A 288,358-nucleotide genomic window follows, 5' to 3' on the forward strand; every position below is an offset into this window, starting at 1 on the left:
GCTCAGGTCATGATCTCAGGGTCCTGGGATCGAGTCCCACATCGGGCTCTCTGCTCAGCGGGGAGCCTGCTTCCTCCTCTCTCTCTGCCTGCCTCTCTGCCTACTTGTGACCTCTCTCTGTCAAATAAATAAAAATCTAAAAAAAAAAAGTTACAGGGGTGCCTAGGTAGCTCAGTTTGTTAAGCACCTGACTCTTAATTTTGGCTCAGGTCATGATCTCACGGTCCTGGGATCGAGCCCCATGTTGGGCTCCTCACTCACTGCAGAGTCTGCTTGTCCTTCTCCCTCTGCATCTCTCTCTCTCTCTCTCTCAAATACATACAAACATACATAATATCTTAAAAAAAAGAAATTACACATATAATGGTCATATAATATGATGATTCTACTCTTAGGTGTTTATCTACTAGAGATGAAAGCATATGGATAGCAGCTGTAAGTGTAATCACCCCAAACTGGAAGCAGCCCAAATGAACATCAAGATGTGAAGGAATAAATAATAATGGTGTGGCCATACGATGGAATACTGCTCCTCAATAAAAAGGAGTGAACTATTTTGCTTGATCTTATTTTATTTTATTTTACTTACTTATTTTACTTATTTTTTATTATCTTAGTCACCATAGAGGACTTCATTAGTTTTTTATGTAGTGTTCCACGAGTCATTATTTGCATATAACACCCAGTGCTCATTGCAAAGGAGTGAACTATTGATATACATAACAATGACGGATCTCAAAGTAGTTGCGATGAGTGAAAGGCAGACAAAAAAATTGTACATACTCTATGATCCAATTAATCTAAAACTCTAGAAAACCTAAACAAATATGAAGTGACAAAAATGCATATTAGTGGTTGCGGTGGGGGGTGAGCAGTAAGAGTTATAAAGGGGATTGAGGACACCTCTGGGGTGATGGACACGTTCACTATCTAGATTGTAGTCATGGTTTCATGGGTTATACATGTGTCAAAACTTCAATATATACACTTTTAATGTGTAGTTATTGTATGTCAATTATCCGTGAATAAAGCTGTTAAAAATATTGACTTGAAAGTTAACTATTGTATTGAATCATTGATAATTAGCAAATAGAACAAACCTGTAAAAATACTTAAACTTTCACATATAAATTTTGTCTACTGAGACCTATTAGAGATTTAAAAAGTAGGACTGTGATAGTTCCGACGTAAAAACCAAAGGTCTGTTGTAACAGAACCTGACAAAATGGATCCTGCATGCTTTTACCTCATTCTCTCTTATATCGAAGGCTTCTTTATTTCACTCTGTAGTGTCCCAAAGTGAGTCAAATGAGAGACTCCTGGCAGGGCTTATAATGGCTACTATTAACCGTGCTTCCCACATACTGGCGCCTACTCCTTTCCCCTTTTCCTACTCCTTTCCTACTATTCTTATTTCCGTTTTGTCCACTAGGAAACAGCGTCTCAGAAAGGCTAAAAGTCAGCTCCGAGGCCCAGGCTTGTATGAGACAGCAAACCTTAGAGGGTCTGAGTCCAAGAGTTCCTCCTGCCAGCTTTAGTGGTCACAATTTTTGGAGGCTTCCTTCCAATACCATCGCCTTTTTCGAAAGCTAATCCTCCTAAGGAAGGAGGATTTTGGTAAACCAAACCAAAGACGATGTGATGGGAGGTGGCTGCGCTAAGCGCCCTTAAGGAACTGATTAAAAAGTGATTGTCTCCAAAGGGCTCCGAGTCAGGACCTGGGAAGACGTTGCAGCTACCTCCAACACAAGAATGCTACTTATCAAGTACTAAGGAGAGAGGGAACAAGCGAGGACGAGCTCTGCCCGGTGCCCTGGACGCCCTCGGGTCACCTCCGTCCTTCCTCCTCCCCGACGCCGGCCCTGCCCTTCGCCGCTGACGACCGCAGGTTTTCAGAGAACCCCATCACTGGGAGCGGTGGGGCGGGAACGGAGCATTCTGAGCTCGGCCTACCTTCCAAGGGCTAGCGTCCCGGCCCCGCCCCACTCATGGCCCCGCCCCTTCCCCGCGCTAGCCCCTCCTCCTACCCGGGCCCGCCCTGCCGGCGTCCCAGGACCGAAAGTGAAGGCGCGCGCTCGGCCTCTCGGCGCTCGCTTGCTTGGGTCTGACCGGGCTGGCGACGGCCCGGCAGCGGGACGCCGGGCAGCGGGACTCCGGCCGCGAGCCGGGTCCAGCGTGCTGGGCTGCATGGAGGGGCCGCCGGCTGCCGCGGGCGGGGAGGTCTCCTTGCACAACTTCAGCGCGAGGCTGTGGGAGCAGCTCGTCCACTTCCATGTCATGCGGCTGACGGACTCGCTGTTCCTGTGGGTGGGAGCCACGCCGCACCTGCGCAACCTCGCCGTGGCCATGTGCAACCGCTACGTGAGTGCAGGTCGGGGCCGGGGCGAGGGAGGGGACCGTGAGGGGCCAGAACGCAGTCCGGAGGTCCTGAAGGGGGCCGGGGCTGGGATAGGGGGAGAGGACGGGGGACGCGGCGAGGGAGGCGGAACCGGAGTCGGGGGTGGGAGGCCCAAGGGGGCGGGCTGGTGTGGGGGCGGGGGCTGGGACGGAGGGCAACCGAGGGTCCCAGCTCAAGTGGGGTACCAGCGTGGGTTCTGGCCCCCTAGGTGCGCGGGCGTGGCCCTCAGGTCTCTCCTGGGCCCGGGGGGCTAGGGGCTCCCCGGAACTCTTAGTGTGGTGTCTCAGAGAACCGGGGTCTGGTCCGGACCTGCACCATCGGAGGAGAACGGGGTGCGGTAGGCCGGCGCGTGGACCCTCCGGCGAGCCCCGCGTCTCCACCGTCCTCCTCTGCCTTTCCGGCGGGCTTCCCACTGCTGGCTCTTCTAGCCGTTCTCTGTAGTTGGAGTGTTCACGGGGGCTTCATCGCGGGACCTCTGCTTTCAGGTCACACACGCGCCCTGGGGTTATCCATCTCTTCGTTATCATGCCTTTCCTATATTGACCACACCGAATTTTCTTTGTTTCTAGTACAGACCCCTTTCCTGAATTTCGAACTCCTGTGTTGTCCTGAGAGTCTAATAGGCATCTCACACCAGACCTATTTACGACCGAACTCCTAACCTCTTCCTGCAGACCTTCTTTCACAGCTGGCCCGTCTCTCTTGTGGAAACCCCATTCCAGCCTTGATTACTCTCTCTTCCACTCCCCACATGGGAGTGTCAGTGAGTCTGTAGGCGCTGCGGTCCATCAAAACTTGGGGGGAATCCAACCAGCCTGTGGGGCGACCCCTTCAGGTGGAGGCAGTTGGTAGGGTCAGTGAAAGAGTTGGCCCCAGGCAGAACAAAGAAGACAGAGGTTGTTGAATGCACCTCAAGGGAGCAGCGGGAAGCACAGCAAGGGAGAGACTGTCTGCCTGGATTTGGTGTTGGGGAACTGTAGTTAAGGGAGAAGGTGAGGAGGTATGGGAACATATGAAATGTTTTTCCTTTCTTGGTACCTGTTTTGGGGTGTAAGTAACCCATTGGTTAGCTAGGGCTTAGGTGGGTCCCCTGATGAACTGTTTGTATTCAGCCAAAGGGTTGGAGGTCACTGTGGGCCCTTTTATGTGCTCAGGTTTCCATTGTTCAAATTGATTGCCTCAAAGGGGCCTCTGCACACCCATCATCTCCTTTCAGGCCTGTCACCCTGGGCCAACCTGCAGCATCTCCTTGGATCCCTGCCGGATTCCCCCTTTGCTGCCTGTGTTCATTTCTTAGTGCTGCTGTGCAAAGTGCTTGAACCAACTAAGATTTATTCTCTCACAGTTCAGAAGGCCAGAAATCTGAAAGCAAGGAGTCAGCAGGTCTGGTCCTTCTGGAGGCTCTGAGGGAGAAATCTTCCCATGCCTCTCCCATCTTCTGGTGTTGCTGGCAGTCCTTGGCATTCCTTGGCTTGCAGCTTCATCACTCAAGTCTCAGCTAGCAACGTCACTGGCCTTCTTTTCTGTGTGTCTGTTTCTCTGTGTCTTTTCTTGTAAAGACACCAGTCATAATAAATTAAGGGACCACCCTATTTCAGTGTGACTTCACTTTCAATTACAGCTTAATTACATCTGCAGAGACCCTATTTCTAATAATAAAAAAAAGTTACATTCACAGGTGCTAGGGGTTAGGATGTGCATTTGTCTTTTTGGAGGACATGATTCAGCCTACAACACTGCCTTATGGCCAGTTCTCTACAGGGCAGCAGATAACAATCAGATATTGTCATTCCTCTGCTCCAGACCTTTCAAGAAATACCCTCAGAGCACAGTTCAGAGACTTTACAGTAACCCTGTAGGCTCTGTTACCTTGTAGATCTCCCCTGCTCCTGCCCTCCTCCCTGCCAATTCACAGGCTTCGTGGCTGCTTTTAGCAGTGTGTCCCCAGGTGTTGCTCCTTCTGTAATTTATTATCAGTATCCGTGGTGGTGGTGGTGGTGGTGGTGAGGTTTGTCTGTTTTATGAGTCTTTTTTTTTTTTGGGGTCTTTTTTTTTTTTTTTTTTTTAAAGATTATTTATTTATTTATTTGACAGACAGAGATCACAAATAGCCAAAGAGGCAGGCAGAGAAGGAGAGAGGGAAGCAGGCTCCCCACTGAGATGCGGGGCTTGACCCCAGGACTCTGGGATCACGACCTGAGCCAAAGGCAGAGGCTTTAACCCACTGAGCCACCCAGGCACCTCTGTTTTATGAGTCTTTGTAACCTTAGCGTCTGACAAGTGGCTCATTAAATTGTTGAATGAATGAATGAGGCCCCAATCAGGGAACTCCAGGTTTGCTAGGGACAGCTACCAATAACCTGCAGCCTGGCAGGCAATGAGGACTGTAATCTCTAAGGGAACCTTGTGGTAGTAGAGGAGTGAGCCATCAGGCAGGACCTGGGCAAGGCTTCAGGAAGGAGACAGCCTCTGAATGGGTCTTCTGGATGTCTTCACACAGTATCCCTCTTCTGCTTTTTCCCTTTTTGCTGTTCCTTTCCTGAGCAGGTTTTCTATTATTTTCTGGTAGGTACTGGCAGTTGGGCCTTCAGGCAGATGGTAGTTCCTTCTTTCATTGGAGGGGAGGTAAAGGGCCTGCAGGGGCACACAGTTGTGGGTGGAGCTGTGTGTTTGGAGCTTGTAGTGCCCTGAAACTGCCTCACCTTCTTTATTTCCTAGACCTTTGTAGTGTACACAGTGGGTAAGCCTGGGGGTAATATGGGGTCCAGGACTGCTCATTGGTAAGACCAGGCATTGCTTCCTTGAATCAGTTTCAAGATTCCTCCCTTGGGCTGCTTTGGTGCGCTTTGGCAGTCTGACCATTTGGTAGTCATATCTCTTGGTAGGGTATGTTTTTGCAGCTGGAAGCTCACACTCCACCAAGATCAGGTAGAAAAGGGAAAAGGGGCCACTTTCAGTTACCAGACCTGTCAGAAGTGCAGTCCTACTCATTGGCCACATTGTATACTTGTACATTGTCTTCTAGCACCAGAGCAGCACTTTCCAGTTAGAGAGAAGTGTAGACCATAGCTTAAAGCAGGAGACACAAGAGTCCTGTGGAACAGGGCTTGGCAAACCTGGCTTAGGGCTGACCTGCCTTCTACTTTTGTAACCAAGTCTTGTTGGGACCTAGTTCTGCCCATCCATTCAGTAATGTCTGTCGCAGCTTTTGTAATTTGTTGGCCGAGTTGAACGGTTAAAACCGGACCTGGTAGTCTATAAAAACCAAGTGATATATCCTCTGGCCCTTCCTAGAAAAAGGTTTCTGGCCCATGCATGGAGGGTGGCACCAAAGGGTTTCTGATGTCTTCCCCTCCTTCCTTCCCCCTCAACCCTCACATGTAAGACAAGACCATATAGAATAAAACCACATCACTCTGCTGCTCCTCCAGCTGGCTTGCCTTGTGTCACGTGGTCTCTTTGCAGCACTGACGGGCTTTAGAACAAGGATGATATATGGCCTTATGTGCTCAGATGATGTAGGACGTGTTGGTCGCGCTTGGAGTGGACAGTGGTGCTCCAGCTGCAGTAACGCTGTCTAAGCATGTGTGTGCCTGGGAGATCAGCTGGGCATAGTATGATTTTTGGAAATAATGAAGCACAAAGGGTAACAATATGTGGTTTTCAGTCTTGTTTTTGGTGGGAGATGATCATCTTAAGGTAGATTTTCTGTCTCTAAAAGTTTACCTGTAAATATTATTAGCGTACAGTTGAATATTGAACTTGAAACTCGTAAACAGCAAATTCATTAATTGAGTTCATGTTTTGTTATCTTTTTCAGCAAAAAAGCTTGCAGTAAATGCTTTCTTTCTTATCCTGTGTGTTTTGATCCTCTCTTATAGACCGAACAAATTCTTTCTTTTTTTGAAATGACTTTGAACCACTAGGAGACAAGGAGCAGTCTCTGATCTGTGCCCTGCTCACAGTATCTGGCACATAGCAGGTGTTTATTCAGTTCACTGGTCTCTACCTGGACAGTGTTGGGGAAGGGGTGCCCACCCCAGAGCCTCTGGTGGCACAAGCTTGTTCCTCTAAAAATCTTGCCTTCTGGCAGGGAGGAGGTAAAAGGGTGGAAGAATAGGGGCTTGTCTTATTCCTTGAATACAGCTAGTTATCACATCATTCTGAAGGCCCAAGAGATCAGTCTGAGGTCTGAGAGAGCAAAAACTACCAAGTCTACAAGTAGAAAAGCGATCACCTTTTGGAAGGTAGTAGGTGCGGAGAGTTGACTTGAGAAAATATAACTGTTGGTACAGAGGCGGGGAGGGAGCCTGCTTACGGAGGTTACCACAAAGTATTTAAGCAGCAGAGTTCAAAATCTGAACTTTCAGAAGTCCACTACTGTGGGGTATGTCTCTGGCGAAAAGGTGCTCAGGTGGTGAAGCAGGGCAGAATGCCAGGAGTGACAGGGTGGTCTGAGGATTCCCTGGGTTGCAGGAGGAATGGGTGGTGCCAAGGTGCTGTGCTGTTTCCTGGCAGAGGAGTGGGGATGCTAGCTGAGAGCAGCAGGTCTTGGTGCTGGCTTCCTGCTGTTTTGCTGTAAACTGCAAAACAGTTTTGTGGTAAGACTGCTTTCCTGGGATGGGTGGCAGATGGCAAAAGCGTGGGGGGACCCTCCCCGAGAGGAACAGTGTGGGTCCATGCTGTGGGAGAGTTTTGAAGCTAAGTCATGTGCCTGAGATAAAAAAGCCTGGACACAGGCGGGGTGAATGCCGGGTTCTGATGGAAACTGGATACATGAGGGGTGATCGATTGCTCTTCCGGGAGGTGAAGAGTGGGGGTGTGAACTTTCAGCTCTAGGGCTAGTGTGTGTGGGCCGCCACCGTATTCATCCTGCCCTGAAGGAAAGCCTTCAGGGAGCAAAATGCACCACCTAGTGGAGGCTGGTCTGCTTACACTGCCTTGCTCTCTTGTGTCCAGGTGCCCCATTTCTACTAGGGCAAGCCACCTGAGAATCAGCCCAGCAGACCCCTACCCCCAGAAGACCAGCACAAACAACTGGCTGGTACCAAGTCTACTAATCAGAGAGTACTGCAAAGCTTCAGCTCTAGGGGAAATAGGATCTAGCTTCCTTTTTCCTTTTATTCCTTATTTTTAAAAATTATTTATTTTCTTTTTTTTCTGTTCTTTTTAATTATTTTTTAACTTACATGTATTTTAATATATTTTTTATTTTTTTGTTTTGATTTTATTTATTTATTTTTAAATTTTTGAATCTAGATTCTTTTAACAAGCAGACAAAAACACACCCAAGATCTACTTTTCTTTTTGGGTATTTCTTCTTTGTTTTTTGTTCTTTTATTTATTTGTTTTTTCTGTCTTCTTTTCTTTTCTGGACAAAATGACAAGATGCAAAAATTCACCCCAGAAGAAAGAAAAAGAAGTAGAACTCACAACCAGGGATTTAATGAATGTAGATATAAGTAAGATATCTGAGCTAGAATTTAAAACAGTGATCATAAAGATACTAGCTGGGCTTGAAAAATGCATAAAAGACACAAGAGAATCCCTTATTGCAGAGATAAAAGAACTAAAACCTAGTCAGGCCAAAATTAAAAATGGTAAAACAAAGATGCAATCCTAAGCGGAAGCCATAAAAACGAGGATGGACAAAGTAGAGGAGCAAATTTAGTGATATAGAAGATCAAATTATGGAAAATAATGAAACTGAAAAGAAGAGGGAAATAAAAGTAATGGATCATGAAGGTAGACTTAGGGAAGTCAGTGACTTATTAAAACGTAATAATGTTTGTATCATGGGAGTCCCAGAAGATGGAGAGAAAAAGAGATAGAAGGTTTTTTCGAACAAATTATAGCTAAAATTCCCTAAACTGGGGAAGAACACAGACTTCAAAATCTGAGAAGCACAGAGATCACCCATTAAATTCAGCAAAAGTCAGCCCATCAACAAGGCATATCATAGACAAACTCACAAAATACAAGACAAGGATAGAATCCTGAAAGCAGCAAGGGGAAAAAAAGTCCTTAACTTAAAAAGGAAAACATCAGATTCGCAGCATATCTGTCCACAGAAACTTGGCAGGCCATAAGAGAGTGGTAGGAGATCTTCACTGTGCTGAATGGGGAAAAATGTGCAGCCAAGAATTCTTTATCTGTCAAAGCTGTCATTCAGAGTAGGATACAGAGTTTTGCATACAAACAAAAACTAAGGAAGTTCGTGACCACTTAACTAGCCCTGTAAGAATTTTAAAGGGGACTCTAAGTGGAGAAAAAAAGACCAAAAGCAACAAAGACTAGAAAGGACCAGAGAACGTTACCAGAAACACCAGCTCTACAGGTAACACAGTGGCACTAAATTCATATCTTTCAATAATCACTCTGAATGTAAATGGACTAGATGCTCCAATCAAGACATAGAGTATGAAAGTGGATTTAAAAAACAAAAAACAGGGCGCCTGGGTGGCTCAGTGGGTTAAGCTGCTGCCTTCAGCTCAAGTCATGATCTCAGGGTCCTGGGATCGAGTCCCACATCGGGCTCTCTGCTCAGCAGGGAGCCTGCTTCCTCCTCTCTCTCTCTGCTTGCCTCTCTGCCTACTTGTGATCTCTCTCTGTCAAATAAATAAATAAAAATTAAACAAAAAACAAAAAACAATGATATCCATCTGTTGCCTACAAGACACTCATTTTAAACCTAAAGATACCTGCAGATTGAAAGTCAGTGGATGGAGAACCATCTAGCATGCTAATGGATGTCAAAAGAAAACCGTGGTAGCCATACTTATATTAGAAAAATGAGATTTTAGAACAAAGACTATAACAAGAGATAAAAAATGCATTGTGTCATAATTAAGGGTCTATTCATCAAGAAGATCTGACAGTTGTAAATATTTATGCCCCCAACTTGGGAGTGCCAAATATACAAATCAGTTAATAATAAACATAAATTCATTGGTAATAATATAATAGAAGTAGACTTTAGCACCCTATTCACAGCAGTGGACAGATCATCTAAGCAGAAAATCAATAAGGAGACAGTGGTTTTGAGTTACACACTGGACCAGATTGCCTTAAAGGATATATCCAGAACATTTCATCTTAATGCAGCAGAATAGACATTTTTTTTTTTTTTTTGAGTGCCCATGGAACAGGCTCCAGAATAGATCACATATGGGGTCACAAATCAGCCCTCAGGAAGTACAAAAAGATCGAGATTATACCACGTATATCTTCAGACCACACAACTCTATGAAACTTGAAGTCGGCTACAAGAAAAAATTTGGAAAGATCCCAAATACATGGAGTCTAAAGAGCATCCTACTAAAGAATGAATGGGTTGACAAGGAAATTAAAGACGAAATAAAAAAAAATACATGAAAGCAAATTAAAATCAAAACACGATAGTCCAGAACCTTTGAGATGTAGCAAAGGCAGTCTGAAAGGGGAGTATATTGCAATACGGGGCTACCTCAAGAAAAGTCTTAAGTACACAACTTAACCTTACACCTGAAGTACCTAGAAAAGGAACAGCAAACAAAGCCTAAAGCCGGCAAAAGAAGGGAAATAATAAAGATTAGAGCAGAAATAAATGATATAGAAACAAAAAAATCCCCCAGTAGAACAGACTAATAAAACTAAGAGCTGGTTCTTTGAAGGAATTAATAAAATTGATAAACTCCTAGCTGGATTTATCAAAAAAGAGAAGAAGGGACCCAAATAGATAAGTTCACAAACGAAAGAGGAGAGATCACAACCAACACTATGGAAATACAAATGGTTATGAGAAAATACTATGAAAAATTATATGCCAATGAATTGGGCAATCTGAAAGAAATGGACTGTTTCCTAGAAACTTACAGACTATCACAACTGAAACAGAAAGAAAATTTGAACAGACCCATAATTAGCAAAGAAATTGAATGAATAATAAAACAGTCTCCCAGCAAAAAAAGTCCTGGGCCAAGTGGCTTCCCAGGGGAATTTTACTAAATATTTAAAGAAGAGTAATACCTGTTCTTCAAATTGTTCCAAAAAAATAGAAATGGAAGGGAAAGTTCCAAACTCATTCTACAAAGCCGGCATTACCCTGATTCCAAAACCAGACAAACCCTACGAAAGAGAATTACAGGCCAATATCCTTGATGAACACAGATGCAAAAATTCTCAACAAAATACAAGCAAATTGAATTCAGCAGTACATTAGAAGAATTATTCATCATGATCAAGTGGGATTTATTCTTGGGCTATAGGGGTGGTTCAGTATTTGCAGATCAATCAACGTGATACACCACATTAATAAAAGAAAGGATACGAACCTGTCAAAGGACAAGATTCTGTCAGTAGATGCAGAAGAAGCATTTGACAAAATACAGCATCTGTTCTTGATAAAAACCCTCAACAAAGTAGGGATACATGGAACATACCTTATTATAAAGGCCATATGCAAAGGACCCACAGCTAATATCCTCAGAGGGGAAAAATTGAGAGCCTTTCTCTATGGTCAGCACAAGACAAGGATGGCTGCTCACACCATTACTATTTAACATAGTACTGGAAGTCTTAGCCTCAGCAATCAGACAACAAAAAGAAATTAAAGGCATCCATACTGGCAAAGAAGAAGTCAAACTTTGCCTATTTGCAGACGACATGATACTCTATGTAGAAAATGTGAAAGACTCCACCAAAAAATCGGTAGAACTGATACATGAATTCAGCAAAGTTGCAGGATATAAAATGACTCTGAAGAAATCTGTTGAATTTCTAAACACCAATGATGAAGCAGCAGCAATAGAATTCAGGGAATCGATCCCATTTGCAATTGCACCCAAACCAATAAGATACCTATGAACAAACCTAACTAAGGAGGTAAAAGATCTGTACTCTAGAAACTAGAACACTTAATGAAGAAATTGAAGGCACAAAGAAATGGAAAAGTGTTCCGTGCTCATGGATTAGAAGAACAAACATTATTAAAATATCTATACTACCCAAAGGGTTCTACACAGTAATGCAGTCCCTATCAAAATACCACCAGCATTTTTCACAGCTAGAGTAAACATTCTTAAAATTTGTATGGAACCACAAAAGACCTCAAACAGCCAAAGCAATACTGAAAAAGAAAAATAAACTGGAGACATCACAATTCCAGACTTCAAGCTCTATTTCAAAGCTGTAATCATCAAGACAGTGTGGTATTGGGACAAAAACAGTCCAATAGATTAACAGAATAGAGAACCCAGAAATGGACCCACAACTATATCAACTAATCTTCTACAAAGCAAGAATGAATATCCAGTGGAAAAAAAAACAGTCTTTTTAACAAATGGTATAGGGAAAACTGGACAGCAGCACACAGAAGATTAAAAGCAGGCCACTTTCTCATACCATATACAAAATAAATTCAAAATGGATGAAAGACCTAAATGCGAGATAGGAACCCATCAACATCCTAGAGGAGAACACAGGCAGCAACCTCTTTGACCTTGGCCATAGCAACTTCTTACCAGAAACGTTGCTGGATGCAGGTGAAACAAAAGCGGAAATAAACTTTTTGGACTTCATCAAGATACAAAGCTTCTGCACTGCAAAAGAAACAACCAAAACTAAAAGGAGTCTATGGAATGGGAGAAGATATTTGCAAATGATATATCTGATAAAGAGTTAGTATCCAAAATCTATAAGGAATTTATCAAACTCAATACGCCAAAAAACAAGTAATCCAGTTAAGAAATGGGCAAAATACACAGATAGACATTTTTCCAAAGAAGATGTCCAGATGGCTAAAAGACACTTGAAAAGATGCTCAAGGTCAGTTATCATCAGGGAAATACAAATCAAAACCATGATGAGATACCACCTCACACCTATCAGAATGGCTAAAATTAAGAAGACAAGAAGCAACAGGTGTTGGCGAGAATGTGTAGAAAGGGGAACCCTCTTACACTGCTGGTGGTACAAACTGGTACAGCTACTGTAAAGAACAATATGGAGGTTCTCAAAAAGTCAAAAATCAAGCTACCCTATAGCCCAGCAATTGCACTAGTAGAGGTACTACTAGCAACATAGATTTGAAGGGGTATATGCCCCCCGATGTTTATTGCAGCATTATCAACAATAGCAAACTGTGGAGAACCCAAATGTCCATCCACAAAGAAGATGTGGTACATGCAATGGAATATTACTCAGTCATCAAAAAGAATGAAATCTTGCATTTGCAATGACCTGGGTGGAACTAGAGGGTGTCATGCTGAGTGAAATAAGTCAGTCAGAGAAAGGCAAATATCATATGATATCATGCATAGGTGGAATTTATGAAAGAAAACAGATGAACATACATTATGGAAGGGGGAAAAGGGAGAAAGGAAACAAACCATAAAGGACTCTTTTTTTTTTTTTTTTAAGATTTTATTTATTTATTTGACAGAGAGAAATCACAAGTAAACGGAGAGGCAGGCAGAGAGAGAGAGAGGGAAGCAGGCTCTCCACTGAGCAGAGAGCCCGATGCGGGACTCCATCCCAGGACCCTGAGATCATGACCTGAGCCGAAGGCAGCGGCTTAACCCACTGAGCCACCCAGGCGCCCCCATAAAGGACTCTTAATGGCAGAGAAAAAACAGGGTTGCTAGAGGGAGGTCAGTGCAGGATGGGCTAAATGGGTGAAGGGCGGGCGCCTGGGTGGCTCAGTGGGTTAAGCCGCTGCCTTCGGCTCAGGTCATGATCTCAGGGTCCTGGGATCGAGTCCCACATCGGGCTCTCTGCTCAGCAGGGAGCCTGCTTCCCTCTCTCTCTCTGCCTGCCTCTCCATCTACTTGTGATTTCTCTCTGTCAAATAAATAAATAAAATCTTTAAAAAAAAAAATAAATAAATGGGTGAAGGGCATTAAGGAAGGCACGTGTTGTGGTGAGCACTGGGTGTTGTATGTAAATGATGAATCACTAAATTCTGCTGAAACCAGTATTGCTCTGAATGTGAACTAAAATTTAAATTAAAAAGATAATTTAAAAAAGAGTGAAAGGCAAGGAAGGCATGTGTTGTGGTGAGCACTGGGTGTTGTATGTAAATGATGAATCACTAAATTCTGCTGAAACCAGTATTGCTCTGAATGTGAACTAAAATTTAAATTAAAAAGATAATTTAAAAAAGAGTGAAAGGCAAGGAAGGCATGTGTTGTGGTGAGCACTGGGTGTTGTATGTAAATGATGAATCACTAAATTCTGCTGAAACCAGTATTGCTCTGAATGTGAACTAAAATTTAAATTAAAAAGATAATTTAAAAAAGAGTGAAAGGCAAAAAAAAATTTTGACTATTCTGAGTGCTGAGTGCTCTATACTTGACTCTACTAAGTACTGTTTCTTTTAGAAGGTTCATATGTTATAAAAGTAATTTTGACCATACTTTGGGCTAGTGAGTTTTTTCTTTGAAGCTAGGAGTTTTAATGGTAAGGAAGATTACTTCCATGGTAATTAGAAGTCAGATTTCTTCTATATTTCAGAAGGGCCACATTTATTTTTTTAGTTTTACTGCTTATCTGAAATGAGGATTGGTCAAACATATTCTGTTCCTATTTTCTTTATTTGGACATCTCTGACTGGTGCCCTTCTGCAAAGTCATAGGGCCCTTGTTCACCTGGCAGGGCCCAGACCCCTTCAGGGGAATGGAGCTGTGTGTTCTCTTACAGGCTCAGATGAGGAGATAGGCATCCTGCCCTCTGGGCTGATGGCTAACTTGGGGGTGAGAGGGACCCAGAGGCACTTGGCCCCCAGACTCTGTGATTAGCCTTCTTCCTGCTGTGCCCTTAATGATCTTGTTTACTTACCTCTTGGTTGTAATTGGCCCTTCAGCATGCTTTAGAGTTTCCAACACTAAAGTAAGCCTTTTATGTAAAATACATCTCAGAACTTGCTGTCAGCACTGTGATGCCAGCTTTCGTGACTGCTGTTCGTCTGTCCCCGCTTTCTGACTCATGCAGCAGAGGGTCAGCCTACTTGACTGTCCACACAGATGCCAGAGCTTCCTTCTTTTGGGAAATGTGTCCCAGAACCTGCCACTGCCACCCTTGGGAAGAATCTGCAGCTGCAGAAGCTTGGCTGATGGGAAAGCAGCGTTGTGTTGTTTGTTTTTCTTTTAGGATTCCATCCCTGTGTCTACCTCCCTCCTCGGAGACACTTCTGACACCACCTCCACTGGCCTTGCACAGCGCTTAGGTACGTACCAGTGGTGGGGGCTGCAGCAGCGGGATTGGGAGCTCGCTGTTCCGTGGAACCGTGAGACCAGGCCCTTCAGAAGGAAAGCATCCTCACACGGAAAGAGCAGCACAAGCTTTGATGTTGGGTCTTCTTTAAGGAGGGCTTGTCGGTGCCTGTGTCCCTGACCACTGCGTTGGCCAGCATGTTCCCGAGGGGCTCCCACGTCCTGCCTTGGCTGTAGTCCAGGCCGGCAGGTGACAAGGTGGCTTAGTTCTCTCCTGTAAGCGCATTACGTCCTCACGGGAGGGGAGAGAGAGGGATGCCTGCAGTAACCCTCAGGCAGGGGCTCGGGGTCGCCTCCTGGTGATGCAGTCGAGCCTGTGGAGCGGGGTGCCAGCACGGTGCGGGGGGGGGGCGCCGGCCTTCATTCTGTGGGTGGCCGTGCAGAGCTGGCGAGAGGGGAGGCGGGTCTGGCCTGAGTGCGGCTGAGAGGGTGATAAGAGAGGGAGGTTGAAGGCTCCACCCTCTCTCACGCCTCGGCCACATGCTTCCTGAGAATAGCTGAGTGGTTCAGGTGAGGATGGCTGGGTCCTGCTCCTGCCAGTGTGCAGGGCGCCCGGGGACATGGGACGGCGGGGCAGCATCTGTCTCCTCCTCCGTCTTTGTGTGCGCCAGTGCTCCCCGCAGGTGCCCTGGATGTGCCGGGCGCTGGAGGTGGAGGCAGAGGAGGATTTTTTAATCCCTCTGGTGTTGGGGAGTGGGTAGTTGAGTGGTGCCGGCCGTTCTGTCAACCTGACCCCTGCTTGGTGGGCGTTTCTATGCCAGTCACTCCGGGCAGCCCCCGTGTGACCAGCGTGACCAGTGTGGCCGCACAGTGGAGGGGGATAGGGGCGTGGTGGCCCAGGTGAGGGTGGGTCATTCTAGACCTGCCGCTCAGAGTTGCCTGCCTGCGGAGGGTGCAGACGTCGTGGGCAGCTGTAGTGTTATAGGAGCACCAGCTGTCCTGTTTCTCTAGGCTGGAGTCAGAGGAACCTGGCTGGTAACTAGTGTGCGCTCGTCAGCCAATGAGCAAGTTACTTAGGTCACCTTATTAGGAAGTCATTGCAAATTTACAGAAAATCAGCAGCAAAGGTACAGTGAATTCCTACTTAGCCTTCCCCCAGATTCCCAGGTGTTATCATTCCCTATGTTGATGTTGTTATCTGTTTTCGGGGCCCCGTGAAAGGAAGTTGAAGATGAGATGCCCCTTTGCTTCTTCGCATCCGCCAGTGTTGAAGGGCTGACATACTGTGCCACACCCTACCTGGTCAAGGGGAGGCACAGGGTGCTCATGTTTATAGACCTGGGAGACTGGGGGCATTGCCATAGGGCGGGAGACAGATTCTGCTAGAGAAGGCTGGTGGGAGCTTGTTTGCTGTGCCACAAATAAATTGTTTATGCCAATAAAGTAAGATGGGCTCACGGGTGTCCTAAAATGGAAGCCTACTAGCACTTTGTATGCACCAAACTAGTTTGTATTGTTTTGTTTTGTTCTTTGTATTTTTTGGGTTTTTTGTTTGTTTGTTTTGTGCAAATGATTTTTTTTATTAATATTTTTCTTGCGTGGCTTACATCTATTGATTATAATCTGTATAAATTGAAACAGAACCTAGACAAAAAAATATGTCCTCACTAACTTATTAAACTCAGCTTTTAATGAAGGGTTGTCTCTTGCCTGTATCAGCAAAAGCTGGCAGCCCTTAGCTATTCCCCAGCAAGGACGAGCACATGGAAAAGGCTGGAAAAGTCAGTGGTGTGATGTGGCTGCTGGCAGTGCCAAAGGGACTGGGGATGGACGGGTGCTGGGTCATGAAGGAGCCGTCCAGCGCCTCCCCGTCTGTGCTGGTCCTCTCGAGCTTAGGTCAGGACCCTGCAGTTGAAAATGCATCACTTGTCTAGAGGGGTAGGGGAAGAGAGGTGTCCTGAAACAGTATCTTACATGGAGGCTGATAGGAAGTAGGAAAAGAGACCAACTGGGTTCAGAGTAACCCCAGAAGCACTGGAGGGCTTTGGTGTACATGGGGCGCCCTTACTCAGTGCGACCTGGAGGTCAGAGCTGGGTCTGCTGGGTGGACGGTGCAGGCAGGCCTGGTTTTGCTCCCTGAAAATTCTGTCTTAGCAAGAAGAGTGATTGGAATCAGAGTGGCCTCTCCCTGGGACAAGGAATTTCCTGCCACTGGATGACAGTAGACTGAGCAGGCTGTGACTTGGCTGTGCCAGTCTCCCCTCTCCAAACCTCATATGACAGGGCTGGCATGGTCATCTGATGTCTGTCGGGGGGTGGGCGTTCGCACTGGCCCTGTGTGTGTGGGGAGTCCGAGGGGGGAGGCCCCAGCACTGGCTTGGTCAGTATTGAACTGGTTTCAGGCTTCCTGCCCAACATGTGTTATGATTCTGGACATGTGACTGGGCTTGATTTTTGGAGTGGAGCAGTGCACTTCAACTATTATTGGTTCCGTGGAGAGGGGCTAACACACGTCTCCAGCATCAAATTGAAAATCATATGTTTGTGTGTGCACGCGCATAGACATGTGTATATGTGTTATCTAGATGTGAATGTACAGACATGTAGGATTATCTCTGGGAAAGGAGTGGAGTTGGTAGAGAGGGTGATACTGAAGGAGAACTCAAATATTTTATTTACTTTTATCTCTATTTTAAAAAAGTAAAAACAAAACCAAACAAAAAACAAAGCAAGCCAACTTCTTAGGTAGAACAGCTGTATTCCAGTATTCCTCAGGTCTCCTGAGGGCTTGTGCATCTCTGGCTCTGCCCGCTCCCTCTCTAGCTCAGCTGGTCTCGAGTGGGGCCCAGGAATCCGCATCTCTGGCAAGTTCCAGATGCTGTAGCTGACTGGGGCTGCACTTGCAGAACCAGTGCTGTGGACAGCGGGAGGGGGTCTGCGTGACTGTGGTCTGTGTTTGCAGCCGCTGCCGGTGAGGAGCATTAAACACCAGAACCTTCTTCTCCCCTTGTGACCCCATTCTCTTTCCCCAGGTACGGTTCCACTGTGAGGGACGTGTGACGCACACACAACCTCCAGGCATTTCAGTCACTTTTGTGCCGATGTGTTTTGTCTTTTTAGCCAGGAAGACCAAGAAACAGGTGTTTGTCAGCTATAACCTTCAAAACACAGACAGTAACTTCGCATTACTGGTAGAAAACAGGATCAAGGAAGAAATGGAGGCTTTTCCGGAAAAGTTCTAGCAGAGTGGCAGAAGTGAGGATTTGTAACTTATGTACAATATACATTGAAATAAAGGGATTGAATTTCACTGTTTGTCATTAGGTTAATGTGTTTACATTTTGTTTTTAAGTCTTAATCTAACTTTCCTTCTTCCGCTCACCAGAGTGTGGGCCAGAAAGCTGCAATCCATCAGCCTGGGGAAGGAGAAGAGCAAAATGGCAGGCAAGTGTGTGTGTGTGTGTCCGCTCAGCAATAGGGAACAGGGGTTAAAATGGGATTTTGTTGGGACTGCAGAGGGCTAATCTATAGTGTAGGAAAGAGGTAAATTAGTCATGATCCTGCTGTGTACACTCCCGATTAGAGGTAAGGTACTAAGTCTTTATAAAATACGTGTCAGATTATCTTCTTCCCGTCCCTTTCCCGCTGAGCCCTTCCCTGGCGCGGCTGTTCACCACTGTTCCTGCTGTGTTCTCCCTTGGGCCTGGGTTCGAGCCCCGCTCCACACTGCTCACTGGATTTATGGACTTGGTGAAGTCTCTACCTTCTCTGTTTCCTCACCTGTAAATTGGGAATAATCTCTGCCTTGCTGGGTTATTATTATTAGGTTGTTATTGTTACATATATATACATGCTTCGCAGATGGAGTAAGCCGCATGGCAATCCAGTGTTAGTTATGGTATTTCTCTACTTCATTGTTATGAGTCCAAGTGCTTTAACTCCTTCTTGCTCATCTTGCTACCATTGTCTTTCTTTTCTCCAAAGTCCCAAGCACCTGCTTTGGTTACCTTAGCCTTTTTCTGCCTGCCACTTGTAGTGGGTTCCAATCTTTAGTTCCACGCGCTACAAATTTTCTTTCACACTCCTTTCTAAAAGCCAGTATGTCATGGGTCTGGGTCTCCAAACTCGGGCTTCACGTTCGAATCCCTGGAGGTGGCCTTCACCGATTGCCCATGCCTGGCCCTTCCCCAGAGACTCAGAGGGCCTGGGGCCCAGGCTTTGGCAGATTTGAAAAGCTCCCCACATGCTGCCCAGTATAGGTGAGGTTGAGAACCACTGGCAAAGAACTTTCTAATCTTCAAGGCCCATCTGGTGGTGGATTGTTTAGGGCCCTGTAACAGGATTCATGCAGGGGCATAAGTCTTGTATGGAGCCTGTGGTAGGCAGACCGGAGTGGTTACACTTTGGCCAAGACATAAGGGCACTTGAGAGGGGCAGGTCTGAGGTTCGAGATGCTTGCCTCCTTTACAGACTTCCTGTGCTGACCTCCGAGGCCGCGGCCACCACAATCATAGCTTGGAAGTACAGGGGGCATCTCTCTAAGAAGAGTAAGTAACACAAAATCAGGGCTATAGAGAGAAGAGTTTGGTATAAATACTTTATTAAAGAAATAGTGTTTTCTTGTTAAAAAATACTACATTAAAGAAGAGAGTTTTGGGTTATCAGAACTTCCTCACAGAATCACAGTGTAAGAGAGTCCTCTCTTGACCTCTCTAGGAACCATCAGGCCATGGGTTAGCAGGACATCAGTACACACGAGGCAAGAACTCTTCAGTTTGCTGATGGCCCTTGCTTCTCAGGTGGTCTGAGAACATCACTAAGGGAACAGTTTGCGTGCAATCCGACCTCTGCCTCTGCCTGCCTTTAAGATTAGGACCCCGCAAGCGAGGTGCGAGGCCGCCCACTGTCCCCTCGGGGTGAGAGCAAAGACTCGGTTTACAGAGGCGCTGAAGTAGGACAGTGAGAGCTGCATCAACAGGTGGAGTTTTTATTACTTGTAGTCAATGGTTGTGAAATGCCCTTCATTGGATACCATCAGATGAGGTAGGGAAGACATTCCAGTGGAAATTTGTTAGTGGGGCAACATTTTTTATTTCTGTACATTTACATACAAATTTTCCCCAAAGGTACAACAGATGTGACATCATGCAGACGTTTAGCTTTGAACGACAGTTCAGAATTCAGTTTAGGCTTGTGCTATGAATGAGCACCTCCAGAGGAGCCCCGGTCGACACATACAGTAACACGGGTCTTACACAGAAACCTCAGATGTGGGGGTTGCCGAGAGGACAGAGGGAGGGAAGTATTCCCCACTACACGTAACACACTGTACTGCTTTTCCAAACACACAATACATTGAAGTGAGGTGTTCTTTAAAAGTTGAAATGTGGGCTCCCCCAGCACGTGCTGTGCACCCGCGCGCCACTTAGGGGCCGGGCGATGCGATGGTCACACAGGTCATTTAATGGCACTTCAGTCATTTCTTGTTTGGCTCTAGGAAGTGGTCATGTTTGAGTGCAGTTACTTCCTTTATGAGGTTTAGTTTTGCTCTCTTTCTCTTCTGTGGCCAAACAAACCTACCAGCCCCCTTCCCCTAGTCACATGTGATTTTACTCTTAGAAAATAAAGCGCTTAAAACGGTTTCCTTATTTGTCTGGGGCGCTGATGTTTCGGGGTATGTGGTGTTACTGCTGACTTCTGGAAGAGAACAAAATGAAGAAGTATCCAGCCCTGTCTCAGGTGTTCACATTTGTGCATAACTTTTATTGGAAGGGGATCACAGCTCCCTGATAGGATAGCAGGGTGCAGGAGTGGGTGGCAGAGGAGGAAGCTGGAGCACGTACCTTGGGATGTCTCCCTGGGCAGCTGGTGGAGGGGTAGAGGTGGTGGGGAAGGCGGACTTGAAGTAGCAGGTGCCTGAGAAGTGTTTCCTCACTAAGCACAAAGGAAATAGGACTGAGGAGTCCATACGTTACTGACCTGCGCCAGGGAGCTGGTGGCTGCAGCCCCCTCCCTTACCGAGCAGGGCAGGTGCAGACAGCTCAGACTCTGGGGGGCCCCTGCTGCCTCGCTCACATGGTATGGGATCGCGCCCTGAGCTCAGCCCACATAGAACCTTTCCTGCCTTGTCTCCATCTCATAAAGGTGTTCGTTCCTTAAGAGCTTCAGGTATCCCGAAGCCAAACCAGTAACAGAGCAGGAGCTCAGCCTAAGCCTGCAGAGAGGAGTTGTGGGACCTCTTTGTTGGTGAGTCAGCCATGTTCACGTCTGCTAGACTTTGGTCCCAAGAGCCCAGCCCTCATAGCCAGCTTCTCTTCTAGTCCGGATCACTGAAGCGACAGTGTTGACGGCTGTCTCCTCTGGACTGGTCTTTACAGTTGTCCCATCACGTGGAGATCAGAGACCGAGGAACAGGACTTTGTATGTGCCGTGCCTTGCCTCTGCCTTCCTGGCTAGAGATGACTGATGGCACTCGACAGCTTTGGGACGGTTCTCACAGAAGGTCCGTGCAGACAGTGAGCGAACATGCCCAAGTCCTGGAGGACAGCAAGTGGGCTGTCCTGGCCCTGGGGTGAGGGATGCAGACATATACCTGGCCAGGTGCGGCCCCGGGGGCCACGCAGGCTCCTTCCCACTTTCCCACCTGCCCAGTGGCCTACGCTTACTGGGTCTTGCCGCACGGTGGCTCTGTAGTAAGTACTCTGAAAAAGGCAAACGGTATTCCCACAAGTTTGGCACATGAAGGCTGCAGAGATGTAAAGATCTCAAATTAAGGTGAATGCAGACTAACATTGAAACATGGAATGAAAGTGACTTAAAAGAGACGAAGGGAGGTGCGGGTGAGCTGGGCTTGGAGCATCTGGAGCTGGGGAGAGACTGCCTGGTGGCCTTTGTTCCCAGGCACCAGTGATGAAACAGATAATGCAGTTTACTCCCTGGAATCGTGCATGCCTGCGGGTTTGCTCACCTCCTCACACTGTTTTCATTCCGTCAGCGGGCTCGTACTGGGGTCTAGCAGTTTTGGAGGAGGCTGGTGGGTGGACTGCGAACAGACCAGTTGGAAAGCTGGACGGGGAGAAAGGGAAGTTTCCTCAGCCTCTTTCCTGGCCCTTTTGAGTTCTAGCAGCTGTCCATTGGAAGTCACCTAACTGCTGCACAGACTCAAGACCACAATTTCCCAGGAAGAACACAGCTCACAGCAAAGACATGTGTCACAAAGTGCGGAGGTGGACAATTCTAGAAAGAAACCAGGCTGTCCAAAAAATCGGGTGCCTGTGTTGCTACAAGGCAGTGCCTGCCTGCACCAATGAAGCTTGTTTGTTCGTGGCCCCTGGATGTCCTTGAGGAGGCCCTCCATGTCTCCCATGATGCGCCCCTCAGATAGGCGCAGAAAGTCTGACCTGGAAAGGCAGGACGAAGCCTTCACTGTCTGGGACGCAATGAGGAACACAAAACCCTTGGCTGTTGGGGGCGGGGTGGGTGTTGAACTTTGGTGAGTTATTGCTTTCTCTCAACTGGTCTTGATGCTTGGAGAGGCCAGAGGTCGGGTGGACTCACCTGTGAGAGTCCTTGCCCTCCCCCCACTCCGTGCTGACAGAAGTGACAGGAAGCAGGAAGCAGGCAAAGGCAGGGCTGCGTGGGGGAGTGGCTCCCACAGGCTTTGCAGTCTGTCAGTGCGAAGTCCGTGAGAGCTGACAGTCATCCAGGCTGGTGATTTCCACGCGGCATGTGCTCGAGATGTGGGTGACGGGCCGTGTCCTGGAGAGCAGCCCTCGCTCCTGTGGGCTTGCCTCAGTGGTCTGTCAGTTTCCTATTGGTTTTCAGTTCAGAAAGTGGCCTCGTGTTCAGGTTGTGCTGGCGAGGAAGCCGAGTGTGACAGAGGGGACTTTCCTGCTGGAGCTAAACCCGGGAAGGAGTATGACTGACGTTACCGCGCCTCACCTCTCCACACCTTTGCTTGTGGTGAGCTCGGCCAGGAGAACCCATGTTGACAAACCATGGCCTTAGTACCCCTCGTTACATAGGATTTCTGGTGAAATGTTTACACTTTCCCCCAAGGAGCTTCCAGCGTCAAGTACAAAAGGATGATCTCGAAGGAAAGACTAAGCTGGTTTTAATGATATTTGGGAGCTGCTTTCCCCCAGCACATGGAACAGAAGCTCTTACCTCATAAACACACACACAAGAAAACCCTTTAAAAACCATACACAGACTCTCTAGCAAAATCCTACTCATTTACATTTCACTCTGTCTACAATGCAGTCATGGAGCCACTCCATGACAGGTCAGTCTGTCTGCACACAGGCAGGCGGCCTCGTGGGGCATGGGCCCAGAGTGAGTGACCCCTGGCTCCGCAGTGGGGTGCTGGGCGAGCATGGTGTGACCTCCAGGGCTGCTGTGCTGGCTACTTACAGCGTCCTCCTTGGCAACCGTGTCCCTCTTCCGAAGAAGGTGGTTCTGTTTTGAGATCAGTTAGAGGAAAGGGAATAAAGTGCTTCTCGTAAAAATGACCAAAATAAATACAAACATTTCATGGCAGAAAAGAAAGTCTGAAGGGTTATTTTCAAAGAGTTTGCTTCCTCATACATGATCCTTAAAGTTCTGGAAAGACAGAATTTACCCACACCAGCTGACGGTCTTGGGATCCACGGCAGCAGCAGCAGAACCTGATTTTCCTGCCCCCCAGCCACGTGTTTGGTCCCCGGTCTGTAAACCTGTGCCCAAACAGCCCCCAAGTCCCCAGTGCCCACAGTGCCCCCTATAGGGAAGGCCGTGCCCAGAGCTACATGGACTTCATGCCATTGGCCGTGGCATTCTCAGGCAGCCCGTCCCCTGCAGTGGCCGCATCGTGGAGGCCGGAGTAGTCCTTGAGCTCGGCGTTGGTGAGCAGGAGGGGCTGCTCCCCCTTCTTGTGGGGCAGGAGCGGCTGCCGAGTGTAGTGCTCCCCATTGGAGATGTTCTCGGGCAGGTTCTGGTTCCTGCTCTCAGGCAGCAGGAGGATGCAGATGATGCAGATGAGCGTGCAGCAGGCAAAAATTATGTGGTGCAGGAAGTAGCCTTTCTGGTTGTGCAGGTCGATGATGGGCGCTGTTAGCATGCCGAAGCCCGCGCTGGCCAGCACCAGCCCCAGCCCGCCGCACCTGTGGGGAGAGCACAGGCACACGTGGTTAACGGCCGTGGTCCAAGCCTGCCTTGGTGGGGGCCTGGGGCCTCCCAGAGTGGGGCCACGTGAGTGGGACCACGGGGCCAACTGGGGCCTGGCTCGCGCAGGACCTCTCCTCCCACCGCCCAAAACCCCGAGCGGATCCCACCTGTGGGATATCCCAGACCACTTCGCCTTGGCTATCTTTGTACTGCTTCTAGTTAACATCGTCTCTCGCCAGCTCAACATTTTTTACTTTATTTCGAAAGGCAGTGTTAAAATACTACTGTAAATGGAAAAGCACTCGCCATAAATAATATGCAATGACACAGTATTAGTAAACTGTACTATTTCCCAAAGTTTGCTCTTCATTTAGAAATAGGTCAGTGGGCGGGTGGGAGGTGGATTAGCGGGTTAAAGAGGATGTGACAGACCTGCCAGCACTCACAGAGATCTTCTCCAGCCAGAACTAGAGAGACTGGAAGATACTTTAAAAGATGGTACTTTTCCTCACCGTGAGTTCCTATTCATTGTTGTGTCCCGTATATTTCCTGAAATCATTCTGCACACCACCAGTGGAAGCCGTCCCGTCTCTGAGCTACCGTGCCAGAGGCCACGTGCTGTGACTGAGTGGGAACCTAGAGCATGTGCCATTTATCTCCACTCCTCTGCTATTTGGGGGAACCTACCAGAGTCCCAAAGAGATTAGGAGATACACAACATTTAAAAAGTCCATCATCACTCGAACATCTCTCCTTTGACATAAAAGTGTATTTTGGGGGAGAAGGTGTCTGGTGGTCTCTGGGAAGCAGTGCAGTGCCGGACTGCAGAAAAGTGGACCGTGGTGTCCACATGACAGGAAGTCATGGCCCCACTGTGTCATGCAGTGCACAGGCCAGGGAGGGCTGGCTGGTCTGAAGGAAGGGGGAGTGGAGTTCTCTGCTTCCCATCAGAGTGCGGACACACACCAGTGGGCAGAGGGTGTGGGGGTGTGGATCTTGGTCGGTTTAAAGAAGAGCTTCCACTGGAGTTGCTTAAGAGCTGTGCCCCCACCCTTTAGTGAGGAGAACTTTATTCTTGGATGCCCCTAGGCAGAAGGCTCCTGCGGCAGGCTCTCGAGGAGCCTCTGGTTCTCTTGGTTGGCACTACAGGTGGCTCTGCCTCATCAAAAAACTGACCTAGAAGGGCATGAGACATCAGATCAACAGACAAAGGTCAACTATATGTCTACATGCCAGCAACAAAGAAGGTGAAAATGAAATTAAGAAAATTCCATTTATCATAATATCAAAAGAACAAGAAGATACCTAGAAATAAGTAAAAAAAAAAAAAAAAAAAAGCAAGACTTGGGGCACCTGAGTGGCTCAGTCAATTAAGCATCTCACTCTTGATTTTGGCTCAGATTGTGATCTCAGGGTCATGAGATCGAGCCCACATTGGGCTCTTGCTCCGCAGAGTTTGCTTATCCCTCTCCCTCTGCTCCTCCCTGCACTCACATGTGCACATGCGCACTCGCTCGCTCTCAAAGAAAATCTCAAAAAAAAAAAAATGCAGGACTTGCATACTAAAAACTATGAAAGAGAAAATCTGATATATAAAATAAATGAAGAGACAGTCCATGTTCATGGGTTGGAAGACCCAGTACCGTTAAGATGGCAATTCTTCCATCTTAGGTGGAATATACACAGGTTTTACACAATCCCTGTCAAATTTCCAGATGATATGTATCCTCCCCCACCGCCAGAAATGATAATCTGATCCCAAGACTTAGATGGGAATGCAAAAGACCCAGAACAGCCAGAACAATTTTGAAACTTAGCGAAATTCAAGGACTTACTGTCTCAATTTCAGAACTTCATGGAAAGCTGTATTAATAGTGTGGTCTTGGTGTATCAACAGATCAGTGGAACAACTGAGTTCAGAAGTAAACTCTCATATTCATGGTCATACTCATGGTCAAACTCATATTCATGGTCAGCTGACTTTTGACAGAGGCAAATTCAATAGGGAAAAGAGTCCTTCAACAAGTGGCTGAGACAGCTGGTTATCCAGGCGCAAGAGAAAGCAGCTGGGCCTTTATGTAACATGATACATGAACTCAGAATGGGTTACTGACATGAATGTAAGTGCTAAACCTGTAACACTTTTAAGAAGAAAATACAAAGGGAAATGGTGATCTTAGGTGAGACAGATTTCTTACATATGACACCAAAAGCAGGATCTAGAAGAGAAAATGATCAATAGGACTTTCCCAAAACAAAACAACAACAAAACAAAAAAAACCCCACAACTTGTCCTCCTAAAGTGCAGAAGTTTTGTTTTTTTTTTTTAAAATTTCATTTATTTATTTATTTATTTATTTCTCAAGAAAATGGAAAGAGAAAAAACAGACTGGGAGAACATGGTTACTGAGGACGTCTGAAAAAGGATCTGTATCCAGAATATATAAAGAACTGTCAACCAATTTAAATAATGGGCCAGGGATTTGAATGGACACTTCTTAAAAGACACTATACAAAGTATAAAACATTCAAAGCACCCGAGCAGATGTACAATATCCCTGGCCATTAGATGCATACCCCAACCACAGTGAGACACCACCTCACACCCACCAGGACAGCAAAGATCAAAAACGCAGGTAATGGGAGGCACCTGGGGGGCTCAGTCGGTGCAGCGTCTGCCTTCGGCGCAGGTCATGATCCCAAGGTCCTGGGATCCAGCCCCACATTGGGCTCCCTGCTCATCAGGGAGTCTGCTTCTCCCTCTCCTGCTACTCTCCCTGCTTGTGTTCTCTTAAATAAAAAAATAAAATCTTAAAAACAAACCAGAGTGACAAGAGTTTGTGAGGCTGCACAGAGAATGAGACCCCCAACCACCACCTCTAGAAAGGGAAAGGCGGGCAGCGGCCGTGGAAGCACTTGTCAGTATCTGAAACAGTTAAATGAGAACTCCGCTCTCATGAGACCTAGGAAACCTAGAGCCCACAGAAACTCAGAATTGAATATTCGCTGCAGCATTATTTATAATAGCCCCAAATCCGAAAGAATCCTGGCGTCTACCACCTGGTGAGATAAACTGTGGCACATCCCGGACAATGGAACAGTCAGTCCCCAGTAAGGAGTCCACAGCCACAGTAAGGAGTGTAGCACTGACACCTGCCACAGCGGGGGAGGAATTTCAAAAATGTTATACTACATGTTACAAAAATGTTATACTAATGTTATACAAAATTTCGAAAAAGTGGCGGGAGGGGGTTGGGGGGGTGAGGGACAGATCTACAGAGACCAAAAGCAGATTACTGATTGCCTGGGGCTGTGAGTGGGGACACGGAGGACTGCAAAGGGCCAGGAGGGAACTCTCTGAGGTGATGGAAATGTCTGATGTCTGGGTTTATGGGGATGATGGCGCCAAAGATTATTGACTTGTATGTTTAAAATGCATGCATTATATAGTATGTAAATTATACTGCAGTAAATCTTAAAAAACAAAAACAAAAAACAACCAAACCCAACACTGTTCTATCTGTGGGGTCTGGGGTGTCCTAACACAAACCCCCAAAGCTTCCAGTGTGGGGCAGCCACCCAGGCCTCCCCTCTGTCCCCGCTGCTGCTCAGGCTGGGGCGGGGGTTCTGCTCTGCTTGGCTCAGCAGTGGGCTCCCTCTTCCTGGGGCCTTCCCGTCAACAGTGAACCGACAGCCCCTGCTGTCTACAGCAGGCCCTCTGGCTGGCCAGTCCCAGATCCACATGAGTGACAGGAACGAGGGGGGACTCAGTGTCTGGGGCTCCCCAGGTCGACAGCTGTCCCTAAGGGCCACCGTTAAGCGGATGGATCAGTTTGATGGTCAAGACATGAAGGAGCACAGAAAAGAAACACTTTTTCTCAAAGAGTGGAACAGAAGACTGACAATCACGTGTGCATGCTTGGGACAATGTTGGGGGGGGCGATTCTCCCTTCCTCATTTGTCATGTTTCGTAGCAACAATGAAAGACACTGCTCTCTTTCCCTTCTCTCAGCCCCAAATAAGAAAAGGCCTTGTACCTCTGCTCACGGGAGGGGGTTCCTCACACCCCTCGTGCTGGGTGGGGAGAGGTGGGACACACTGACCTCAGGACAAAGCCAGAGCCTGGGAGTAGCCAGACTCTTCCCTGTCTCTGGCCTCTGTCCAGCTGCACCCAAGCGCCATGGCTTCCAGTTTGGCCAGTCTGGGTCACACTCCCCTAACCGGCATGTCTTGCATTCTCCTACTCTCTGGGGCTCTTTCCTCACTGGTGACAAAGTGACTCTTCTAGAATGTGGAGTGGATCATGCCGCTCCCTTTTTCAGAGTCCTTCGAGGGCTCCCTCCCGCCTCTAGCTGAGCCCTGGCCCCTGCACCTGCCTGACCTGCACCCCCAGTCCCCGAACTCCTTGGCTCTCTCCCTCACTTTCACTGTGAGGAGGCTGTGGCCTCTCTGCTCAGTTCAGGTCAGCCAGGTTCCCCGGGGGCAACAGTTTCCTCACGTGCTGCCAAAGAGGGAGCGGAGGCCCTTCCTGGCGGTCCCCAGCCTGGCACGGTTCCTGGCCCAGAGGCTCAGTGGGGTCAAGCCGGGCAGCAACTGCCACCTAGTGCAGCAGGCCCATGTACACAGGCCAGAGCAGCTAGCTCCCTGCTCCTTGGGCTGGTTAAGAGCACAGGCCGGGAACCAGTGGGCCTGGGTTCAAATCCTGCCTCCACCACCAAGCAGGCTCACCTACATGAGCCTCAGGGAGGATATGACACGGGGATAGGAAGGGCACATCAACAGAGATGGGGTGTTGGTGTCCCTGACACTGGGCCAGGCATTCCCAAGTACATGCCGGCTGTTGTCATTCCCAGTTGTCTAAGCTCCTTCTCCCTTCTCTGTTGGCCTCCCAAGGCAGAAATCTCGCTGTATTTTTAGCGTCTTTTTTGCAGCATTAATACTGAACAAGTGATCAAGTGCAGGAGGTGAAGGGAGGGCAGGGAGATCAGTGCGTTGGCTGGGGTGTTGCTGCTTCCTCCGGGGAGCACCAGGCAGTGACGGCGGGCCCGGGCCGAGCAAGTTCAAGTGCTGGGAGGATGATGAGAAGGTGGTCCAGAGCCTCCAGGGATGACGGAGACCTAAAGGTGGTTAGAGCCTGTGGTGCCGCTCTGGTCCTTCCTCTACCTCTTTCCCCGGGCCTCCCCATCCACACCCTGCACCTGGGCCTCCTGAAGCTGCTTCTCACCACCACCCCCTCCTTCCAGGGACCCCTGCTCCTGCTCACTGTCCCTTCAGAATGAAGCCTCGCTCCCTCCCGTGGCTTCCTCGCATGTACACATCCTTCCTGGGGGCCCCTGTCCCTCCAGTGTGCTCCCTGCAGCCCCCCCAACCCCTGCCTGCTTCTTGTGCTTGTGTCTGTGGGACCCTCACAGACTGAAGAGACTTTCGGGGGTAGGGACCAGCTGATTGCTAAAACGGCCCCAATGAGTCACACCTCCAAGCCTTCATACCTTTGTATCTTGAATGTGAGCTGGATGTAGCAATTTGCTTTTCACCAACAAAATATGGCAAAGGTAATGAGAGGTCCCTTCCATGATTAGGTTACGAAAAGACTGACTTCTAGCAGATTCTCATGCTGGCTTTAATGAAGCAAGCTGTGATGTTATTGTACTCCAGGTGGCCAGGATCTAGAGGACCTCCAGCCAGCAGGGAACTGATGGTTTCAGTCCAATAGTCAGGAACTGAACCCTACGTTCTGGTGGGAATGTCTGTCCCCCCCATCCACCCCAATTCCTATGTTGAGCTCCTAATCTTCAGTGTGATGGTGTCAGGAGGCCAGGAACTGCGGGAGGTGATTAGATCTGGTTTGGGAGGTGATAAGGTGCCTTAGAAAAGGCACCCCAGAGAGCTCCCTCACCCCTCCACCATGTGAGGACATGGAATCCCAAAGGGATAGAGGAAGGATGGCCACTGATAAAACAGGAAGCAGGCCAACCAAACACCAAATCTGTGGACGCCTTGATCTGGGACTTGCAGCCCCCAGAAATAAATTACTGTTGTTTATAAGCCACCCAGTCTGTGGTATTCTGGTTTAGCAGCACGAACACACGAAGACCAAGTCCTGAATGAGCTTGAAGCCCGATGCTACCCTGGCTGACTGCAGCCCATGGGAGATCCTGAAGCAGAAGGCCCAGCTAGGCCTTGCCAATTCCTGTTCACAGACACTCCGCTAAGTTTTGGGATAATTTGTTACACAGCAATAGATAACTAGTACACACAGTGAGTGATGGAATTTCCTAGCCTTAGGTATGGAAGAAGACAGCCACCTCTCACCCAGACTGGGATGTGTCACTGGTCCTATGTGTTAGAAAGCCTTTTGCCAAGGGAGAGACAGGAAGGACTGTAGAATAGCCACACCGTTGTGCTACTGGGCCATCAAGGGAACACAAGTAAGGAATAGCAGTATTTTTTTTTGGGGGGGGGAGGCATCCCCCAGATACAGGCAGACAGTCCCAGACCTCCTTCTGAAGACACTGCACCTTTCTGTTAGTATTTCTTCATATGCCTACCATCCTTATTTAGTCTATGAGCTTGTCAAGGGCAAGGATTGTTTCCTAGAATATCAACCAACACATATTTATGCTTAATAAATATTGGATGCTTATGGATTATGCTGGCTTCCTAGGTAGGAAGGTCAGCTCACCCGAATGAATGGGGCAGGTTAAAAATAGATGACCATCAGAAAGAGTGATGGGATGGGAACCAAGAATACGGACACCTAAAATAGCCCCTTTGTCTTTTCGGTCATTCTGGCCACTTGAGAAGCCGCAAGATGTAGCGAGGGACAGACGGATGCCAGGGTTAATGGATGTGTTTCCTTGGAGCCCTTACTACCAGTAAGACATCCTTTTCTCTGCAACCTTCTGGATTTCCATGGGACCTTCCTGTCACTACATGTGGATGGCACTGATAAGCAGAGGGAGACTAACCTTGCTCAGTGCATATGAAGTCCACACGTGAGTTAACTTACAGGACGGGCGGTTCCACCGACCCACGGGGAAGGGTCACGGTCAAGGTGGCAGAAGTCAGCATGGGACAAAGTCTCGCGTCATAACGCCAAAATAATACATTAATAATTCATGTCAAATATATTTATGGTAGGATTAGACAGCTCATGTAAGTATCTGTGCACGTGTGTGTGTATAAATAAAATGCAGTCTACATACAAGTGCATATATAATATGCGATATTTCTTTATGTGTTTTTTCACAAAAGCAATTTTCTGTTTGCTTTTCTGTCAAGAATGCCTTGAAATTATTCAGTAAGGTTAGGAACCTTTAAAAGAATTTGGTATACCATTCTTGGCTTTGTGTTGTCTTTTTGAAATCTCTGTTTGGAGAATGGAGTCCTTATTTTGTGTTTGGCTCTCAAGTGCTTACCTTTCTTTCCTTCCCTAAAATGCACTCTGTGCATGTCTTGCTTTTCTTTAAACTGTCACTAGAGGGCAGCATGTACCCACGTGTAAATATCAGAGCAGGCAGCGGGCTCAATTTACAGATAAAAAATGTACAGGCAAATTTTGCCTCCCTGTGCATGAGGAGCACCGAAAATTTTAATATCCATCGGATATCTTTATCTCACTAGTAATAATATCTAAATTAAGGATACAAAAGCCGATACACAGGCAGACTTACTATTAGAAGTAGTAAGCTTAAATTAAGAATTCCAGAATCTTCAAATCATTCCTTTAAACATGGGAATACCGAGCATCTTGTGTTTAAACAGAACAAACCTCCCATTTCTCACTTCCTCTTCCATTTTACTTAATTTGTCTTGACTCCATTTCTGTGAAGTCAAGGATTAACAAATATTTGTGCCAGTTTTGCAGAAATAATATAACTGCCAGCAATACTCGGGTAGGAAGAGTTAATAATATCCATTGTCATCCTGAGGCTGGATCCTCTGGACAGACTTCTTCTCCCCCCAGCATCACTACCCTGTATGTGACAAGGCCACCAGTCATAACTTGTCTCGTGTTAGGGCAAAGAGATGAAGTCTGGCTGAAGGACTTGCCTAAGGCCACACGGAGAAAAGTGACCTCTGCGGTCACACACACAGCCACCTGCTCTCACGCCCAGATCCAAATCTGAGGCTCGAGGCCACATTCTCTATGCTTTGCTTTTTGTCCTGCTGTGGAACGCCAAGCCTGCGTGCTGTGTCTCCTTGACCTGAGCATTTGTTTTTGGTGTGTGTGTGTCTGTGTGTCTGTTATGTATATAATATATATATTTAAGGCACAAATCTTTAAAAAGTTAAATAGACTCCCCATGTCCCATTACACAGGCCATCTTTGTCCTTGGTGCCTGTTCCTGAGGCACCTTTAGAAGAGAGGACAGCAGGGCCCAGGTTCTTAGTCCCGAGGCATGAATAGGGAGGAATCACTCAGAAGGAAGTTCTCAGAGAAGGCAAATTCCAAGAAAGAAGTTTCTAGAGAAAGGAGTAGGACAGCGCAAAGGAGAGGAAGTAGAAGATATCAGGAAGGAGCAGCTGAGCTCAGACAGACCAGAGCATTAACAGCCAAGGCCTAGGGGCTCGGAGGGAGCCTGTGTGGAGCTGCCGGACAATGAAACGGGCTTGTGATCACCGGCATCTACCTCATCTCTGAACTTTGCTGAAGGGTGAGGAGGTAGGTGATGTCCTCACAGGCTCCAGAGGGACACTGCAGAGAAAAGATGGTCCTGCACCAAAAAAACAGCCTCTGCTTCTAGATGAACCGGGCCCCAGGGGCACTTCTAACTAAGCCCAAGGGCAGAGCTGCTGCAGACACAGGGTCCTCCCCGTCAGCCTGCAGAGACACCGAGTCCCGAAGCCTCAGGAAGGGAACGGACGGAGGGCGTGTTGCCAGTGACGCCATCCAGACCAGGCCTGGGTGGGAGGGAAGCACTTCTCTGCAACAGAGAGTCTGGATGGGATCTCGCGACACGATGAATACATTCGTCAGACCCTAGTGAGTGTGTCATTCCAGGACAACGGATTTCCACGAGCCTCTGTACGAAAAAGTTCTCATCCTCCTATTTGCTCCTCCTTAGTGAATCCAGGCATCTTCCCCTGGGCTACTGGTTCTGGGTCAGGAGGGATGTTTTTAATAACAGCCTTGTAGAAAAAGGTTCATTTTGTATTAAGAAAAATGAAGCTCATGGAATATTGTATGTCAGTTACACTTCAGTGAGTAAAAGAGAAAGCTCGCACACCCCAAGCCGCTCACCCTCATTTATCTGGGATTCAGCTGTGTGAAGGAGGGGGAGGGGAGGAAGGTCAACTTCTGTCCTGGGGACTCTGCAGGAATTGTCCCAGAGTGTGTCTGCAAGAAAGAGCCAGGCCGCTGAAGGGGAGGGGTGCAGGAGTGACTCCAGGACCCCTTCCCTCCTGGCCAGAGACCCCCGTTGGCCTCGATTTCCTTTCATCCCTCTCCGAGTACAAGAACAGCACCAAAGGTCAAATATTTTTTCTAGTGTGTCATCTTGGCAAGCGAAATCGAAGAATGTATTTGTTGAATTTCTATCCCCAAATGATCTTGGCAGGTCTGCATCAAAGAGGAAGAGGATAGTGTATTTCCTTCCATTTAGCTTGTTAAGCAAAATCTAACAATGACTAATGAGGTCCACCACCAGCACAGTTAAGGGGTGGCGGCCCCTAGAGAAAGGTCCACAATAATGCCAATCTATGGGGAGACCAGCGGGAAAGCCAGAGATCCGATCTTGACTTCTGCTTTAATGAAAGAACCCTCTTTGCTGGATTCTTTGGTCAAGGAAGGAAATTTTAACTAGGTAAAGAAAAGACACGGAGGGAGATGCTGTCTGCTTGAGACATTTTGCAGCCTCGAGCATGAAATAAGGTTCAGGCTTTTTTCTTCCCTTCGGCTTAGGAGAGGGTCGGTATAGGGTGAATTACTTGGCATTTAATTGCTTTTTTTCTTACATATACCATCCCTTGGCATCTTATTCCACAGGCACTGAGTAGCCTTCAGACTTGGCGCGCATTGTAAAAATCTGGGAGAATGAAGCAAAATGAGGTCATGTGAAATTTCTCTTGTCAGCATGACTCCTGGAAATGTGGGAAGAATGTCCATGAACCTACCTGCCTTTGCCCAAAGCCCTACCCAGCACCCGAGGGTCTAAAATAATTAGTCTGCACGAGTCCCGCCTTGACCTGTACTGGGCTCTCTTGTCTGCCCGCGTGGGAAAGTCAGGGTGGACGGGTGTTGTCATGCTGACTTCTGGGTTTTCTTTCACAGCTGAATAACTGCCTAATTTATTCACAGTTTATATGTTCGAAAAGCATGTGTGTTAGCAATGCTAATGATATTCCCATGCCAAGTTCAGTGTGATGTCAATCACAGTGAGCCCTTCTGTAAGTCACAAACAGTAATTACCAGGAAAATGACATGATTCCGTAGTTAAGTGATGCCCTTTTAACTGAAGGCAAACCCGTTTATTATGCTGTAATCTTAATAAAATCAAAGGGTAGGTACCAGCCAGGTACCACTATCTGGGACTAGCACCAAGAAAGGATCAGACCTTACTCCGTGAGCTAAGACAAGAGTAGTTAAGCCCCAGGTAACACCCCCTTTCAGATGGAAACGTACAGGGCTTTCTGCACCCTGAAAAGCTCCCTGCTCCCTGCTCCTCTGGCTCCTTTCCTGGACGGAGCCCGGGGTCAAGCTCCCAGCTGACTCTCGGTTGCCTCAGAGTCAAGGCAAAGCTCTCCAGCTGAAGGCCGGACATGCCCGGCACGTATGCTGCACCCTGGTCCGGAGGCCAGGGCAGGACACAACTGATGCTGGTTCATTCCACAGGAGCCTCGCTCCACACCCAGCCCTCTCCTGAGTCCTAGGGAGAAGGTGCAGGCGGGGCCCCTCCTGTGACCTACCTGATGACCGTGGGGGTGATCTCGGCACAGAAGAATACACTGAGGCTTCCCACCGCGTGGGAGGCGAACATGCCCACGATGGAAAACGTGATGGAGAATTTGTCCTTGACGCTATCACTCATACCTGAAGGGGAATCGGAGGGAGACAGTGAGGGGGGGTGGGCAGAAGGGAAGGAAAAGGAAGCTGGCAAGGCAGGTGATGGGAGGGGGGTGCAGAGACAGCAGCGGGACAAGGGATGGGGGAGGGACTAGGCCCACACAAAGGGTCTTCCCCTTCCCCCTTCCCAGTTCGGGGTGCAGCATGGGGCACTCAGTTCCCTCTGGAGACCGAGGAGCACTTGTAGGTGTAACGGGTCAGACCCTCTTGGTAGAAGACTTTGTTGGGGGTTCCCGTGATTGCCTGTGGGCCGGGAATGCTGGAGCTCACGCGGATTCCAGATTCCAGAGGCCCCAAGCCGTGCCTGGCTGAGGGGAGGCTGGCGGTCTCCCCTGGGATTCTAGCAATGTCCCTTCTATCTCAGCCTCTGGAGGAACAAGGCCTCCGCCTCCAGAGAGCTCTGGCTACCCTGGCCTTAGGTTTGACCCATCCAAAGCACAGGACAGGGTATGCCAGGTTGGACTAAAGGGAACAAAAACTCCAATAACTCAACAGAAGAATTTATGGCCTGGAGGGACAGTGCTCAACCCATCTGAGCACCCTGCCAATGGCACCAGAGTCTGACCGCACAGCCAGGCAGCGTCTAGCAAAGAGCACGGGCATGCGGTTGGGGTCGTACATTTGGGGCACAGCCCAGTTCCCTGCAAAGCATATCCTGAATGCAGGGGTCCTCAGAGCAGACAGTCCCGGCAGCACGGGCTCGGAGCAGGCCAGGCACGGGCGACGAGCAGCAACGCCATCCCCGTGGCCAAGAGCAGCCAGCTGCCGTGATGGACGAAGGGGGACAGCAACTTCCCCTGGCGGCACAGTCAGCAGGGCGTCCGGCACTCCCTGGGGGTTTCTCACGTCACCCAGGCACCGTCCCTAAGACTGGCTCCAGACTGACTGACTGCCGAGGCCAGAGCGGGGGTTGGGTGGGGTTGGGGGAGGCCATGCGTGCAAGCCAGGCACAGACTGAGAAACAAGGTGCTCTTTCTAGAGGCAAGAGGGAGTAGAGAATACGAATATATGCTTATAGTGTCCAACCTACGGCCAACTTCAGCTGCAACTCTTGAAGGATAAGGAGAGAGAGGTAGAGAGCGGGAAGGAAACCACAGTCTGTGAGTCTTGACGAAAAGGCCCGCTTGGGTGCAATAAAAAGTGATCAAGTGCACGGCGCGGGCCTCGGGACTCACCTGAGTCTGGATGCTGGCTGTACTTCCCAATCACTGCGGCCCCGGAAGCGACGGCCCCCATGCGGACGCGGGTGAAGACAGTGCGTAGAGAGGGGGGAAAGGAAGCCTGTTAGGTATGAAGCCGCTACCCTGCTTTTCCATGTGACTGGCTTCTCCGTGACCTCCCTTCCAGCCTGGATTGGCCCCCTGCCCCCTGCCGGGCCCGTGGGGAGCAGGGCCAACACCTGCTGCGGGCCAGTTGTTAGAAGGATACAGAGACCCGTGGGCGACAGAGCCCCTGGACACGGCCTGGCTTCCAGATGTGGGGGGAAATGGAACTCTTCAGGACAGAGACCCCAGCAGCTCCTCTAGACCTCTAGCTGAAGGGTTAATTTCTTGTGAACAATTCTCCCCGAGTCACTGCTGGTCTGTGCTGCAGGAAGCAGCAAGGACCGCAGGGACAGACCTGTCAGGCAGCATTTCCGTGTGCTCTGAGCCCTGAGGCTCACGGCTTCTTGTGTGCATCCAGTTCCTGGAGCTTTCCTGCTCAGGGACAAGGAGGGCCCCTGTGACACCCCCAAGGGCCTGCCCCTCCCTGCACCCAAGGCTCAGGAGCTTGCACAGGGCTCCCTGGAAGGGTAGCCTGGGCGGCCCCTGCCAGGGGACAGACACCGTGACTTCTCTGTTTCCTTATTTGTCACAGCTGAAAAGAAGACCTGTGTCCCAGCAAGAGGCAGAATGCATAGGAACAGGACCAGATTGGGGAAACTGCTCCCAAGGCTGAAAGGAGCTATTCTTTCATCCAGTTTTGAGTTTGTTTTCTTTTTCTTCTGTTCCGGACACGGACTCTCCCACCTCGGAGCAGGAGAAGGCTTTCTGTTTGGTCAGCAGCTCTGCTCTGTGCTGCACCTGGACAGGCCTCGAGTCCAAGTCCCAACCCTCAGGTGGGCTCTCCTTGTGCAGGAGGGAAGCAATCTGTGGCCTCTGTTCCCCGCAGGGGCCCAGCCTGCCCAGGGAGCTCCGTGCCCAGTGAGAGAAGGCTCAGCTGCCTGGCTCCTCGGGGTCTTGCTCCGGGCCGGTCAGAGGGACGCCTGGTGCTATTTCCATGCACGAGGAGCGAGGAGCCACGTCAAGTATGCCGCATGGATTCCCTAGTTTTTCTGTGTTATTTTTAGCATTTACTGAGGAATTCTCTGGCCCAAAGACAAGCTGATAAACTTGGGAGGAGCTGCTGAAAAGCAGTATTCCAGTTCAAGGGGTCAAACGGCCCCTGTTGTCCCATGAAAGAGTGCATTGTTCTTCTCCTCACGTGACCTATGACAAAGACACAGCCTGGACCACCAGGACTCAGTGGGCCTCCCATGCAGGGAATGACCTGTAGCCAGGAAGGCTCCCAGTTCCAGCCCCAGGGCGGGGGAAGGGGGGGTGAGGGGGAAGCACAGGGCACTCCATCGAGGGCAGTCACCATGGTCATTCCAGTCCTGCCCAAGGCACTTTCCTCAAGCTATTGATTCTGGAGTAGCAGCTCAGGTCACAGAAAACTTCTCTCCAGTCTCACCCAGCTCTGTCCAATACGCTTTGGTCACGGGCCAGCTCCCCGCCCCCACGCTCGCCCCCCTCCCCACCCAGGCCCATCCACTCCCCAGACCCACTCACGGTTGAGGAGCCCGAGCTGCAGAAGCGAGGCCAGGGCGGTGAGAATCATGAAGAGCAGCAGCCCGCCCCTGCGCCCCAGGAGCCTGACCACCAAGCACATGGCCAGGCAGGACGCCAGGGCGATGCTGGCCACGGTGTAGTAGTCGGCATAGAAATTCTCCAGGAGCGGCACCTTCACTTCGTGGCCCATCATGCTCCGGGCAAAGCAATGGTGGATCCCGTAGCCCGTCAGCCTGTGGGGAGACGCACGGCCGAGGGGGCGGTGGGCCGGCGGAGAAAGGCGGGAAGGCTCAGTGACCAGGACACAGAGCGGCAACTCAGCATGTCCCGGAAGACACGCGCTCGCCACGCGTGAGTGCACGACCTGGCGCAAGGCAGAGGGACTTCAGAGGCATGACCAGAGCGGGCCCCTCTTGGCAGGGGGGTGGGGTGGGTGGGTGGCTCGCTCTCCTTCACCTTCCCTTTAGCAGAAGAGCGGGGCCACACAAGCAGCGAGGCCTTCCGTTCCAACACCAGCGAACACATCCACCCTGACAAAGCACTCCCCACACCTCAACTCACTTCATCCCCTGTGGGCACCTAGGACCTCCTGTCAGACCCATTTCACGGATGGGCTAAAAGGCCTAAGGAGGGTAAGCAGCTTGCACCAGTCTACTGAGCGGACAGGACACAACTTTGAAGACATCCTGCCTGCCTGGGCCTCGGCTCTTCCTTCAGCACTCAGGGTTCTGCAAACTTGGGGATGCGTCCAGAGAACTACCGACTTAACCCTGCTGCTACTGACCCACACGCCCTGGGAAAGCTGTGGAAGTCAGGCCAGGTGAAGACGTGTGGTCCTGGAGACTCTGTGTCCGTTCTTAACTGACTCTCTTCCCCTTCCTTTGCCCTGGGTCAAGCCTCTTTCTTTCCTTCCTCCAGAGAATCCTATAAACCTGCTGGGACATGTGTGTCCGGATCGCCAGAGGAAGAAGAAGGAAACGGGATTCTGAACGCACCGGGAGCCCCCACCCCCACCGCCGCGGGAAGCTGCGGGTGCAGGCGCCCCATGAGGGCAGCCGTGAGAGATCACTGGTGATGTCAGCCCTCGGCAGCCATCCCAGAGCTAAAAATTTCCTTCTCTCCCAACCCCTCTTCCGTGCTTTGGGGAAATCAAAGTGCTTTTATCACACCATGAGGATGCGTCAAGGTCAACGGCAACAGACCCCTGCCCCCAGTCGGAGGAGGCTGCTGCTTGCCAAATGAACTCATTTCCGTGTGGGAAATCCTCGGCAGAGGGCCTGTTGGTGCCGTCCTTTTATCATCAAGCAACTGGTGAGATTCGGTTCCTCTCTGGGGATCCCAGATGACTTTCTCTACTGCTCAGCCTACCGACGTCTCAGGGAAATCTACCTTTTTGTTCTGGTAGGAAGGCAGTCTTCTGACCACAGCAGGGAACAAGGTCAGAGAGAGGCATCCCCCTTCCCCCAAAGAAGCAGCATTAAAATGGAAACTTGCCATCTCCTTTATGTCACAATTTGTGTTTTTTCCCCGGAACTAAAAGTTGGAGAAGTCATTCCGTTTTTAATGGTCCCATTAGCCTAACAAGCTAGTGTCTGAGACTGGACAGTGGCACAGTGGCCGGATCCAGAGCTGGCTGTGAGTGGGGAGGTTGAGGCATCAGGGCTCCAGCTCTGACCCACTATGTGCCTAGGGCCTCTGTCCCTTCGTGTGTAGGACAAAGGCATAAGTAGGAACCCCAATATTGAGAACCGATTAAATGGCGCTGCTTTGATAGAAATAGCTGTGGGGATGGGGTGCCTGGGTGGCTCAGTGGGTTAAGCCACTGCCTTCAGCTCAGGTCATGATCTCAGGGTCCTGGGATCGAGTCCCGCATCGGGCTCTCTGCTCAGCAGGGAGCCTGCTTCCTCCTCTCTCTCGCTCTGCCTGCCTCTCTGCCTGCTTGTGATCTCTCTCTGTCAAATAAATAAATAAATAAAATCTTAAAAAAAAAAGAAAAGAAATAGCTGTGGGGATGGTTAGACCAGAGCCTTGACCTCGGGCCTCTTTCCTGGACAACAGTCCTGAGGCCTTTCACAGCTGAGTGCGTAACTGCCCTCCCTCCCCGCTACCATAGCCTCTAACACCAAATGGGGGTTAACCCCCCACCGCACCTTAGGTGACCTCTGACCCTGAGTGAAGGCCACCTTGTGTGGTCAGGGAAGGGTGGGGTTATTAAGCTGTGGGTCAAAATGAGAAAGACCTTCTTGGTAACACTGATACTAGGGCTCAACCCAGGGCCTCTTGGTAAAGAGCAAAGCTCTTTGGGCTGGCCAAAGGCCCCCGCGTGGCTGTAATTCAGGATCCAGCTCTGGGAGGAGGAGGGCCCCACTGTTCTCTCCTCCAGCCCCTCTCCTTCCCAGCCTCTCCCTGACACCTCCCCTTTCCGTGTCCCTCTTGTGACTCACGAGTTCACACACAGGACCACGATGTTTTTCCACAGGTTCCGGGTTCCCACCACTTTCACGATGCAGACCTTCTTGGGCCTCCGGGAAAGCTCCTTCTCCAGCTCTGCAGGGAAAGAGAGCCTGTGACCTCTCGGCAGGACCCCAGACAGGCGACCTCACGCACGTTCCCAGTTGTGGGCATCATAACAAGGGAAACACTTTTTTTCTTTTCTTTAAGCCAGGAGACAGGGTCTGGCCCTCAGGTTAGAAAACATGTCCACAGAGACACTAGCTTTGCACTTCACATTTCCTCGTGGGGCCGGAAGGGAGCCATGGCACGCCATCTGTGTCCCTTGCCACTATAAAACCTTTCTCGCCAGGGAGGCAGGAGCCGCACAAATAAGCCGTCAGGGCAGACTCACTCCGCTCTGCCTGAGCTCAAAACTCAGTGACATTCTAGGTTACGGAGGCACCGATCAGGCTCTGGCCATGTGAAAATAAGCGGTTCCTTCCCGTCCAAGGTCTGATCTGTCTGCCTCACCCGCTGCTCAGAGGCCAGGAGAAGCTCAAGTTCCCTAATTTAGTGGGCAGCGATCTCCAAAAGAGAACTACACGCGTGAGTGTAGAGAAGGGCATGTGCTTCAGAAGGGCAGACATAGCGTATGCACACATGTGTATGTGTACGTCTTAGTGAACAAAGTTCTTTGCAACCCGAGCGAGACAGTGTTTTGCTCAGTGATGTGACCAACTCCAAGGTTATGAAAAAGAGTTTCTCATGGGGCTCAGACTAGCTCTGAAAGTCATTCTGAACGGACTCCAATGGACTCCAATGCCACATTCACAGGGTTAAGCGGTTTGCGGAAGCCTGGGTGTTGACATGGCACTTTCACAGGGAAGGTCAAAACAAGGAAATGCCCCAGCCTTCAGGGTCTCCCTGCACTTCTGGGAGCAGAAATGTCCCACATTTAGCCTCTGAGGCCCCTCCCTGCGGGTGCTCAGGGAGTCATTCTCTACTCTTGAGCTCAAAAAGGAAAAGGAGACCTGACCCACTGTTGGGTGGTCGGTGCTCCTCAAGACGGTCAAGGTCATGAGAAATAAGGCACAGACCCGAGGAGGCTAGGGAGGCGTCACCAGGAAGTGGGATCCTGGGACAGGAAGTCATTAATGCAGAGACTGGTGACATCCAGGGAAAGGCTGGGGTCGGTTAGCCATGCCATAGCAGTGGCAGTTTCTCAAGTGAGACAAATGTCCCGTGGTGATACGTTAACAATAGGGGACACGGAGTGCAGGGGATTTAGAAATTCTGTACTAGGTTTGTGACTTTTCTGTAAACCTAAAAATAGTTCAAAATAAGTTGACTAAGAAAACCAAAACAACCAACCAAAACGCAGCAGTATGGGTGGGAACGCCCAGTCTACTGAGGAAGGCTTCCGAGCTTGGAAGAAAGAGAACTTCCTCAGGAGAGACCCTACAGCAGCGTGTGCAAAGGGGACTGAGCTACTGAAGTGCCCTCTGGTATTCCTTAGGGCCATTCCCACCCCTGGACGTCCCCACTTCAACTCTCCTCTTGTACCTCCTTCCTGTCATCCCATGGCCGAAAGGACACAAACCTTATTAGTTTGTAAGGAAAATATGTAGCTTAACCATGAGGACTTAGTAGTTACTTATTTAAACAACTTTTTTTTTTTTTTTTTTTTGGAGGGGGCATCAGTGTCCCCAGCTGGGGCAATGAAGGGAAAAGGAAAAGTCTTTCGATGTCTGAGGGATGCCATGCCACCTGAGTTTCCAGAACTTTCTTCCTTCCCCTATTTAGATGCAAAATTGAGGTCTGTGTACAAGTCAGAACAGATAGCACTTCGGCTGTCTATCCATGGATCCCCTCCAGCTCCCGAGGTCTTCTAAACCTCTGCGAACATAGGCTAATTTGATTTACAAAATCCTTTCCCCTTGGTTAAAATACTACAAAACTTTTAAAGAACATGGAAATAGTATGGTTAACAGATAAAGTTTGATCCAATGGTCTCAATATCTTCACTGTTACAAAAGTTATCAGCAGGGGGTCGGGGGCAGGAGGGGTGCATCTGGCTGGCTCAGCTGGTTAACCATCTGCCTTTGGCTCAGGTCATGATCCCGGGGTGCTGAGATCAAACCCCATGGTGGGCTTCCTGCTCAGTGATGAGTCTGCTTCTCCGTCTCTCTCTGCTTCTCCCTCTCCCCCACCACCCCAGCTCACGCTCTCTCTCTCAAATCAATAAAATCTTAAAAAAAAAAATCAAACTCATTAGGAATCAACTACAGTAGCCACACTTGTTCACCATTGAAATTGCCCAAGAAGAAAATGGCTGTTAGAATGTTCATATAATTTTTTTTTTTTTTGTAATGTGGCCCACACCTAATTGCTAATACATTATTGTCTGAAACAGATGTTTAAAGAAGCCACAGCAACTCTGATTGACCTGAGTGGTGGGTTTTATTGTTGCTGTTGTTTTTTTAAATAACATTAAACTGGAGAGCCCAAGGTCTACAGAACTGACCACAATCTACAGAGGTAACTGCATTATTCTTAACAGAATGAAATTAACCTGTCTGGGGGCTATTGATATGTTGTTTCTGTTATACACATCACCGGCCTATTAACAACAACATAAAACTTCCTCAGCATGAAGTCTGTGTCTCTGGGACAAAATCCCCCAGCTCTGAGTCTTAAGAACCATCAAAGGACTTTTTCCATCTCTCTGGTCATCAGACCAAAAGCAGGGATGTCCTCAAGTCCTTGGACATGGCTGCACAGGAGTACAGAGGGGATGCGAGTTGGTCAGACTGAAGCATCAAGGCTGGGACTGTTAGAAGCATTTCCTCTCCCTCGCTCTCTTCCCAAGCTCTCTGACCCCCTGTCATGCCCTGCCCCCCCCCACCATGGCACATTTCAGCTGGACCTGTCAGGTCACAGCCTCACCTGCGATGCAGCAAGGGGTCTGACACACCTTGGCAGGATCCCAGTGCTCATTGTTTTTGAGCTTCCTTGGGAAAGCTGCTCTGTGCCTCTGTTCCTCGGCTGATAAGTGGGGCAGCGCCCTGTCTTGGAGCATCATTACAAGGACCAAACAAAGGAAGCGGGTGCAGCCCCGCATAGACCTGGTGAGCAGGCGGCCGGTACTTTGGCTGACCCAGGTGGTTCTGGCGTGTCCCCCTGCCCCTAGCTGCAGAAGGAGACGTGTCCCTGCAGACACACAGCAGTCATAACCTCAACAGACTGAAGAGATCCACGGGAGGGGCCCAACCATGCTTCTCCAGGATAGCACAGAGCAAGGAGAAGGCAGTGGCAGGTCACTCAAGCCTCAGAGATGCAGGGAAAACACATTTGTTGGGAGCGGGTGTGAGAGCAACTGGCTTTGCTCTTATACTTGCTCTCCTGCGGATGCTGGAGAAACACCCATTATTGAAACAGAAAAAGAGAAGAGGGGGAGAAGGAAGAGAAGCAGGAGCACGGGGAAGAGAAGCAACTGTAGCGGGAGGAGGTGGAGCAGCAGGAGAAAAAGGAGGAGCCGGAAGAGGAGCAGCAGTAGCAGGAGCAGCAGCAAAAGCGGGAGTAGCTGAAGGAGCAGCAGCAGGAGGAGCAGCAGCAGCAGGAGGAGGAGGAGCAGGCACAGGAGCAGCAGGAGCAGGAGGAGGAGAAGCAGTAGCAGGAGGAGGAGCCGGAGGAGGAGCAGGAGAAGGGGCAGGAGGAGGAGGAGGAGGAGAACGAGGTGGAGCGGCAGCCCCCTTGGCTGCAGGAACCATTCCAAAAAGCAGGCCCTACAGGCTCCAAGGCAGCAGCTCTGAGGCCGGGAGCCCAGGCGGAGCCCGAGCTCAGAAGCCCAGAAAGCACCTGCTATCTCTTGCGCGCTGCCCCTCCCCCCCAGGTGGGGCTTTAGCGATGCCAGCACCTGGCCATTAGGATCAGTGGTTCTGGAGCAAGCCGCGGAGAATGCCTCCAGGGATCTTATCAAAGTCACCTCAGATAGCTCCCTCTTTAAAATCTACCCCACATTTGGACAAGTGACCCGGCAGTGCTGACCTCTGTACTTGCCTGTCATGGCACGTGGCTGCTGCTGGCCTGAAGCCCGGGGGAGGAGGAGTCGGCAGCTAGCAGGGTTAGCAGCAGGGCGCCCGTGTCAGCCGGCCCGGGCCAGCCTCCGTGTCCTCACTTGCTAGTGCTGGGGCTGTGGGCAAGTGACCTAACCCGGGACTCGGTGGTGGCTGGATGCACAGATCTGCTTCTCACCTCGGTTTCTGACCAGACTGACCAGACGAAGCGGGGCAGGAGAGGGCAGAATCCAAGCTCAATCACAGAAAAGAGCTGAGTGAAGTCCCATGGGGGCCTGATGGGGGAACTCGCCATCTCCCATCCCACCAATGCTGGGGCTGCCAGGTTTCTCTGGGGGCGCTGCCCAGAGGGCCTGATGCCTGAGGACAGAGGACACCCACTCCCTGCACGGGTCTTGTTCTTTCCACATGACGGGACATCAGCAGCAGGCGGCAGCGCTCCCCAACACTTAGCCTGTCTGGGCCCCACTGCCCCATTTGTCAAACATGGGTGATGTGATGATTGACCTCACCAAGGCTCTGGCAAGAAGCAAATGCAGGTGCAGTGTGTCTCCCAGGAAGACCTGGGGTGAGGACGGCCCTGCAGAGGGGATGACTGAGGTCATTTTGAGAGCCTAATGCAGGCTGCAGAGTCTTTGAGAGGCAAGTAGAGGTGAGACAGGGTCCCGGAGGGGCCCTGGGAGGCTGTTGAGGGATTCCGAGCAGGCAGTGTGAGGGGAGGGGCAGCGAGAGGGAGACAAGGCAGGTAGACCAGGTAAGGGATAGGGATTGGTAGGTGGATGAGATGAGGTGTTGGGAAGAAGATTCCAAGCAGAAGAAAGCAGCCTCTGAAAGCTGGAAGTGGCCAATTCTGATGAAAGGGACACCTGCCTTCCCCCGGCACTGGCATCAACGCGTTTGACGGAGGGGAGTGAGCAGAGGTCTGAGACAGATGGGAACCCCTGTGTCCCCAGTAGTGAGGGGCCATGACCATCCTCCCGAGGCAGGCAATGTCCCACGTGTCAGCCTTCTGCAGGGACTGCCACAAAACTCAGAAGCAAAGAAAGGAAAAACGATTTCCTACCACTTACCAAAAATAGGAGGAAAATGAAGCAGTATAATTAGAATTGAGAAAACAAGATTTTCCCAGACAGTATTTTAACCAGAAAGAAATGGAATGCGGTGATTCCATTAGGGAAACGCCAGAAACAGATTATACTATAGGACTTAAGAGCATTAACCAGCTAATGAACGGGGCTGGGAGGAGTTTGGGAAGATGGTGTGGACTTTCTGAAATGAGCAAACAATGGCCCCCAAAGGGGAAATTAATTCAATGCTCGTTCTCTCCAGTGACAGTGCTGTCTCTGTCTGTCTGTCCCCCTCCTCTCACAGAGCAGCAGAGTGGAGCTGCTTCTGCTGGACTTATGGAGTTCAAGTCCCAGCTCAACTACTCACTAGCTGTGTGACCTTCACCTAGATAATTCACCTCTCTGTGCCTCAGTCTCCTCATCCACAATTCAGGATAATTACAGTACCTTTCTCATAAGGCTGTTGTGAAGTATTCTAAGGGAATACATATAAAGCGCTTGGCATTAAATATTAAGTTAGTATTTGCAAACCATTTGGGAAAGTGACTGATATACAAGCACCATGTGAATATCATCCTATTCTCATTGTCACTGGATAAAAAGGAACCCCAGGTGCCCCTTTGCACAGCACCGGCACTCAGTACTCTTCATGAAAAGCAGACCTGGCTCATGGGCTTCTTTATTCCAGTAAAGCAAGGGCTCCAGGCTTCCTGAGGCCTTCAGCCTGCACCAGAGTGCAAGGCAGACCACACCAGCCCTACAGGTGGGGGCAGCCCAGTCTTGCTGTGCCCATCTCCCAGGTTGGGGTCCAGGCCAAGACTCGGACACCATCCTGGTCAAGCAGTAGCATCTGGGGAATTCTATTGACCGTGATCCCTAGGTCTGAATCAGCAGTCTGCTGAAAAGCCTGTCTAGGAACCACGGGATAGACGGTTCCAGAAGCCCTTCCTGGCTAGCGTGATTTCCCTGCTGTGTTCCTTCCCTGTTGTGAATGGAGCGGTGACGCCTTTATTCTCCTACCTCAGTTAGGTCTCTGCTTACCTCTGTCCTTGGAGCCCGGCTCCCCCAAGCGTCTGTGATCCCTCGCCACCACCCTCTATCTTTCCGCTCTGCGGATTCTGACAGCATGCATCTGTCCTGATGGACCGTACATTCCATTGTTCCCTGTGTGCCTTCCCTGCTTGCCTGTAAGCTGCACGGAAGAAACAAGGCTTTGCTGGTTTCCTTCTGCTCTAGAACAGTGCCTGGTACACCGTGGGCATTTAGTAAATATCTGCTGGACAGAATTCCAGATTATGGTGGGGGCTGGGGGATGCACATAGTTTCTCTTGGGCAGGGCCCACAGAGTATTTTCCTGGGACATTTATAACAACAGTACTGGAGGGTTGTTGCCGTGGGTCAGAGCCTGGGGTTGGCTTTCCTGGGACCTTCGAAGGGCGTGTCCAGCAGAGCCTCTTCCAGTGCTTATTAATGGTGCCGTTTCTCAGAACTTACTCCAAATCTGCTGGAGCAGCATCTCTGAGTACAGGGAGGGCAGCAGGAACATGGGTTTTTAACAACTTCCTGGTGATACCGACAGATCCCTAGCCTGGATGCCCTGATCTAGCTTCTGGTGACGCTCTTGATACACACGTTTGATGGTTCTGACCCCCGAAACGAGTAATACATAGTATATACATAGTATTACATTAACTTGAATGTAAAGAAAATCTTAAAAAATAATAATAATAAATAATAAAACAGATCTGAACTACTCTACAAAAAGACTTCACTTTCCTACTTCTTTAGGTGCCCCCCAAAAGAGGTCATGACAGAAACAGACAGTGACATCCCTGAAGGTCCACCCTGGGAAGACAGAGGCAGTGCGGACCAGTGCCGCCCCTTGGCAGGGCCCTGCGGGTTTATAAACCTGGCTGGCAGGGTTGGCTGTGGACCAGACTCAGGCTGGACCCTTCCCAAATATTCCAAGATGACGGGGTACGCATTAGGCTTGTGCCTCACATCTGGGTCTGGACAGGCTGGGTGGGGCACCGCGGCGCGTTAGACTTGAATCCAACACCTGGAAGGCGGACAGAGTTTAATTCCTGTCACATTCCCGGCCCAGCTGCCGACCAACCGGGATGGAAACTTCAACGGCGAAGGCAGCTGCTTGGAAAGACCGTGGGGACTCTTCGTCTGGGACGGGGGCACCTCTCCTGATTGGGGTGGGGTTGTGGGGTGAAGTGAGCGCGACTCACCGGGCATCACACCTTTGATGTCGCTCTCGGGGTTCATGCAGTTCTTCTGCGTGAAGTGCAGGATGAGCTTCTTGGCGGCCTCAAACTGCTGGGTGGCCATCAGCCACCGCAGGGACTCGGGGAAGACCCTTCAAAGACACGAAGGGAAATGGGTGAAGGTCTTCGGTTCTGTAGGGTATCAAAACACACAGCCTCAGGGCGCCTGGGCGACTCAGTCTGTTAAGTGTCTGCCTTCAGCTCAGGTCATGATCCCTGGCCCTGGGATCGAGCCCTGCGTCGGGCTCCTTGCTTGGCGGGGGGAGCCTGCTTCTCCCTCTGTCTGCCACTCTCCCTTCTTGTGCTCTCTCTCTCTGACAAGCCAATAAATAAAATCATTACAAAAAACAGAAAAACAAAAAACCACAGCCACTGTCCTGGGCCGGGAAGCTTCACAGATGGGAGCACTCAGTTTCCACCCATGGGAAGTGGAGGCCAGTGACTGCTCGGGGCTGTCGTAAGCGGAGTCAGAGAAGCGAAACTATGCGCAGGTGAAGGGGTCTAAATTTTTGTGAGAAAGTATGAAAACAACGATTTTCAAAATGTGGCAGATGGGAACAACCATCCTACCCATCATGTCAAGAAATCAGTGTAAACTTGTCCCTCACTATGAATCTCTTCAGCAGGTTTAAGCAGTTTGTTGGAGGGCCGCTTCTGTTCTATTTTGTCACAAAGACCAAATATTAATAGAAGGATTAAGTTTTAAAAAAATGCCCGACATGAGCAACCAGACAGTTACCTTCAGTTTTCAAAGGTTTGAAGGCTTTCACAGGACTTACCGATATAATTATTTTCATCTTCCTGCTAACTCTGAGATGAGACCACAGAACACAGCAGGTCTCCAGTTTTATTAGCAACAAAGTCCTTGTTTGTGTTAGGACAAGACCTTGTGAGGAGTCCCAGTTTAAAAAAAAAACCAAAACACACAAAAAAACCCACCAGCGTTTTACTCTTAGTGCATTTTGTCAGCTTACTTTTATGACAGTATTTACAAGTCGATCAAAGAGAACAGGGTGCCCGGTTGGAGCAGGGGGCCAGCCCAATTTTTCTGGCCAATATTAATCAACATCCTAGACTTTGCTGACCGGCAAGGGCTCTGGTTAACCCCTCAACTGCCACATGCCGGAGCACCCCCCAGACAACTCGTGCAGGAACAGGTGGGGTCATGTTCCCTCTGAACTTTCCAAGAGGCAAGAGGGCACCCCTAACAGGGAGGGAAGCACAAGTTGTTCCATCCAGCCTGGGCTCTAGTGATCGCAGTGTCAGTTACACAGTATCAAGGAGTCCTGACTGATGTTGCTAAGAAATTAGCACTACAGCTAACCCTGGCAGCCCTGCAGGATCCGGAGAGACTCTAATTAAAGTATTCCAGAAGCCCCACTGTGAATCTTCCATTTGCTCATGCAGGATCCTACACACAACTATGAAATCGAGCTCATTTTCTGTGTTGTACTTCCTCTAAGCGGTCTGATCAAGTTGCGGAGTATGGAGAGGTGGGTTCCGCTGCTCCTCTGACGGCAGATTTTAGGTCCTATTTGGGCGGAGCCCTCCTGGCAGCGGCCATTCAGAGTAGCCACACTGCTGTGCGCTCATCACACTGTTGGGCGATGGCAGGACACTCCGGGGAGGATCGGAGGTGTTTCTATAAACAACACTGGGGGGGCTGGATAGAGAGCCCCAGGCCAGCCCAGAAGCATCCCCAATTTCCAGATGCCCCATTGGACAGCCCACACCTGCCACGGCCCTTGACTACTGGGCCCAGGGAGGCTCCGCAGGGCTGTGGCCTCAATACTGGACCTGAGAGCCGCCTGGAATTCGGGGTGCCCTTTTGACAGGGCGCCCCATTGCCAACACCAGCACAGAGCTGTTGCCTTCCTCAGCCAGGCACTGTCACAGGTGGTCCAATATACTTAGCCACTTGGGGAGAATCTTTTTAAAAGGCCTCTCAGAAAACCAGCTCTGATAGCACAAGGTGTTTTGCAGGTGGTCTCTGAAGTGTAAAATATGGTCTACAGCAGGAGAAAGTTTGGGTCCTTTTAAAAGTAATTTACCATAATTTACATCAAATGTTTATGGACCAAACTCCACAGCAGGGAATGGAATTTGAAAGTCAAGACCATAACGGAGTGCGATGCATGAAGAACAGGGCCCAGAGCTGGGGAGGCAGAAGCTCGGAGACGTGCAGTTCACCTCCACCCCTGGGGGGCCAGGATCCCCAGGTGCCCAGCACTGCTGGCACAGAGCAAGTAAACAAGCAAGGAATCCACCAGAACACGGGTTTTCATGTCCCCCAGCAAGCTGAGGTCCTCCTCCTCTGTTTACCTGAAGCTTTGCCGACAGGGTGGGGTTAGGTGGGGACAACTGTCGTGACATGCTCTGTGAACAGTTCTCAGCCCTCAAATGGGAGGTGAGTGGCAGTTCCAGGGAAATACAAAGCGACGTCTAGTTGATGTCACTTTGTCTTCAAGGGACAGCCTGGCACTTTGCAGAAAAAGCCAATGTTTGGCCACCCAAATCCCATCAATCTAGGCGTTGAATCCTTCCAGGACCCATATAGCCCTGGTCCTTCAGGAGAAGAGGCTCCTCTTCCCAGGTTTCAGAGCCACAGATGGAGACCAGGGTGCTGTGTGGTCTGGGGGCACATGGGCTCACGGGTCTCAGAGACGTTGCCCTACTCATGATGGCTCTGTTACTCTCTATCACTCATTTTTGTCACCCCCAAATCATGCCTCAAGACACCAGACTTCGGATAACTAAAAATTGATAAGGAAAAATAAACAGCCCTTATGAGAAATGACAACGAGCAAGTCTCTTCCTAGAGGATCTTTGAGAACTGCAAAGCTTGTAGAAGAGGGTTCATGGACAGCACCATTTGCAAAGGCACGCCATGATCTTCGGATTTAAGAAGTGGGTGCGGGCCTCTTCTGGAGCTCAGACATTCTTTCCCCAAATTATTTTTATCCAATATGTGTTGAGGCATCCCACATGGCCACATTGCTGACCTCAAGCTAAGAGTCCTCCAGTGTCGGAGGGAATCTCTATACGTAAATAAGCAGACAACTAAAGGAAGAAAACACACGTGACTTACAAGTGATCCGGAGAGAAGTCTGTACAGTATGGGACACACTGGGGCCAAGAACTAGAGTGGGCCGTTGTAAGAAGGGGTGCTGGGGGTGCACCTGGGTGGCTCAGTTGCTTGGGCGACTGCCTTCAGCTCAGGTCATGATCCCGGAGTCCTGGGATCGAGTCCCACATCAGGCTCCCAGCTCCATGGGGAGTCTGCTTCTCCCTCTGACCTCCCCTCTCATGCTCTCTCACTCTGTCTCTCTCTCAAATAAATAAATAAAATTAAGTTTAAAAAAAAAAAAGAAGGGGTGCTGGGGAGACTCTGTAGGGTGGCGGTATGCTTGGGCTTCTTGGGAGACGAGCAGGTGCACACTGTGGGGCGTTTGGGGACAGGACCCTGAGAAGAGGCACAGGGCCATGAAGCAGCACGTGTCTGGGGGGCTGCCAGCGGGTAGAACAGGGATGCTGGGTCTGAGCTGAGAAGAGAGGAGAAGAGGGAGAGAGGCAGGGCCCAGGTGGTGGAGGCTCCCGAGCTCCAGGGAGTCTAATGAGCTGCGGCCACCCGACCAGAAGGAACTGCACTGACGACAGGGTACTCTCTCAGAAGACTTGGACACAAGAATAAGGGCCGACTCCCATTAGCCATCTGGCCCTTCTTCTGGTGGCCAAGAGCATCGCGAAGTACCTTCCCCAGAACTGGATTTACAACCACCGGGCCCTCTTGTGCAGGTTTCCCTTGTACTGAATACTTTCCAGCTTGTGATGGGTTGTGATATTACCCCCATTTTACAGATGAGAACAATCAGGCACAGAAAGTTCGAGTACATTGTCTAGATGCCAGAGCTGTTAATTAGCAGAGCTTAACTGTACGCAGGCAGTCGGACTCATGGAGTCCACATCCCTAACCCAGGGGGTGTGGCTAAGGAAACTCATGCACGCAGCCCAGAGGGTGCACAGGTGACAGCAGCTTGGGACACATGGTTCTAGCGCTGCCCCCTCAGGGGTTCCAGAACGGTCTGAGCCCAGAGGGTGTCTGTAGGGAAGGATGAAGTTTTATGATGCCCATCACTTCCTTACATTTACGACAAAGCCATAAAGCATTCGCTGGACTACCGGCCTCAGAGAAAGCCCAGCAATGGCTTTCTAGTTCGGATAATGTGCAGAGTGGCCACATTACGGAAGCTTAACGATCTCTCTTCTGACAAGTACATAACGGAGTAGCACCATGCAAATTAAAAACCTGACCAACAGCCCAGGACCTAGGAGGATTGTAGCTGAACCTTAGAGAAATCGATCGCTTTCAACAAAAAGAAAAGAACACAATAGGCAGCTGGTGGCCGCCTCTGCAGCTGGTAAGAAAGTGACCTCGGGGGTGACTTCTGCAACCAGAATAGGTAACCAGGCATGAAGGCCACAGAGGCTTCTCTGGGAGGTAGTTTCGCAGTGGCCTGCGGCTGTGGCTCTGGGAAGAGGAAGCGGCCACGGGGCCAGTGGCTCACCTCAGACCGCAGGAGCTGAGCAGGAATTTCGAAAGTTATAAGGATTTAATTCTTTCAAGCTCGTTATGGGGCAGTGGTATTATTATCCTTCTTGTGCAGGTGGGGAAGCTGAGGCAAAGGAAGCACAAGTACCTGGCCCAGAGGACACAGCTCTCGAGTGGCAGAGCCGGATTTGAACCCACAACTAGAGAGATGTTGAGGCTGGGATTGCTCCAAGCCAGGTGGTTCCCTGAGCCCCAGGGCTTCTGCCAGAAGGATGTGGGCCAAACTGCACTCCAGCTGCTCTGGTCTTAAACCTCACCCGGCAAGTGAGTGAGGGTGGAGGAGGGGCCCTGCCAGGCAGATGCCTTGTCTCTCCTCTGCTGAGGATCACAGTGCACAGGCCTCTCGCCCTGAGGCAGATGATAGATTGTGCTGAGGCCGTCTCCAAACTGTGTTCAGGATGGTTAGAAGGTCCACGATCCCGTAGTCATGATTCCAGAGTCCCAGCGGTTCTGAAATCCAAAAACCTTACTGTTTCACTCACTTGGCAAAGACACGGGCACGGGCCTGACCTCTCCGGAGGCAGAACCACCCCGAACGGATGTCCCCATTCTGAGTCTTCGGGCACCGCTCCCCCTTCGCTGCGGGAGCTTCCAGGATCTGAGGCTGACTAGCTGAAGGCGTGACACCTCAGAACCTGGGACAGGCGACGGCAGAGCTGCGTGTGAACGACCGGCACCTGCCCAGCGCCTGCCGGGGGCGGGCCGTGCTCGCCCTGCTCTGTCCGATTACCCCATGGCCTCCTGCCACAGTCAGAGGCGAGCCACCCTCTGCGCTGAGCAACCGCTGGGGACAGCGGATCAAAGCCTTTGGCTATGAAGTTAAATTTTCATTAAGAAAATCATAGATTGGGGCACATGGGTGTCTCAGTGGGTTAAAGCCTCTGTCTTCGGCTCAGGTCATGATCCCAGGGTCCTGGGATCGAGCCCCGCATCGGGCTCTCTGCTCAGTGGGGAGCTTACTTCCCCCTCTCTCTGCCTGCCTCTCTGCCTATTTGTGATCTCTGTCAAATACATAAATAAAAATAAAGAACTTAAAAAAAATTGCTTTTGATTGGCACACATTTGCCCACCGGTGGTCCCGAGACCATCACGCACCAACGTGCACGCAGTGGTTTCTATGTTGAGGTCCTGGATCAAACCCACGCGAACTTCCTCCTTGTGAGCTGGGGTCTCCTGACAAGGCCGATCAGCAACCGGAGCAACGGCACTTTCCAGCGCATACGTGCGACATTATAATGCTACCAATCTACATGTCACTTATCCTGCGGCCTCCATTATTCCATCGAAAGCCAAGGCCCAGCCATCACATGAAAAGGGCCTCTGACTCAGTCACACGGAGCTTTTGGAGGCCATCCCCCCAAAGGCAGACTGGGGTTCCCACTCAGACACCCGTGCTCTAGGTCTGAAAGCCCAGGGCAAACAGGAATGGGGAGAGGCCATTCAGAGAGGAGGGGGCCCACGGGCTTGGGGAACACAGGATGGCTGCCAGCGTGGGGAAGCACAGACTGTCCAGTCTCGACCTGGTGCTATAGCTCCCACACCCTGAAGGCTCACACCATGGGAATGCACCTGATGCCATCATGCAAACCCTCTAATCACCCTCCAAGAAACAGCCAGGTTGTAAAAATAAACTTCAGAGTCAGAAGAGGCCTCTGAGTTAACCCAGCCCCTCAGGGCAAAGCACACGGGCTGAGCCCCTCCCATGCCTCGGGGTGCGCGTGGGGGGATGGTAACAGCGGCAGGGTCAGACCTGGACCTTGGGCTTTAGACCTCTAGACCGGTATGATTTTCTCCATGTCACACTACTTTATAGCATTGCTTAAAAAGCAGCAAAGTCTATTTTAGAAAGATGCCCACCAACGGCTGACTCTTGACGAGTTATATGGAAAATTTATTTACATGGAACCATGTTCCCAGTGGTATCACGAAAATGCTGTTACTATGTCAAGGCTGATAAATTTTCCATGTTCTCCTAATTGCTACCACTAGATGGTTGTTCTTCAAAGCTGTCTGTCTGCGTGCCATTCAGACAAGGAGAACCCTATCTGCTTCTCCTCTTGGCGCACTCCCTGATTGGCCACATGCTTTTCAGACCACTACTCTATGATTTAATAGTAATGTGTTGTTTCTGATACACTTTCCTGTCTTTGGCTTCCTTCCTGCTTTTTCTGTTATTTGGCTAAGTCTTAAGCCCGTCTGATTTCCATTCATGGATCTGCTCACACCTTGAGTCACTGGGTAGAATTAGTAATTAAAACTCAATACTGGGATCCTGTCCTAATACTAGGAAGTCACTGTTTTTTTTCCTCGACATTTAAAGATAAAACGAAGTATTCCTTCTACCCAATTGGAGAACCAGTCACAGGCCAGGATACTATCTAGGCTGTCTTCTTGCTAATTCATTTAGCACCTGCTCAGATAAGATGCCAACCTGGCGATTCTCTGCATTAAAAAAAGCAGGTCTATAATTTTAAAATTACTGTCCTAGAATATTTATTCATAAAGAAAAAAAAAAAAACAGAAAGGAAGAGTAACGGTTTATACTCTATTACTTTTATCCTCAAGTTGTTTGTTTTTCCAAAGTATTAAATTTAGAGTGATACGTGTGTGGACATTCACGCTGTCAACGTCCATCATTCATGGGCTCAGTGTGTACAGGGCGTGATCAACCTGCCAGCAGGAAAAACATGTCAATTAATAGATGCCTTACAGGGTAAGAGCTTCCCTCCAGCAGGTCATCCAGTGTCGACGGAAGGACACAGATGAGGTTGGGAAGAGTTGAGTCATGGCAGGTTTTTAGAAGCGAAGTTTCCCTGAGTGTATGTGAAAAGCATCTCAGACCATACTAAGACCGTCACCTGATTGAAAGAGGCGATTCTAGCTGTTAGTACTTCAAGATGAGTACTAATTATGAAGTATCACAGTGCTATGAAATTCTGAAAAGAATCTCAAAATTAAAAAATGAAATCAAAGTCTAGAATTGAATGAAATACAAGTTGGGAGAACATTTTAAGTTTCTGGTCCAAAGCTCTTAGAAAAATATAGGCTTGGTTCCCACAGATAAGCTTTTACTTGGATTTTTTTTTTTTTTTTTAACTTTAGCTCTATCTGGGGTGTGTAGTGTGTGTGTGTGTGTATTCTTAAAGGTAAGTTGGCTCAGTTCAGGAGATAGCAAGTGTATACGAATTAGATCTTTCTAAAAAAATTCAAATTCATGATTTGAGTTAAACTTAGTAATTCAGGAAGGCAGGATGAATATCATAAAATTAAATAAAAATGGCTTTTAGGATGGTTAAACCCCAAAGTTCTCCTGATGTCTTCTAAATGTCTTTATAGAATATAAAATTCCTTCATAATGAAATGGGCATCCCACTTATTTGTCACATAAACTCAGAACTTTTTGTCTCTGATATTTTCCAAAACGGTACACACCTAACTGCCATAATTATTCTTTACAGAAAAATGATAAAGGGACTACTACATCAGGAGCCCCAGGTTTATACACCAGATTTGTGACCTTGGGCAGACCACTTAACCCTCAGGGCCTCAGTTTCTCCACATCTGAAGAAAAGGGCAGGGGTGTGGAAGGACACCAATGCCTTACCTGGCACCAACATTCTCCATGTATATTTATTTCACGAAGCTAATGGTGACTGTTGCCTTCTTCTGAGAGGTATAAAAGATGCCGATCATAGCCACGCACCGTACGAATATTTTAAGGCTGCCTTAGGTTTTTGGCCCGTGGAATGAAGTCAGTGCCGAGAATGTCTTTAGAGCGAGTCTTTTAAATAACCAACCCAGAATATTTTACAATTGCGATAAATTTAAAATGTTCCTCCGTTCACATTTAAAGCACAAATGCTTGGAATTCACCTGAAAATGTTCTATAGCCTTGAGAGTACCTGGGTTAATTTTCTCCACGTTCTCGCTCTTTATATCCTCTTTTCCCTGATCCCTTTTACTAATTTATCCAGGTAAGGAATTATCAGGCTGCAGAAAATATAAGGCTCCCAGGGCATTAAAAAAATCACGCTGCAGGGGAATGAATCTGGCAGGCGTTTTTGCAACTGATAAAAAAAAAAAAAAGTGATGCTGAGGAGGATGCTCTTGGAGGAGAAAAGTCGGCAGCAGGCAGGCAGGCTCGAACTGTCACTGCCTCTAACTGGAGTTTTATGGGCACCTCTGTCTTCGCAGGGGTCCAGGGAGTCCGGTCCACCTTCTCCCGGGTTGGCCTCACCTGACCTGCTGGCTCCCATCTTGACGATAAGGGAGCCCACGGAGACCACAAATTCCTTGACTTGTCCTCAGCGTGGCCCCTGCTGGTTCCACCCTGACCTCGGACACGGCTCTGGAAAGCAGCTTCTTGCCATTGCTGTGAGCACACACACCCCTCCCAAGCTCCACAGAAACGGTCTGGACGGAGTCAGGTCAGGCCCATCTGTCCGGGATCCCCGCTTCTTATGGCGCCAGACATGCGCTCTTGCCAGAGCTCCCCGCTGATGGGGCCGGGCTCCTCCGCCTGACTCTTGTTTCCATCCATGTGGACTCCTGCCAGCGGCCAGCAGGGTAACCACTTAGCAGTTATCCCCAGACACCAGTCACCGGAGCCACCTACCCTCTTTCTGCCGGCTGCAAGCAGTCCGTCCCCACCGCTCCCACGGCGCACGCGCTAGCACACATCGGGCCCCAGAGCGCTGCCTGGATTCGAGACTCCAGGAGCCTCCGGCTTCCACCGCGCATCGAGATGGAATGTCGAGGCACATCCTGGTGTGCACACAAGTGAGGACTAAGGAGCTGGTAACGCTGGCCTTCAGAGGACAGGACGTGGAACTGAAGGGCCATGTTCCCACGTTCACAGATCGTCTTCCACTCGGACTTGGAAGCAGTTTCGTTGGCCACAGGGGTTCCTATTATTTTACATAATCTCTGCAGACTCACAAGTTAAAAATGGGGCAGACTCTTGCCCGAGGGCTCCCTAAAATGCCATGCCATTAGCAAATCCCCAAACAGCAAGCCAGAGAACATTCTGATCTCACTTTTAATTGCTCACCCCATTGTCAGGATTGAAATGTGGGCTACCATTTTTATTGATGCACTGGCCTTGCTCACGATGAACCTAATCTTCCCCCTTCTAGATAATCTGTGGACAAAGAGGATTTGAGCAAACTTCTTTTTCGGCTTTCAATTTCCCAGAAGTGTCCTCAAATTAACTATCTGATAACCTGTAAAAATAATTATTGCAGACTTTCAAGTTCCCAGAAACTATATGGTTTTTATGATTCACCTCTTCTACTCTCCTTTGAGGGAAAGATTTTCTGGTGTGACTTCCCTGTTGGTATAACTGAATTCAGTTTTCCTCCTGCTGTTCTGGGAACCCGGCAGCCTTCCTTTACCAGTAATAGAGTTTGCAGCATGTGGTACTTTTGATTGGCTTCTGAAATAAAATGGCTTTTGATGGAAGAAGGTATTGTGTCCCTCAAGTGTGTGTGGGCAAGAAAAAAGACTGAGAATCGCTAGAATGAATATACTGTGCACGCACGCACGCATACACACACACACAAATATATAAAATTTTAAGGGGTCTTTTAAAATCATTTCCACAATGACAAGAAGCAGAATTAATCCTTCCATTTAACACAGTTTTTTGAAGTCCCGCTTAGGGAAGGTACTGATCATCCAATGATGTTAAGAAACATTTTCGTACATATTAGGGAAATGCTAAATAACAAGAGGAACTAGAAGACAAGACCCCCCCTTGGTGAGAAGCGCCCTCTGTGCCCCGCGCATGGTGGGCCAAGGCTCTCCCCATCTCCCTCCCAGGCATGCTGGATCTTACCCTGGGGGTCCGGCGGCACCACTAGCACCATGACTGAGAGGCCACTGGTCCTCATTCTGGCTCTGGGTTTTGGGTGGTGGCTTTCACGCCTCCGCTCCACGTACCAGGTCTAGGACCGCAAAGCAAGTTGCTGAATAGCTCTGTGCCTGAGTTTCTCCATCTGTGCTAGATGCCTTCCCAGCACCTCCTCCAGAGGCTCACCAGGAGGAGCCAAGGGGCCAAATTATTGAAAGTGCTTGGTGGTGCCTGGCTCGTAGCAAACCCTCCAGAAATGTTAAAAATGGGTATGATTCTGGACAAAATATTTCTGGTGATATTTGAAAAGAGCCAGTGACATTTAAGGCCATTTACATTTTAATGCTGGATATTTATCTAACCCTAGGCCATTTAAATGTTTCACAATGGCTCTTTTCTTGAAATTTTTTTAAAAATTAAAATCCCTTTTAGCACATACCTTTATCCTAAGAGTTTTGTTTTCCTCCTCTACTCTGTGAGTTCGTTATGACAGCGTGTTCTCGTTTCCTCTGCTACAAGGTTTACCTTTCAGTCGGGGAACTGATACTGTTACTTATTCTTGGTGCTCCAACGTGCGGCTTGATCTTTCTCTAATTTCCTCCTTATTTCCCATATGGTTTATTATCTCCTTCTTATGCCTTCCCAGATGCTTTTGATGATCACGCTGATTGCCAGCAGCACTTTTTCTCTCGTCAGGATGAAACTCCAGCTGAACAAAGCGCGGTTAATAATTCACCATCTTCACACATTTCCAGCCTGTCTGTTCTTTCTCGAAGCAGCTGGGGCAAAAATACACGTTTGGTGAGTCCTGGATGAGAATCCTCCCTAACTGGGTGCGCGGCTAAGGATGTTGGAGGAGAGCAAAGGAAAACTGCACCCGGTCACACTGAAGGCAAAAACTCAGGGAGGAGGCCCCCCACTGAGTCTCCGCAGAGGACAGGGCAGCGATGGGGGAGAAACTTGTCCTTCCCATTACCCTTCAGCACAGGCTGTAACTTGAGACTCCAAAACACATTTGCGTCTGGGTTTATGTTTTCATAGTGCGGATAAAATTGTTAGATCCGGGACCCAGGTGTTTTTTTTTTTTTTTTTTTTCCTTCTTACATCTGTTCTGGGAATACCTATGACTTCTGCTGTCTGAGACGATAAGACAAATTTGCTCTCTGCAGTAGAACTGGATGGGACAGCCAGGCCTTGCACGATATCTCCCTCGTCCTCAAGGATGGGATCTGTTTCCTTTCCCTGCAGAACCGAGAAACCTCTTCCTACAAGAAGTGCGGCCCCTCCACAGCTGACTCAGATCTTCTTCATGCTTCAACACCATCTTTGTTTTGGGGGTGTACTGGGTCTCTCAGTCCACGTGCAAGACATCTGGCTTTATTCCGTGATGGACCCATCCTGCTTCTCGAATGTGAACCCTCCTCAGCATCCCCTGGAGGGATTCTTAAGCCCCAGACCTGTGCCCCAGCCCAGACATGTGGACCCAGACAGTAGGCCTCGGGTGGAGTCTGAGAATTTGTGTTTCTAGCACACTCCCAGGTGGCAATGAGGCCGCTAGTCCAGGGACCACACAAGGAGAACCACTGATGTTTGACAGCCAGCGTGTAGTGACTTTCTCACACTTTTGAGTGTTTTGGTGAAGTGCTTGGATGCCCCGGTTTCCCCAGCAAAAGCCAGGAATAGACCCACCGACCAATTCCAAGGGTGAACGGTTACTGGAGGGTGGCATGCAGAAGCTTGCTGTGGATCCCAGAAAGAGTGTCCCTAAAACACTGAGACACGTTCAAACCAGGATACGTCCCGGGGCCTCTGCCACAGAGGAGGCCCAGGCTGTGAACACAGTGATGTTTCTCCTCCTGGCTGAGGGGTCCACTGTGTTCACGGCGACCCCCCCACACCCAGCCAACGCCACCTGTGGAAGGGTGTGTGTTCTCACGTGGCGATAGGAGCCCTCCCTGGGAACCTTACTGAGTCGGCACCACCACGGCCCCCCGGCACATGCTGGGTCCAAAGCTGACGCGCACATGCTTGTTTTCGTGAATAATCGTGTGGACTCGGCATTAGCTTATGTTTGACGGTGTGGTGGGGTCACGTATCAACATTTTGGAAGAGCAGCATGGACATCTTCATCTCTTGCAATCCCTACATCGTGCTGTTCCCGCCAACACTTCAGGCGGGTACCCCGCGGTGCCTTCTCACTCTGGCTCGGTCTCCTGTAGTCAGATTGACCCAGAAAACCTGAGGCCACCTGCCCTGTGTGTCATCTTCCCCATCTTCCACGCTGTGGTTTCCTAAGACATTCTTACCTGACGCACACCTGGACCCCCAGATACATGCCCCAGGCTGTGCCCTGCCCCAGGGCTCCTGGTAGAGGAGGACACTCTGTCACCGAGCTGTGTGTCCTGGGGCAGGCTGCCGCTAGCTGGCAGGGACGGTTCTGTATACTTTGTGCAATTAGAAAGCAGCAGCCCTCCAACCACCCCTTCCTCCACTCTGGGCTCACCCGCCACTTGGCACATGGAAGCAGAGGTTCTCTTAGGCTCTCCCTTCACCTGGTTTTGAACATCCAATCTGCGCTTCCCCCTCCCCGACCAGCCCCATTTGTTTTCTGTGACCCTGGAAGAATTCCCCGTTTATTCTGGAAAAAGGATAGGTCTGTATGGGTTCCTTCTGGATGACCCTGATGCTCTGCTGCCCTTCCTCAAGCGATCATGCATGTCCAAGTGAAATGATGAAGCGGGCACTTCTCTAAGGCTCTGGTGTCCTAAGGGACAAAGACAGTGCGGATCTTAGCCTCGGGCACCGGCAGCAACTGTGGAGTCACCCACCACCTCTGCCAGGATTCTCATTCATGTGAGAAATCTTCACAGCAGTTTCTCTCCTTCTGTTCTGGGTTCCTAACAATGTGCCTAGATTGGATTCTTCGAAGCATCTCACATCCCAGCGAGCACACCCTTTCTTTTTCTTGGGCCGCTCAGCTTCTGAAACTCTCCCTTCACTGAAGCCCTTGCAGGACAGCAGCTGGTTCTCCCTGGACCCTGAGTGAGCAGCACCCCCAAGCAGCGTGGGCAAGGATGCTCCTCCTTGATCAAGGCCCCCCTTGGGGGCACAGGTCACTGGCATACCCTGTCCTCCCGGGGATCCACCTGTACTCATCACAGCCCCTGCCTAAACCCCACCCCGTCCCTGGGCACATCACACCTCTGCTGACTGGTTTCTCCAGCCCCAGTCTCCCTTCCTTCCAGAACATTCTGTAACCCTGAAGCTGTTGTAGGGCTGTGCATTCATCATGCCTTTTTATTTCCTGTATTTTCTGGTGTTTCTGGGAGGGAAGAAAGCCCCTTACCCCAGATTAGCCAATTCTTAGTGACAGCTAACAATTCACCTGTGAGCACACCTTTCAAGTACAAACCAACTGACCAGAGCCCCAACCCCACTGCCTCCTCCATGGGCTCTTGCACTCCAGCCACTGCCCACCCGCTCTAGCCACCCCAGAGCCAGGTGCCAGACAACCAGCGACAGGCCCTGAGTCACAGAGCCTGCAGAAATCACACTAGCCGAGCCAGAGCCTGCTTACCCCGTCTCGCCCCTTTCTTCTGACCAGAACAGCAGGGAAGGCTCCTGCCCTTGTTCCCCTCCTTCTCCTTCTGCCTCCTGACCAGCTGGTGCTTCCCTGTGGGGCTCCTGGGACGCGGTGTGCCCCCAGCTCTTGGGAACTGTCTTCTTGGTGGCTGGCATCTCCTGACCCACCGGCCTGGCCTCCGCCAGCCACCGCCCTGGGGAGTATTAAATCCACACTTCCAAATGGGCTGGGTTTCACTCAGGGCTCCCAACCCCCTGCAGAGCCTCCTCCAATGCCCTCAGGACTCAAGATCACACCTTTCCTCTCGCCAGCTCTCACCTCATTTACTCTCTGACTCTCCCCTCAGGACAGGACTCCAGGCTTCAGTTTCTGGTGGGGCTTCCGTCCCACAGAGAGCCCTGTGTCCCCCCACCCCAGGAAACAGCCCGGGGCCATGGCTCTCCTGCCCTCATGGGCCAAAGCAGACCTGCCAACACCTCTCACTGCAGAGGCTCCTGAATGCACCTGGGCCTCAGGCCTCTCCAGGCGATCACCCCGTCCACTGCAGGGCGGGGGTAACACCGCAGTCTCCCTTGGTCCCACTCTGGGCCACCCTCCCACCAGCCCCAGAGGCAGACAGCCAGACCTTGTCAGAGCACATTCCTTCCCTGCTTAAAACTCCACATGTCCACACGGCTTTTAGAACAAACCCGTCATGGGACGCCTGGGTGACTTAGTCGGTTAAGCATCTGCCTTTGGCTTAGGTCATAATCACAGAGTCCTGGGATCGAGTCCCATGTCAGGGTCCCTGCTCAGTGGGGAGCTTGCTTCTCCCTCTGCCTGCTGCTCCCCCTGCTTGTACTCTCTCTCTAACAAATAAATAAAATCTTAAGAAAAAAACCAAAAAAACAAAAAAAGGACCCATCGTGCTGAAGGCTGCACAGGGTCTGACCCACATGTGTGTCTGACCTTGTCTTTCACACTCAGCGGTGCTGGTGGTCGTTCTCCTCCGGAAGTCACGTGGAAGCCAGCTTTGGCCCTACTCTTCCCATTTGCCTATCTTTCCACCCAGAACGTTGTGTGACTTCCTCTTTCTGATCCCGTATTTAGGTGTCAGCCTGAATGTCACTCCCTGAGAGACGCCTTTCCTGACCACTGCTTTAGGTCATGTCTCCAGAATATTATTCGCTCCAGTATGGGTTTAAGGTCTCTGGGCTTCCTCCCACCCCCCCTGTACCCACCATAATGCAGGCTTCAAGGAGGGACTTTTGCTCCCATGCATGGCCGTGTCTGGAATATTTAGTAACTGGGACAGCATTTGGCACAAGGTGGTAGTAACTACCTTAATAAATTATTCGAATCAACTTCTTCTTCAGATTGCTCCATTTCCTAGAGTTCCTGGGAGGCAAATTTCTCAACCGATAGCTTCAGGCCGTCAGAACGGAGTCCCAGGGGCTCTGTGAGTTCATCCTTGGCAAGCATTTCCTTCCACGTGCGTCCCTAGTGCCTTTGGTCCAGCGACTCTCCACGGGAGCTTTTGTTCTTGAGCCTGAGGGTGCAATGAGCTTCGCGGGTTCTGACGTCGGTTTCTCAGCCTTACCGAGCGGCTGGGATCTGGGCCACACCACCACGGGCGGTGCAGGATTCACGGCTCCGCTGTCCTACACGTGGCTCATTTCTGCCCACCGTCTGAGGCGTCAGCCAGCTTTGGAGGTGAGCCCCTGTGGTGGGCAACACTTCCGAGTACTGTTGTTCGAGCAGGACAGTTCCTGGCTTCATTCCAGGAGCTTGGTTATACATGCATGAAGGGTCTGGGGCCTTAGCTCCAGCCCTTGGGATGGGTCGTAAGATTCAAGCTCCCTGGGCCTCTTTCTGGTCCAGATGTCCTGCTGCTGCCTCCATGTCCACTCCAGCTTGAACGTTCTCCTTGGCCTGGGCCCTGGGAGCTGCCCAGCAGCCCACTGCATCCTGGCAAACTACACAGAGCATGTGGGGGTGAGGAGCTTCCTGCCTACCGTAGCACGTGGCAGGGTGGCCGGCAAGAAAGAGCCAATGCCTCTTCTGGAGCCTTCCAAGGCAAGAGGTAAAGGTGGGCTGCATCTCTCAGCACTAATTTCTTGGACCTGCCCCCATTACACCCTGGCTCATTGCTGTAAAGCAGCTCACATTTACGAGTACTTGTTGGAGGTCAGACGTGTGCCAAGCACCTTAGAAAATAATATAAATACAAAATGATGATGACAATGATCACAGCTAAGACACTATATTTGGGAAGTGCTGGTCTACCCAGGACCGCGGTGCCAGAGTTGCGACCACGTGGCATCAATGACTTGGAACCTTCATCCATCTGCTGGTCTGCGTGCGTGTTTTACTTGTCATGGTACCCTGGGTGCCCTTTCCACTAGAAAATTTTGTTTTTACACTTGTGAGTTTCAAAGAATTTTTTTTCTTAGGTTTTATAGTATTATTTAAAGAAATCAATGTCTTAACTGCCACTAAACCCTGATATGCCTTTTAAATTTAAGTAAAAAATACAGTAAGATCAACAGGAACCCCAGTCCTTTACCATGTGTCAGTCCCCCAGACCTAATCCAAAGCCCTCCCTGCCACAGCTTCCCGCCAGGTGTCCTCCTAGCTGGGGCAGGTGGGACGGCGCCTGGCGGAGGCTCAAAGCCCAGCTCTTATAGGAGCCTGAGCCTCCAGGTGGCTGTGCCCATCCTTTCCCCAGGCCTCCAGCACCCCCCAAGGGGCCAGCAGACAGCCCCGGGGGCCCCTGGGCGCCGCAGTGAGAGGAGGTGGGTGGGAGGTCGCCAGACCTCACAGAGGATCCCCTGGGGCAACAGTGCTCCCTCCCAGGGCCAGGGCCCCCAGTGGTCAGACACAAGAGACAGAAGCTCAGGGAAGGCAGGAGACTGCAATGCATGTGCTCAGAGCGGCCTGGGTTCCAGGGCCAGCTGGGTGACCTCAGTTTTGTCATCTGTACAGTGGGGTGACGCATTACGGAGACTGGATAACCTATTTGTACAGAGCTTGCAATGTGTGCAACATGAACATGGTATTAGCATTTGTTCAATAAATAAGTGCCCTTGAATTCCAAAACAAGCAAGGCCCTGGTCTAGGTACAGCAAGGGAAGGAAGAGGAAGGACTTGCCTAAGAGACAGAAGGAAGACCTGCCCACTCCATCCTGCTTTGGGAAACGATTTCATTCTTTGCTTCTTAACACCCTGCTGGAGGGAGCAGGAGGTCCTGAAATACGCAGGGCTCCTGCAGGAGCGGGGTGATGTCCAGGCCCAGCTGGCAGGCAAGGCTGCAGGGAGTGTGGCGGGGAGGAGCCCAGAAGGGGAGCAGTGCACAGTTTGGGCAGCTGTCCCTGATGAGCAGCTCCCCAGCAGGTGGCCTTTCTTCATCCCTTACTGCTAGCTCCCTGCTGCGGCCGCCCAGGTCCTTCTGATGCAGTCAGCACGAGCCGGGCTCTGGAGGAAAATGCACTTGTTCCCTCACTCACTGCGGTTTCTCTGCTGGAGGACCTCCTACACAGTGGGGCTGGGGCCCAGCACCAGGAAGCTAACAGGTAGGGGCTTTCTTCCTGTCCCCGGCACCGTAGAAAAGGAAGCCCAATTAAGGAGCCTTCTCTGCTCCAGTGAACACTTAGAGCTGGGACACAAACTTCTTGCCAGAAACCGCGTTTCCATTAGTGACCAGTCAGCCTAACACAGCGACGCATGTATTCTCCACACGACCTACACGACAGGGTCTCATACTCGCGCGTGAAGGGGGTGTTGGGGCAGGGTGGGGCAGTGAAAGAACGACAAAGAGTAATTTATTAAAAAAAAAAAAAAGTCCCAACATTCATTTGTTCCCCCTAAACATCTCTCTATCCAAGAGTGGGGTTTTTCAACCTTGGCTAAGCATCAGTCCTCTGGGGAGTTTAAAGAAAAAGACCGAGCTGCCCGGGTCATATTCCCAACCTAGCGTGTTCAGTTGTTTTTTCCCTGCCGTCAGCCAGCCAAAAGCTTAGGTTACACGTGGTTCTCAAAGGCCTAGTGGACTCGTCAGGAGCAGGGGCGGACAACTTCCCGGAATGGACCAGAGAGTAAATATTGGGCTTGGCAGGCCAACGAGACTGTTGTACCCTCCTCAGCTCTGCCACTGTGGCATGAAAACAGCCCGAGATGACACGTATAATCATGCGGGCATGACTCTGCTCCAGTGACCTTTTTTTTACCAAAACAGATGGCGACCAGATTTGGTCCATGGACTCTGGTCTCTGCCCATCCCTAATCTAGAGGAGATAAGGGGGCGTTCCTAAAGCACTCCTTGACTATCTCCGCAGTTCCCCTTCCCAACACAAGAATACTCCTTTTGCAAATCTCTCCATGAGAATCCTATCAAAATACCCCAGCAAGCAGGCCTCTGGCCAGACTGATGGAGGGTAGGTTTTCGGAGCGGGGGAAAGTGCACTCGGGGACTCACTCTCCAGCGGGGGAAAGTGCCCTCCAGACTCACTCTACTCTCTCTTGCCCATTTTTGTGTGTGTTTCAACATTTCCCAGGGTACCAGGTTTAAAAGATGAGATTTTGTAAAAAAGGAAAATGCCCTCACTGAAAAGAAATGCAAGCTGAAACGAACCAGAAGCTGGGGGACGATGGGCCCCCAGTCGTTTGTGTCCCTCGTCTGCCCCCGCGGGGGGCGCACCCTTCAGAAAGAGAAAGCATTGGCAGAAGCTGCAGGTGGTGAAGCCCGCGGGGAGGATACTCACGACCAGTAGAGCAGCATGAGCAGGAAGGGACAGATGATGAGGGCCTGGAGGACCTGCCAGTCCCGGCACAGGGCGGCCAGCCCGGGCATGAGGAACTGCCCCGCCATGGCCACGAAGCTCGCCACCATCGTGATCATGAACCGTTTTCCGGGGGGGCACAGCTCTATGCCTGGAACACAGAAGGGACAAGAGAGACGTGAGCGCCCTGCCCCGTAGCCTGGAAGAGCCACAGGGGCACCGGGGTCAGTGAACCTTCTCAAACAACCAAGCACTTTAAAATTGAATTGTAAATTTGCTGGCCGCCACGAGAGCTCTACGCCGTACGTCAATGTTGAGATCCTTGTTTTTACAGCTGGATGAGTTGGGGCCTGAACTGGGAAGGGAGAGATGGTTGCTCAAGGTCACGGAGCGAGTCAGCGGCAAAAGAACATTGTAATTCACAGTCGCTAAGCCCAGGAACCAGGAAACGCTGCTTCGTGTGTGGGGTAGTGTGCGCACGGCACAATCCCACTTTCTCCGCTCTCGGGGTGCCACCGAGCTTGCTGGAAGGCAGGATCCCTCTCGTACCCACCTGCTGCCATTCCCTCCCTGGACGATGCTTTGTTAGGGGACCCCCTCCACCTCTGGACAGAGCTCCCGCAACGTCCGTCTGCTCACTCCCACCACCTGCACCCTCCCTCCTTCTAGTCCCGACTCCCGGCCTCCTTTGCAACTGTGAGTTCCAGACAATCTCTCTGCATTGTGAGACCAAGACAGACCAAGTGGCATCACGGTTAATCTAGTTGAACAAGACAAAACACGCCCCCCCCAAAAAAAAAACCAACAATCCATAAGGCAGTTTTGGACTATGTAGTAAGCTTTTCCTCTCTGCTGGAATTCTGCAGCCTACTCTGACAAGGTGGTGTCGCACGACCCCTTCTCTGTCCCAGTGAGACAGACATCTCCTCCGGCAGAGGCAAGTCCAATTCACGTTCAGAGCTTCAACACAGCACGGCTGTCTGCCTTCCATAAATGTCTCCTGGAAGGAGGGACACCATGGTTCCCCTTGCTGGCAAGAATCTAGGCTCTTAATTTGACCTTGAGTGAAAAAAGACTCGAGACGGTCACAAAACCTTCAGCCGTGGCACCCGAGCACCAGCCAGTACAGACCCAGGACGTGAATCCCTATCATCAATGTCCTCCACTCTAGAACCTACGCTGAGTTTGATACATGTTCCCCCCCTATGGGGCACGTCGGTTTGTTTGCTAGTTATCTTCTATAACATGCAGTATTCCCAAAAGCTTGCTTTAAAAGAATAGAAGAAGTAGAGTTAAAATGACTTTGTAAAGAAGAAGAGAGACCCTTGGGAGAGAATACGTTTTACGCCTGTTTCCAGAGACGGAGGATCGTGACTGCAGCCGATGGGCTGCTGTTGTCTCGTAGAAAAGGCCGTACGGAGGGAGCAGGTTGGAGGGGAACACAGACACATTACACTTGGCCATATGGACAGAATCAGCCCTAACAAGGGCAGGGCTGCCCGCCGATCTCCGCACCAGCTCTACTGCGCGGAAAGAACACCACCGTCATCAGAACTTTCACTGCTACTTGGCCAGAAACACACAGATGACCATCACGGCGCTGGGCAAGTGGGAGAGAAATCCGGCTTCGCTGCCTGTCGCTTATAAAGGACGTTTTGCCATTTAATTAAGAAAACAGGATGAAGCAGCCCTCTCCCAGCCATTTACTGCGACGCGGTTCCTTTTGATGAGCATGGGCTGGGTTCACTTAAACAATCACTTCCCAGTGGGATGCGGGTATTCATTCCAGATCTGGCATTTCGGCTCTTAAAAATAACGGGTCGGGGTCTTTACAGAAAAGACCAACCAGCGCAGGTGCTAGCTTCCACTTGGTAGGCACAACCAGTAGAGTCGCCACGGAAACAGCAAGGGGGCTCAAGCCGCTTGGGGCTCAGCTCAGGCTGGTCTCAGAAGAGGAAATGCAGCCCTGGGCCACCCAGGTAAGCTTTAAACAGAGCCAGAGGGATGCCGTTCAAACAGCATGACGGCTTCACGTCAGCGGGCTGGCAGGTGCAGCGGGCACGGCTCGCAGCCTGGATTTGCTCTTCCCTGCCTCTCTCTCGGATTCTGTGGAAGTGTGAGACCATCCACAACTACCACAGCTTTGCTATAGACCCCCTTCAGGACGTCTCATCCCACGCACTAGTCTACACTTTGTATTGTCGCACGCAGGATCCCAAGGCAACTTCTCCAACGAGGGTGTGGGTTTGTGGAGGCCAAAGGAAAGTCATCCCTTGATGAGCAAATGATTCCGCTGTCTGACTTCTGACCACGCCCCCCCATGACAGATGTCAGCGTTCCTGTCGCCATGACAGTGATTAACTGTCATCGTTTCTCTCCCGCAGGGTTCTCGCGTCCCTCTCCCACAGGTGGGCGGAGGGCTTCTCTAATTCCTCGTGAGGTGTTGAAGTTTCTGTGTCACCTGAGAGCTTCTTAGAGATGCAGGATCTCAGGCTCCACTCGGACCTCCAGAATCAGCTTCTGCATTTTTGCAAGATCCCCAGGTGACTCATTGCAAGGCATAGGCTCACGGTACTTCCCCCAGTGGTTACCCCCACCCATAGCGCGAGAAACGTTTTTGCCTCCCAGATACAATATCTGACAACTGAGTACGTAACATCATTTCTAGAGCTCTCCACTCCTGCTTTTGCAAGGAATGTTAGCGGAGATTTTACTTCATTTCGCCAGGTAGAAAATTGGATGAGCACTCTACTGATCTTAGCATTACTCTAGCATCTCAGCATTCCTGCTGGGGCGATGGAAAAACACAGGGATCTGATGGAAGGACACAGGTATGACACTTGCATATAATGACCTTTCTGCCTGGACTTACCAGAAATCCCTTCCAACTGCCCCAAATCCACTATGTTCTGAAGGTGGCTATAAAGATGTTTAAAAAAAAAAAAAGAAGCAATTATCAAAGAACCGCAGGCACTTTAGGCTTGCCATTAATCACATGTTCCTTTTGGATGATGAGAAATCAGTTTTCCTGAAGTGGAAGAGAGGAAGAAATACAGCAGAGCATTAAAGCCTTGAGTCCTGGCATCCGGTAGCGGGGGACAGGGACAGCAGGTAGATGGTTTCCGCCCACAGAGGGCCTGTTCCTGAGCTCTGCGAACAGGAGCACTCAACGAGGGGTTCACACACCGTGGAGATGTCCACAGCCACGAGGCCAGGGCCACTGGCCTTGGTCTTGAAAGGTAGGAGGGAGGCCTGGGTGGCTCGGATGATAATGAATAAATGAATAAATGAATGAAGTGGCTGCCTTCGGCTCAGGTCATGATCCCAGGGGCCTGGAATCGAGTCCTGCATCGGGCCCCTTGCTCAGCAGGGAGTCTGCTTCTCCCTCTCCCTGTCACTCCCCCTGCTTGTGCTCTCTCTTCCTCTCTCTGACGAATAAATGAATAAAATCTTGAAAGGCAGGGAAACCTGGCCACAGCAGGGAATGGTGTCCCCAGAGGCACCACTTCCTCAGGACCTGAGGATCACGGAGAACAGGCTACCCCCAGGCGGGCTTCCACAGCTCTGCACAGCCGGCTGGTCAGTAGCACTGGGGGCTGCCCGGGAGGCATGCTCTGTCCAGCACTCCTCACAGCCACTTTCGTGGGAGGCCCGCCCTAAAGTCATCTCAGCAGGTTTTCACTCACAGGCAGCAACTACTCCCCTTCCTTATGTAAAACAATTAAGTCTCTCTCTCTCTCTCTCTCACACACACACACAGAGAGACATCATCATCATCTTAGGTGAGGCATTGTAGATTCAAATGTGACAAGCCTGGATTCTGGTGCCAAACAGCCTGTGGTTGACTCTGTCCCCAGCACTTACAAGCTTGTTTTGGTCATCTGTGAGTTCTGTGCCTCAGTTCTGTCATCTGTAAAATGGGCTATTGTGAGCATTAAATAAGCACAGAGTGGCTGCATATAGAAAATGTGATATGTTGGCTTTTTGAAGTAATAATATGGACTATTATCATATATAATGATACACTTATTGCCAAGTCACTCTTTGGTCTCATTTGACCTCCTTATTATTCATCTGATCTGGTAAATTTCGGAGTAGGACTAAAAGGGTGCACGCTGGCTCAGCCTGTATAGCATGTGACCCTTCATCTCTGGGTTGTGAGTTTGAGCTCCACATCGGGTGTAGAGATTCCTTTAAAAAATATATAAATGAGGGCTGCCTGGGTGACTCAGTGGGTTAAGCCTCTGCCTGCGGCTCAGGTCATGATCTCAGGGTCCTGGGATCGAGCCCCGCATCGGGCTCTCTGCTCAGTGGGGAGCCTGCTTCCTCCTCTCTCTCTGCTGGCCACTCTGCCTACTTGTGATCTCTCTCTGTCAAATAAATAAATAAATAAAATCTTTAAAAAAAAAAAATATATATATATATATAAATGAGAAAAAAATATATAAATGAATGAATGAATGGATTCAGGGTAGAAATGAGTTTTGTTCGAAAAGTCTGAACAAGAGAACCTATAATGACACTCTACACTCTTTCTTCACCATATATTTTCTTTCTCGGAGATTCTCTCAGGCCTAGCAACAATCCGTCAGTTAAAAAAACAGAACCAAGGGAATCCAAGAACACCACATCAGAAATCCCTACTCTTAAATGATTTTTCCCTTCATGCCCTAATGGAGAAGGCTGAAAAGCTACTCTTCCCAGCTTGATAGACGTGGACGGTAAGCAGAGGAATTGCAGAACGTTCGAGTCAAACAGCAGGGAATGATGCCTTGGCAGAGGCAATGGGCCTGCAGAAGGGGGTGGGGGTGAGGACAGCCATAGCAGTCTGAGTACACCAGGTACACGGGCAGCCCGACACCCCTCCGTGATGTCTGTTGGAAACCTGGCGTTGGGGCGGGAGATCTTTTCAGGGGCTGTAACTCTGGGGAGATTCGTTTTTCAGAAGCTTTTGGATCCTTACAAATTTCCTGGAGGACAAGAAGCATGCTGGCCGGTTGAGCCATTCCAGGTGATGGAGGACAAAGACCCAAGAGGAACTGGGTCATCACAGCGTGGGGCACGTTAACCAGCCCACAGCTGCTCCACAGAAGGAGGGTGTGTGGGTCACCGTGATGGGTCAACCAGGTTCTAGGCTAGGTTCTCAGGGAGTCAATCCACAGTGATCTAGGTGTTGCTATTAAAGCCCACAATCACCTGACTTGAAGTAAGGGCGATTATCCTAGATGATCTTGGGGAGCCTGACTCAATCAGTAGCGAGGCCTTACAAAACAGAGCTGAGGCCTCCCTGAGGAAAAAAGAGAACATCCCGCCTGTGGACGGCAGCTTCACCCTGCGCCCGAGGGCCGGCCCGTCCTTCCTGTCAGCCTGCCCTCCGCCTTTCCAATCTGCGTAACCTGCTCCCGAGACTGTGTAAGCCTATTCCTTGAGGAACATCTCTTCCTGTGTATCTCCTGTGCTTCTGTTCCTCTAGGTGAGCCTGGATATAGAGGTCGGACTTATGCTCACATGAGGTCGCACAGGTTCCCCCATGAGGTCCCGTCTCTGAAGCTGCGGCCCCAGCCGGCCACCTGGCCTTCCCACAGTGCCGCCAGTATGGACGGACATCCCGTACCCTGTCTCCCCTTCCAGGCCAGCCTGAACCTGCCTCCCCAGCCTCATCTGAGCCAAAGTCTGTGAAGGTGGCGTCATCATTCTACTCTCCTGGTTAAGCACATTGATGGCCCTTAGATGGGTTCCCCAGGCTGGATGACAAAGTGGCACTGGCGACAGGCCGGGGCACGCAGTGTGAGCACCCTCCATCAGAGACAAGCCAGGCAGAGGAAAGTTTTAGAGTTGGGGGTGGGGGCAAGACCTAAGAATTAACCCTCAGAGTTCAGAGAGGATTTAGTTAATTCTGCGCTCAGAAGGAAACACCACGATGGCTTTTATCTTCGTTTCAGGAGCAAGAGGCCAGGGAGAAGATGCTTTGTCCTGCTGACCGCCTCCCCACCAGGGAGTTGAGGGTCAGTCTGCAGAGGGAACAAACATCACGCTAAGGGCCCATCCAGCTTGGACTTTCCACAAACCCACAAGAGCCACGAAGAACCTTTACATGCAGGTGCATCAAACTTTAAACACTGCCACTCAGAGTGATGGCATCAGAGCAGAAGTAGCTGAAACCAGCCATGGGGGCTGAATGGTTTATAAGGGTGCAGGGCCTCAAGGGTGGGTCCAGGTGGCTCCAACCCTTGACTCCAGCTCCCCTGGGACCTCTGAACTGGGAGCTCCCCAGTGTGGCTGCTACGAACCCCACGGGCTGGTTCCAGGATGCCTCTGGGGGAACCTGGCTGATCAGGAGACACTACAGGCAGAGCCTAGATGTCAGGTGACAGCTACAAAGTGAAGTTCTTCTAGAAAACTCCCCAAACGTCCATCAAGAGGTTCAACATATGCAATTGCCTCCTTTGGCGGAAACTGAACGCTCTGCCTTCTCATTCAGGCATAAATGTGTCATCACATTCAGCCTGATGGGATTTAAAAGCTGACAGTTTAGGGGACCTGGGTGGCTCTGTTGGTTAAGCCACTGCCTTCAGCTCAGGTCATGATCCCGGACTCCTGGGATCGAGTCCTGCCTTTGGCTCCCAGCTGGGCAGGGAATCCGCTTCTCTCTCTGACCTTCTCCCCTTTCATGCTCTCTCTCACTCTCTCTCATGTAAATAAATAAATAAAATCTAAAAAAATAATAAAAAAAAAAGCCTACAGGTTAGCTGGTATGCAACACCAAATAATAACTTTAGAAACTGCCGATACAGTTTACTTAGGAACGAAACACCCTGTTCAGGTCGAGCGGAGTCTCCGAGGATCCACGCACTCAGTACTGGGTAAGTCAGTCAGCAGGACAGAGACCTGACCTCCTGCTCAGGCCCCCTCGGGGGTGTGCGGCGCTGTTGGACCAGAGGCGCTCAGCGTGTTGAGAAGATTCCAGGCAAGGAGCGCTAGGTGAGAGACACAGCTATGCACTGGCCTCAGACAAGCTCATCCCTGCGCTGGCGTCTGAGGGATCTGCCGGCAGGAAACAGTCTCCTCCCACCTCCCAGCTCCCCCCGCACACTTACCTCACCGTGCACTGGATTTGGGAATTATTATTGTTTAAGAAAAACAAAAAAAAACCCACTTTGGAACCAGGCTTAAAAAGACATGTCCCATCCTTCTAGAATATGTAAGTGAATAAAACACAGCCATATTCTTTCTTACAATATCTGTTTCAAAAACTGTCTGCTGTTGAAATCTGTATTTTCTTGGGATTGGTAAATGCTCCCAGCTCTTCTGATGTGAGCCTGCAGGATTTTTCTGGATCCGAGCTGGCCAGTAGGGAAGGGACATATGGAGTCGGCTGACTGCACGGACACCAGAGAACGAGGAAGTGCGCCCTGCCCGGGGAGCTCGGTTGAGCCCAGGGATGGGGGACAGTGCAGTGCAATTCCTCACCTGCCTCTTTCAGGCCGGGTGAAGCTACTCACCCTCTTTTATGCTCCTGTCCTGTCCTCTGTGAAGGACACAGTAACTGTGCCCACACAGCATATCTAGCTGCTGTGGAAGGCTTCCCACTTGCTGTTGTCCTCACAGACCTCGGGCCGCTTCCGCAAGGCTCTCCGTGGGCACGTGTCTCCAAGACACTAACTCCAGTGAATTCAGCTCTTCCACAAGGGACCTAAACTACCCTGTGCTTTAGGCAAAACTTGGTCAGAATGAACCCAAACCATGTGGTATGACGTACAAGCCCCGTAGGATAGGATTCTTATTTCTCAACAGCCTCTGCGAGCCAGGGGAAGCTGACAAGGCACCTGGGAAGAAGAGTCTCTTATGGGAAGGGCCTTCGTCCAGCCGAGGTTGTGAGACGACAGCTGTCCCTCTCGTCCTGCCTCTCAGGTCCCCCTTGCAGAGCTTCATGGTAGCCATGAAGCCCATGCCCAGGCCTGCCTCTTCCTCTCTCACTAATTCATACAGTAGATTCTAAGGAAGGAAGCAGAGAGGCCTGCAGTGAGGAGAAATAGGCCTGTAAGAGTATAAAAGCACATACTCCAGGGCACCTGGGTGGCTCAGTGGGTTAAGTGTCTGCCTTCAGCTCAGGTCATGATCACAGGGTCCTGGGATGGAGCCCCGCATGGGCTCCCTGCGCAGCAGGAAGCCTAGTTCTCCCTCTCCCTCTGCCTCTTCTCCCTACTAATGCTCGCCTGCTCTCTCAGATAAATAAAATCTTTAAATTAAAATAAAAGCACATGCTCCTTCTAACAGCTTGGCACACTTCGATTGTACCCCCTACTCCACGGGAGCAGCCGGCCCTCACAGCTTCCCGGCTGCACGGTCCTGGGTCACCCTGACTGGACCCAGGACATCTGTCCACACAGGGTGAGTCGTCACGGCGCTGGGCAGAGAGAGGCAAGACCCACTCAGGAAAGGACAGCGTCTCCCCAACACTGTGTTTAAGCACCAAAATTAAATGTGATTCCTGGGATGCCTGGGAAATGAGACTGTGAGCAACACAGGGCTGATGGGCCGCTGTGCAAGGGGGAAGCCCATGGAGAGGCCGGTGGGGCCCCATGCAAGAACGCAAGCCATTCACAGAGGCCACCTGCCCAAAGTCTCGGTCCTTACACAGGGAGCCCACTCTCCCGTCCTCTGGCAGCCCTCCTCTATTACCGGTCCAACAGCTCAACAGCGCAAAACCGCCCCTGGGAGGAGCGCCTGCTTTCTCCAGGGCGCCCTCCCTCCTCCCGTGGGGAGCCCGGCGTTGGCAACACGGCCTGCCTCATTCGGGCACAGACTCCCTTCAGTCTGCCCCGGCTCAGCCTCGCGGTTGCTGCTGCCCACCGGGATGGCACCGGACGCCCCTCCCAGCGGCCCCGGAACCCCTGTAGGTGCCCCCTCACTCCCTTCAGATCCATCAAGGGGCCTCCTGCCTCCCGACACCTGTGAGCCTCTCCCCTCCTCAGGGTACTCGCCCTCCTTCCGGCCAGCTCCCCAGCTGGGCCTGTAAGTGAATGTGCCACTCACTAATTATGGCCCCGGCTGAGACCACAGGGCCCCCAGGATCCTGAAAAACAGCCCTCTGGGCATGTGATTGTGGAATTCCTTATTATAGCAAGAGGGCCCGAAATTGCCAGTCATGTTGGCTCAAATAGCATTCAAGGGTATGACTGTGAAAGGTTGCTATTATCAGAACAGCTCTGAATCTTCCCTTCCCCGTGGAAAACTCCCTTTTCCTCCTCATTTAGGACCTGCCAACATAAAAAAATGGTCAGAAGAGTCTGAAAGGCTGTTCCCTCTATTTAGAGAAAGAGAAAATTAGAAAACACAGCCACGGAGATATTTCTTACGAATCACATTCCAGTGTCTTCCAGACACGTGGACATAGGCATTTAAAGCTCAAATGTAGAAATACTGAATTAATGACCAGCTGAGTAACCTATTATAATGTCTCCACTGCTGGCCTGAGTCACCACTCCCACGCACTGTGGGCCAAGCGCTCTGGGAGGCACTTTTCACACATGAAACTCACTTCATCTGCACAGCGACTCTATGATGTAAGGGTTGTTTTTAATACTCATTTTATACAAGAGGACCCTGCAGCTCAGAGTAATTAAGTGACTCGTCCAAGATCACAGAGCTAAGGAAGGAACGAGGTGGGAGTTGAAGCCAGCGCCTCCCCCCACCCCTCCCCTCCCTGCTCCTCAGGCAGGAGCTGTCTTCAAACAGAGCCCTTGGTGGGTACCGACTCTGTTCCTGCCAGAATCTAAGCTCCATGGAGGCGAAGGCTTCTACGCTTTCACTCATCACCCTTTCTCAGAGCCTAGGACAGCGCCTGGCACACAGAAGGGGCTCCGATGTCCCGTCAGATGAAAAGCTGCATAATGCATTCTTCCTGTCTAGATCACTCACTTTACCTATGATCCTCCTTTCTTAGATTCCTACAGTGGGATTGATTGGAGTTACGGCGGCTGAGATCAGTTGGTCAATCTGCAGAAATTAGTCTTACATGTGAGCTCATCGTGGTCCACACAGTCACAGGCTGATCAAAATTTGGGGACATGTCAACCATAAAGCCCTGTTACCCAATATGAACCATAAAGTTGTTTCCTTTCCAAAAAATAAATTATTTCTACTAATTTACATTTTTAAAAAATAACATTACAATTCCTCAAAAGGAGGAATGAGGATTTAAATGCTCCGTAATGTTTCTGCTCAGAAACACTGTTTAAAAACCAGTGACTGATGTTCAGTAGGACATGCTTAAGAATTTAAATTAATACTGCTTTTCTTTCTTTTTTTTTTTGTCTCCTGGTATTTAATAAGAAGAAAAATCCAAGAAGAGAAATGACTTCAAATGCCTGAACGGCCTCAAGTCCACAGTAATCCTTGCAGATCAGATCTACGGCTCCTTTTCAAGCTCAGTGAACGCCCAGAGACGCAGAGTGTGTAGTTTTAGGGTCAAGAACACACTTCAGAAGTTACTGTCCAGGGCGCCTGGGTGGCTCAGTGGGTTAAGGCCTCTGCCTTTGGCTCAGGTCACGATCCCGGGGTCCTGGGATCGAGCCCCACATCGGGCTCTCTGCTCGGCGGAGAGCCCGCTTCCTCCTCTCTCTCTGTCTGCCTCTCTGCCTACTTGTGATCTCTGTCAAATAAATAAATAAAAATATAAAAAAAAAAAGTTACTGTCCAGGTTTTCCAGTTGCCAGTTCCAAAGTAACAATTCTCAAACTTCATTTTCTCCAGTTCTGTCCTTCGAGATCACACTTACTGATTAATTCTTTTTGCATTATTAGATTATGCACTTAAGCCAAAGGAAGACTCCCAGGCTTTGCGATCTGAAACAGCAGGTGCAGCCACAAAGAACAGTCCTAAATTAGTTCCAGCTCTGACTTCCAGCGGCATGCACTTAGCTCCCCAAATGTCCGAGGGCAGAGATTACCCAACATTTATTTCTCATCATCATCATCGCCTATATTGTCATTATTTTATGAGACTGGCAAGGGATCAAGAACTTTGGGGCTGGGTTTATGGTAGATAGAATGTATCACAATGTGCATTCATAGTATCATTACTTGTAACATGTAGCAATAGTGAATGCATTTCATTCTTTGGAATAATTTTCCTAATTCAGGAAGAATTATTAGTATCTTAAGTCTTTCTAAACAGGGCTTTCCTTTTGTCTTATTTTCTCACCTTCCCATCTTCTCTTGTATCTGTACTTTAATTTAAAAAAAAACCCAACTTTTGCAAGTTTGCATATTTGCGAAGAAGAGAGAAGAGTATATTCAGTCCTCATATACTACCTGCTAGAGCCAACAATGATCAATGTTTTGCTTCTCCTGGTTCTTCTGCTTCTTTTCTCTCTTTCCTGTAATATTTTAAATCAAATGCTTGAAATACTGTCATTTTATTTCTAAGCATTAAAGTATGTATAGCTCTTTATCAAAAGGACATTTTCTTATGTAAAGGCAATACGGTCATCACATCTAAAAAAATCAATAATTCTTTAATATTGTTTCATATCCAGTCCATATTCAAATTATTCAATTACCTCAAAAAAGTCTCCACCTGGTTGTACTTTTAAAAATCAGGTCTATCAAACCATAAGTGACTCTTAATCTCACAAAACAAACTGAGGGTTGCTGGGGGGAGGGGGGTTGGGTGAAGGGGGGTGGGGTTATGGACATTGGGGAGGGTATGTGCTTTGGTGAGTGCTGTGAAGTGTGTAAACCTGGCGATTCACAGACCTGTACCCCTGGGGATAAAAATATATGTTTATAAAAAATAAAAAATTAAAAAAAAAATCAGGTCTATATGCTGCACATCCTTTAGGTTTCTTTCAGGCTAGAGAAGCCCCTCGCCATCTCCTTCTCCCCCATGACACTGTCCTGAGGAAGAAACCAGAAGGGTTCTGGTCTTATGGAATTACCTTCCCATGGTTCCTTCATAACCTGGACTGGAAAAGCTAGACCTAAGGATCTGGTTGGACTCAAGTCCAGTGGTTTAGGGAAGAAGGGTTCATGGGTAGGTCTGCACTTCCTGTCACCTCCCCCATGAGGTGCACCAGCTTCCAGTGATGTGAAGATCAACCAACCAGTCCAGTGGGGGCATCTCAGTCTCCTGTTCCAGAATCATCCACTAACATTCCTGCTACTGGTTTTGCCATCATCTGATGATCAAGGCCCATGTCAGTTACTTCGTTAGGAGGTACAAAATGGTGATTTGGTTTTCTAATTCCATCATTCATTTTTTCACCTTGAATTATTTGGCAAAGGACTTAGTTAATTCGGAAGAGGCAGCAAGGTATAATCATGATTGCTCCAGGTGACGGACAATTTCACACATCATGTCACCCTCCCACGGCACTCAGAGCAAAGCAAAGCCTTCCGTAATTACTGTAGTAAACCTCGTGTGATCTCCACTCCAGCCGCACCCCCAGACCTCATCATCTGCCACGCACCCCTCTTTCACATCACTCTGGCTACACTGGCCTCACTGCTGCACTTCCTGGCTGTCCCCTGTGCCTAGAACCCTGTCCAGTCACATGGCTCTCTCCTCCCTCCCTTCAGGTCTCTGCCCAAGGGTCACTCCACCAGGGGAGTTCAGTCTAGGCTGGATAGCAATCCTCACCCCATCTCATGCTCCAAGTTCTCCCTGAGGACTCCTCACATGCTCTTCCTAGAACCCTGGTTCTCAAGTGTGGACCCAGACCGGCAAAATAAGCATTGCCTGGGACCATAATGGAAACAGAAATTTTAGGGCCCTTTGCAAGACCCAAATCAAATCAGAATCTGGGGTTGAGTCCGGCAAGCTGTGTTAACCAAGCCTGCAGCAGAGTCTGAGGATTCTCAACTTGCAGAACCGCTGCAGTGCACTTGACAAATATTTCGGATCATTTCATCATTCCCTATCACCCTCTGAGGGGTATCATTATATTATACGATACCACATCCTATGGTATCATTCCATTTTCAAGGTGACAGAACATAGGCTTCTGGGCCCCATGCCTGGGGATTTGGACTCAAGGGGGTCTGGGGGCAGGGTCCCAGAATATGCACTTATAACCAGTTCCCAGATGATGTGGGTTCAGGGACCACACTTGGAAAATCATTGCTCTGAATACATAGGCAGAGTTTTAGACACCTTAAGCTTGAGATCCCATGATCAACGCTCCCTTTGCAGCATTAGCATATTAACAATAAAACATAACAAAGCTACTTTTCAGTTCATAACACCTGTTGGCCTATTAGCCTCGGGGTGACTGCATGCTTGCTTTTTTTCTTCCTATCATCAGACATGTGATTTTTCTTCCCTACACTGAAGAAAATAGTTTCTCCAAGGCCCAAACGGCAAGGCAGGCAGGGGCACGAAAGACCTGGGGTTGCAGAGAAATTCAACTCTCGGTCTATTTCAGATGAAAGGAAACTCAGAGAACACCCACCGGTGTCGGCAGAGTCAAATGCCAGGAAGATAAGAAACGTGTGAAACTGAACTGGCCCGAGGGGCGGGGCCTGGGACAAATCAGCAGGTGCTTGCCCAGTTTAAAGGCCTTTAAGTTCAATTAGAAAATACAACACTGTCTGGGTCACACAAAACATGTGTAGGGTCAGGGTCTGGCCACACACTTGCCCGCCTGCAGCCACTGAACCTCACCCAACCTGTTTATTTTGTTCAAGGGGAAAGTAAGGTCATAGAATGAGTTGGTACCAGCAGAAGAAAGCATGAATTCCAAGCCTAGGGGTCCCTGGGCTTTACGACATGACCTCCGGAGAATACAGGTCACTTGAATTGCTCCTGGTTTATTTTTAAATGGAGATGACAATAAAAACAAAAATCAAACCTGAAGTGATATATGTCAGTTAAAATTAGCTCTCTCCTCTGCCACCAAATTGGAAAACCCCTTTGTGCCATGTTCAAACTAACAGCATCTCCCAACTAAACAAAGGGTCAGATCAGGCCAACAACTGCAAAGGGATTTTCAAGAAATAGATCTCTGGTGAGGGGATATACTGGCCAGAAGGAATCTAAGTGATTTTCCTCCCACCCCAATTGTAGTGGAGTGAGTGGGAGATTCTGAGATGGTTTAAGATCCAGCGCCATCTTGCCCCGGGGCCATCTTGTTTCTGACAAGAGTTTGTTCTACTTGGTGCTTGACCTTAGATTTCCTGTCCATGGGGTGAGGGTGGGGAGATGAGGAATTTGACAAACAAACACTAGTTTTCAGCCAAGTCCTGCCCTGGAAATTGGGAGACAATGCCTCCTCTGTGGCAAAGCCTCTCGTCCCAAGAGGGAACAAAGCCTAGGAGGGTGCTGCTCTCAAGTCCCATCTAGGGAACTCCCAAGGTCACCCTGCGTTCACCTCACCCATGCCCTGTAGTGTGCACAGCGTGGACTCAGTATAGCCGCTGAGTAACACATTCACAAGCATCAAGTAACAGAACACTCCTCGGCTTAAGTCCCCCACATGTTTGCCAAACTCCTCCACCACGGGACTTGAGTTCACACCATCGGGCCAAGCCCTACTGTGACCCCACAGACAGCAGCGTGCCCTTGAGGCAGCCCTTCAGCCTCTTAAACCTGATTGGGTGTCTTGCCTTTACAATGCAGAGTGTGACTTTCTCTGTCGGAAGTCAGGTGATTGTCTCTGCTGGGGGCTCCATCCGTCTGTCCCTCCAGACACAGGATGTAGAGTTTATCATGTAGCGGACGCAAATCCGGACCCTGGGGGAGCACCACAGTCAAGTGTTGCTCTGCTGAATCCTACAGGTGGCTGCTGGAAGCCACGGAAAGCGCACACACTGAGATGTGCGTGTCCCCCAGCCCGGCAGTTAGCAGATGTTTCCAGAACATCTTCCTGATCATCCTCGCCAGGCGGCTGGAGGCAGAAGACAGTCTCCGTGGCGTGTTTCCTCTTCCGTCCGTGACATCTCTTATCCAGACTGCTACCATAGCTTTGCAAGAAGGTTTTCCCCTTAAGTCGCCTGACACCACTGATAGACTACCGACCCTAACGCACAGCTCTGTTATGTTTCACTATTGCCAAAAATGCCAAGTCACGTCCAAATTCCGAGCATGCTGACAGTTCTCTCTGATTTTACCTTCCTGGCCATTCCCCCTCGCTTTGGGCTCTCCTCACATAACTCAATGTGCAGCGCCCAGGAGACCACTCCAAGTGTTGCATTGTGCCTCCCTGCCTCGCTCCACCTCGCTCCACCCTGCCCCTCTGTCTCTGTCTGCTCAAATCCCTCCCATCCATTAAGGCCCAGCTGTCCCTGCACCTTCCTTTGTCAGCTCCTAGACAGCCCAGCCAGATGCAACCTCCTCCTTCGGGATCCCTGGACGCTCGGCAAGTGCATTCCGGAACCTCTTTACTCCGCCTTCCCCCGCTACAACCCTGAGCTCCCTGAGAATGAAAACCAGACTTGCTCCTCTCTGCGTCCTTCTTAATGTCTAGCATTGTGCTCAGCACCTACCAGATGCTCCACGAATGTGAGCTGAATTCAAACAACAGAAATGAAGAGAGACACAGTTTTCCACGGGAGCCAGAGAATCCGGTTAATTAAGAAAGGACAGGAGGTTTTATGCAGCACAGTGATGTGAGGGCATGAGGATCTGTCATGAATGGAGCCTCTGAGGGCTCTCTGCACCAAACGCTAACACAACGAGCTCCTCAAAGCCACTCGACAGCATCAAAGCTTGTAGGCCCATTTGTTAGAGAAGATCTTCACCCACCCCTGCTCCCGCTGTGGCTCCCAGTGGGCATCTGCTGCCTAAGGGAGAGCTGCTGTGGTGGGGGGGGATGGCATTTACCATTTGCAGAGGGCTTGTGTGTGCCTGTCATCGTGCATGGCGTCTTTTATTTCTCTTCTTCTTCTTTGAGATTGTATTTATTTTACTTGAGGGAGAGAGAGAGGGAGAGAACACAAGCAGGGGAGCAACAAAGGGAGAGGGGGAAGCAGGCTCCCCACTGAGCAGAGAGCCCAAGCGGGGCTCGGTCCCAGGACCCTGAGATCATGAACAGAGCTGAAGGCAGACGCTTAACTGACTGAGCCACCCAGGCACCCTCTTCTTTTCTTCTTATTCTTGCAGGGAAACTATTGGGTCTGTGTTGTACAGATGGTATGAACAGGCTTGGACAGGCTCAGTAATGCACCCAGGTTCACGCACAGCAGGGTGGGGTTCTCCATACACATCTTGTGTGCATGGCATCTGCATGACCTAACACCTCTTAGGTACGTGTTACTGTTCCTGGGTGAGGCTCAGTAGAGTGACCGCTCACATACCCATGGCTGGTAAAGGGAAGAGGCAGATTTGAAGCCCAGGTATCTGTGCGGCCCAGCTGGGGAGGTACAGGAGGGCCCGGATTCCCTTCATACTAATGTGCACAGGGTCTACAAAGGGTGTAGACAGCCAGTGTGGGAGACAGGCCCAGCGAGGCCCCCGTCGGCATGGGCTTGGTGCCTGGTAAGTACTCCCCCTGGGGTCTAAGTTTTCTCATCTATAAAAGGAAGGTTGGAGATGGGACCATGTATACCAGGACGTGCCACTTTGGTGGTAGGACTGAAGGGAGCTGAAAGCAGCTGAGACACCGTGGATACAGGAAAAGTCTCTCTGCCCTCCTTTCTGCCTAAAGGACAGGCAACACATTTTCCTTTGTGAAGGTGTCCCCTTTCCCTCTCTTGTCCCAGGAAGAGGAAACGAAACGACTCTTGTGGCTGGAGATGGCACCAACTTGAGTCCTCATCACACAGCTCTCTGAAAGAGCCTGATCTCCCATTACGTCCCGCATGGAATGACATCTCCACAATCTACCAACCCTAGGAGTCTGACCCCTTTGCCTCCTGCAGGCAATCTCTCCATAGAGTATCACTCTTTGTTATAATTATATATAAGCTCTCAGAGCTAACGGAGAAGGCTAACCCTTCTTTGGGTTCTTGCTTTAGTTTCTGTGAGACTTGTGTACACGTGAAACTTAAAATGTTAACATCAAATAAAATCTGCATGCCTTTTGTGAATTTAACTTACATGGCCCCAGATACTGAACCTATGAGGGTAGAGGAAAAAGATCTTTCCTCCCCTATGGTTACTTCACATGTTATAATTATGTGATAATTTTTGGTAGTTATTATCAAAAAAGAACAATGCTGTTCGAGAAAGAAAATTCTGCAAACTTATGAGTGTTCAGTTACGCAAGAAGATGTAGATCTTTGGATTTGTTCCTTTTTGGTATCTCTCTTGCTTCTTATTCTCCATCTCAGCATTCTTGATGGAACAGTTTTCTGGGCTGGGAAGAGCCAACATTCTCAGACAAAAGGAACAAATCCAAAGATCTGAGAATGTTGGCTCTTTCCAGCCCAGAAAACTGTTCCATCAAGAATGCTGAGATGGAGAATAAGAAGCAAGAGAGATACCAAGGAAGGGGCTTTGGGAGGAGGTTTGGGGGGTGGTCCAAGAGGGCTTAATAGAGGACATGAATCCCTAAGCTGAAATCTAAGAGATGTGGCGGTGGTGCCACATGGTGGGCTGGGGAGAGGACACGGAAATCGTAGGATCAAAGGAAAGGGCAGCCATTCTCAGCAGACAGGATGGCTTAGTGGCTCATCATCCCACCACAATTAAAATCCACGCTGGCTTCCCGCGGCCAATCAGAGTTTTGCATCCCTTAAAACTCCCCACCAATTCTGATTAAAAATAAAACCAGTATGCTTCCCCCACCCTCCCCACCCTCTCCCCAGTCCAATAACCCGGCTCTATGCGTACAGGCCTTTGATGGAGACAGATGATGATCTGTCTTCAAAGAGTGTGCCAAGCTTCGCTGTGAAGCCTTCTGTTTCTTGCCCACTCCTCGGGTGCACCCCAGTTCCCGGCACTGGCCCCATCCCTCCCAGGATCAGAGCCTCAGCTTTCTTTCTTTCTTTCTTTCTTTTATGATTATTTATTTATTTATTTGACAGAGAGAGAGAGAGAGAGAGAGAGAGAGATCACAAGTAGGCAGAGAGGCAGGCAGAAAGAGAGGAGGAAGCAGGCTCCCTGCTGAGCAGAGAGCCCGATGCGGGACTCCATCCCAGGACCCTGTGATCATGACCTGAGCCGAAGGCAGCAGCTCAACCCACGGAGCCACCCAGGCGCCCCAGAGCCTCAGCTTTCCAACTCATTCTGCCTCAGAGTGGCTGCCCACAGGCCAGGCTCCCGGTGCAAAAATATGGGATTAAACATGACTGTATCCACAAGAATCAACCTTCCTTCTCCTGCTTTCCCACAGTCTCTCCTACAAAAACAGTTTCATTAAGCAAGGTGCTTAACATTCACGTGTCTCTCTTACGAAAGGATCAGGAGTACCATCTGTGGGAACTGGAGCAAGAATGAAAGAAAATGATGATAACGCTGCACCACGCCTGGGATGTCTGCTCTGCTATCTCGAAACAGCCCGTCAGTGTAATTCAGGGACACAGTCCAACTGTTGGCCGGCAAGGGGGCCCGTTCACCATGGTACCAGAGGCTGTGACCAAAATGCCCCTTTAATTCCAGGTAACCCTGATATAAAAGAACTTTTGTAGACGTTTCTAACTCTTGCAAAACTTGGGGACGTTTTGCATAAGAATGGCAACTTCAAAACGACTGGATTTCTAACCACAGTGGAAAGGCCTTGTTGAATGATCTACTGTGTAATGGGGGGGGGGATAAAAAGATTTCTAAGGTCCCTTGTGAAAAAGGATGAGATAACAGTCATAGCAAATTTACAGAGCAACAGATCGATTCTTTTTTTTTTTAAATTTTTTAAATTTATTTGACAGATAGAGATCACAAGTAGGCAGAGAGGCAGGCAGAGAGAGAGAGGAGGAAGCAGGCTCCCTGCTGAGCAGACAGCCCGATGTGGGGCTCGATCCTAGGACTTTGGGATCATGACCGGGCCGAAGGCAGAGGCTTTAACCCACTGAGCCACCCCGGTGTCCCGCAACAGAGTGATTCTTATAGAAGACAGAGGGGGCTGATGGGGAAAGCACAGCCCCAGAACGTGCAGAAGATGGCAGAGCAGGGAGAGCTTCTTCAGGTATCTGTGGATTTTGATGGAGAGACACCTGGAGAGGACACATTCACATTCGGAGAATGGAAGGAATGCAGGTCCAGAGTATTTATGTCTGAAAAAGTAGTGTTTTCACATTGCATTCCTTCTCTAGGAAAGAAGCAGAGGGGTCAGGAGCCCCCTAGTTTACGTTCCATGTGCCCATGGTCATTAACGCCACATTTTGCACACAACAATGCCTTCCCATCATTTTATACTATCAAAAATGGCCCGCTGGGAAGTCAGGGATTATATCACTCCTTCGAGTTCCTGGTTCTGAGGGAAGAATGTTCAGAACACATAGTACTCGGAAAAGAGAAGTACTCCCCAGGCTGGCCCGGTTCACAGACGCCCTCACAACGCGCAGCGGGAAGAGCGTCTCAGAATGCATTCCCTCATGCCAAGTTGAGAGGAAAATAGTAAATCCGAAGGATTTAAAGTTTAGAAGAGTTATGCCACAGTGGTGTGTTGTTTCTGTTGTTCAGAAGATTTTATTCCCAAAGTCCGCCTTTTCTAGGGTGCAGGGGGCAGGTGCCAGGGGAAGTCTTGAGGGCATGTGAAGCTCAGGTTTAGCGAGACAGTGGTCAGATCTCACTGCCAAACTTCTAAGTGCGTTGGTTTTGTTCTCTCTCCCCATCTCTTTGGTCCAGAACATAAAAACACCGAAAACGCCATTCCATGCCTGCACTTTGGATGGGATGCAGCAGTCGCTGGTTAATCATTTCTGTGGTACCAGGCGACATTCAGATGTAAAGGCTGTCACACAAAATAACCCCAGACGTCTGGGGGTAAACAGGCGGCCAGCCCTTTGCATTCATGCTGGGCTGCCTTGACGAAGCTGACAGAAGAGAAGGAGGCAAAGAGCAGAACCCAAATGAACAATTCATTTATCATCTATGTGTGTGACCAGAGCTTCCCTGCGGCCTCAGAAGTGGGACAGAGGGCGCCAAGCACAAACGGGGGAGGATCCTCCCAGCCCAGGCCCATGTGGGGCTTGGGAAAAACCGCATGAAAATTGGAGTGATGTGGTTTATGCAAAATAAATAATCGATGTAAAGTCTTTAAAGAGAAAAAACAGTTTTTATTTATTTTTTTTGTTGTTTTTGTTTGTTTTTTGTTTTTTAAGCCATGTAACCTTCATTTGTTTTGCTAATCGCCTCCCTGTCCTGCCTGCCTTCCTCTAAATCCCTCCATTTTGTACACCTCCTAGGAGCTCCCCCTACTTGCTAGATGTAATGCTGCCTGCATCACGAATCAATTAATAAGGCCAGTAAGATCTTTAAAATTTATACAGTTGAACTGTTGTTCTTTAACAGCAACCAGCAAATTGAGATAAAGCAGAACTAAAAAGAATATCTCATTTCAGTTAGGCAACCAAATACTAAACTTAAGATTGAAATGCAGACTGAAGGACAGCCCAGACACCATGCCTGTGAGCCTCCCTGGGTCATCCCCTATGCTTTCTGAGCCTTCCCCCGCACAGAGGTCCCTGAGAGCAATGCTTCTCAAAGTGTGGTTGGTTCCCTTAAGCCTCTGTATCAGACTCCCCTGGGGCCCTATGCCCAGATCTACAGAACCAGCACACTTTCAGGGTGGAGACCCAGAGGCCAGAGTTGAACAGGGGGACCAAGAAATTCTGATGCACATTAAAGCTTGAGAACTTTTGTCATCAAGTGCTAGCAAAATTGCTGGATTTTCTATTTACCTCAAACCACCATTGTACAAGGAACGCTATCTGTCACCTGTTAATGTTGGGGAGGAAAATTTTTTCCATATCCTCTTAGATTTAATTTAATTTGCAGACCCCAACCTAGACTGACAATAGACAGATTAGCAAGAGAAAAGACAAAGCTTATTGGTGAAGGTGTGTATGCAAGGACTCATAAAGAAGGCCGCTGGCGGAAGTGGTTAGAATTTAGGGATTGCATAGCATCTTAACATGGGAAGGGAGTTAGGAATTTAAGGAATGACAAACGGTGGGAAATGACTGCAAAATAGATGAATGAAAGTACTGGATGAATGAAAGCAAGGTTTGTTTTAATCAAGTCTGTTCGAGCAATTTATCATCCGGGGTGACAGGACACACTCTTTCCCTCTGTTACAAGAAGCTCCTCTTAAAGGAGGATTTATGAGTTCTTCAGGAAGGATCTGCTTTTAGGCTGTCTGGGAGTACAGAGAAGACCTCTTCCTGCAACTGTACATTCTCAAACGCCTTCATCCCAAAATAATCCTTCTGGACCCTTCAATAGCAAACACTGTCATCGACATCACTGCATTTATTGCTAACTACATTCTTGTCAAGTAAACAAGAGTTATTCCCATTTTACAGGGTACCCCCAAGAGGCCGGCCATCAAATAGGCTTCAGGCATATGGTTTATGATATCCAGGACTTGAATTCAGACCTTTCTGTTTTAAACACCATATTTATCCTTTAAGAACAAAGCAAACAACCCCACCCTCTGAACACGCTAGCATCCTTTTAGTCATCTCTTTTCAATAAGACTAGCACAATTTATCGCCACAACTGTTAACGAGACCAGCCCTTAATAAACTATGCTTATCAGCGAAGGCTCTATCCAGTGTTTGCTGAAACATAATTACACACTTGGCAACTAGCCAAATGTCTAAGGACCATAGGTTGCTCTTGAATTGTCCATCTGCTTCCAAACCTAATGACACTGATGGATGACCGCAGGGACTAGGATGTAGTTAAACCTAGTGAAGAGCTAATCATTGTCAAACCCTAGTACCTGCCAGGGAGCAGCTCTTACACAGGAAGGGAGGAAGAGGTTCCATTTGGAAAAGGACATGCAGATTTACAAGACGGCACAGGAAGAAAGTTATATTCTATGAATATTAAAGATATTATTTCCTTCCGTAAATTTTAGACATGGTTCGTTAATTCCTGCAGTATTTTAAGAGGTTTTTTTTTCTGAAGAATGATACACCAGTTAGAATACATAGCCCAGTGTCTGATATCATTGAAGGACTATCCTGGTTTCCGTAGTTTCTTTCTTCCAGAATTGTACCTGTCCAATATGGCGACCACATACCGCTATTTAAATTTAAACTTAAATTAATTAAAATTAAATAATGGACACTGGTCACATTCCAAGTGTTCTACTGGAACACTGAACTAAACTCAGATGTCAAAGTGTCAAAATAAAGACACTTTGCAAACATTCTCAAGAAAATGTAAATACAAAGGAGGTCAAAGCTGAACTCATTAAAAAAAAAATCAGGAAATATTTCAAGTACAGTTGATCCTTGAATAGTGAGGGGTTTAGGGGTACTGACCCCATATTTGAAAAGCTTTTGACTCCCCCTCCAAACTTAACTACCAATGGCTTACTTACTGTTGACTGGTAATGTAACACATGTTGTGATTTATATGTTTTATATACTGGTTTCTTACAATAAAGTAAGTGAGAGAAAAAATGTTATTAAAGAAATCATAAGGAAGAGAAAATACATTTATGGTAATGTACTGTATTGAAAAAAAAACGTATAAATGGATTGATACAGTTCAGACCTGTGTTGTTCAAGGATCAACTGTATAGTGAAAAAGTGTAAGAAATAATAGAAAACATGTGGGTGACCAGTATTTGGCTTGGTCAAATTTTTCCATTCACCATCTTCCCTCTCCCCCCTCGCTTTCAGTAAGGACAAGAAATAAAACACAACAGATATAGAAGCCCCCACTGAACCCCTTTATTGATTCCAATAAACGCTCTACTGGAAGTTCAAAGCATATAAGCATATAAGCAGTGGTGTTCAACACAACCGCGTGGTTAAGATCCTGGGCTGTGGAGCCAGACAGCAAGGGTTCCGAGTTTCCTGGACAACTAAGATCAATTCTAGAATGTTGGGGGTTTTGTGGAAGGCTCGAGCAAAACTGAATGCAGAGAATGATTCATAAAGATCCTCCTTCTAGAGGTAGAAATGGGCAGCACATCTTGGAAGAACCGATTTCAGACTTGAAGCATATTGAAGTCAGTAATTGGTAAGCAATTCCTTCAGCATCAGCAGCTCTGGCCTCTATAACTTCAGGAACAAGCCTCTTGCAAGCTATGTGCTGCCTCCTTAAGACTAAAGGTGCGGGGGTAACTGAAAACAAAAAACAAATGCACAGGAGACACTGTTTTAACTTTTTTTTTTTTCAGCCCCGGGAACCTGGGCTGAGGCAACCATCTCTCTACTCTGGGTAAACCATTCAGTACATTTTAAGTGTCAGCAAACCAGAGGACCCCTCACGGAGCAAGCTTCCATTATACAAAGGAAATGGTTATTTATCATCCAATACTTGACAAAAGATCCATCGCTAAGTCTGTAATACATAGGACCCCACATCCAGATGTGAGAAACGAACGGCTTCGTCAGCATTCTTTATACTCGTCCCCATTAATGTCCCTTCTATTATGCCTCACACCCAGGACAGCCCAGGCATCAGCATCTGGGGAAGGAGCGCAGAGGCGTTTCAATGATCACCGAGAGGCCAGGCTGGTGTTTGAGAAACAAAAGCGAAGGCAGGTGTTTAAGTTTCCTGCCATCCATCTTCACTCACCCGAAGAAAACAGTTTCTTACAGGAAGCCACTCGCTTTTAAATGATAAAGAAAGTACACGTACGTGCCGTCTTTGCCAGGACAAGCGGGACTCTAGGGGCACAGACGCGCGGTGGCTCGGTCCACACGGTCGGAGCCGCTCACCACCGTCACACGCGTCCGTTGTTTAGAAAGTTCTGCCCCAGACGCTCGTTGTAATAGAACCAGCCTACCTGATGCCAAGCACGTTTCAGTTTTTTGTTTTATATTTAGAAACGGCTGGACACAGAGCTGAGCCCTTCCCTTATGTGGGGGTCTCGGATCCTCTCTGGCACGTGGTCTGCGGCAGGCTGCTTTGATCTAGAGATACCCACGTGACTGGGGTGACATGGAGCCTACGCTGGCTGTCGGCTGTCCTGTGCTACTGAGGAGCTCCCGGTCCAGCATTTAAAATGCCCCAGGGCCGTCTGGCTGGCTCAGGAAGGAGCACGTGGGACTCTTGATCTCGGGCTTGTAAGGCCAAGCCCCATGTTGGGTGTAGCTTAAAAATAACATCTTTAAATAAAAAACAAAACAAAACAAAAAAACATATAATGTTCTACTTACAACCCGAGGGCAGTTTGCCCTGGTACCACTGAACCTCTTCCCCACTCCACCTGCTCGAAGCCACAGACGGGCTGCTCTGCCTTAGAGACGCCGACGACCCTCTGGTGTGAAGGCCGCCGCCTTGCCCTGCCAGCACGGTCTTCCCTCTAGGTTCCAGTGTTGCTTCTCTGCTGGCAAGTTTCTGCCATGTGGAAAACCCAATACGGAACATCTGGAACTAAACTTGCCACATCCCCTCCCCCACCCCAGCAGTCAAGCTTTTGCTGACCTCTTCTGTCAAAGGCATATGCACCCGTTGGTCACCACAGGTGAGAGCAACAGGCCTCTTTCTCCCCGCACCTGGACTGCCTCTAGATCCCACAGGCTTTCTCCCTATAGATCCTCTTCGATCTGACTGTCCTCATTTCTGTCATACTGTTCCAGCAGTGTCCTGGGGGGTTCATTAGAATTCCAGTGCCTCCAGTGACCTTTCCCCACCTTCCCACCATCCCCCGGGCGGTACACCTCAGCTGCTCTCATTCCTTGTGGTCCCCAGACTGCCTTCCGTTCTATCCTCTTAGAAACGTCCTGCCCTCATGGACCCCCAGGACAAATGCTCCCCGCTTGTCCAGATCCGGCGTGGAGTCCTAGGACCTGGTAAAACGGTTTGGGGTCAGGACACACATTGGACATACAGCATCGCGTGTACATCATAGCACTGAAGAACAGCGTGCCCATTTTAACTTTAAACATCAAGGCCCATCGAACTGTAGGAGATTTTAAAAAATACAGGTTAAGTCTACACTGAGTGAACCACCAATAATCCAAATTACTAGTGTTCATATTTCTGAGTTTTAACTCTCAGTCTGTTAAAGAGTTATTTAAAAAAAAAAACACAAAACTGGTGATCGACTTGCTTTCCTTGTTCAGCATGACACTGGAAACATTTCGTCAGGCATTCACTAGTCCCTAAAATGTGATGTTTCGGGGCGCCTGGGTGGCTCAGTCAGTTGAGCGACTGACTCTTGATTTCAGCTCTGATCATGATCTCAGGATCATGAGATGGAGTCTGCTTGAGATTCTCTCTCCCTCTCCCTCTGCTCCTCCCCCCACTCACAATCTCCCTTTCTCTTAAAGAAATAAACAAATAAAATCTTTAAAATGTGATGTTTCACGAGTGAATGAGGTGTGACTGGTGGCTACACCATGAATTACCCTCCCCACTTCTTCACTGCTGGACATCCAGCCTCTTCGCATTTTGTACACTTTGTCTTATATGTGTATGTATTTATCTCCCCAGATGGACTTGCTTCAGCCTCAGGTCCTTGTCTCATACTTCCTGGTAGTCCCCCAAGATCTAGTAAAAACTGACGCAGGCTGGGCCCCGGGTACATGTCCGTTGGCTGACGGACTTGAGCCCTGTACCTGCTAACGCGCGAGCCGCCCTGGTGCTCACTTCTGGCAGCAGAACTGTAAGCGGAGTGTGGAGCTCAGCTGCAACAGAAACACCTGGTCACTTCCCTGCGGAACAGGAAGCAGGGGCCCAACCATGGCAAGAAGGTCTCAGTGGCTTGGATCTCTGGGTCTCGTGGGATCTCTCACAGTTTCTCTTCCAACTTCCCCTCCTTAGTAAGAAGCACCAGCTCTCACTCACAGCTCATGCCGGAGACCTGCTGATTCTGTTCGACATCGTTCACACCTTCTCAAGCCATCCTCAGTCCATGTCCTCTCCCTCTCTGCCTGTCCCCAGGCTGAGCTGCTTGAGTCTCCCAGCCTTAGGACGTTTGGGTCCGAAGCCTCTGCCCAGATGCTCGTCTCCTGTCATTCCCCTTGCTAACCCTCTAGGTCCCTGTAGCTCTTTTCTCTCTGCCCCGTCATCTAAATCAGGTCTTCTCACGTTCCTTCATAGCCCCCCTAGACTCCTCCTTCATAGCGGTTGTCCCATCTGGGGGGACACGTGTATCTGATTATCTGTATATCAGACATAGATCTCCTGCCCTAGACCTACGGGAATACCGTATCTTCAATACTGTATCTCTAGCCTTCAGTGCCTGTACATTACAGGTGTCTGGTGCTTAGGGAAGGAAGGAAGTGGGGAAGGGCCACAGGGAGTTTGTGACCACTGCCTGGGTTCAACTACTCCACCTTATAGGGTCCTAACTTTAAGCCTAAGCCCAGCTACCATCTTCCCCGAAGCAGGGACTATATTTTCCATGAGCTTCTGGTCCATCCTCTTGCCTCTGCAAGGGTGTGCTCTGGCTGATTTGTGGCCAGTGGCTTGGAATGACAACAGCAGTCTGTGTCTTATTCATTTTCCTCTATGCTTCTGTATTTAGCCAGGCCACTTCCTGGTGACTGGCTCCCATCTATGCACCTGAGAGAGCACACAGGACACGGACCATTCTGCATTTACTAATTCAGCAACTCCTTGAGTGTCCAGCATGTGTCAGACATGGAGCTGGGTGTGATGCTTTTTGCTACTCCCAGGTCCCAGCTGCAAACACCTAGGGCTAGACATCTCACGAGAGCCAATGTCCACTCACTCCAAAGCCAATTGGGAAACTGCCTGGCGCAAATGTTGCTGCAACTGTTCCACCTGCATGAAGAGTCACTGAACCTCACAGCAAGCATCCTTGACCATGAGGAGACAACCAACCAGCCTACAGGTCTGAACCAGCCAACACACCAAGGCCAGGGCTGTGGAGAAGATGTCTAGTGGGTCTAGATTCTTTGTTCTGGAAGGGAAGCAATGGATACTCTCTTCTCTTCCACCCTTTACTTCACCCTTCATCACCACCCTGGAAATAGAAGCTAATCTTTCATTATCCCTTCAGAAGAGTAAACAGTTCTCCCTCTGGGTAAATAAGGAAGCCACAAAGCATCATCTGAGCCAGAGAACACGGAAGCAGGACGCTCCCTCTGGCTCTGCCAGCACTCCCTTGCTCCCAGCAGCTCCTCCGTGGAACATTCCCCACTCCTCAGTCAGAAGCATCCAGCTGGCCTCGGGGCTACTCCCTCTGCTCCTTTATTCCTCTCAGTAGAGGCCTTCAAAGCCAAGAGGCCCAGAGCCCTCTAGGGAGGCTGCCCTTGAGCACCAGGAAGCACAGGGCTGGGTCTTCACACTGTTCAGTGGGAACCTCCAAACATGTTTCTGTCCCCCACCTTTCCTTCTTCCTCCCCATGCCCATTTTCTAGAACTGGCCCAAGGCAGGAAACTGAGGGTCAGTCTCTCACGCCCTCCCTCCCTACCTTACCTATTGGTACACTTTTCAGCCCCACCGACTCTGACCACCAGATCGCAAAAGCCACAGCCCCAGGAGAACCCTGGGGCTCCTGGAGTTTCCGGAACCCTCTCTAGAGTGTGGATGGCCTACAGGGCATCCCCTGTGGGCCCTCAATTATTATAGTGCCCAGATATTCCTTGCTTCCTCCTCTTCCGCCTCCTCACAGCCTGGCTTGCAGTTAGGCTAACAGTTATGTTTGGCATAAGGTATTTTTATCAGATTAAAATGCTTCATCCCTCTTCCCCCACACAATTGTGTTTCTGTTTGGTGAAGAATACTGAATACCCAACCAAGTGCTTTAAATATCACGGAGTCTGGGAAGGCAGAAGAGTAGAGGGAAGAAGATGGATTCTTAGAACTACTTAGAAATAAACAAGCAAAACAGGAAAGTAGGAAATTCATTTTCAGTGGGCAGGGCTCCAAACAACCTGGTATCATGAGGAGAGATACTTGCTTATTGCTCCCGTCTCTCTCCAGCTGTAGACCTAGGAGAGATAGCCTAGTTGTCTTGAGTCTTGCTTCCTCTAACACATGCCAGAAGATGACCACATTCACTTCTATTCCCTTCTCATTGGCTAACAACATTAGTACCCTGTTGATTGTGAGTCACTGTGTTCCTTAGGGTTCACTAAAGTCTGGGGATGGGGAGGGCCATGGCTGACAAAAAACATGAATTCCAAGTAGTGGACACAATGACCCAGTACTTACATACCAACAACAAAAGTTTCATGATACAACATCAGATTCTTACTATGTGTGCTGTGCTGAATTCTATCCTTTTTCTTTTTAAGATGCTAGGAAGGATTCCCCCAAGATGGACCTTATAATTATAATATAACCAATTCATGTGTTAGGAGCTCCAGTTTTAAAATGCTGCTTTACGATTGTGTTGGGAATCATTTCTCGGCCAAGGCCGAGATCAAGGATAGTGCAGAGCTAAGAAAACAATGACCCATGGGCCAAATCCTGCCTGTGGCCTGTTTTGCACCTCCTGCTACCTATTTTTAGTCAGCGTGGGAGCTAAGAATGTTTCTTTTTTTGCATTTTTAAATGGTTCAAAACAACCAAAAGAAGAATAATATTTCTTGTGTGAAATTTTATGTGAAATTCACATTTTAGCGTCTGCCAACAACGTTTGGCTGGAACGCAGCCACACTCATTCACTTCCAGACGGTCTGTGGCTGCTTTCACACCAGAACGTCGGTGCTGAGTGGCTGTGGCACAGCCTGGAAGGCCCATGTGGCCTGCAATGCTGAGTTCCTGACCCTTCGCAGAACAAGTGTGCTGGTGCGTGTTCTAAGGCTCTGATAGGTATACATGGGATTATCTGATTAATTTGTCAAATTGGTCACCACAGCTAGGATGTTATAGTTTTACTGCAGTTTGTAGCAGAAGAATCAGCAATATCACTTAAAGAAAGCAAATCATGGTTTTTGTTATGTGAACAGAGCCCTTGAGGAGGCTGGGCTACCTTCCTCGGGAAGAAAGAACACAAATGGAATTTCTCAGGGCATGGAGGAGATGGGCCTTCTGACTCCTGTGCTCCCACAGAGAGCAATGAGCTAGCTTCATCAAAGGGCATTTTAATTTTTAATGTTCCTTTCTTACAGAGGCATTTAATTTGTGCTGGAAGAGAAAGATTTTTTAAAAAGCTGTCCCTTTTGCATTTAGTAACTTACAATCCCAAGCCTGCATTTCCTCCACAAGAAGTCACACCAGGCAGATCAGAACAAATTTCACTTAAAATTCAAGAAACCAATGTCAGCTGAAAAGGACCCTCAGAGTGGCTGCAAACAAAGGCCTCGTAAAAGGCTAATGCCATTTGTATAGAATTACAGGAAAGAAAGTGAGAGCTGGGGAGGCCCCCGCAGCTTAAGCCTGGGCTTTTGTGAGGCTCCCACTGCCGAGAAAAGAAATCTCCCTGTTAGCATCACAGCCCAGCCTTCTTTGTCCTGTGTAATCAGAGTACGGTGGAAAGTGCCAGGGATTTAGCCTCTTGGGGCAGAAAAAAGAGGGGAGAAGGAAGAGGTAAGGGAAAAAGTAACCTGATGTTATCGCTCCAGCTGGCAGAAAGACAAATGTCAAGATTTTATGGGGGTGGGATGGCCGAGGTGGGCAGTGGACTACCCAACCCGGGGCAGTGGCTGAGGGGGCCAGGCCAATGTGGAACATTCGCCAAATGTGTACAGTTGGAACTAATGAGCAGTCGCTGCAGCTGAATAAATGGCCCTTTCTTCCCCCACCTCCGTTCCCACCCAACCCCGGCAGCTCCAGAAGCCTGTCCCAGCTTCAGCCCAGGAATGTGCCATTGGTCACTTTGAAAACTCACACATCTTCCCAACCCTGCTTGCTCGGCAACCCCCACCCCGCTGTGGTCCCATAGCAGCTGGCCTCATGGAGGTCATCATTCTGCTGTTTGGTACCAAAATGGTAGCCAAAGAGCCTTGGTGCTTCCTTGTGGGCTGAGGCAGGAGACCAAGGCTCTCACAGACTCTCATCAGATATGCACACCCCCACGTGGGCAGGATTAAGGAAAACAATGGTGAGGACTGCCCTGCTCTCTGCAGATGGTAGGACCCACCCTTACCACCCCCCCCACCCCCCCCACCCCCCCCCACCCCCCCCACCCCCCGGGCAGGAGGCAGCCCTATTTCCCCTGTGGCCATAGCAAACAGGAGAGCAGGAAGGAATGCTCAGGGCTGATGATCGCCCAAAGCCCAACTGGCACCGCAGCTCCCTCTCTGAGGACCTGTGAGATAACAGCTGAGACAAAAGCTTTCCCCATCCCCCTCTCTGCTGGAAGGTGGGCGACAAAGACAGAGAGCAAACCCCAGCCTTTGGGGACCACAGACAATGGAAGGTGTGAAAGGAAAATGCAAGTGCCTCTTTCTTTCTACTCTGACAGGGGACGCGTACACACACATACACGCACACATACACACATGCACACACACACATGCATCATGCATGTACACACATATGCGCGCGCGCACACACACACACACAAACACCGGTGGTAAGAGGCAGTGAGCATGCCAAGCTTCCAGTCTGACAAGGGTTTATAACAAAAGGGAAAGAAAGCCCACTGCAAGGGTTTCATTTCTATAGGGCCAGCTCTCTGTGTCTCTACCTCGGTCTCAATTTCCCAGCTGTAAATCAGAAACCTCTACCGGGACTCACCTCAATCATGGAAAATGGAATCGCTTGGATCCCGAAACCATATTCTCACATTGTGTGAAAATCGCCAACTGTCTCAGCAGCAAGTTTTATTGAGTTCTAAGAACCAGGGGTGCTGTTTACCAATATTTTTTTTTTTTAAAGATTACAATTCTGGGGCACCTGGGTGGCTCAGTGGGTTAAGCTTCTGTCTTCGGCTCAGGTCATGGTCCCAGGGTCCTGGGATCAAGCCCCACTTGGGGTTCTCTGCTCAGCGGGGAGCCTGCTTCTCCCTGTCTCTCTGCCTACTTGTGATCTCTCTCTCTATGGCAAATAAATAAATGGAATCTTTAAAAAAAAAAAAAAGATTACAATTCTGTCATTCATTTTGAGTGAGGACTTTTTGCTGGGAAGGGAAAGCACGTAGCAAAACCTCAGGCTTGCACAAGAGTTTGGAAACACACCTGGACCAGCCGTGCACACAAGCTGAGAGGCCTGCAAACATCTGGGAGAAGGGCAGGGAGCTCACCTGACCTTCCGGCTGCTGACACAACCAACCCCCCGATGACTGGCTTTATTTCAGCAGAATGTTGTTCCTGAGGAACAGGGCGAAAAGTCTTACTTGAAAGTGAAGGCAGTGAGTAAATACAATCACTGTACAAATATTGACTGTCCCACCACACATCAAGTGAAGCGAAGACTTGCCAACACCCTGCTTAATCTAAAATTACATACAAGAATTGCTAGTGTCCAAAAGAATAACCCTTAACTTTTGGAAGAGATGGCAGAGGCCTGCAAAACACGCCTGCTTGGGGGCTTTACCTTGCTGCCTGGACTGAAACCTGCTTCTCCAATAAATGGACACAAAAGGAGAAGCTCTGTCTTTCAGATTCCCCACACCACAGCCAGAACGCCAGTTAAGAGGTGCCTCTGTCCCCCCACTCTCCCAGTTGCCAATTCACCCTTCTCTGTGGCTATTCTACTTTAAACAACTGCCCACGTCTCCCCCAAATCCCAGAATCTCTCAGGTCGTGTGGCCAGGTGGCCTGGATCGTACCCAACCAGGAACATGGAGACTCTGGGCTATCAAACATCCCACTGCTCTGACAGAGCTGCCTGTTTCCTTTCAAATAAATAAATAAATAAATAAATCACATAGCCATCAGGAAAAAAGTTCAACTGAAAACACAAAGACTAGAACTACTGGGATTTTTTGTGGGGGTGGGGCAGAGGGAGAAGGAGAGAGAATCTCAAGTAAGGCTCCATGCCCAGTGTGGAGCCGAATGCTGGACTCGATCTCACAACCCCGAGATAATGACCTGAGGTGAAGTCAAGAATCGGACGCTTAACTGACTGAACAACCCAGGGCCCCTAGAACTACTGGGATTTCGGTCACCAAATCACCAAATGGGTCAAGTGTTTCTCTCCCAGGTGGGGTGGGGTGAGACTTTGGGGGATGGTGCCCTCTTCTTCTCATGGAAGATCTGACAAGTTCGTTCTGTTCCTCCCACTGCTACCCCAACGTGCTCGTGTGAGGCCCGCTTCCAGCATTGCTGTCCCCAAGGGCCCTGACTCAGGGAGCCCTGGCACCCCCTTTCTTAGTAGGGGAGGACCTCTCTCCTCCGCTGGTGAATGTTTCCCAGGACCCCAGCTCCGGCCTTGAACATAACAGCACTGAACAAGCTCATGCAGGGGTTCTTTCTAAATCCTAGCCAGGGATTTTTCCAGATCTCCTGTGGGTGGGCTGTTTTGCTTTTTCTAGGAAAACAGTCAGGGGAAAAACCCCATCATTCCTTGGGCAGGTTGACTGAATTCTCAAATGTGGTCCCTGAAGTGACGAGTAGTGAAACCATCTTCCTGATAAGGTAAGACTCCTCGGCAGACTTGAATGGCTTGTGGGAACTTCAATGACAATCACAGGTATTTATCCCTCAGAGAGCTGGCAAATCCAAGACAAGAGCCCGGTGAAAGGATCAGGAATACTTCCAAACCAGAAACTCACAGGCTGCTTAGTGGGACAGAATGGAACCGATCCTTACCCCCTTCAGGCAAAACACTCTTTTTGAGAGGACTCGGTGATGAATCCAATGGGAAATGTGCATTTGCCAAGAAGCTAGGAAATAAGAGCACTCAGACACACTCCCTTCTCCTGCCTCTGGTTTCACAGCACTTTACCTGAAGGCGAATTAGGTGAAGGAAAGAAAATCTCAGGAAGTTTGAGATTCTCCTCCTCCCACGTCTCCTCGGCATCTATGTGCCTTGATCACAGAAAATACCGCACAGTGGTCAGTGTCACAGTCAAGCTAGAGACTCTGTGCCTCAGTGGCAGGACAATGTCTTTTCACCTTTAGAGCCCCAGCATCCAGCAGGCACTCAATAAATGGTGGATGTACCATCTGTCAGCGGATAAAGTGACGCATAAACTGAAACACGGTCTCTGTGTTTTAGAAGATGCCCATTCAGAGTCTTCGGGGGGAAAACGAGGAGTTGGAGGGCTTTTGATAATTTCCATTATTCACACCACCTCTAATTTCCTACTAATCAATCAAATAATTAGTGAATGTCTACAGTGGGGAAGGTACTATGCTGAGCCAAGTTACCATGTAATTGGTTGCTGAGGCTCATAATTCAGTGTCATCCTCTTCAATTCATACTTGTCAATTAAGGTGGTAGCTTTGTCAGTTTGTGGGTAGACAAGATGGCGTAATAGAAAAAGTAATGATCGGAGGGCCAGAAAGTTTAGAGTACGGACTTGGCCCCCTAAAGCATGAAGCATTTGCATGCCTTTGTGCCATATGTATTGTTCGTTTGTTTTTTAAATAGAAAACAGGAAAAATACTGAGGCTTCTATTACTGAGCTCACAAAATGAAAGTGAAAAAATCAAAACCAAAAAAAACCTAAATAAAAACAACGCCTCTGGGCCCCTACAACCTGTTAGTATTTAAATCCTTATCTTCGGGTTCTTGTCCTCCAGCAGCTTGGAAATGGTCTCCTTCCGTTGTGGTGACTGCCCTCGCCAATCAAAAAAATAATCTTACTCCCCAACACTGACTAGAATCTCTTCATCTCTACATTGTAAAAGAACATGAACAGAGAGAGGCCCCAACACCATCAATTTCCTTATCTCCAAACTGAAAATCTGAAGTGAGAGCATCAGAGGCAAGAGATGAACTTATTATATATGGTAGAAGCCTTTGAACTTAGAATAAAAAACAGGAGGAAGACAAATTTGCAAGCTTTCCTTTTAGCCCTGACGGAACAGAGCCACGTTCTGTCCTGGCTCACCCACTGTGCTCCTCTGCTAAGGCCTGAGGCCATGCTCAACCCTGAGTCCGCCCTAACTCTCCAAACTGCCCTCACACCAGCTCACTCCTTCTTTCCCTGTCAACGCATAGGAGCCTCCCAAACATGAAGCCGAGCTTTAAGAAAGAAAGAAAGAAAAAGGAAGTTCAGAAGAACAAAGAGAGTGCAGCAGCCCTTATTCTGAGTTTTTTTTTTAAAAAGACAAAACAGCACCAGAAAGCGTTCTGGATGCTGCTGAGGGATAAGCAGAGATGTAGTAAAACCAGTGGAAACTCACAGGGAGGAGGAACAGCAATACAAACCTTCTGGGAACAGTGGGGAGGAGGAAGTCGTGGGGCGAGGGTCATGCTGTACTGATAAGGCTTTGTTTCTGGGTCTGGGTAGTGGGTCCACAGATACCTGACATCTGAATTGGAAGAAATCAAGGCGCAAGTGCTTCTCCTGAGTGCCTTCCCGAAGCCTGCCAGCCACTGGGATGTGGGCCGCTGGCTGCAGGAACTGCTGGGAAGGACACGCGAGCAACTACACAGCCGAGGGAACCGGCTCATAAAACAAGCTAACGGCCAGCAAGGCTCAGGGGCCGCACCCACAGCCTTCTCAGGAAGGGGATGCCTCAGGGGTGTGATCCTGGTGGCCCCCCTCACTTCCTCATCTGCTTCTGAAAATACAGCTGACCCCACACTTAGCCACGCCACGCTATCCTCCCCTGGGCTTCTCCCATTTCTCCCGGTCAACCTTTAGCTCCAGATATAGGCAAGTTTATTTTAGAACGGGGCCTGCAGGCCAGGCCCCCGTGCGCGTGCAACCTCTCTTTCCAAGCCGGGAGCTTTGCTGTAACGGTGCCGTCTCCCTCCTCCCAGCGCAGCATAAGGACTGGCTGGCTTGCCCCACTGGCTTTGGAGACCAACAGCCTCCCACAATAAGGTGTCCAGTTACACCCAAGCCCTTCAAAGCAGCTTCAGAGGTGCTACTTCATAGGCCCTCACCAGCTCCTATAAATAGGGATGTGAAGTATTACCCCATTTCTAACATAGGACACGGCCTCCTCAGAAGGTCAGTTCATGGGCACTGTGATGCCAAGTGGTACCTCCAAGAGAGGCACGGATTCCTGGATTCCAACCCCTGGGGCAAGCCCCAGAGGCTGTGGCCGCCCAGGCCACACGGACAAAACATACAATCCAGCCCTGCAGCCTGGAAGGGAAACCCACGGCAGAACAAGAAACATGAAACAAGGCAGGCCCTGTAGGAAAAGCTCACATTCTGAGCAGCGCCCACAACACATTCCGGGTCCCAAAGATTCAGTGGTGCTGAAATGCCATGGGAATACTTATCACTGTTTTGGTCAAACAAACCCTCCCTTACCTTAAGCAAAGGTCAAATGCACTGTAAAACCCCCAGCGCAAACAACCAGTGGGAGGACTGGCCACAGCCTGGGTAAAGTCTTTGCTAATAATTACCCAAACAGCCTTCCTATGTAAACACGCGCGGTCCAGCAATGGTGTTCTGATTACTTGCCTTATAAATCGGCATGAGAAAGTGACTTCAAGCACACAGTAGGTGTGTTTTCCTTTGCTTTTTACACACGGCACTAGCCACACGTCTCAACTCTTTCAAAAACTCAACTCTGTACACTGTGTTGTTAATGCCTTTCTAAATAGCAAAAAGCATGTCATAAATAAAAATTCACAATCTTTCTTTCCTTTTTTTAACCAAATTGAAACCTCCTTGAGCCTAGGGACCATTCAATATCCCGTGCCCAGCTCCAGACCCAGAGAAAACACTGAGGATGGGTGAATAAGGGAAAACAGAATGCCGGTGGTGCATAATAGATGCATCGCTATGTACTCATGGAGGAAGGATGACGTGGTGGCCCTAGGCCAGGGGAGAGGCCAAGAGGAGGAAGCTGCACTGGTGCCTCCCCAGCCCCCGGGGCCAGCAGTCTGATGGGGGAGACACAGGCTCCCGAGCGGAAGCACACACAGGTGTGAGGCCTCCGCTGCGGAGGTGAATCCTGGGGAGGTGAAACGCAGAGGGATCAGCATTTGGCTTTGACCCTGAGGGAGAACGTCAGTAGGGTTGTCCTGTCTGGTGGGTGTGGAGGGGAGGAGAGGGAGCTGAGACAGATGGTGTGAGCAACAACTCCTGGAAAGGGGGATGGCAAGGAAGAAGCCGAGGGCACAGGTTTGGTGATCAGCATCACAAAGTCCCCAGGGAAGATTCTGTCATCCAACGACAGGAGCCGCGGGAGCCGCAGCCCCCATGTACAAGCAGCTGGCAGGGACCTGCCTTTGCGAGGCCATGAAGGTGCTGGGAGATGTTGCCAGCTCTGCAGGGAAGCTCCGGCCTCCCCTGCCTTCTCTCCTCCTGGCCTGGTCTGCACCAGGCCTCCAGCAACCTGTGGTGTTTTCAGGTCAGGTTCACTGTCCCCTCCCCCCACCCTGGCACACCCTGCTTATTCAGCAGGACGGGACAAGAAGCCCCAGTTAGACAACTGCACAAAGGAACACTCTGGATGACTTCGGTGCCATAGACAGGACAGGTCCTGGCAACTGAGAACAGGATGGGTGCCTGGGAAGGGAGGAGGGGTCCCCGAACCACGTCCCTCTGGGGCAGGGCCAGCAGCAGCATCTCTGGGAGCATCCACTACCCTCGGGTAGGCAGCAAACCCTGTGAGCCCGGCTGGCCCTGTGGAGCATCTAGCTTCTGTCATCCAGCAGTTCCTCTCAGGTCACACACGTGAATCCCATGCAGATAAGCATCTCAAGTTTAAAACAAAATGGAAAACGAAGAGGATATGCAGACCGCCAAGAAGCCCAGGGAAAGGAGCTCCCTCTCACTGACCATAAGGGAAATGCAAATCCAAACCACCAGGAGATGGAAGCTCACGGCCGTTAGCCCCAGCAAGTCCAAACATACCTGGATATAGACCCCAAATAAAGAAAGCAGGAGCTCAAAGCATACTTGTACACTCAGGTTCACATTCATAGTCACCAAAAGTGGGGACAACCCAAGTGGCCCCCAGCTAATGAATGGGTAGACAAAATGGGGTACCTAACCTGTAACAGAGGAGTGTTCTCTCTTAAAAAGGAAGGAACTTCTGACATAGGCCACGACACGGACAGACCCTGAGGACGTTACGCTCAGTGAAATAAGCCAGTCACGAAAGGATTAATACTGTGTGATCCCCTTGTCATGAGGTCCCCTAGAGTCGTCAGAACCATAGAGAAGAGACTACGAGGGTGGCTGCCAGGGGCAGGTGGGAGAATGAGGAGTTTGTGTTCAGTGGGTGCAGAATTTCAGTTTTGTGAGATGGAGAAGTTCTGGAGATGGATGGTAGTCCAACAATGCAAAGGACTTAATGTCACTGAACAGTCCACCTTAAAATGGTCAAAATGGTAAATTTCATGCTGTGTGTCTTTTACCATAATAAAGAAACTCCTCCTCCAACCAAACAAACAAAAGCCCCCAGAAAATGTAAAGTAGGTGAATCTGCTCTTGGAAACTCTGACCCCTGGGGTCTGTGCCCACCCCAACCCCCAACCCTACCCACACAAGTATCCTCGTGTTGGCCCCTCTTTGCCATTAGGATGATCAGATAAATTCAGTCTCCAAGAGGTGGGAGTGTTTCACAGAGCTCACTGTGTTCCCATTCTCAGTAGTCCGTTCTCTGTCCCATGTGGCTTCAGAATAGAGAATTACATTTGAACGATCAGTTTTGGGGCACCAGCTCGGTCACAGGGGAGGTTGCTTCAAGGCCTTTTCGCCTCCTAAGGTCCCCCCCGACAATCTCATTCCACACATCGCTTCCCATAACCCTGCTTCGTGGCTCACCCGAGCCTCAGATGCTGCCCCAGGTACTCGGGAAACAAAGAGGACCAGGAGCTGAGCCCTCCAAGATGGGGTCAGGCCAGAGTTGGGGGTGCTCCCAGAGACACCACTGGTGATGGGGGCGTCCTGCCTGGGCCAAGAGCAGGCGGAGGAGGGGGAGCTGAAGGAGGCTTCCCCGGGAGGGGAAGGAGGGGTGCTGTGAGCTGGGAGGAGCACAGTGGGTCAGGACGGGGAGCACGGGGAGCATGCAGGAGCAGAGGAGCGTGAGGCTGGGGCACCCCACGTTCAAGCTGCAGAGAGCACCCTATGTTTTATGCTTCCATAGTTCATGTATTTTCTATTTCTATGCATTTTATGCATGCCCCCAAGTTAAATGACTCAAATGACTTGGGACCTGAATCAGCTTGGATTCAGATCAGGGCTTCCTTCCCCCCAAAAAGCCCTGTAGCTGCATCTCACAAAACATACCCTCTGTATCGCCTTCTTACCAAAATAACAACAACCACCCACAACCAAATGGCACTTTACGAGGGAGGATGCTGGGTCCTCCAAGCCCTTTCTTTTTAAGAAGTTTCAAGATGGCTCCTACATCATTTTTCATCTTTTTAAAAAAGTAGGATGGGGGCGCCTGGGTGGCTCAGTGGGTTAAAGCCTCTGCCTTCAGCTCCGGTCATGATCCCAGGGTCCTGGGATGGACTCATTGGTCTATTGGTCTCTCTGCTTGGCAGGGAGCCTGCTTCCCCCTCTCTTTCTGCCTGCCTCTCTGCCTACTTGTGATCTCTCTCTCTCTCTCTCTCTGTGTGTGTCAAATAAATAAATAAAATCTTAAAAAAAAAAAAAGGTAGGATGAATTAAATCTGGCCAGTGGATGCTTTTTCCCCCATCCTGTCCTTCTCTGTCATAACTTTGAGTGCCTTGAGTCACTCGTCACCATGGCCAGGTAAGGACCAGCCCATCACAGTGATGGAGGGGTCCAAAGTTAGCAGCTGGGAGAAGTCACACAGGCCACGGTCCCGAGAGGGAGTGGGGATCCTAGTTCCATTTCCCAAATTTTTGGGTTTGGGTCTCCCGATTTATACTTTTCTCCCCAGTTTCATGAAAGGCAAGGAACTGGACAGATCTCTCCGCACCCACCAATCCCTCACTCTCCTCTGAAAGGGCCGGGCACACCGTCTCTACAAAGCACAGGCTTGACAACAGCATGCCCCACGTGATCCCAGAAAAACCCTCAACAGCTTTCTTTCCCAATATTCTTTCTGTTGAATCGCACTCATTATTGGGGCACTAAGAAACACAAAGCCATCTCAGTAGATTACAATTCGCTAATGCTGTAAACACTAGTGAAGTGTGACATATGAGCCAATTCCCATGCTAACAGCTAAGAGCATACAGACACAGTTCCTACCCCGGGGGACTACAGTCAGAGCCAGAAAACACCCCAGATCCAAATATCGCACTGCCTCGTGCTGCCACGCAGAGACCATAGAAACACAGAGGGAACACTTGGTTCACCTTCCTCCGAGTTCCACGTGCAGCTGAGTAAATGATGGGCTCTGGAAACTTCGATCAGGTAAGTATGTTCACACACACGTATACTCAAATATCAGTACACATTGTAATCGGGTACTGAAACACCCAAGGAGACCCTTCCTTGACCCAAATAGTTGTTCGACAGGCAAGGGTCTGCTGGGGTGCTCCGAGGGCCTCTTGAGCCAGGCTCTGTGGGATTAGGACTAATGACTCCCTCTCCCACCCCACCCCCAAGCCAAAGCTCTAGACCCATCTTTGTAAAGAAGATAGTAGAGGACCAGAGTTCTGGGACCAGGGGGAGATCCCCAATCTGTCATCCATGAATGTGGTCTGTCTCTCCAGTGCTCAGATGGAACAGTGGAAAACAGCCAGCCCGGCTCTGGGCCCCAGAAGTGTGCAGCACCCCATACCAGGAGAGGAAATCCTAATTAAGTGTAGAAGGGAGAGGACCATCAGCTCAGGATTTCTGAGGGCAAGGGGAACAGGGCGGTGGGGAAAGTTCTGTACCAGCCTCTGCATGGGCCAGCCTCTCCGTTTCTACAGGTGTGAACGAAATATTAAACAGGCTCAGCCAATTAACAGCCTTTCAATGACGGATGCTCAGAGGCTGAGGAACTGAGTTTTGATCCACATTCTCGCTTGACGGCTCAGCGCTCAGCCGAGAAGAGTTTCCTGTTCTGTTGTTAGCATTCTGTTCACCCCACTTCCCACCGAGCTGGCAGCACTTAGCGGGATCTGTGCCCACCATGGCTTCCGGCAGTCTGTGGCCAGCCGAGGCAGCCTGATCCCTGTGCCTAAAGGAGGTGGCTGGCCTCCTCTCCCTAAGAGAGTCTACCAGGGGCCCCCGACTGCTACTTCCAGGGCCTGTCATGCAGCCCACCGCCCATAAAGTCTGATGAGGTCAGAAACAGGCTCTCCACATACAGCTGAGGACAGGAAGTGTCTTTTTTTTTTGGCTGTGTTCCAATAAAACTTTATTTACAAAAACAGATGGCGGGCCATAGTTTGCTAATTTCTGCTCCAGTGGCAGCAGTGGAAGGGGTCATCTTTAAAGGACAATTGCAGGAAGATGTAGACATGGGGACTGGATTCAGTGGTTACAAATTGAGGCCAGAATGCGACATTCTTTTCCAGTTTGGAAGGAGTTATTCAATGACTATTTATTTAGGTTCACATTGTTTTGAACAGTAAGAGTGACAGTTGGGCCAGATTAGGAGAACTTCACTTCTATGGTTCTTCTAAGATGGGACAATGAGAACTACAATTTTCATGGCTTGAAATCTAACAGTTTGACCTCAGTTTTTTTTTTTTTTTCCTTAAGGACCCTTTTCCCTTGTTTAAAAAAAAAAGTGTGACACACTTAAGCAGTGGCATTTTTCCTGCAACTTGGGTTTCTATTGTTTCAAAACAAACAAAAAAACATAAGTAGTCGCCTTTTCTGTAGGCCAATTTTTTCTTTCTGTGCAGAGCAGCAGGGGAGAAGCTCAGACAGCCCCATAACATCAGGGTAGATGGCCAGCAGGGGTCTGTGGAGCTCTGTCCCAGGGACAGGCCACCAGCCAAACAGGATGTATAAGACAAAGCCTGCCTGGGACCCCACAGTCTTCCGCCTCAGGGGGCACAGGCTGGGGAGGGGCTGGGAGGGAAGATGGTGAGGGAGAAGGGGGAGGTAGGAACATGGCTCAGGGACTCGGTTCCCTGCTCACTGCCCGGCTGTCCAGGGCTCACCTGGATGAAACAGGCTGCTTGCTGCCTGCAGTGAGCCCCGGGCCCAGTGTGGGGACCCGTGGCCACGGCTAGACTAGGACATGGCACCCCCAGCATGGAGGGGTTTGCCTGCTCTCTCCCAGAAGAACGGCACTCTGAAATGAAAACCTAGCACTTGGCCTGGCCCGTCCTTGTTCTAACCAGAGTCACGTCCTGGGGAGAAAAACATTGGCTGTTCCAGGGGCAGTGGCGGGAGGAGCCCATCTCAGCCTCTGCTCAGGCTCCACCTCAGCAATGACCTCCCTGCCCCCTGCCCCTCTTATCCTGGCACACTCAGGGGCACTGGCGTGACATTTCCGAGAGCACACAGGAACATGAAACAGAGCCAGCGACCGCCTGACCCCGTGTGTCATTAGCCACCGCCGACGCACAGAGGGCACGCTTCAGCTTTAGGCCAAAGATTGGAGTCTGGTCTCAGGGGTGGCCCAGATGGGCGCCAACTTTACCCGGCCTGCCCTGTGGCCCAGGAGGCACAGACCATGGCATGGCCCGACACCCACGGCCTGACATCCACACTGATGTCTGGCTCTCCTGGGGCACTTCCATCAGTCCCTCTGGGAGGGGACAAAGGTAAGGCATATACAGAGAAGAACAGCCCACCAGTAACTCTGCACACAAAGCTGCAATATCATCCCACTTGAAGTTGAGTGCCAAGTGTTCGGACAAGGCCACTCGCACAGAGCTTTCTAGTTCTGAAAAGCCTTTCCGCACATGCAGGCACATCGGATCCCATGTCACAGGGTAACGTGGAGCAGGCACAATTCTCAGTTTGCGTTTTAAGATGCGGAGGATCAGTTCTTTGCCGCAAGCCGGCCTAGAATACGAAGCTGAGGAAGGCCTGGAAGCCACTTTCTCAGACGCCTAGGTTAAGATCCTTTCATGCTCACTTCCCTTCTTTAAACAAAAAACACACAATAGTCAGGACCGGGGCTGGTCGAGCACCATGGGATGGGGTCATGCCTGTCCCACGCGCCCTGCTCACACTGGGGGAGGACATGCCTGGGTCTGGGGTTTAGAAAGGTCACTCTGGCTGTGGAGTAGGGAGCAGATCGGAGGGAGGGCAAAGCTGTTCTGAGTCCCTGGGAGCCAAGGAGAAAGGAAAGGAACGACAGAATAAGGTGCAGAGGTCTCCGCTGCGTCACAAAGGTGCTGAAGCACGGTCCCCCGTCCTGTTTTCTGGGTCGGGGAGACACGGGAGGAGACCGCACACACCGATCTTGGCACAAAGCTCGGAGAAAGGACAGGACTTCCTGAAACACTGGCTTCGAGGTCTGCCCCATCAGTCACCAAGTGTTTGCGGCATCCCCACCACGTGCCTGTCCCTGTTCAGGTTCTTGCAGACGCAGCGGTGAACAAGGCTGGCAGGAGCACCGGCCCCTGGAGAGCGCACATTCCCTCTTTGATGGCTTTTCTGGCACGGAATTCAGCACTAAAGAACACAGATCAAACCTACAACCATAGAAGCTGTCCGTGACAGGTTTTCCGGAATATGTCCATTAAAAAAACTTCTTTTCTAGTACCGTAAGACAAGTGTCGAGCTGAGGTCCATGGAACTCATTCGGACCTGCTCCCCGAGCAGAACGCCCACCGTAGGTATCAGTCTTAGAGTACTAAACCACAGAGTGACCCCAGCAGGAGCTGCTGTGGCCCTCAGAGCAATGGTAGACACAGCTAGCTTAATTAAGCCAGTGGCCTCTGCATCCCACCCCGTCCTCTCCTTCAAAATAAAACCTCACTGAGATTTGTCAATGTTGCAGCCACTGGCCCCAGTATTTCCTCTAGAAGGAAAGGGCAGGGGACGCGCTCAGGTCTTAGGCAGCGAGCACACGAGCAGGATCCTTATGACACACAAACGCGGCCCCAGGAGCTCCTGATAAGACATGGCGGTCAGCAGACCTTCAGAGAACGTGCACGTGCGGCTCGAGGGAAATGCTCCTTTCCATGGGGCTTCCTGCTTTCCTGGGCTTCTTGGAGGGCACAGCTGCTCCAGTCTCCGAGGCTTCAGAAAGTCAAAGCCCATTTCTTAGGCCGTCTGGAAATCAAACTTTCGAGGCAGGAGGAGGGTCCTGGCAGGTGCAGTCAGGTGGCTCTTCAAAGCCTTGTCCTTCGGTCGTCACTGAAAGTGTCAACTTCTCTGCGCCCTCGCTGCAGGCACGAGCGAGCCGGGCCGGATGGCACCTGCAAGGGCCTTCCTCTCGCAGGCCCAGGCCCAGGCCTCAGCAGCCCCTGTGGCCAGCTCTGTGGTCATCTCACTCCCGCGCACCCCATGCCCCGCGCCCCCATGGCCATTCCAGCCAGGACGGGGTGCCACCCGGGTCACGGAGAGCGAGAGGACGAGCCAGGCATTCGCAACGTGGCTTAATAACCATCCCGAGAGGAAAACATCAGTATTCATCATGGGGAATGCCCATCGCTGGGCTCCCGCGAGCACAAGGAGACTGGCGATGGGGAGAAGGGCTGGGACGTCATGACCACAAGCATCTTGGAAATACGCTTCCCGCCCTGGTCCTTCACACCCTGCCTCTCCCACGTGATCCCAGCATCTGGGACTCAAGTCAGGCTCCCTGTTTCCTGGCCTTCGTGCTCAACCAGAGCTGTGTGGTTTTCGTCCTGGGATCCACAGATGTGTTTTAGGGATAGCCATGAATATTCTGTACTTTTATGGGAAACGTGGTGGGCGCGTGCGTGCGAGTGAGCAAGTGTGCGTGTGTGCGCGCCCGTCAGATACACACTTTCCCAGGGGAAGGCCCGTCGTTTTCATCAAATTCTCAAAGGGGTCTCTGACCCAAAAAAGATTCAGAAGACTCCAAAGCTCTGCTTTAAAAGGAGCTTTCGTTTCTGTCAAATTGGCCAAATTTCAACCTAAAGTGGGTCAGAGCGATTAAAAGCCAAAAAAAGTCAAAGATGGGCCCTTCAATCTGTAAGATTTCAGGGAAATGAAAACAAACCCCTGGAGGCTATAAATGATGCAAAAGGATTCCAAGGGAAGGAAGGAATCACGGGCCATGGGGGGAGGGGCTCAAGGAGAGGAACCTGGAAAGGAGCTGGGGGAGGGGGGGATAACAAAGGGAAGAAGAGGAAGTTCTGCGCAGGGCTGGGCAGCAATTCCCCTTCAGAGATGGATGCCGTTCATTAGGTGGGCTCCCCAGCAGCTTGCCGATGTCACACATCAGTTCCTATTTTTACTTAAACGTACTGAAAAAAAAAAATGTGTATACAGTGCAGAAGTCCTGGCATCCCCTCTGGGACCAACCTGCTGACACGTCAGAACCGCTCAGAGTGATGAGCTAATTAAAATTCTATGGTCTTTCCCAGAGATGGCTCTATTTTTAACCTAATTCTGACTGTCACTTCAAGTGTGAGGTTTACTTTTTTTTTTTTTTTAAGAAAATACTTTTTTTTCCCTTCTTAATATTCCCATGAAAAATTGAGCTTAGCTGATCACTCCTCCAGCCTCCTTCAAGCATTTCTTCACAAGACACAGAGGGACACTCCAGGAGGAAGGAGACTAATGAAAGCAGGTGAATCCTGTGTCCCACCCCGCAGGGTCTCTTATTAAAAACACAAGGACAAAAAAAAATTACGACAAGCAAGGACTGTAGTCATTAACTTCCTATCATTTTCTTCCAACCCTATATTCGAGGCAAGCTCCACCTCTCAAATGCTTTCCAAAAGTTCATGTGCAACTTGCTTATTAGAAATAATGGTAAGGGCGCCTGGGTGGCTCAGTGGGTTAAGCCTCTGCCTTCAGTTCAGGTCATGATCTCTGGGTTCTGGGATCGAGCCCCGCATCAGGCTCTCTGCTCAGGGGGCAGCCTGCTTCCCCCGCCCCTCTCTGCTTGCCTACTTGTAATCTCTCTCTCTGTGTTGAATAAATAAATAAAATCTTAAAAAAAAAAAAAAAAAGAAAGAAAGAATGGTGTAAACATTTGTTTGGGTTCTCAATTCAGAGTGCTTTCTTTAAAGGCCCTGGCCTAGTCCACACGAGCATTTTAACACAAAGACAGCTGAAATGCTTCAGCCTTTAGATGTGTATGTGATGAAACAATACTGCTTCAATATCCGAAGTGATTTTCAATGTATCTTAAGCATAACATTTTCCTGTGAAAATTTCCCTATCATATAGGTATACTTCCATACTCAAGAGAAAAAATAAAAATAAAAACTCAGTACACTGTAACCACAATTAATATTGCTGTGCATCACACTTTTCTTTCAGGAAAAAGAGGTAAATTATACAAAAACAGATCCAATCTCACGAGGAAGACTGTTAGAGGACAGATTACAGATTTCCCTTAAAAAGCCAAAAGTGTGCTGAACCTCACTTTACAGAATACATGCTTCTACAAACAAACAAATAGCTTGGTTGGGGAATTTTTTTCTTCTAAACCTATTTTTCCATTGATTTTCTGCCTAAAACTGAAGGTGGTTAGCTACATTTGGAATGCATAAAGTCTTTTTAAATTAGGTTTGGGGGTGAGGGGAGAAATAACTTGAGGGAAAATAAAACAATTATAAATGCCTAAAACAAGTCTTGAAGAATCTCGAATTGGTCCTTGAAGAACTTCAAGTTTTCCCAGGGGGCTAGGAGGGGAGGATTCCTCCCACAAACTTCCACGGGCAGGTGGCTCTCGCTGTTGGTTGTGACTTTGTAGGAAGCTTTCTCCACACAGGTGTCAAGAATGGTGCTCTCTCCCAAGACGCCTGGGCTCCAGAGAAAACCGGTGTCCAGGTGGTTGAGGAGGGAGGGCTGTAACTGGAGGAGCTAACCAGACATCAGCCAGCTGTTCCAGATGTTGCAGCTGCAGCCGTAGGAAGCTCCCGGGATGCCCCCATGTGCCCTAGCTTCTGCAGTCAGAGGTAGCAGAGCTTCTCACTCACCTTAGCACCCATCACCTGACTGTGGGCCCACGGACCCGATGGCTGGCTCAAACTCCAAGTTGAGCAAGTCCCCACAGTGACCTTGAGTGTGCCGATGCTTGCCTCCCTTGTAAACATTTCATGAGGAGGCAACATCGATCCTGGTTTAGTTCCAATCATTTGATTGATCTCTTAAAACCAACAAGGCCTTCAAAGCCAGGACATCTCGGATTCATTTCTCCACACACCTGCTGAAGGGTCTTCTGACCGCTGAAACCCCGGGGTCTGCACTTGGCCCTGAGGCAGCTGTACCATAGGCCTTCCGAGGGCAGACAAGCAGCAAGCTGATACGTGTTTAGTTTTCTGAAAACATCTCTTACCCAAGACTCTTTCATCCACCCAGCTGCTCCTAGAATGTGGCCTCCTTCTTAGGAAATCACTTTATTTTATTTATTTTCTAAGAGATACTACAAGGCAAATATGAGCATTTGAAAAAGTGCCTGGGAGAGTCTCTATAACTGGTTTTCCTCTCCTTGAGCTTATGGACATTTTATTTTGATGTTTATCTGATGCCATGGTAACCGGCACGACTTGAGGTTTACGTCTTAGACTGAGGACCGATTACAGAAAGTCAATTTAGCAAGCACTTACTGAGCGCTTACCAAGTATGGAAGATAAAATGATGAACACGGAACTCTCCTCTAAAGGACACACATCAGAGTGCAAAGAGATACACCGGGAGTCAACACATTTTCCCTTCAAAAGCCAAATGGCAAATATTTCAGGCATTGTGTGCCCATGTGGTTTCTGAAGCACCCCCCGCTGCCACGGTGGTGCAAAGGCTGCCACAGGCTGTAAATGGATGAGCAGGGCTGTGTTCCAATAAAACTTTATTGAACAGACACTGAAACTTCCATTTCTCATAATTTCCATGTGTCACAAAATATTACTCTTCTGCTGTTTGGTAACCGCTAAAAAATGTAAAAACCAGTCAGAGCTCACAGGTCATATTAAAAAGGCAACTGGCTAGAGCTGGCTGATGGACCATAGCTTGCAGGCTCTGGATCTGCACTGGCTAGCTTGGGGGTGGTGAGGAGGGGGGTGAGAAGGGAAGTTGCCCAGACTTCCCGAGCCTCACTTTGCTCAACTGCCAAGTGTAAGAATCTTTGTCTTGTGAGTTTGAAAAATTAGACACCTAAACAAACAAACAAACAAACAAACAGACAAAACAATAGCTGATCTCCTTCCTGGAGGGGCATCCTGATTGAACATGACAATGACATCGATAAGGACAAGGATAACAAACAGTGCTGAACATTTGTTTCCTGTGACGCGTTGTGTTAAGTGCTACCAACTTCTACAGTATTTCATCTCATCTATGGTGCTATTGATTCTACGATGTGCCATTCCTGAACATATCACTGAGAAAGAAAAAGCTGCTGGTTAACGTCTGACATGGTACTGCATATAAGATGTGCTCTGATCTCACAAATGCTAGAGTGTGTGTATGTGGTGGGGGGTGCACTTAAGAACCGACAGAAACGACATCTCTCTTAAGCCCAGAGCTATCCTGTGGCATCTCTGTTAAGCCACAGCTATCCTGCGGCGAGGTACTCCCTAGGACCTAGGTGGGGACTGGGATTGTCCCTACTGTACAGAGGAGGAAACTGAGAAATAGTTTCAGCCTCTACAGGAAAAGCTAAGGGTGTCAATGCTTTTTAACACAGGCAGGTTAACCGGGTCCAGAACCGAAGCTCAGCGTGAGGGCCTGAACACCGGGAAGAAGGCTGGAAATAGCTGGCACTTAAAGGATGCAATCCAGGTCGAGTAGTCTGGCACAAAGGAACTTCCTCCTCGGCCAGAGGACGTGACATCAAGCTAGTCAGTGGCATCCCTTTGGTATTTCCAAGGTGGGTGGTAAGGCAGCAAGAGGTAATGGGAAACAGGAATTCTAAAATGCAGAATAAAAATGGCGAGGCACACTAACATCTAAGCTTGCATAATTCCTCTTAACAGCTGTCTTGGGAATTCTGTCCAGGTCATGAACAGAGCAGGGCAGAGGAGAAAGACAGGGAGAAGTTTCTTATCCTTGAGCTACAGTTTCTTGTGTGAAAGGAACGTTTGGGGTGGAGTCCGCAGGCCAGAGGCCAGCCTGCAGCTCTGCCACCTGGGTCTCTCTGACTCCTCTGGGTTTCCCATCCTGGCTGCATGGGGGTGTTGGGGCAGGGATGGCTCAGGATGTGCTCTGGACGCCCAGCTCTGCCGTGCACGGCAGCTGCTGGGAGCTGGAAACACAGCGCAGGGCGTTGGATGGAAGTTTGTGGGCGCAGAAATTACGGAACAATTTAGGCCAAAATTCTCTTTCAAATTCTGAATGGTTTTTCCCTCAAAAGTTTAACTTCAAATCTCCTTCTCCCCATTATTATTTCATCACCAAATATTAATGAAGTGCTTAAAATATGCTCAAGGGGATGAGATTTCTCTCTTTCTTATGAAGTTCTAATTAGTCAAAAGCTTGCCCAACATGTGGCTTTGGTCTAAGCTGTTGTGCACAAAGGACTCAACACAGACCTGAGACCGCTCTCGTTAGAAAGGTCTCCTTGCCCGGCTGGCCCCCGGCTGGCATCTGGGAACTTGGACTTCAGGAGTCCTACCGTTCCCGAAGGCACCAGCACGGCTCACCACGGCTGCAGTTTTGTACAGACAATGTAGTTTATGCTGAGCACCTGCTTTTCTTTGGAGAGTCTGGAATTTGGGACATGCTCAGCAGAGGGTGCCCGTGTGACCAGCCTCCAGGAAAAAGCTTGGGTGCTGGGTCATTAATGAGCTTCCCTGGTAGATAGCATTTATCACGTGTCGTCACGATTCACTGCCGGAGCGATGAAGCGCGTCCTGCATGACCCCACCGGCAGGGGCCTCTGGAAAGCTTGAGCCCGGTTTCCTCCGGACTTCGCCTCATACGTTTTTTCCCTTTGCTGATTTTGCTCTGTACCCTTTAGCTGTAATAAATCACAGCCAAACTAGATGCTGGGATGCTGAGTCCTCTAAGTCCTAGTGACTCCCCCATCCATCCTGGGGACTCCTGACAAAACCATCCTCAGCCAATTCACTCGGCAACAGTGCTGGGCCACTGTTGAAGCCAGAGAGGGAGGCCACTCACCCTACCGATCCTGAAGCACGAGCGCTTGGGGAACCAGGGATCCGATGACCTACTGTCCCATTCTGTGTTGACCAAGCAGCCATCCCATGCTCAGTGAGATGCTGACCTTGTGATTTATGTCCTTGAAATCTGCAGTCAAGCGCAAGAGAGGATGATGGGGAGAACTATGAGGACGAGGACAATGGCAGGTGGGGTGACAGGAGCTAATGCTTCCCTGGTGCTTGCTGCATGGGAGACACTCCTGAGCACTCACGTAATCCTGAGTCAACTCATGTAATTCCGACAGCAACCCTGGGGGGGGGCGCTCTTCCTACTTCCGTCCTTACTGATGAGGATGCCTAGCTCATCAAAGGGAAGTACTGCCCCAGGTCACAGAACTAGTTAATGGCAATATATCCTCTGGCTTCAGTATCTGAGTTCTAAACTAGCATAAACAGGCTCAATTGTATCCACATCTTTAACTACCATAATATTTGTTACATACCTGCCCAGCATTAAAATTGTTTTTTTTTTTTTTAAATGTGTGTGTGTGTGTGTGTGTGTTTAAAGATTTTATTTATTTATTTGTCAGAGAGAGAGAGAAGCAGAGAGAGCACAGGCAGGGCTACCAGCAGGCAAAGGGAGAAGCAAACTCCCTGCTGAGCAGGGAGCCGGATGTGGGTCTCCATCCTGGGACCCTGGGATCATGACTTGAGCTGAAGGCAGACACTTAATGGACTGAGCCACCCAGGCATCCCGCATAAAAATTATTTGTACGCATGTTTTAATGCCTATGCTAGTCTCTAAGCTGCGTGACCAGGCTTCTGCCCAGCGCCCCTCTGGTCTCTGCCATGGCACCGTACTTGGCCTCTGGTAAGCACTCAGATGGCAGAGAACAAGCATTCCGGAGAGGGAGGGCAGCACAGTCCAGAGTGGCAAGGACAGGTCTCGGGAGGACTGAGGGAGATCTCAAAGGTAAATTCTGAAGAGTCAGAAGGGAAAAGAGGCAATCCGCATGGCGGTAACAGTATGAGCAGAGGTGGACCCAGCAGTGAGCACCGCGGGGTGAGGACAGCGAGAGATGACTGGCTGGAGGGAGGGGTGTGCCTTGCTAAAATGGAGTGAAATCCAATGATGATGACCCTGAAAAGTTAGAGTTTCAAACTGATGGGCAGCCAGTGAGCCAGAGGGTGACAGGTTCAAAGGGGAGCAGAAGGGACAGATGGCTTGCTGGGCTGGAGCCCTGGAACACAGTGGGGAGGTTTCTAGATGATGCGATGCCTCCCAGGTCGAGGTGTGGCCAGAGCCTGAGACTGAAGGTGGGGTCAGGTCTGCTGGGAAGACACACAGGGTCACGGACAATGCAGCCCACGGGGGGCCCCTGACCATCTCAGACATTCCTTCCCCCTCTGACTCTTCAGGATTCCAGCAGATTCGGGCTGGAATGAGGATGGGAGCTGTGGGTCTGAAGAGAGAATGGATGGAATCTGGTCACTAATTACAGCAGCAAGGGTGTCAAAGGTGGGTGTGGGGGACCAAGGGAGTCATGGCGATACAGACAGGAGTACGGAAGTCGGGGCAGGAAATACAGACATTTTCTATTTCACTCAAAAAATATGTTTTAATACGAACAGTCTTAAGAGCTGTAAGAAGTGAGACTTCAAGGGGCAATGAGCTACAAGGAAAAGAAAAAGGCAGAAAAAATTTAAAAGCAAGCCCAAGAGGAAATGATTTAGTTGATAGTTGCTTTATCCCCCCCATTCATCCTTTAACGTTTCCAGTACGCCTGGCTTCCAAACAAACCAGCCCCTGTCAAAATATTGCTTACAACCACTGTGGTTGGGTCTGATTAATTCTCCTGATTCGGTCTGAGCACATTCTGTGTTTGGAAACAGAGGATCAGCTACTGACCCTCAGGAAGCTAATTGCTTTCCCACATTTCCTGCCAGGGGACGCAGCCCACTAAGTCATTCGCCAGGACGGTGGCGGGGAGCTTTACAGCTGGGGAGCACGGGGGGCCAGCGGGCCAGGGCCCGGGCCCCCAGGATGGCAGAGAGAGGGGCTCTGGGGAGGGTGGCTCAGTCCTACCACGCAACCTCTTTCCAGCATGTCATTCACTGCTCCGTGTACAGTCTGTCTCTCCCGGGAGGGTACCTAGAGCCACGGATGTGTGTACCTGTGCTGCATATACAAAGCCGGTGTTAAATATGACAGGATTCAGCAACGTTGCTAAACGGCCCCCTTCCAGTTAATTTTCTTACCTTGAACACATATATTAGGTCACTACTGGCAAAGACCGATTTCTGGTTTAATGGGGCAGAAAGAAGGGATCCAGACAGAAAATGTCTATCAACCGTCTCAAGCCTGATTAAAATATTCCCCTTAGAGGAAAGCACATGCCTCTTCTATGGACTTGAATTTGCCTTTAAAGTAGCTGGTAAAGTAGGAAGTTTAAAAGTGGGGATAAATTCATTTGGTGCTGTGTGTATTTCAATTCCATTTCCAGCAAGCATGAGGAAGTCTTTTCTATATTTCGTCTTTGAATACTTTAGAGCCAGATTATTTCCCTGCAAAAACACTGCATTTGGGGTAATAAAGCTTCTGCAGATTTCATTAAACAATTGTGCCAGGAAGAGTAGAGCAGTAACACCACAGCTGGCTTCGGAATACAAACGTTTACTGTGTCCTCTTTTCAGAGCGGTACCCACTAGTGAGAAGCCAGACGAAGGACTGGTCACCCAGCCTCCCCCTCTTCCCTCATCCTTTCACGGTCTGATCTGAGCAATTCATGTCACCATCACTGGTGACATGGCCAAGTAAGGCCAGCACCAAATCATGGTGCAAAGTGACCCACCCCCCACCCCCAGGTTCCTCCTCTTAAGCCGACCTTCTGGAGCCAAGTTTGAGCCCTGAGCAGCCCTGCCACCTTCCACTGTCCCCATACTGATTCTCTGCAGCTGGCGTCTGGTGCTGTCACCAAGCTCTTCTTCCACTCAAGAATGTGCCATCTCATCCCTGCCATGAAATAGCTCCAGTCTGCCTTCCTGCAGGACGGCCTGCTCAGCTCTCAACGCTCAAGTCTTTCCCTGCTCCTACATTTCCATGACTTAGCCACCCTGCATCGACCTTGAATTCATGCATCGTATCACAAATATGTTAGTGTCTGTCACCTACAGTTCAGTGTACTTAGCCGCAGTTCACTGTACACACACTGTGCCAGGTCCGTTGGACAAAACCCAGCGGGACGCACACTGACCCTGCAGGCTGGCTGGAGACGGAAGTGATGCTGATCATACAAAAGACAAATCAAGTGGGGCAGGGGCTCAGAGAGTGAGGGGCCCACATGCCTGCTTGGAGGCAGGGAACTTGGGGATCTGTGCAGAAAAAGGGCCTTTTGTGCTCACCTGGGCAGTACGTGTACTGAAACTGGGCGGCACAGAGAAGATCAGTGTGGCCCCTGCACAAGATGACAGGCAAAGTCACGAAGCACTCCATGCTTTAAAAAAGGAGGAAAAGGGGCGCCTGGGTGTCTCAGTTGGTCAGGTGACTGCCTTCGGCTCAGGTCATGATCCCAGGGTCCCGGGATTGGGCCCCACATCAGGTTCCCTGCTCCTCGGGGAGCCTGCTTCTCCCTCTCCCCCTGTCTGCTGCTCCCCCTGCCTGTGCTCTCTCTCTCTTGTCAAATAAATAAAATCTTTAAAAAAAAAAAGGAGAAAAGAAAGGCCTTCTGACTTGCCTCAATGAGAAGCAGATAGCATTTTGAAATGCAAATGGCAGATGGAAGGAAAAGGCATTTCAGGTAGAAGTAAGGGTACAGATGAAGGTGCGGGGAAGAAGGCTGGGAGCAGAGTGAAGAGGGAGTCCAAAGGCAGGAGAGCCCTGAGGAAGGGGTGAAAGAGCCCTCCCACTACTACGACAGCACCTGCTCCAGGGAGGCCTCCATCCTCCTGGTTGGGGCACTTGCCCCGCAGGGCGCCAACTGTGCCGAGACTGCACCAGATGCCTCCTCCTCTCTCTGGTCCGTAAGCAACATGAGGATGGGCAGCTACCCACCCACCCCTGACTTTAGGGTGGGCCACACCTAGGGCAGCCACACTGTAACAGAGACCTCAGGCTGTTCCTGCAACTGCAGGTTGCGGCAAACTCAGCTAACCTGCAGCATCAGAATGAACATGCTGTGTTCTAGAAAGACCCATGGGGGCCCCGAGTCCGACTGGCGAAGAAAGAGGCTAGGGCAGGGGAAGAGTCAGGAGACAACTGAGATCGGCAGGACCTCCTGTAGGTGGGGCAGTGGCTCTGGGAAGGAGGTGCGGATGCCTCACAACTGGGGTCCTCTCTCTTGCAGAGAACGCTTGCTCTGGGAGCACCTCAAGGTCCTCCCACGGCCTGCCAGCCCCTCCGACAGCAGGAGATACACCGTCTGCCTGGCTGAGGACATTGCTGGTCAGCAGCTCCCGGGAATGCTTCTATGACCACCCAGTACACACATGTCAGCGCCGGGTGACATCTCCACGGGATCGGTTTCCCTGGAAAGCATCAGTGATGGCACACACTAACTCCTGCACGTTTTCAACTCTCTTTAACACTTGGTACTGCTGCTGCTCCAGACAGCCCTTCCAGCCAGGCCTGCACTCTGGAGGGGGTGTGCCGGGAGGGGGACGGGAGGCCAGAGGTCAACATGGCCAACGGGTCACTGTGGTCATTGGGTGTGCACAGGGAGAACGTGGCCAGTTCTTGCAGGAATTAAAGGCCAACCGAACATGAACCCCTCAGCTGTGTGTCAGCACTCTGTCCTGCAAAACTTGAGGGGTGCTGAAACAAAACTTTTTATAGATGTCCATTACTGGCCTTACTCCTCATGCAAGAGGCCGCCATTTTCCTTGAGAAGACATCAGTTCTCCTTCCTGTACATATTCCCTGACAGCTCCGACCTCCCTTCACTCTCTGAGGGCCATGAGACTGTTACTCAGAGGTCTCCGTTCTGACTCGGGTGTAGACACCCTCTTTCTGGCCATAGGTCTATCTCTTAACCTCTTGTCCCAGCAGGTTTTAACAGGAAGGACGAGCTGGGCTGCAGTCTGGGCCCGAAGCTGCAGCTCCAGCAAAGCCCATCTTTATAGGCCGGGCTGGCCTGGGCCCCCCTGCCAGCCTGCCCCTGTCTGCGCTGTTTTCTCCATGATGTAAGTCCGAGTTCCTTAATGAGCTCCCTGGAGATGCTCTCCCATACCTGGTCGGCCTCCGAGAGAAGTTCTGCTCTCTCATGCTGCGTGTAGACTGAACACCTTTCTCTTCTACCAAAGGGCCTTAAGTATCTTCTCCCCCGGAGACACTCTTTCTTCTCGGCAAACGTCTTAGAATCTACTAGATTAGAAGCCCTCTGAGGGAAAGGCCCACTTTTTAATGAGAATCTATACACCTTAAACATCTGGGAAAGCTCAGGGTATGCTTCGCATTTTCAAGGATGAAAATTGTCTCTCTTGCTATGGGACGCTGTCAGTGAACCCAAGGGCCCCAAGCAGCGAACTCAAGGTATCGCACTTGCCAGGCGCAGGGGTGGGAGAGGAGAGGGCAGACAGCAGTCCTACTTGGTTTTGGAAATTTTAGCTTCTGTGAAAGAGAAAGGCAAACATACCTCGTGGGGACTGGAATGCTGCCATGTTTCCTTTCCCTCAATATTAAATTTCTCCCACTAATTCTACCCCTGCTCCGTATCACCTTGAACACAAGTTGAAAGCCTAAACCTCTGGAGGATGTGCTTAAGTCAGAAACTTATGCAATTCCCACTTGAAGTCATGCAGCTGGGTGGGCTCAGATTGCTGACGACTGCTCCAGCGTCCCTCGGTTCCCAGCAGAAGCGTTCCAAAGGGTTCCTGCAGTTTTGTTCATTAGGGTTGACGGGTAAGGTGCAGACACTTCACCAGAGTTTGGGATCTTAGAACAGGATCAGTTTAAATCTTTGGGGGAGGGGGGCAAGGGAGAGGGAGAGAGAATGCCTGTGTGTGAGCAAGAGAAAGAGAAGACTATGAAAAACATGATGACGGATAAGGGGAGAGAAGGTGAGAGATACAGAAATCCTAAGTGTTCAAGACACAATGGACAGAAAACAGGTTCTGGGCTGGAACAGTGCTTGACAGGTGAACAATATGGTAACTGTTCAGGGCCAATGGGGTAAATGGTTTGCCCAAACTTGACATGTTGAGCAGGTTTTAGAAATATTAAGGTGGATGTTGCAAATGAACAGAGATCACTTTGGGCAAACAGGAGTGATCCTGTTGAACACAGCACCTGCACTAGCTACCTCCCCTGTAAGGGCTGACACAGTTGCATCAGCCATGGGCAGAAGGTCTTCCTCTAGACTCCAGGACCAAGGAATTGACAAGAAGAATATCAAGGGAGTAACTTGCATGTACCAGTTAACAGTATTTCTATACATCTGCGTCCCCTAACAAGGATCTGCCAATGAAACAAACATTTCTTGAAAATGTTGAAAATTTCCGAAAATCAGCCATTTTGGTATAAGACTTTGTAAAAAGTCTTACGGAACTGGACCCCAATTTTGGAACTTATTTCTTCTCTACAAAACTCTACACACCCAAGGTTGATGCTAATATTCTCTCACGCTAGCCCTAACTCACATCAAGCAATTAAAAAAAAAAAAATTGTACAGACGAGCTGTTTGTAAGGACAGAAAAGGGCTACAGGCTTGTGTGTTAGGCTTGAGCTATGTCCTGGGGCAGTTCCAATCAGTTCGCCACAATTTCAGAGCCTTAGGACACTCCAAGTTTATTTCTTGCTCACACTACGTGCCCACTGAGGGTTGGCGGGGGCTCTGCTCATCACTGCCACTTGGGGTGCAGGTTCGGAGAGCAGACGCCATCTTGAACGTTGCTGGTTGATGTGTTGCAGGCCTCGAAGCTGTCTCCTTGGTAATTAAATGCTCCAGACCGGAAGGGACATGTCCATTCCGCTCACAGCTCATTGGCCAGAACTAGACACACAGGCCTGCCCCATCTCCAGGGAAATCCTGACAAAAGGCACCAATGACATCCACAGTTTGTTATGCACGGCTAATTCTTTTAAAATGTTTCAAATACACGTCATATGGGAAGACACTGATACGATTTCCCGGCTGCTCTGTGTCCTTAGAGAAATGGCTGACGTCTTGAGACCACTTTCTATGTTAATTACGGGAGCACGAAATGGGACTGACAAAGTCACCTCAGTGTGAGAGGTTTCAGGAACATTCCTCAATAACAGTGTAACTGCCACACTTAGAGCCTCAGGACCTAACCACGAGAAGCAGGGATCTGGCGAAGGGCGGGCACTCTCTGCCTAGACACTGTACAGCGATCCTGGGTCCACACCTTACCCACCAAGCAGCCCTGGTTAAGTGACCTGCCGTCTCCGCTTTACTCACCATCTGTGACTGGGGACGGTGACAGTACCTTCCCCCAGGTCACTGTAAGAGTGGAAGGAGGAGTAAGGAGCTAAAACAGTGCCGGGCAGTGCCTGGCGAGCACTGGCTTCTGTCAATCCTCTTTTCCTTCTCCTCATCATCCAGACTTCCCTCAGCCATATTTCTTTCAAACTAATTTGCTATTGCAACGAGCAAATTGCATTCCACAATAATCCTGTGCAGCAGGTGTAAGTATCCCTGCTTAAGTCATGAGAGGACCAGGACGGACTCAGGTTTCAAATCTATCCGTCCGAGGCTGCCTTCTTTCCCTGCAATGCTCTGCTGGTGTGCTCCCCTATCGTGAATGCACGGAGGTCCATGCTATTGTAAGGAAAATGACCCAGTCCATTTGTTCCCCACTTGTACTCAGAGCTCTCCAAAGAGAGCTCAACCCAACGAGTAGAAGTCAGCGTTTTCCCTCCATCGGGCTATATGCGCTGAGCTGGGCAGAGCTAAGACCCCAACTCTCAGTTCTCTGTTGCAGGGTCTGCCAGGAACCAGGGAAGAAAGGGTTGGGATGGAAGATGGCAAGGTGGGGATCCAAACTCTGTCCCAGCCTGCAACTCAAATATTACGGTAGTATTTTCCCCATGCCTTCAGTCTGTATGTTATATACATACATCGTTTATATGCTATATACATGCATGACAACCTTGAAGATGCATTTTGGTCCTAGTCTGAAAGTTGCTACTTTTCCACCTTGACCGTGACCATATCATTTTGCCTTGGGGCCTGATAAGGTGTTTGTCCTTGTCCATACTAGGCTGGGAGGGTCCGCCTGGAAGGCCCACAGTGATCAAGCAGCAGTACTGGTCAACAGGTCATTAGAGGGTCTGGACCGTAGGGACGTGTCAGTTCTGCTCACAGCTCATGGGTCAGAACTAGACACAGAACCAGGGAGGCTCCGTAGAGCAGAGGTTGGCACCCTATAGGTTCTGGGCCAAATTTGACCTAATGCTTATTTTTGTAAACAAAGTGTTACTGGACCGCCCATCTGTTTATGTATCATTTGTGGCTGCTTTCACACTCCAGAGCTGAGTACTTACATGAGAAACCATATGGCCCCCAAAGCCGAAAATAGTTACTGTCTGGCCTGGTACAGAAAAAGTTTGCGGAGCCCTGGTCCTGAGTGCTGCCATAAGGGAGGGTCCAGGGAGCAAAGGCCTCTGCCAAGCAAGAAGGGGGTTGTCCTGGGGTGTCTGGTTGGCTCAGTTGGTTAAGCGTCTGACTTTTGGTTTCAGCTCAGGTCATGATCTCGGGGTCGTGAGACTGAGCCCCGCATCGGGGCTCCTTCAGTCAGGAGTCTGCTTAAGGTTCTCTCTCTTCCCTCCCTTGTCCCCTCCCCCAGTGCATGCTTGCACACCCCTCCCCTAATGTGCACATGTGCACACACTCGCTCCCTCTCTCTAATAAATAAATACATAAAATCTTAAAAAAAAAAAAAAACAAAAAAACCCACAATGAAGAATGGGGTTGTGTTGATTACCATCCACAGGCAAACCCTTAGACCGAAGGGCATAGGGCTTGCTTCACAAATATTTTCTTATGTGCCAGATACTAGGACACAACAGTGAGCAAGATAAACTGAATCTTTGTCCTTTGGGAATTTAAAACTGTGTGTTGGGATAAAGATGGGGCCTAAGGGAAGGAGAAGGCACAGAAATATGTAAAAAGGCAATGACAGGCCAAATCATGGTGGCATCGTCACACAGCAGTGAAACCCAGGAGCTGTAGCTGTGAAGGTCAACACAGATGCATCTCAGGAGTCACGGGGGTGGAAAAAAGCACAGGAAAACACATGCTATAGGATTTGATTTACCAAAAGCCCCAAGCCAGGCAAAATGAAACGCTGTATTGTTTATGGATCCCAAAAGACGAGGCAAATTACAAAGAAAAGCAGGGCGAAGAGAACAGCACGGCCAGGCTCACGGTCAGTGAGAAGGTAGCAGGGAGACAGGATGGCTGTGGAGGGGCTGGGCAGGGCACTTCTGAAGTCACGACCACATATTTCTCTTCTAGACTGGCTGGTGAGTACACAAAGGTACACGGTGTCAGAATCTTTTCTAGCCGACCTGTATTTCATTGGCCCTTTTATGTCTACTTGATACTGAATCCAAATGAATTTTCCAAGTAGAAACAATGCCACGAGCGCTGGGATGCGTTAAGACCCCAGAGGGTGCTGCGGGCGCACAGTGGAGGGACCGCTAACTCGGATGCCGGGGCCAAGGGAGAATCCCTACGGAAAACGGCACATGTCTCGTGAGGACTGGAGCAAATTTCACCCCGAGAAGAAGGCAGGAAAGAACGGTCCAGCAAAGAAGAGCCCGTGCGAGGGTACAGAGATGCAAAAGACTGCAAAGTTTTCAAGGAACTGAAACCAGCAAGCAAAGTGCTGCGTCGGGAAAGCAGGGCTGGCGAGGGTCCCCTGGGGCCACACTCATGAGGCACAGTGAGAAATGTGTACTTCATTCCAAAAGCAACTGGAGCCTTTGAAGGATTTCAGCCAGGGAATGCAGACACATGATCAGAGTTGTCTTGGTGTGCTAACATTGGTTTACTCGGCTAGCCTCACGTCCCCTCTGGTTGCTGCGGGGCTGAGAACACGGCCAGTTCCTGTATGTGTGTAGCAACGGCCAACACCCCTACTGCTTCAACAAGTGAACAAAGACAAGAGGGTGTCAAGCCAAAGTCAGCAGGCCCGTCATTAATACGACAGATGCTTACTGACCATAGGCCACGAGAGGCAGAAACACGGAAGTTTTGTGTAGCTCAATTTTTTTGTATATTGAAATGAGTACCAGTGACTAGTACAGATAAACGTGAGTGCCCTAGCTGACGATGGTTAGAGACGCTCCGTGGTGTCTTTGCAAAGCGAAGCACATGATCCTTCTCTAAAATAAAGAATCTCCTACCATATGTCAACGTTATAATAATAGATTCTAATCTACCACTCTTATTTTTTTTTCAAGATTTTCTTTATTTATTTGAGAGACAGAGAGAGAGAGAGAGAGAGAGAGACGGGGAGAGCAAGCACAAGCAAGGGGAATGGCAGGCAGGGGAGAAGCAGACTCCCGGAGGAGCAAGGAGCCCAACGTGGGGGTCGACTGCAGGACCCCAGGATCATAACCTGAGCCAAAGGCAGTATCTAAAAATACCTAATTCTAAAAAATTAAAAAAAAATAGATAAAAGATAAAAATGTTTAATTCTTTGAAAGTATACGTAAGTAAAGACTAAAACTGCTGTGAGTGCTTTTAAATCACAGCAATGGGAAAAATCAGTTAAAAACCACAATTCTAGGGTGCCTGGGTGGCTCAGTTGGTCAGGTGACTGCCTTTGGCTCAGGTCATGATCCCAGAGTCCTGGGATCGAGTTCCATGTCGGGCTCCCTGCTCAGCAGGGAGTCTGCTTCTCCCTCTGACCCTCTGCCCTCCTGTGCTCACTCTCTCTCATTTTCTCTCTAATAAATAAATAAAATCTTAAAACACACACACACACACACACACACTTCTCTAGAGCCAAGAATAAACATGGATTTACATGAGGCTACCAAGAAAACAAAAAATAAGACTAGAAGACAGGTCTTCTGCTTTCGTCATCACACCCCCTAGTTCAAACTTGGACCTTAATTACTCAATAATGACTATGCTTTGTCACCTCCTGTTACTTCTGTTGGAAACAATGTCAGTGTCATCTTTTACTTATTAATGCCTACAGCAGGTCAGGCCAGATCTCCAAAGATCTTCTCCAAAGGGCATAATGATGTTAAGAGTTCTCAGTGACCCAGCAACTCTATTTCAGAGCATGGATCTAAAAGCAGTGAAAGCAAGGCCTCAAACCCATGCTCAGACAGCCACGTTCAGAGCAAAGGTACTCACAACAGCCCCAAACTAGCAGAAATCCCAGCGTCCATCCCCAGAGAAACGGTTACACAAAATGTGGTGTGGGCATACCACAAAGCATTCATTATTCAGCCTTAACAAGGAACTTCAGACACAGTCTACATCATGGCCAAACCTTGAAAACGAAGTGAAGAAAGCCAGTCACAAAAGGACAAATGCTGAATGATTCCACTGACGTGAGGAACCTGGAAGAGTCAGACTCATGGAGACAGAAAGTACAAGGGTGCATGCCAGGGTCTGGGGGAGGCGTCAGGGGAGTTAGTGTTTAGCGGGTATAGGATATCAGTTTGGCAAGATGAAGAAGTCCCCAGAAGGATGGTGGAGACTTCGTACAGGCGAGTGAGTGACTCAAGGTCAGTGAGCTGTATGCTTAAATATGGCTATATTGGTAAATTCTAGGTTGTATATATTTTATCACAGTAAAACAAAAAGTTCCAAAACATGGCTGACTTAACTGAGCCACACACAGCTGAGTTTATTACAGACTAGATTTGCCCCGCATTGTTGGAGTCAATTGTCTTGGCTCCCTTAAAAGTCTGTGGGTTCCTTGGGGAAGTCCCCCAAGTTCACAGCAAGTGCTTGGCCAGGTCAGAGCACCCCATCCGTCTAGTTGCGGTGGCCCACACGGGAGCCCACACGGGAGCCCACACGAGCACCCGCTACCAGCCTGTATGGAAAACTTTAGAAACCCCTTTCCTCAGGGCAAAACATGCCCTGGCAAAACACCAGGACGGAGAGCTGCCTTGCGGGGGGGATGCTGTGAGGGCAAATCTGGTCACCTCAGTTTTTTCAGTCCATCTTCTCTAAACAGCATCCACAGAATGATCCATTAGGCTGCCAAAACCCTGCAGCAAGTGACCCCGCTCTGAGGTCAAGCAGCACGGGGTCAAATTAAACGCATCGCACCCTAACTCACCCGGTGAGCACACTCCCCCGAAACATCGGTCCCTGCTGGACTCGGAGAAGAGACAGCAATACTATGTTTTTAGAAGTACCTTTCCTAGGGGCGCCTGGGTGCCTCGGTCGGTTAAGTGTCTGCCTTCGGCTCAGGTCCTGGTCTCAGCGTCCTGGGGTGAGTTTCACGTTGGGAATCTACGCGTAGTGGGGAGTCTGCTTCTCCTGCTCCAACTCTCCCCCTGCTCGTCCCCTCTCTCTTTCACTTGAATAAATTAAAAAACAATCTTAAAAAGAAAAAAACCAAAAACCCAAAACCTTTCCTAGGTCTTTACTTCCTTGGCAAGATGGATTTTTAAATGACTCAGGTCAACATTAGCTAGAAACATGACATCGGCATCACCAAGGCTGAGTGACCACCTTAGGTTCAGAAATGGGGGAAGGGGAGGGGAGGGGAGAGAGGGAGGCAGGAAGGGCTGCTGGGGGGTTGGGAGACGGCCCTAGTAGGCACTGCGGGAGGCAGATAGGCCTCTCAGCTGAAAAGAGAGAAGGAAAAAGAAACGCCCACTTGTTTCACGGACACCATCAACAGAGCCAACATCTATGAACTCTGAAGTGCCACTTGTAACACATTTCTCCCTATTCCTCCTCCAAAAGTTGGCTTCTTTGAAAAGTCAGGGGAGGGGCTCAGAACAAAGCAGCCACAGGAGGCTCAGGGTCCTTCTGAGAGTCCTGTTCTTAGTGTCACAGAGGAGGCGGGCCACGGGTTCAGAGGGCCCTTGTTCCCCAGCTCCCACTGGCTACGCCAAGCGTGGTTGGACACAGTCCCAGAGCCTGAGCGGGCTTTGAGGGCCAGTCCTTTTGTTTCTCAGATGAAGCAGGGGCGTCGGCAGGACCCAGCAACCCCACTTGTGGGTACGTGCCCCAAAGAACTGGAAGCAGTGTTTGCTGCTGCGGCCGTGGCGGCAGGATTCCTGTCACCCAGGAGGTGGAAACAGCCCCAAGACACCGTCACAGACGAATGGGCAGACAAACCGTAGTCTGTACCTGTAAGGGAGTACTACTCAGGCATAAAGAGGAAAGTCGGACACAGGCTACGACACGGGTGAGCCCAGAGGACATTATGCCGAGTGAAATAAGCCAGTCACAAAAGGACACACGCTGGATAAGTCTACTTTTGGAGGTCCCTGGCGTCACCAAATTCACTGAGACACAAAACAGAAGGGCGGGGGCCAGGGGCTGGGGCAAGGGCAGAGGGCAATGGCGCATCCGTGTTTACCGGTGACAGAATTTCAGCCGGAAATGGACGGTGCTGATAGTTGCCCCACCACACGAATAGACTGAACACAGCTGAGCTTCACACTCAGACATGGTTGAGACAATTTTATGCATTTTTTTTTTTTACCAGAATTGAACATTTTTTTAAGTATATGCAAAGAATTGGAGTGTGAATGGAGAAATAAGCTAGTGAATTCGGAGTGGACATCAGGGAAGGCCCCTCTGAGGAGGGAGGAAGGGTGGAGGGCAGAGGTCTCTGGCGTCTTTCATTTCCGACGCTCTCTGACCACCCCACATCTTTACCTTTTCAGGCTGTTTTCTGGCCACCTCCTCCTCCCCGCCAACCTCGTGCAGGTCTGAACTCAGCAGGGGATGGAGCTAAGACATCTCACAGACAGGAGAACCTCTGAAGTTCCCCATATGGGCCAGCCGTAAGGGGAAAGGGTGCACTGAGGTCCCGGCCAGCCCCTGGAGACCCACCCGAGGGAGGCAGAACTGCCTGGCCAGACAAGTTTCAAAGATTTGCTCCACTGCTGCCCATTCTTGCTAGTGCTGCCAGCTTAAGGTCGCTTGTCTCCAAAAGGTAATACTTGGCCAGAAAAAGGGTGAGCTAATGTATGAAAGGGACATCATAATTCTGTGTTTCAGAAACAGGCCCAGTGGGATGAGAGGAACAGACTTCTCCTGGCATCGCTGTTCCCAGGCCAGTTTCCACCATCCATCCGTGAGCTCATCTGGAACAGTCACCAGCTGAAAGCCACGGCCAGGCGTAAGGGAATGGGGCTCTCTTGACAGCCTCTTGGCCTAAACTAAATCTCACATCCAGTGGACACTGAAGAAAGAACGGTCTGGAAGAAAAATGCACGACTGCCTGGGAAATTTACAGATGCTCGGCCACTTTAGGTAATTGGCTTCAAATCACAGAACACACGAGTCCGATGTTTAAAGATCCCCTTCTGTGAAAATGGAGAGAGACTTACGCACTTCCCTGATTCCCTCTACCTACCTCAGTGCCTCTCTCCTCCAGGCCCAAAGCCAAGTCAAGTCCTCATTCAACACCGACATGTGCAGGCTCAGGACACCCTTCACGTCTGCAGTGACCTCAGTCCACAGGCTCTCCATGAGCAAATGTCCTCAGAGCTCAGAGTAAACCTCCACCTCTCAGGGGGCCAGACTGATGGGGCCTACTTCATGCTCACATGCGGGTTTAAATATCCCCTAAGGAATGATCCAAGCTGAAGGCAGCCCCTACAGCTACCCAAGCTCCAATTCACTGTCCGTCTGTGTTCTATAAGAAAGTCTGGATAAAAACTGGGGAGCTGGCCTGTACCCCCCCATGGGACACTTGCTTGCTTTCTTTTCAAAACATTGGTTGCAGGTCCTACGGGCTTAAATAAAATGCTGGCTGTGGGTCAAACTGTTGGCTGGACAGAGTTGGAGCCAAGGACTCTCACACGGATGCTGGAGTCCTGCCTAAAAGCCCCACATGCCAGTATGATTGATCCAATATGTACTGTTGATATCGGTTCCGGTCTTTAAGCGAATCTGGTCAACTGCGTGCATGGAACATAGTAGGACAGTACCTGACCCTTTATAATGATAAAGAGTTTCTCAGACTTACCAGACACCCCTGACGAGACTGTTTCCATCTTTCAGAGATGCGTCGCTTCTCCCTCAAAAGTGCTTACTGGGTACTAGGTATTTACTGGGCAGGCACTGTGCAACACACAGAGGAGGCAAGATCAGCTCTGTCCCCTCACTCACGGAGCTAGAAGGAAGACAATGGCAATGACCCACGTGGAAATCAACTAAAAATGGCAGGGAAAGGGAAGATGAGGACCCTATGTCATCATTCATTCTTGACCAGCCCCTAATTTTATGCTCATTGAAACATGATTTGCACACAGACGTCCTCCCTGAGTCACTGAGACCTTATTCTGGCTGCTACCAGTTCCCTCATCAATAGTCGTGGGACATGGTTAAGCTCACTTTGAAGTCCAGCCAGCTCTTCGGGTGTCCTGTCCGAACCGATCTAGTTCAGGAGGACGTCATGAGAAATCTCGGCACGTTACTTCTAGTATTGATAAGTAGCTAGGTGATAACTTCAGCTGTCCCTTGCACTCCCCTTTACCATGGGGACACTGAGCATATCCGGCTTCACGATTTTATAATCCTACAGCGACGTCTCTTCCGTACTACTGCTGCCTAGATTTCCATCCTGTTTGGGGTGTTCACTCACCCAACCGACCCGTATTTAGATGACCTTTCTGGCCAGGTATAGAGGACACAGCAGAGAAAAGGAATGATAAGGTCCTGCTTTTGAGCAGTCTGCTCTAGAGTGGGTGAATGGTATGCAGGGAAATGCAAATAAATAAACATATTTTCAAGGAGTGGTAGATATTTAAAACAGGGCAGGTGATTCTAAAGGAAGTTTTTTTTCCTAAAAGAATTTGCGTGTGCTGATTGGACAGGTGGTCTGAGAAAGGTGTGCAGAGGTCACGAGTGGAATCACAGTGACAAGATGTGGCTGGGCCCACAGAGGTCGGGGATGGAACAGTTCTGGCAGAGGGAAAGGCTCGCACAAATGATCTCGGGAACAAGTGAGAGCTCAGCATGGAAAGAACCAGAAGGTCAGTTTGGCTGGAATACAGCATGAGCTCTGCGGGGTCAGACCACCCAGAACCGTGGCGGCCCTGGTGAGGGGTCTACATCGCATGATAAAAGCTGTTGGAAGACAAGGCAAAGACCACCAGTCACCCCCGACCCCTGCTCTCCTCCTCTTCCTGAAGGCTGATTTCTATACAAAATAAGACAGCACTTCCCAGCTACGCCTGCCATTGTGGGGTGGTGGGGGGCCAGGTTACCGAGCTGTGGCCAGTGGGATGTTCAAAGTGGCACCTACTAGTGCTGGGAAGTGACCTTAATGGGAAGAAGTGCTCCCTCCCCTTCTGTGCCACCCCTCCGCTGGCTGGAGTATGGACAGGACGGCCAGGTTAGCAAAAACCCTGGTGTCAGCAGACTGTCCCCGTCAGCCCTGGACTGATCACTCTGATGGCAGAAATGGACTTCTACGTTGTTTAAATCCTCGTTGTTTTGGCTTTCAGCGTTTTACAGTGAGGCTCTTGCTAACTGACACAGAGTGAAGTAGGCAGTAGGAGGTCTGACTCATGTTGTAGAAATATGCTCCTGGTTGTAAGTGAAGAATGAGCTGTAGAGGTTCAGGCAGGAAGTGGGCAGACCGGGCAGGAAGTGACTGTGATTATCCAGGCAAGAAGTGAAAGGCTTTCCTCAGGAGGCTTCTGTGGAGGTGGAGAGAGATGCAGGGACTCAGAATACCATCTGGGGGAAGAGCTGAGGGGACAGGTTGATCACGAGTGAGGGCAGAAGGGGCGACTGGAACACCTCTGCATGGGGGGGCGGTTCTCCTCACAGAGACTGGAGAAGACCAGGGAGCAGGAGTTTTGAGCTTGTGGGAGGATGACGGTGCTGTGTCGGCCACAACGGAACTGAAATGCCTATGGACTAGCCACTAGGCAGCTGGACAGATGAGTTTAGAACTTGGCAGGGCAGTCAAAATTGATGATCTAAATTGTACAGAGATGACTCAATGCCATGTTTCTAGCGGATCCTCCAATACGGTGGATCACCAGCCACCTGGCGCTATTTAAATTTAACTAATTAAAAGGAACAAAAGTTCCAGATTCAGCTCCTCAGTCAGGCTAGCCACATCTCCAGTGTGACGTGGTTAGAGCGCTGGCCAGTGCAGGCGGAGAACATGTCCGTCGTTACAGCAAGTTCTCTCAGAAAGCTCTGGTGCAAACCTCTTTAGAAATCATTTAAGGGGCACCCAGGTGGCTCAGTCAGTTCAGCGACTGAATCTTGGTGTCACCGCAGGTCGTGAACTCAGTGTCATAAGACTGAGCCTCGAGTCGGGTTCCCTGCTTAGCTTGGGCTCTGCTTGGGAGTCTCTCCCTCTCTCTCCTTCAGCCCCTCCCCCTGCTCTCTCTCTCTCTCTTCCTCCATCTCTCCATCCCTCCCTCCAAAATAAATAAATAAATCTTTAAAAAAGGAAATGGTTTATTATGATCGACTCATCTTGTCTCATGGGATGACATGTGCGTGAGAACGGGACAGAAAAAAGCAACCTGCGTTTTCCCATTTGTTTTCCTTTTTCTTTTTTAACAGAGACACGCAACAGCTTTGTTCCTCCTCATTTGCCCAAATGCTTCCGGTTCGGGTTTATAAACCTTTCCTCATAATTTTCAATATCTGAAGACACCACAGGGCTGCCTGCATACCTTTTCAGAAGGTTAGTTGTCCTCAGGTTGTCATTTGTTCTTTCATTCCAAGTTATGATCCCCTTTCAAAGCGCGGACGGAAGCGAAGGTGATCCTGCACCCGCCCGAGGTGGCCTCGCCTGCACCCTGGACGGCCCCCTCTCCCCGCTCTGCACAGACACCTGAGCGGCCGCGAGGGAGTGGAAAAGCCAACTGTGCAAACATTCGCTTCCACCGTCACAAGACCAAAAGGAAAAATGCCAAAAAGGAGAGCTTGGCAAAACAGCAAAAGAGCAATTATCCCCTGAAGAGAACATGAAATAAGACCCTCCAGTGACCCCACGAAGGACATGGAAAATCAGATCCAACCTCGAACAGCTCAGCGAACAGCACCGTGTTCTTGGGTAATGATTACAAAGGGAAAAATGGGACTTGGGCTCCGGGGCAGCCCGTGACTTCAGCGTGGGCCTCACTGGCTGGTGCCTTCAGTAATTCCACTAAACCCTTTTAAAGAATGAGATTCATGCAATCCTAGAGTCACGGGATGCTCCCTGACGATTCCAAACTCACGTGAAAGTTCTAAAGCAATCCTGATACGTGGCTCATAGGCTCTATGTGCGTGAGACTCAAGAAACCATCTAGAACACAAGGAAGCAGCACGAGAATTCCTAAGACCACCATCTTTTCAGTGCCAAAACCATGAAGGAAAGGAATGGTTTGGATAAATTTCATTTCTGGGAAGCACAGATCTGGAAGATGAGTTCTCCATGCAGCTTCGGCCAGGGATGCCATTGACATCAAAGGGGGAAATTCCTCTGTCAGACTTGTTAGATGGTGCAAACTAGGATTGCCTTTTGGCAGCCCATGGGTCAGGGAGAGAATGAGCCCCAGAGTTATCTCCCCAAAATGGAGAACAAAAAGCAGGTGATGGCTCTCCACTGCCCAAACATCGTGTCCCCTTGGCCTAAGCTCTTTGGGAAAACCTTCCCAGCTCCTCATTGGCTGCATCTCAGCCCGGCCCCCTACCGGAGAGAGGTCATATCCATGCTGGCCAGGCTCCTCAGGGAGAGGGACCGAGGTCAGGCTTGGGAAGATGCCTCCTCTGCAGCATGCTGGAGAGCGAGGCCAGGGAGCTGGAGCAGAAGCTGAACCATGAAAGGGACGGGGGAGAGGGAGCAGGTCTCAGCCAAGCGGTCAGCACAGTAATGAAGTGGGCATGGAGGGCAGCAAGGAGGAGGACAGTGGAGAGTGGGTCACTCCAGTGGGACCACGCTCTAGAACACCGAGTTCTGAAGCAGGGTAGGAGGACTGTGGCCACCTGTGGATGCATTCTTGGCAGTCTACAAGAATTTTAAAATTCTACATTTTAGTGTCAACGAAAATCTTAGCCTATATTAATGAAAATCTTAGCCTGTATTAACGTAAGTGGACCCTGGCTTATCTAGAGGAGTAGCCTGTGACCCCGGGTGGGCCTGAGATGTCTAAGTCCACATCTGCATGTGGAAGTACACCCACAAAGGCCAAATGTCACCACGCCAGGCTGCGCAAATACAGGCTTTGCAGACCATGGCAGGAGAACTACGTGGTCACGTGTGTGTGACGGCATATGCACCGGACCTCAGCGGAGCCTGGTGTCAGGCAGAGGACGTGAGTTTTGCACTTGCCAGCTCTGTAAAAGCCAAGTTCATTAGCACAAGAGTCCTGGGAAACAGGCAGCTATGAAGGTTTCCAGTCATAAATGGATTAAATATCTATTTACTTAATGTTTTAATAATGCCACAGATCTAACTATATCTTCAAGAGAAGTAGCCAGGTTGGGGAGGCCCCCTCGTTAAGGTGAGTGACTGAGGCATGGTCCTTGAGCACTGCTGGGATGGGCAGTTTGAGGGGTCCGTGCGGGCAAAGCCCACGCATAGTTAACATCGTTTTAGATGGCAAAATTACATGAAAAGGCATCATGTACACTGGAATGTTTCAAGTCCAAATGCCAAAATAGATTAAATATGAAATTAAATTGGAAGCTGTGTCTTTCTGCTATTTAACCCAACAAGGGTGAGCGGTGATTGTGTTTCATGGAAAGACCACCATCCGTCACACGAAAGCACCGCTATTAATTTGGATTGTGCTGGCTTTCAAGCTGGAGGTTGTTAACATTTTGCTCTTATAGTTATTTAGAAATTATAAGAACTAATGCAAACTCCCTACGGGATATTTTGTATACATTTAAATAATTTTATATTAACATATTTTAAGACAAGGAAAAAGGGCATTCTTCAAAACGACCCAAGAGTTACAGTCACAGATACTGGAGTCACACACACCTGACTTCCACTCCCGGGGATCCTCGGACTCCGCGGTGGGAACTTAGGCAGGCTTCCTCCCCTACATGTCAGGTTTCCACTCATAAAATGGGGAAAGTAATGGTGCCCACACACAGAATCGTGGGGTGGATAAAATACTTCTATTGCACTTGGCACAGCATCCGTGTACACTGTAAAAGTCCAGGAAGTGTTAGTTCCTGCTTGAAGGTCCCGCTAGTGAAGTAGATAAGGTCCAGGGAATAGCGACTCAGTTTCCTTATCTGTAAAATGGGGCCATTAGTAGGATTTACTTTATACAGTTAGTAGGAAATGTAAAATACATGTGTGGGGGAGTATATGGAAGTGTAACTTAGCACAGTATCTGAACTTAGAAAACACTCAATAAATACCTTATTATTGTTATCAAACAATTGTCATCACGACCTCCTCAGTTTCTCCTTTTTACTCCTTAACATCAACATACTCCTCAGCTGCCAGCACTATGCTCCCTACACGCCAGGCACGTGCTGGGGGGCGTGAAGAGGGAGGTCAGCATGCAAGGTTCCTCTCAGCTGCTCTGTCTAACCCTTGCTCATCAGAGCTGTCTGTGGTTCCTTCTAAAAGGAAAACAGTGAGGTTATCTGCTTGTCCATCCGCCCATCCATCCATCCATCCATTTGACTGAGGGAGTGGTGTAAGCCTCTGAGGCCAGCCAGACGGTGAGAATGGCCAGGGGCCAAGGGCCAGGTGGCCTCCCAGCACCACCTCCCATATACTAAGGTCAAGCAGTCACATGCCCTCCCCAGCACACACACACACGCACACGCACACACACACACACGCCAAGAATATTCATCAACTTGGCAACTTGTCTGGATGCCCACACGCTGCCCCATCTCAGGAGCCCTTTTCGCCTCTACAGTCTGAGCCCAGGGCCTTCCACATAAAGACAGCAATGTCAGCTTGACAAATCGCACAGATGTCAGCAAAGCGTGGTCAGAAATTCCAAGTCACACCAGAACTAGCCCAAGTTCTCCCTTTCTTAAGTAAAAGTGCTGTGAGAGAGTGCGGGGGCGTGCGCTGGGGCAAAAGGAAAGAGCTCTAACTCCTCCCCGCCCCCACCCGGACCAAGGCTTGGAGAGAGTTCTGAGCCCCTTCCCAGGCCTGGCACAGAGCAAAAATCAAGCCTTGATGCTTTCAAAAGGCACAGTTTGGAAGGGACACAAGCACCTTTCGGCTCTCAAAGAAGAACAGGCAGAACAGACTCTGGTTGGACAAAAAGACACAAAGTACACTTCTCGAGGAGAATCGTCAAAGGCCCCATGGAAGGAGGAAGAGACAGAGAACAGCAGAACAGCAGCCCTCAGTCAGGGACCCATCACTTCCCCAGCACTGTGTTCCATGCGGGAGCTCAGAGGGAGCCCCACACAGGGGCCGCTGGAGAAGGGTGCCCAGAGAGGCCCTGTGGTCTTCTTCTGGGGCATCCGACCCAGCTGTAATTCTGCCCTGGCTCTTCAGACTCCCCAAGACTGGTTTCTATTGGGGCAGAGAGCACAGCTTTAAAGATGCCTAGAGGCCCTGGGAGTCCAGCGTCACAGAGTATCACCATGTCCAGAGTCTCGGCCTGCAGGGGTTCCAATCACGGAGCTTGCTGGGTTCCACGGAGAAGAGCTGAACAGGTCCCCACAATCCGGGAGTGAGCCTAACTCAGCTCAGCCCAGCCTCAGATGCCTGGTCCCTAAAGGCCTGGATGCTGGGTTTGGGGCTCGTTCCTGTGGAAGGAACACTTCTCCAGAGAGGGCAGTGAAACCAACAAAGAAAACCAGGTGCTATCCATCATCTCGCCTCCAATACTGTCCAATCTTACGTGTTCTTGGACCAGCAAGCAGAAGGTGGCGGCTGGATAGCTTTTCCTTTTCAAAAGGCACAGGTTAGAAGGGACACAAGCCCCTTTCAGCTTCCAAAGACAAGGAGGAGGGCCATGCAGGGGACAGCAATCTGTCCCTCCTTGGCAGGCATCCGGAACCTCACTTGAGCCCTAAAGTGTATCTGCTTTGGGGCATGGAGATGTCATGGCAGAACATGGAGAACAGCAGGATCACAACAGGCCAATAGCTGCACTAAGGGACAGTGAACAAGTTTCCTGAGCTAACAAAACTACAGAGAAAATGTATACAGGCACTTTCAGGGAAGGGAAAGGGAGGTTTTTGGAATATGTGTGAGATAAATCTTGAAAATGGCTACCACTACCCTACTCTTTTTCTCAACAAGTAGTCGGGCACTGGATACTCAGGTACTCACATCCTTCTCACAAAAGAGACAAGGTCCCTACGTACAATTCATCCAGGAGAATTTTTCCTTTAGTTTATTACCTTCTTCCAATGCTTCCCAAAGCAGTTAGGGCTTTTAAAATGCAGGCTATGGAGCTTTGAATGGATGTTACAGGAGAAGCACTTTATTAAGCCAGCCACTGGAGAAATGCTCATGAAGCAGATTCTTGGCCCCTCCGACCTCCAAGTTATCCTCCTATGGGACCCTAAGCTGGGATCCAGCCCCAGACTGAAGTTCCTCTTTAACTAAGTTTTCCAAGCTTGCTGTGAGCTCAGAGAGGCCCTCACCTGAGAAGGCCCTCCTGGAAGAGAAAAGCGTTGACTGTCCCAACACAGGATGTCTGCTTTCGGCAGAATGGCGGCTGCCACGTGGCAAGGTACAGGCACCCAAGGACCATGCCCCCCTTTCTCTGGGCTGAGATCTGCAGATGGAGGTCACAGGCATTCCCCTCTGCACCAGTCTTCAGAGGTGAGAAAAATGGGTTGAGTTGTTAAGTCCCCCTGGCACAAGATCCCAGTGGGGGAGTGGTGAGGCACAGCTCGCAACCCACATTGGGATGCCCTCCCAGGGGCTTCTCCACTGCTGATATGTGCTCGCACACGCGTGTGTGTACGTGTGCACGGGAAGGAGAATGGGTGCGGTCTTCAGACGCTGCCTTCAGTGTGAGCAACATAGCATCATGGGGAGAACAGAACTGCATCTCCAATTCACGGCAGCTCTGAATGCCTAGTTACCGAGCCGGGAAAATGAACCGTTTCAGGTGACTTCAAGGAAAAACAGTCATTACAGATCTGCCTTCCAGTTCAATTTTTTCTACCCAGTTTTAATGAACATTCACCACTGTTAAAAGGGATTTTCTTGTGCAGCAATGTGGATGTGCTTATTAAGCCACTGAACTGTACACTTAACGGTGAAATGGTAAATTTTATGCTTATGTACTTTTAACTACGATTAAAAAAAAAGTTATTTTCTTTCTCAAATACTTGACATCAGGATAAGACAATACTCCTGTGGGGAAAACACTAAGTAAAACCTATGCTTGAAATCGTGTCAATTACATTAATCACTAAATTGAACGACAGTTGCTTTTGCTCTAGTCGCCTCTGCCCTACTGGGCAATCATTGCTTCATCCGATGGACATTTCTCAATCCTGATCTTGCATCATCTGACACCCAGCTCGGCCCCTTCCCTAGCTCCCTGGGCATCAGCCTATTCAGACTTTCCACTCGCTTCTCAGGCTATCCCCTCCCATCTCCCCCAACTGGTTCTTTTACCTCCGCCCATTTATTGCCCATGTTACACAATCTCTGGGTGATCTCAGTTATGCCACGGCCCTTAACTGCAGAGAGATGCTGAGGACATGCAGACCTTGCTCCTGAACTTCTGAAGAGTCACTCATTCACTTGCAGAATCAAGTGCCTTGGCAACCCCGAAGGCACCACCAAGTCATCAGATCTGAACTGAATGTGTCATCTTCCCCTGCCAAACCCGCCAGAGGAAGGGAGTGGCCAGGAGCTTCCAAATCTACAGGACCTGGAATCAGGATGCCTGGGCTGCACCCTAGCCCTACCAGTGGGAGGGAAATCCATCCACCTGTCCAAGTTGGTCATCTGTCCCCCGCCCATCCTTCACCCCTTTCTTCAGTCGGCTAGACTGTGGACTGCGTCTCCTTATTTCTCCCTCCTTATGTCCACAGCCTTCCTCAGAATCTTCTCCTTCCTCACCTGGATCCTGCAACAGCCTCCCGGCTTCGAGCATGGTCTTCTTCCTTGGTCTGCTCTCCTCTGCTGCAGCCCGAGTGATCCCCCAGAGCACATAAAGCTTTGCCTTTCTTGCTGGAGACCCTTTGTGAGCTTGGCGCTGTCCTGGGGTCATGGAGAAGACCTTTGTGCACGGTCCCAGCTTCCTTCCCAACCACAGGACCCAGGGCGTACTACGCACTCTGGCTTCTGAGCACCCAGTGTAAGCAGCAAACACCCACTCCCCTTGGCCCCACCAAACGCATATCCATGGATCGCTTTCTGACGCTCTCACTTCAACCAGGGCCTGTCCCTGCATCGTTACCCACTAACCTGTGAGTGTCCCGGAGCACAGGCAGGTGTGTCTGCCTCTGTGTGCCCAGCACCTGACAGTGTCCCCGTAAACCTCGCAGTGTGCCCCTGTAAGTACTCACCTATTTGCCAAGTGAATGAGTGAAGGAGAAAGTAGTCCTGTGTTTCCAAGAAGGTCACCCAAGCCCAAAACATAAACCATCCAAAGCAGAGTTTTCCTGCCATGATACAGTCATAGCATTCAAGGGCCACGCCCACTTGCCCGGCTTCATGCCCCCCCGCCCAACCCCACTGAAGCACAGCTTAGAATTCAAGAGAAGGTACAGTAGAGGCCAGTGGTTTTCCATTTGGTTTGGTGGTTACTGCCGTACCGTTAGAGCAGTAGTAAATGTTGTCATAGAGGAGCCACAGGGGGTTGGTGGTGTTGTTGTTTCCCATCCATGTTCCCCACAAATGGGTCCAGGAAGGGATCGCATGGCTCCCCAGGACGTAGCGGGAGAGGCTGTGCCCTGACTTGAGAGCCAGGGAAGACAGAAGCCTATAGATAAAGCAGCTTGCCACTGACCCAGACCCGGTCCACGGCAGCGCGCACACCATCGCTCGGATCTCCCGATTTCCAGACCTTTCTACTCCCTGTTAGTGTGGCGAACTGATTTGCTTCAATGGAAGCACCCTGAAAATTCCAATATGGGGAAAACCAGTCCTGAAGGAATCACACACAGCTTTTATAGCATGTTCCACTGCATGGAAAAGGCATTCACATATTCTAATTTCAAAATGCCAGGTATCAAAATTTCTGTTTTTCCCTCTCATTTGAAGACAAGACTATCCTGCAAATTTAAAACATCCCAAGAAAGAGGTGCTCTGAAGCCTACCTATCTTGAGGCAATATACATATGCTGCCTCGCCCAAACCTTGGGACAGAGGCACACTGGGTTTGTGGGTCTCAGTGGCGGCTCTGAGGACGAGCCCCGTGTTCCACCTTCACCCGCAAGGGAGGCGATAACTCCTTACATGCTCTTCAGACATACATTGTATTTATTTTTCCCCCTGAGGAAAGTCTCAATATAAACTCAAGTTTGGGCTAACACGTAAGGAGGGGTAGAGAAGCTCATTCATGTTTTACTTGATGTTTGAGAAAAATTAGTTGTCAGTGGCATTTTCTGGCTCTCTGCTGGACGACTCACTCCTGGAGGGTCAGGCCAACGAGAAGCACGGCTCTGAGTGGCCACCATGCCATCTGGTCTCCCAGGGGCCGGAGCTCACGTATCAGGAGCTTCAAAGGACTCAATCCTCTGCGGCCATCCCAGGAGCTACGGTTCCCCTGAGGTGGGGCAGGGGGAAGACAGAGAGGCAGAGGACAAATTCTTCATTACTTTTTTTTTTTTTTCCTTCCGTATATATCAATTCCTTTGCTTTTCAGTCTGCCTGCAGGGTGAGAAAAGCTTCCAGTGGAGAGAGAGTCTGGTGCAGACAGAAACCTCAGTCTGTTCTGATTTCTTAGCTACTCCAGTCTGAACCTGGTAGAAAACTAAAATTCTTCTGAGGCTTAAGAAAAAAAAAAAAAAAAAGCATTTGTCAAAGGCTTTTGGTAAACCGTGACTCATTTCCTTTGTGGAAAAAAGCCGTGTCAGTAGAGCCGGTCCCACCAGAAGAACGGGGTGCGGGCTCTCTGTCCTGCTGCTCTGGGGAGGGCCAGGAATCTGAAGCCGGGGAGAGGTGAGAGAGGACAGATAGAGGCGATGGTGACCAAGCACGCGTTCCCGTGAAACTGTCCCTTCACCCAAATGCAGCACAAATATGTGCTCCCCAGGGAAGTGAGCCACAGCCAGTGGAAAGTCACTTGTACCGGACAGTGCGAATCACCGTTCTTTGCATCCCACAGTTCAGCAACTCACTCTTGGAAGAGTTCTGGCTCCATCCATTTTTTTTTTTTTTCTCGCAAATATACAACATGACTTTGATGCTTAACAAGCCAGCTGACTGAAATATGTTTTGGGGAGTAATAGTTCAGAAAGACATCAAATTACAGAAATCTGTGGAGTGAGGAAGCGTCGCCCTACACCAGCCCATTAGGAATTACTCAACAACTTCAGTGAGAGGCTAGACTCATCCGTGCCATGTGAGACGGAGAACACCACCCTGCCCAGAGCAAACTCAGGACCTTTCCAAGTCTAGTTACCAATTAGACTTGGCTTCTCATCTTGCAAAAGACTCAGGAACTTAGTCGCCTGTGACATTTCTGGTCACTGCTCGATGATGTGTAAAATTCATCCAGTAATTTAGGCTGACTGGGTTGAAGGAGGGTTATTATAATGAGAACGTGAAGCTCGGAGAGCAGTTTTCAAGGAAATTGTGCACTGCTGTCAGATCCAAAAACAGAACAAAGAAGTGATGCTCATTCACCCAAAGTAACTAAGATATGGTCTCCGCCAGCAGAAAGGAGTGCTCATTATTTCAGACTGGGGTTTTTGGTGGGGGAAGGTTGTCAATGATGGGAAGGGGGAAGACAGAGATCAAATGAAGAGAGAAACTAGAAAAACTATTTATATTAAAAAAAGATAATGTCTCTCTCATAAGACTTATTACATCTAACATCAAATTAACTTAAAAAGCAATAATCTCTCATGGGCTTCTTTTGAAGAAAGATACATCTGAAACAATACTGTGTTTCCCCATCTATGATGTTATGAGTCCTCATTTGAGAAAGCATTCATACCACAACACATCATGTCAGCCTGTATGGAGAAGCGACTATTTCTTTAGTTTTTGATAAGGCTTCATTTTTGTAATCAAATAAGGAAACATGATCCACTGATTCTTGTCTCAGTCTGTGGCTCCCTGCCTTTTGCCCAGCAGAGTCAATGTTTTCTCCCCTACCTTTTGTGCGTGCGTGTGTGTGTTGTGAGTGTGTGTGTGTGTGTTTCCTGGTCCCGAGGCGAAGAGATACAATGAAGTCACTGACTTAGCCAAAGTGTGTTTAGTTATTTCACTGTTTCTCAATGGCCTCCCAGACAGAAACAAAGCCATCCACCTTTGCTGGTTCTCTCTAGTTCCTGCCAGGGTGCACTCACCAGCGTGCACCCTGCTTCTGTGTGAAGACTCCTGGGAAAGATACCAATAATCTCTATTTTATGCCCTAATTACCCAACCACGTCTCCCTTTGATGACTTGAAGTTTAAAGGACAGCGTATTTCACGGAAATGCACCTTAGAAAAATTCCAAGGCAGGGGGGAAAAAACCTCTGGCAACCCTGTACGTAGAGCTGAAAACTTTCACAAGTCAGCAGCATTTCACAAAACTAAGAGTCCACCTGCACGGCAGGCTACACAAGAAATAAAATCTGCAGAAATCATTACTTCCCTTGCTTCCATTGCCAAGCACCTGCGGGACTAAAAAAGAATGATCCCCAGATCTCTTCTGAGAAAGTACAAGCCTTTCCAGCAGATGCATTAAGTGAGATTAAAAAAAAAAAAAAAGACCGTATGGCTGAAGGGGAAGAAAAAAGAAAACGTCGGGATCATTAAAAATGCATTTTCCAAATAATCAATGTCCCCAATTTAAAAACTTTTCTTTAGAGTCAATAAATACTTCGACCCTGTGACCGGGGTTATCAATACTTTCCTTTAAGCAAAACGAGTTCCTAAGTATGTACTACCCGTGTATAAAACCCTAGCAAGTGCACTAATTTGGAAATTCAGGCACAGCCTCCCTCCTGACCGGGAGCCTGCCTCTTAACTTCTCATCACCAGTCTCTGTCTTTGCCTAAAATTGCCAGAGATGGGCTATCCCAGCCCAGCACATCTCCTACCCTAACCCAATCCTGGCTGCCCCTTACAAGTTCATTTCTATAGCTCCTCTGCCATTACCAACCTCCTTCCAATTTATTGTTTCCATATTCCCTCAATGAACTCTAAGTACTCACTGACATATTTTGCTTTATTCTAACTTTGTTCCTTTAGATACTGTATTAACTCAGACAGTGGGTGGCAGGTTGATACTTGGAAATTTTCACTGCCATGATATTTGTCAGGATGTTTGACTTGTAATCCCAATTTAAGAAAACATAATTATTTATTTATGCCCTGCTTCATTTCAGAAGGAAAAAAAAATGTAAGGCTCCTGGCACAAATACACACAGTGAAGTAGCACTTGCATTATGGAAATAGGAAAATGGGACAAAGGAGAAATGAAGGGAGGAAAGTTCAGATGAAATTAGGAGAGAGGCCAGAATTTAAAGCCTAGCTTGTCAGCTCGTCATATACACGGCTGGATTCAATTCTAAGTTTTGGAGCTCCTTAGAAGCCAGTGGAAAGACAGAGACTCACTTGTATCAGTGCTGAAACATCATGGTTCGCTGGTCAAACCTGGCCCACCTTCTGTTTCAGTTAAGTAAAGTTTTATTGGAACACAGCCACACCTATTCATTTACATATCATTTATGGTCACTTTCCCCCCTATGGTGGCAGAGTCAAGCAGCTGCTGTAGAGACCTGCAAAACCTAAACTGCTTATTCTCTGGCCCTTTACAGAAACAAGTTTACAGATGACCAGGTTATGGGACTCTGTGCATACAAGATCAAAGCAAAGCAGTTTCCTGGGAGAAGGACACTCTTCCACAGAGAACGTTCTAGCCTAAAGCGCTCACTATGCAATCTCGTGAAAACGCATCCTCAGCTTCTTTTCTCACAGTACCACAGTGATGGGTTTCACAGGGCTGAGGGCATGATGTCACAATGGATGTCAGTGAAACAGTTCTACGTGAGGCAGCAACCATGCAGGTCAGGAGAAATTCTCTCCAGCTCTGGCTTAAATCAGGGAGAGGGTGGGGATGGGGGCCAGCCTCGCGCAGCCCTCCCCACCCTCCTTCCTTATCGCCCGCAGACATGGCCGAGACCTCTGGGTGCCCTCCCCCAGGGAGTCCTGAAGTGTCTTCCAAAGTGTTCTCTGTGTTTTCTGGAAGCCTCAGCCAACCACTAGAGGTTAACATGCAAGACAGAACTGGGATGCCATCTTGGCTTCAAGCAGCTTTCCATCATCACTTTGCCTCTGCGTCTGAGATGCACTGGGCTGGTGACACAGAGGTAATGCTCCCTGCCCCATGCCTGAGCGGAGTTCTTCTATTCTGTCCACGCGCAGAGCCATCTCCATTAATGGCATACATGAGGATGCGCTGGCTTGACCTAGTCCTGTGGGAACCAGGAGCCCCTCTCAAGGATGCTGCCTGAGGAGAAAACCCATCACGCCTGCACATGTGTGGGGCAGGCGAGGGTCTGAGAACACAGCCAGGGCTCTCCTCCAGAAAAGAGCACAGAACCACCTCCTCCTCCACACACATGGACTGTGTGCACGGACCTTGGGTGGGGGAAGGTGAGGCCAACATGGGCACTGGCATTTTGTCTGGGAACATTCAAGCCTGATGTCCATGTGGTCGGTTCAAAGAAACAAAACCTCCAAACAGCCAACACCCAGACCCACTGACCTTGAACACATATATTCCTAAAGAACACCTCCCTGCTGGAAACAAGGATTCCAAAATAAATACAAATAAACCGGAAACGGTGATTTCCAAGAAAGGACAATTCAGTTCGTTGTTGGAAGAGGAGGACAAAACCGCCAACTGTAGATTGGGAAGAACACATCTGCCACCTTTCTCTATGCTCATTCCTCCTCTGTGACTAATAAAACGATGTTACAAATTTATTCTACTTCTATTCTCTACAACCAGGAACAAACATTCAGGTTACCTGAAAAGTATTACTGAGTCTATAATATGCAAATCTAGGAGAATCAGAACTACTGGGCATTGTCTTCATGGGACTCCTACCCATGTTGTCAGAAGGCAAGAAGCAGGCAAAATATATTAAAAATCACTTTACGTTATTCCTAACATCTTCCCACAAGGTAACTGAAAAGTATAAAGCCAGAAAATAAGTAAAACATCAAACCCACAACCTTCCTCCTCCCTAGGAGTTTGTGACTGTTTTAGTAAACATCAGCTACAAAGAAATGAGATATAACCATGCCTGACAAAGGAATTAATATAGCCAACAAATGTGTTAGATCAGTGGAGGACATTTTTCTTCACCCCAAATACTAACAATGCTGAGATCTGCCCGTCCAGTACCAATGATGAGGGCTCAAGTCCAGACCATATAAGGCTACAGGTGGACACAGGAGACTGTGGGAACGTTGGGCTCTATATAAACTTAGAGAAAAAAAATGAGAACTCTTAAAGCACCCAAGAGAATGCTGAGCCCAGATCCAACAGTAGCAGTACTTGGTATGTTCTGGAACCAAGTGCAGAATGTCCGATTATACACTGGATTTGGAAGTGCACAGAATGTGAACCCAGAAAATTCTGGAGGGAAGCAAAAGCCCCTCCATATCAGCTATGGGCGGTCCCCCACTTCTCCAAGCAATTATGTGAACCCTCCATGTCCTGCAGTGAGCCCTGAGCCCGAACTGGAAACCAGGACAGAGTGTTGGGTGACACTGCCTGAGAAAACTTTTTAGGAACTGCTGAGACCACTGAAGTTTGTGCTTCCAAAAGACTGCCATCCCAAACCACCAGCACGCAGAGCAATACTGCCAACGAATTTCTTCAAGACAGTCGTGAAGGCTCCTACTTACGTAATGCATACAAGGTAAGAATTATTCCAGCCAAGCAGAATCCTTCAAAGAACCTGAGTGTGCTGAACATTGTCACATTCACGGACAGTGCCACGGTTAGTCCAAAGATCAGAATGAAGATGATGGAAAACAGCAGCACAGGCCGCCGGCCGACCCTGCATATGGAGAGGGGAAAAAATGAGGAAGCATCGTTAGACAGGGCTGCAATGCTCGACGCTGACCCCCAGTATCCAGCCAGCGATCAACAGATGTGGAATGAGTCCTAGATTAAAAGGCTCTGTGGCATCCAGACCCCATCTGGTGGATCTAGAGTGGAGAGGCCCTCTGGGTCAATTCAGCCCAAAAACTTGCTTTGAACAAAAGGGGGCAGAAGTCCAAACAGCTACCAAATGGAATTGAGACAGAGACTCAATTCCTCTTTGTAAGTCTCTTTCTGAGGGTAAAGAGGGATGATCCAAGGCAAGAGTAACAAAATCAATAATAACTCCCTAAACACAAACCTTGACACACCCAGCACACAACGTCTTGAGAAATCGCTGACCTTTGGAATTGGCTGCAGAGTCAACACAAACACACTGAGCCAAGTCACTTCATTTCCTTTCTCTGGGCTGTTAACTAGTCCTACCTGACCTCCCAGGGAGGCTATCAGAGTCCAGGACCCGACAGCTGCTGACCTGTTTCAGCTACAAGATGAGAAATAGTTTTAAAGGGATCACAGACTAAACTAAGAGAGTCTGAACTTTAACTTAGGAGTGTTGACCTGGAAGTGAAGGCCACCAGGCAGCAAGGGGCTTGGAAAGAACCCGGCCAACTATGTTTCGGGAAAGGGCAGCGCTCACGCAAAGTTGGCGGGTTACAGAGCACGCTGGTGCGAGACCAGCGACCACTAGGGGGCGATGTGCTTCTAGGTGTGGCTGGCAGGGCAGAGGGGGTGGTCCCAGGGAATGAGGGGTCACTAGTTGTCGTCCATCCTTCCCAAAGTATCTTTCCACCTTTTCCTTCATCAGCTCATGGCGGGGGCAGGGGGGGCACTCTCCACCACACAAATTACTATAATAAATCCAGCTTGAACTGGAAGGATAGCTCACAGAAAAACTGGAGTATCTGCCAAGGGGAAAAAAAAATCTACATCCGGCACCCCAAACACCTACAGAGTAGCCATATGGCTTAAACTCGCCTACACATCCTTGTGACAGTCTCACGACAAATAAAAACATAAAGGTAGATTCGTGCCCCAGGGCTTGGGGTAAGAATGGGGAACGATTGGAAGTGAACACAAGATTCCCCTTCAAGGTGATGGAAGTGTTTTACATTTAGAGTGTGGTGACGGTTCTATCGCTCTGTCTACATACTAAAATTCCCTGAATTACACCTTAAAATGGGTGAGCTTCATGGTATGTAAGTTATCTCACAATAAAGCTGTTAAGAAAGAAGCAAATACTTAGTAACGCATGTCCTGTGAAAGAAACAGATGTAATTTGGAGAAAATTTGGGGGAGGGAACAACAGAGCACAATTTCATTCATCATTTCTTAGGCTTCTAACCAATCTTGTCAGTCACACGGGTTTAGTGAGATGAGGCCAGGGCTACGAACTCAAAGCTGATGTGAGTCAACCCTCTTTTCAGAGTTTTTAGGCATTACTTCTCTTGACTGGTGCCGGGATCCTTAAGCCCTTGTCACGGAAGACTCTATAGGTTGTTTTATGCAAACCCAATTCACTTAAAGAAATAAATTTGGAATATGACTTAGCTGGTCTCTTAAAAACAAAGCTGAGATCTAACTTCTCCATTGTTATTTCCCCTTCCTTGTCTGTAAAATGGGGATCACTGTCTGACTTCACAGTGTTACTGAGATCATTAAGAGAGGTGATGGATATAGGTGCAATGCATTCCACAGAGCAAATAGTTAACGGTTTAGCTCATATGATTCCTCCCTACACGTCTATAGTCTGGATGCCTCCCAAACATGGTTTGCCCTTTTCCGATACTTTAGAAAAGATCGTTGTGGTTTTTGTTTTGTTTGTTTTTTAACTTGTAGAAACTGCTCTAAATCTCTCCCTCCCAAATGGTTCCTAACATCAGTAAATAATACAAATTGTTTTTAGGATCTAGGGGGCAAACGTCAGGTGTGGAGATGTGCAGGTGATGTAGTGGGCACTCAGCAAACGTTATGGTCATTGGAGTTTTAGCGTGAACTGGCTTCCTTCAGAGCGGCGTCCCCTCAGAGATGACAGACAAAACCACACTCCGAAATCCATGAACACAGAGGTGGGAGTTAAAGTGGGCCGGGTAGTGGCTCTCATGGCTGTCCACGTCCTACTGCTCAGAGCCTGTGCATATGTCACCCTGCATGGGGGAAATGGGCTCTGCAGCTGCAAAAGAGGTTACAGACCCTGAGCCCAGGTGACGATTCCGGTGGATCCAATCTAAGTACGTGGAAATCCTCTTCCGGCCGCAGGGAACGGAGAGATGGCGACGAGAGCAGCAGCTGTCACTGCAGGCTCTGCGGCTAGCTAGGAAAGGGGCCATGAGCCAAGGAGTGTGGGCAGTTGCTGGAAGCTGGAAAAAGTGAGGAAGAGGATCCCTTCCTGGAGCCTCCAGAAATACAACCCTGCTGGCACCTTGATTTTAGCCTCGTGTGAACTACAGAACCGTAAGTGAATAAATGCAGGCCACCGTGTGTGTGCAAACTCATCACAGTAGCCATAGGGAAATAATAGAGGGTCTCGGCAGGAAGGAGATACCCCACGTAAAAAGAGTGATCTGAGGAGATTTCAGTAAAGGGATTATTTGCAAAAGGCTGGGCAAGCTGTGAGAGAAACCTTGGGGCTGGCGACGGAAACGGGAACGATGGTCTTGGAACTCAGAAAGAGAGGCGTGGTGTGTGGAGGGGCCCTGAGCGGGAGGCAGCCAGCCCCTGGCAGCCTTGCAAAGACCCAGCTGGAGACAAAAATGGCCTCCCAACTCTCATCTCTCTCTCTCAAACCTCCAGCTGGTGTTCGCTGCCCTTGGCCAGCCTCAGCCAGGAGCTAGAGGGCAAGGGGTCCCCTCTGGCACAGCCTCAAAAGGCCAGGGCCCGGGGCCAACTGGACAGGATGCAGAGGGCTCCTCGAGGGAGAGGCATGCAACATCCCATAATAGAACCAATACTGGAGGGAAGGGAGCTCGCTCAGCAGGGGCATGGGCAGGCTGCTCCCTCCCAAACATCTAAGCTAACACGCATAGGACAGCACAGGACGTAGATCCCCAAGCAAGACGTGGATGAGACACTGTAACTTTTTAAAGAAAAAAGTGTCCCGGGGCTCCTGGCTGGTTCAGCCTGTAGGGCATGTGACTGTCGATTCTCAGGGTCATGAGTTCAAGCCCCACATTGGGTGCAGAGATTAATTTTTTAAAAAATTATATAAAAAAGTAAAAAAAAAAATTATATAAAAAAGTGTCTTACTGGAGTTTCACTATGTGCTGACTTCAGTCTTCGAAACTTAACCTCTGACCTCATCAACTTCCCCATGCCGCCATGACACGGGTGCTAACAGCTGTGAGGTCTGGAGTTCCCTCTAAATGTGCTTATTTCCCTTTCGGCACAGCCCCAGCAAGGAGTCAACGGTCAAAAATAAATGAATAAATAAAGGGTGGAAAACACCAAACTTTCAAACTGGAACTAAAGTCCACTCTAGATGTTCCAGCACCGCAGCACAAAGCAGGCGGCCCTGCCTCTCTGGGGACCCCCTGCCCACGCACAGTGGACCACAGAGGCAACAGTGGCTCTGGGGACCTAAAGAGAAGACCGCCAACCCCCTCTCCCTTTTGTCCCTGGGCCCCGTGTGTGATCAGGGGTGCCACACAGCAGCTATGCACAAGAAGTAAGAATTCTCTGGCAAGCCCCTGGGGTCCCTTCCCTTCTTGGGAGCTTTGTTGTCGCTAAAGAAACCTGGCTTAGCTGCCCACCAAAAAAAATTAAAAAAAAAAAAAAAAGAAATCACAAAACCAAATTCTAAAAAGTTTAAGCCATTATAGACGGATCCATTCATGGAAGTCCATATTAACTTTCCCGACGGTGTCACTGAATAAGGACACCCAAACCTCGGCCAAGTCTGCATTTTTTAGAAAGAAGTGGCATAGATTACATTAGTATCTCTCCCGAACTTATTTCAGTGCAAAATACTGGAAAACAAAAGTCCTCCTGGTTAAAATACTGGAATTAGAGTACGTTTCAGATTAGTATAGTTTGCTCTGAAAACCTGTAAGCTCAAGGATTTGGTTAAAAAAAAACTACACTCTCCCCACTTCCCCCCACTGCCGATCCTGCCCCCACAAAAAAAGAAAAAGAAAGAAAAAAAGTCCCTCCAGGGGGCCCTGGTATAGGTTTTCAGAGGTCACTGACAGCTTCTCTGTTGCTGTTCCCAGGGAATGTGTCCTTAAGAAGCATTTACAAATGATGATTAAGCAAATTCTGAACACACAGGAAATCACTTACTTGTAAATGCAAATCAACTCCCAAATAGATGTTTGCTTTTGGAAAGAAACATCCAGAATCTGAGAGTGGTTTCAGAACCTCTGTGGGCCCCACGACCCCCATATAGGCTCTTGCCAGAGTGCCTCAACCCACTCTGTCAGCTAACCAGGGAACGGGGGTAAATGCAGAGCAAAGCCACAGATGGAAGCGGTTTGCTCCAAATCACTCTTGGCCCTTGCGATGTCACTGGGTTCAAGTTGTCCTTAGTCACAGAAAGTTCTTTTAAAGATAAAAGAACGTCAAGGTCGGGGAGAGGGGCCGGCAACCCCACACCTTTCTTCTGGAGCAGCCCCGTTACTGGAAACCCCCATGAACCCTGGGCGCTGGGCCTCCCTGCTCAGACGTGTGCTCACTGTGGCCTTCGTGAACACAGGGGGCTGTCGCACACTCGTGAAGAGTGTGACACACTCGGGAGCCACTGGGCTTCGGTTCAAATCTGGACTCTCCAACCTGAAATCTGAGTGAACTTAGGGATTTTTACTTAGACTCTTGTGCTTCTGTTTTTCCACTGTAAACAGATACTAAATCGTACCTACTTACCAGGGGTGCTCTGAGGATGAGATACTTTAATGTGTGGAAATGTTTAGCATCATGCCTGGCAACAATAGTCAATCAGGAAGTGGCTGCTGCTAATACTGTTGCCATCGTCATCGTTACTGTTACTGTAACTCTCTTCACGACCCTTCTCTGTCTTCCTAACCTTATCACTTTGTCATGAACCACACGCTTCGCTCCAGGCACGAAGAACTCCCTACCCACCCAAGTAAAGCATATTCATTCTCACCTCTGGCCACCACCCTCCCTCTGCCTGCAGTACCCACCCGTTATCCAAATGCCGTCCACTTGCCAAGGTCCGGCTCCCCAGGGGCCCTGCAGAAGCGTCTCCTGGCCAAGCCAACTGTAGAACTGTGCCTGTCTGCAATCTGGGTGGTGTTTCGAGATGCCCATCGGCACCGCCCTAGCCATTTGGATCATGTGGGTAGAGTCTCTAGCTCATCCCCTCCCCATTTTTTTCGATGCATCTTGTATATGTACCTCCACAGAGCCTTGAACCTATGCCCTTGAACCTATGACTAAACAGTAAACACCAGGAGCAGGTGGGGCTGTGTTGCATGCAGGTGTTGCTAGATTCTCACGGCTGGAAAATTGCAATCAATTTAAATTCTCCTTGGAAAGGGGTGGTTATATGCACTGGCCAAGGCTCTTAGTTCTGAGTTCTTCAGGTGACGGCTTTGGCCCTCTGTGGCAGCACCAACACTAGGGACGAGAAAAGACTCAGTAACAGTAAGCTAACACTGACCACTCTTCTTTAGCCAGCAAAGGCTTGCTGTGGCTTCCAAAGGTTCGGGCAGCGGGCACGTTGGTACTCACCAGTCAGCAATGCATCCAGTTATTAGGTAGCCAAAGATTAATCCAACCAGTAAGGAGAACTTAGCGATATGGACCTTCCAGGCATTATCACACACAAGATCCCACTAGAGAGGGGCAAATAGAAAATAAATCAGAGAGAAACATACACAGAGGCCAGCTACAGTTAATCACAAGGGCAATACAATCACTATAGCAAGGGGCAGGACCCCCTTCGTAGCACCAAGTCACACATACCATGGAAAGACCTCCCTTCAGTGGGTTTGAAATTCTACAATGAGAAAAAGAATTTGCCCACAAAAGGCAGTGTAATGTTTTAGTCTGGGACAGATTATAAATGTCTGCAAGCAGCACCCCAGGAAATGTCAGGGTCATGTGTTCTTCTGCCCCAGCTACCAAAGGACCTTAACCGAGAAGACTGGATGGTCCCTGTGGCCAGCACCCCTTCTCACCCACAGAACTGGCACTCGCCCAGAGAACAGAAGACCCTGCCAACTTCTGGCACAGGGGATCGTGACACAAGGCGATGAAAAGCAACTTCTGTGTTTCCATCCCCAAGACCTCCCCCACACTTTGTAGGTAGTCTTAAACACAAAGTTAACAGTTAATGTTGAAATATCATTTGAAAAGCATTCTCTCTCTCTCTCTCTTAAATGTCCCTTCTGTTTCCCCTTATTCCATTCTAAAGCTATCTGCTCCACCTGAAGGGAAAGCCAATCAATTCATGAATATAACATTTAACCTCTTCTTACAATTCAGTTTTATTGTTCAATAAAATAAATAAATAAATAAATAAATAAATAAAACAAGTCTCCAAGTTTTTGTCGTCCTTTTGCAGAAGCAGGAGACAAACCCACATTTGTTCCCTGGAAGTGATGTGCGTCCAAGCGGAAGACCTATGAAGAAAGGGTGCTCAGATCCCCAAACAGCTTACATCCTGGCTTCAGGAACAAATGGGCAGGGTCTTGGCTGGTGACACTATGAAGCTTGTAGCCCCCCGCCCCATATCACCCCACTGAATGTCCTCCTCCTGGTAGAAATAAGTGGCTAAAGAACTTCAGGTCAGTGGAGATGGGAAGATGCACATCGAGGTAGAGGGGATGGAAATGTCAGAAGCAGGATTTGTTGGGGTGAAACCTGATCTTAGCTTTATCTTACTCAAATTGTCCCCCTGGCCCCTTGTCTGTCCTTCTTGAGACCCAGAATATAATGCAGGGGATCCTTACAGGGCACTGTAAGCTCTGGTCCTGCTCTCTGTTTTCAAACTTCTGGTAAGCACGATGGAGCACCCCCCATCCTCGAGCTTTAGCTGTGGGTCTTGACTTCAACATGCTTCTGCACTGGCCACCACAGATGGAAGCGCCTGGCCTGGACAAAGCCAGAAGGCAGCCTCCTGTCACACCATCCCCCGGGCTCCTTGGGACACATATTTGCTCACTGATGCACCCAAGGCATGTTTGACTTTCCAGACTCCAGAGGCCTGGGGAGAGTAACTTACTCCTCTACCCATCTGCTTCCAAAGGGATGTCCAATGCCAGGCTTGGGAAAAGGGAGGCACAGACTGCATGGGACCCTGTCACCAAAGGGTGGTGTGGGCATGGTTCTCGTCAAGAATGATTCATGTGTCTGGGGAGCAGGCACTGCTGGTTTCACAGAATAGTAAGAATTCAGATACAGGAGTTCTTCAGAGGGTGAACCTTCTCCTGTGTCCACTCCAGTGGTCCTCAAAATGCGATCCAGCGGCCGGCAGCCCTGGCATCACGTGGGAACATGCTGGAAATATAAATTCTTGGGCTCTACCCCAGACACGCAGAGTGAGAACTCCAGGGGTAAGGCACAGGAATGCAGTGTGCAAGCCTTCCAGGCGATTCTGGGGTCCGCTCAAGCCTGGGAACCAGTGGCCAGCCCTGTCCTGCCATTTCCCTGTCACTCAGAAGAGGATGAATGAGCTCTGCAGTCCTGGGCTGGGGTTTAGCCAACTCTCCACGAGCGGGATGCAGCCAAACACTGCACGAAACACACACAATGGTGCTGTTGTCTTGCGCTGCAGACGCAGGACTGCACGAGGAGACTATCAGTGGCCTAATCAATAGTCATCTGTATATTGTTTGTAGGAGTAAATACGTTTTTAAGAAAACACCTTTTAGGGTGGTACCCAGCTTGAGAAATGCAGGTCCTGACTTCTCATGGGAGTTACAGCACCTAACTAACTGTGTGTGTCGATCCTGTGTCTCCTGCCATTTCTGGATGGACTGCTCTCCTCTCCGCCCAGCACAGGACCCTGCCCATGAAGTAGTCAGTTCCAAGAGTAAGAGCCCCATCTCTAAGCACACCTGGATAACCTGAAGAAGAGGTGCTTACAACACCAACACCTGGAATCGTGACCACCCCAATCACATCACGCGGTCCTGCACCCGGTGTGGCACATTCTTGGCGGGAGAGGGACCTGGTCCCCCCGGCTGCTGCGGAGGCGGCCACCAGCTGCCGGCTTAGGGTGCAGAGGGGACGGAGAACCACTCGCTCACACCTCCCCCCAGACTTCCCATTGATGAGTTTATCTGAGGGTAAGGGATGCAAAGAGCACATTATGCTTAGATTAGATGGCCCGGAGACACAAGAGATTTTAATAAAAGCGTTCAGGGACTTTGAGGGGAAACGCCGATACTGTTGTGAACTCAGCCACGTGAGCAATACCCCTACCCGACCTTGGGCAGCTTTAGTTGCTACCTAGTAAGACATCTCGTGGTCACTCCATCGCACAACTTCTATCAATTAACAATGCCGGAGGGGAACAAAACTAAACTAAACTAAAAAACAGAGAAGACAGACAGAACTGCTCCCACGGCCAGTGGGGAGAGGAAGCTTGGCCCAAAGCGTCCCCAAGCAGTGCTCTCTCAGCCTCGGAGAGGGGCGGGAAGCCCGGGGTAGGGCAGCCGGCTGCATCCCCATGGCCTCATTCCCGCACAAGACTGGACAACATCTCTTAAGTCAACAAGCAAACTAACTCTAGGCTTCCCGTGATAAGCTTCCTCTCGCCTGGGGATCTGTCTGAAACACCATCCTGGAGGCACATTCTAGAAGCGGGGGAGGGGAGGGCCGGCAGAATCCTGTAGGACGGTCTCCCTTTGTTTGACTTCAACCTCCCAGATTGACAAACAAGAGCTGGGAAGACAAAATGTGTTCAGACACAATAATAGCTCCCAAAGAACGTCAGAAGTATGAGGAAGCTTTGAGATCATCTTTGCTCTTAAAATTTGTTCTCACGCTCCTGATAAGATAGGGCCATTGGCCACTTCGCTAAGCAGGGATTAAGAGACTTCTAAAAATCTACAATGTACACTGGGCTTTGTCTCTGGTGTGACGCTTGCCTCTCCAGCCTCTGCACACCACCCCATCAACCACCAAATCCAGAGGATTCTTCCTTTCCAACATATCCCGCACCTGCTGCCTGAACTCCAGCTTCACCCCAGGCAGCCTGACTGAGCTAGACGGGGTAGCGAGGGCATTCCCACAGTGGGAGCCGGAAGGCTAAAGACACCACTTCCAAACTCCCTCCCAGCTACATTTCTAATGGGGTTTATGTTCGGGCCATCAGCTGCACACCCCAAGGTAACTTCCAGCAGACCGCCTAGATCTAAGTTTGGGGATGACTTGCATTAGGACGACTGAGCAGCAGGGACCACAAGGGACATCCACTCTGCTGTTCAGATCTGCCGGGGTTTGGTCTGGAGTGGGCTCGGGCATCCTCTTGAGCCAGCGGTTGGAGGGTGACCTCCTGACTCCCTGGCCCCCTCACTGTGACCCGATTCCAGAGGCACGCTAGTTCTGGGGAGTTGTTCTAGGACACCTACTGGAGGCCCAGTCTGCAGCTGCTCCTGCAGTTTAGTGAATACTGTTTCCCTGTATTCCGTCCCAATCTCCTTAAATACCTAGAGTAGCTTCTGTTATCTGCACGTTGTACCCTTGTTCCTGATTCAGCTTCCTTGGGATGGAGCTTGTAGGGTGAAAACAGGATGTGGGCCATGCCACCATTCTCTCTTCCTGAACTCACAGGAGCCTCTCCATGTATTAACTCCAGCCTCCCTCAAATCCATTCCCCACAGAACAATGAAAACAACCCCCTAATTAGGCATGTTAACACTTCATCAGCAGGTTTAACACAAGCATAAAAGTGTTAAAGTCGTGGCCCCATTTCATAATCTTGGGCTTGCTCTCTTTGCCATCATCCCAAGACCAGCGACAGTCTTTGGTGATGCCACAGGACACTTGCCAGCCATGACTAAACAGTGAGACAGATGACCCCAAAAAGTGGTTTCAATTTTAGCTCCATGTGTTCCATTAAAAAAAAAAAAAAAAGGCAGAGGTTATGGAAAATCTGGAAATCTGGCAGACCATTTTTCTATCTGTATGGTTTAAGGACAAGATAAAAGAAATAAAATTTACATTATTTTGAAAGGAATGATCTCACTGCTTGACTTGCCAGAGTAGAAAAATACTCATCAAGGAAACTAATGAAATTTCCAAAGAAGATACAAAAATAAATATGACACAAGGAAAATAACCTTATTTTCAACAAGAATAAACTCTATGAAAAAGTAAGTGTAAAACAAGAACATAAAAATATTGGAAGAAAGCAGATAACTTGGCCAGCTTTGAAGTGGAAATGAAATCCCTAAAGATAAAAACTAAGGGGAATTTAAAAAAAAAAAACAAAAACCTACCTAAGGAAAAAATTCAGAGATTTTATAATCTAGTAGAAGTTTAACTCTTACTACTTAATTACTATTCATTTAACTTATTTAAGTTATGCAAATTACTGCTTAAATGATTTATTTAACTTACTAATTGAAACTTCCCACATTAGGGGTGCCTGGGTGGCTCAGTCAGTTAAGTGTCTGACTCTTGATTTCTGGTCAGGTCATGATCTCAGGGCCCTGAGATAGAGCCCCAAGTCAGACACCATGCTGGGCTTAGAGGCTGCCTAGGATTCTCTCTCTCCCCCTTTGCCCCTCCCCCAGGTCGTGCACATATGTGCATATGAACTCTCTCTAAAAAAAAAAAAAAAAAAAAAAAAATCCAAAAAAACCTTCCATGCACTAAAAATACGATAAACAAAATTATAAAGTTTTATATTTGTTAAATATATTGCAGGGAATCCGAATAGGCCACTCCAAAATCTGCCAGTTTGGCATAAGGCTCCTTTTGAGCTGAAGGCAACATGAACAGAAAGAAGACTTCTTGAGAGGTTCTCTGACTGAAAAGCAGAAACTTCTGAGAAATGAGGACTGCCACAAAACCCCTCTCCTGGGGAAGTTTTATGGCCGTGAAGAAGACAGAAAGTCTGCACAGAGATGGGTCTGCAAACAAAACTTACTAAAATAACCCTGACTTCCATCAGTGTCCCCACGTATTCATCTGTCCACCTTTGCCCACCCCAACCCCGCCAATCCCACCCCGACCCCCACCAAAAGAGCCAAAACCTTTTTCCTTTGTCTTGTCACATCTCTACAAATTTCCTGTTCTTTGTGAAGATGTTGGATTAGCCTGAATTCTCACACCCCCTTGGGTTCCTCTTCTATGTGTGCACCCTGCATATGTTAATAAACTCAGTTTTTCTCTTGTTAATCTAACTTTTGTCAGTCTAATTTCCAGGGCCCCAGCCACAGAACCTGGGAGGGTAGGAGAAAAAGTGATTTTTTACTCCCCAACAATAACCAAAGAGTTAATATCCTTGATATTTAATGAGCATTTATATAACAATACAGACTAATATTCCAACCAGAAATTGGTAAAGCATCCAGTTAACAAAATATGAAACAAATTGGTTAAAAAACTCTTGGGAAATACTCAATTCTACTAATGTATATCAGAGTACAATATTTTGTTTTCAAAAAAAAATTTTTTTTTTAATCTCCCAAAGATGTAGGAGAAACACAGAGGTACAGATCTGTACTAGAAGTGTAAACTAGACACTGTGTTTCTGGAAGGCAGTTTAACAATACACATCACATTACTTCAAACAGTGTACTCTCTATCCCAGCAATTCCCCTTCTTGGAACTTTTTCCAACGAAATGGTCAGAGATGGCCACAGAGGCCCCAGTGCCATGATGTTCACTGGTTGTTAACTTATAAGAATAAAAAGTGGTAACTCGACTAAATGTGCAGAGATACTATACTTCCATTAGGAATTTTGCTTTTGAGGGGCACCTGGGTGGCTCAGTTAGTTAAGTGTCTGCCTTTAACTCAGGTCATGATTCCAGGGTCCTGGGATTGAGCCCCACGTCAGGCTCCCTGCTCAGTAGGGAGCCTGCTTCTCCCTCTTCCTCTGCTCTTCTACCTGCTTGTGCTCACTCTCATTCTCTCTCTCTTTCTCAAATAAATATTTGAAAAAATTTTTGCTTTTGATATACACAATATTACTCAACTATAAAAAAAAAGAGATCTTGCCACTTGTGACAACATAGATGGACCTCGAGGATCTCATACCAAGTGAAATAGGTCATAAAAAGAAAAATATCATACAATTTCACTTATATGTGGAATCTAAATATAACACAGGTGAATGAACAAACAGACACAGAAACAGACTCAGAAATGCAGAGAACAAACTGGTGGCTGCTAAAAGGGATGGGGGTGGGGGGATGGGTGGAATAAGTGACGGGGCTTAAGAGGTACAAACCTTCCAGGTAGAAAATAAATAAGTCATGTGAATGGAAAGTATGGCATAAGGAACACAGCCAAAAATATTGTAATATGTATGTAATATGTAATATGTAATATGTATGATGACAGATGGTAACTGCACTCACGGTGATGGGCACTGAGTAGTACAGACTTGCTGAATCACTGCTGTACTCCTGAAACTGACCTAACACCATATGTCAACCTCTACTTCAATTAAAACAAAAGCTGCCTTTGGAAACTAATGATTAAGAAAAACGCTCATGATATCATGGCATGAGAAAACCTCAGAATAAAAACAAAAACACAAAACACAAAAACCGGTGAATAGAAGAGATCTTCATGTATATGGGGAAATTATCAGAAAAAAAAAAAAACTATTTAAAGCGATCGTTGCTGGAGGGTGGAATTAAAACTGAATTTTATTTATTTATTTATTTAGACAGGTGTTTTCCTTCTTTTTTAAAATTAATTAATTAATTTGACACAGAGAAAGAGAGTGAGGAAATGGAAGTAGACGGAGAGGGAGAGAAAGCACTCAAGCAGACTCCCCGCTGGGCACGGAGCCCCAACCAGGGCTCCATCCCAGGATCCGGAAATCATGAATGGAGCCGAAAGCAAGAGTCATCCGTTACCCAGCTGAGCTACCCAGGTGCCCCAAGACTGAGTTTTATTTTTGAGTTTGTATTTTTCTTGACTTTTTCAAACTTTCTACAATTAATCTACAAACCGTATAACGAGAGAAAAAATATAGGTAAATATATATATGTCCATGGCGGCAGGTGGAATGAGTGGACATTAGGGTTAAGACAAAAGTCATTAAAAATAAGGATATTCATTTTAACACAATCTAAAAACTTAAGCCTAGAGGAAGCTTGTTTGGAACCCGACTTGAAAGAAACCACATCTTCAGAGCCTAAAGTTTACTTATGTTAATGTGTATTGACTAAAGCCAAAAAAAAAAAGTTTCTTAGAAATGGGAAAAAGAAAAATTTTCCCCAAGTCTCATCTCTTGTAGTGGAGATCCCCCTCTGAGCCTGCTCTGTTAGAAACCACAGGCTTTCACAGATCCCACTGCAAGTCCTCTGGGCTAAACCTGAGGATAGTCCATTGAGATAAAAGGAAACACTCCTGCTCAGCACTACAAAGGGGATAATGCCACTTAAAATTTCAGAAGCTTAAACAAACCTCCTGAGTTGTAGGAATTTAGAGAAATATAAGGTCAGCATTGTTCTGCCACCTCCACCCCCCCACCCCCGCCCCTACCACCAAAACATGAACCTCCATTTTCTCTACCAGGGATTGGCCATCTCTACATTTCCTAACTGGAAACAACAGAAATGTACAAGAACACACATGTCCACCTGCAAGACTAGTCCCAGATGGACAAGAGAAACATGCTACGTGAGCCAGACTCATAAAGCACATTAGCTACATTTAGACAGCCTATGCTACCTTGTGTGTTTAAGTATTTTTTTTAAATCTAGCAGTACATGGATTTATTTTTCCCTAAAAGACTCCATCAAAATTCAAGATATGCTGCATGTTTTGAAAACCCCAAAGTGCTCTCTGCTTTTTGCATCTAAGCTCATCCTCCAATTTTAGGAGATTCACTGTCAACAGTAGCCAAAACAACTGCCAATTAAAGTTGGCATCGTTGCAAGCTTCCTTAAATGACATAATGAATGCCCTTGCCAGGTACTCTGGAAGATTTTTTTTTTTTTTCAGTTTTGTTTCTCTGTTTTTCATTAATTGCTACTCAAATTGCTCTTCAATTTTCTTTTTGTTTCTGAACTTAGTGCCAAGAAAACCGAATATGGCCTGTTGAAGGAAACCATGGTACCAGAAGTCTGTTGCAAGCCTGTTCATGCTAGGTGTAGGACGTGCTTAGCCTAGAAATCCCGCATGCCCTGTCGTTTGCAGGAAACCCATCCCAAACCACAGCACTGAAGCTGGTTACACGTCTTAAACTTCGCAATGCCCCATTTCTGATGAATATAGTAATTTTAGATTCATTCTAACCCTCACGCGGTGATCTTGGTCTTGTTTCTTTGGGTTTATTTTGTAGTGACAACTGTGACTGCGGGCTGTCCTTCTGCTGTCACCTTTCCTGGAAGAGAGCAGGAAGCTACAATGCTTCAGCTGTTGATAACTGGGGGCTTCTCCGGTTCCTCCTGAATTTCACCATTTTTAAAGGGCTAGAAATAGAAAATTTCTGCCGAAGAGGATTTTAAAAGGGGATAGGAAAATAACCACCTGAACAGGCCCATAGTAGTTGAGGTAGGATCATCTACGGGAAATGCTAAATTTCTCCTGGATTTTTTCTTGAGGGAAATACAGATATGTATTATTCTAAGAGGAGGTTTACATCATTGAATGTTCTCATTCATTTGGTATAATGCCCTCTATGGCATTTGGGGAAACGAATATATACCCCACAAGGCAGTAGAGATTATAAGTAAGTAATGCCCTTCTATCAATCAAAACCTTGGAGAGTCTTTCCAAATTCTGCAATGCATATTTTACTAATGGCCCTCACCAACTACCTCTAAAAGGAGAAATTAAGAGTAAGCCCTATAAATTAAAGAGGCCTGTTGCAAAACCAGCAGGCAAGAAAGAAAATTCCCCACAGTTCTAAGCATTAATTAGGAGGAACTATTAATGTCCTTCGAGCACACTAACATATACCAAGGAACAGGAAGAATTTTAACTTGAAAAATTAAAAAGTTGCTTCGTACGTGACTAGAGAATATCTTTCAGTAGGATATAATGTATGAGCAAAACTTGGACTATAACATTAACATTTAAAATAGCTCCACTAATTCTGGAAGGAGCCAAGCATGGAAAACTTTTGACGGTAGGATCAGGGAGCCTTTGGAATGAGAAGAATTTGAAGACCCAGGTGATCCATCACTGAAGAATTCAGAAGCTAAAGGAAAATCATCTTTCACTTGCTGCACACAAATGCCTCAATCCCTTCCCACCGGCTGATCTGACTTAACACAGCCCTGTTAATTCCCTTTTTGACCCGAGTTGCCCCTCACCTCCCATTCACATGCCTGCCCCACCCCGCTTGCCCTCCCTTGCCGTGATCTAGCCACGTCAGAGCACCTGCCAGCTCCCCAAAAGCCTCATGCTCTTTGCCTGCATCGCTCTTCTGCACCTGCCCCACAATACCCACAGAGACCCCAAGTTTTCTGGCTCAATGCCTACTCAAAGGGTCAGACTGTTTTCAACCCAAATTATTTAACATGGTGTATCATCACCTGTGGGCCCTAGTATGCTGACTTTCTGTACTGCTTGTTGCTTCTTCTGTCAATGAACATATATTACCTTTGTAAACACACAAGTGAAGAGGGAAAGGGGTATGAAGTTACAAAGATTCAAATGAACACTTTTCCATATCTCTATTGAGTTTAATAAACTCAACTGAGGGGAGTCTCTTCTTCCTACACTGGATCGGGTCTCCATCCTCTGTACTCCTATGGCACCCTCTCTCAGGATAAACACCCAGACTACGTATCACGATATATATAATTGACTATTGTTTACAACTTTTTCTCCACTGGCTCAGGGGTCAGCAAACTACAGCCTGTTGGCCCAGTATGGCCCTTCCACCTGTTCTATAAATAAAGTTTTATTGGAACACAGCCACAGTCATTCAGGTACGGTCTTTGGCGGCTTAGGCACCACCACTGCTTATGTAGAGTTGAGTAGTTACAACAGAGACCTTATGGCCTGCAAAGCTGAAAATACTTATTTGGCCCTTCACAGTTAAAGGTCGTAACCCTGGAACTACACTGTGAGTCCCTGGAAGAAAGACATCGTGTCTTATCTCTATGACCCTAGTCTCCAGGCTAATGTCTGGAAGGGAGAAGGTACAAAGGTACATCCTCAGGCAGGAACTCCCACTCCCAGATGTCAAAATGTTCTTTGGGTTTGCTTGTGTTCATGGTGCCATGTACCTCCTAACCCTTTTTTCCTCTGGGATCATTTCTTCAAATATAATTTAATTTAAATAATTAATACATAATTATTACATAAAATTTACACAGGCAATATAGTTTTAAATGTTTCCACTTACCTTTCCACTATTAGCAATTTTCCTCCAGGGAAAGATCATTCTAGTTTTATTATAAAAACCAACAGAATAGTGGGTATATGAGAAATTTGTTTAAAACAATGAATAATTCTCTTAATAATAGAGCAAATCTATTATATAAATCCAGTACTTTTTTTTTAAGATTTTATTTATTTGTCAGAGAGAGAGCGTGAAAGAGCGCAAACGGGAATGGCAGGCAGAGGGAGAAGTGTGCTCCCGGCTAAGCAAGGAGCCCAATGCAGGACTCAATCCCAGGACCCTGGGATCATGACCTGAATCAAAGGCAGCCACTTAACAGACTGAGCCACCCAGGAGCCTTAGGCACCATTCTAAGAAGAAAGGAACTAACATTTGTTAATTACCTACCACTGTCTAGCACTCTGCTAACTGCTCTCATGATCCTCTCTCATTCAGGCATCAAAATGATCCTACAACATGGGTATTATTATCAGTGTGCCCATTTTACAGATGAAGAAACCAAGGCCAAGAGAGGTAAAGCAACTAGTGGAAGGTCAAATGGCTCTTCAATAGCAGATTCTAAATCCCTGTCTGGTGAAAACTCCTATTCTTTCCCTCCCCATAAACTCAAAGAAACATCTCTGGTTCATGCAAATAACAATTCCATGGTTTATATTACATTGCCACGGGTTATATGCCATTTGTCTTGCTGAGGCTACAACACTCCCCGTACACGGAAGAACAGTACGGCAGTGCAAGTAGGACAGGCTTTGGTGTTATTTCGTCGCTACGGTGACTTAACAAAAATAACCTGTAAAGAGCCCGTGAATAGCAGGTGCTTCATAAACGGTGGTGGTTAGAAATAAGAATATCCCAGTGTCTTTATTTTTCATAGAAAATGTTAGCATCAAAATGCTGGGAAAAGCCAAGGTCAACATTCTAATGGAGACCAAATCTTGGGCTTCCTGTCCAACAATCATCTTTAGAACACACGAATCAGAATAGTTGAGAAGCTAACCCAGCCCTTCTCCTGCTCCGACACTGCTCTCACCATCTTGAAAGGACATGAATATTTGGTGCAAAGGTCTCTTCAAAAAGGATGTTTATGCTTCCTCTGACTCAGACTGGAAGGCAGAACAACTGTGAATGGAAGGATCACCTTTTCCGTGAAGACAGTCAACACCCCCTCCCCAACAGAGGGCCCAGAGCCCTCGTCCTGTACCTGGCCTGCACCCTCTCCCCGCTTACTGAGCCCAACAAATGGTCAAAGGAGAGCAGAGCACAACTAACATTTTAAATTTTTACTGATCTGACCTTTGTCTTCATTGCACTTGGGCTAAGCTGTAGTTTACCATTATCCCTGAGGAAGAGCATCAGAGGATAAATAGGAGCCTGGAGGTTGAAACTTATAACCTAACATGGGGGCTGAGCCCAGGCCCTGAAGAGGACTGTTGGGAGCTGGCTAATGGTTGAGAGATGATTCCAAGTCAGAGGGACCTGACTTTCTCATTTTGCCTTCTGATACTCGTGGGACCCTGTCCCCTCTTGGGGCCCGAGTTGCAACATGCGATATGGGGGTCATAAAACCTATGAGGTCGCTTTCCTAGGAGTCCAAATCCTATAAAGACTGTGTCTAGTGTAGTAACAGGCACAAGGTGATTAGCACTCATTAATTCTGTCTGTCATTTCAGCAGCTCCGCGGGGCTGCTGTCTGTTGGTAAGTAATATCTGAATGTGAGAGGAATAAAGCTACTTTCAAAAAGGCTTTTGATATTTACAGTCTGCCTTATTCATCAGGCAGACTAAGGATCCAAAAGAAGGCATTTTTAACAGTTGTGCGTCCTGTTTGACTAGCTAGCACCAGCATGGGTAGTGGGAGAGGCCAGAAGAGAAGCTGCCCCTGGTGGTGGTGGTGGTGGGGAGGAACCACCCAGAGACCGGGCACAGGTTGGTACAGGGGTTCTGCGTGCTCACCAAGTCCTCTGCCAGACCTCAGGATGCAATGCCCTTCACTTTGACCTCTTCTGCAGCCTACAGGAACAGCAACACAGCACCGGGTCCCAGACTCCACAGTCATCTATTAGATAGACTATTTCTCTGACCAAAAGGAGAAAAAGCAACAGACGACACCATTCTACCCAAAATGGTGTTTACATTTTTTTTTTTTCCCTTGAACTATTAATCTCCTAAAAACACTGGGTTGAACTGGCAACATGACAGCAAAATGTGACTATGCAGTTTGTCTCCTCAGCTGCCCGGAGCTGGGCGGGGAGCACAGACGTGCAGAGACACCCCAGGGGGGTGAGGCGAGAAGTCGGGGGGGGGGGGTGCGGCGAGAAGTGGGGGGGGCGTCCTACCTCAAGTGGGACAGCGAGGAGAGGGCCCCTCGCCTTCCACTGTGGGTGCCTCTGACATCCTGGGCACGAGTTCACTGGCAGTCAGTTCTCCAAGCCCCTGCCTCAAACAAATCTCCAAAGCATCCTTAAGTCCGAGCTAGAATCATCTCCCAGAGGGTACCGTTTGCGGGAATCAATTCTGAGGACAGGTCGCAGGAGCCCACAGAGGTATGGGGAGAGGGAAATGGAGAACACGCGAGCCAGTCTGAACCTCAGCGAGAGGAGAAAGGGGAACACGGACACTTTCAAGCCAAAGTAGCTGCAAAGTGACTAAGCCGTGGTCCCAGGTGGTCTCCCAATAGCGCTCTACTGTGGCTTTCCTAGATGTCCTCAGCCCTCTTCAAGCCGCGGCACAGCCAGAATGACACAAGATTGAAGGCTGGTGATGGGCCGGGGATGGAGAGCTCCAGAGCATCGGCCGTTAATAGACTAGAATGACAGCACCTAGGAACTTGTCACTAGAATCCTTTCTGGCGAACACAGTAAGCAGCCGTACTGCTCCCAGTGTCCCTCCAAAGATGGGGATCTTCCTGCTGTAGCACTAACTGCACTCAGTGTCTGGCATTTCGGGAGCCTGGCCTGGCTCAGCTGAGGGGGGCACCTCAATTCCTTGCCAGCACCAACGCATGCTCTGAAAAGGTACAATTCTGACAACTCACATTCATATTCTCCACAAACTGCTGATTCGACAGGGCGGCCTTTACAAAGCTTGTCACGGGACAACCAAGTCCACTCATTAGGTATTCTCCGTTCTTCCTCGCTCTCTAAGGCGAACAGGAAGCAAAAGATGAGATAATGCGAATGGCCCGTAAATAAAACCCTGTCCTGGCCCGAGCTCCCGTGTACAGCTGCACCTTTAAAAGCATCCACCTCTGAGTCAGCAGCGGAAGCATCTTCTCGAGGCAGCACGACCATCAGGGTACCGATAAGTGTGCATCTCAGAAAGGGAATCAATGGTCACGGAATGCATGGTGACATCCAGTTAAACAAAAAGAAGCCAGGGTCTCATTTGCAGGATTTCTCAGAGCCTTGACTCCGTTAACATGCATCATGAATTCTGAAGACGGGGGATCTGCATGTGGCCCTTCCCAAACTTATTTGACCTTGGAAACCTCCCTCCCCTTTAGAGGGTGTATTTTTGGACCACAGAATAGGAGAGGTGTTGTCATGCATACTTTGTGTGCTCTTCCCCACCTACTGCCTAATCACAATGCAAATTCCAACACATGACAATTCTGGGATTTTTAAGGCCAGAGTTGAACAGCCCTGTCAGCCGTGGCAATCAGCATGAGGCGAGGTGGGGCACTGGCCAAGTGAAGCCAAGGACACGGAAAGCCTGAGTATCAAGGAGGGCACGTGATGGAATGAGCACTAGGTACTGTACGGAACGGAGGAATCACAGAGCTCCACCTCTGAAACTAATCATGCACTACATGTTAATCAACTGAATTTAAATTAAAAATTAGAAGAAAAAAAGAAAGCAGGCATAGGGATTTTTTTTCTACTTTCAATCAGAGAAAATAAAAATGGTAACTATTTTCCTCTGTCTTTGCAAGAGATTATAAAAGCTAATTGGGGCACTTGGATGACTCAGTGGGTTAAGCCACTGCCTTTGGCTCAGGTCATGATCTCAGGGTCCTGGGATCGAGCCCCGCATCGGGCTCTCTGCTCGGCAGGGAGCCTGCTTCCCACTCCCCTCTCTGCCTACTTGTGATCTCTCTCTCTCTGTCAAATAAATAAAATCTTAAAAAAAAAAGCTAATTGGTAACAGATGGACAAACATTAAGTACTCCTAGGAAGTGATAGGCCAAAGGTCAACTGCAGCAAGAGAAAAATCAACTGTGTAGGACTCAGCCCCCTTGAAAAGTCAGGTAACTGCTCTGCTTGGTGCCATTCCTCCTGCAGGAGGCCACCCCGTCATCAGCCCACGTCCAGTGACAACGTACTCTGTAAGAAACTGCAAACTCTCTCATTCTTTAAAAAGTAGTCTACTGACCCCAGAGAAGCAGAGTTTGAGTTGGGCAAGATGAAAAGGTTCTGGAGAAGTGTGTGGTGGGGACAGAGGCACAATAATGTGAACAATGTGACCAAATGATGTACTTAAAAATGGTTAAAATGGTAAATTCTATTTTATGTATATTTTACTGCAATTTTAAAAAAGTGTTGTGGTGGTTTTTTTAGTGTATCTTCAAGTCTTAGCTTGAACTGTTCAATTCTATTCCAGGTCTAGGAGTGACAAACCCAAGACGTGGAACGGGGGAAATGGGCTCCTCAGGGGTTCGTGTCATTTAAACACAGGTGGCATGATCGCCTGGAAGAGAAGCCCAAACTAAGACATTAGCAGAAAGGACCGGTGCATCCCCTCTTGGTGTATTCTCAGTCCTGTGATGATAATCTCAAGAAAATCTGCAAGGTGCAGACCCCTGTTCGTGGCATCCTCTAACCACCAGAGTGACCACACCTCGCAGCGAGATAGCCTTCGTCCTCAAACTTGCCCATGAGTGGAAGGGTGGAACAGAAAATTCCTCTCCAAAAAAGGAAGAGTGACCGACCTTCCTATGTCATAAAGTCACCTGCGTCCCTCAACCTTTGCCTTCAACCTCACATGATGTTCAAAGCAGGTCACCCCAAGCTCTCAGGTCCTGCGCTCGCCTAAGTAGGTTGTCCTTCTCTTTCTGAATCCCTGTCTCAACAGCCAGCAGCTGGTCCAGGCCAACGGTGAGTTCACCCACGGGTCAGAGGATGGCAGAGCTTCAAGATTTAAGCACTCTTTATCACTCCCCTACCGAGTGCCACACCCCCGAGAAATAATAGGGCAGGAAGCACCGTCTCTGCTCATGAGGGTTTAGAGTGTAAGGGTGGAAAAAGGCCAGGAATAAAAATGACAACTCTGAGAAATGAAGGGCCATGATGGCAGACATCCTACAGGTCCTGGGACAGAGCATCACACAGTCAAAGTTCCCATTTTTCATCTCGACTTCCTTCCGTGAACTGTGCCAGCCTGGGTCAGGCGTGGGGCTCTGGGAGAGCGAGACAGCTGTAAAGGGAGACAGCAGAAGTGTGGGGCCAGAGGGACAGCCATGCCTGGGCCAGACATAGAGGTGGAGAGGAAGGGGTGGCAAGCAAGGGGGCAGGTCCCGCAGGGGCCTTTCGTGCTGTGTTACAGATTTTAAATGCAATTAGAATGTTCACCAAAAGCAAACCTTCTTTTAGCTTTTGCTTGATGCTCCTGTTGTTAGAAATACCTGATTGAGGATCTCAGCCTTTGGGAGGAAGACCACAAATCCCTGCCTTTTGGCCCTTCAGGGTGTGTGTGTGGGAGGGTGTCGGGGGGAGGTAGTAAAGCCTTTCAAAACAGCCTACCTGTGGTGGGTGTCTGGGTTGTAGGCTGTTGATCAGTCACTGATGAACGGCTTTAAAGACCTGGATGAACCCAAAAAGGAGGAGGATTGACCCCACTGGTCATTTATACCATGGTGTGGGTGTGAACGCTTTCATGTCTCAGCTGAGACAGCTGCACAGGATGTTTTAGGGAGTAGGAACAGAGAGGGAAATTCTGAGAACCAGAACATATAAGGGGACCTACGAAATGGACCTCAATGAGGAGCAGTTCACTAGCCTGGAGACGAGGTGGAGCTAAAGGAAGAGGTTTCTCAAAGCGAGAGCTTGGGGTATCGGCTGGCTGGCCACATGCCACAAAGGCGGCCATTTGCCAGGGCTGATCTCAGTGATGTCCGGTGACCTTCCATACTTCCAGTTTCAAAGGTCTAAAGGTAATGGCTGGGACAGTGCCATCAGCCATCCGACGGACACAGGAGCGGAGCTGGACTGCATGACGGGCTTCCCAGCTCCGGTGGGAGCTCCTGGCAGAAGAGGACTCAAGACACACAGTCTGCTGAGAGAGCTCAGGCATCGGTCATTTCACTTGATGCCCACAAAGTATCATCCCTACCTTGGCAGTTAGGTTCCCAGAGGCTAAGGAACCCCCAGTGTTTCACAGAGGTGAAGAGATAGCACGGGAATTCAGACCCAAGTCTTCCACACTGAGCCCCACGCTAACTACCCCCCACCCTGCTTCTCTGTGCAGCACCCCGAACAGGATGCCCAGTCTCTGCTATACGTACTCTGAACTCCTCCCAACCACTCAGTGCTAGGAGGGGGGAGCTGGCTGGAAGCCCATGAAAAAGCCCATGTTTAAAATCATGAAATGATTTAATGATTAAAATCATTTAAAAATGAAAGACACTTTAAAAAAAAATGTCTTTTTTTCTACTCATGGGACTGCTTTTGCAAAACTTAAAGGGACCAAGCTTCTTTGCTCCTGTGCAGAAATGCTGTTCAAAGCACTAAATACCCAAATGGAAGCAGAACCTTCTGCTTGGACTCAAGTCCCTTCAACAGCCGTCATGATCAATGAGCCGGGATGCTGAACACGCTGGGGGTCTCCAACCTCTAAACCGTTAGTCCCTGAAAGTTCATCACTGGTTGCTTAATCTGCCTTAAAAAAGCGCAGTTCATTGTGGGATGACAGGTATGCACAAGCATAGACATGCTTCTTGACAAAATGTGTTTGCTGATTCGCAAACACAGAGAGATGTAAAAGCCCTATGAAAAACACCACATCTTTGTATGTTTAAAAATGGTCAGAAATGTCTGCCTATGTTCTATGGCTTCCTTTAAGGTTTCTAGACAGGAGGTGACAGACTGGAAGACTCTCCTTCTCTCATTCCCTTGGCCCTGTTGAGAAATAGCCTGTGAATTCCCTCTTTAATCCAATGAAGGAACAAATAGGATTCTGTAGGGCAGGCTCCATCAGAAAAGGATTCCGCTTGGCCGGGGGTCCCTACAAACTGGGCCGTTGGCACTATTTGCCTTCAGCCATGGGCTGCGTGATAGCTGCACCGCAGGTTTTGTTCAGGGTTCGCTCCAAACGTTCTTTAACCCTTGAGCTATCTGCTCTCGCAAGGGATACCTGGGTCATCTTTTTTTTTTTTTTGTCTTAATTTATTTGAGAGAGAGCATGAGTGAGGTTGGGGGTGGGGTGTAGGTAGAAGGAGAAGCAGCCTCCCCACTGAGCAGAGAGTCTGACATGGGGCTTGATCCCAGGACCCTGAGACCATGACCCGAGCAGAAGGCAGACACCTAACCAACGGAGCCACCCAGGTGCCCTATCTGGGTCTTCTTTAAGACAGGAAGAAGGAGGTTCTCACCAAGGTCCTACCAGTGGGAGGGAGCTACAAAATAGGCATGAAGTCCTGGCTGCTTCAGGGACTGTGTCACAGATGGAATGAAACTACAGATGACTTTTGAACAATGCAGGGGGCAGGGGTGCTGACCCCCCCACCCCTGCCACCCCATGCAGTGGAAAATCCACATCTAAGTTCGGTAGGGAAACTGTATCGAGATCCCCACCCCATAGGGACAGCAGGCACCAGCCCCCCTTTCAGGTACCCTGTCACTCTAGCTTCCACCCTTAAAAAGAAAAGACAAAGAAGGAACCTTACCCAGATTATCAACAAGTCAAGATTTCTCACTAGCTGATCTGATTCTGTCAATCAACTTTTTTTTTTTAAGATTTATTTTTTATTTATTTGACAGAGAGACAGATCAGAAGTAGGCAGAGGCAGGCAGAGAGAGAGAGAGAGAGAGGCGGAAGCAGGCTCCCTGCTGAGCAGAAAGCCCGATGCAGGGCTCGATCCCAGGACCCTGAGATGATGACCTGAGCCGAACGAAGGCAGAGGCTTAACCCACTGAGCCTCAGGCGCCCCTGTCAATCAACTTTTAAACATAGAGCTAAAAGGGAGTCAAGACTGGAAAGGATGTACAAAATTCGGATTATAATGTTCATGGCAGTCTGTGTGCTACAGCCACAAGCAGGAAACAACGCACGGGTCCATCAACAGGTGAGGAGAGAAACAAAATACGGTGTGCATGTGCGGGGGGAAACTGCATGGCCACAGAAGGGAGCGACCGCGGGTTTATGCCAGAACCCAGACCCAGACGAATCCCAAAGATGCTGCTGGGGGAAGCAGCAAACACAGAAGCGTGCGCGCTGTGTGATTCCATGTCTGTGACGTTCTGCACCAGGCAAAGCTGAGCTCTGGGGCTGGGAATGAAAACAGCAGCTGCCTGTGGGGGCGAGCTCATTGGAGGGGCGTGAGGGGATCAAATGGGGTGAAGACAATGTTCTAGATCTTCGTTTAGATGGTGGCTACTGGGTGGAACAGGGGTTGAAGCCCACTAAACTATACACTTAAAATCGGTGCCTTTTACCCACATGTTAATGATACCTCCATTTGCAAAAATCTGGGAAATGGTTTTAAATGGGTCTCCAAAGACGAGACAGAAATACCCAACTGGTTGGGGCTTCACGGCTCCTTCCACTGCTGGTTCTCGGGACACGGGCAGCAAAGGGGAAGGAGCCATGCGGAGCGCCCACCATTCGCTGAGGGTGAATCTCAGCCCGATTCACCCCAAGGCGGGGAGGCATCTGCACATACTTTCCCTTCTGCCCAAGCAGATCTCTAGTCCAAGCACGGGGAACACAGCGAACGGCTCACACAGTTGCTATTTCAAGGCCTGAGCTTCTTGACAAATGTGGTTATGGGCTGTCCCTCAGTTCAAAACAAGGGCATTATTGTAACTGTATCAAAGGCAAACAAAACAGGAGCCCTACCCTGGGTTTAAAAAGTCCTCCCTAGAAACATGGGGCTAGCAGCACCCTGGGAAGGCCTGGCTTATGCAGCGCTGCCCCAGCAGGATCTGGAATGCAGACCCTCAGGGGCCCAAATCCAGCCCCTGCCACTTTGCTCTGCTGGGTCTATGTAGCCACGTTCTTTAAGCCTCTCTGAATGCCAAATTCTCTCGGTGGTGACACGTGGGGGACACTGCACCCAGTAATCCTGCCGCAGCCTCCTGGTCCTCCTCCTTCCACTCCCGCCACCCCCGTGACATGCCCCACAGGCCCTCCCACCCTGTCCGTGGCCCCCTCTTCTCTGCACCTGCCCCCTTTGGTCACCCCCTGGATTCCAACAGTAGATAACACAGATGGAAAGCCCTGCTCTTGCACAACTCAGGTGAAAGACAGAATTAGTGTGTTCCCGGGATTGGAGCCTTCTTCCTCTTCCCCGAAAGGACTCTGTTGTGGGCTGAACTGTGTTCCCCTAACACATTCTGGTGAAATCCTCCCCCTGCTACCAAAGAGCCTGACCACATCGGCAGACAGGGTCTTTGCAGACGTAATCAAGTTCAAATGACATCGTTAAAGTGGGCCCCAACCCAGTGCGAATGGGGTCCCTAGGAAAAGGGTCAATTCAGACACAGAGACACTGACGTTGGGAGATGATGTGAGGACAGGGAGACAGGGCAAAGACCACATCAAGGTGGAGATTGGGGAGAGGCATTTATGAACCAAGGAACACTGAAGATTGTGGCAATCACCAGAAGCCAGGAGAGGCCCGGAGCAGACTGTCCCCCCAGCCCTTGGAAGGAACCCGTCCCAGCTACACCTTGATTTCAGATCCCCCTGGATGCTTCGTGCCCTCCCACCTGCCTTCGTCTGATATACCAGCGTGATCCCTTCCCTTTCCTACACACCTGGCTGGGGCCCCACAATCAGCAGCACCGTCCCCTCCTCTCCCCCAGCGCAGCCAGCTTTGTCCTCTGAAAGCGTGGCACGGGGCGGATGGAGGGCGCGCGGATGCTGGAGCTGGGGAGATGCACTGTAGGGGAGTGACGCACTGTAGGGTGCTGACTTCTCCGATTATAATAGTGTGTCCCTGGCCAAGTTTCTTCGCCTCTTCACCTCCGTTTCCTCACCTGACGGAGACGTTGCGAACAGAGCCACCTCACTGGCTTATCCCAAGGGTGAAACACACCACCTGCTCAAGGCAGCCTGTACACGGCGGGTATACGAAGGGCACCTGGGGAAGGTCGTGCTGCCGTGACCTTGCTCAAAATCCTTCAATACCCTCCATCACCTGCCAAAGTCCAGACTCCTCGGCAGAGAGCAACGGGCTGTGCTGGTCGTTCCCAATGCCTCTTCTCGCCAGAAGGTGAGAGAACAGGCTCTCTCCTCCCATGTGACTCAGGGTCAGGTGGCCCATCCCTAGCGCGCATGTGGCATCACCCAGTGAGGGCTGTTGGTCCAGGGGCTGGTATGTGGGAAGACAGGGTCCACAGGAGAGGAGGACTCATGTACCATGCTCAAGGAGAAGGTGGCCATTCCCTCTCCTTTGAGTCACAAGGGGGCAGGGGTTAGCAAATAACCAGGTGTCATAGGAAGCCACCTTGCCACGACAATGGACCAGCGTCTATTATGGGCTGAGTTGTACCCCCTCAAAATACATCGGCTGAAGTCCTAGCCCCCGGTTCTTCAGAACATGATGCATTTGGAGAAAGAGTTTGTACAGAGATTTAAGTTAAAATGAGGTCACTGACCAGCATTCTTGTAAGAGGAGATGAGGACACAGACACATGCAGGGGACAGACCACATGAAGACACAGGGAGAAGGCCATCTGCAAGCCAAGGAGAGAGGCCTCAGAAGGAACCAACCTGCCAACGCCTTGATCTTAGACTGACAGCCTCCAGAACCGTGAAGAATAAATTCTGTCAATCAAGCCCCCCAGTCTGTGATACAGACTAATAATACAGCATTAGAAGGAACCAGTGCTAAAGAAGGCCTAGAGGCATGCAGGGGAGCCTATCCTCTCTCTAGACTTCCAGAAACAGCACAGGTATCGCTGTCTATATTTTTAAGCCCGTTTGATCTGAGTTTTTTTCTGCGCTGTGCAGAACCCTCCAAGCTTTCAAACCCTTCCCAACACTGTACGTGCTCCCCTCCTAACTGAAAACAAGTGCTTCCCTCCTGCCTCCTTCCACGGTACTCACATTCTGGTTACTCCCCACGCATACCTGCTCTTCCTCTAAACCATGCTTTGGCTCCCTGCTTCCCTCTGCCTGTCTCTGTCTCCAGGGACCACCCCTCTCGAAGGCATACCTCATGGCTCCTTCTCCCCGGTAGCTCCAGCACATGCCTGAATACAACACACTACTCTGCACTTTTCCTGTAGGCTATCTTCCCTGCATATGCTTTTAACTTCTAGGAGATTAGACCACAATAGTCACTAGACAGATTCAAACAAATCACTAGAGAAAGACTGCTGTGTGTCACTGCCTCCCCAGACTAAAGGAAAAAATGCCTTCTGCAGTTTTAAAAACCTATTTTCAGTATGATAAACTATGTGAGTCTTTAAATTCCCTGGTAACCTTCTGCCTGTCCAAGGTCATTCCAGTTTCCCCCAAAATTGCTTTTGGAGATGAGATTCATAATCAAGGTCACAGTTTTCCTTTTCACCATCCCTCCCGTTAGTCACTTATCTGAGATTCTGTCAAGAAAGAACTAGAATTATAAATGGGGAAGAATCCAATGGCAGAGGAGAAATTAATTAAAGAGAGAAGCCACTGCTTATACTAAACCACAGCTCAGTTCAATTCGAACCCCGTATCAGCAGATACACAAAACCAAAAATAAAATAAAAACAAAACCCCAAACACCTTCACGGCCTAGATGATACCCATATTTAGAAAGCTGTTTCTTATGGGACTTCCCAGAAAAACTTCCCAATAAAACTTGAAATATTATGAAATAATACCTTGGAACACAGAGGATTTGATGACTCACCATGCAGTACGGCTCCAGAAACGAGGAGGGCCCCATGAAGACACATTACCTTCCTGCCTTCACTACCTCCCACTGGATGGCCTCTAGCTGAAGCATCTTTATTTACTACTTGGAAGTTCCTTCTGAGAGCCAGGTCAGACTCTCTGGCCAGCCCCAGGAAAGCTCTCTGACCCTCTGTGGTCCTTGATAGTGCTTTATTAGCTACCAAGGATAACGAGCACAAACTCCCAAAAAGTAATACAAATGAGTGGGACCGACAGATGATGCCATGGGCATGTAAGGAAGCAAAGGTCTCGCTGGGGAAGTGCTGAGGCTGCCTGAGGCCTGGACCTGCCTGAGGGCGGTGGGGGGAGGCTGGCTTAGCTTAATGAAGGGGGCACCTCCCAGCTGCCCTGGCTAACACTGCACACGCTTACTTTCACACGTGCTAGCCCTAAGCGCGGGTCCATGTCACATTAGGACTGCTGTAGGTTCACCGCCCGTGCCCAAGGGAGCGGTCAATCCCGCTCTGTTACTCAGCGAGTGTAAACAGTGCTTATGTTTGATTCTGAACTCTAGCGGTTCTTGGTGTCTGTGTCCCCCAGGGGGTTTCTCGTTTCCTGCTGCTGAAAACATGATCAAACCACCTTAATGGGAATTAATTATGGAAAAGGCTAGTCTGAATTAGAGACATTTTGAAAATAAATACCTTTTACTTCCAAATAAATGTTTCCTTTTCAAGTAATTAACCATTATTCCAAGCCAAGGTTCAAAGGACCTACTTTAATGAGTGACCTGGTCATTAGCAACATTCATTTGTACGTGAATATGCTGGGACAGCATTTCATAATGTGCTTCCCTAGGTAGGCTAAACGTGTCCACGGATACTTGGTTTACACCATTTATGCGCTCAGCAAACCCTTGTTCACGGAGGGCAAAGGGGCCCTGGCTGCGCTGTGATGATTCCTGGTGTGATGAATCACCCTCCTCTAGCTCCCGAGACCACATAACAATGCTCCCCCTGTGGGTTACAGAGGGCCAAGGTCTCACCGGGGCTGATCCCGGCCATCTGTTGGGTATGGTCAGAACATACAATGAACTTGTGAATCAGCTTCGACCAGGGTTTCTCAAACTTGGTGTGCTCTACTGGGTCGTACTCTGTTGCGGGCGCTGTCCAGTGCATTGTGGGATATTCAGCAGCACCCCTGGTCCCCACCCATCGGATGCCAGTAGCATCCCAATCGGCTGTGAGGACAAAAAATGTTGCCAGACACTGCCCAATGTCCCCTGGGCGGCGGGGCAGGGGTGGGGGGGATGCGGGGAATTATACCTCCGGAAATCACTGCATGAACTTTTGTAAGCAACTGATGCCTGGGTCCCAGATTCTAAAAGCTCCCAGGTAACTCTATGAGCTCCAGCCCCGGCTACTGCAATCCGAGATTCACACCAGTTCGGTATGTCACCTTCATGAGAAGAGAAGGCCCCGGGACTGAAAGTTCTGAAAAATGATGACTTAAAGTCAACATATAACCTATTCCAGAGCCCACTGGGAATTCAAGTTTGCCTAGCTGCTATTTCTCAGTTTTCAATAAACGCACTGGAATTTGACTTTAGGTCTGAGTTACCTGTCCTCTTCCTTTTCTTGTCATCCTAGAATTAAGTCACCTCACCTTCCCCAAGTGAGAGTCACAGTAATGGTCCCCTTCCTATTTACCTTTGCCATTCGAGAAATGTTAATTGAGTGCCAACTAGATCCGGGAGCTAAGGATACAGATCTGGGCCAGGAAAGCAGGGACAGAGGATTGGGGTGGCGGAATAGGGAGCCAGGAAAGACTTTCGGAAGGTGATGGGATGAGGGGGAGGGCAGGAGGATTCTGGATTGAAGGAGAACCGCTTGCAAAGGTCAAGTGTTGTTTGAGAAACTGGAAGCTGGAGCACAGGGTCCCCGCACAGCCATGATGGGGGACCAAGCAGGAGACGCATGCAGGGTGCAGACAGACTTACAGGGACCTTGAAAAACAGCCAATCAGACCCAACTTCATCCTGAAGGTCATGGATCTGAAGCAGGGAATCAAAAACACTGGGATTTCAGGTAAGGGGGGGTAGATCAGGGACCAGATGAGAGGTCCAGTCTAGCGGGTAACCAAACACACAGAGCTAGGGCTCTGAGGAGACATCCGGGTTACAGATGAAGACTGCTGCTGCCCTACTCAAGGTGTGAGCTGGGACTCGGATATTATGGGCTGAGCTGTGTCCCCTTGCCCAAAAAACCCAACCCCCGCCCCCGCAAACTCTCAAATGTTGAGTCCTGACTCTTTGTACCTCAGAATGTGACTGTGTTTGGAGATGGGGCCTTTACAGAGGTAATTAACTTAAAAATGAGGTAATTGGGATGGGTCTTGTTGGACTGGTGTCCTTGTAAAAAGAGACTAGACTACAGGCGCACATAGAGGGAAGCCTGGTGAGCACACAGGGAGAAGACAGCATGCATAAGCCACGGAGGGAGGCCTCAGAAGGACCAGCCCTGCTAACACTTGATCTTACACTTCCAGCTCTTAGATCCGAGAGGAACCAAATGTCTGTCAGCCCCCTACCCCCACCCCGTCTGTGGTACTTGTTATGCAGCCCGAGCTGACTGAGACTCTGGGGAACCATCTGAAGGCAGCAGATGGTGGAAAGGATTCCCGAAGGAGAAGAGCAACCAGGGGAGCACAAGAAAAATCTGGAAAAGCAGCCTCCCCCCATCCCAAGGAGAGAGTCAAGGACTGAGCAGTCACTGCCAACACCATGCAGAGGCTGACCATGATGGAGATCGCTGAAGCAGTCCCAGGATCTGACATCAGGCAAGCTGACACCATCTGTGGCACAGAGGCCATGAGGCCCAGGGGCTAAGGCAGGGATGCTGGGCAAAGCCAGCAGCTCCCAACAGCACGGACACACAGACAGGGCGAGGGCCACAGCTCCTGGGACATGGCCACACTTGGGATGGGGATTTGGCGAGAGTTCTCACAGAGGCCCACACCAACACATGTGCTCCAGTGGCAGCACATGGCAGCCAGACAGAAGCCAAGATGCCTGCCACAGGGGTCCTGAGGACACAGTGCCACAAGACCTAGCCTGGGCCTGGGGGTTCTTCTATTATGGGTCTCTACTCTCATTTCTCTGTTACAAACTTCAGGTAACTCATTGTCTAATGGGGAAAACCCCACTGATCCCCAAGGATGGACTGTGGGGGCCTATGCAGTCGGACCCCAAGTTCTGCTGCAGGTATCCTCCTCTGCGCCCTGCACTGGTCCCTTCCCAGCCTTTGTCAGCTCCCCCACAGATGAAACACTTTCCATCTTTCAAGACCCTAGCCCTCCTTTGGCGCCCAGCTCAAAGGCTACAGCACCCGGCTCCCCCTGCCCATGGTGGGAACTCCCAGAGCCGAGCACAGACCTTGTGGGCTTTCTTGGGCATGCCTACTTCTGCACTCCACACCCTCAGCTCCCGGCTCTCATGTGCTTATTTCAGCTCGTCCCCACTGGGCCTAGAATCCTCCATTTACCAGCTGTCGTGGCTATACCATGAGCTCCTTCTTCAGGGCACAGACTGTCTTCTGCCCACCTGTGTCACCCACCAAAGGCAGAGCAGAAGGCCTGCTTACAGAGTGGATGTTCTGACAGAAGGACCAGGGTTGGGCACCATACAGGTGGCTCCAGAAATCACCTAACAGGGGAGGGATGAAGGGGTTGTACCCAACGGTCTTCAAAAAGTAGAACAACACCTGTGTCCACAGCAGCCTTATTTCCAACAGCCAAATGGTGGAAGCAACCCAAGGGTCCCTCAGTGGATGAATGGATGAACAAAATGCGGTCTGTACATAGCATGGAATATAGTTCAGCCTTAAAAAGGAAGGAAATTCTGACACATGCTACCATGTGGATGAATTCTGCTGCGTAAAATAAATCTATCTAGTCACAAAAGAACAAGTAGAATTGGCTCCACTGATCTGAGGTCGCTGGAGTAGTCGGATTCAGAGACAGAAAGTGCAATAGTGGTTGCCAGAGGCCGGGGAGGGGAGGGGGAGAGGCTGGGCACTTAGCACTGAACCCGGGTAGAGTTTCAGTTTGGAAAGATGACAGAGTCCTGGAGATGGACGGTGGTGATGGGTGCCCAGCACCGAGACTGTACTTAATCCCACTCAACCGTACACTTCAACGTGGTTAAAATGGCACATTTTATGTTATGTGTATTTTACCACAATTAAAAAAAAAAAACTTTTAAAAAGTAGGACAAAAACTTTGTGTTTGCTGCAAATGCTCATGTATATTCATTGGAGAACAGTGGAGTTCCTCAGTATGTAACAATCAAGGGTGCCCAATTTGTAAAGCATCTTTTAAACACACAGAGAAAAAGCAGCTTTTAATCTAATCTGGGAGGAAACACTCTGTAGTGCAAATTACTATGCTGAGTGCATAGCCCATCCATAATTTAATACGACCACTGGGACGCCTATAATGCCAGCATTATATCCTTTGCCCTTCTTCTTTCAACGATACTAAGAAATAAAGTGTGACTGTGAGCTGGCAGAATTAAATTAGAGAAAGGATGACCCTCCTCTCCACTTAAAAAAAAAAAAAAGGCTGATAAACACTTAACTAGCATTCCTATGACTTAACATTCTTTACCACACATTCCTATGACTCAGCTGTTTGGTTCACTGCTCAGATAAGTAAACCAACTGTCTCACTTCTGGGCAGTGTTTTCACATGTAAGAAGGCTCCCTCGGTGGCTCCTTCTTGTTGCATACTTAGGCGAACTAAATATTCAAAACAAAATTGGCTGGGACTTTGTGAAGCTGTTCCCTGGGAAAAAACAGACCCACAAAAAGTATGTTTCACTTTGACTACAAGAAATCTAGAAAAAGATACAAAACACAACCAAGGAAGAGAGAAGCAGAAAGGACACAGAAAAATCAGGAAGAAAGACTTACAAGGGCCCAGGGATCCTCGCTTGGCTTTGTAGCCGTGACAGGCTGGAGCGCACCAGAAGCACCACCGCTCAGATGCGCCCACATTTGGCTTACAGCTAGGCTGTCACTGTCTTGATCTTAATAATTTTTTTAAAAGAGTTTATTTACTTGACAGTGAGAGAGAGAGAGAGAGTGACAGTTAAAGAGGGAATACAAACGGGGGAAGTGAGAGAGGGAGGAGGCTTCCCATGCAGCAGGGAGCCTGATGCAGGCCTCGATCCCAGGACCCTGGAATCATGACTTGAGCAAAAAACAGATGCCTAATGACTGAGTCACCCAGGCGCCCCTGATCTTAAAAATTTTTGAACGAGGTGTTCGCATTTTCATCTAGCTGGTCCTGACCAGCAGAAAGGTTTAGAAAAACAGACACTCACCCTGTGTGGGGCCAGGGGTGGGGGTAACGTGTAAAACTGTTTCAGTGACAGTCCAAGGGCTTGTTCCAAGCTCTCTCTGTGATCTGGAGCCAAGAGAGACCATGTATCACTGTTTCTAGAGAAGAAGCCTCAGGAGGAGCATCTCTGCCAATTCCACACTAAGCTTAAGCCGTCAGGTAAATTACATCCTGAGTCTTTGTGAAGAAAAAGAATACTTTGTTTAAAGTATATAATGATTTGCATCAATATGCAATTATTCTCAGTTAATTGCCAAAAAGATTCCTCTCTAATCCCTTCCACACCATTGAAGAACAGCTACTACCACCGTGTGCCACATGGTCTGCAGGAGACCCCTGGCACCGGGTAACCACACCCCCTACTCTGAAACCTGCCTGGACATCAGACTCGCACCCAGGAATCTGGAATGGACAGAGGAATGCGAGCCTCCGTGCTGACTGGTGCCTGACCAGGTAAGCAGAAGCATGGGCAAAGTCAGTGTGTAGGGGGAACAAAGCTGACTTCTGGACCAAGGGCTGAGAGCACGTGTGGCTTCTGACAGAAGGGCAGGGGCAGCAGGGCTCCTGATTCAAACCCCTCCCCCAGCCCCCAATTTCTGGTTTCAGATCGCACCCTAGGTTCCCTGAGCCATTCCTGCATCTTTCCTATACATTTCTTTTCTGTTTTGTTAATGTAATGTGAAATTTGTCTCCAATACTTGCGACCAAGAGTCATACAAGGATGATACAAAATATCATCCTATGCAAATGGAGTGGCCTCCGGCGGTGTTCTATTTCAGCAGTGATTTATTTTAGGGGAAAGCCAGCTCAACCATCAATAAACACTCTGCCCCTCTTTCCTAGAAATCCAAGCCTTGCCAGTCTCTAGGTCCCCTGTTTGGAGGAACATCTGCTCACACATAATGACCAGCACTGAGCAGCCTTGAGCAAATGAAAGGACGAGCCCCAAGTCACATCTGATCAAAGTCTGAAGGCTCGTGAGGCCAGGCTCTGCCGTCCCATGACAAGTCAGCAAGGACAGCACTCGGGATGGGTGGGGCAGCCCTGGGGAAGAGCGCCTGGCCTTCTGTCCGGTTCACACCTGTCCCGGAGGTGAGCTCTCTGACCCCTGCCGTTGAGATCCAAAGTTACCACCAACTCCTCTAAAATTCCGCGGTTTCTCTGATCCATTGTCACCAGCACAGCCAGCCCAGACTTTTTAACACGTGTAGATGGTTCTCTATCTAATGGCATGAACTCAAGTGTCTGAGCCAAGACCCCTGTGGGGGTGTGAAGCCCCTGGCAGAGTCCTTCTCTCCCATTCCTCGAGGTCGGCCAGAAAAGCCTTTTCCTCTCCAGATCCCTTGGAGCCCTGTGACCAGTGACCTGAAAACACACAAAGCGATTACATGGTCTCGTTCATCAGACCAGAGGTCCGTTTTGGTCAGACTCCTCAGGCCACCTTGGATTCCTGCGTCCTGGAGGAAGGGCACACCTGGTCCCCCATGTGATGGGTATCTGGGCGGAGGGGAGGGGCAGGCACCTAAATCACCCTCCCAGGTGTGGCCTATCAGCTCCTCCCTGCCACAGTATTTCTCAGATGACTCATTCGACTCATTGGGCCCGTCTGCACCCCACACACAGGAGGGAGAAAGGGATCTGAGATTCCCAGGTTCCTCGGGTTTGCTGGGCACCCAGGGGAGGGGGAGGGCGATGGGTTCTCCCCAGCTGTTCTCATTCTCGCCTCCCCGTAAAGCGAGGGATGACTCACTTTTCCTGCCGCTCCCAAAGATAAAGCTAATGGAGTTGTACCTGGGGCTGTCATGGCTGTTGGTAACATCTGCTGGTCCTAAGCAGCCATCAGGACCTGAAACTGCTCCTGCCAAACGAAAAAGCCCTTCTTCCTCTTTTCATGGTTTCAGAGGCAGGTGAGCTCTGACAGCCACAGCCGAGACTGTGTGGGTAAAAGGGTCCGACACAGCTCCAGTGGGGCGTGGCCGGTGCCACCCGGAACACCACACAGCTGGTGTCAGGACGGGGAGAGCGGGCCGAGGGCTGCACAGCAGAGTGAGGATGAGCAGGGCCGAAGGAGGGACGAATGGCCCACCAGCCTTGGCCCCTCTCCCCTGGTGGGGGCCACCCCGGGGCAGAGGCAAGAATACTCTGCGGGGGGAGCGGAGCTAGATTCTAGCCCCCGGAGCTGGTGGCTCTGGATGAGTCTGTGACCCCCCCCCCCCACAACCTGCTCCAGCCCCTGTCCTCCCATCTGTAAACCGAGGACTTGCGACGAAGAGATCATATTATATGCTAGCTATGCCCAGGACAACATTTTTTTTTTTTTTTTTTTTTTAACCTACACTAGGCATTTGGTAAAGCTGACTTGGTTGAATCCAAGTAAACTCTAGACTGATGGTTTCCTATGTCAGAGTCTTTCAGCTTTGTGCAAATTCAATTAAAATTCTCCCCTTTCGAGCGGAAGGGTGGGAGAAAATGTTGGGATACTCCAATGGGCCAGTGCTGCTTCCTAGCAATAGCTTGGAAAGAGGCTTTAGGCCCCTGAGTCGGGCCTGGACCTGCAGTTGGAATGTGATTTCCCCCAGCTCCTCCTCAGAACCTCTTCTTGGGCTGGCCTGCCTCCTTCCCACAGCTCAAACCACCTGGTTTCCACAGCACCTTTGGTCAGACGACCTCTCCCCATCAAATGCTCTGCACCCTCCCCTCTGTCTCTCCACAGAGCCCCACTCCCCATCCCAGCTCCCCTTCTCCACATGCTCTGCCTTGCCGCCCTCCCTCTCAGTTCATCCCCTTAGCTGACTTGGTTCATCTCACGGCTGATGTTCTGAATGTGTCACAGCCACTCCTCCCCATGTTCCCACCTTTACTACCTCCTAGCAATTTGAAGCTCTCACATACCACAGGACCCTTGCAAATGCCGTTCTCTCTCCCCTCTCTCCCACTCAAACCTAAGATGCGCAACTCAGATGTCAGTTGCACTCAGAGACCAGTCAGCGTAGGCCAGGATTTTTGTTCTAGCCTTTCATGTCCCTTTCTTTCTACACACTTAACTCCGGGTGTAATTAAAGGATTATTATTAATTAATAAAGTGTGCCTCCCTCCTTAGTCTCTAAGCTCTATAGGAACAGAACTGTCTATATGTCATTTTATCCCAAACACATAGCACAAACTTGGCCCAAAAGAGGGACTCATCTATGCAAGGAAGTTAGGAGAAAAGTTTAAAAAAAAAAAAACAAAAACAAAAACAAAAAAAAAAAGGAAAGGAGTGGCCTGGGGTCACACTGAGTGGCATAAGGAGCATTGGACAACCAGATCTCTGCAGAAAACATAAAACCCCAAATGCGCAGTGTTTGCCAATTCCATGGTGCAAGTGCTCCCACCCTGCGGACTTGAAGCCACCAACGAGACAACACCAAGCCGGCTACTGGATGGAGAGGCGTACACTGGCTGGAGCCAGTAGACGCCAAGCTGGCTCCAGCTCACAGCTGGTTTGTGGCAATGCCAGGACAAACATTCAGAAAGCCCATCGTGGTTTTAAATGACATCAGCTTTTGACTCAATTCTACTTTGGACTGAAGGCCAAAATGAATGGAGATCTGCAAAAAATGCTATGGACAAAAGAGGAAGAAGAGGGGGGCAGGAGAAATGAGAGATTTTGCATCCAGCTCAGAACAAGAGGATGCAGGAAAGATGATCCCCACAGCATGGGGGGGGGGGTGTCGGCTCCCAAACGATGACAAGGGCTGCTTAACAACCCTTGAGCTTCTGGTCTCCCCACTGGTGCCACTGCCAAATGCAGTGTTTAGGACGCTGCTAGGGGCAAGTCAAAGCCTGCAAGAAATGCTGGGTATATCCAGGCCCTAATATTTATTTCTCTTTCTAGCAATTCATCCTACTAGCTTAATCAATGCAAAATGGGTATCTACAACACCAAATGACAAAGGTTCCAAGATAAAAAAAAAATAGGAGAAAGTATGGGTCTTTTTCTAATATTCCGGAATTATGGAAGCCCTAAATCTAACGCAAAACCCAGAAACCCTAACAGAGAAGAGTAATTTGACTCCATAGAAACCCAAAGTTTCTGCATAACAAACACACCATAAATAAAACAAAAAGACAAACAGGGAGCCAGGGGAAAAACATTTACAAGACATCCAGAGAGTTAATTTACTTTCTGCTTTAAGAACTTGGACAGTACTTTTTGCGTACTGCTCCCCCCAAACCCACACATAGGCAAAGGACCTGAGGAGGGCAGTTCAAAGGAAAGGAAACAAATGGCTCCAAAAATGTCAGAGACATAATTACCCTCCCTTCTAACTAGAGAAATGCGAATTACAACAACCACCCCCAAGTACACCTCACAGATCAAACTGGAGACACTTCAAAGTGGGTTAAGTCCTTGGTCAGGGAGGGTACGGGGAACAACACCTCCAGCATGAGGGGCGGAAGTGGAAATTGATAAGCTCTCCAGAGAAAGCACTTAACAACATTTATCAAAATACAAATTGTAGTCTACTTTGACCCTCCACTTTTAAGAATTTCATGCATGCCAGAATTTCATTATATATTATATAAGAGTAAAGACTGGAAACAACCTCAGTGCCCCCTGAGTAGGTGACTAATTAAATAAATTATGGCTTACTGGTGCAGTGGAATACTACGCAGACATAGTATTACAGGCGCAAAATGAGGGGCTCTCTCCCTGGGGATAGGCACCCATACCCAATATTGGTGGAAACAGGCATAGAACAATGTATGGATTATGTCATTGTTTGTGAGAGACAAATATATAAATGAAAATATAGACTATTTCTAGAAGGATACAGAAGAAACTGGTAACCATGGTTGCTTCTGAAGAGGGAAACTGGAGGCAGAGATGGCAGGCAATGTTACTTTCACTGTCTGCTTTCTGTACCATGTGCATGCATTATCTATTAGTCAATTTCTAAAAATAGAGATGCATAAAGATGTTCACTGTTGTATTGTCTACACTAGACAAAATAAATCAACCACCCCTGGGATGACCTGACATTGGGTTATTTTTAAAATATTACTATTGCAATGAGATTGTAATTATTTTTAATCCTAATTAAATTGTACTGAATCACTTTAAATACTTCTAGACTTGAGCCCCAGAAAAAGAATACAAATTACTTCCCAGGATATTTAAACAACTCTCAGATGTACTTACAGGATGAAAGCCAGCAATCTTTGAGAATCACGGCGAACAGAAGAAGTATCAGAAGACTGGGGACAAACATCCCAAACTTTACGTACAGAAAGCAAATGGAGCTTAGAAAGTTTAGCAGTGACATTGATTTTTGGCAGCATTCCAAGGAAGTGGTGAGCATTGGAAACCAAGGAGGAGTCACTCAGAACAATACAGGATAACGCTGCAAATTATTAAGATTATTTTAAAGTCAGCAATATTGTGTGTGTGTGTGTTTTAACCTTGTGTAAAATCTTTGACAGTCTGAGCTGCCAGGGGTTGCTGGTGTGGGACAGGAAGACATGTCTGGCCTCAGTTCTCCCAGAGCTGACCCCTAGTGACTCAGAACTTTGTCAGATTTGTTTCGGGAAGGCATGGCTGGGAGATAAAATGCAGAGCTCTGAAGGTCACTGAGAAGCTGAACGCAGGGCTCCAGGTACACAGCACCTGGCCCACTCACGAAGGTGTGAACTGAATATCCAAGATAATGCTCAGTGTTAAGACTGGCCTTGGATTATTCAACATTAATAAAAGGAAGTAACATACTAAAAGGAAACGTTTGGAAAACTTTACAGGGTTGTACAAAAGAAAGGTGAGATCTTTATTACTATTTTGAAGGCATTGAAAATTCTGGAAAAAAACCAAAGACCAAGGCACAAAATAAAAATAAACAGATCCTAACAGGTGACATCTAACAACCTAAAAGTATTACGAAGAAACCTAAATTGTGTGCCGTGTCATGGAAGCCTAGCCTGGGAAATCCTTGACAACGTAATCCCACAAAGATTTGGGGACGGTGGTCTCAAGATAGAAACTTGTCATGTCTACTGAAAGCCTTCAGCTGCAGGATCCGTTTGTGGAAGCACGGTGTCCGTCCATGCTCCCTTTTGATTAGGACACACAAGGCCAGCCAGGCTGCGCTCTGAGTGTCATGTTTAAGAGGCACACATGCCAAGTGCAGCCATCAGGATGGCAAATTTTGTCATGTGTGGGATGGCTTTAGTAGCTAGAGATTTTTTTAGCTGGGAAAGAAACTTGGGTCTTGGGTATGCTCCGCTATCCGAACACATATTATATAAAGGAAAAAGAACCCTTCAGAGGAGCAATGCCATACAAATGGGCGTGAGATGACCTGAGTTCTATCCACCCTGAAACATGCTTGTCTGCAAGGAAGAGCAACTACCCGGAGAGCTGCCACGCCAGTGGGGCCCTCCCTTCCCATCCTGGAAGGGGGGACCCATGTCGGGGATATTGATCAGGAGAGGAGACAGGCTTGTCAGCCTGAAGATCCCTTGTAACTACAATAACCTAGGATTCTAATGGGCTCGGCAGTTTCACATGTGTAGGTACGATTACAGCCTATACGCGATAATTGTGTACTACATATATCCCCATTAATAATGCATATTTAGAATAGGATGTATGTATAATACAATATACATTCATAATAAAATATGTATGTATAATATAATACGATAGAACACAATATATGCCTGACCGTTTTTCTGTATCCCTTCCCCACCTAATACTTAGGGATAGGACAGGGTGCTTATTGGAGGGGCACGTACAGGCTGAGGGAAATCTTATGACAGAGACATTGTGTGAGGTTATTTTCAAGTGGCTAGATTGTGGTTTGGAGTGGGGAAAGAGGGTATAAAATGCAACCTGTCAGACTCTGAACTTGGATCCACTGAGGGAAGGTGACGCCGTCAACTTCGGCTCTTACAAGCAGAGCGGAGAGGCACCTGACTGCTTCAGTCGCGCACCCATCACAGTATCCCGTCCGCATTTGTGTATCTGATACAGTAGCCAGTGGACACAGGCAGCTGAAGCTGGAAGTCGGCCTTAGTATATGCCCAATGTGCTTAAAGAGCTCTTGAAGCCTTTTGTTATGGAACAGAACACTGCAGAAGGACAGTCCTTTCTTTGGATCTTATTGTGCGTAAAAATCTGTATGTCCTTTCTAGTCTTTATCTTAGGAGAGAATGTGTCTCTAACTATTCCCCCGAGGTCTTCAGCAACCAGTCTTGCCTTGTCAGCTACAGGTAACCACGACATAGCTCTGAAGCAGCCCCAAAGCAGAGGGCACACATTACTGCCATCTTTGACCCTCCTGAGTGCTAATTTAGAAAAATTGGCCAGCTCTCCACTGTGCCTTTAAAGCCTGTTTTCAAGGACTATTTTAGTCCTCTCATCCCACCATCCGGCAGGTGTGAATAGCTGTTCCTGGGTCCCCACCACTAGGATAATGATGCTCTATCCCACCTCCAAACTTTCAAGTTCCCCTCCCCTCTGACCCTGGGACACAGCGCCCTCTAAACACAGCTGCTTTCATCTCTATTATTCCTCCTCTACTTTAAAAAGGGGTTTAAAGTATTTGAAAATGTCACCAAATCCTTACTTGCAGGGACATACAAAGGGTGTTAAAATAGTCACTCCAGTCATTGTTCTCAATTTTTCCATGCTGGTAACAACAAAACAAAACAAAACAAAACAAAACCAACAAATGTTGCCCTGCCTGGATGGGAAACAGAGTCACAGCAACACGTTTGGAGAGGAGAGGTGCTGGGCTGGGGCCGAGGGGTGTCAAGGTGAACCAAGCCTGAAGGATCTTCCCCATCAACAGCTAATGCCGTCAGTTCCCACAGGACAGATCATTTCTTGCCAGGTTGGTACAAGATTAAAACAATGATTATGATGATGTAAGAGTTTCATCTTACACATCCCTGAGCTACAACTGTTTACTAACACTCATTTGGGGGAGAAATCACATGCACTCTGTCACATTTCAGTCTCACCTTTAAACAAAGCATTTAAAACTGAGCCCATGTGAAGTGTGTAAGCCTGACGACTCACAGACCTGTACCCTCGGGGGCTAAAACATCATATGTTAATAAAAAATTTAAAAATTAAAAAAAAAAAACCCACACTGTGCCCAGAACTGCCCAGAAGGGGGGGGGGGTGATGGGAGGTCTACACTTACTTTGAAATGCAAATTAGTAATTTAAAATACAGAAGGGACAAAAAACACAAATTGCTTAACAAATGCCACTTACATGAAAAAATCAGAAAATATAGACATCCTAGGGATTAATTTTTCTGACATTGCCTAGTCTCCATTTTTCTACCAGCCACCCATCTCCTCTCAAAAAACACGGCTGCTCCATTTCACACAATGCAATGCATCTGTGAGAGGGGCTCCTCGGGACTCTGAGCAAGACGGTTGCTCAGGGAAAGCTTCCCAGGGTCTCACTGCTTCAGACAAAAGCAGCTGCTGTGTGACAGCAGTGGTGGTCCGGGAATACAAAACAAATTCTTAGTTCCCGTCCTATACTCTAGAGATATTACTGAAGTCCCAAGAAAACACCCAAGTGGCAAAATCCAAAGTAAAAAATACCAGTCTTTGGAGAGGAATGAGCACAATGAGGAGGGAAAGAGAAATGTGCAAAAGCTCTTTGCTTCTGCGGCTCTAACTTGGGTTCCATAGTTAGCTTTAGTCTGTTTCCAAACCCAGCACGGGATGACTGAGATCTGCCAGAAAGAAGAACATGTGGGACTATGCCATTAGTCTCATGGGTAGATATTTCTTTGTGGGGGACCAATAGCCCGGCAGAAGATTAGAACCGAGGTCCTGGCTCCAGCCATCAGACCCTGAATGAGGCGAGTCTTCCAGAGCTGGCTGGCTGCCAGGTCAGCAGCCTTACATTTCTCAAGGGCCACCCCTGCCTGAATGAGGGTGACAGCTGGAAGGGTAGGGGAAGGTAGCTCAAGTCATTGGGGGTGAGGGGCTCTCTTTCCAAACGTGCACTCGGGCAGGAGTTTGCGTGCAAACTAGGAAAGGCTATGGAGTCCCTCCTTAGATTCGGGAGGCAGTTTCCCCGAGGAAGCCAAAGAAAAGCCCCCGCTTCACAAGCAAATGCATCTCCTCTGGGGGACAGAGGATCAAGTCGATGCCAGATCCACGTACACACAGGCGAGCATCGCTTTAAGGGACCTCGGTCTGCACGGAGGGAGACCTAGAGAAGGGTGGAGGAGATCCAGGAGTGAAAGGCTCAGGAGGACACGGGGCCGTGGCGGGCGCAGCCCTTACCTTGCTGACCACGTTTCGGACGAGGCCTGTGCGGATGCCGTAGTCCCACGCGTGGCAGTCGCAGTTGGAGGCGTTGTCCCCCTTGTCCGGAGGGGACGGCAGGGGTGGCGTGTCTCCCCCGTCCCCGCCGCTGCCGTTGCTAAGGTTGCCCGCGGCTTCCCAGGAGGCAGTGGAGAAGGGGGTGGTCGGGGGGCTGGTCCAGTTGGCCAAGTCGCCGGCGTCCCACCGGCCCGTGGCGGTGACCCCCGCCAGCTCCGCGCCTTTGCCGGCCCCGCGACACCAGAAGTTCGGCTGGTCCAGGAGGAAAGAGTCCGAGAACTGGCTGAAGCCGATGAACAGCGCCGGGATCCAGGTGAGCAGCACGAGGGTCTTCTGGTAGCCCCCGCCCAGGCCCCCGAGGAAGGGCAGCACCGACCCGTCGTAGTCCAGCAACAGGAGGCTCGGGGCCGCCGCCGCCGAGCTGCAGCCCGGGTGGGGGCCGCCGGCGGCGGGATGCGGGGCGGGCAGCGGCTGGATCTCCCCTCCACCGCCGCCGGGGCCCGCGCGTCCCCCGAGGGGCGCCGAGGCCGCCGCGTCCCCGGGCGGCAGGGAGCCGTTCTCCTCGGCCGGGGACGGCTGCCGCCCGGGCCCGCCGCCCGCTGCCTCGCGCCGCCGGTCTATCGCCATGGCCCGGGCCCACGGCGCCCGCAGAGGCGCATAGAAGCGCAGCGGAGGCTCCCGCGGGCGCCCCGGGCACAGCGCGCCGGGCCGGGCGCCCGCAGCCGCCGCAGCCGCGGAGGAGAGCCCCGCGGCTCTAGAGAGAGCGCTCGGCCGCCCCGGGTGCTTCAGTCCGCCCCCATGTCACCGGCCCGGACCCGCGCCCCGGGCGCTGCGGCCCCGCTCGGGCGCCGGGCAGAGGGCGGGCAGAGGCCGGCCCGGGCCCTCAGCCGCCGCCGCTCATCGGCTCCTCGGCCCGGGCGCCGGCGGCCGAGCCCGCCGCTCTCCGCTGCTCCGCGCCGGCCGCAGGAGGAGGAGCGGGCGCCGCGCCTAAGCCGGGCGGCTCGGTGCCCTGCGGACAGCTGTGCGGGCGGCGCGGGCGGCGCGGACGGCGGTGCGGGTAGCGTCCGCTTGTCCCCGGGAGCCCGGGAGGTATTTATCCGGCCTCGGGCGCCTCCCGGAAGCCGCGAGCTCGGATCCCAGCCTGCCGAGCCGACCGCGCTCTCCCGATCCGCGAGCCGGCCTCCCTCCTCCTCCTCCTCCTCCCCTGTCCCCCGGCCCGCCCCCTCTCCCCCCGCCGAGGTGGAGGTAAGCGCGGCACCTGCTGCGCCCGGCTCCTGTGCGCGAGCGCCCCCTCCAGCCGCGACGCGCCGCCTCAACCGCCGCGGCGGGATCCACGGGAGGGGGCGGGGAAACGGGACACCCCGTGCCTGCCTGGCAGGAGGATCCCCTGCTTGTTCCCCCTCCCCGCTGGGCGAGGCGGAGGAGGAGCAGGAGCGCGGAGCAGCGGGCGCGAGTGGGCTGGGGTCCCGGAGGAGTCGGCTTGCGCGCGGAGCGTGTGAACTGGGTCTTCTTCGAGGCTTGGCTTCCGAGCCGCAAGGGATTTCCACCCACCCCCGTGCGCGGGGTCTCGGTGACCTCTGCTTGCTTCAGAGGTGCCCACTACCCGCTCTCCTCACCCCACTCCCGGTCCTGAGCCCAAAGTCGCCAGTGTTCGGGAGCAACCCCCGTCGCACTTTTTTCCGGGTTTCAGATAATGGTAGATTTTTGTGTCCGCGGAGCAGTGTCAAGAATGCGCATTTGCCAATTTCGGGTCTCTGGTCGCCCTCAGCGTCAGGTCACCGGCGACCGATCGCCGCACCTGCTCCCAAATCGCCAAGTCTTACCCCCTCCAAAGTGCATGCTGTGTAACTACAATGCTACAAGGATACACCGCCGGCACGAGTTATACTGTATACACAGAAACGTGAATTGTGATGGTATTCCCCACCCCCTTCCAAGATCTTGAATTCACCTTTCAAACGCCAAGTGCACAGGCGCACACATCTACATCCACACGCATGAAGACAAACGTCTCCCACCTCTCCCGTGCTCCGGCTCGAACCTTGCCCAGCCAGCACTACATAAATAACACCAGCCCTGCGGCAAACGGCTGCATTAGCATATTTCCTCCTGCACCCCGGGCCTGGCAGAAATGAGGATAGCCTGGCACCTTTCACCCCGACGTCCCCACGTGTTGGAGACAGTTCACATTCTGAGAAGTTTATTAATGGAAATCTTAGAGCAATCCATTTCCAGTATGATTTGGGGGGAAAAATGTGAAAGACATGCTTTTGCTTTACAAAGGAATACAGTCTAAGCAGCGCATATTCAATGCATTCGTTTGCATTTCAATTATTTGCTTACATTTTTGACCTAGAATTCTCTCTTGTTGTGGGCATCATGTGCTTACTGCTAAAATACTGGCACATCCGCCAAAATTATTTCTGAAGTCTGTTAGTGAGCTGGGGCCTTGGGGATGGGAGGAGGTCATGGACTTTTCTGGGTAGCTGAGAAGGGGAGATTAGATAACCATGGGCCAAAGGGGCCCACTGGACTGCAGAAGATACCAAACCTCTGAGAAATGGGTCTCAAAACCTGCATATATTCAAAGCTTTTGAGGGGTGATAGGGCACATTGTATATTTATGATTTCTTTTCCAATTTCCTGTTATGTATTACCTTGAATTTTTTTTTCTCTCCTCTCTCCCTTAGAAGAGATAATAAATACAAAGTGTTCACTATGCCTGGAACAGAGAAGTACTTAATAAATGTTAGCTGTGTCTTATTACCACCACAATTACTATTACATAAAATCTACATTTTATTTCTGAATTTAAATGTAACTTTACAGATATTTATTTCCTCTCCAGTGGCTGATTTTTCCAGAAGAGTTCTGTTTTGTGTTGGGCTCTACCTCTGTACCCCAAAGTCACAAGGACCCATTTGTTTTCTTAGAACTCATCACAAAGTAAGCATTGCCAGTGACATTGATGGCCATTCTAATCATAATAATAAATAATATTGAACTCTGCAAGGTTAGTTTCCAAATACACATTCTCATTCAGTCCTCATGGAACCCATGAGGGGTAGGTCTCCCAGATGAGGCTCTAAAGGTAGAATGTCTACCAGATCAAAGAGCTGGCCCGCAGCAGAGCCAAGTAGCAGGCTCTTAACCCAGGTCTGAATAACCCAGACTTTCTGACTGGACATTCCAGGGTGTCTCTATTTGAATATGCAGAATTTGGGGTCTTGGGTTTTTTTTTTTTTTAATTGTTTTGAAAGATTTTATTTTTAAGTAATCTCTATACCCAGTGTGGGGCTCAAACTCACAACCCTGGCACCAACAGTCCCACACTCCACCAACTGAGCCAGCCAGGCATCCCAGGAAGCGTTTTTTTTTAAGATTATTTATTTATTTATTTGACAGAGAGAAATCACAAGTAGACGGAGAGGCAGGCAGAGAGAGAAGGAAGCAGGCTCCCCGCTGAGCAGAGAGCCCGATGCGGAGCTCGATCCCAGGACCCTGAGATCATGACCTGAGCCGAAGGCAGCGGCTTAACCCACTGAGCCACCCAGGCGCCCCTCCAGGAAGTGTTTTAAAGAGATATTTGTTAATATGCATTTTTAGGTGGGAGGAACCCTAACCCTCTGTTGAAGTTTCATTGCCAAGGTGCTATTAGTCGTTATCCTAGAAGGGTGATAAAAATCCTCAAATGGGGGCACGTGGGTGGCTCAGTCAGTTAAGCATCTGCCTTTGGCTTGGCTCAGGTCATGATCTCAGGGGTCTGGGGTGGAGCCCTACATAGGTCTCCCTGCTCAGTGGGGAGTCTGCTTCTCCCTCTCCCTCTGCCCTTCCCCCAGGCTTGTGTGCATGCTCTCTCTTCCTCTCTCTCTCTCTAATATACATAAATAAATAAAATCTTGAAAAAAAATCCTCAGATGGTACAGTCTCAGAATTAGGAGGCACACTAGAAAACAGTACCCTCCAAGATCCAAGCTAAAAGGAACCAACATAAAATGTTTGCAATTAGTCATCTGTAGTCCTGACCCAGGCCTGACTTACCTTGTAATTAAGTTCCTGATTAGATTAGAGGTTTGACTAAATCCCTCTCCCATCGACATGCTTCCCCACCAAATGTAGTCAAGATCAAAAAGTAACTAACTGGGACGCCTGGGCGGCTCAGTTGGTTAAGCAGCTGCCTTCAGCTCGGGTCATGATCCCGGTGTCCTGGGATCGAGTCCCACATCGGGCTCCTTGCTCTGCAGGGAGCCTGCTTCTCCCTCTCCCTCTGACTCTGCCTGCCACTCTGTCTGCCTGTGCTCGCTCTCGCTGTCTCTGACAAATAAGTAAATAAAATCTAAAAAAAAAAAAAAAAAGTAACTAACTAAAATTAAACTTGCCTTCAATTCATGAAGACATATCACAAATGACATCACAGAGTCACCTAGAGCGCAAGCAGTGAGGAGGAGGAATTTGACACTAATAACCTCCAAGGCGAGTTTTTAGGTTCCCCAGCTGGTATGGGACAGCCCATCAGGAACCTGCTATCACATTACCCTCCGTTACTGTTCTGGGTGGCGGCTATCACTAAGTGCCAGTCTTCTCATTTACGTCTTTATTTATTACCTCCTACGTTTGGACAGGTCCTCCGTATTTGCCCTCAGCTGCAATTCAGGTGCCTTAAAACAGCACTTGGCATATGCAAGGCACTCAAGACACTCAGTTTTGCTGAATAAATGTGCATATCAAGTTATTATCGCTTGATATTATCATCCAGGATCCTACAACTCTGTTTACTTTGGTTCTTAAGTCACCAAGCAACCTTTTCCTCTTCTCTCGATCTCTCCTGTACAGTGCTTAGATCAGCCAGCACGGAGAATCCGTTTGAACAATTGTATGTCTTATTGTAAGTTATTGTGGCTAATGGATTAGCTCCCAGGATGAAGTTCTTGGGCGCAGTTATCAGCTTGCAGACGATTGGCCTGGAAGACAAATGCAGCTCACAGACCACACACAATGTTCCCAGAAAAATAATTGTCAATGTTGGAAAATCAGGAGTCTGAACATTTTTTTTTTTAAACCATAAAAACAAAATAAGGAAGAAACCTCAGCCCTTTTGATGCCTGTTTTTTGCAGGGCTGTGCTTCCTTCAAATATAGGAAATGGGTATTTCCCAGCTCCCCCTCATCCCTGCTTGGCACACACTCCTCATGCATGTCATTTGTCTGACCCCCAAAAGCATCTTAGTTTGTGACCCTAATTTATATTATTATCCTGCATTCATTCAACTCTGTTATCAAAAAGAAAACCACAGGCCCCAAATGGAGTCACTTATGCTAGGGCATATCATCAAACTGGGGCTTAACATCTAACCTAATTGCACATACAACCACCTTCAGAATCTAGTCTTAACAGGTCAATTAAGAATTTTCTGGTCGGTACCAATAAAGTCATCTGTCACATAGACCCTCTCCATCCCCCAGAGGAAGATGAGGTAATCCACACAGTGAGACCTTTTTGTCCCCAAAAGAAGGTAACCTCACCTGAGACTTTTTATTTGTTTAGGACTTCATTGTCCTGTCTTTAAAAACCTTTCCCTTTCTGTAGCCCTTTGGAGCTTGCATCTGTGAACATGAATCTGTCTGTTCATGTTTTTTTTTTTTAATTTATACTTGAAATGAATTAATAAAGCTGACTTGATCTTTAAAATTTACTCTGTTGAACTTTTGTTACTTAACACTGTAAAGAAGCTGAGCTGTTCTCTCCTGCTCTGAAAGCATGTTAAATAATCTATCAGTTTGCAATTTCCTAAAGATTGAGAAAATAAAGAAATGAGAGATAACACCTAATCACAAATACATTTAAACAATTTTATTTCCTTGGAGATAATGGGAGGGAAGAAAACGTAACTTATTTATAAAGTTGATAGAAATCTAATTTTAAGTCCTCCATAATTCTGTAAAAGTGACTTCCAAGGAATTGGTGTCAGGGTTAATTAACTTAGAATGTATAATACTAGTCATAGAAAATAGATTCCACATTAGTTTTACTTGTATGTTCACTTTTTAAAAAAAATTTATTTACATAATTTCTGTACTCAGCATAGGACTTGAACTTACAACCCTGAGATCAAGCATCACACAGTCTTCTGACTGAGCCAGCCAAGTGCCTCTGTATGTTCCTGTTTTTAATTTATACTTGAAATATAGTTAAATGCCACAGTTTAGAATATCATGTGTCTTTCTTTTTTCTTAGTGCAGCTTGATTTCTCTCTTTCAAGTAATTGTTTGAAAGTAGGTTATCTTGATTTGGGTGGGGGCTAGGAAAAAGTGATTTGAAATTACTTCAAACTCTAAATGTGTACACTTGAACATTACTTATATCATCCTTTGACTTTTGGAACGTTAACTCTGACTTTCTAACAAGAAATTTGACATTTACAAGACCTATCATAAGCGAAAATGAAAAAGCTACTTTTGTTCAGTGGCAGAAGTAATAAAAATGTCACATAATCTAGCCAAAGGAAAACTACAGGTAAGATCTTAAGAAAAACTTACACAGTGAGTACAGCTAAATTTATCCTTCCTGACCAAAAGGCCAAGTAAAAGAAATAACAAAATGAAGAAAAGACTTCAGTGAAAAAAGCTATTCAATTGTAAACATGATTGATAAGGGTGAATTACTTTTAAAAGGTTGGTCAAAATTTAATTTTGAACTCCTTTAATTGAGTAAAAAAAACCAATTAGTATAACAAATTGATCTACAAGTTGATGTTGGCTTCTGTTTGCTAAAAATCACAGTTGTCACATTTGCTTTATTGTGCTTAGGAATATTGTCCTATTATTCAATATCCTAATAATTCTGTCAATATCCTAATATTGACAGAATGCCAGGAGGACTGACAGGTGAATATTATATGTTTCATTCTAGCATGGAAATAGCCTCTGTTTCTTAGGAGAATAATCCCCAAATTTGCAAATGAACTTCAAGTTCAAGTATGGATGTTGGGGCTTTCAGCAATGAATGGGCAATCTGAAGATTGTTATTGTCAGGAAGGTTTGTGAGAACAACAATCACGTAACACAGGTTTAGAGAAAGAGATTTTCACTTCCTAAGATAGATAAAATAATGCTCTTTAAACAACTATTTCCCCTCTTTCCCTACTAATTCTAAGTGGAGAGGAAGAAAAACTCACTACTGGATGGTCTAGGTGTTCTAGTCGAATCTAAATTTTTTTAAGCTGATTTCTTTCAATGACTAGAAGCTAGAAGAATATGAGAGTAAGGAATAATCCTAAAATGAGGTAAATCATAGACCCAGAAAATGCTTTCTGAATCAAGATGTTTTGACAAAGAATTTTTTTTAGATAATATCTTTGTCTCTAATAAGGTCTCTAATGAGGTAGACAGCGCCACAGCCTGTCACAGGGTCTGGCACTCCATAAATATTTGGGAAATGAATGAATGAAGGGCCATTTGTATTTAAAACAATGAATGATATATACATATTTATTGTCACTCTTAATTGTGGGCCACCAAATAGTGGTTCGAATAAAAATTTGGTGCTTCTATAGCAAAATAATCCATAAACACATGAAGTCATTTTTTGTTAACAATATTTTAAAAAATAAAACTACATTTTTAAATTCGAGTAAAACACCTTTGCTATTTCAAAAGGTTATTTGACACCCCAGTAGCAATTAGCACACCTTGTATGAGTTCTTGGTTTCTAATACCATTCTCCAATAAAAGGAACCAAGGCTCCTTGGAGAAATGGTTGATTCTAGAACTGGGGCAGGAAATAAAAAAATGAACCCAGGGCAGCTTGTAGTGCCTCAAAGTAAGAAACTTCTAAGCCTCCCCCTGATCCCATCACCACTGCCCCACCCTCCCAGTGACAGGGTTGTCTCACAGGAGCCAAGCGTAAAGAGCTCCTAATTTGAACAAAAAAAATAGTGTTGTAATGACCCAAACTCTAAAATAACTACTCATGAATCCATACTGGTATAAAGAAAGGATTGAATAAGGAAAGAAATGGGAAGATGAGACAAATGTTCCATGCAGAAGAATCTCAAAGAACGCATGTGGATACACAGCCCTCGAGGAGGCTGAGTGTGACTCTCAAGTGCAGGCTGTATGGAGTGTTTCTTTCCAAAATGGAGCATATGGAAAGGGAGGTAGAAAAGAGAGAGAGAAGAGCCGTAGTGGAGAAACCTGATAATCCTTACCTCAGCTACGTGACCAAGATCGATATCAGTAGTGAGAAGACACATCAACAGCATGTAGCTTCCATAGGATGTGATGAGAATGAGTCTTTACCTCTATGATCTTCCTCCCCAAAACCCATAACCCTAGTTTAACCATGAGGAGAACATCAGACAAATCCCAATAACAGAACATTCTAGGAAATACTTGACCAGTACTAAAAACTGTCCAGGTGATCAAAAGCAAGGAAAGTTTGAGAACCTATCAAAGCCAAGAGGAGGTTAAGGAGACATGATGATCAAAGTAATGTGGCATTCTGAAAGGGATCCTGGAATTTTAAAAGTACATTAGATAAACACTAAGAGAATCGGAGTAAACCATAAGCTTCAATTAATAAAAATATATCAATATCATTCATTAGTTGTGACAAAGATGTGTGGCATATGGGAACTGTCTTATCTTTGCAACTTTTTCTAGAAGTCTAAAACTATTCCAAAATAAACACTTTAAAAAAGAAAAGGTGATTTGACAGTCTTTTCAAACATTCATATTCCACTTAATTTAAATTAGTAATTTTGCTCTATGTAGGTCCTATCTTTGTGATGATATTTTGAATCAAATAAAGATTTAATGGTTTGTAACCCAGAGTTGATGGGGGAGCAGAAGAAAATGTAAATAATTGAAAAATAAATGTTACTAAAAGCCTGTTATAGTAACTGATTTTCTAAAAATACCCTACAATGTGAACAGATGCCACCAGCAAACTTGTCAGCTGGGGTCCAGTCTCCAGTCTGTCTAAAAGACCACCAAGCCCAGGTGAGCCTCCAGCCCCATCTGAGAAAGCTGGCAACTATCACTTTGTTTCGATTCCCCTTTCATTTGAGTTACGTCCCAGTATTTTGTCATGTTTTCATCATAGACATAGAAATGCACTGAAACCAAGTTTCCCTTTAACTTCTCAGAGATGTTTTCCTCCTGTCTTGTTAACCTCCTCAATGATTCTATTTCTTTAAAGATAACATAGACCCTTTAGGGAAGCAGCAAAATACATAGGTATGGAATTGCCGTCACACTTTTAGGTAACGTAATAGAGTGGCCTGTAGCCTCCAGGATAATAGTGTTTGACAGTCTTTTTGTCAGCCAAAAACTGCTAGGCATATAGATCTGGGCATTCAAGTAAAACTCTGTTTTCTAGTATATGTTCCTAAAGGGCAGGGCCCCTGACTTATATGTCTCGACAGTGCCACAGGCCTGTCACAGGGTCTGGCACTCCATAAATATTTGGGAAATGAATGAATGAATGAAGAATGGGACAATACATAGGATTTTGTCAAGGAGAGAAGAGGAAACAGTGTATTCCAAGTTAAAGGGACAGCAGGAATAAAAATAGAAGAGGAAACAGTGTATTCCAAGTTAAAGGGACAGCAGGAATAAAAATACGAAGATAGTAAATTGCATATTTGGACAATTTTATGGACCTCATGGCAGTTTTATGATAATAATATGTATTAACATAATATATAATAATAAAGTATTTATAGACTAAAATTTTATGATACTATTTTAAATATAAACATCATGAGTCTTGAAGTTAAGAAAATCCTAGGGAGGGATGCCTGGGTGGCTCAGAGGGTTAAAGCCTCTGACTTTGACTCAGGTCAAAGGGTCCTGGGATTGAGCCCCGAATTGGGCTCTCTGCTCAGTGGGGACCCTGCTTCCTCCTCTCTCTCTGCCTGCTTCTCTGCCTATTTGTGATCTCTGTCTGTCAAATAAATAAATAAAATCTTAAAAAAAAAAAAAAAAGAAAGAAAAAGAAAGAAAATCCTAGGGAGGGGCACCTGGGTGCCTCAGTCAATCAAGCGGCTGCCTTCAGCTGGGGTCATGATCCCGGGGTCCTGGGATCAAGGCTCCCAACCGGCTCCTTGCTCAGCGGGGAGCCTGCTTCGCCCTCTTCTTCTGCCTGCTCCCCACTGCTCACACTCTGTCTGTCTCTCTCCACCTCTCTCAAATAGATAAATAAAATCTTAAAAAAAAAAAAAAGAAGAAGAAGAAAATCCTAGGGAAATATCTCACTTAAAAAAAAAACTTTATGGAGGCATATTTTACATAGACACATTTTATTTATTTTTTAATTTATTTTTAAAAGATCTTATTTATTTATTTGACACAGAGAGACACAGCGAGAGAGGGAACACAAGCAGGGGAAGTGGGAGAGGAAGAAGCAGGCTTCCTACCAAGCAGGGATCCTGGTACGGGGCTCGATCCCAGGACCCTGGGATCATGACCTGAGCTAAAGGCAGACACTTAACGACTAAGCCACCCAGGTGTCCCCATAGACACATTTTGTACAGTTTCATGGTGTATTCACCTGTGAGACCATCACCCCAATCAAGATACAAAACATTTCACTTACCCAAGAAAGGTCTGTTATGCCCCTTTGCAACCAATTCTCCCACCCCACACGTGACCTTAGCAACCACTGGTGTGCTTCACGTGACCTTGGCAACCACTGGTGTGCTTAACCTCACTATAGATAAGTTTTTCCTGTTCTAGAACTGACAACAAATGGAACTGGACAGCATGTGCTGTCTTGTGTCTAGGGTCTTTTATTCGGTGTAGCACGTATGTGGTTCACCCATGTGCTGTTGCATGTCTCGGTATTTTATTCCTTTGTATACATTGCTGAGTACCGTTCCTTGCGTGACTATGCTAGAACTTGTTATCCATTCCGTTAATGGACGTTTGGGCTGTTTCCAGTTTGGGGCTACTTTGAATAAAGCTCTATGAACCTTTGTCTCTAGTTCCTCGTGTGCACATATGTTTTAACTTCTCTTGGGTAAACATCTGGGAGTGGGATTGTATGATACAGTGGGCTCTACATTAAGTCATGTCTCACTTTTTGAAAATGATCCCTTGGAAGTCACCAACCCACAAAAATTGTGCTTTAGGCCATGGTTAAACAACTCAGGGCTGGTGAGGGCATCATCTGAGCCAGCATGGAACAGCTTACATGATTATGGAATCAGAAAAACGCTTGCATTCTTTGAGGACACAAGTAACAATGAAGAGATGCCACAGAATATGCTGGTTAGTGAGTCTTACGTTAAAGTGAATTCTATAACCTCAGTCTCTGAAAATTGATTTATTTTAGGATCTGGGGTCTCATCATACTTTCTTACATAGCAAAACATGTATAGGAAATTACCAATACTGTCAGGGCATTAATTTTTTTTTTCATATCCAAACTATAAAAAACCCAAGGCAAACTGACTTATACAAAAAGGGGACTTTATTAGCTTACATAAACCAGAAAGACCAAGGCTTGCGTGGCTTTAGACGTGGCTAAATCCTGGTCTATTTCCACCTCTTGAATTTGTTTTCTTCTCCGTGACCTTTGTTCTTAGGCTCTGTGTGGTGTTTCCCCTGCTCACCCTGGCAGCTCCAACAGGAAGAGAATGCCTGTTTTCTAAAAGCTCCAACAGTATCACAGCTAATCTTATTGACTCTGATTTATGGCGGGTTGGGTCAGTCTTCTTTTTGACCCTATCACCGTGATTTCCGGCCCGTGATTGGTTCTGATTGGCCAGACTTGGTCACGTGTCATGGAGGTGGCCCTAGCCTCCTCTGAGCCATGATGATGGAAAGTGGAATAGCAGAGTTGCCCAGGCCCAGCTTGGGAGGAGGAACAACAATGTCCATTTCCATTGTTCCCTGTTAGAAGTTAGGCACAAATTCTAGATTTTTAAATATATAGAAATCACTGTGGGTCCCCAAGCCAAAACAGAAAGTAGGTGAGTTGCTAGTTACAAGCTGTGTCAGGAAAGCATCCTCCTTTTCAGGATAATTCAGCGAAAAAATTAGTGGGAGCTGCTACCACAAAACCCCAAGGACTCCACATTAAACCCTATCTTTCCTCTAAAGTGAGTCTGAGAGCACTGTTAACATGGTCCATCACTAGACGAAAGGGATGCAGAACCTTCTGGGACCTTTCTAACTAAGGTGACTGTGGGCGATGGTGTCAAGGCTTTGCTCAGACCCCTCAGGACCCCTTTAACTCTTTTTGGAGGTCTGAGGGTTGGAGAGAGGGAGGCCAGCTTTAAGGGGCTTTTGCTTCCGCCATTCCACACCTCAGACTTTTTTTCCCAAAGCATTGCACTTGGATTACTGAAGCCGATTTGTCAAGGAAATTGGAAGTCCCTGGGGTTTAGCTCCCCCTTAACCTGTGACAGGTGAATGTGGGACAACAAAAACCCCAATTCCCTTGCTGGCTTCCTAGCCCATGAAACCCCATGGCAGGGCTGCCTCTAGACATCAAAGCCCAAATACATAAGGATAAAATTCTCAAACCCAAGAAACACTTGGTGGGAAAAGAGAGTATCTGAAGTCAGCCTTCCTGACTATTTGTCCCAACCCTCCAACCTTCTGGTGGTGTGAATTTGAATGAGTTCTATCACTTCTGAGAGTCTTGCTTTGCTCAACTGTAAAATGGGAATAATGGTACCATCTGTCTCACCCACCTGTCACGCAGCCCTTCTATGAGGAGCAACTGAGATCATGAGGACAAAGGGGACTTGCACATATGAACAGTTACACAAGCATCCACTATTCTTTAGGTGCTATCAGAAGCGATCATCTTGACCCCAACCACCCAAGATAGCTATACTGAGTTTATCTGATGCTTTATCCCCACAAACCCAAGGTCAGATTTCAATAGCAATCAAATAGAGAAAAGAGGTTGGAATCCCCAGCAGACATTTCATTCCATTAGCTCTGCTAAATAATTCTGCAGTAGAGTCAGACAGACACAGAGCTTGAGTTTGCTGCCTGTGGTCAGACTTCCTGGTAGTGAATGTTTGCTGGCCCAGACCTCTGTGGATTGTCCTGAAATCCCAGTTGCCTCTCTTTGGCCGGGGCAGGCGAGATGATCCTCCATCTTGTCTACCAGATATCTGCGAGATAAACATGGCGCAGGTGCGGAACCCTCACACTGTGTCTCATCCCCCTGACCCAGACCACCCTAGGAGCCTTCCCAGTTCCCTGTCCCCGACTTTAACCACCCAGCAGATCTGATGCTAGGTCGAAGCTTTACCTCATCCTGCTTGCCTCATCTTGTTGCAAACATGTTCTGCGTCTTTGACAGAACCAGACATTAGACACATTCCTTGTAAGCTTAAGAACGATCACAGCTGCCATATCTTGAGTCCTCTAATGCCTTTCTAGATATGTGTTACCTCACTTAAAGTACCCTGTACACCTATGAAAGAAGCACCTTTGGCACCATTTTGGAATGAAGAAGGCAAGTGTGAAAGATATTAAGTCACTTGCCTAAGGTCACACAGTATCAGAACCAGGACTCACATCTGAAACTCGGGCTTACGGCAGAGCTCAGGATGCTAGTCCTTGCCAGTAACCCCCTCCAGCCCTGGTAGGAGAGAGCTCCACAAAGCAGAGAAGGCTTACAGGCAGGTCTCTGCGATTTGACTGGGTGAATGTCCAGATCCAACAGGGCTTATCTCCAGCCAGAGGGCAGCTGCCCTTTCCTCTCCCTGTCCTCCCAGCCCAAGGTCACACCTACTGAGCTTCCTTGGCTCCCTTGAGTGTCCTCACTTCTAGAACCAGCTTCCTCTCTGCTCTAACACCCGTAGCCTTGGGAAACCCCAGAGTGCTTCCCTACATGAAAATACAGATCCGCAGGCCATGACTGTTACCCATCGCCCTCCCTGGAGACAGCTCTGAGCCCTTTGAGCTCTCTAGGAATCGTTCACCTCGTCAAGGGGATCATGTCAGCATTCACCTTTAGTCAGTGAAACAAACAGAACTCTAGACAATGAGGGCTTCTTATAAATTGGCCTGATTCCCTTTTCTTTCAGGTCCAGAAATATTCTCCTGCTGAAAAGACTCTGGAGTACAAAATTCTGTGTCTCCCTCTCTTGTCTTCATTGTGTGAGATGCTCAGAAAATCCCACTGCTGCAAACAGAACTAACCAGAAGCACAGGTAAAGTACCTCAGTCCTTCACTTTTCTTTCAAGGCCTTAAGGATTCACCATCCCAGGCTGGAGCCAGAGGTTTTTTGAGTTGTCAAGGGAGCCAAGCGAACCTCTCAAGATCCTGGGGGAAACTTTCTGCGGGAAAGTTCCAAAAGGAGAATCTAAATTCCATTACTAGTGAATCTATTTTTTTGTTTTTGCTCTCCCCACACGCCACCGCCACCTAATTCATTTAAAAATGCCTTTGCATCAGATAAGACTTTTACATATAAAATAGATATTTTCAAACGAGCGGGCCTGAGTGTGTACATAAGAATCTCTCTCTTCTTCAAAAGAGGACAATAGTCTTATGAAAAAGATGCAGGTATTATTCAAAGCTTTCTTGGCCTTCTTCTGGAAATTGCATTTGGGGTCTATGGCACAACCTTTTGAATATGTTTTCTTGTGAACTTTTTTTTAACTTTCTTGACTTTAAGAAAAAGTAGCTAAAAGTCCATTGAAACCAAGTTTAGCGATTAAACTGAGAAATATCGTTTGAGGCTAAAAATGGTCTGTGAGTATAAAATAAGGAGGAAGCATGTCTTTTGTTGTCCTTAAGATGGCTCTGACCATAATGATTTTCTTTCTTCTGAGGCACACAAAAGCTTCTCTGGAGAGGACCCTGCAACCCTGTGGCAAGGCAATTTGAGATCAGGCTCTGGCTAGCTGCTAAAGAACTTTCTTTCTTCTCTGGCCCCACTTTAAAATACTACCCCTTTTTGATCTTCCCCGAGTGTTTCTCCTTCATCATTTAATGAGACTGACCAGTGTCTGACCCTCAAGAGAAATGGGTGAAGAATTTAAGTCCTTCCTTGCCCATGTGTCCTCCCCATAAAGGTATGTTTGATGTTTGCCTTTCCTCGGATGGGCCTTGCTTTCTAACTGCAGTAAGATAAAAGGATAGAGTACAAAGTCCTGTTCCTGTGGTCTCTCTCTCTCTCTCTCTCTCTCTCTCTCTCTCTCGTCTCCTCTTTTTATTGTTCTCCTTTCAAAGGAGTAAACATAGGATAGATTCACATTCCCACCTAATTAAATCTCAGGGTGTGAAAGCTTGCGAGGGTGAGTCGGCAAGTTTCAACAGCAACGTCCCTTTCCCCTGAGTCTGAGAGGGATCTTGGGTCCCCTCGGGGTAACATGCTGACCAGCTCCTTAGGCCATTTCTGGAAAAGAATTCTGGTGGTTCCTCTTCTTCTTCTAGCTACCATGGTTTCTGGACTCCATCAGGAGGCCCTCATTTTCTCCAACACCCTTCTGGAAGTGTCTACACTGGAATTCGGCTTCACTGTCTGAAGGTCTCTGTTGCTAAGAGATGCTGTTTTGCTGTAAACCCAAGTGTGAACTCACACTAATGACGGCCTTCATGCCGCTGCTTTGCAAACAGCCCCTTGTGCTCATGCCCCGGGCAAGGAGGATATTCTTTTCATTTGTTTCAAGAGCTGCTTGAAGGTGGCCACCCATGGTGGCTGGTCAAAAGAGAAAAGGGGAAAAAGCAGCTCCTTCAGGGGTGGGACTGTTACTGGTTTGCTAGTGCACCACAGCTGGTTTTCTTCCCAGACAACAACAACAACAATAACTTCTGCCATTCTCAGGTGGGGAAATAGAGTGAATGATAACAAATAGCGAAGCTAAAGGGAACCTCTTGGCACCTACCTGAAGCCTCCTCTTCTGTGAGAGGAAACTGAGGCCCCAGAGAAATTGAATCCTTTGACCTAAATCAAAGAGTTTATCAGAAGTCAGCCTGGGACTTGGGCTCAGGTCTTCTGATTCCCAGGAACACCTCCTTGATGCTGCCTCCGTGGAAATGGAATTTGTGTAGACTATCTTCAGATCAATAACAAAACCGTTGAAATACTATCAGTAGAGCATTTCCCCCTTTAGCAGAAAGGATGCCCATGGTTCTCCTACTTCATCTCTCTGTAAACAAATAGCTTCCATGTATTAATATAGGCTCTCTCTGAGTTCATCCCGGAGATCTCAAGCTCTCTGAAGACCCAAGTGTGTATCCTTCCCGTTCTGTGTCTAGTAGGGGCTCAGTGAATAGTGAGTGGAGGGAGGGAAAGCACAAGGAAAAACCAGCTAACCCACTAAGGACCGCACGGACTCCCCCATTAGTGCCAATGAATTTAGTTAACCAGCCACAGTTGGAAGCAAATTCCACCACCATCGTTTACCTCCATTATTTTGATGAAGTTGGTTTCTTTTCCAAACATCAATGCAATACATAAAGTAAATCAAAATCCAAAATAAAATGTTACTCGTTCAAAGTTCCACTTTAGCTCCAGATTTGTAATGATAGAAGTCCCAGAGAGAAAGGCCATCCTTCTGAAAAGTTTACCCTTGTTCATGAATTCCACCCTGCTTGAAATTTCTGCCCTTTTAAAAAATTTCTGTCTTTTTCAATCAACCTCTGACCTCACTCTGATTCTAGGAAGAGCTGACTTATGTCCCCAGGGAATCATTTCACAAATATCTGAGAGCTCACAAACAAGGCCACCGACCGCCCAGGCTCCGATGACTCAGCGTAAATTTCACGTCTCACAAGTTGGGGGATTCTGTGGGGGGCTTGTCAGAGCGACACAAGGCCTCAGTGGAGAAAGAAGCTCCTCTTTCTTTCTGGCAACATAATTAAACTGCTAGACTGACACAAAGTGAAAGAGCTTTGCAAAGCTGAAAACAGGGCAAATGCTCATTATTATATTAGTACTATTATTCTATTAACTCCTCACAGCTCCAATGCCTGAATGTCAGGGGAAATGAGTACTTCTGGAAGGTGGTGTTTTTTCACCCGAAGGCCTTAGGGGTCACTCACTGAGGGGGTGGGCATTGAATTTTTCTTTGAGGCAAATGAGCACAACCTGGGGGAGTTAAACCTCAGGATCTGGGCTTCTGACGTCCCTGGAGGCTTAGGCTGACGGCTCCTCCCAACCCTTGATACCTTTGGACATTAAATGTCTTTTTATGCTTAAACCATGTGGTACTTAGATGACGCTTATAAACGGAATAAAAGATTTCCACTGCTTTTCTGACTGCTACCAAGGACCTTTTTGTGTATCTTTTTTTTTTTTTTTAAAGATTTTATTTATTTACTTGACAGAGATCACAAGAGGCAGGCAGAGAAAGAGAGTGGGGAAGCAGCCTCCCTGCCAAGCAGAGAGCCAGATGCAGGGCTTGATCCTAGGACCCTGGGACCATGACTAAGCCGAAGGCAGAGGCTTTAACCCACTGAGCCACCCAGGTGCCCCCCCTTTTGTGTATCTTAAGGGAAAATAAAGCCACTTGATAAAATACCGTTTGGATCAGGCAACTGAGGAGAGGACTCACTTTTTGCCAGGCCCATGTCCCACCTTGGTGATTGCTTCCAACTCTAAGTGTTGGTTCTAGTGCTGACTTCCTGTCTTCTAGACTTGGGGGTGGAAACTGTGGGATTAATTCAAGTTTAAAACACTTTATTAGGGGCGTCTGTGTGGCTCTGCCTATTGAGTGTCAGACACTTGGTTTCTGCTCAGGTCATGATCTCAGTCTCTATGCTCAGCCTGGTGTCTGCTTGAGGTTCTCTCCCTCTGCCCCTCCTCCTCTCATCCACTCATTCTCTCTCTCTCTCAAATAAATTAATCTTTAAAAAACAAAACAAAGGGGCGCTTGGGTGGCCCAGTCCTTAAGCGTGTGCTTTCAGCTCAGGTCATGATCCTGGGGTCCTGGGATCGAGCCCCGAGTTAGGCTCCCTGCTCAGTGGGGAGAGTGCTTCTTCCTCTCCCACTCTCAATGTTCCCTCTCTCGATGTATCTTTCTCTGTCAAATAAATAAATAAAAATCTTTAAAAAAAATAAATAAAATAAAAATTAAAACAAAAACCACTTTATTAGCCAGTGATGGTAAAAGTTTTTAAGGTGTTCTTGATTTTCAGTGGATTGTGGGATTGTTTCTGTAGCAAGAGAAATAAGGTTGCTGTCAAAGGCATCATATGGTGGGAATGTCCACAGACACATTTTTATTTACATGATGCTGTGGAAAACTCTAGAACAATGTTAAGAAAGGGTATCCTGCACTGCCTTTTAGACTTCACCTGGAGTTGGTAGATACTGAAATTATAAGCTGAAATTATGTACATTTATCTGTGGAGAAGATTCACATTTTTCATCAGGCCTCAGATGGGGCCTGACTTCGGGAGAGATTAAGAATTCTTGAAGTAGAGACATTTTTTACACCAATTTACTAAGGTGTGCCCCCACCAAAAAAACCAACAGCAGCACTTTGCTACAAAATTTTAAGCATGCTCAGTTACTTAAACCCTGAAAATGTAAAAGTAAATTTAATTTCTTTTAAAGGATTGAGAACCAAGAAGATAGTAAGACATCGGTTTCATGTATTAAAGTGCTCTAGAACCAGATCCTTCCATTCCCTGGATAAACAGTTTGAGCATGGACGATGGCCTTACTAGCACTTAAAAATGTGGTTCTTGTTGATTCTTATAACATTCCTTGAGTTCATGTCATGTGGCATATATTGTGATAAGGATAACTGCCCAAAGGCTAATGGGACTAATGAGGATAATGATTCCTGTTTTGAGAAAAGGTGTACTGCATGCACAGACAATTCTTGACCTAGGTAGGGGTTCAAAGAAACCTTAGAATAGGCAATCATTGAGCTACATCCAGATGAGAGTTTTAGGAGTTGGCTAGTAATTGGGGCAGTGGATGGGAGGGAGGGGGGCAACAGTTTCTTGGAGGCTGCTCAGAGTTCCATTAGGAATTACCTGGGGCTTGTTCAAATGCAGATTCTGAGTCTTGAAGTCTGGGTTAGACCTGAGATCTGCATTTTCAAGAATCTGCTAGTGATCATTGTTGGCCATCCCCACTTTGAGTCTTGAGGGGTGGAAAAGAGGTGAACCTCCATTTAGGGACCAGCAAGTAGCTCAGGGGGGCTGTGACTCAAAGGAGTCTCAGGGTGACTTTGCTCCAGATGCCTGGAAAACACACAGAAAAGTCCAGAGAATAATATAAGCTTATACCATCCAGTCTTCACAAATGTGGACATAACCACTTTATGTTTTTTAGAGGTAACTTCACAACTCTTTTTCCAACTTCCTTCGTCCTGCCCTTCGTCCTGCCCTCAGCAGCCCCCTCTTCTGATCCTGGTCTCTCTTTTCCATCTATGCTTTAATGTTTTTGTGTGTATATGTAAATAATCAATGTTTAGTGGTGTTTGTGTTTTAGGTAAATAACACTTCATAGGGTTTTTCTGCAACTTACATTTTAACTCAAGTCTAGGTTTTTCAAATTTGTCCTGGTTGATACTTGGAGATCTAGTATGTTTCTTTTGAACCGCTATTTTAGTGTTATTTCTATAAATTTATTACAGTTCATTCATTCATTTCCCTATTGGTTGTTTGGGTTGGTATGAATTGATCATTCATTTTTGTTTAATATTTTATTTATTTGTTTGACAGAGACAGAGAGAAAGAGCATCAGACTCCCTGCTGAGCTGGGAGCCTGATACAGGACTGGATCTCAGGATCCCAGGATCATGACCTGAGCTGAAGGCAGATGCTTTAACCAACTGAGCTACCAAGGCACTCCCGAACAGATCATTCTTAAAAACAATGATTTAGAGAAGTTTTTATGTATACTGGATACTAATCCTCTATCACTTACATGCATTGTGAATATCTTCTCTCAGTCTGTGGCTCATTTTGTTGTTGGTATTGGTTTTAACTTCACTTATGGTGCCTTTTGTTAGGTAGAAGTGTTTAATTTTGATGTAGTCCAAATTGTCAACCTTCTTCTATTGTTGTTGGTGTTTTTTAGATATTATTTAGGAAATTATAAAGTAGTGCTAACTCAGGATTTTGCAAACGATAGGGATCAGTTGAGAAGAATCAATACAGCATTTTGGGTAAACTTGGCTGCAGTTTTTCCTAACTGTTCTCTGAATTATTAGTACAATGATGTCTCTTTACAATAGTTACTGCCCAGGTATGGTTTGCTTGAAAAGGTTGGTAAGTTCTTCTCCATAGAAATAAAGGCAAGTCTTGATGCGGTCCATTTTACTTCTTAATCTTCTTTAGGTTTTTAAGTGTGTCACCCACTTCCGGGGTCTTTGGCTGGTACTCAGTGATAGGTGGGAGAATCCTCTAACCCCCCTCAGAATCTTCAGCTCCAGCCCTACACATGATGAAGGCCCCTGCCCGAGGGGCCTCTTCTCATCCTATTCTCCCTGGGTCCCACTCTTATTTCTCCTTGTCCTAACAGATTGAGGGGTGGCAACAGCTTCTCTCTGCTGCCAGACTCTGGGTGCCTCAGCACCCCTATGTCCTTTCAACAATTCTCCATTTTTCTGACACCAACTGGAAGTCCCATAATTCAGCTCTATCTTGATATTGATCACCCGGAGTGAGCGTAGACTAAGGCACTCAGCCCCACAAGACTGCCCCCACTTCAGATGCCAGCTGCAAATCCAAGGCCTCCAGGTGATCCATACTTCTGTCCAACTTGGCTACAAATTCCAAGGTTCCCACAATGCACTTTCAGATTTGGTAACTTACTAGAATGACTCACAAAACTCTGGAAAGCACTATGCTTACAATTGAAGTTTTATTATAAAGTATATAACTCAGAGGGAGTTTGAAATGGCCAAATGGAAGAGATGTGGAGGGCAAGGTCTTCAGAAGTCCTCATGCAAGCACTTCCATTCCTGTGGAGGTGAGGTGTACCCTCCTCCCAACACATCTCTATGTTCACCAACTAGGACGCTCCCCTGAGCATTGTTGTTTGGAGGTTTTGTGGAGGTTTCATTACTTTGACATATTTGATTGGCCGTTGATGGCCAATGATGGTTGAACTTAACCTCCAGGCTCTCTCCTCTCCTAGGAGGTCAGAGAACGGGGCTGAAAGTTCTAGCTCTCTGGTTACATGGTGGTTCCTCTGTGGACCAACACCATCCTAAAGTTGTCTAGGTACCCCCAATTAGCAACTATGCTAATGCATCATTACTGTAAACTCAGGTATGGTCAAAAGGGGCTCATTATGAATAACAAAAGACACTCTCATCATCAGGAAATGCCAAGAATTTTAGATCTGTGCCAGGAATTGGGGACAAAGACCAAATACATTTTTTTGTTATACCGCAACCCTCCATTTCCCATTAATCCTACCCACACTTTCTGATGAATCATCTGGGTGGACTTTGTTTCCCACCTATATACCTGCAACTTCCTGCAGACACAGCGGTCATCTTTGTACCTCCGTGTGTACGTACCATCACCGCATCATTTGTAATGCCACATCACAGTGTCCTGAGTGTCTTCTCGTGCTCTGCTCTAAATTGTCTACACCTTGAGGCAGAAACAAGTCCTAGTCATCCCCGTATTCCTGCCATTCTAGCCCAGCATCTGGCCTATCATGGTTGTCAATCATTCTTTTAATGGATTAGTGAATTGCTCCATTTCTCATTCTGGGCATCCATTCATTCTGCATCTCACATGTGAGAGACTGCCCCAAGTGCTGGGTACACAAATTCACGCTAGCTGGGTCCTGATACTACAGTGGATTTGGACTTCATCTTGGAGTAGACAGAAGGACTGGGCAGCTTGGTCTACATTTCTACCACATCTTGGACATGCCTCAAAGGAGCATGGGTCTCTCTCATAGGCACTGAGACAACCTGTGTCAGTGACGACTCCTCCATGGCTCTCTGGCTGGGGACAATCTTTGCTACTCTAACTTTATATTCCAAGGACCTCATTGGCCTCTCTTCTAATACCTGAGGAGCAATGGTTTATTTGATTCTGAAATAGTTTCTCCTCTTAAAGAGAACAGAAATTCTGCAGATTTTTCTCTCTGCCTGAATGGAAAGAGGGCAGACATTAGGATCTCCCACCCTGCCTGGTTCAAATCCTGCCTCTCCACTTGCTTGGGCAAAGTACCTAATTCACTTTGTACTTGCCTCAGTTTCTGTATCTATAAAGTGGGGAAAATAAGAATCCTCACCTCCTAGAATTAATTTGAGGATTAAATGAACACTTAGAGCATGTTGTCAATACCTAATAAGCATCGTTTGCAATTTGCATTCCTCCTTTATAATCATCTTTTCTGGGGAGAAATAAAATATATCCCCTTGTGCACAAAGGAATGCTGAAGAGACACATGAACAACTACTAAATAAGAGGTAGGAGAATGTCTTTTTAATGTACAAATTTTTAAATCCATGTTTTCACTTGTTCTGAGTTTTAACCATATGTATCTATTTTAAAAACTCTCTTATGTTATATCTGACAGATTTCAAAATCTTTCCTCTGGGTGTGAGTATCTGAAGCTGAAAACACACACACACACACACTCAGACTTACACTCCTCCACCTTTATCCTGCCCGACTACTTATGTGTCACGATAAACATTTCCAGTGGCTTGTCTTGCAACTTCTCTGCTCATCAGGGCTGAGCTAGAAAACGAGCCCTGGAATTAATGGCTGGGGCAGAGCACATCCCATTGGCAACGTCCTATTTATGTGAACTTGTACTTCTATCAATGATGGCAATGAAAAACAAAATCAAAGCAGGGCCTGGATTTAAAATGATTTGAATACATTATAGAACATTAATTCCATAGAGGCTTTCAAACCAGACTGATCAGGCATTTGGAAATCATTTATCTTAAGTGGGTCTCTGAAATGTACCAGGACATTAAAAATGACAGTGAATTATGTTTACTTCATGTTTTACATTAAAAAATAGGAAGTATCCCAATTCCTGTTGGGGATAAGGGCATCTTTTTAAATCCCATAATTAGCTCTGTGAGCATCCAAAATAATATCTAATTCCAGGCTTTTGAATAGCCACCTCTTTTTAAAAACCCAGCTAATGTATGCGTTTGCAGACACAAAGACCAGAATAAATCAGACGGTGCCACTGTGGTACCCTTAGGTGATGGGATAAGGGAGAAAGAAATGAGAAAAGGAAGCCATGGCTGACATCTCCAGCTCTGGAAGCTTGATAGCTGCCCCCCCACCCCATTTATCTGTTGAGTCATCTGTCCCAAGTTTAACACTGATGATGTGGGAGACTGTGTACCAGGCTGTGGGAGCACAGATTAGGAGGGGCTGCTGGCCTCAAGGAGTTTATTGTCTAATGAGAAAGACAAAATAGAATTATGTAATTATAATACTACATGGGAAATCCTAAATGACAGAATGGCAAAAGTACTCTTAGAGCATACAGAAGTGAGATGCGTGTCAACATAGGTAAATCTGCTTGTAACTATTTATTGGTTTAATTATCTTAAGTGTTTGTCTTGTCTGAGATGACGTGTGGCAGTCTTCTGTTCTGTTTGCTTTGTAATGCAAGATATGATGCTGGAGGCATGAAACCTAGCGCTACTTCTTCACAGTGCCTTGTGCATGTGTGCGGGAATTCACTCATCACTCACTTAGTATAAGGCTCCGTGCTTGTTTCTGGGAATACCAAGGATTCAAGGATGTTAGTTTGTGGTTTCATCATTAAATGGTGCTCAGTACCTTCTGATATGATGGATCCATGTCCTTGGACAACAAATCCCCATACTGGAGAGTGTTAGTAGGGTTACTGAGAACCTAGGAGATGAAAAACACAAGAGCCCAGTGACTGACAGCCAAGCCTTGGGTACTCTGGGTAAGTGTGGCCCCTCCCCCTATGCCCCAGGCAGGTTCTGCCACCCCATCAGGCTGAGCAGAGACTGAACACTTCGGAGACTCCTTTGCAACACAGTATTTGCTATCCTCAGTCTCTATTCTAAAACAAAGTACCCACCAAAAAATACCCAAAAAAGAGGATGCTACCCTTCCTGCACTTAGCAGGCTCAGAGGTCAGTATGAACGGTGTCCCCTCAGGATGAGGCTGGAGATGGGCTTTGGTTGTTTGTTAGACCACGTATGGCGGCCTGGGAGGCCATGACCAGGAATTCTTTAAGTGTGCAGGACACTGAAGTGCCTTCTACCAGCAGGACTGGATTTAAACCTTTATACAAGTCTGGGGAAAGGTCCTGCTTTCCTTCCGACAACAAAACTGAGACTTATTGTGGTTAAATGACTTCTTGAGGAGGTAGGGCCAGGATGAGAGCCGAAGTTGACCTGATCCAAGTCCAGAGCTCATTCCATGAGGTCCCCTAAACAGATAAATGCTGTTATGGACTGAACTGTGGAACTAGTTTCCTATGCTGATGCCCTAACCCCAGTGTGGTTGTATTTGGAGATGGGGCATTTAGGAATGTAATTAAGGTTCAATGGGCTCATGAGAGTAGGACCCTAATCGGACAGAACTGGTGTAAGAGGAAGAGGAAGAGGAAGAAGATGTTTCTTCCATAAGAGGAAGAGACACCAGATCTCTCTCTCTCTCTCTCTCCACAGGTGTGCAGGGAAAAGGCCATAGGAGGATGTAGCAAGAAGGTGGCTATCTACAAGTCAGGAAGAGAGCTCTTGCCAGGAGCCGAATTTGCCAGCACCTTGATCTTGGACTTCCAGCCTCCAGAACTGTGAGAAAATAACATTTCTAATGCTTAAGCTACATGGCCTATGGCATTTTATTTGGCAGCCAGAGCCGACTAATGCAGATTTTTGTACCACAAATGGGTGTGCTACTGTGACGAACCCCTCAAAATGTGGAAGTGGCCTTGGAACTGAGTGTTGGGGAGGGGCTGGAAGAGTTTCAAGGTGCAACCCAGCAAAGAGGCCGAGGTTGTCGTGGCATGACTGTTGGTAGAAACATGGATGTTAAAGTGAACCTGGTGAGGTGTCAGGAAGAGAGGAGAGAAGAGAAGAGAAGGGCTGGAAAGAAGGCCTCTGTCATCTTAGAGGGTATGTGTATCACCGTGGGCACAAGTTGGTAGAACTATGGGCAGGGATGAGGAATGTGTTACTGGAAACTGGAGGAAAGACGATCCTTCCTCGAGTGGTAAAGAACTTGGCTGTGCTGTGTTCTCTTGTTCTGTGGAAGGTGAAACTCGCAAGCAGTAAAACTGGGTATTTCACAGAGGAGATTCCTAAGCAAAATGTTGAGGAAGTAATTTGGTTCGCTTACAGGAAAGCATGAGTGGAGGGAGAAATTGGAAGTCAGGGCTCGAACAGATATACAACTCTGGTCCCGGTAGTGCTATCCATAGTATCCCATAGTATCCCAGAAGTGGAAGCAACTCAGATGTCGATTAAGGGATGAGTGGACAAAGAAAATGTGGGACGCCTGGGTGGCGCAGTTGGTTGGACGACTGCCTTCGGCTCAGGGCGTGATCCTGGAGTCCCGGGATCGAGTCCCACATCGGGCTCCCAGCTCCATGGGGAGTCTGCTTCGCTCTCTGACCTTCTCCTCGCTCATGCTCTCTCTCACTGTCTCTCTCTCTCAAATAAATAAATAAAATCTTAAAAAAAAAAAAAAAGAAAATGTGGTCTCTACATACAGTGGAATATGATTCAGCCCTATAAAGAAAGGACATTCTGCTATGTGCTGCAATGTGGGATAGACCTTGAAGACATCGTTCTAAGCAAACTACGCCAGACACAAACAGACTAGTACTGGATAGTTCCCCTCATACGAGGTTCCCAAAGTAATCAAATTCATAGAGACAGAAAGTAGAAGGAAGGTTTCCAGGGACTGGAGGGAGAGGGGAGAGTTAGTGATTAACGGGTAGAGAGGTTCATGTTGGGAAGATGATAAGGTTCTGGCCATCATGGGGAAGGGGTGATAGTTATACAATACTGTGAATGTCCTTGATGTCACTGAACTGTATACTTGAACAATGATTAAAATGGCAAATTTTATGTCTTGTCTATTTTAACCCAATTTTTCAAAAGAATAAAAAAAAAATTTAGAAAATAACTCTTCAGCTCATTTTCACATCACGAGAATTTGTCCTAAACGTCTGACCTAGCAGTCACGACTTTTTACCTCTCTTACCGAAAGCCTCTGTTTTCTCCGTCCTTTGGACCAGATCCTGCCATTCTCACCTTGAAGTTGTCCTTTTGTTCCCATCCCCAGCCCGCTACCCCAGGTCAGCCTGTCACCTCCTAATGGCTGCCCTGCTCCTCTCTGATCAGTGTCCCTCTGGCCTCTGCTTGCTCCTATTCTGCCTCCTCACTGGTCTCTCTGAATCACTCGCCTTGCTTTGTTCATCAAGGCTTTGCACATCCACGTCCACTGGGACCAGCCGACTAGTTATCCCAGCACATACGCACATGCCATCCCGGGCAGGCCGGCCTCCTGGAGGTGCCCTGAGATAGCTTGACTTTCCTGCCTCTGTGCCTTTGTGCCCATGTCATCCTCACACCCCATGCTTCCGATGCTTCCCCTGCTCCAGTCCTAACCCCACCTCCTCCCCCTGCCGCGGTTCCCAGTCATGTCCCCATCCTCCAGCTGCTCTTACCTTCCGCACCTACGCTGCACAGTGAAGCACCTAGCTGCTGTCCTCAGCATTACCCAGCCTCCCCAGGTAAGGGGGAAAATTTTTCTGGTCGGGACCCCCAGAAAAATGCTTTTCTGCTTTCTTTTGACCTAGCAGCGTCCTGAACTCCTGACTGATATTCCATAGCTACTAGTTGATTGACATGAATAGATGTCAACTTACGAGCTGACTTGAGCGAATGCCAGGTTACTAATCAGTTTCCAAAATATCAGCAGAGCTATTTTGAATTTATTTAGGATGCATAGTCCTGGCCTGAGGGTGCCTGCCTGTGGCAAAAGTGCGCTGGGTCCTCATTTGGAAAAAGACAGCTTTCAGGGTCACTTGAGGGCAAGGCTGGGAGCATCAGGGCAGAACTGCGTGGGAAGCAGTTGAAATGGAAGACAGAGGAGCTGTCAACAAGGACACTTCAGTCATCTTCTAAAGATGACTTCACCGTATAGAAAGGCAGCTTGGATTCTGGACTCTCAGATCTCAGTGGTGGGCAGGAAACGAGGTGGCCAGGCTGTGGGAACCTAGACTGTCTTCAGGGGAAAAGGGAAGGTCAAGCTCAAAGGTGACTCACCATCCCTGCCTCTCAAAGCAGCCAGCTCCCACCCTTTCCATTCTCTTTCCTGCTGAAGCTGCATCCATCTGTGTAAATGAAATCATCTGAAAAGTTACAGGATAGGGCATGCCTCTGGAGAGGGAGAACTTGAGTTTGGGGTCCTCAGTGACCTGAGGCTCATTCATCAAATACTTCTTGAGCTCCTCTGTGCGCTGGGGGCTCAAATAGAGCAGGGACCTTGCAGACACCCGCCCTCCTGTCTTGTTGCCATGTGCTAGACATTGTGCTGGGTACTGGAGACTCTCTGATCCAGATAACATGGCCTGACAAGAAGGGACTTATGGTCACAGGAAGAGACAGTCGTCAGTAGGCAGTTAATGACAGAGCGTGGGATGTGCGTTCTAAATAATACAGTGTTCAGGACTCAGTGCTCAAATGTTGCACACTTGGACAAAGAGGCTCATGGGGGTACATTTTCTTTGTTTCAAATTCTACATGATTTTTCTAAGTCACTCTCCTTGGAAATGCCATTTTTTATTTCCCCAGATCTCAGCTTCTTGCCTCTACTGCCAAACTAATAGGACTACATAGGCTAATATTTGATGATTTTCAAGCACCTGGTCTTGGGACTGTTCTACTGGGTCATGGTCCCTAGAGAACCGGTGGCAGAAGGTCCACTTCCATCCAGACATCCTCGTTCTGTTAAAGCACCAACAATGGAAAAAGTATTTCCTGTCCTTTGAGGATTATAGGTGTTTATAGGTTGGGAGCTAGTTCTCGCCTTGAGCACAACTTAGTGCATTCTTAGAAAATGAGTAAATGTCTCTGTTCCAAATAAGGGAACTGACAAGATAGCCTATGTCTCAGCTCCCTATACTTCAGGCAAGGATGATCTCATGAAGCACTAAAATGACCTCATTCTATTATTGGAAGAACTTCTCTGTCCACAGATATTTTCTCACTGTTGAAATTAGTGGCTGAAATTCTCACAATTAGGGTCACTTACTGAACCAGTGCACCTGTTAAAATGTAAATATATGACCTGTGGAAAGGATGCCATGGAAAGCAATGGTAGAAATACCTGGAGGACTTTTTAAAAAAATCCCAAGCCCATCCCAGACAAATCTGGATCTCTGGGAGGTGGACTGCAAGGACTTTGTCCAAGCTCCCAAGGTGGGTGCAATGTGCTGTGAAGGTCGAGGACTGCTGCCCTGAGTTCACAGAACACAGGAACTGTTGAGAATTGGCCAGTCTTACTCATGCATCAGCAAGTCCTCTTCAAAAGGAGAATGTGATCCTAGGAGAGGTCCTATTCCCTTCACATTCATTGTGTGGTTCATAGACCACCACCATCAGCATCTGCATCATCTTGCCATTGGCTTTTAAAAATACAGAATCCCGGCAACTGGGATGGCTCAGTCCGTTGAACATCTTTCTTCAGCTCAGGTTATGGTCCCAGGGTCCTGGGATCAAGCCCTATGTTGGGCTCTCTGCTTAGTGGGGAGTCTGCTTCTCCCTCTGCCTCTGCCTCTCCCCCTGCTCATGCTCTCTCTTTCTTTAATGAACAAATAAAATCTTTTAAAAAATAAATAAAAATAAATTAAAAAAATACAGAATCCTAGGGGCCACCCAAGATTGACTAAATCAGAATCAGTATTTAATAAGGTCATCAGATGACTCTTGGGCATATTGTACTCTGAAAGGAACTGTACAAGATAATGTCTTTCAAAGATTTAGTTATCTATTTAAGAGAGAGAGAGAGAGAGAGAACATGTGCGTGTGAGAGGGGGCGGGTGGGGGAGCAGAGGGAGAGGTAGAGGGAGAGAAGCAAACTCTCTGCTGAGTATAGACCCTGTCCTGGGGCTGGATCTCATGACCCTGAGATCATGACCTGAGAATCAGGAGTCTGACACTTAACTGACTGGCCCACCCAGGCTCCCCCCAAATGATGTTTTTCAAATGTCTGCTTGGGTATCCACTCACTCACTGTTACAGGCTGAATTATATTCCCCCAAATTCCCATGTCCAAATCCCAACTTCCAGCCCCTCAGAGTGTGACCTTATTTGAAGACAGGGCCTTTACAGAGGAAGTCACGTTAAATTGGGTGACTTCCTGCATCATCAGAGTGGGTGCTAGTCCAATATGGCTGATGTCCTTATAAAAAGATACAGAGAAATACATACAGAAAGAACATTGTATGAACTTGGGGATGTCCTTCTACAAGCCCAGGAGAGAAGCCTGGAGTGGATTCTTCCCTCACAGCCCTTAGGAAGAACCACTCTTCCCAGTACCTTGATCTCTGATTTCTGGTCTCCACAAATGAAGAGACAAGACATTCCTGTGAAGCCAGTTTGTGGTACTTTGTTAGAGAGCAGTCCTACAAATAAGGGATTCACTCGTGCTGTCTTCTAATTTACATAAAAACTGCCCACAAAAGGACCAGAATCTATCCATCTGCCACTGTCATTCCTTATTCCCCAAACGCTCAGGTCAGGACCACTAGCCAGCCTGTAGATTGGCTGCCCAGCGTCCAGAAGCCCAGTGCTAATTCCATCAGCTATGGGTAGAGTAGTGGTGGGTCCCATGATCAGCTTTCTTAGAAGGCTGAAGGGTTTCCTAGAACGGTTGGGCAGATGTTCCTTAATCAGCCTCGAGCACCCACCATGGCCAGTGCACTGTATAAATTATTCTTGTCATCATCAGACTGCTCTGTAGACCTTTGCAGAGTGGTGGAGAGGAAGTCTTGGGTAACCCAATAGATACCTTTGGGTATAGCTATCTATTGGGTACAGCTCATCTCTCTTAAGGTATCTGCTTATAGTCCAATTTCTTCAGCCAGGTATTTTAAGACTCGGCCCCTCTCTGTCCCAACCCCAGGCCCAGTTTTAAGAGTTTGGCAAATGGTACCGACACTACTGCAGGTTTTGTTGAGAGGTGGGAGAAAGGTTACCCCATGGAGGCAACCTTCTTTAATATGCCTCTCAAACCTGTCTCTCTTTTTGGAAATTGCCAAAGCTCTCTTCTTAATCTTTGATGGCTCTACTTTATCTTCCTCTTGACACCCTTCTTAAAATTTTGGCTTTTTAACATATCTCACTGCATCACACAAAAGTCAACTGAACAGCATTGTCAAGGGGCTGAGGCCCAAGACCCCAGGAACACACTTGCACTTGGACAAGCAGGGTTCATTACTAGCTGCAGTGAGGACCTCACTGTGAAGAACCTGAGGATCTCAGTGTTGAAAAGGGTCTGTGATAGGATTGGAGAAGGAAGCCAGGATTGGCTTTAGAGATTGGTTGGAGGTTGGATGATGTCAGAATATGGGAGCAAATCCTTGGGCACCTCAATAAATCTTTACAGAGAGGGGAGACTAAGAGAACCTAAAGCTATAATTGGCAAAGTAGAAGTCACTCATTTCAGCCCATATAGGGGCCTTTGGGGGAAGTATTTTTGTGGGTGGTACAGTGACCTGCTTTTGTGTGCGCTTAGATGAAATTATGAAGTGGCCTTGCTTTGTCTCATCTTATTGTGGTTTCAGAGTGACATCTGGGGTTGCTACCCTGTGCCAACCAAGGCTTACGTTCAGTAGAATAGCATGGCCAGGCCAGCTTCTGGGGGTCAGGGACTGCTCTTTTAAAATTGTCCCTGCAGTCAGCAGAAGTAACACCTGTGTGTTTTCAGCCAATCCCTCTTACCTGTTGTTTTTGCAAGTGTAGCTCTGGGCGGAGGGGAGGGACCTGTTTATCTCACAGGTGTCTTATATCAGGTGTAGGACATAATAGGGTTTTACTGAAACATCAGGGCAGTGTATATATGTATATGTGTGTATATATGGACACGCCTATTGATTTAGTCAACATCCATTTACCGAAGGTCTCCCAGGAATGAGGGACGATCATGGGCATCAGAGCTTCTGGGAGGAACAGTGCTAATCTCTAAGATGAGGTGTTTCTTAGTTTTAGGGGGTGGGGTATTAGTCTGCTGGGGCTGCTATAACCATAAGCTGAGGGGCTTAAACAACAGAAATTCAGTTCTTCATGGTCTAGAGGCTGGAAGTCCAAGATCAAGGTGTCAGTGGGGTTGGTTCCTTATGGCCTCTCTCGGCTTGTAGATCCCACCTTCTCCTTTGGTCCTCATATAGTCTTCCACATGTCTGGGTCCTGATCCCCTTCTTCTTTTGAGGATACCAGTTATGCTGGTTTGAAGCCTATGCTAATGACCTCATTTAACCCTTACTTCCTTTTTGAGGTTAGGGTTTCACGTGTGAATTGTGTGTGGGGGATGCAATTGAGCCCATAAGAGGGGCCAGGTAGGGGAAGGAAAGCATGCTGTAAAGTGTCTCGGATGCTACGGTGGAAACATTTGGGGTGCTGGGGATGGTGGGGGGGAGGGAAGGTGGGAGGGTCACTGCATGGTGAGGGTGCAGGCCACAGAAATTCCCTGGAGGGGTGGTGAGGGCCAGGCCTTCAAGGATGACTAATTCCCCGGGGAGGGTGGGGGAGAAGCATGGGCTTGGAGTGGTGAGTTTCCTGACCACAGGCAGGGGAACAGCTGTGCAGAAGGACTTACAGGAGGTGCAGCTGGTCACCCCATGTTCTCCTGTGGAGCTTTTGGGGCAGAGATGAGGGATGTGGCTGCCCCTGGTTGAGTGGTGGAAGCTGGGATGATTGTGTCAAATAGCCGCTGAGAACTAGTTTGGTGGCCACATGTCAAGAGTTCCGCTGTTTTATTGGACCCGTTGGGGCATTCTGGTGTGTTTGTTTGGGCCTATTTGTACCTCTGCCTCTCCACCCCTCAGCATCTCTGCGAGGCCTCGGACCAGAGCTCAGACTGCAGCTTTGTCGCCTCCCAGCTGGGTAACTCCATGCCCTTACTACCTGCCTTGGCTCACTTTCTCCATCTGCAAAATGGGACAATGCCACCTGCCCCTTAGGGCTGCCCTGAGGGTTTTGGGAGGCGCTTGTGCAGCCTCCAGCTCAGCTCCTTTTCCCTTCTTTTTCCTTCTGCCACAACTGAGCGGGGAGGCAGGAGACAGCTGGGAAAAGAGACGGGAAGAGCAAGTTCACACACTGTCAGCCTCTCTAACCAGTACAGAACCCAGACACCTGCTACACTGGAAAGTTAAAAAAGAAGGTGTGACTGGGTGCAGTTTACAACCTATGGACATTCAAAGCGCTACAGAAATCACTTTGTGTTTCTATTAACAAGAACCTTGAAACCAATTCTCCGACCATCCCATTTTATGGCTTAGGAAACTGAGGCCCAGTTATGGGTTGACTAGTCTCAGTGTGACAGCAAAGAGCTGAGAGGAGAAAGTGGGCTCACCTACAAGACCTTTGGCAGAGCAGATTTGCTTACTCTGGGCCCGACCAGGGTCACCAAACAATGTGATCATCTAAATTAAAAAATATATAATATTAGCTAATGTTTGTACATGGTTCTTACCATGTGCCGGGTTTGTTCTAAGTACTTTACCCATGTAAATGTATTCAGTTCTCTTGACAATGTTATGCAGTAGGATTGTAGCCCTAATTCCCTTTTTATAGGGGAGGACACTGAGGCACCAAAAAGTAATTGCCCGGGGCCACAGAGTGAGGGAGGTGGAGAAAGGGTTTGGATCTGGGGCAGTCTGACTTGCCGAATCTATGTTCTTAACCACCCTAGTTTCCTGCTTTGTAACCGATGGTTCTCGGTGATCTCTGGGCCAGCAGCAGCGGCATCACCGGGAGCTGGTTAGAAATGCCAGTGGCTGGGCTGTCCCTGACCTTGGGAGGTGGGGCTGAGCGAGCTGTGGTTTCACAGGCCTTGGAGGTGATTCTGAAGCCTGCTTCAGTTTTGTCAGCAGCTGCCTTTCCTCCCTGTCTTCCCTCAGAGAGCCTTTGCTGGAGACCGAGAGGGAGGCTCCAGAGATCCATTAGCGAGACTCTGGGAAGTTTCCTCCAGGACACGCTTGGATCACTGCTTTTGAATTTTAATGAGTGCAAGAAATGATCTGGGCTGGGAAGGTGCCATATTGGTGTTTGGTCCACTTCTTTCTGCAGAAGTAAACTTTGGGTGTATTTATATTTTTCCTTCTTTCTCCTTGCCTAAGTACCTACCACAGAGTGGACCATTGGTAATCAATAAGCTTTTATGGTGCCCCTAAATTACTTGTTTTCCACACAAAGCTAACCTGAAAGCAATACATCACTGACGGAGAAAGCCTTTGGGGATGGAAATTGTGTCTGTGAGAGAGAAAAGGACTCTGGTGGGACTCAAAACTGGTCTGCCTTAATGCCCAGTTTCTTGACATTTCCTTCCTCCCTTCCTTCCTTTCTTTCTCCCTCCCTCCTTCTGTTCCTCCTTCCTTCCCGCCTTTCTTTCCTCCTTCCTTCCTCCCTCCTTTCCTTCTTTCTTTTTTCCTTCCCTCCCTCCCTCCTTCCCTTCCTTCCTTTCCTTTTTTCTTTCTGTCCTTCTTATTCTTCCTCTTCTTCCTCCTCAACTTCTTCTCCTCCTCCTCCTCCTGGTAAAAGCTACATTCCAATTCCATGATTGCTATTTAAAAAGTGACTTAAATAGAATCCTTGGAACTAATTTGGGGCCATTAGCCTTAAGAGTAGAGATAAATGCTTGACTGAGAGGGGAAAAGAAACCAGGATTGAAAAGAAGAAACAGTGTACTAGTTGGCTTAGACAGGATCTGACTTTTTTTTTTTCTTTTTGGAAAGAGGAGAAGGCATGCTTTGAGAGCCACACAGGAAAGAAAATCTGTCTTATGGAATGACCATTGCAAATTAGTGAGGTCTGGGGTATATTGGGAAAACTGACACCAAAAATGTACAAATTTGAGAAACCCATTTGGGGGCTTTGGGGAGAAGCTGATTTCCAACGAAACTGAAGAAACTGTTTCTGGATCATGGGAGATGGACGCCCCAGCAGCAAGTGTTCAGATAGTCTACTGAGAGGCACAGGGGGAGATAAGGAATGACGAGGGAAGTGGGATCAATCTGTAGGATCTGATTCCGCTGAGAGGGAGACCTGGACATGTGTGCTGGCTAGAGGCACAGGAAATTAACTTTCTTACACCCTTTCTTTTATTCTGTCTGTCCTGAACATCTTCATCACTCCTTCAAGATCATTTGATGTTAGCTGTCCCCTCTTGACAAAGAGAAAGCTGACCTGTACAGTATTTAAGCAAATTCTGCTACTTTGTATTAGTGGCTGGGAATAGGGGTCCCATGGATTGGAAATCTTCATTTGCTTGATTTAAAATGCTCTCATCAATCTAACCAGCTTGGAATGTAACGTCTTTCCAACCTGGGGGTCTCCCTGGCTCTCCTTCAATAAATATAGCATATTAAAAAAAAAGAAAAGAAATTGCTATTTGAAATCAAATCGGTCTGTTTTTGGCGGAGTTTGGATTCTCTTAAAGGACGTGTTAGTAAACAAGAGTAAACACGGAATGTTGTGCTATTAATGAAAAAGGCTCCCCTGTACTTTGGCCAAGGATCTTGATTTGGATTTGCCCAGAAGAGCTCAGAGCTGATCTGGGCATCAGGGCTGGGAGAGCTGAAGAGATTGACAAAATAGAATAGGAAGAGGAGGAATGATGTAAATGGGGGTGAGGGGTAGGGAGAAAGGAGCTGAGCTGTCCTGGGGATCTGGTGCAGCTCCGGGGGCAGCCTGGGGAGGATGCGGCTGGTCCACACTGCCTGGTCTTGGAGGAGCTGAAAGAACATGTGGAAAGGGGGAACACTGACTTTATTCTGATGAAAACTTCCTCCCTCTCCTCACGTCTTCAGGAAACGCGTTGGGGACAAAGAGTCTGTGCGTGTGCTGTTTCTTTGGTAGGGATCCAGGAAGGGCTGGGTCCACACGGGGCCCAGTGGGAGCTGCCTGTAGGGGTGGGATACACCACAGACTGAGTTCACCTGAGGAGTGTGTGGGCTCAGGGCCAGAGGAAACCAGGAGAAACCCCGGCAATGACACTGAACTTGGATAAATTCTAGGTTAGGGATTCAGGCCCCTGTGATCTAGGTGTTAAGGGTGATGGTGACATCAGCTGTCATGGGATACAAATGAATGAGAAATGTCACCACCAGCAGCAACGTGCCCCATATACCAGGTCTATGAGCAACGTTGGCTGACGACCCGTTTCCAGTGTGGGTCATGTCATTATAATGCTACCCAGATGTGATCTGACATGGAAGGGCACTGCTCTTCTGTGGGTATAGGTGATTCAATTATGGGAAAATGTTGAATTCCAAGGAACCTCGGGGAGAAAGAACTCCCTGTGTGGCCCCTGCAAGTAAGTCCCTGAGCTCACTTGGCCTTGGTTTTCTTAACGGAAAAATGGGTCTAATACTAACATGTGAGCCTGCTGACCTCTAAGAATTATTAGAACAATACGTATTTGAAGAACCTGAATGCGTTTTTGAGCCAGGAGAGGAAGATTCTTATGTAACCTTGAAATGTTGCTTTTCCTATTTCTTTCTTTTTTCTGAGCCCATACCAGAACAACAAAATAAAAGCACCACCCAAACCAAAACCCAGTCAAACACAAACACAACAACAAAAACTAGGGACAAGATCTTTTGAGAACAGCCAAGCCCTCTCTGATAAGAGAGGACAGGTGTTTTTCAGCCCTGCTGGCTCTGCCCATCTCAGGCTTTTAGGGTTTGGACTGATCGGAAGAGCCTGGTGGGGAATGAGGGCTTCTGAGGAGGGGCTGGGAGAGGCTGTGTGTCAGGGAGGGGTGCGCTTCCTGTTCACATCAGGTCAGGGGAGGGTCACCTTTGGAGTACCCGTGTGAACACAAATCCCAGTGTCTGAGGAAGCCCAGGGCAGAGCTGGCGGGAGCTGCCTGGAGGGCAGAGGGAAGAGACCAGGCCTCTGCAGCAGTAGGACTAGGGGAATGAGGAGAATGGACAGTGGAGAGAGTGGCCAGTGCCATCTGTTCCCATGGGACCATACCCCAGAGACCTGCCACGGGAAGAGACAGAGCCGAAACAGGGTCTCCCTCTGAGAGTGGCAGCTGAGAGGTTGCGGGCCATGGCCAAGCAGGGAGACACAGCCTGCACTTGACCGCGGCGGGCGCTGGGAGGGTCTTAGGAAGAGGGGTCTCTATGGGTCCCACGAGGCCACCTGTGGGAGAAAGAGCCACCTGCAGAGGCCACCAATGTGACATTGGCACCTGTCCTGAGTCATTTTCCTGCATCTCCTCTCTTCTCTCTGCCCACTCTGGTGGTCAGAGGTGGCATGGAGAGTGGTGGTGAGGGGAGCTTTGAGGCAGAGAAATGGCTGAGCAACCCTGTGGCTCCCTTGCCCACCGCGTGTCTCTGAGCCTGGCCCCTTTGAAGTTGGAAATCGGAAAAAGACTAAAACTGACCTTAAAAGGCTTCATTTAGAGCCAAGGGAAATTTTTGTACCAGAAGACCATTTATTAAAATTACAAAGGTTAAGGTGTCCATCTGAGATAGACAGTATAGGCATAAAAAAGAAATTTGACCTAAGGGTGATTTGGAAAGAAAAAGAAGAAGGAGGAGAAGAAGGAGGAGGAGGGGCAGGGGGAGGCATAGGAAGGGGAGGAGGGGGAAGAAGCTGCAGCCCTTTCAGGGCACTTTTCCTAGGAGGCAGCGTGTAGTGGGGGCAGGGAAGGGCACAAGAGCACGTGGCCACGGCAGAGGGCCATGCTCCATACTTCATTAGCCTACAGCAAATTTGAGCTTGGTTCAAATAACCCGTTGATAACTATTCCAGCGTTCCAGGAGTCCCATAAAACCTTATGTCCACAAGGGACCACGGCATGCTCTCCAGGTAAAAGTCTCTAAAAAATTTTAAATCATGCTTATGCATTAGTTAAAAAGCTAATCAGGCGTATCAAATATATTCACATAATATTGTACAAATATTTAATCACAAAACATTATAACACACCAGGTTTAATTGCAGACAGGAGAAGACGTTAAGAGAAAGGATTTGATGCAAGTAATTAAATGCTTAGAAAGACCTGGAAGAATAGGCTCTAAGATCCAAGAAATGGTTCCTAGGAAAAAGCTATAGGAAGGATCTGGCAAGGGGGCTTCGACCTCTGTCTCAGTCAAGCAGTTGTGGGATCAGGAAGACTCCCCTGGATCTCTTGGCTCCAGGTTAGACAGCTGGAACTTTTCTGAGGGCCTAAGCAGAAGAGAGTAACACTGAGTCCCCAGTATGGCGCCTTTCCTTGGAGGAGATGAGCCAACCCCCTGGGGCAGAGCGATGGTGTTGGCACTCTTCCATCAGGAGGGGGTAGAGATCCGTCCTCAGGGGAACAGACAGTGTATTCAGGACACAGTTATGCCTTACTGAGATGTGCTCTTTCTGACAGGCTGCCCCCATGGACTCTGGAAAGGCTCATTCACTGTTGGGGTATTCCGCACAGCATTGCCTCTGATCAAGGAAATCACTTCACAGTCAAGGAAATGTGGTAATGGTCTCCTGCCATGAAATTAACCGTACATTCCATCACCTGGAAGCAGCTGGCTAGCTGAACTGAAAGGGTGAACAGCTTCATGAAGACTCAGTTGGAATGCCAGTTGGGACACAACACACAAAAGAATGGGATTCTGTCTTAAGGGGTGTCTCTCCTTTGCTAAGATCCATGAATCTGGGAATCAAGCAATGGAAGTAGAGGTGCTCTTCTCTCCATTGTCACTAGTAACCCAGTCACAGAAAGTTTGCTTCTTGTCCCAGCATCTCTGAGCTCTGCTGCTTTGGAGATGTTCCCACCATTGGACACAATGACGGTTTCACTGAGTTGTATGATTGAGACTGCCACTGGGCTATTTTGGGCTTATTATGCCACTAACCACTGGGCAGAAGAAGAGGTCACTCTGCTGGCTGGAGGGATCGATTCCAATAATCGAGGGGAGATTGAGTTGCTGCTGCCCAACAGGGTGGTGAGGATGACATCTGGAACCCAGGGGATTCCTTGAGTGACTCTAAATATTTCCATGCCTCATAGTGGAGGTTTATAGAAAACTACAGACCTCTCCCTCACATCCCCCACAAAAAAAGAAGAGAAGAACTCATTAGGATTCAGACCACTTTGCCAATGAAGTTTCAAATTGTCATGTAAATGACCTGTGGCAGTTCCGGCTGAGGGCAAGGGAAACACGGAATGGGAGGTGGAAGAAGGAAGCCATAGGTACCACTTACAGCCTTGTGACCAGTGACATAAAGGAGAGCAGAAAGTAGCTCTGCCTCTTTTCTCTTTGCTTAGATGCATGTATCTTTCTGTGTGCCTTCTTCTCTCTTCTCCTTTCGTTATGACTTCATGTACAGATTCACTCTCATTTAGCCTTTAGGTGACACACTATTCGGTGACACTATGACTGAATCAGAGGAGAGTAATGAACACATCCAGGGATGGCTACTCACTTCCTCATGCGGGGAAGGGGTGAGTACAAAAGTTCAAATGTGCGTCAAAGAATGCATCTAGAGGCCAAGTAGCTGGAGGGTAGACTGTTATCAAGGATCAGTGTAGTACTTCGTATCACCAAATCTTCCCTTCTTTGAGCCGCTGGTGATTCTGGAGCTGGATCTGTGTCCAACAGTGCACGGCGGCTCAAGGCACTTGCAGGTCAGCAAATTCCCTCTGGCACTCTGTTCACGAGGCTTTGCAGTGGAGGACGTCCATTGAGACACTGCATGTGAACAGCTTTCTGAGGGTACTGTAGGGAATAGGTTTCCAGCAAGTTCTGCTGGTGAGGCACCACGGCAACATGTATGCTATTGACCTAGCCATAGCCAAGACGTCCCTCGCAGGGAGCGGATCCCAGCCTGCCTGGGGGTGTAATTGCTTTCTCAGGTGCTCTGGTTCAGCCCTAGAGCTATTTTTTCTTCTCCTATTTCTGTCTGTGCTTCCTGTACTTTTAAAAAGTTCTCTCTACATCTCACTAGCCACTCCCTCATTAGTCTCATCTCCCCCGTTATGGCTTAATAATTCTATTTTATGAAAGTTTGCCTGTTTCAAATAACTGTGGTTTCTCTCTCCTGATTGGACCCAGAGGGATAACACAGCAAGAGGAAGGGGCTTATCTCCCTGGATCCATGGTAATTTCCTCCTGGACCTACACCCTGGCTCCCCTTGGGAAGCTTCCCCACCAGCGGCACATGGCACAGCACATTCCTTCCAGGGTGTTTCGTTGACTTCCCAGCCGGTCTTGCTAACACCCTGAGGGTGCTCCCCAGCAAGACACATTCTAGTCATTTTTGCTGGGACCAGGGCAAGCTGTGTCCTGCTCCAGCCTGTGGCCCTTGGGGATCTCCTGACCTCCCAGCAAGCCTCAGCTGACCCTTGCAATGATGTCCAGATCTCAGCCATGGTGAGAGGAGGGCAAGCCTGTCTAACCATGTGGCTTCCTTGGATGAGCTCCCTCCACCAAAGAAGCAGTGGCTGCCCCCTACACTGGCTGCTTCTGTGTTCTTCAGCATTTTTTCTACCCTTCTTAGGAGTGAGTCCTGTGTTACTTAATAATTCTACATATTAAACTTTCTCTGTTCCCATAAGTCCTGTGGCTTCTGTCTGAAGGATCCTGTGTGATACATTTACTATGACATATTGTATCAGGCAGGGTTGTGTTGTAAATAACCAAACTTCTAAACAGATTTAATATGGAGAATCAGGTGTTTATCAAGAGTGGGAAGAATATAACCTAGACTGGAACATGGCCAAGGCCCCCACGACCACACTGCAGACAGAGCTTGGCAGGGGAGCTGCTACCTTTGCCACTCAGGGCATTGTGGGGTTAGGAAGCATAAACACAAGATTGTTGGCTCCGGCAGTAGAAAATCTGAGCAGCAAAGCAGAGAGCAGGAAGTTGTGTTCTGAACTTGTAGCTTCAGAACTACATTGCACCTGGGCGACCTGGCAAATCCACATCCCACCTACTCCCAAATTAACCTTTCAACTCCAGGTCTCCTGTGAGTACAGCTGATTTGCAGATGCTTTGCAATACAGTGTATTAATAGAAAATTGGAGGTAGGGTGAGGCCAACAGATCAGGAAATGATTGCCGCTGAAAGGATAGTTTATTTCTCACAGATCCCAAGAGAAGTGCATACCACGCAGGACCACATGGGAAGCATCAGGGTCACCCAGGAGGCAGAAGGAGAGAGGGGAAATGTGGATAACAGTCTTTCCTGTCATTTCTTCAGGAAAGAGTAGATGAGGTGGAGTAAGAAGGCTTCAGATTGGCTAGTTTGGAAATTTTCTGCAAGCTCTGGGTCATGGGAGCTATCTCTGGTTGTCCATCTGGCTGGGGTGAAAAGGGCAGGTGGACAGTGACTGGAATGTGACAGCCCACAGAGGAGGTGGGTGGTTGGGGTGTGGGCTCCGATTGGTTGGTTTATATCTGGAAAGTGCCCCCTACCAGGAAGACTCCTCCTGGTGTGTGTGGGGAAGGTGACGGGGGCACTACAAGGGAAGCAGGAGGCCGACACAAGTGGGCTCAAGTAGATCACTGGGTTGTCCAGGCTATGGTTCGATCAGTCTGTGCTCGTAGGACAGATGTGCAAGAGCCAAGTTTACGGAAGTGAGAAACATGGCCCATACACGAAGCTCAAACACCTGAGGAGGCTTAGCCACGAGGGATCTGGGCAGTGTTTTGTAACTTTCCAGGCTTTGTGGTCAGGAAGACAAACCAGAAAAAGGTCGGAACTGATGCTGAGCAAGCAAGCCTCCCAGCAAACAAAGGCACATCACACGCTCCACAAATATGCACAGAAAGAGAAATGTAAAGTTGAGAGTAAAATTTTAGACACTCTGATGATTTTTCCCTTCACCACATGGTTCTCTTGCAGACCTCGCTAAGGAGACATTAAAACAATAATAAAAAAGCCACACAACAATGCGCTGAGGCAGGACAACCTCACATGCTATGAAGGGCCTCCACAGGCTTTAAATCGTTTGAATCCAAACACAACTTTGTGAAGTGGCCCAACTAGGTATTAGCCCCATGTCAGGAGACTGAGGCCCAGAGAGGGTAAGTTACTCACCCACCATGACATGGTAAGTAGTAGCAGGCCTGAAGCTTGAGTTCTGATGGTTTCTTGCCCATGCACCATGGAGTTTCATGAATGTTCTAGAAGAAAGCTGTGATCTTGTATCTGGGTTGTAATAATTATGTATATCTTTGGTTTTCTTTCAGCTTAAGGCCAAAAGCTAAGTAAATGTTTAGGAAGAAAACTTCTTTTGAACTTTAGATAACACATTATCTAATGCTGCAGCACCATAAAGTTTAATAGACTTAAATCCCATAGCTAACATCATCCTTAATGGGGGAAAACCTGAAAGCTTTTCCCCTAAGGTCAGAAACAAGGCAAAAATGTCCACTCTCACCACATTTATTCAACATAGTACTGCAAGTCCTAACCACAGCAATCAGAAAACAAAAAGAAATAAAATGCATCCAAATTAGTAAGGAAGAAGGAAAACTTTCTCTAGTTGCAGATGACATGATACTCTGTATAGAAAACCCTAAAAACGCTATCCCAAAACTCCCTGGACAGATACACAAATTCAGTAAAGTCTCAGGATACAAAAATCAATCTACAGAAATCTGTTGCATTTCTATACACCAATAATGAAGCAGCAGAAAGAGAAATTAAGAAAACAGTCCATCAGAAAGGATGAATACCCAACCTTTGTATCAACATGGATGGGACTGGAAGAGATTATGCTGAGTGAAATAAGTCAAGCAGAGAGAGTCAATTATCATATGGTTTCACTTATTTGTGGAGCATAGGAAATAACATGGAGGACATGGGGAGACGGAGAGGAGAAGGGAGTTGAGAGAAATTGGAGGGGGAGAGGAACTGTAAGAGACTGTGGACTCTGAAAAACAATCTGAGGGTTTTGGAGGGGTGGGGGGGTGGGAGGTTGGGTGAGCCTGGTAGTGAGTATTATGGAGGGTACATATTGCATGGAACACTGGGTGTGGTACATAAACAATGAATTCTGGTACACTGAAAAGAAATTTAAAAAATTAATAAAAAAAGAAAATAGTCCATTTATAATTCTAGTCCAAATAATAAGATATCTATGATATCACCAAAGAGGTGAAAGGTCTGTACCCTGAAAATCATAAAACACTGGTGAAAGAAATTGAAGACAGCACAAAGAAATGGAAATGCATTCTGTGCTTACGGGTTGGAAAACAAATATTGTTAAAATATCTATACTATGCAAAGCCATCTATATAGTTAATGCAATCCCTATCAAATACCAAAAGCATTTTTCACAGAACCAGAACAAACAATCTTAAAATTTGTATGGAACTGCAAAAGACCTTAAATAGTCAAAGTCATCTGGAAAGAGAAAAGAAGAGCTGGAGGCATCACATTTCCAGACTTTAGGCTGTATTACAAAGCTCTAGTAATTAAAACAGGCACAGACTGGCACAAAAATGGGCACATAGATCAATAGAATAGACAGAAAACCCAGTTATAAAGCCACGATTATATAGTCAATTAATCTTTGACAAAGAAGGCAAGGATATGCAGTGGGAAAAAGTCTCATCAACAAATGGTTTTGGGAAAACTGGACAGCTACATGCAAAAGAATGAAACTGGACCACCTTCTTATACCATACACAAAAATAAAGTTAAAATGGATTGAAGACTGAAATATGAGATGTGAAACCATAAAAATCCTAGAAGAGAACAGAGGCAGTAACCTTTTTGACATTGGCCATGGCAACTTCTTCCTAGATAATGTCTGCTGAGACAAGGGAAACAAAAATAAATATGAACTTTTTGGACTTCATCAAAATAAAATGCTTCTGCACAGCAAAGGAAACAATCAACAAAACTAAAAGGCAGTTTAATGAATGGGAGAAAATATTTGCAAATGAAATATCAGATAAAGGGTTAGTATCCAAAATACATAAAGGGCCTATACAACTCAACACACAAAACCCAAATAATCCCACTAAAAATGAACAGAAGACATGAATAAGCATTTTTCCAAAGAAGACATACAGACGGCTAATAGACAAATGAAGAGGTGCTCATCATCACTGATTATCAGGGAAATGCAAATCAAAACTATAATGAGATCTCACCTCACACCTGTCAGAATGGCTAAAATCACCAATGCAAGAAACAACAGGTGTTGGTTAGGATGTGGAGAGAAAGGAACCCTCTTTCACTGTTGCTGGAAATGCAAACTGGTATAGCCACTATGGAAAACAGTATGGAGGTTTCTCAAAAAGTAAAAAATAAAACTGTGTTATGATCCAGCAATTGAAATATCGGGTATTTTCCCCAAAGAATGCATAAACACAAACTCAAAGGGATACATTCACCCCTATGTTTACTGCAGCATTGTTTACAACAGCCAAGATCTGGAAGCAACCCACGTGTCCATCCACAAATGAATGGATAAAAAAAGATGTGATACACACACACACACACACACACAATGGAGTATTAGTCAGCCATAAAAAGAATTAAGTCTTGCCATTTGCAAGGACGCGGATAGAGCTAGAGGGCATTATGCTAAGTGAAACATGTCAGACAGAGAAAGACAAATACCATATGACTTCGCTTGTATGTGGAATTTAAAAAGCAAAACAAAGAAGCAAAGGAGAAAAAAGAGAGAGAGACAAAGCAAGAAAGAGACTCTTAATTATAGAGAACAATCTGATGGACTCCAGAGGGGAGGAGGAGGGGGATGTGAAATAGGTGATGGGGATTAAAGAGAACACGTGTTGTGATGAGCACTGGGTGAGGTATAGAAGTGTCGAATCACTGTATTGTACACCTGAAACTAATATGGCACTGGAGTTAACTGGAATTAAAATAAAACATTGGAAAGATGTTTAATAGACTTGAAAGGGTGTGTGAAGACGATCACTCCTGTATTCTCACTTTACCTTTCCAATATTGACAGGCACATCTAGAGAGGGCGGCCATTTCTGATTTCTGTGAGGAAGCGAGCACAGTTAACAACGTGCGCCACCGCATACCAATTCAGAGCTGTAAAAGCAGAGAGTGCATAGTTCTGACGTTTCTTAAGTCATATGAGCATATTCTGAAATAGAAAACGTGGAACACTTTGAGTTTTTGCTGGGCAACCTGTTTCTAAATAAATCACGTTTTGAAAAAAAAAACAAAAAACAAAAAACAAAACTCCTTTGAGATTAAGAAAGAACCAGTGGAAAGATACCCCGAGGGAACTCTGTGACTCAATATTGCAGACAAATAAATTACACCTCTGGTTCAGACTAATTCTGTGTGTGCACTTCTAAAAAAAAGGCAAACAAATGTGAAGAGTGACTTAGAGTTTAATTGGTTTAATGCATTAATCACTGCATTGCGAAACCAGCAGGCTAAGCCAGCAAATTTAATTGTGGAAAGCGAATCCAACTGAAGATTCCATTTATCAAGGAACTATTTACCTCCATTTTCTCCAGATTTCCATTATGGCAATGAGTAGTCCTTCTTCATTGGATGTCTTTGTGTCATTAGAGAAACTAAGATGCTTAGCTGACTGTTATAGCACCTAATTGGAAAAAAAACTATGTCGATTAAGTGGGAATCAGCTAGAAGGATCACAGATCATCCGGTGGGGAAAAGCCACAGGGATACATTTGGCTGTTGGTTTACTGTTCATGGTTACACGAAGGAGTGCCAGGTCAGTACCCCCAAGAGAAATGTTCTTTTAAAGGAAAGAGAGCCAACGGGGCACTTTTTTTCCACCTCTGTGGTTATTGGAGGAGTGGTTAGTGCCAATAAAATACCACCTTAGAACCAAATGGGCGGGAGAATGCTTTTAGCCCATTAGAAAGGTATTCTATAGAATACTAATCTCTACAGTATTCTATAGAGAAAACATGGAACCTTAAAATACTTTTCTTTAGCTTCAAGGAGCCTAGATTTTCATTTGAGTCTACCTGGGAGATTGAGATTCACCACCTCCCTACAAAAAACGGGAAGCAAAATAATTTCAAGTGATACCAGCTGGTGTCCTCTCCTTCCTTCCTTCCTCCCTGACCACTTCTATGCTTCTCCAGGGGAGCACTCCAGAATTTTAATTAAGAACATGAGCGGGCGCCTGGGTGGCTCAGTGGGTTAAGCCGCTGCCTTCAGCTCAGGTCATGATCTCAGGGTCCTGGGATCAAGTCCCGCATCGGGCTCTCTGCTCAGCAGGGAGCCTGCTTCCCTCTCTCTCTCTCTGCCTGCCTCTCCATCTACTTGTGATTTCTCTCTGTCAAATAAATAAATAAAATCTTTAAAAAAAAAAAAGAACATGAGCTTTTAATTAATCAATGGATGAATAGATAAAGAAAAAAATATATATTTTTTTCACACAACAGAATATTATTCAATCATAAAAAAGAAGGAGATCCTTCCTTTGCAGCAACACGGATAGACCTTGAGGGCATTGTGCTAAGGGAAATAAGCCAGATAGAAAAAGACAAATCTTGGGCACCTGCATGGCACAGTGGGTTAACGCCTCTGTCTTCGGCTCAGGTCATGATCCCAGGGTTCTGGGATCGAGCCCCACATCAAGCTCTCTGCTCAGCAGGGAGCCTGTTTCCTCCTCTCTCTCTGCCTGCCTCTCTGTCTACTTGTGATCTCTGTCTGACAAATAAATAAATAAAATCTTAAAAAAAAGAGAAAAAGACAAATCTTGTATGATCTCACTTATATGTGGAATCCAAAAAAAGAAAGAAATTAAGAAACTGAGCTCATAGCTACAGAGAATAAACTGGTGGTTGTTGGGGGTGAGGGGTGGGGAAAATGGGCAAATGTGGTCAAAAGGTACACAGTTCTAGTTATAAAGTAAGTTAGTCCCGAGGATATAATGTCCAGCATTGTGACAGTACATATGCAGGTAAAAATACAGTACTGTATATTTGAAAGTTTATAAGAAAGTAGATCTTAAAAGGTCTCAGCACAAGAGAAAAACTGTAACTGTATGGTGATGAACGTTAAGTAGACCTCACTGTGGTGATCATTTTATAATGTATACATGCACCGAATCATGATGGCATCCACCTGAAACTAATATAATGTTATAGGTCAATTACACCTCGATTTAAAAAAAAAAAAAGAAAAGAATAGGAGTTTGGTTGTAGGTAAAGATGAAGAAAGGAATGATTGTGTTACATCAGGCAAACAAAGGTTTTTGGTGTTTTTGCCATGTAAACTTTTCCACAACTTGAGGAAAATGTGCCAAATTCACACACGTCTCCTGTCAGTTGGTCTCTGTGGAAATGCAGAAGAGAGGCTGAGTTCTGCATCTGCTGAATTCTGCATACGTGGTACAGAAGGGGTTGGAGTACATGAGGACTGCAAGACAAATTGTCCATTGGTGGCTGTGGCGTGGATCTGAAAGTGACCTGTGAAAACTGATGTCAGGAGATTTCAAGATGTCCCAATGATGACACGGACATCCACAGGACATACAGAGGCTGTCCAAATTGTGTCTGTCTACCTCCAATTTTGTTTTAAACTTTACAGATTAGACTAGGAATAAAAGGATCATCTGCTCCCCAAGATTCATGGTCTTCCAAAATGGCGGTTTATTTATAATTTATAAATTATATTTAGAATAAAATTATAATTTATGTAATTACATGTCTTTGTAAACCCCATTTGTAAAAACACATAAACATACAAAAAGCATGATTATATATGTTTCACATAGATCCACTTGGCTTTCTTCAATGATTAGCATTTTCTTATATGTACCACAATGGCAGAAAAAAATACATCCAGTGAATGTCTTTGCATTCTAATGCCTAAACTCCTTAATTTACTATAATTTCTCCACAAAACCTTTCTTATTTATTTACATCATTAAATGTTATTTTCAGGATAGTAAATATTTCCAAATGGATAAGAAATTAACACAGAAAGCAGAAGAATTATGAAATTTCAGCATTTTCTTAACAGTCTCAAATGGAGGCTTAATGCCCACCAATAAATAAATAAATAAAAACAAAGAACGTTCTCTTTGTGTTCAGCAAGATTCCAAATCATGTTGAAATGTGAGTTAGCACTGGGATTTAGGGAATGTTACTTAAATGCTCTGAGTCTTGATTTTCTCATCAGTAAAATGGGGATAAGAACACCCACCTATCTGAAAGGGAAAGGATCCATAAACCAGGTAAGGAAGGCAAGATAGAATTTGGTGATACTGAATTTGGTAAACAGTTATTGCCTTTGTCCTGTCTTCTAGAAGCGTGTACTGCCTCAAGAGAGGGAACACAGGTATGAAGCATTTAAATTTTATTTTTATTTATTTTTCTCTATTTGTTTCTTTATTCATTTAGAAGTTTTATTTATTTGAGAGGGGAAAAAAGGGAGAGTGGGAGGAGGAACAGAGGGAGAGGGACAAGCAGACTCTGAGCTGAGTCTGAGTGTGGGACTCAACTGGGGCTCCAACTTACAACACTGAGATCATGACCTCAGCTGAAATCAGGAGTCAGACGCTTAAAAGACTGAGCCATCCAGGCACCCCCAAAGTGTTCACATTCCAGCTTTTGAGCTCCAAAATACACTCCTCCTTTCCTGTTTTTGAAGTTCAATTAAGGGGGAACAAATAAAGTGTGCAAATCTTAAGCATACAGCTCAACTACAAAATGCATAACTTTCTAGATAAAAATGTCCATGAAATAGCCAACACAATGAATGAAGAAACACCCTAACTGAGGCCCATTGCAGAGATACTAAGACATCAGTAGGAACAGAAGATCCTAAAAGCTTCCAGGGAAGAAAGAGAAGGTCCCATACAAAGGCAAGAGAATCCAAATTTTATGGGGACTTCTCAAAACCATAATAGAAGCCAGAAGGCCAGGGAGAAATGATTCTTGACTTACTGATTCATCAATCCAGAGGAAGGATAGATTAAAGACATTTGTCAGATATGCATGGTCTAAAAATACTGAACTCTCATGCACAATTTCATGGGAGTTGTTAGTGGAAGTGCTACCAAAACTGGGTGCACCAAGGGGGCAGCGGTGGACTCCAGGCAAGAGAATCTGAAACCAGACTGTTGGTGTACCTGGTCCAGCCTGACGCTGGAAGATTGGAGGTTTAGGAGAGATGTAGCCTAGAAAAGAACTGGAATAGTTAAGTTAGCTATCTGATATGTTTGGTCATGTAGGTAAGCAATAACAACCAGAAGGTTTCCATAATTTGTTGAGGATTTTAGGAAGAATGAAACAAAACAAACAAAAAAACAATGATTGGCTATAAAAATGATAGCTATTATTAGATCCAGGGGAATAAATTTAAAAAGTTGTATACAGAATGAATTAAATCACAGTTCCCGGTCATAATATTATAAACACAGAGTATTGATTTGGCCAATATGGAGAAGATGGAGGAGATGGAACTAGAGTGGGAGCACCAGGATGGTCCAATACAGTGTTCATGACAGGAAATCAGCAGATAATGTCTAAAATCAATAAACTGAAAAATAATCATCTAATGATATTAGTTAGAATCAGGGCTGTGAATGCTAGAATAGCAAAGAGCTCAAGGCACCATTTTCATCACAAGACTTATTCTCTTTGATTTTAATTATGCACATGTATCAGTTTGATAATTTTTAAAAAAATTATCAAGAGAAAGGAAACACAGAGATGGTAGTCTTGGGAGAAAGGCTTCTGATTTGCAAGAACATGCTCTTCGGCATTTATAAAGCCTAGAGTGAATGCCCTACACGGGGCACTGCAAAGAGAGCCGATGACTGCCAGGCTCTCCTGCCCCTCAGAATGAGATCGATGGCTGAGACAAGGCATTGGAGTGGGGACAGTCTAAGAAGGCACCAGCATGAGTGGACTCCTTGCCTCCTCCCCTCTTTCCACTTTGTGGCCTGTGGGTGAACCCTCTTTCTCTCTGGACTTGGATTTGCAGCAAGAGTGGATTGGACTCTTGGTCTCCTAAGGCAGCTTCCGTTTTTAACATCCTGGTGATTTGTGACTCCAGAGATGTAAAAGAGGAGAAAGTAGAAGACAAAATGGAGATGAATAAAGGGAAGGGGGAGAGATGACCCAAAGAGAGAAGGCTGAGGGGGAGGAATATGAAAGAGAGAGGAAAACCCAACACTGCATTCGTTGAGAGTAAAGCATGTGCCTTGACATTTTGTATCCTTAATGGAGGCTAATTAAATGATGGAAGCACAGCCCAGGGAAGAGCCTTCAGCGATGCCTCTCGAAATAGAAGGCTCAGTATTTATTTGGAAGACAGTAATTTCATTTTCCAGGGAGAATTTTCGGTAAGAAGAGTTTACATGGGCAATTAAATTCTTACCTTTCAACATAGCTGCCTGAGTGCTATAAAAATAAGAATGTCTCACATTTCCTATGAGTCAGTGCTTTCTATAGACCTATATTATCTGATCAGGTCCTCGCAACGCCATTGTGAATTCAGGACTTACTCTGCCCACTTCCCCTTCAGGCACACTATGGCTCAGAGAGGTGGACTCGTCTGTCCAGCAAGAAGGCAGAAGCTCCAAGGTCAAACCAAGATCTCTCTGATTCCCAAGCCCGCATTCATTACCTCTGCCCCTCCTTCTGTGGCTCTCCCAACCCCAGAAATAGTTACGGAGGAGACAGTTCACCCAGCCCTCCATCCCAAGCAATGGGGTTCACTTCTCTGTCCCCATGCTCATCTCCTTTGTCTTTGTATTCTTTCTGGTCTTCCTTTTCATTTTCTCCATCTAAGCCTTCCATGTCTTCTTCTTCCTCCTCTTCTATCTTTTGGAATAGTGCATTCATATTGTTCAAAAACGGAACCAACAGGGAAGGTAGGCACTGAGAAATCCCGCTCCTCAGCTGCCCAGTCATGTGTTCCTGCCTCCACCCCAAGGCTCTGCCATCATTTGTTTCTTTGGTATCCTTGCTGTGTGTCTTTCAGCCAACCAAGAACACAGAAATAATGTTCCTATTTCCTACTTTCTTACCCCAAAGTTAACATACCACATTATAACATACTTTTCCCCTTTTCTATTTTCATTTAGTGATATGTCCAGGAGATACTTTGATTTTAGCTCACAGGGAGCTTTCTCATTTAAACATATATATATCTATATATAGATAGATATCTATATATCTATATCTATATATCTATATCTATATCTATATAATATATATATATTTAACAGGGACAGGCTATGCCAGTATGTGAATAAATCATAAGTTTATTTATCCCATTCCTCAAACATGGACCCTTGGGTGGTTTCCAGATGTTTTACTACCACAAACAATGCTGGAAGGAATGATCTGTCAGATGGTAGTTCTTCCTGCTCAGATAGAACCCCAGAAGCAGGGACACTGGGTCCAAGGGAAAGTACATTTGAAATCACGATGGCTACACCCCCGGGGGGGGACCTCTACTGTTTGGTGCTCCCACTGAGAAAGACCAACATCTGTGTCCCTAGCACTTACCAGTGGGGGGTTTTGTCAGACCTTTGGAAGTGTTCCAAACTGTGCCCTAGTGGAGTTTTAATTTTCATGTCTGTAATTATGAGTGCTCACAAGTGTTTAGGACTGTTTGGCTTTCTTAGTTTGTGAACTGCTTGTGACCTTTGCCCATTTTTCTATTGGTCTTGGGGATCTTACTTTTTTTTTTTTTTTTTTTTTAATCTCTCAGAGAGCTTCATATCTTTTGGAGAAAAACACTTTCCTGTGTCATGAGCTGCCAATTTTTCCCTTAGTTGCTGTCTCTTTTCTTTGTGTTGTGCTTTGATGACATTTTCTATATAGAAGTGGTTGTTGTTGGTTCCTGTTATAATTATGAACCTTTTTCTTTGTTTGTTTGCTTTTGGAGTTTGAGACATAGATATCCCAATCTACTCCAAGGTTATTGTACTAGTCAGAATCCTAAGCAGAGTCTCAATTAAGATAATTCAAGAAGAATTCATGTACAAAAGGATTACTTATAAGGGGGTGTAGGCAAGATTTAGGGACTTCCCTCCAAGGGTGGTGCAAGAATCAGGGCCTAGGAGCACTAGGGGTGTCATTACCCCTGGATTCCAGGGGACAAAGAGCAGATAGATTACTGTAGCTTAGAGGGAAAGAGAGTTTTGTAGACCAGGCCAAGTAAAGAAGAGTTGTTGTGTCTGTTGGGGAAACATTGGCCTGCAGGAGGAAGCCAGGAAGTGAATACCCTGCCTTCATTTCCCTCAGGCCCTCATCTGTCCTGTCACGGCTCCCTGTTGGCTGGAGGGTACAGGAACCTACTGCGGTCATCAACGTAAGCAGTTCCCCAGCAGGGAACAGGGAGGGTGAGTGGGTCAGAACTCTGCAGGGCAGGGTTGGGAAGTGCAGGAGATCCAGCCCAGTTATAGAAGGCCTGTTGGTAATGCTTTCATATCTTTATTTTCTATATTGAAAACGTTGATGCATCAGAGTTTACCTTGATGTGCTAGATGGAGCATGGTTCGAACTTTACCTTTCCCTAATGTCTATCCACTTGACCCAATGCTATTTATTACAAAGGCCACCTTTACCCACTGATTGGAGTATCCATATTTGTCATATACTAATGTCCTGTGTACATTTGGGTCTATTTCTGGACGACCTCTTCTGTTCCATTGGGCTGGGTGTCTATTCATGTGCCATCTTGTACTATTCACCAAGGTCTTACGATGGGTTCTAAGGACTGGGGAGACCAGTCCCTCCTCATTTTTTTTTTCTAGTTTAGGTCTTTCCTGATTTATTTTGGCTGAACCTGCTTGTCTACTTCTGAGGGAAGGAAAATTTTTAGGACATTTTGGAGGATCATGTTAGATATATAAATTTATTGAGGGATGAGTTACATCTTTAAACTGCAGTTGATTTCCTCTTTGAAACAAAGATTTGTCAAGAAACCTGGTAGATACCACCTTACCAATGAGCATGTTACCGTTTGCCATAATGGGACCGATGTTAGGTTCCTCCTATGGGACGCATCGAGAACACACCATTCAAATAGTATTACTGCCAAAAAGGTCTAATCTAAATCTAATCAAGAGAACATGTTCTACAGAATCAAATTGGGGGCATTTTTCAAAGGATATGGTCTATACTATTAAAAAATATCAGTATTGTCCGTTATGCCTCAATAAAGCTGGAAAAAAAAATCAGGACTTTGAAGGACAAAGAAGGATACAGACCTGTTGTAGATTAAAAGAGGCAAAGGACCTGATAACTACAGAGGCTGTGTGGTCCTGTCTGGATCCTGGATCAGGGAAAAAATATACATAAAGGATGTTAATAGAACAACTGGTGAAAATTGAGTATGTACTGCACGTTAGGTCATAGTATTGTATCAATGCCAAACTATTTGACTTTGATAATTGTACTGTGGTTTAGTAAGAGGATATCCTTGTTATCACAAAATGCATGATGAAATATTTAGGCTTAAAGGGTGTTTGCTTCTCACTTTCAAATTGTTCAGAAAAAAATAATACACCTATGCATTTAGATAAGAGTAATGAAGTAAATACAGAAAAATGTTAATAATTGATAACTGGGTGAAAATATGTAAGATTTTTGGTGCTATTCTTATAACTCTTTTGTAAATTTATAATTACTCAAAAATAAAAAGCTGAAACAAAAGACAGCTTGGGTGAATGGATAGGGAAAAGATAATGTTGAAAGGTATGAACTTCTTCCTGCTTTTAGTCAATTTGAGCTTGAATCTGCCTTGTAGCATGTTGTGTTAAAACCCAGAGGAATGGGGCATCTGGGTGGCTCAGTCCATTAAGCATTTGCCTTCAGCTCAGGTCATGATCTTGGGGGGGATCCTAAGATCAAGCCCCACGTTGGGCTCCCTGCTTCAGTGGGAGGTTTGTTTTTCTTTCTGTCTGCTCTCCAACCCCCCATGTGTTCATGTTCATGTTCTCTCTCTGTCTCAGGTAAATAAATACAATCTTCAAAAAAAATTTAAAAAAAACCCAGAGGAATATCAAGTTAATCAATATTAGCCAATCTTATTTTCAATTCCCATAACTGACCGCTACTTTGATTGCAACACACAAGTCACACACAAATTCTTTCTACCTGAAGCAGGTCCAATGATCAGTTAGACATGGCTGTGGGCTGAGTACCTCCTTCTCACAGGACCAAAAGAACAGGCAAGGGAGCCGAGCTTGCCCCTGGGATTTGGATGTTCCTAGTGTCAATGACCAGAAAATGATATTTGCTTTTGGTTTGTAAAACCAGAGGGAATCTCTGAGATGTTCTTCTTTGGGTCCATCCCCACAAAAATAAAAACAGTGGCCATTGTGACTATGCCTACCACCCCTAATTTCTGGAATGTTAACAGTGCTCCAGACTTTATTTTGTTCAGTTAATCTTGCATGATCTTGTTTTCTTAGAAGAACCTGGTGGGCAGTTACTATTATTACCCCCATTTGACAGATGGGGAAAGTGAGCTAACACCCCCCTCTAACAAGTGGTGGGAATGGGACTCAAAGCTGGCCATCTGCTTCTAGAATATGCTCTTTATATTCTCTGTGGCATCTTCACAACGCCCAATGTTAGGTGCAGTCTTGGGATAAGGGCTGTGAGGTGACCTCCCCGCCAGCAGGCTCTGGCCCCATTAAAATTGAGAGAAACTCTAATAATCGCTAGAAACAGATAGCTCTTTGCTTTATAAAGTGTGGACTGGGGCTTCAGAGACTCAGAATCCTTGTTGGCGAAGGACACAGCCTCCAGGAATCTGTGAGAATGGTTTGAGAAGGGACTGTGTGTGTTTCAGGAAAGGATTCACAAATAAATCCTATGGATGCAAAGGAAGACACAAGGTCGGTGATAAAAGGAAACAGGATTCAGGAAACAGATGTTCTTTTGCAAACAGACCCAGAAAGGCTGAGAGGTGGGGGCAGGAAGAAGCAGCACGGGGACAGAGATGCTGCTCAGGGGGACGCTGGATGTCCAGCAGGATGGAGGGGACTGCCACCTGTGTGAGTCTTCTCCAAGCCACCGGCAGCCACGTTCCAGCATTTACTCTCTGCCCTTCTGCTGTGCTCTGAAGGCAGTCGGGAGCATATGTGTGTGGAGGTTCCATTGGCCACTGTGTGTGTGTGTGTGTGTGCACGTGTACACACACAGAAAGAGATTATGATGGAGGCTCATCTTGGTTACCTGATGATGCCAGGATTATAACTGGATTCTATGAGGTTTTTAATCCCCAGATCTTGGCAGAGCCTGATTAAGGAGTGCCCCAGCTGGGCAGCAGTGGCCCAAAGTGCCACTCCACGTGGCACACTGCAGTGGCCACTGTGGGTGCTCTGTCCAGGTCTCCGTGGCCCCATTGGTTCTTGGGTGCCTAAGCCCCGGTGTCCTCGAACTTGACTTCTGATGGCAGCCCCTATGCCTGGACTGCCCACAGGCAGCTGGAGAAGTTGACCTGTGTTTGTGGTCCCTCAAGTGTCCGGAAGTCACATTGCCATGGCAGGGGGTGGAGGGCTTTAGCAACAGCTGTCTGGGGAAGGAATATGAAAGCCCAGTTCCTTGCTCTGATAGAAGACAAGGTCCAAGGAGTAACTTTCACTCTAGATTTATCTGCAGGATGGGCTGAGGTGGCAGGACAGCCCGGCGTGGCCGCCTCCCACTTCCTGCTCTGCTGTCCCTGCCCTGAATAAGTCACATGCCCATAGATCCTGGCCTCAGGCCCCACTTTGGAGGAGTCTGGCCTCCGACTGCTATCACAGTCCAAGAAATGTAACCAGGAAGAGAAAAATGACATTTACCTGCAGAACTTGACTCCAGTTGATTGCCCAATGTGTCTGGAAAGAGTTCTTGACTATTTACTTTGGTGTGAGAGGTGAGCCCCACCCACTCCAAAGAGCTCACTAAAGTGCCTTCTAGAGAAAGCAGATCCAGGTCCTTGTGGGCTTTTTCACTGGTTTGTTTTCTGGACTAGATATATAAATGGCGGGGAGAACGCTGAGCAGAATTGCTTGGGATGATGGTGGGGAGCTTGAGTTTTGCCTGGAGGGAATAGGAAGGAAGGGGGCTGGAGCAGCACTCAGTTCCTTCCCAAAATAGATACTGAATGGTATTAAATTCCATTAAAGTATGAGTTTTCTTGGAGAACCCACATGCCTCCAGCTGCCCCTGCTTCCAGGTGAGAAAGAGGCGGGTGTTCTGTCGAGCTTTCTGAAGAGGAGGTAAGGAAGACAGAGGCTGCCAGGGTTGGGAGGGTGTGCATGAAGGCACTGACGTCCTCGAGGGAGCAGGAGGGCTCTACAGGCCTGGGTATTCCTGGGGTCCTGTCCAGTGGCCTGAAGGAGTCAGACGGTGAGACCAGAGTTGACCGCCCCACACTGCCCATGACTGTGGGATGAGTCACAGCGGGGGAGGGGGTCTGGCGTAGTCCAGGACAATGACATTTCATCTGTAAGTCTGAGAAGTATCGGGACATTCTTTCACAGGTGGAGAGAGGACCTGGCCCTGCCCACATCCGTTACCCATCAGACTTGTGTTTTAAGTCTGAATTTTCACGGAACTTCTATGTCATGAGCAAATGAACAGGATAGTGTCATTCAACTAACGGGTCTAACGAATATACCAAAGGTTTAGTCTAGCTAATGTCTGAGGCAGAACACAATGAGCAAATGTATGACTCGCTCACCTGTTTTTGTATAGTCTGTAGACTGCGTGTTAGCTGCTGTGGGAACCCTGCGTAATTCAATCTGAGTGGCTATGGACCAGCTCCTGTGCTGTAGGTAAATGAAAGGAATGGTCCTACCTCTGGTTTTTGGTGCGCTTCCCATGTCTCAGGGAGTTATGTCTTGTGCTCTAATGGATATATGTGAGGACAGACTCTGGGCCATGCTCAGCATCCAAGGGGCGTAGGGAAAGGACTGGTGTCATGAAGGGAAGGATAGATCCGCTCTCACCGATTAGTAGGGATGGGTGGACAAGCCGCAGACGACCTGAGCTCACAGAGCCGTTGTCGAGAATGAATGAAATAATGCGTGCAATGTGTCCTGGAGAGTGGCTGACCCGAAAAGAACGTAGGGTGTATTGTCCTTATGTATACACATACACACACACGATGGTGCATACATACCACTGTATTTAATTATAACATATGAACACTCAGTAATGGACAACAATAAATTATTAGATTATAACACATTGTTATATAATATTTTATGTGTGATGTATCATTATACCAATGTCTTATGTGTATAGCACTTTATGTTAATATATTATGTATAGTATATTCCTATATTGTTACATTAACAGATCACTAAGTTTTGCCTGTATAATAATTTATTTTTATGTATAATAATTTATAATAATTTATTTTTAGTAATTTATTATTAAGCATTACGTATTAACTAATACTACCATTTAATTTTATATATTAATTTATTTTTAGTATAATAATTTATTTTTAGTAATTTATTATTAAGCATTACGTATTAACTAATACTACCATTTAATTTTATATATTGAGCTAGTGTATGAAATTGAATATTATTTTGTGTTGGTATATTATATATACAAAGTACATATATACAGTACCTATTATTGTGAGCAAGGGTCTCACGGTGGAATGTTCTGGTCTGTTTGAGGAGAGAAGAGCAGTCAGTCTGCTCTGTATAGCCCGTACAAGGACACAGAGTGGGCAAGGAGGATGAAAGGGATTTTAGGATTACTGTTATAGGGCTCTGTGGGGATCTGAGCTGCATTCAGTAGAAAAGGGGACACTTGCTCGTCACAAGCATGTACCAAGCTCTTCGTGCAGGCCAGATGCTGTGCTAGGTACAGGAGAAGCAGCCACAAATGACATGGGGGGGTACCCTCCCTAATGGAGGTCACCCATGCTTGGAGACATGTGAGGAGTCAACCTGAGAAAGAGAAGAGAACTGCAGGGTACCCCAGGGCCACACAAGGAGGGGCTATGGCCCCATAGCTCTGGGTCTTAGGACCTGGAGTTAGGTAGGTGAGTGGTAAAGAAAAGGGCTGGCTGGTGCACAAGAAAGGAGAGTTTCAGACCAAAAGGCAGACCCTTTGAGATGCCCAGGGGGAAAGGGGGCTCTTCAGGAGCAGATAGCTGGGGGGAGCAGGCTGAGATGTGGCTGGGACATGTGCATTTGAGAGGCCTAGGCTAGGGGTCCAGTGCCAAGTTCAAATGCGCTGTGAGAGGAGAGAGCCCGGCAAGAAGCTGGGGTTGCTAAGGCAGATGGTGGGGTATGGAGGGGCCTCTGGGCGGGTGACACAAACCAGCAGCTGGGGGAGTTCAGATTCCGTGCTGTGGACAGCCGAGGCAGCCTGAGGAGCTGGAGCCTGGAGCGGGGGCAGGCTGGAGGCTAAGGAAGACGTGGGCCGCTCATGGAAGCCAGGGCAGGGTCACAATGCGGAGGGGTCCAGCAAATCTGGCACCGGGTGGAAAGAAAGGAGGCATCAAGAAGACTGGAAGGTTCCGGGCTTAGTGACCGGGCAGCATCCGTCATTATTAAAGATGGGGGATGCATCTTGGGAAAAGGCAGAGGTTTGTTTTAGTATTTCCAGCATCACATTTGGAAAGTTGGTTGAGCTTTTTTTTTTTTTTTTTTGGATTATTTTAGGATTCAGAAATTCAAATAGATTTATGAAACAAATATATGATTTTTGCATTAGTCACTGATAACCTCCAACTGAACAGATCACTCGATTGCTTGCTAATTGCTTGTAATTGCCAAGATCATATGTATGAACAATGTGGGAATTCCCTTTCACCACACACAGACACACACACACACACACTCACTCACATGCACACACACTTGGGCGCACACACACGTAGCTTCTGAACTGTGTTAGAGGATTTTAAAAAAAGGCTAGAAACTATGGGGAGACCATTTTGACTCTGTAATATGATGAATGTCTTAGCAGTTAGACAGATTGACGTGAATGGAATGGTTAAAGGGCCAGCAGACCAGAGCTCTCTCGGGATGGTTCAAAGGAGGCTGATTGAGGAGATAGTCTTGCACGGGTGCACGAACGGGCTGATGACCTCCAAAGTGACTCTCAAGTCGGAGTCTGCAATCCTGGGATTTCACAGCCTTCAAGAAGGCACCTTGGGGGAGGGGTTCCTGGGTGGCTCAGTGGGTTAAGCCTCTGCCTTCGGCTCAGGTCATGATCTTAGACTCTTGCGATCAAGCCCGACATCAGGCTCTCTGCTCAGCATGGAGCCTGCTTCCCCCAACTCTCTGCCTGGATCTCTGCCTGTCAAATAAATAAATAAAATCTTAAAAAAAAAAAAAAAAGGAGGTACTTTGGGGGTCTTCTTTCTCCTTCCTCAGTTTATTACTTCTTGTGCACAATTGCATCAAAACTCTCCTTTGGGAGAACCCTGAGTTGACTGACGCTGGAGTAGCAGCTGGGCTTGATCAGTCCCCTGCTGGTCCCTCTTTTCTCCCCTTAGTCTCGGGGCCAGCATTCTCTGAAGTCCTGAACTCTAGCCTGAATAACCTTTGGTTTTGGCAGGGTCACAGCACAGCAGCTAGACCTGGCTTCTTTCCTCCACATTACGTCCTCACACTCCATCACGTCCCCCACCAACTCCCCATCCCCTTGCCCCTCCTCCTATCTCCCCACCGTCTTACCCTTCATCCCTCCTATTCTCTAGCATCCTTCCCCCCACCGCTGCCTTCGCTGCCTTCCTTCGCTGCAGACCAAGGGAGCAGAATTGATGGGAGCCAAGCACTCTCTGCAGAGATTGCCGCAAGGCTGCAAGGAGAACTTTTCAGAAGAGCTCATGCTGCTTGGCGACCTAAAGATGGAGAATGTCAAATTGCTCATTACCGTCTTCAGAAGTTCCAGTGTGAGGCCGTTGTGTCTGTCCTCTGCCCCCCGGAGTGTAACAGAGAGGCAGATGAGAGCCTCAGCTCCTGTAATCCCCGGGGAACCCTCCATGCTGAAGCTGGCCCCAGTCCTTCCTGCCGGCTCTCCCTGCCCTCACCCGGAGCCCCTGGCTGCAGAGTGGTCTTCCTGCACCACCAGCTGCAACCATGCTTCCCATTCCTAAACAGGTCTCTCTGCCGGTATCGCCACCTGCCAGCTGTTCCTAACCACAGACCCTGCCGAGTGAAGCACTTGACAGCATAAGCACTCGGGTGGCTGTGCACAAAGAGGTCACACTCGAAGAGGGCAGGAAAATAGCCCAGGACTGAAACGCAGGCCCCTGTCCCCTGTCTGACCTTGGAGACAGAACTGGTCTTGGCATCCCTCTGGCTCCTCCTCTGTGGCTAGAGGACATGGAAAGCAGTCATCTCTGAGGTTCAGCCAGCTAGAAATCTCGGTCACCTGACAGCTGACATTCCAGAAAAGAATTTAAACAAGTGTTTATTTTTCTCCACCCCTGTGGTCCTTCTTAGGTTACAAAATTAGGAAATCAAACCAAAGCTGGACACAGAATATGCCCTTCTGGGGTGGCAGCTATTTCTAGTGTGTTACTCGGCTCCAGACTTCGCCCCTTCACCAGTGCTGGTGTTTTCTTCCTTTCAGCGGCTGCTTCTTGGTACTTACAAGGGACACTATAGTCCCTGCCGCCCTTCCCTCAGTGTCCTGCAAACCCCCCTCCCCCCCACCCTCGTGTTAATGTCACTCTGGGACTTCCAGGCTGGCAAGGCACAGGAGACCGAAATGACATTCTGGGGAAAAGGAAAAAGGAAACCGATTGGAGCAAAGATAAACCAGAGTTGGAGATTCAACTGATTACCATTTCCGGCCAGAGGGAGCACTTGGCCCGTGATGGGCTCTGTGGATGAGTCAGCACAGGAACGGCAAACGCAGCCTGTCAGGTCCTGAATCTGTGATGGAGGGGAATATTGATCGCACTGGGGCGAAAATGAGGAAGAGAGACAGGGAGGGAGGGGGAGAGAGCCATTTACACCAGACAGATGCAGATAAGGAGGCAAAAGGCGTTCAGCCCTAGTTTTCTTTCCCAAGAGCCTTGCTGTATCTTTACTAAGCCCCGAGCAGCTCTCGGATGCCTTCCGAGTAAGTTGGAGGTGAGCTGGCGTGGGAGGTGGGGGACAGTGGGAGTGCAAGGCTGCCGACGGTTTGCGAATGTGCCCGCACACCTGGCCACTTCCGTCAGCAGCAACACCTGCTCTGTTTAGATCCGGGCTACCTTCTCCAGCAGTAATAATGCCCGCTGCAGGGAAGGCGCCGAGCCCAAGGAGCTGACCCATTCACCCTTGGCTTTTTACCAGCAGATTCTGTTGTCCATGGTTGAAGTGACTATGTTGCCCGTGAATAGGACTTCAGAGCAGGGAGCACGAAATACATTCCTGACAGAAAGAAGGGATTCATTTTTCCTTTGAGTATAGGCTTAGCCCATCGGAGGACAACAGTGCGGTCTCCCCCTTAGCTATGTCTGGAATGAATCTCCCGGAGATAGACTGTTGGGTGCAAAAGGGAAATGAGAAATGTAGTCTTTGAGAACTGGACTGTGCCTCTACGGGTGCAGGGTTCTAGAGGGCACGCCCACAGGGGTTTTGCTGCCTGTTACCCAGTACAGCATGGTATAATTAGCAACAAAACAAGCCAATGGAGCAAGCATGTATTAAACAACAGCTATGTACCAGGCACACTGTTAGCTGCGGTGCTGCAAACATGACTAAGGCTCTGAATTCGTCACACGCTTTCTCATGGTTTTGTTGGTTGTCAGGAAGGAAGTTCATATTGGAAATGCTTCTCGGAACAACATGGTAAGGAGTCACTAGAATGCTTGAAAGAACAAAGGACGTTACATTGAAATTATTTTATGAAAGAACAAAAATAAACTGAAGCTGTTGAACCTTAAGTAAATGTTTCTTAACCACATATTCTCTAAATATAAGAGTTGACAGAAGAATTCACCGTTTGGGGTTTTCTATCTGTATGCACATGTGTACACATCGACATGTCTGGGTTTTAGAACATGATTGCTTGTCTCTTTCCACACGAAGATGAGGACATTGACATTCTCCTAGTGCTTCCGTTTCTCTTCCTCTTCCTCTTAATTCTATTCAGTTCTATTGTTATTTCTGGTTGAACTGAGTTCCCTAAAAACATATGCTCAAGTCCTAACCCCTGGTACCTGTGAATGTGACTCTATTTGGAAATAGGGTCTTTGCAGATGTAAAAATGTTAATGAGGTCATACTGGATTGCAGTGGGCCCTCATGCAGCCAGCGACTGGTGTCCTTATAAGGAGTAGGAAATTCTGACCCAGACACACAGTGGAAAGAAAGCTGCATGAAGACAGAGACTGGAGTGGTGTAACCATAAACCGTGGAATGTCCAGCATGCTGGCAAACCCCGGAAGCTAGGAACTGGAACAGAGTCTTCCCTTTGGCCTCCAGAAAGAATCCCCCTGTCAACATCTTGATTTGAACCTGTGGCCTCCAGTGTTGTCGGGGATTCAGTTTCTGTCATGTGAGTCCCTCAGTCTGTGACACTTTGTTAGGGTGGCCCCAGCAAACGTATAGTTATTTTTCCAATGTCCCAGTTTATGTTGTCTACCAGTGATGTTCTGTTTGGGAACTGTAACTCTTTTTTTGTTTGTTTGTTTGTTTTTTAAGATTTTTTTTAGTGTATTTGACGGGGTGGGGGGTGGGAAGCACAAGCAGGGGGAGTGGCAGAGGGAGGAGAGAAGCAGGCTCCCCAATGAGCAGGGAGCCTGATCCTGGGCTCGATCCCAAGACCCTGGGACCATGACCTGAGCTAAAGGCAGATACTCAACTGACTGAGCCCCCCAGGAGCCCCAGTAACCCTAATTCCTACTGGTGTGTGACGCGTGTGTTTCATGATGACATAGATTCATTGCTCACTAGCTGTTTCTTTAGGCGTGCAGTCTCCCTTTCCTCTTGCCTGTCATTTTATCCTCTCAGCTTTGAACTCTTGGTGAATTCCCCCCCACCCCTCATCCCCCCTCCCTCTGCCCTGTTCTTTGTGCTATATGTTTGCTTAGCTGCCCGGCCACTTCTTTCATCTGACACATGCCTGACTAGCTCTCTGCAGACCTTCTGTTTGCTCTGAATCAAAGAGGGTAACTTGACATTACTCCTTCCCTCTCTGAGACCAAGTTGTTTTTCTCTATGAGCAGTATGAAGCCCGCGTATTTCCCTTTCTGTTGCCTCAGAGAATTGCAGGTGTAAAGGGAAGGGACTCAACTGACAAGAGCTGGGGTAGTTGCTGGACCGTTTAGACTTTCTTTCATGAAAGGGAATTTCGTTCCCTCTCTGCGGACAGACCCTACTCACCCAGCTGGAGGATATGCCCCACTCCCATGGGAACTGGGCTAAGGCTTACAGATTATTTCCCCAAAGCTATGCACACTCCGCCAGGCCTTCGGTCAGTCTCTGATTCACCCTCTTCCTTGTTTTACCCATTTTCCTCCCACAACTGATTCCACTACTCATTTATCAGAAGAGGAGAGAGAGAGACATCTCTCCTCCTAGTTTGGCTCTCAGGATTTGGGGGACCCACAGTTATGGCTCTGGGAGCCATATGGCGGCTGTCCGACCACAGGGCTCCATGCCACATTCTTCCTTGCCTTGGCTTCCGACTTTTTTTTTTTTTTTTAATTTATTTTTTTGATAGACAGAGATCCCAAGCAGGCAGAGAGGCAGGCAGGGTGGTGGGGGGGAAGCAGGCTCCTTGCTGAGCAGAGAGCCCCATGCGGGGCTAGATCCCAGGACCCTGAGATCATAACATGAGCCAAAGGCAGAGGCTTTAACCCACTGAGACACCCTGGCGCCCCTTGGTTTCTGATTTTTGACATGTGTGGGTGTTTTTGTTTTTCCCTGAGTTATACTCATTTCTCCCTTGGTTGCTATCAGAAAATTCCTTTTTTTCCCCTAGTTTAATTTTTTTCTCCCTTACTTTTATTGAGAATTGGGGAGAGATGTTCTGTAAAGCCATCTTAACTCAGAAGTTCACTACTAAAAATAATGAGCTTATCTTGAAGTTGTTTAAAATAATAACAGCTGATGTTGACTAGGTAGATGGGTGACAATACTGTCACTCAGACTTCTAATTTCATCGTCCTTTTTGTTTTTTTAAAGATTCTGTTTATTTATATGAAAGAGAGGAAGAGAGAGCACAAGTGGGAAGCAGGGGCAGAGGGAGGAACGACTCCCCGCAGAGCAGGAAGCCCGACACACAACACACGGTGCTCAATCCCAGGACCCCAGGGTCGTGACCCGAGTCGAAGGCAGACACTTAGCTGACTGAGCTGCCCAGGCACCCCTCATTTCATCATCCTTACCCTAGAGAATTGTCGAAGAGAAAAGAGCCACAAAGGATGAGTTTTGCTTGCCTTGGAGAGGGTTCTCCAGAGCAACAGAAACAAGAGGATCCGTAGACACCTGTACGTGTATCTAACTTATTATCTCTGGAGGGAGATTCATTAGGGGCAATTGGCTCATGCGATTATGGGGCCAAGAAGTTTCCCAGTCTGTGTGCAAGAGCAGAGACCCAGAAGAGCAGGGGTCCAGTTCCAGTGTGAGCGGGAGGCCCCACAACAGAGAGACCAGGGGTGTCCGTCCGGGTCCAAGTTTCACGACAGGAGAAGATCAATGTCTCAGCTTCATGGGCAAGCAGAGAGACGAAGAACTCCTCATTCCTCCATCTTTTTTGTTCTAGTTGGGACGAGGGTTGTTCTGTTTGCTCTGCCTAATCCAACAGATGGATGGGGTGCGCCCACACCGGGGAGGGTCTGCAGATTCAAATGCTAATGTCTTCTGGAAATACTTTCATAGAGACAACCAAAACCACACTTAACCAGATGTTTGGGCATCTTGGGACCCAGTCACGTTGACACATAAAATCAACCATCGCAGGCAGTACTCAGCATGATAGCTAAGAATTCAATCACAGAGTCTGAGAGACACAAGTTTGAATTTTGGGCTCTGCTATACATGCTGTGTGGCCTTATTTTAGGTGACTTCACGTCTCTGTGCTGTAGCTCCCGCATCTGTAAGATGGGAATGAAAAGAGAACCACCACGAGGGCTAGTGGATGAAAGGTGATTAGGCACGAACTAGGAGCTTTGTGACTAGAAGAGCACTCGGGCTGGAAGGAATTGCCGAGTCCATCTGACTTTTCTTATGGATTATATAGGAAGAATGAAACCAGAACCCAGACAGACAAGCTCAGACTGTCTCTGAGGAGAGAGACGATAATGGAATCCGTGTGTGGTGCCTGAATGGAAATGAGAGATATACAGCAAGACTATGGGTCATTCCGCACCACGAGGGCCACTTTGGCTGGCCGCACAGACGAGTCTGGTTGTCGGGGCTGGCTGGGGCTGCCATGGGCAGCGTCTGAAGCAGGATCTAGAAGTCAGTCAGGTGCTTGGGCCCTTACGGTCAGATGACTCTACGCGTGTGAACTCCTGTATTCATCCCAGTGGGGCGGTCTTCACATTCCCTCGCTTCTCCATTAATCTTATCTTTTCGCTTTTACCAAATATGCCCTTTTGGGGAGGAATTTTAAAAAAGCAATCAGGTGAGTGCCGTGGGAGCCCCGCCATCATCAATAATGGTGTCACTAATCAGCATGATTTATTCATCACAACAAAACTTCTGAGCACGAGCCCTCACCAGGCATTCCCTCCTTATCCTTACATGACCGGATGAGGCAGCGTAAAGGGCTTTTCCCCTTCTTTGCGTCATCTGTGGGGAAATGGAGCAACAACAGTGGTCAACTGCGTCCAAGAGACAGTCAGCAATGGAATAGCTCAACCTGGAGATCACCTCCTGAGACAGAAAGGGTCAAGCCCCTCGTGTCTGCTTGCCGACCTCACTGTCTCTCAGGTGGGCTCGTCCCCACCCTCCCAAAGTTCGGGAGCAGGACTCCTCGGGCAGAGGTCAAGGCTAGTTGATGTTGTCTGGCCATGGATCGTGCATGTGGTTCCAGTCACCCAGAGAGCCAGTGCAGGGACTCTCATTTCAATATGGTGTCTTCCAAGGAAGCAGCTTTATGACTTAAATCTCAAGCCCTCTCCTCGGCGTCTTCCCAGCCACGACTTCCACTCGGCTTCCGAGGGATCGGTGGCTACAGGGGTGTTCCCGTGTGCACCATGTTGTGACTTAGCTTGCTATCTGTCCCAGCCCTTGTCATTCTGTCCTGAACACACTAGGTGCTCAATACATATTTGTTAAACTGACTTAGAGCAATGAATCCATTGAAACCATATGAAACCATGAAACCATGAATAATGGTTTGAGAACTGAAGATGTTCCAAGCAGATTTCAGAGGTCATACCAAAAGGAGGTTTTTTTTTTTTAGTGTGGGGTCAGAGAAATTAAGGGACACTGGCTGCCATAAAGTCTTGATACAATAATGGTTTATCTTGTCATTACATCCCAGTGTAGGTCTGGATGCCTCTTCTATAGCGTCTGGGCTGTTCTGTTACTGTTCCACCAGCAGATAATTCCTATAGAAGGTCCCACTTCTGAGTCAAATACAGGTCATAAAAGTTCTAACTTCAACTGAAACTGTCTTGTGTCTTCTACAAAATGCTAGACTTACAACATAATTAAAAAAAAAAAACACAGTATTTATGCTAGTGATCAGGGCAGCCTCATTAAAAGTGTGATTACATCCAAATTGTCTTTATCAAGTCATTTTGTTCTTTAAAAAAAAGTATTAAATAGATAATGGTGCGTTGAGTCTCATGCTATATGATGGGTGGAATGCAAAAGAAGAATTGCCCACAAAAGTTAGGACTCTGTCTGCAGGAGGGGATAACTGGATACAGTGGGAATGAGTAAAAAGTGAGAGTCTCCTGTTTTATGGTATCTGAAGTTAGGGACTGTGAACACGCCATTGATTTTGTTAGAAGTGGGCACATGGTGGGGTAAAATGGTGGTCTAATGGGAAGTTTGCTGAAGTAGAGAACAGATTTAATACAGTAATATTAACAATGTGCTTAATTGACCTTCCTTTTTTGTAATGTGACAATATGTGGTTAAAGAAGAAGGTGCAGGTTTAAGAAGTTAATATTTATAAAGCGTGAAAGACACAGTTGCTAGGATAACTTTTTTTGTGAGTGGGGCTTGGGAGGCAGGTTGGGAGTGGGCTCAGGGGTTTGTGGTTGTTTCTTTGTTTTTGTTTTTTTTGGCTTGGCCAAAAGCTCAGTCATATTCCTGTGTACCCTGTTTTGCCTAAATCATGTGCTGGTGGTTCTGAAAAAAAAAAAAAAAAAGAAATAAAGAAAATGTGTCAGCCAGAACTTTTTCCTGTGATGTATTAGCATTACTTCAGCTATAGGTATAATTTTTGTTTAAACCTAGAAGCGGGACAACAGTTTTCCCACACTTTGCCCTGACGGAGGAAAAGAAATTGCTTCAGCAACATGTTTACTTTTTTGCCTGCCTCATTGTCAGTAATGTATTAAGAGGTAGTGGAGTTTACATGTTTTTGGAGGAAAATATGAATATTTAATTTAATCTTAATATCCCAACTATCAAATTAAAAAAAAAAAAAGGTGGGCATCTCAGCAGGGTTGAGTCAGGGTCCTTTAGGAGCCTGTTGGAGGGACTCCAGCTGGGTCCTAGGATGATTGGGAGAGGACAGGCAGGTGAGAACTGATGGGCACTAGCACTTTCCAGGCAGAGTGGGCTGGGGGAGGGCTCAGGAATGGAGCTCTGGTAGAGGGACTAGGATGGGGAAAAGGCACTGAGGCAGAGAGAGCATGGCGCATTCAGAGATCTGAACGGTTTCCCGTGGCCTGAACATTTGGACGGAGGAGACCAGGGAGACAAGAGTGATGCACAGGGGTCAAGCCTGAAGTCCTCCAACAGTGAAGGCTGCGTCAGCCTCTTGGACTTTATCTTCTCTTTGCTGGGTCTAGCCTTTTCTTTCCAGGCCTGCGACATTGTCTTGGGTCCTAACCAGCCCCGCTCTCAACCATCTGTCAGGCACAAAACTCCATGATCCCAGGTGAGCTGTTAGACAAATGCAGGTGTTCATAAAATAAAAGATAAGCCACTGAACTGGGAGAAGATATTTGCCACATGTGTAACCAATAAAGGATTAGCAACCAGAGAACATAAAGAATGACTGTAAGTCAGTAAGAAACAACTCAGTAGAAAAATTAGGCACAGCATGGGCGAGGTGTTTCACAGAAGGGAACCATGAATGGCAGTAACAAAATGACAAGATGCCCACCAGGTCAGTCCCCAGGAGGATTAGAATTCAAGCTGCTCTCTCAGCCCAGTCTCTTTCCGTTTTTGTTCACAGACATTGAAAACCAAAGTGCCTTTCAGATCCAACGGGATAGCACCCAGACGGTGACATTTCCGGTCTTGGGTCAGGTTGGGAGAGAGGATATTTGGGACAAAGAGTCCCTTGTTTTTCAGATTTCATCAAGTGAGATACTACTACCTTCTTTTATCGTTAAGGAGGAAAAGGTTGTGTATTTGGTTAATCTGACCACTTTGTTTAGTTTAATTTTAGTTTCCACAGAATAATGAATGCAGCTGCCTGAGTCCCTGGGAGCTGCAGGCTGAAGCTGTCATGGTAATGGGGTCTTGACAGAGTTTTCCAGCCTCCGCTCATGCAGCCCTTCTATAATTTCTCCTCCCTTGCCTCTTATACCCCGTACTCTGGGCACAGGGAACTATTTAAGCCCTCTGACTACGCCACAATATTCTAAACCCCGAAACTGTTGCATATACCTCCGGCTCTGATGGAATGACCCCTACCTTGCCCCCGCCCCGAAAACTCCTACCCATCCTTCAAGACCCAGCTGAAAATTCCCTCTATGACTCATTCTTTTCCTGATCTACCCATGCAACATTAGTGTGGTCCCTCTTCTGGGTTTCTGTTGCACTTAAAAAAAAAAGACAAGTCTCTTCTGTTATAGTGCTTGTCTCATTGTGTTGTTACTATCATATATCATTTGTCTTCTGCTCCCAAGCGTGGGATGCTGAGGCTGGGAATTGTGTCTCTTCACTTTTGCATCAGGATGGTGCCTGGCCTTTGAGAAGTAAATGAGTGAATATCCTTTTACATGAGAATGAACATCCAGAAATTCTCTGAATATTTTTAGGATGATCCTTTAATCTGCGAGGCATGGGGTGTCCAGGAAGAGGTTGCGTTGTGTGGCAGAATTGGGTTCCTGCAGGCTTTTACGTGCTGCACATTTATTCCATACCAGCGAGCTCCCATAGATTGCTTAACTGCAATTCTGCAGGGAAGGGAAGACGCACAAAGTGTTTTCGGCATGGACTTTTAAGTTCACCTTTCTGAAAATCTCCGAGGAACTGCTTTTACCTAAGGGACACAATTTGGCACTCTGAGTATATTATTTAGGTTTCTGTGAAATCCTAGATGAATCCTGGACCGTCATTGTCATGTTTCTGAGAGAAGAAGGCAGAAGGTCAGACCAGGGTTACAGAGAAGTTCAGCACCTGGAGAGCACAGTGCTGTCCCTGGGCTTCCTCACTCCCCCTCCACTTTGTGACAATGGAGGCAGTTTCTAACGAGGGCTGCAGAGAAAGGGTCAGCTGGCCCATTCATTATGGGTTCCTTCACACCAAGCTGACTTGAATCCCACTGGGCCTGGAAACCACCACAGTCCTTCTGAAAAGGGCTCTTTTGCCCCCAGTGTTCTTCAGGGGTGGTGCTCCCCTTCTAGAACTTTCTTTCAGAAGGGACCTGAGTTCACTCAGCATGGCAGGGGAGGTAAATGGGTGATCAAGCCCACTTGGGAACCGAGCACCAATGACGGATGGGCCCCAGGGGGCAACTGAGTCTTAAGGAAGGACTGAGAGTGTCGAACGGGTCTGCTGGCCACGGTGCGTGGGGCCTGCTGATGGGTCCCGTCAGAGCGCGTGCGGGCTAGAGTGCCTGAGAGTGGATGCACCTTTGGAAACAGATGACAATGAAGGTGCTGGAGCCCGGCCCACTGTATACAGTCGCCCAGCTCGTTCTCCGCAGCCTAGGGGCTGCTGTTCACTGGGACTGCACGGGGATGAGTGTGCACTTGTGGCTTTGGGCCTTCACATGTCTAGCTCCATTGGGGCAGACTATGTTCTCCTAGGCCAATGGGGCCAAACTCTTCCCCCAAGGCATATGGACCCATTTTCCTCACTGCACTGGGTTGGGCGCAAGTAACGGGGAGGGAGGGAGGTTAGCCCAGGAATACTGTGCTTCGGGCAGCCTGGGCTGAGCTCTGCTCACGAGGGTCTGCTCAGTGGGAAGGGGGCATGTAGAGGATGGTTCTGGAGTTAATGAGACCCAGCCTGGAGTTCTTCCTCTGTTGTTACTGTGACGGGTGCTCCTGGCTCGTGCATCCCACCTCACCCTGTTCCCGGATCGCCGCTCAGGAGCACCTGAGTTTCTTGCCTCCAGAGTGTACTGTAAACCTGCCTGCTTTTGGCCCTGGAGAGGTAACGATTCCCTGGGGTTGGGCACTGGGTAGTGGTGGCGGGGGTGGGGGTGGGGATGGGGGAGGGCGCATTCTGCACGTGCTGTGAGAACGCACGCTTGTGTTGACTTCCTTCTTTCCTACCCCACCCTCCCCGCCCCGGACTTCCTGGGATCAGTTCCCAAGTTACTGACTGGTACAGTCTGTACTTGACTATCTCAGGCTCTGCTCTGTCTCCCTCCTCTGGGAGGGAGCCCAGACTAAGAGAGCGACCATGTGCATCTGTGTCATGGTTGTGTGTGTGTGTGTGTGAGTGAGTGACTAGCAGGCCCTTCCCAGGATCCCTGCAAGGCTGACTGAGGTGATTGGGTAAAGCATTTGGCACAGCTTGTGGCCCTCAGTAAGCATGCGCTCTCGCCATTTCCTGCCATCTCCCGGGGACGATTCCATCTACCGCTGAAGGGACAACATTGGCTTTCTTGCCTTCAGACATTTCGTTATTCCCAGAAATAGTATCTTAATTAATACTTTGTCTGAAACGATCCATGGGGAGAAACACCAACTGCCAAAACGAAGTACAGTCTTGGTAAATAGGAAATAGGCAAATGGTAACACAAACAAACAAGAGACATCCGTGTGGGAACCGGCTGGTACTTTGAGATTAATTCTCCCTCCCCACCCAGAATCCGAGTGTAACTGCTTTGGCCCCAGCCTGTGACGCCCCCTACTTCGGATTGGGGGGAACCCATCTTCTTGAACTTCAGTGACAGTGGAATGGCACCACTGTCTTGGTCCTTTCTGCACACAGAGGTCACGCAGGGACTCCTTCATACTCGCATCAACAGAGTCCTTGCTGTCTGCAAAGACCTCTCCCCGCCCCCAGGCAGGTATGCAAGAAAGGGACTCACATGCCATGCTTTGCCTGTGACATTTACTTAGCTGGCGGTGGCCTGTTTGAACAATCCTACCCCGACAGTCCCTGTCCTGCTGTAGAGGGCTCGATCATGTGATTAAGCAAAACTTCCAGAGGGCAGACTTCTTTTTTTGCAGAGGGAAATCTGGATATCCTCCTGGGGCTTTGATTGGGAACATGGTTTCCTTAGTGTTCCATGGGTGGGGACGGCCGCGAAGCTAGAAACAGGACGCATCTGTGGCCACTGGTCAGGGCTAACTTCTTTTAACCTGCCCTTGGCTCTGAGTTCACCCCAGGCTCCCGCTCCCAAGGCCTCCAGGAACCCTCTGGGAAGGGACTGTGAGTTCATTCACCTCACCTGGCGATTCAGCCCTGCTGACACTGGAGTAGGTCAAATTTAAGGGTGAATTAGACCCATTATGGCCCCCAGAGGGCAATTAGGTTCCCAGACAAAGGGATTCTCAATGTCATTTCAGAGCCTGAAAGAGTTAGTTAAGTCCACTTAGTGAGGTATTTACTACCAAGGATCTCAGGCAGCGGATAGTTGATAAGATTATCTGGACAACAAAGATAAAAGAAACCCTTGGTAGTGGAGTGAATTAACTGGACAATGCTTCCATTACCCACAGTGGAGCTGTGGCTAATAAACATTTCTTTCATATTTTGGAATCAGGCCTGTTTATGCTGACATCTAGATGAGGGGCAGCAAACTTTTTCCATAAAAGGCTGGATGGTAAATATTTTAGGGTTTGCAGGCCAGATGGCCTCTATCACAATCAACTCTGCCAGGGAGGCAGAAAAGCCCCCATAACAAGAGCAAACCAACTGGGGTGATCGTGTGCCAATAAAACTTTATTTGCGAACACAGGATATGGGCCGGATTTGGATTGCAGGTACTTAAACGAGAGTGAAGTCTTGCAGACACACTATTTTATTGAATTATCTTACTGAATCCACTCAGTGGGCCTTTACTTCATCAGTAGATTTTGGCTAAGCATCTACTATGTGCTGAGCGCAATGGTCGGTGCCCACAAATGGCTAATAAAAGACACAGTTCCTCTCTTCATAAAGCTTATAATCAGGTCTAGTGGAGGATACAGAGAAATGAACAGGCCTGGACACTGCTGCATGAGAAGCCCTGGGTGGGTGTCGTTTCAGGTGGCGAGAGCAGAGAGGGACTCTCCCCACTAGACTTGACAGGTCCCAGAGGAGGTGGCCTCAGAGTTGTAGCTGGAAGGAAGATGAAGAATGGGCCAAGTTGTCCAGGGAGATCTGGATCTGGGAGATGAGAAAAGGGAGAAACAGAAAAAAAGGTGTTGAGACCCGAAGCCTTGAATTCTGGGGCAAGCCATGAGCGGTTAGCTGGATACAAGGGAGAGGCTGAATCACACAGGGCCCAGGGAGCTATGGCACCAAACCAAACCAAACCCAGAACAAAAATTCCACTGAGAAACCTGAAGATCTATCTGGCTTTGTGAAGCAATTCAGGAACCAGGCAGCACCTCCCCTTCATCTTGTAAATATCAGGGAGCTCCAAGGGGCTGTAAGGGTTTTATAGGAAGGAGGATAGAACCAGAAAGTTGTTAGCAAAAGAAAAGAATGAATTGTTCTGGTCAAGGTCACCTTCCCTTAGGGGGAGGGGACAGGGGGTTCTCAGTAGGTGGATTGCCTCATCCTCCTTTGGGGATGGAGAGGGTCCCAAGTGACAAGATTAGATCCTTGGTGGTAACCAGAAAATTCCTGACTGACTGCTGGAGAACTCCATTTCTCAGCATGGTGGAAGCCGTAATTCGATTAGGTAGTTGGCTTCAGCTTGGTGGCTTGGTCAAAATGATGCCAGAGCTAACATACAGCATTATATTAGTGTCCGGTGTACAACAGTGACTCAGCAATTCTATACATTTCTCAGTGCTCATCAAGATAATCGGCCTCTTGACCCCGTCACTATCTCACCCCTCCCCCTCCCCCATCTGCTTCCAGCAACCGCCAGTTCTCTAGAGTTAAGAATCTGATTTTTTGTGGTTTTCTTTTCAACAGGATGATGGAGGAAAGTGACACGATTGGATTGTCATGAAGAGTTGGAAACCCGTCTACCTGGGCAGCAAGGGAGGGACCGGGAGGGATTTGGCCGGGGCACGGGAGCAGCGATCCAGGCGGGGACATGGGATGGTGGCCAGATGGGTGAGGCTAGCAGACGTGGGAGGAACGCCTGCATTCTAGTGACCTGGTGCTGAAGTAGGCAGAGATAGTAAGTCCATGTTGATGGTCAGCCCTCTTTCTCAGACGAGCTTGAGGCCTGTGAAGGTGTGGGAATGAGCATGGAGCCAAACTTGGATTTAGGGTCGAATGGGCCTTGGAAAACCCAAGGTGGAGAGTCGGGGGTGATAACCACGAAGGGGAGATGGAGTTGGACTTCTGGGTGAGAGCAAGCTGGCCAGCAGGGAGGAGGGGCTGCAGAGTATGGGCAAAGAGCCAACTCTTCCACTGCTAGGGAAGAAAAGGAGGTTCCCGATGGAGAGGAGTGAGTGTCCAGTGGTCAAGCCCTCCTGGACAGACTAATGACTTGATGAAGATTTTCTCACCCATGCCTTCCTTTCAGTCTATGCAGGATCATTTCTGTTTGTTTCAGGGCAAAGCTTAGATCTATAGAGGAAGCCAGTGGAGAATCAGATTCACTCAACTAAAACCCACATTACCGTCAATTTGACTGACACACATGTCAGAAGGCACATCAGAGTCTAAAGGATCCTTAGGGGCTATCCAGCTCTCACCCTCCTGGCACCTCCACCAGTTGCTCTAAGACACCCCCCCCCCGCTCCCCCCTACCCCCCGTGGGGAGGCAGCAGTGGTTGCCATGTGAGAGTTTCACTCCTGAGTCAGGCTCCAAAACCTTGGGCAAACGACGTGAGCTGGTTGACAGGCAGAGTGAGCTGCAGGCCCGGGGTAGCTCGGCATTCATCTCGGCCAGTTCTAGAGGCAGACGTGTGTCAGGCTCCATAGCCCTCCTCCCACCCCTTGCAATGCTGGTAACTTGTATTTTTGGCAGCTCCCAGACATAGGGCCTCACTGTACAAAACCCCAAAGATGGGGGACAAATGCGCCCTGCACATTTTTCCTTCCTCTCTCTGCAGCTGGAATTCTTGATGAGGCATTTCTTCTAGGGCAATCCTGGCCACTTGATGTTGCTAACCACAGGCCAACATCATGCTTTCTTCGCATGGCAGCCCCATTGCCTTCTTGGAGGAACCGTTGGCCTATCAAGGGAAGGTGAGCCGAGTGGAAGGCAGTTTTGCTTGGCTAAAATCCATCCCCTTTCTCTATCAAGTTCTCCTTTTACACTTACACTTAGGTTCTAGACAGAAATTCAGCCTTGGAGGCCAGGCAGGCCTGGGCCTGCTCAGGAGCCATGGAATCCATGCCATGAGGCAGGGCGGGAGCCATCACTGTGCCTCCTGTTCATTCACAGACGCCAGGTGGTGAAAGCCTGCCACAGCCCAACTCTGCTTTGGGATCTGTGCTCCCCTGCTCCTCCTTCCCTTCCAAAAGGCCTTGTGCCCTCCTGGATAGGTGATCAAGGATGTTTCCCGGGGCCATCCAGGTGCTTCCCTACCATATTACTTCTCTAGGGTTGTCACAACATGGGCTACAGACCGGTTGGCTTAGACAACAGAAACAGGATGCACCTTTGACACCTGGCTAGGAAATCTCAGCTAGCTATCCAAGTTCATTGCTTACACGTTCTATTTTGCACAAAGCCGTAGAGCACAATTGCGCCAAGCCCTCTGCTACTGCGTAATAAGGATCACCTTTCTGACGGTTTGTCGTAATCTGCTCCTCACTTCTGGCTGAGAACTCACCAGAAGCTCCTGTACGTTCGGGTTTCTAGCAACATCCTGTTCATGATGCTGTATGTGTTCTCTAAGACAATGGTTAATTTCCCTACAGCTGTCCTTTCTTTCTAGACCCTCACCAGAATTGTCTTTGACACCCATATTTCTACAACAATTTTTCAAGGTGACTTCAGTTTTTCAAACATAGCTCAATACTTCTCCAGGCCTCTACCCATTACCCAATTCTAAAGATATTTCCACATTTTTAGGTATTTGTTAGAGTAGTACCCTATTTCCCAGTACCAAAATCTATATTAGTTTGCTAGGGCTGCCTTGTGCTCACCACAGACGGGGCAGCTCAAACAACAGTCTTATTGAGTCTTACTTAGTCTTAACCGTCTGTGATGGATCACTTTTTGTGTCACTTTGACTGGACCATGGAATGCCCAGGTATCTTGTCACAGGTCATTCTGAAGGATTACTCTTTTAGATGAGATAACCACTTAAATTGGTAAACCCAGTAAAACAGATTGCCCACCCTAATATGGGTGGGTTACATCCAATCAGTTGAAGGCCCGAATAGAACAAAAAGACTGGTCTCCTCTGAGCAAGAGAAAATTCCTCCTCCCTGACCGCCTTTGAACTGGGACATCAGCTTTTTTTTGCCTTTAGACTTGAACTGAAACATCTGCTCTTTCTGGGAGGGTCCTGTGTGAACTCAAGTGTGAACTCAAAGGGCCCAGTGTGAACTCAACTTGAGCTTATACAAAGTATACAGAGGCAACCAGGTGTTTCAAAGGGAGAATGAGGGGACAGACAAGGGATGAGTGGGGTTCTTTAGAGTCAGGGAAGAACAAAATTCCAAGAGGCAGGGTTGGGTGGGATGGGAGCTCTTGTCCTTGTGAAACCCCTTTGGGTTAGCTCTGGTGCTTATTGAAATTAGGTTTTGACCCTTTCACAGAAACTGGGAGAGGGACCCTCTTCAGGTGTTGGCTGGAACAATGATTTAATTCCTTTGGCAGCCTCAAATTTTCTTAGGTGGGCACTTTGAGGGGTGCTGGGGTTATTAGACAGGTGTGGCCTCGAGCTGTTAGCAAATATGTCAGTGTTTTGATCAAGGTCAAGGTGGAGGCCTAGTTGAGAAGTGGGCTGAGAGGAGCCTGGCTAGTTTGGCCAACAGAATGATTACTTCTATCCAGAAGCCCTAGAGCAGAGGGCCCCTTCAGAGCCCTTGTACTCAGAGAAGAGGCCACGGGCTCTGTGTGACCAGCACTGGTGGAGCTGCCGGAACAGGGGCCTGACCTCAGGGCACGGTTGCTTTCTCTGCAGAGGCAATTCCTCCCAGTGGACAGTCCCCGGCTGCCCTGCTCCCCACCACCAGGAAGGCAGCTCTCAAAGGCTTGGCAAGGCTGAGAATCCGCAGGTGAGAAGTCAATTCTTGCGGTGAGGTGGCAAGATCTGAACAGGGCAATGGCAGCAAAGCCATCGCAGTTGAGCAGCCTCAAGATTTCATTCACTTCGTTGTCAGTATTGACAGGGATTGGAAGTAGACAAAGGCACAGAAGGCAAAAGGAACCACAGTGCATTTGCTCGGCTTCCACGAACACTGTGGGTTTACTGTCCCACACCCTGTGGGGTCTCAGTGCTATGGGCAGGCACCACACTCATTTCACTTCATACTTACAGTCTTCATGGGTTTATTGAAAAGTAACTAGGCCTTCACAAAGTTGGTTCTCAGTCTTCCTCATGGTGGCGAGGACTTGGAGAGAAATTGGACGGTACTGGGGTGTCCCGCTTTTCCACAGCATGGATCTTAACAAAAGCCCCCAGGGTTTTTATTCTAGCAACAGGATGCCGTCCTTCTGCACCAACCCAGGAAGGGCGAGCCCCCTCTGCCGATCTTCGTCATCTTGTGGGAACTTACAGGTCATCCAGAAGTTATGACAGCAACGTCTGCAGGAAAGATTTTGGTTTTGTTCTGTTCTGCTTTGTTTTCAGCTTTCATTGTACGAGCATGAATGTGGGAGCTCAGTGGGAACCATTTCTTTTATGATTATTCTAATCCCGGAAGAAAAGCCAACTGCCGTTTGGAGCATAAAGAACCAAACTTTGACGCTCACTTCACCCGGTTGCAGGAGGCCCCCGTGTGCAGGGGAGCTGCCTTTGTTTGGATCTGGGGGGCTCAGATCCCACGTGGGACCCTCTTTTCCTTTTCTCAGTGCATGGAGAGTGCACCTGTGCTTCATGGAAGGCCCAGCCCTGCTTCTGAGCCGAGACAGTCAGCCCATATGTTTACTACACTGCACCATCATTTTTTTTTTTTTCAGATTAAATGAATTGACAGATATTAAGAGGAGCCTTGAGAGGATTACTGGAGTATTCCCAAGGCTTCCTCCACCTGGCTTTGGTGTAGGATATCCCAAAACATATGCCCATCATCAGCGTCCCTAGAAATTGTTCGGAGACCCAGAAAGCATCCAGCGAGGTCTATGTGATCAGCAACCATGTTATATTTCTTGAGGAGGGGGAGAGTGAAACCATATTCCAAGCAGTATGACATTAAGAGACTGTAATTCATTAATCAGAACAAAAGATCGAAGTTGTAACATTGCAAGAAAGTGGGCTCCATTTGTTTGGGAAGTGAATTTAAGGAAAAGTACTTACTCTTTGAATTTGTGGGTCAGAATGACAGGTTGAATTGCAAAATAGACCCCCTTACTCTTTCATTAACCTAAGTTCCCAGGTCGCTGGGGCACAATGAGGATCTTACCAGGGGCCTAAGGCTGGGAATGAAGTGTTCTTTTTCCTTTCCTAGATGCACATAGAATGCCAGTGCTCCACAACCTGGGTTAGATCCTGACTCTGCTATGGTCAGGATTAACTTGTGGCAAGTTAACAAACCTCTCTGTGACTTGGGTTCATCCCCTTTCATGTGGGAATGGTGGTGGCTTCTAACTCAGGAAGTCTTTTCAGTATTTGATGAATTAGTGGTTGCTGAGTACCTAGTGACTGGCATAGGGTAAGCAGCCCACAAAGTTAATACGATTTCCCTCCTGTCTGGGGGGTGGAGGTGTCCCAGGATCAGGCGAGTTGTCTGCGAGATCAGCACCTGTGACACACAGTAGCTGTAGAACAAGTCCATGCCCTTGAGCTGGTGGTTACATTAATCACATTTTCTTATTTTCAATGTGAGATTTTTACAACTTTCATTAAAAAATGGGGCTCCTGAGCTCAGCCACCATGGAAGGGTGTCATATAGTAGTCAGTGGGTATTTCAGAAGAGGGGCTGCGTTGCAGGCTTCCCTTTTACCTGTACCCGGGGAGTCCGGAGCCCTGAACCAGCTGGCCGTAGGTGATTAGCGGTGGGCGGTGAACTTGTCCGTGCAGAGCCGCGGACGAGCCTGGAAGACCTCTTTCTTCATCTTGGTCTTGGCTCCCTGTTCCAAAGCCAAGAGCAGGAAAGCATTCCTCATTCCTACTATGGGGTGTCTACAAGTGGTTAGTCTTACCTGAGCTTTTTGAGGAAATATGTTGTTTTATTTTCTATATCTTGTCCCCTGAATAGCTTCCCTGGGTGTTGGAACAATATCTAGTGGAGTGCACAGAGTGAAGAACCTAGAAGAGTGCTTGGGTGTGTAACAGAAGCTCAATGAATCTGTGCTGAGTGAATGCAGCGTTCAAAGCACCAAGCGGATGAATCCGGGAACCAGCAGGCATTGAGATACACCGTGGGAGGGAACTTAGCTAACACCTTGCACACAGAAGGTGCTAAATAAATGTTTCATTCTCTTCCTTCCCCTTTTCCTGGCTCTCCTCCCTTCCCACATCCCTCCCTGGGGCCCACAGGTTTCCGTTGTCACTCGGGTGGCCATTGTGTGGGAGGGTGATGCCTGCTTGGTTCTACTCGGGGTGATTCTCCGGGGGAGTCCCCCAGACAACCAGCAACTGGGGACTCCATTCAAAGCTACAGTGAAGATGTGAACCCTCAACCCCACAATGGGGTGCTGCTGTTAGGAAGGGCCCGGTGCCCTGGCATCGAGGTTGGGGGGGGGGAGTTGCTGCTTATTTATTTTTGTCCTTTTCCCAGAATATCTTTTAAATATGATTTCTCCCGGAGTGAACTATTCTCAGGAGCAGAAACCTGGGGGGAGCAAACAAGGCCGTGATGCTGCCTGGCTGCCCCCCTTCAGTAGCTGATAGACCTTAAGAAGTGTTGTGGGAAAAGAAAGTCAGAGTAATGTTTCTTGGGCAAAAGAAACTTTAAAAGAACCTTTGAAACTTTAAAAGAAATTTTTGAATTTTAAAAGAAAGGAGACTAAAATTTAAAGAGAACAAAAAGAAAACAGAAATGCAGTTTGTGGTCTGACCGGTCGCTGAGAGAAAAAACTAGAAGAAGCGGAGAACAGGGAGAAGTCACAGCACTCTGGGAAGTATGGAACGGAGGCACTGTGCGAAGAGAGAGATTGTCAGGTGTTACTTTTTATATCTCTCCAGATTTGTAAAATGACCCCACAAATGTAAAGGATGCGAAGTCGGAGGGCAAACCTCCACCAGCCCATGGCCCTTTCCAGCAATAGACCTCTGGCCTCTGCCCAGGCTTGGAATTCCCACCGCAAGTTAGAAGGGCAGAGAAGGTTAGGTTTCTGGCTGTATCTACATCTTATTCAGCCTTCCTTCTGAGTCCTACCTGCTGGTCATCAGGAGGAACGGTTTTCATCATGCTGTACTTTTTAATTTATAAAAATATAAACTAACACCCGACGGGCCTCAAATTTTGTTCCAAAGACGTAAATGGTTTCTGCAGATTATTTCACTTTGTCTAGGCAAGTATGTCCAGACTTTCAGATTGCCCTCCCCACCCCCTTCCTGTCTTCCTCCTTATCTGAGTAATGGAAAAGTGGGGGCCGGCAATGGCCTTGGCCCGATGGAAGGCCGTACAGGCCGGGCTGGGTCACCCACTGGAAATGTCCCAGGCCGGCACTATTGCTTGCCTCTGGCCTTAGCAGCGAACACTGTGCTTCATGATCCTCACAATCTGTTGGCCGACGTGGCTGCCCCTGGAGGAGGGTATCGCAGGCCACCGCTGTGTGGGGTCCCCCTGAGCCTCTCCCTGCCTTGTCCTCCATCTAGGTCACTCACCTGCTCAACCTGGCCTCTGCTGCGGGGTCTCTGGGCACCAACATCACTGGCCTGCTGCTGGCCTTTGGGTGTCCGTGCAGTGTGTGCAACCCGCTGACACCAAGGCCCACCCAGGGCTGCCTCTGCCTGGCCTGGGTCTTCTACTGGGGCTAGGGGAATGGGGGGCACAGCGAGAGCTTTCCAAGGCCCGAGACAGGCAGCGGCAGCAAAAGCCCCCCATGCTCTCAGTGCGCCTTCCTTTCTCTCATGCACTTCCTTCTCTCTTGAGCTGAAGCCAGGAGGAAACAAATCAATGGTAAGACCTGCCCTGGGGACCCTGGGGCTTAGTCTCGTGCGTTCCCATTCTCCCGCCTCCTCTCTTGCAGCAAGCCCTTCCTTTGTTAGCCACTGAACTCGGGCTGTCGTAGGGGTGAAAAGATACCTCCTCTGTACAACATAAGGGAACTCTGAGGGGAGTAAAAACGTTCGGAAGATCCTCTTTCAAGACAGTAGGCTGGTTTACAAGCTGCCCAGCCCGGGAGCCTTATTTTGCACGGGAGCCCGTCCCTTCTCTTTTTTTTTTTTTTAAATTTTTTATTTTTTATAAACATATAATATATTTTTATCCCCAGAGTACAAGTCTGTGAATCACCAGGTTTACACACTTCACAGCACTCACCAAAGCACATACCCTCCCCAATGTCCATAACCCCACCCCCCTTCTCCCAACTCCCCTCCCCCCAGCAACCCTCAGTTTGTTTTGTGAGATTAAGAGTCACTTATGGTTTGTCTCCCTCCCAATCCCCTCTTGTTTCATTTATTCTTCTCCTACCCACTTAAGCCCCCATGTTGCATCACCACGTCCTCATATCAGGGAGATCATATGATAGTTGTCTTTCTCCGCTTGACTTATTTTGCTGAGCATGATACGCTCTAGTCTGGAAAACAGCATGGAGGTTCCTCAAAATGTTGAAAATAGAACTGCACTATGACCCAGCAATTGCACTACTGGGTATTTACCCTAAAGATACAAACGTAGTGATCCGAAGGGGCACGTGCACCCGAATGTTTATAGCAGCAATGTCCACAATCGCCAAACTATGCAAAGAACCTAGATGTCCATCAACAGATGAATGGATAAAGAAGATGTGGTATATATACACAATGGAATACTATGCAGCCATCAAAAGAAATGAAATCTTGCCATTTGCGACATCCCTTCTCTTTTGATCTTCACCGCAAGGAACCCAAATCATCTCTGGGCAGATGGGATGCTAATGGATTATGTACTTAGGTAAAAGTGGAAAATCCATTAGTAGTATTTGATATTTAATTCTGGTGTGTGTGTGAGCACGAGTGTGTAAATAAATAACTTAAAAAGTAGACTCACTCTAGGAGCCTTTGGGTGACTCAATCAGTTAAGCATCTGCTTTCTGCTTGCGTCCTGATCCCAGGGTCCTGGGATGGAACATGGGGAGCCCTGCTCAGCAGGGACTCTGTTTCTCCCTCCCTCTCTGCCTGCCACTCCCCCTGTTTGTGCTCTATCTCTGTCAAATAAATAGATAAAATCTTAAAAAAAAAAAAAAAAGTAGAATCACTCCAGATGCCCAGTCCTGCAACCTGCTTTATTCACGGAACAAATCTTTTGCCTCTTTTCTGTTGGGGCCTATGGAACTGTTCCTTTTAATGACGTCACACTAACCCATTGTATGGATGGAGGCAGTTGAATTTATTTAACCCCTTTCCCGTGATCTTCTTCTTTCCTATTAAGAACAATGAAGTTGAGGATACATTTATAGGTTTGTTTGTTGCTTACTGTCTTAACTTTTCCTAACAGAAGGAGAGTAAGAGTTTTCCTTAGTCCCCCTGTGCCTGGAACAGAACAGAATAAGCAGATGAACAGAAATGGAGGCACAAATGATAAATGAATTCATCATAAATGGATGAGTGAAAGTATCCTTTGCTCTTGTCTTGGGTTTGCTGCAGAATAAATTTCTAGAACTAGAACTGGAGAGCAGGTTATGCCCCTTACTCCGAATCACCAAAATGTGCTCCAAGTATGTTGTGCTAATCCTTCTGTCCTCCAGCAAATCCTAGACTGTCCTCCATTTCCTCAGAAGGCAGAGCTGATGGGGCTGGTGTGCAGGCGGTTTCCTTTGGGAAGCAATTCAAGGGAGTGGGCGTGGGAGCGTGGGAAGGGTCGACAGGGAAGGAGAGAAAACCGGTTTAGCGGTGAATTACTGAGCTGGTCGCTGCAGTGGGCATCAAGGGTTCCTACGCTCTCCTCTTGGGACCCACTGAGGAAATGGGTAGAATGTGCTCAGAATTGTTCTCTGAGAAATGGAGAGGAGAATATGTGTAGTCTCAACTCCTCTCAAGGGTTGCCCCCAGGATGTGTTACCTCTGGACCTTTACCTGATCTCTGGGTATCTTTTATCATGTGGCTCACATGCCCAGAACAGCCCAGGAAACTGGGGGGTGGGGCGCGGACAGGATAGATAGCGCACAGAGGAGAGGGGCCATCGGGCTGGCCCTCGCAGCTGGTTGCTACAGCAACGGCTGCACTGAAAAGGTGGGCTGTGGGTGTGGCGGGGAGAGGACGGATGTCTGACGTGCTCCTTGTACCCATGCCTTTGCTCATAGCAGAAATCCTCACACTGCTTACTTTGACCAGACTGACAAATGAAACGTTAGTCTTTGCCATTTGAAAAACAGGCATTTCTTTCATTACTGGTAAGGCTAAACATCTTTTCGCAGGATTATTAGCTAAATTTATTTATTCTGTGCATTGCATATATTTAAGTATTTATACGAATGTGTGTATACACACACACACTTCACACATATACATAAATAAATTAATGATTCTTCTTGTGAAAAATTACGATATTATTGTGACCACCCACCCTTTCTTCAGGGGGAACTACTCTTCTTAATTGGTATGAGTTCTTTCAGTTTTTTAAGCTCTGCTCTTGCATAGACATATGTTTCTATAAAAGTACATAGTTCTGTGGCTTTACACACACACACACACACACACATACACACAGGCATGCACAGATACAGATATACATGTAGGCATCTGTGTGTATGTATACTTATAAATGAATGATATTGTACCTATTATTCTGAAGGTCCCTGATGAACTCAGAAATATGGTCGTCCTTTATTTCAGGGCGTATAGGGTTGTTTTGTTCTTTTAAAACACAACGTGCTATTTTGGAATATGGACACAGCACACCACCCCTGCAGATGACTATTTTGGGCTGTTTGTGATAGATCACCATTACGAACAACGCTTAGATGAACACATTTCCTTTTGCACATGTGTTGGATTTTTCTGGAGTAGGTACCTCTAAGGGGGTCCACTAGCTCGAACTTTTAATAACATTTTTAATAATGATCAGCAAAACACTATACTTTCTCACTTTGGCCCAGATGAATGCATGCCGGGACTACCTAGCTGATGGAGGGTCTTAGGACACCACCGGGTGACTTGAGATGGTAGCACTGACACTGAGGGGCTACTCAGGGGTCCAGATCTAGACCCTGTAAGGATGATAGACTATGCCTGTTCACAAGTGTGGGGTGTGGAGGTGGGAGGGCAGGGCCCCCAAAGTTGTGGACTGTGGGTTGGTGGAGTCAAGATGGCTTCCCTACATGGATGACATGGACTGGGGGTAGCTGAGGGCCTGGCCCCGGGACATGTCTAGTCTCCAATTTGATGGGGCCTTAAGATTGATGGGGTGGAGTGGTAGAGGGCAGGGAGGGAATGAAGGGTCAGGCCCTGAGACTTGCCAATGTTTTCAAAGCCCGGGGAGGATCCAGAGGAGTGACGAGTTGGTAGGTCACCTCTAATATGTCACCTGCTGCACATAAGGAAACTTACCTCGGGAAGCCACATCTGCCCTCAGAGCCTCACTTAGCTGCTGCCCCCACCGGGGCCCAGGGTGGAAGGGTCCAGGGGATTCAGGACCAGGTCCTTGGTGGAGGACATAGCTGGGGGTGTCTTTGGTCCCTCTCAACCTGAGCCCCAAGGCTGGGCTAGCTGTGTCCTTGTGGAATTTCTTGTAAACTTTAATGCATGCTGACAAATTGTTCTTTATTTTATGTTATTTTATTTTTTGGTTCTTATTTATAGTGCCATCTCTTTTCATGAATTTTTTTTTTGCCATTTTTTTCCTGAAAGTACTTTTATTCAAGCATAGGGACAGAACCTATGGGCAGAAGGAGCAGCTTTGTCTATTTCTGTTTCTACTGTGGAAATAGTAGAATACTGATCCCATCACTTGTTCATTGAAACAGTTATTTTGTCTTTTCATTATAGATTTGCAAGAATTCCTTACATGTTGAAAATACTGTTTTATCCCCATCTACCATGTAGGTTGCAAATACATTTTAGTTTGTCAGATAGTATTTAATTTCATTTAAAATTCTTTAATACTTAAGCAACTATGCAGTTTTTATCAGTGAGTTTAATTTTTTTTCTTTTTTGAATTGCGGCTTTTGTCTCATGCTTAAAAAGAATTTCCCCCCATACAATTAAAGAGTTCTTTATATTTTATTTTATTTTTTTAAAGCTTTATTTATTTGAGAGAGAGCAAGAGAGAGAGGGAGTAAGCTCATGAGTGGAGAGAGGGGCAGAGGGAGAGAATCTCAAACAGACTCACCATTGAGCACAGAGCCTGACATGGGGCTCGACCCCACGGCCCTTGAGCTCATGACCTGAGCTGAAATCACAAGTCGGACATGTAATGGACTGAGCCACCCAGCGCCCCAAGAGTTTCTTATATTTTAAAGAATTCCATTTATTGTTTTGTAATATTGAAGTCTGTGGCTACCTGGAATTTATGTTCCTCATGGTAGCAAGTTTGGGGTCGGAGGGGGCCATCTAACATTTCTTGTTCCCACCTTCCCCATTGTGCCAGCATCATTTTCGAGGCCCCTACCTTTTCCTCACCTGTATGAAATGCCAAGTCTACCACATGACTGAATTTCTGCAGACCACTGTGGGTGAAACCTTCATTTCCATTCATTCTCCCCATTCCTCACTCCCCTTGGTAGGTAGCTCTTCCTCCAAAAAGGAAAGTCATGTTTTATGATTGGAAAGGATATGAAACCTGGAACACTGACAGGGTGACATCTGATGGCAGCTGAGCTTACCTATGGTCATCCCTTTGCTCCGTTGCTGGGCTCTGCCTACCCAGCAGACCCAACTCCCCTTCTGGCCTTCCTGCCTCCTGTGCGCAGCAGCCTGAGCTGAACAAGTCTTTTTGCTCTTCTCTTCCCCTCCCTGCCTCCACTCTGACCGTGTGAGTCAAGATTACTGGGATGGGTCAACAGCTCGAAGGTGGTCCTAAGGGGTCTAGGTATGTGAGTCACTGAAGTGGACCCTGGCTGTGTAGACGCCGTCCAGGAGACTCTACAGATTGTGCACTGGCAAGAATAGGCCACCCATTCCTGCTCATTTACCAAGAGCTATTTTTTGTTGTCTCTTTAGCTGTTGGGTGCAAACTTCTTTGGGGAGGAAACTCTAAATAGGAGGATTGAGTTGTGGGGCTAGGAACTCCCATTCCACATAGTGAACACACACACACACATACACACACACACGTGTGTGTGTGCATTTCTGTTTCTGGTGATCTTTTTGTGCCTTCCTCTGTCAGCACCGAAGTCGATACCATGCTATCCTGTGGAGGGACAGCTTAGCTAAAGGTTAAGCTCTAAAGTAGCCCATAGAGCTAAAATTGCACAGAGACAAAATTGCTGTTGAAAATCCCTTAAATTGACCATAAAGCTCAGGGGACAGAATGCTGGGCTCAGCAGGCTCTCAGTGCAGACAATCTTCCCTCCATTGTTGGATCTAATCTCTTTCTTCCACTTGGGTACTGTAGGAGGAGGATGGGTTTCTCTAGGAGCCATGTTGTAGCAGATACACACATCTTTAACATTAGACCCACACACAGTTCAGGGAGGGGCTCATGCCCCCAGAAACCAGCAACTGAGACTTTTGGGGGAACAGTAGGACTCCATCTCCTGCCCCTTTGCACTGCCATGGTGGGCAGGCTTGTTGGCATTGCCTGTATTAGTCAGTTGGCTGGGGGTACCAGCAGTACTGCAGGCTGAGGGGGGTGGCTGAAACAATACACATTCATTTCCTTGCAGATCTGGATGCTAAAAGTCCAAGATCAAGGTCTCAGCAGGCTGATTTCTTCTGTGGCTTCCCTCTGTGGTTTCTAGATGGACTCCTTGATGCTGAGTTGTCACCTGGTCTTCCCTAGGGAGTTTCTTTGTGTGTCCTTCTTATAAAGGCACCAATCAGGTTGGATTAAGGCCCACCCTCATGATCCCGTCTTAGCTATAATGATCACTTAGAGGCCCAATCTCTAAAAACAGTCACATTCTGAGACAGTTGGGGGTTGGAACGTCAACATATGAATTTGGGGAAGGGGGATAAAACTCATCCTATAACACTGTTGAAATCTCTGTCAATCAATTAATCACTCAGCCAATCAATCAATCTCAGCGTTTTCTCCCTCTCCCTTCCATATCTGTCTGTCTGTCTAACTAACTACCTAGCTATTATCTATCTAGCTAGCTGTCATCTATCTGTCTCCCCAGAGACCCCTATGGAAGGAGACCACATGGAGTACCTCTTTTCATTTTTTTGCAACATCCTAACGGATAGGTATTATTATTATTACTGTTGTACAAATGAGGAAACTGAGTGAGATAATTATTCCAAGAGCACACAAATTAAGTAAGTAGAAGAGCTGGGATTTGAACTTGTCCAACTGGACTCTAGAATCCATATTCTTAAGCAATAAGGAGACGATTTTTCAAGTATTTTTGCATGTTTCTTTTTCTTTTCTTTTTTTTTTTTTTCTTTTGATGGGCGTCCAGGCCCCATTCTATAGGTTTTGAAATGTAGATTTCTTTTTGGGGTATTTTCTAATTAATCTGTTACTATAATTATTTCATCTTTAACTCATGAGTTATTTATGAGTGCTTTCAAATTTCTAGGTAGGTAGATAGGGAGGCTATATTTTGGTGGTTTATTTTAGTTTTGTTGCCAGAGAATAGGGTATATTTGATTGCTGTCTATCATGTATCTATTTATATGAATGTGTTAAGATTTTCTATATGGCACACAGTATAAACAAATTCTGTAAATAGTCAATGAATGTTTTGAAAAGATTTTCTGTTTTATATGAAAATAGTCTTAAAACATATCATGCAATTCAAATGCTCTCATATTAATTTTTTTCTACTGGATTTGACATGAATTTGTAAATCTCCTTGTGATCTTATTAAAGTAAACCTGAATTCCTATTTTTTTGCTTCAGGTATTTCCATACAATGGAGTTTAATGTGCATCTGTTACAATTTCTTTAGAGGTAGTATCATTTACCAACAAAATTCTTCTCAGCCTTATTTGATGTTTTGACCTTAAAGTGTACTCTGTGCGATATTCTTGTCATTTGCAATTATTAGCAGTATTCTGATATATTCTTGCTCATGTCTTTATTTTCTACCTTTATTCTTTATCATTTTTTGCAGGTAAGTACATTTATCATAACATTGTTTTTTTTTTTTTTTTGCTTTTTAATTTAATCTGCTTTTCCTTTGAGTATAAGACATATCAAGGAGAATAATTTTATCCATGCACACTGTTATTTATTGTGATGAATGACACACTTAATCTTTCTCTTGCCATCTTATTTTATGTTTTATGTTCATTGTGATTTCTTATTGCTTCCTTTTTTCACCTTTCCTGCCTCTTCCTTGTTTGATCATTTTTTTGATCTCTTTTTTCTGGTCTAGGGATATGAAATATTACATCTAAATGTTATTCTAAGAGTGGTTACTCTTAAATTATTGCAAACATATTTTTTCCTACATTCTTCCATCGAAGTTAAGAATTAAACATTATTCATAACCACCAGCCTTCATACAGTCAGGAATTTTTTTTTCCTTAAGATTTTGTTTATTTATTTGGCAGAGAGAGACACAGCAAGAGAGGGAACACAAGCAGAGGGAAGACTTCCTGCTGAGCAGGGAGCCCGATGCAGGGCTCGATCCCAAAACTCTGGGATCATGTCACGAGTAACAACTGAGCCACCCGGCACCTCACAGCCAAGAATTTTAACATGCATTTACTTCCCTTTTCTTCCCCTTATGACCTTTTATTAAATAATCTGGAATTTTATTCATATTTCTGCTTCTCTCATTCCTTCCTCATAAAACAGTTTAAAACTCATTAATTCGCAATATTATGCATAATGGTGAGGACTGGAGATTACAGTAGTTTTAATATTTTAGGATGGAGAAGAAAATCATTCTGGAGTGTTTACCACTCTTTATTCTGTGAAATACCTTTTCGTAATCCCCTTTGGTCATGTAGAAAAGTACTCATTAGGGGAAAGGTTGAGTTAACCCAAGCGCAGCTGACTCAGACCAAGATGTGAAGTATTTTGTTCAGTAGATAATTGTTAATCTTCATTAAGACTCACCCACTGTGGAAATCACTGCTCTTGTGTGGTGTGTACTTCTTGCAAGTCATTAGTTCATGAATCAGGTTGGTCTATAACCTGGGTTTTAAGCAAGGCTGATTTTTCTCCACCTCACAAAGAAGGATTGAGGGGGTTTGGCACAGATCTGTTTGAACCAGGGGTGTCCCGATGCAGGTTCTTCAGGGCGGAATGCCCAAGTGTTTGGGAGAAAGTACTGTGGGTAGTTAGAATTATCTTCACTGGCCCATCAGAATGGCAGTAAATGTTTTGGGTTGGGATGAGGCAAGTCAGAAGAAAATAAAAGTTTTCACTGCTAATAATCTAGTATTTCTTAGTAATTATCTTGCCATTGTGTGTGTGTCCACTTTCAATGTATGAAACTGCTACTACAAAGATGTTGACATGAACTCTCACAGACTAATCTTCTGCATTCTTTATCTTTCTTCTCCTTTTCTGTTTTATCATGTTTAGGGGGGACATTATTCCGCCGATTTATCAGTTGCAAAATTTTATTTTTAACAGCGTCCTTTCTGTGGCTCAGTTCCTTGATTAAATGTTACATTTATTTGATTATTGTTCTTTCTACAACTATTTTTAATGTCTCTGGTGGGTTCTTTTTCAAAGGAGGCTTTGGATATTACTGTGAATACTATTCAGAATTTATAAAGGATTATCTTCTATTCTTCGCATTAAATCTTTTTAATTGGGAGCCATTGGGCTGGTTGCCTAGTTTAGTGTCGTTCCTTCTCATTGCTCATTCTCCTCAAGAGTCTAGTAAATTACCTCTGCTTTATCATATTTTAAAATTATAGTCTGAGCTGGGAGGACTCTCTTCGCACCTAGGATAGGTTAATGTGTAATTCTTTCTCAAGAGCACTGTGATCAGGGCACCTGGGTGGCTCAGTTGGTTAAGCATCTGCCTTTGGCTCAGGTCATGATCACGGGGTCCTGGCTTCCTGATCAGTGGGGAGTCTGCTTCTCCCTCTCTCTCTGTCTCCCCCCACCCCTGGTCGTGTTTGCACTCTCTCTCTCTCCCCCTCTCAAATAAATAAAATCTTAAAAAAAAAAGAAAAAAAAGAGCATCCTGATCTACACTACTCCTTCCACCCTGATGAAGGCGTTAACTGGAAACGTTCTAGACTCCAAGAGGGTAACCAGTTACTTTGCTTAAGAGCCTGTGAGCAGTCCCAGTGCCTCCCTGCCCACCTTATCTCCCCACCAGATGATTCATTCAACGTACTACGTTGTTGTGTTTTGGTGAATAAAGATGACATTTAATTGAATCCAAACTGTGTTTCCTTTCACTGATAGTCTTTCAAGTTGGTAAAAAAGACAGATTTCCTTAGTTTCAGTGTAGTTATGATTCTTATGATTCCTTTTTGTATGTGTCTGGCAGGTGTTTTTTCTTAAAAATTATAGATATCATTGTCATTCGCAGAAAACTTCCAAAATATTTTAACAGAAAAAAAATTTATCTTTCTGTATTTTGTAATTTTTAAAGATTGAAAGCCCTAATTAAAAACCTGAAGTGCCTCTAAGTACAGAATGGCAGTGTAGCACGCTATGAAGGGTCCCAAGGACTAGGATTCAGAAATCTGGGTTCTAGCACAGGTTTGACACACGCTCTGTGACTCCAGGAAGTCACATCCGCTCCTTGGGTTTCTGTTTCAATTTTCTCATCTGTTAAATGAGGGTACATTATTCAGATATTGTGCATCCTACCAAACTTAATCATTTCTTCATTCAGCAAGGACTCATAGCCAGATACGGAACTCTGCGCAAAAATAAAATATTAAAAGGGAAGAAAAACAAGAAGGAGGAAGAGGGGGAGGTAGAAGAAGAGGAACAGGAGGAGGAGGAAAAGAATGCCTTCAGTATGTCCTCTGGGTCAGTCAGAAGGACCATATTAACCAAGTCAATAATTGTTGTACTGCAACAATGTATAGTGCTTGATAGAAGAGAGGAGGGAGGTCTTCACACCTCCTGGAAGTTAGAGAATAGTTAAGGTTTCTTTTATAAGGGTGACTCAAACTTGGGTTCAAAGGCTGACCAGGAACTTGTCACATGGATGTGAGCAGCCGGGATGAAGGACCAGCATGGGCCGATTGGCTGGAGGCTGGGTAAGGAGAGGCTGGGAGGGGGAGTAGGTCTGGAGCACAGACGAAGTGTCCCTGGGACCTGCTGAGGATGAGGGGCCTGTGGTACACTGCAGGAGACCATCTGGAGCCCAGGAAAGGGGGAAAGAACTTATCTGGGAGGTGTACAGCATAGCTGGTGATGTGAACCATCACGGGAAGATAACTGGTTTACAGAAGAGTAATGGGAATGGTTGGACTGCTCTGAGGATGGAGAGATGGGAGAAGGGCAGGTACGCTTGATGGAGGTGCCGACAAGCAAAGTCCTCAAGACAGAGCTCAAATTTATTCGGGGAAAGAACGTTTGTTTAAAACATCTCAGGAGACAAAAGTACAGAGGGTACCAAAGACAGGGTAGGGAATATAGAAATAGTGTCATATCGAGTGGAAAAAAGTTGGGGTAGCTCCTTGGGGATGGCAGTAACAGGAGGACAGGTGGCTCACAGGGCTCCCAGCAGAGGGAGAGGATAATGGGGATGATAAGTTATGGAGGGTCATTTGGCCTCAGCTATCACTGTCACTACAGGCTAGGCTGCTTTCCAACATGAAGAAAGGGGGAAGCCAGTCACTGGTAAGAATTTCTGCCCAATAATTCATCATAACTATGATACTTACACTTAAAGGCACAATAGATATTTTAATTAAGTTAATGGCCGGTCTGATCAGTCATTCTAATTTAATGGCAGCCTGCACGTTGCTGCCCTTCATTAGCCTGAGAGGTCACCTGTCCTCTTCCCGGTCATGTCACAGACACTCATGCTGGCTCCTCACTGGCAACGGGGGGGCAATCGTATCTGCAAAGCTCTACCAAAGAACAGCCCTTGAGTCAAAAATTAGCCCCTGAAAATGGAGCAGACTCCTATAGATAACACATGCTTTCAGAAGCTAATTGTCATGTAAGTATGTCTAATTATGCAAACAGGAACAATATTTCCAAGCAATGCCAATGGACAGTTCCACTGCATTGCACATGGAGGACATTCAAGATGGAGTCATGCCCAGGCAGGGAGAGCGTTCAAGTCAAGGCGCAGACTCATGGCAAGACAAACAGGAGGAAGGGATTACTATTATAGAGTCACTACATTATGGATACTGTTAAAAATAGGCTATGTTACCATGTACACTATCCTGCATGAATTCTCACACTCTATCTAGAAAATAAACACATCTTATTTTTTCCTCCTATAGTTTTTCTACTCTACATCTTGTTATTAAGCTTGCCTCATATTGGATCCCCCAAATCTTCTAGAGGCATTTGGAACAAACGACTAGCACTTAGGAGCAGCTGCCCAATCAGTGCAAATCCCTTGTCCTCTTGGCATCTCCTAGAACACCTCCTGCTCTGGGTTCCCAAGAGGGCAGTGGGTAGGAGGACTTCTGGGTTTACTGCCAAGGCTGTGTTAGGATAAGTGTATTCCTGGCATCCCAAGTCCCAATGATAGTAGCTTTTCAAAACAATGTTTAGAGAGAGTGATTTGGTTTTCTGGAATAATTAGTAATATAGGCCTGCTAATTAATGGACTAAACAGATTTTTTTTCCCTCAAATAGGCTGTTCTGTTTACATAATGAGTGCTTATTACAGTGTTAGAATTTTTAAGTAGCTGACTTATAAGGGAGCTGTCGAGCCGGAACTCCGATGGAGACATCCAGACTATAGGAAAGAAGTATGCCTGCAGTTTTGGACAGTCACATTCTCAGGATTAAAAAAGTAAAATGTTTAAATTTACATACAGCAAAATTTATGAGTTTTAGGGCACCTGGGTGGCTCAATCGGTTAAACATCACCTTCAGCTCAGGTCATGATCCCAGAGTCTTAAGATTGAGTCCTGTGTCAGGCCCTCTGTTTAGCAGGGAGTCGGCTTCTCCCTCTGCCCCACACCCCTGCTTGTGTGCTCAGTCTCTCTCTCTCTCTCACACACACACAAATGAATAAAGTCTTTTTAAAAAATTATGGTTTTTGACAAATGCTTACATCTCTGTAATCACCACCATAATGAAGATGCAGAACCCTTCCATCACACCAAAGACATTCCTTGTTTTGCCCTTTTGTAATCCAGCCAAACCCTATCTCTGTTGCCGGCAACCATTGATTTCTTCTCCATATCTGTGGTTTTGCCTTTTCCAGAATGTCGTGCCAATGGAATTATGTAGTACATAACTTCATTAGTCAGGCTTTCTACATTTAGCAGAATGCATTTGAGAGTCATTTTATTTTATTTACTATATTATTTGTTTTTGATTTGTCATCTTTCTACTATGTTTTGTTCTTCTGATCTCCTTTTCCTGGCTTCTTTGAACTCTTGGAAAATTAGTGAAATCATCGTATTTGTCTTTCTTGGACTGATTTTTTTTTGCTTAGCATAATACCCTCTAGTTCCATTCATGTCATTGCAAATGAAAAGACTCATTCTTTTGGTTGGCTGAGTAGTATTCCATTGTACATATACCACATCTTCTTTATCCATTCATCTGTCAAAGGACATCCGAGCTCTTTCCATATTTTGGCTATTCTGGACTTTGCTGCTATAAACATTGGGATGCATGAGCCCCTTCAGATCACTGCATTTGCATTTTGGGGATAAATACCTTGTAGTGGAATTGCTGGTAGTAAGGTAGCTGTATTTTTAACTCTTTGAGGAACCTTCATGCTGTTTTCCAGAGTGGCTGCACCAGTTTGCATTCCCACCAGCAGTATAAGAGGGTTCCCCTTTCTCTGCATCCTCACCAACATCTCTTGTTTCCTGACTTGTTAATTTTAGCCATTCTGACTGGTGTGACATCATATCTCATTGTGGTTTTGATTTGGATTTCCCTGATGCCCAGTGATGTCGAACATTTGAAAGAAAAGTAATTTAATATTTACCTGGATCTTTGCCAACCTGATTGCTTTTCCTTGGTTCCTGAAGTTACAAGTTTTCCTCTAGCCTATAGAACTTTATTTAGCGTCTTTCTAGTTGATGTCTCTTGATGACAAATCCTCTTAGTTTTTAATCATTGAGATTATATTTCACATTAATTCCTGAAGATATTGCACTTGATATAGAATTCTGGATTCATGAATATCTGATTTTAGCACTCTAAAGATGTGTTCCAATGTCTTCTAGTCTCCATGGTTTTTTGATGAAAAATCCAGAGTAATTAAAATTATTCCTTTGCATGAAATGTTTTGTTTTCCTTTGGCTGTGTTCAATACATTTTCTCTATATTTGGTTTTCAGAATTTGATTAAGTGAGTCTGGGTATGGTTTTCTTCATATTGCATCCTGCTACACTTCTTAAATCTTTAAATTTATATGTTCTACAAATTTGAGAAATTTGCTATTATTTCTTTAAAACATTTCTCTCTTTACCAATCTTTTTGTCCTCTTCCTTGGGACAACGACACAAATATTAGGTCATTTAATATTGTTCCACAGGTCCCTAAGACTTTGTTCATTTTTTTTCAGTGTTCTTGTCTATTCTTCAGACTGTATAATTTCATTTATGTTCAACGTCATTGCCTTTTCCTTTCTCGTCTGCATTGAGCTCAACCAGCATGTATTAATTGGTGATGTTATATTTTTTCAGTTTTAAAAATTCCATTTAGTTCTTATTTGGTCTTTATTTATTGGCTGAGATTTTCTATTTTCCCATTTGTGTAGAGTGTTCATTTTTTCCTCATTGAGGATAGTTATAATAGCTGTTTTAAAGACTTTGTTTGGTAATTCCAATACCTGGGTCATTTTAGGGTTGCTGCTATTGGTTGTCTTTTCCCCAGGGAATTGGACACATTTTTTTCTATATCTTTCTATGTCACTTAATTTTGGATCGAATCTTGGACATTTTGAATATTACAAGACTCTAGTTTCTGTTAAAATCTCCTGGATAAAATCTGAAGATAAGCATAACACGTAAGACATTGAATCAGTAATTTAATATTTCCACCGAAGGAAATTACAGGACCAGATGGCTTCACAGGTGACTTCTACTAAGCATTTGAAGAAGAACTAATACTAGTTCCAAACTCTTCTAAAAAATAGAAAAGAATACTAACTCATTCTGTGAGGACAGCATTAACATGATACCAAAGCCATACAAAGACTACAACAAAAGTAACTACAGACCATACCCTTTATGAATGTAGATGCAAAAATTCTCAACAAGATACCAGCAAACAAGATTCAACAGGACATTAGAGGGTTATACATAATGATCACATGGTATTTACCCTAAGAAAGCCATGCTGGTTAGCATGTGGAAATGAGTTAATACAACATACCATATTAATAGAATAAATAAAAAAATCTATATGGTTATCTTAGTTGATAGAGAAAAAGTATCTAACAAAATCCAATACCCTTTTATAATAAAAATACAAAGAAAACCAAGAATAGAATAAAACCTCCTCGACAAAATAAAAGACATTTATGAAAAACTCACAGCTAACATCATACTCAATGGTAAAAGAATAAATTTTATCTGCTAAGATCAAGACAAAGATGCCTGCTTTCACCACTGCTATTCAACAGTGTGTTGGCGGTTCTAGCCAGAAAAATTTGGTAAAGAAAAAACAGAAGAAAACAAACAAATGAACAAACAAATAAAAGACAACTAAATTGGAAAAGTGGAAATAAAATAATCTCTATTTGCTGATGATGGCATCTGATATATAGAAATTGCTAAAGAATACACACACAACTACTAGAGCTAATAAAGTCTGCAGAGTTGCAGGGCACAAGGTCAACACATAAAATCACCAGCAATAAACAGTGCAAAAAAAATTCAGAGAAGGATTTCAATTATAATAATATTTAAGATATTAAAATACTTGGAAATAAATTTAACTGAAGAAGGGTAGAAATTGTACACTGAAACTATGCAACATTGCTGAAAGAAATTAAAGAAGACCTAAAAAAAATGGAAAAACATTTTATGTTCATGAATTAGAAGATCTAATATTTTCAAGGTGGCAAAATGACCTTAAACATTTTACAGATTCAATCAATCCCTACCAAAATTCCAATAGGCTTTTGCAGAAATAGAAAAACTAATTCTCAAATTCATATGAAGTTACAAGGGGCCCTGAATGGCCAAAACTTCCAAAAGTTGAAAAACTTATGCTTCCCAATTTGAAAACTCACTGCAAAGCTCTAGTAACCAAAACAGTGTGGTACTGATGTAACAGTAGACATGTAGATCAATGAGATAGAATTGTGTCCAGAAATATACCTACATGTCTACAGCCAATTGATTTTGACCAGGATACTAAGACCATTCATTGGTGAGAGAACAGTATTACCAACAAATGGTGCTAGGACAACTGGATATCTGCATGAAAAAGAATGAAATTGGACCCCTGCTTCATGCCATTTATACAAATTAATTCCTAATAGATGAAGTATTGTAAAATAAAATTTAAAGTATAAAACTCTTAAAAGGAAATAAGGGTTAATCTTTATGGCATTGGATTTGGCAATGGTTTTCTAGATAGGACAACAAAAGCATAAGCAAAAAATTTTTTAAAAATTGATAAATTGGGGGGCGCCTGGGTGGCTCAGTGGGTTAAGCCGCTGCCTTCGGCTCAGGTCATGATCTCAGGGTCCTGGGATCGAGTCCCGCATTGGGCTCTCTGCTCGGCAGGGAGCCTTCTCCCTCCTCTCTCTCTCTGCCTGCCTCTCTGCCTACTTGTAATCTCTCTGTCAAATAAATAAATAAAATATTTAAAAAAAATTGATAAATTGGACTTTATCAAAATCAACAATTTTGTACATTAAAGAACATTATCAAGAAGGTGAAAAGAGAAAATATTTGCAAACTTTATATCTAATAAGGGTTTAGTATCCAGAATAAATAAGAACTCATACAACTCAACCACAAAGTTCAAAATGTCCATTAAAAAACAGGTCAAGGACATAAATAGGCATTTCTTCAAATAAGATATACAGCTGGCCAAGAAGCACATGCAAAGATACTCACCATCTTTAGGCATTAAGGAAATGCACACCCAAACCACAATGAGATACTACTTCACACCACTAAGATGGTTAAAATAAAAGAGACAAACAATAACAAGTGTTGTCAAGGATGTAATGTAACCGTAACTTTCACACATTACTGGTGGGAATGTGAAATGGTACAGCTAATTTGGAAAACAGTTTGGTGATTCCTGAAAAAGTGAAATATAAAATTACCATATGACTCAACCATTCACTCCTAGGTATACTAAAAGATTGAAAGCAGATATTCAAACAAAAACTTGGATACAAATGTTTATAGCAGCACTATTCACAATAACTAGAACATGGAAACAACCCAAATTTCCATCAACAGATGAATGCATACACAATACGTGTACAGTAGAATATATTCAATGGAATATTACTATAAAAAAGAATGAGAGACTCATGTTATAACATGAATGAATCTAAGAAATTGCTTAGTGAAAGAAGCCAGACATAAAAGGTCACATATTGTATGATTTCATTTATATGAAATATCCAGAATGGGTAAATCTATAGAAAGCTAATTGGTGGTTGCTAGGGACTGGTTGGGGGAGAGGTGGGGAGGGCATTGAATGGACTGCTTAATGTGTAGGGGCTTTCCTTTGATGGTCATGGAAATGTTTTGTAATGAGATGGAAGTGATGGTTATAGGATGTCGTGAAGGTACCAAAGGTGCTTGGACTATATACCCTTTAACATGGGTAGTTTTATCTTACGTGAATTTTATCTCAAAAACAAAAACTTCATAACCTTAGTCTAATCATGAAACAAACATCAAATTCAATTGAAGACCATTCTACAATATACCTGTTCAGTATTCCTCAAAACATCCAGGTCGTCAAAAATAAGGAAAACACGAGAAACTGTCACAGCCAAAAGAAGTCTAAGGAGACACGAAGACTGACTGTAATGTGGTCTCTGGATGGGATCCTTGGCCAAGGGAAGAGGGGAGGGGGAGGGGTGGGGGGATAAGTAAAAACTAAGGGAATCCGAGTAAACTATGAACTTCAGTTAATAATATTGTATCAATATTGGCTAATTAATTCTAAGAAATGAGCCATACTAATGTAACCTGTTACTGACAGAGGAAATGGAGCACAGGGTATAGACAGTAAAACTGTTCTAAAAACTAAGTTCTATTAAACAATCCTCTGGATGATGTTAATATTTTTGCTTTGGTGGGCAAACAGACTGGTCCAGTTCAGACTGCAGTCCTGACTCACTTCTTGTGGCCGTTCCAATGTTAATTCAAATTTCCAAGTCCTTCCTATGCTCTGTGACTGATCCTGCATGTACTACTCAAGGCTTAGTCTGGAAGTTCTAGGGCTGTTTGGGGTAGTAGTTCAGTTTTCCACTTCTTCTTCTTCTTCCCCCCCTCAAAAAAAAACTTCTACTAATGGGTCTCTTCCATGATTGTGCCACTCAGGGGTGAGCCTTGGACTTTAATTGGTTCCTTCCCTGAATCACAGAATGCTGGGCTCCAGCTCTCTGCTCTTCTGGATTTCTCCAGACTCTGTAACCCCTCTTAATGGTTCCTCTGCCCAAAGAGACAGGTTTCCCCAACCCCTGCCTCAGTTTTTAGGTTTTATGCTGCAATGGCAGAAGGAGTACAGCTTTGCAACTGAGGTTGACCTTGGGGCAGAGACAGAAAAAAAAAAAAAAAAAAAAAAAAAGAGAGAGAGAGGCAAAGATGTGGATTCCTTTCACACCCTCAGACTCATAGGTGTCCCTCTTCCTGGTCCTCATATGGATTTCTTGCTGTCTGCTCTCCGTGGATCTGTCTTTGACTCACCCTTTAGGTAAGAGCCAGGATATGAAGAAAAGAGTAAATTCACCACTGTATTGGTGGTCATTCTTCAAGTTTTGACTTTCTTCCCCAAATCACCTGCTCTTATTTACTCTTCAGAGCCCTCAGGAAGTTGTTTTTTTTGTATTTCATCCAGATTTTAAGCTATAATTAGTAGGGGAAATAGGCTTAAGTGGGCTCACTCCATCTTTGCAGGCACCTGACGTTTGGGATTCATTTTTGAATCAGTCTTCAACCCATCCATTCTTTCCAAAACATGCCGGTTCTTCAGCTCCTTCCTCTCCTGTTTAAGCTTCAGTGTGATCAACCAGGCTATCAACTTCTAGGCACTTCACTTGCCCTGGCCTTTGCTAACTAACATTCTCCTTCCTGGGGGGCAACTCTTCAGATTCCCCAGGTTACATACCACTCTTTGTTTATTCATAGGACCACCCACATCTCATTGTGTACTTCTCTGCTCTGAGGATGTCACTTTCTTTTGGAATAGTTTGAGAAGACTAGATAGTAACTCTCTTTTTCTTCTTTTTTTTTAATTAAAAAAAATTCTAATTTTAATTCCAGCATACTTACAGTGTTGTATTAGTTTCAGGTATACAACATAGTGATTCAACAATTCTAATTACTCAATGCTCATCATGACAAGTGTCTACTTAATCCCCTTCCCCTATTTCACTCATCCCCCCCACCAACCTT

The 288,358-nt window shown here is 47.6% G+C and overlaps 2 protein-coding genes and 1 non-coding gene across 5 annotated transcripts; 2 read left to right on the forward strand and 1 right to left on the reverse strand.

Annotated features, from left to right (window-relative positions):
- The first annotated feature begins 2,098 nt into the window (after positions 1–2,098).
- Positions 2,099–17,896, forward strand: PSMG4 (proteasome assembly chaperone 4). Its single transcript, XM_044258072.1, has 3 exons — positions 2,099–2,361; positions 14,525–14,600; positions 17,707–17,896. Exons 1-3 carry the CDS (start codon positions 2,188–2,190, stop codon positions 17,826–17,828), a joined length of 372 nt encoding a protein of 123 aa, XP_044114007.1. The 5' UTR covers positions 2,099–2,187; the 3' UTR covers positions 17,829–17,896.
- Positions 17,897–19,169: 1,273 nt separating this feature from the next.
- On the reverse strand, positions 19,170–190,967 carry SLC22A23 (solute carrier family 22 member 23). 3 transcript variants are annotated; one of them, XM_044258083.1, is made up of 11 exons: positions 189,828–190,967; positions 152,333–152,436; positions 146,446–146,600; positions 66,237–66,405; positions 47,419–47,546; positions 40,050–40,152; positions 37,606–37,838; positions 35,971–36,003; positions 35,822–35,845; positions 34,639–34,762; positions 19,170–23,726 (listed from the first exon to the last, which is right to left on the reverse strand). In XM_044258083.1, the coding sequence occupies exons 1-11, from the start codon at positions 190,491–190,493 to the stop codon at positions 23,369–23,371; spliced, it is 2,097 nt and encodes a 698-aa protein (XP_044114018.1). In that variant the 5' UTR covers positions 190,494–190,967; the 3' UTR covers positions 19,170–23,368. The 3 variants fall into 3 exon arrangements, with proteins under 3 accessions (XP_044114018.1, XP_044114028.1, XP_044114039.1); XM_044258093.1 differs by lacking the exon at positions 35,822–35,845; XM_044258104.1 differs by lacking the exons at positions 19,170–23,726; positions 34,639–34,762; positions 35,822–35,845; ... (3 more) ...; positions 47,419–47,546; positions 66,237–66,405 and adding an exon at positions 140,905–141,137.
- On the forward strand, positions 118,722–118,826 carry LOC122898264. Its single transcript, XR_006382942.1, has one exon. It is a non-coding gene; the product is annotated as a U6 spliceosomal RNA (small nuclear RNA).
- Positions 190,968–288,358: the final 97,391 nt, after the last annotated feature.

This window comes from Neovison vison, chromosome 1 (assembly GCF_020171115.1).
Source record: "Neovison vison isolate M4711 chromosome 1, ASM_NN_V1, whole genome shotgun sequence".
Classification (NCBI taxonomy): domain Eukaryota; kingdom Metazoa; phylum Chordata; class Mammalia; order Carnivora; family Mustelidae; genus Neogale; species Neogale vison.

Coding starts and splice junctions, on each gene's coding strand:
- SLC22A23 (XM_044258083.1), bottom strand. CDS start 190,493: ATGGCGATAGACCGGCGGCGCGAGGCAGCGGGCGGCGGGCCCGGGCGG. Junction 35,846..35,970: donor CAGCCAGCATCCAGACTCAG/GTGAGTCCCGAG, acceptor TTATCCTTCAAG/AGTTGCAGCTGAAGTTGGCC. Junction 34,763..35,821: donor GCAGCTGAAGTTGGCCGTAG/GTTGGACACTAT, acceptor ATTCCCCTTCAG/GTATGAGTGATAGCGTCAAG.
- PSMG4 (XM_044258072.1), top strand. CDS start 2,188: ATGGAGGGGCCGCCGGCTGCCGCGGGCGGGGAGGTCTCCTTGCACAAC. Junction 2,362..14,524: donor TGGCCATGTGCAACCGCTAC/GTGAGTGCAGGT, acceptor TTTTTCTTTTAG/GATTCCATCCCTGTGTCTAC. Junction 14,601..17,706: donor TGGCCTTGCACAGCGCTTAG/GTACGTACCAGT, acceptor TTGTCTTTTTAG/CCAGGAAGACCAAGAAACAG.